A 274768-nucleotide genomic window follows, 5' to 3' on the forward strand; every position below is an offset into this window, starting at 1 on the left:
AGACAGAGCATGAGCAGGGGAGGGGCAGAGAGAGAGAGGGAGACACAGAATCTGAAGCAAGCTCCAGGCTCTGAGCTGTCAGCACAGAGCCTGACGTGGGGCTTGAACTCACAGACTATAAGATCATGACCTGAGCTGAAGTCGGTTGCTTAACCGACTGAGCCACCCAGGTGCCCCGAGAAAGAGAAAATCTTAAGGAGACCCCGTGCTCGGTGCAGAGCCTGATGCCACAATCCTAGGATCATGACCTGAGCCAAAATCAAGAATTGGACACTCAACCAACTGAGCCACTGAGGTGCCCCCATACTTTATACATTTTTAATATATATATTTATTCATATATTTTATACATTATTATATTTAATATATCTATATTATGGAATTATGTGTGAATGTATATATATGTATGTATATATATGTATGTACAAAATTGTTCATGATATGACTTGAACTATAGAAAAACTGAATATGAAATACCAAATGATTAAATAAATTATGGCTCACCGGTAATTGATTTCAAATTTTGATATGCTTGGGAGCTCTTCTTTAAGGAGAATTTTGTGCAGAAGCCCAGTATCTAAAGTAGTTCATTGTGAACCTGTTTGAAAAGTGCAAGGGAAGCCATGGAATCCATTGGGCTTGCTTCTCCCAATTCTTGCTTCTCCCAAGCCCTGTGGTGGCCCTTAAGACACCTCTATGAATCCCCAAGACTACATGGAAAACTGAGAAGAAAAGACACCACTATACAATATTATAAGACTACTGAATTCATACTTCAAAAAATTTGTAATGATGAGAGCAAAGGCTCATAATATATCACATAAAAATTAATATACACAAAACTTCATTTTATATGATCACAACTAGATAAATATATGTATGTAAATATCTGGTGATTCTTTCTATTTTCTTCTTTAAAGTTATCCATAATTTTCAGCTTTCATACCAAAACCATGAATTCCTTTCATTATTAGGGGGAAATGGAAAGTTATTAACAAACGTGTAGTTTGCATTCAGGCCCTCTAGTTCATGCTAGAATTATTCTATGCATCTGTAGAAAAAAAAAACTTGGAATTTTTAAGAAAGTTTTATTAGAAACAGCTAAAGAGCTCTCCAATAATCTACCTCTGGGACATTTATCTTCGGTGTTATTTGGAGCACATCTGAAATCAATTAGAGCCCCCCAACTGGCTTCAGGAGGCTGTGTGTGCCTCCAGCCATCTCCACAGCAAATTGCCTCAGCCGTGGTCAAAGTCAAAATTTCTCAGTTGCCTTGGTTGACCTAGAAATGTTTTATGTAATTTGCCATTATCTGGAAGGGAAACAGTTGTTAGAAAATAAATCTTTTCTGACTTTGTCTTGTTAAAGGGGTGCCAAGAAATGTTCCTCATCATTCGGACGTACCAGAAGAAAAATAAGAAATATTCAGTAAAATAAATGGAATCTCCAAAGTAAATCCAAAGAAAAATCAGTGTTAATCTATCTCTAGAGATACAAAGTATAGAGTGATTTGCTTTTTAATCTTTGAATGCCAGAAATAGCATATCTATAAGGACTGAATACGGAAATAAGAGGCAGAATTTTTATTTTTCTTTCCTTCCTCCATTCAGTACGTACTTACCAAAAAAAAAAAAAATCTATAATAAGAAGGTAGTGTACTCGGGGCTGGGAATAGAAATTCATACATAGTAGAGGAGAGGATGGTGGCAGAAATATCCAGTGCTTCCACTAACTCATGTAGCTTTACGCTGATGATCACTAATCTCAAATGGTCCCTTAGAGCCTCCAGGTGATTCAACTGTATTTAAGTAAGTAGCTCATTCACTTGCCTACTCTACACGGTTAGTTTGTACCTTTTTCTGTATCCTCACATGTCCAACGCTTCCTCCCCTTCTCTCTCGGATGCTGAGACTGCTTGCTTGTTCACTGAGAAAACAGAAGCAACAGGAAAAGATTTTGATGTACTCCCCACCACGTCTGCTGACATACGGGCATGTGTGCCCTGATCCTCCATCATCCCTCCTGTGGCTGTGGATAAACTCATGGCCTCCGAGCTGAGACCAAGCCCTCCACTTGTGTGGGAGATTTCATCCCTCTCACCAACTCAAGAACACGACTTCAACAATTGTTTCCTCTCTCCCCTGCTTCTTCAGTTTCCCTCTGTCTGCTGAGTCGTTCACAACAGCACACAAAAATGCTAGATCTTAAAATGAAACCCTCACTTGACCCCACATTCCCTCCCAGCTACCACAATACATCTCTGCCTTACCCCACTGCAAAAATTCTATGAAATGTTGACTATACAGAGTGTCTCAAATCCCACTCTTCCCATTCTCTCTCGAATGCATTCCTGTTAGGCTTTCTTCCCAAGCACTCCACTGAAACAGTTTTCGTAAATATCCCCTGACCTGTCTCCCTCTCTCACACCCTGTCCTCCACCTCCCTTGTGCCCCACCACCATTTGACATACCATATAATCACTCACTTGTTTGTTGCCTGTTGTCCCCAACTGATCTATAGCTTCCAGGAACTCTACCCTAAGGGCCCAGAACATCGCCTGGCACATAGCAAATATTCAATAAATATTTTGTTAAATGGATCAGTGGGATAAATAAATGACCATGCCTAAGATGATGCAATTATCCGGGTAGGGAGCAGATATTTAAAGTCAGCTGTACCTGACTTTCAAATCACGTACCCCAAAGCCTCATGCCACAACCTGTGCCTCTGATGAGGTGATTGAAATAGATGGCAGTATCATTAGTGAAGTAGGGTCTATAATAGAAGGGAGATTTGCCATGGAGACTTGTGAAATCATTTAATAATTGGCAAAATAAGCATAACATTAGAGAAATTGCCTACTTACTCAGAGGTGAGTAATCTGGCAATCTCATATATCTACTACACAATCCAGAATGAGAAATGGAACAACCACAGCCTCTAAATGACCCAAGCAGATGTCACAAAACCCAAGCTTACACACAAGAAGCTTAGTGGGTTCTCTCAGAGCCACAAGTTTCGGGTTAGGTATTCCAACCACAGAAGCTTAAAAGCGACCAACGGTGAGGTACTAGAGAGAGCACACTCCCACATAGACACACACACAATTTCCAAAAGCCTTTACAAGAACATAAATGACCTAGTCTGGTTTCGTTCAGCCTTACCACAGCCCTTCACACCTCCAGAGCCCTTCACGCCTCAGCAGTGATTCTCCTGCAAGATGTCCGAATACAGGGCAGCATAAGACACGTGTTTAGAACAATGATCGGAGGTTGGGAGGATACGACTGAGTTGCATTCAGTACCTTTTTTGAAAAAGTAGATAAGGAACCCATACATTTTAGAGATATCCACAGAATCTGGCTGCAAGTTTTTAAAGCCTGCAATTGAAGAGGTAAAATGTCTGGAGAAACAAACAAGAAAATCTATTTAATAGAAGAGCCCAACCCCCATTTATGCTAAACAAATGGGACATTGGTATCCTTCTCCAAAGGATAAAAAAGAGAATCAAAGTGAATTTTAGTAGATACACGGATTTAATTTTTATTTTCAATTTGTGTTTGAGTCATGCCAAAGGTATATGAGAGGTGATAAATACGGCACAACTTGCATCATGAGAGTAATACCTGATATCAACAATCCAAGACAAGTTGGTACCCACTGGTCCAGGGAATGGGAAGTTGCTGACTTAATAGTTCTATGACCTTCTATAGAGTGATGATAGTCTTATTTGTGGCTAAGTATGCTTTTTCCAAGTAAGAGATTTGTTTTTCTAAGATTAGCAGTATAATGTCCTTAAAACTGGAAATAAATTAGCAGTACCAAAGAAAACTCCAAAAATCAGGCTTTTAACTCTGCAGGCTTGAAAAGAGAGAGAAATAAGAGCTTAATATTAAAATTTTCAAATTTTTTCCACCCTCATTAGCACTTCTGGTCTCAGATTTCACTGCTGGCATTACCGGTGGTGTATGGAAGCTTGTTTTTGTCACATATGTGAAGATTTATTTAACGTGAAAGCCCTCCCCAGTTCATGCGGATTGAAACCATAACTAAACACCTTGTCACATGTTTCCTATTGTGAATAGGCACATAGAGCTTTCCAAAGAATAATTATTATTCCAGTGTGCAGATTTTACCCAGACTTTCAAAAGGTAGATTATAGATCTTGAGAAACTAAAAAACTTATTTATGATTTTTAATCAAAAAAAGACAAAATAAGACAAGGAAAACAATTCATTCTCTGGAAAATAGAAAAATAAAGCTTTGGAAAACTAATTTCCCACTAATTTCCCCCTTTTTCTGAGCCAGATTCGAAAAGCTATGGTAAAAAAATATATATTACATGAGAAAAAAACCCTCCTTTTCCTGTATTCGGTAGTTCAAGTATCATATGAGATACTTTAAAGATTAAATTTTTGCTTTGGGGGGAATGGAATGGTTTCCTAAATGCCATCAGGACCCTCACTCTGCCTTGTGGCCAAATCTTTTTAAAGTCCCTACAATCTGATATTCAAACATATAACATTGAAGGCAATATAACAAAGGAATTAAGACTGCAGGCTCTCAAATCAGAGACTTGAGTTTGAATTCTCCATTCTACTTATTATCCTTCCTATCCTTGAGCTATTTACTTCTCTGAGCCTCTGGTTTCTCATCTGCAAAATGGGATAAAAGTATGGCCTGTTTCATACTTTCAGAAAGTATCAAAAAACAATACACAGAAACCACCTACCATGGGGTAAATGCTCAAGCACTGATTTCAATTATGAATGTGATTGTGATCATGATAAGTAGCATCAATTGCTGTAAGTCTGGTTTCCCTTTAACACCACTCACCTGCCTGGCGCACAGGCACATAATACCTTCTTCTTAAATATTTTGTGATAGACTGCTGGAAAGAGGAGTTTGAACCTGGATCCATGCTCTTAAAATTCAAGAAATGTAATGACTCTTCTCTATTGCATTTCACCTACTCTAATTATTCCATCCACTTTCTTCCCTACTTTCAGAAAGATCTAGAGAAGAATGAGAAAACTTGGCTACAAACAGGAGAGTGTTTTGGAGGATTTGGATGTTGGGGAGCACGAGGCTTGCTTTGGGAGAGTTGAAACGGGGTAACGTAAAATAAAATATGAAGAACAGCCATCCCTAGTGAGAAGAAAACACTATCAAATCCTGATTTGTGTATATGTCCATCATTGGTATGATTACTGAAAAGCCAGTCTAGTAGCTACTTTTTGCCCCCGTGCTCTGTAATTTTGCCTTGAGCCTTTTCTGCCTCTTTAAGATAAACCCCCTTCATGTGCTAGCTGCATTTAAAAAGTACCAGTGAACAACTCAATTAACCCAGTAAATTATGAACCATTCAGTAATGACAATAAAGAAGATGCCAGCAACATTACTGAAAGACTGACAAGGGGTGTTCGGGTAAGTTCAGTGGACCTGGACTGCTTTGTAGTCTTCACCCAAATCCTATCCAAAAAGGAAAGCTCAGTCCGTTGTGTTTGCATACAGGGCTTGGTGAGCATGCTTTGTCAATTATTATCAATGACTGACCATGACATTAGAAAATGTTATTTCTTCCAACTAAAAAGAACCTGCACTGACCCTTCTCTGTTGTGCCTCCCCATCCCCCACATAACTATGCCCTTTCACCTCTGTTTTTCTTCTTCTTCTTCTTCTTTCTTCTTCTTCTTCTTTTACTTCAGGATTTATAAAATCCTTTGAAACATGTTGTTTCCAGATGTAGGTCCCAAGTGCCCTGTCATTTACTTCCTGTCCAAGCACAGAGCAGATGGAATTACACAAGGTTGGCCGCATGATTCCACCCTCCAATGCCTTCATTAAACTTCAGGATTTTAAAAGAGTCTGCCCAGTTACTGGCAGGGACCTTTCCATACTTCCACCCCCAAAGCTGTAAATTACTACCTCATTAAACTCAATTGTAAATGATTAGGTGTCTGGAATGTACTTTCCTTTCCCTGCAGCCTCCTTGGGGTAATTACTGCATCACAGGCCTCCCTACTTAACTTAGCACATTATTCAAGCAGTGCAATGTTTGAGTAGCTCAATGAGGGAGGAGGTTTTATTTCTGTGAAGGTATTATAACTCTATCTTTTGGTTCCAAAAGCAGATTTGTGATCTTTCAGTTCCCATTGAGTAATCTCTCTTTTAACAAGAGAAAGCTGTACTCAACCGGCCTTTTTCAAGAATTCATCTTTCTTTCTACCACACAGGCAGTTGGAACTACAGCACTTTTGTTTTTTCTGAGAATCAGTGAGATAATTTAACATTTTTAAAAGGCTGCTGTTGCTGCCATTAATTTCTATAGGTAAAGAGCACCTGGGAAATGTTTAAATGTGGTTTTTTGTTTGAGTGGGGTGTTTTGTTTAGTTTTGTTTTCTGAGACAAAGGGAAACAAAGGTAACTCAGGTGATCAATGCCTAACCACCTAAGTCTGATTCTTTGATGACATTTGTTTTACGAAACCTTGAAGAGTCTGGAAAGGTCATGGGTAAAGGGTAGGAGGGAGAGAAAGAGGAGGAGAGGCTGTCACATTGAATAAATAATCTATCCCAAGTTCCCAGCCTGGTTGCCATCACGTTAGCAGGAAAGGTGAAACTAATATTCCCTGAGGGGCAAAAGCTCAGAAGGTCAGTCCTCTTTCTTAGGGAGGTTTTTGCCTCTTTAGTTGATTCATTGGCTTAGAGTCAAGATTTTTCACTATGTCTGTCCTGGGCCTCCCTGCCACTTGTTTCACTAGAGTCCATCCGTTGTGCTTCAGTGTCACTGGAATATAGGGAAAGATAGTGGCTTGTCATTTGGAGAAAGGAAATGAGGGCCATTAAGCCAAATGTTTAACTGAAGTCAAACAAGTGTTAGCAATATAGTCATTGCCGACGTAGAGTTTCCACTTGTGTGAAGGAAAATGCAAAAATTGATAATGGAATGGAGCACCATCCCTTCTAACTCAGGCTAGGAATGCGTTCTTGGGTATTATAGATGATCCTAAGGAAGATTCATTCATATTTGGACATGACACATAAGAGGTGGACTACGTGGCTTAGGCATTCATTTGTCTGCATTCATTTGTGTCTGGAAAAAGTTCAAATGAACTTTGCTTGGGAGACTACTCTCTAATTGGGATGGAATAAAAGGGCATACCTAGTACCTTGGAGTAGACAGCAGAAGAGAGGTAAAGGAGCTACTTCCCCAAGGAAGGAAAAGAAATGTAGTCATTTGGCAATGTCATCAATGTCGTCATGGCGGACACCAGCAGCAGTGATGATGCTGACTTAAAATTCTCGGCAAGTTTCGTGAACATTAGATATTCAAAAGAGTGCATAGGGAGGAACAACATGAGCTAAAGTAAGACACCACAAAAATAACCAGGTAAGACTTTAAAAGCCTGGACATTCTTTGTTAGTCTTGCACAAGTGCCAGGAGAATTTATTACTACAGTCACCCTATCCAGACCTGTGGTCTGGTGAGTTCTGGGAAAATCAATTTACACAAAGGAACACTATTAAAATTAGTACCACAAAATGAGCACAGAAAAAATCAGCTAGTGAAGTAGACTGAACGGAAGCAAAGCAGGTTTGTGAAGTACTTCATGTTAGCTATGTTGTAGGCAATTCACTCTCTACTTTTTTTATTCCTTTTTAAATTATCATTTAAAAATCTATTCAAATTTTAAGATTATTTTTCCCCCACAGAGGAGAAGAAACAAAAAATGATATATGTCAAAGACCCTCCTGTAGAGTTGCGTTTTTATGGATTTCAATACCAGGCAAAACTAATCCACGATAACAGATACCACAATGTAATTACTTTTGGGTTGGAATGTTGGCTGGGAAGGAACATAAGGAAACTTTCTAGGGATATGAAAATGTTCTATATCTTGTGTAGTGGTCATAAGGGGTATATACATTTGTAAAAATTTATTGAACTATAAAATCAAAATTTTTACATTTTACTATATTAATTATGCCTCACTAAAAACAGTGTTAAAAATGTTTATTTTTCAACCCAAGAAGAATTGGTAATATATTGGGTCAATTGATCAGAAACATGTTATGCGTCCATTTATTCATTTATATTTGAACACTCTCTGTATATTAAGTTTCTTCCTTAGTTAATTTAAAAATTACTTTTGTAGAAATTATAATTATATACTTTCCATCATACTCATCAGTGGGTTGTTTCTCATATATAGCAAAATCATAGTATAGTTATTTTAACTGACTTCCTTATTTCCATTATTCTTTTCTGTCTAGGCTTTGTTGTTGTTGTTGTTGTTGTTTGTTTTTCACTGAGCATATCACTAAGAAATAATGACAGTGTTGCCTTGTTCTTGGCTTGAACTACCAAAAAGCTATTTTTAAAAATGAGGAAATATGTCATACAGTGCTATATGTCAATTACATATCAGTAAAACTGAAAGGAGGGGCGCCTGGGTGGCTCAGTCGGTTAAGCGTCTGACTTCAGCTCAGGTCATGATCTCACGGTCCATGAGTTCGAGCCCTGCGTCAGGCTCTGGGCTGATGGCTCAGAGCCTGGAGCCTGCTTCCGATTCTGTGTCTCCCTCTCTCTCTGCCCCTCCCCCGTTCATGCTCTGTCTCTCTCTGTCTCAAAAATAAATAAACGTTAAAAAAAATTTGAAAGGAAAAAAATGATGAGAGCTAATATTCCTGTCCTCTTGTTAAAATGCCTTTAGCATTTGCCACTAACAGAATGTTGATGTTAGATTGAGAGACTTACTCTCATATTAAGGTATTTCTGTCTATCCTTAAGTTTTCCTTGAATTTTATCACAGATGGGTGTAGAATTTTGCATCTCCAGGTCCTGATCTCCTGGTTGTGAGATCAAGCCCCACCTCGGGCTCCAAGCCGTGGTGGAGCCTGCTTACGGTTCTCTCTCTCCGTCTCCCTCTGTCCCTCCCCCGCTAAAATAAAGAACTTACATTCAGTGTTCTCATCATCATTTTCAATAATCCTAGCTGCAATTTTTTTTTCCTACTTAACTCAAGAAAAGAGACAAATTAGTTAGAAATCAGGTTTGGCTGCTGTGAGAGGCCCTAGCGGAGAGTGGTTAAAATAAGGTAAATGTCCATGTAGGAGGCTAGGGCTGAGGACAGCTCAAACTTTTTCTATCTGGCTAAGATATTTACCACCCAATTTCCACAGTATGTGGTCTCCACATCATGATTTCAGATCACTGAAGTAGTTCTTAACATCATGTCCACATTCTAGCCCACAGAAGAAGCATAAGAGGGAAGGAAAGGATTTGCAAAGTATACATTGCTCATATCACTGCCATCCACATTAGAATTTAGTCACATGGCCACATCTAGAATCAAAGGATCCTGAGAAATGTAGTCTTTTGCTGGATGGCCGAGTGCTAAATTAAAAATTCTATTACTATATAAAATGGGAGAACACATAAACAGCGAAAAAGAATCAGCACCTGACAGTTTTTAAAATGTTTCCAGTGAGCTGATTTAATTTTTAATTTTTAATTTCTAGTTTTGTTTCAGTGGATCAAACAATGGGATATGAATTATTTTTAGTATTTAAGTTTATCGATAACTGATTTAATTGAAGTACACTTGACACACAATGTTCCATTAGTTTCAAGTATACAGCATAGTGACTGGACAAGGCTATCTGTTATACTATTCTCACCAGAAATGTAGCTACTATCGGTCACCATACACCATATGACACTATTACAATACCATTTACTATACTCTACTTATCCTATACTCTACCTTTTATTCCTGTGATTTATTCATTCCACAACTGGAAGCCTGTATCTCCCACGTCTCTTCACCCATTTTGCCTCTCCCATCCACCCACTTCCCCTCTGGCAACCATCAGTTCGTTCTCTGTATTTATGGGTCTATTTCTGGTTTTTGTTTGCTTATTCATTTGTTTTGCTTTTTAGATTCCACATATAAGTAAAATCACATTGTAGTTGTCTTTCTCTGACTTATTTCATTTAGCATAATACCCTCTAGGTCCATCCATGTTGTCCATATGGCAAGATCTTATCCTTTTTATGGCTGAGTAATATTCCAGTGTGTGTGTGTGTGTGTGTGTGTGTGTGTGTGTGTGTGTGTCACTTCTTTATTCATTCATCTATTGAAGGACACTTGGGTTGCTTTCATATCTTGGCTATTGTAAATAATGCTGCCATAAACATAGGGGTGCATATATTTTTCAAATTAGAGTTTTCAATTTTGTTGGGGGTTAGGGATAAATACCCAGTAGTGGAATTACTAGATTGTATGCTATTTCTATTTTTAGTTCTTGAGAAACCTGTATACTGTTTCCCAGTTTGCATCCCCACCAACAATGCAAGAGGAGTCCCTTTTCTCTGCATCCTTGCCAACACTTGTTATTACCTGTTCTTTTCATTCTAGCCATTCTGACAGGTATAAGGTGATATCTCATTGTGGTTTCACTTATATCTGTGTCTGTTTCATTTCATGTGTCTGTTGGCCATCTGTATGCCTTCTTTGGGAAAATGTCTGTGCAGGTCTTCTGCCCATTTTTCATTGGATTATTTGGGGGTTTTTTGGTGTTGAATCAAATAAGTTCTTTATATATTTTGGATATTAACTCCTTATTGGACATATCATTTGCAAATATCTTCTCCCTTTCAGTAGGCTGCCTTTTCATTTTGTTGATGGTTTCCTTTGCTATGCAAAAGCTTTTTATTTTGGCATAGCCCAAATGGTTTATTTTTGCTCTTGTTTCCCTTGCCTGAAGAGACCTATCTAGAAAAGTGTTGCAATGGCCAATGTCAAAGTAATCACTGCCTGTGTTTTCTTCTAGGATTTTTATGGTTTCAGGTCTCACATTTAGGTCCTTCATGCATTTTGAGTTTATTTTTGTATATGGTGCAATGAAGTAGCCCAGTGTCGTCGTTTTGCATGTAGCTGTCCAGTTTTCCCAGCAGCACTTATTGAAGACTATCTTTTCTCCACTGTATGTTCTTGCCTCCTTTGTCGTAGATGAATTAACCATACAACTGTCAGTTTATTTCTGGGCTCTCTATTCCATTGATCTAGATATCTACTTTTGTGCCAGTTCCATACTGTTTCCATTACCACAGCTTTGTAGTTATCTTGAAAAAGTGAGATACCTCCAGCTTTGTTGTTCTTTCTCAAGATTGCTTTGGCTATTCAGGATCTTTTGTGGTTCCACACATACTGACAATTTTTATACCTTAATAGATGATCATATATTTTTAAATATCCATAGATTATGAAAAAAATGTGTTCCCTTTGTAATGTACAAAGTTTTATACGTATTTATAAATCCACTTTCCCATCTGTTTCTCCCTGTCTATTCTTACCTAAAGCACTTTACCTGCTGGTTACATTCCTTCCACAACCAACACTTTTGCTAGTTCCCTTTTACTTGCTTTCTAGTTTTCTACAGCTTCTCTGAATAGATGCTTAGAGATGGCAGAGTAGAAGTAGATGATAGCTTCATATATCCCACTGTCATAATTCTGTAAAATGTAATTTATTTTAGAAGTGGCTAGTTTGCTATTTTTCACTAATATTTATAGGTACGTTGGACAAATATGCCTCTTTAATAAAATAGTAGGGGCTACACTTACTCAAATAATAACTTGGGCTATATTTCAAGTTGTAGTTTCACTATGAATTCTTGTTCCTAAAAAATTTTTTTTCAGGGGTTCCTAGGTGGTTTAGTCGGTTGAGCGTCCAACTCTTGATTTTGGTTCAGGTCATGACCTCACAGTTTGTGGGATCAAGACCCATGTCAGCTCTGTGCTGATAGCCAAAATTTTTATATAGTCTTCCTATATCTTCCAGTGTTAATAAAAAGCACTGTCCCATTATTGTGGCATATTTCCACGATTTTAAATTTTTTAAAAATTATATCAGTATTTATTTTATAAAATTTAAATGAACTGTATACATTATTTTATAAATTATGTTATAATCTCAAATGTTGCCCAAAAAACTATGTAATGTTTTCTAACAAATCCAAAGTTTTTCATTTTATAAGTACAGCGTCTTGTAGAGCAGGCAAAACCGGAAAGTTAAAAATGATGTGTAGACCTGCAGCTGGTGAAGAAACATACGAAAAACCCTGTAGAGTTAAAAACTATAGAGGCTGAATTCTTAGTCAGAAGATGTTTTCCCAATGTCAGGTTAATAATTTCGTGTGTCTGGCACTGTGGTTCAACTGTAAAAACAATGGAACTCCAACAAGATGGGATAGTTGTGGGGGGAGGGGAGAAAGAAAGCCAAGAAGGGCGAGGAGGATATGATTTTAACATCTGAAACTCAACTTTATAATGAGAAACAGAGGAGACATGATGTCATACTCTAGAAGGTAACTCCACTGTATTTTTTTTCAAGCTGGCTTGACCTGAGGTTTTCAACAAAGTCCAGATGGAAAGAAGGGAGAAATATATATATTCTAAGTTTGAAACAAAGACTTTAAATGGGGGGGGGGGGGAGTGGTTCACTCATGAATTTAACATGCTTGCATTTAATGCAGACCAAGTAAAGCCACCTCATTATTCCCTCCTCCTGGCCTCCTTACCCCAAACCTGTTAGCCTTACTCTGAATCTGCAGGATGCTGTCTGGCCTGGGTAGTCTCCTAACCACTGACTGAGGGAGGAGGTTCCTTTATTCCCACTGATGGAAAAGTCATCTATCGTCTTTCATCCACTCTAAAGTCTCAGGTTTGTTTTCTTGCATTCAGTTTTTGTCCTTGTTTTGTTTGTTTGTTTTTAATTTTTTTAATGTTTTATTTATTCTTAAGAGAGAGAGAGAGAGAGAGAGAGCATGAGCGAGTGAGGGGCAGAGCGAGAGAGGGATACAGAATCCGAAGCTTGCTCCAGGCTCTGAGCTGTCAGCACAGAGCCCAACACAGGGCTCAAACCCACAAGCTGTGAGATCATGACCTGAGCCAAAGTCGGTCGCCTGACCGACTGAGCCACCCAGAAGCCCCTGTCCTTGTTTTGTTTTGTTTTCATATTTTGCCCTCTCTGCAATTGGGATGGATCTTACAATCAATGATGCTTTGTGGTTTCATCGGCAAAAGTTTTTTTGGTTTGCTTACCTGCTTGCTTTTGTATTTTCCTTAGTGGAACTAAAATAATGCTGCATCCATTGTTAATGTTGTCTTAGAATTGGCCAAATACAACTCTAATAGAGATGACTGATGAAGCACAAGGGCTTTATTTGCTTTGTTTTGCTTTGCTTTGTGTTTATTCTGCAGTCACATCTTGATTGCAGAAGACACCCAGAAAGTAGCCCCCTGTGACCTGGTCTATGTTCTGTGAAAGTTCACTTCTGTGGCTACTGTTGATTATGCAACTATAAAGCCAGCAGTCATTTTTCACCTGGGGAAAGGTTGTCCATCTTCCCTGGAAGCTCTAGGTAGGGAATGTATCAACGTGCATTAGAAGCCCAGAATCTACAAAGAGGAAAGGATGGAGACTGCAGTCCCTGTCCCCCTAAAAGTTCAAGATCAGGGAAACATGGGATGAACCAGGGTGCCAATGCTAGAAGTAAGTGACAGGTACAAGAAAGGAGAAGTCATTGAGAGAAAACAAAAAAGGTTGATTTTCCTTGAGAAGGTGGTGGAGCCTCAAGACAAGGCTAGGTTTTAGAGAGAAAGGCAGCTGGTGGCTAGGGGCAATAAGTCCTGCAGACTTGGCCACTCTATCGTAGTGCTGAGCTGGTTGAAGAATGTGACCAAGGACAGAGCACAGCAGCCCAGCCAGGAACCACTACGACACTGGCAGGAATCCAGACCTTCAAAACCATTTCCTAGGGTCACCTGGGAGACTCGATCAGTTGAGCGTCTGACTTCGGCTCAGGTCATGATCTCATGGGTCCGTCAGTTCGAGCCCCACATGGGGCTCTGTACTGACAGCTCAGAACCTGGAGCCTGCTTCAGATTCTGTGTTTCCCTCTCCCTCCCTGCCCCTACCCCATTCATGCTCTGTCTCTCTTTCTCAGAAATAAACATTAAAATAATTTTTTTAATTAAAAAAATCATTTCCTCAACTGTAGACAGGCACCCATCCAGCTGAGCAGGACTAGCCTTGTAACAGCAACAACACATGGCAAAAATGAAAGCAGTAACACCAATAATCCTACTCCACTTGCTAGTCCCCCTTCTCTCCCCTGCATGCATTCAGAAGTAACACTGACACCCTCTGGACTGGGGGTGGCCCTGCATTCGTGGAAAACTAATTGAAAATTAGGACACTTGCCAATCTTTGTATCCCAGCTGCTAGAGCAGATCATTTGCCTAACAGGTACTGAGTACCTGTTACAAAAATCACGTACCATAGATGAAACTTTTAAAATGTTCCCAACCATCAATGACAAGTTGTGATTATTCTAAGGAAATAATGTCACAAGGGTTTTAAAACAATAATGTCCAAAGACACAAAGCTGATAGTGGTGGATTAAAGATTCAAACGAAGGCCAACCTGATTTGGAAAGTCATATTCTTTTCACAACACCATGCTGGCCATCTCTGAAGAGATGAGAATTCTCACAAGGTCAAGTTACTCAGTGATCTTCCACAATGCTTAACTGATTGTCTTATTCCGGATTAAATAATATAACCAATGTTTGGAATATGAAGAGGAAATAGCTGGGCCTAGAACCAGCCCTCTGTCCCAGTGATGCAGAAGTCTCCAGTCAAATTTCCCTGGTTCACTGCGAACTGGGTTAATACAAAGCTTGACAAATTTAGGAGTTCCTGAAAGTTTCTAATGAGAGGTTTTCTGAAAAACAAAAGAGACCTTGACTCTACTTCCTCTGGAGGAAACACACAAGACTCTGTACAGAAGCCCTAAAAATCTGTCTTTCAGAGTCTCTTTTCATATGTCAATAAGGAAGAGTAGAGGAGTTTGTCACTAATCTACAATCCATCTACTTGGTTGCCTGAGGGGAGGTAAAGTAGGGGGATGGGCAAACCAGGTGAAGGGAGGTAGGAGATACAGGCTTCCAGTTATGGAATGAATAAGTCAGGAAAATAAAAGGCACAGCACAGGGAACATAATTGATGATATTGTAGCAGCCTTGAATGGTGACAGACGGTAGCTACACTTGTGGTGAGCATAGCAGAAGAAAAATTGAATAGCTATGTTGTACACCTGAAACTAATGTAATATTGTATATCAACTGTACTAAAAATTTTTTTAATAAATAAAAATAAAATCCATCCACTAAAAGATTGATGGAGCACCTCTAGAACTTTCTGGACATTGAACTTCTTAAGGCCAAAGAGACCACTAACACTTTTGCATTAATTTTACATCCCTTTTCTGATTATAAAATATGATATGACTTTGTTTGAATTGTGGAATAAAAATAATTTGCATGAAGAAAAGGCAAAATAATATTTGATTCATAATCTTCTCATGAGGTGATAAGAAAAGTTACCAGTTCAAATTACTGTTTCCAGTCATAGCTATTAAAAAATCATAATTAGTAACACACATGGAAATAGTTGTATATCCTTCTTCTGCTTAACATTACATCATGAGTTTTCCCTTAGCCATTACAAATTTCCAGAAACTGCCAACCTTGTAATTTTGGGTGTTGGCCATCAAGGATTCTAATCATAGAATAGAGAGTGAAAGGAACATAGTGCCTGCCTGCTAATATGCTCATAGAGAAAAAGGTAACCAAAGTCAGCAAGACGAGGGCATGCTTGAGAGGCAATGGGAAATCCGAAGTATTATTTCAAAAGGCATGAGTGGAAAACAAGAAATCAGAAAACATCTGTTCCAAACATTAGGGAACATGGCTAAACTAGTTAGGGATTTAAAACCCTATAGAGATTTACTGGGATAATGACTCCCAGAGGGAGGGAATCTTTTATAAGCAGGGTGATTATGGAATTTTTCATTCAATCTTGAACACTATTGATAATTGGAGACAACAATGGTAAACCAGGACATTCCTAGGGAAACTGACACAAATAGTTGCCTTATTTATAGTTATTAAGGGGAACACTCTTGCACTGCTGATGGGAATGCAAACTGGTACAGCCACTCTGGAAAACAGTACAGAGGCTTCTCAAGAAACTAAAAATAAAACTACCCTATGATCCAGGAATTGCACTATTAGGTATTTACTCAAAGGATACAAAAATACAAAAAAAAAGATTTGAAGGGGCACATGCACCCCAATGTTTATAGAAGCATTATCAACAATAGCCAAACTATGAAGAGAGCCCAAATGTCCATTGACTGATGAATGGATAAAGAAGATGTGGTATATATACAAAGGAATATTATTCAGCCATCAAAAAGAATAAAATCTTGCCATTTGCAATGATGTGGATGGAGCTAGAATGTATTATGCTAAGCAAAATAAGTCAAGGAGGGAAAGACCAATACCATATGATTTCACTCGTAAGTGGGATTTAAGAAACAAAACAGATAAATAAGGGAAGGGAAAAAAAAGGGAAGAGGGGTAAACAAACCATAAGAGACTTTTAATGATAGAAAACAAACAGTGGGTTGATAGAGGGAGATGGTGGGTAGGAGATGCGCTACATGGGTGATGGATACTAAGGAGGGCACTTGTTGTGATGAGCACTGGGTATTGTATGTAGGTGATGAATCACTGAATTCTACTCCTGAAACCAATATTGTACTGCATGTTAACTAAAACTTCTTAAATAAAAATAAATGAATAAAAAATTTAAAAATTAAAAAAAAAAGAAGATGTGAAGGTGAAGAGTTCATAAGGGCTCTCGGACTGCTTGGATTTTATTGTATTGGCAATAATTCCTCTACAGGACTATATACTAACAGTGGCATCAAGAATTCTTGTTCTGAATCTGTTTTACTCTTTTCACTATTAAACACTGTGCTACCCAAAGTTGGAAGCATGCTCCAATATCATAAACACACACACACACACACGCACGCACACGCACACACACTCATACACACAAGAATGGTCAGTGGGATTCATGAGGCAGAAACCAGAAAGTTTCCTAGGGCAGTGGTGCACAAGTGCCCATTGATTATGTAATGTTTTCGGTGGAGACAGAACATTACATAAGAAACATTCACTGTACAGTATTCCTAAAGTCTCTGAACTGTTCTGTCAGTCCCCACATTCATCCAAGTGTATCATCATGATTCCAGGATTTCCCTGTGTACTTTTTCCATACTCTGTCCCAGGGTTGCTAAGTGGAAAATGAGATTTTGGTGGGATGAAGGAACGGGAAGTAGTGAAAGATGGGGTGGATTTATATGGAAAAAGCACCTGCATTCCCAAGGTTGCAGGATTGGCAACTCCCACCATGACTCCTTAGGGACGCAGTAGCACGTACCCATTCGCCAGCATGAGTGGGTAATACGTTGGAGGCAGAGAGATGGACTTCCCAGGGTCTGAGCTGGTTGTATATTTTTGAACAGTCCTTTGCTCATTAGAGGATACCCAGAAGATTCTTCTATTATTTCAACATTCTAATCATTTTTAATAAGGACTTTTTCTGCTTCAATCAGCTAAAGACATTTCTGTTGCATACAACTAATCCCTCTAACTGATAAACCCATTTAGAAGTAGCATGCCCTTCATTCCTCTAGTCCTTCTGGTCCAATGACTGTATAAGTCCCTACTACCTATCTTAAGTCCTTACACCCAGAACACGTAGAGTGGCTTTCTATTTTTCCATCTAGTTTCTATTATTTTTTATATGTAGAGAAAGATATCTAGAAAATTACTTTAAACTTGAAATATATTTACACTTAAGAAGGTGTGGAAGGGTGCCTGGGTGGCTCAGTGGGTTAAGCATCTGACATCGGCTCAGGTCATGGCCTCACGGTTCGGGAGTTCAAGCCCATGTCGGGCTCTGTGCTGACAGCTCAGAACCTGGAATCTGCTTTGGATTCTGTGTTTCCCTCGCTCTCTGCACCCCCCCTCCCCCACCCACTGGCACTCTATCTCAAAAATACATAAACATTAATGAAGGTGTGGAGAGGCCTTGAGGGGACATGCCTTGACTCTGTAACGTTCCAACTTTTAATAAAAAGAATAGATTGCCATATTAAGTATGCAATAAAAATTCACTAAAAAATAATGAAACTTTGGGGCGCCTGGGTGGCGCAGTCGGTTAAGCGTCCGACTTCAGCCAGGTCATGATCTCGCGGTCCTTGAGTTCGAGCCCCGCGTCAGGCTCTGGGCTGATGGCTCAGAGCCTGGAGCCTGTTTCCGATTCTGTGTCTCCCTCTCTCTCTGACCCTCCCCCGTTCATGCTCTATCTCTCTCTGTCCCAAAAATAAATAAACGTTGAAAAAAAAAATTTAAAAAGAAAAAAAAATAATGAAACTTTAATACCTAATGTAGATCCAGCATTGTTATGTACTCAATAAATACTTGCTGGTAGAACAGGCAACAGAAATATCAAATACTTGCAGACTGCTATTTTATAGATAAAGCAAATGGCACTGCAAACACTGAATGGCTGGCTACAGCACCACTGGTTTTGGTATGGAATGTTACATGTCCATTTTAGGACAATAAATACAATGGAAGTTTGGTAGTAGAAGGGAACTAAAATGTATGGAGACATGGTCATGCTACTTTTAGATGGCTGTGCCTATTTAGAGGCATTAGTTACAAGCAACAGAATAAATTATGGCTGAATTAAGTGATAAGAAGTTTATTAAAATTGCTGGGAAGTTTTCACCTAGCAGAACAAGGGCAGGCTGAGTAACCCCAGCCAAGGTCACATCAGAGAACCAGGCTGGCAGACTTTGCTGCCACCACCAGAAAAGGTGAAGCCACCTACCCAAGATCCCACAGCTAAGAAGTGGTGGAACTGGGATTTAAACCCAGACAGTCTGATTCTAGACTCTTCACTACCCAATCCAGATACGTGGAATCTGTAAAATTCACTGTACGGAGAGGTATGGTTGGTATCTTTAGGATAGTGTGAGTGACTGCGTCAAGCTCTCTTGCTGGCATTTTTTACGACCTCATGTTTCATCTGAATGATCTCTCTCTGAACTACCGGTTCTCTAGGGTCTCCTGTCACTCTCGGGGCACAGTGAAGACATGGACCAGAAACAATCTTCTACCATGTCTTGTATGAGGTGTATAATAAAACACTAACAAAAGAGAGAATGCACAAGTATGCAGCAACATTCATTGGCTGTAAAAATAGATGAGAAAACTAGGGCACAAGATGGGAAAATGGTATATTTGTCATCAGAATAAAGGAGACAAAAAATGTAAATGACTTGATAATCAGTTTAATGAAGCAATTAGATGTTACTGTTTTAAATCAACCATACTCTAAAATTATCCTTCCCTAAGTAGTATTTTCTATCAACAATCTCTTTCTGTGTCTCTCTCTTTTTCTCTCTCACTCCCTCCCTCCCCCAGCATTATTTCAAAGTAAAATATATGGTCCTTAGTTTTTATGGCATGTTTCCTGGTGCTCAATAATTCCGCTCTTTGGAAGGAGCTAATGTATAGCACAAATGCTATTTCGTCTTGCTAGAGTGAAATTCCAGTGGTCTACCACCTTTTTCTGTGACAAAGCTTTCTGGCTGAGCATTAACAACATTCTTTATAAAAGACAGAGACTGGGAACATGAAGAAGACCCAAGCTAAACAATGTACACACAAGTATTAAGCATGATAGAACCCAAAATATGTTTGGAAAGAGATTTACTCCCTTTGTTATATACACCATAGCAATGCATGAACCTGAAACATCAATTTCTCAAACAATTTTCCGAGACTTGTAACAGTCCCGTCAGATTTCACCAGATTAATCTGGTATTTAGGGAGGCCAGATCAAATATTTATAAAAGTAGGAAAAATTATTCACTAGCCTTATTTATTTTTTAGGATCGAGAGTGCCTAATGGTGTGTGGAACACACACATTTTAAGAAATAATCTATATCATTTTACATTCTTGAACAATTCTGGGGAAGGGAGACTACTTTACACAGAGAACTGTCTGGAAATTTCCTGTAGTCTTGAAATGCTCTCTGAACATCTGTCATACTTTTGAGAATTTAGACCTAATAAGATTTCACAGCAACTATGATAGCACCAAAAATATTTGCAGTTGAGTATAATTATCAGTTTCCTGCAGGAGAGAGAGAATCTTTGTTATTAGGACAGGACTATTTGGCAATACTGAGGCAGCATAACATGGAGAAAAAAAAACAAAGAATTTGGAGATAGACAGGTCTGGACTGAAAAACATACAGTCCAGAATGCCTGTATGCCCATCTGGAAGCCCCCGCCAACCCTTTGTCTATAGAGATAGAAACACTTCCTTCCTCAAGGATACTATTACAAAATGAATGAAAAGTCTGCAAATAGCCATGAGCTGCTTCAAAACAAGAGTGCAGTGTAAACATCAAATTAATTCTTCTAGGGTCACACTTCATTCATTCTTGGCCCAGGGATAAATGTGATAGCATTTACCCAGGATGCTGAGTGGACAATTCGCCTAATCATATACAGGAAGCATTCGCTGTTTGCAACCTGGCTTGGAAATTCTGAGTATTATTACTTTCTGAGGTTATATATTATTTTAGTCTTGGTAATTTGGCTACTTTTATTAAAATAAAGACCCATTTCATGTATTCATTTATTATTGATGTCCCTCCAGACTCCAAAAAGGATTTTAAGAGACTTAAAAAGAAATGAAAGGAAACACTAACAGAGACATTGTAAGAATGTGGTAGAATAAGTAATTATGCAAGAAAACTATGTTGAGGAAACATATTTTTTTTTTATTTTTTTTTTAAATTTTTTTTTTTTTCAACGTTTATTTTATTTTTTTGGGACAGAGAGAGACAGAGCATGAACGGGGGAGGGGCAGAGAGAGAGGGAGACACAGAATCGGAAACAGGCTCCAGGCTCTGAGCCATCAGCCCAGAGCCCGACGCGGGGCTCGAACTCACGGACCGCGAGATCGTGACCTGGCTGAAGTCGGACGCTTAACCGACTGCGCCACCCAGGCGCCCCGAGGAAACATATTTTAATCAAACACAAGACTTAGATATTTCCACCAAATAGAGGGAAATATAAGACTTTGGTATCAAATGGCATCTGCTTAGCAGTGGTAACATTGTGGTAAAATCTCTGAGAGCAGCAATGAGATTCATAGACACTATGATGGAAATGTGTGGAAGGAAAGGAATGATCACTGACTAAAATGTCAGTGGAGCTGGATTGAGGAAAAATAATCCAGAGATTCTCAAGCCTCATCAAGTGAAAGAAAGGGCTCTGCTTAGTTGAAAGACGACGGTACAGACACTTCATCCTTCTGCTCTCCTTCTCTGACTCCACACAAGGAGAGATGCATCACAAGGGCAGAAAAGGGAAGAGCCTTGATAAGAATGTACAATATGCCAACTGTGATGTTTCACATGCTCTTCGATTCACAGAGTGGAAGTAAGAGAAAAACATGCCTTGTTTCAGCAGAATGCACTCTATAAATGTATGGAACATGGTGCATTTTGGCTAAGGGATGCCCAATAAGATAGTGCCAAGACTCAAAGAGAATCCTCTCATCTTGACTGATGATATAGGTAAACACCAGGTTTGATTAGGTCTTTCCATTTATTAAAAGAAGAAAAAAATGTTTGATGTCAATTTTGTAATCTAAAATATTTTAGTTTCTATGTTTAATTAAAATTGTTTCAATTTTAATTCATTTTAGATTTTTGTAAAAATTTACACATTCAAATTTTTCCCAAAACCTAAAAAGAAAAAAAAAATGTCAAGGAGCCCCGTGGAAAAGATGATGTATCACAAAGAAAACATATCATCAATCTGAAGACCTAAAAGAGACTCTCCTATCTTTGAAAATGATGTTGGGTGGGAAGCTAAAGGAAAATTGTTTAAAACTTGGCATCTTCAGTGGGTTGCAAAATGACAGAGCAAATATGAAAGAGGGAGAACAGGAACAGGTAAAATAGTGCAACCAACAGAGATGGAAATTAGAGAGGAACGGGGGGTGGAATGAAAGAAGGAAGAACAAAAAGGAAACTGGTATTGAAATACCAGAATTAAGATCTGCAAAGAGAAGAAATGATGTGGCAAAGAAAGCAAATGTGGGAAACAACTTGAGGAGTCTTCTAAAAGAATAGCTGTAAAGGACATGACATAATTTCATGTGGGAAGTTCTAAATATCAAGGACTTACATTGAAAATCTAACCAAGGAATTAATGATGGTCACACCCACAAGACCAGAACAATTTTAAGTCATATAACTTTTCTGAACTTAAAAACATAAAGATTGGGGCGCCTGGGTGGCGCAGTCGGTTAAGCGTCCGACTTCAGCCAGGTCACGATCTCGCGGTCCGGGAGTTCGAGCCCCGCGTCGGGCTCTGGGCTGATGGCTCAGAGCCTGGAGCCTGTTTCCGATTCTGTGTCTCCCTCTCTCTCTGCCCCTCCCCCGTTCATGCTCTGTCTCTCTCTGTCCCAAAAATAAATAAACCTTGAAAAAAAAAAAATTAAAAAAAAAAAAAAACATAAAGATTATTCATATCAAAAGTAATTAACACGTTCTAAACGAAATTACCAATAACAGACCCATGCTGAAATTTCTGAATTACAAGGATAAAGAAAATATCCTACAAGCCTTCAGGGGCACAAAGGAAATTTTAAAAACAACAACAGGGTGCCTGGGTGGCTCAGTCGGTTAAGCAGTCAACTTCGGCTCAGGTCATGATTTCGTGGTTTGTGGGTTCAAGCCCTGGGTCAGGCTCTGTGCTGACAGCTCGAAGCCTGGAGCCTGCTTCAGATTCTGTGTCTCCCTCTCTCCCTGTCCCTCCCCTGCTTGTGCTCTGTCTCTCTCTCAAAACTGAATAAACATTTTTTTAAAAATTATAAATAAAAATAAAACAACAACAACAACAACAACAACCAAAAACAAACTCCAACATTATGACATTATGCTGGCCTCAAAATTCTATCCAATAAAAAAAAAGGCAAAACAAAACAGAGAAGTCCATAGGATTTTCTGGAGGTAAAGCTCTAACACAAGAATATTATTTCCATGAGTAGTTATTCCTGTGTGAAAGAAAAAAATCATCATTCCAGTTAAACAAAGCCCAGAAAATACAGAATCCAAGTGCCTTTTTTCCTTAGAGTAAATTTTTCCTTTTTAGTTGTAAAATGTATGTAACAAATGTATTATAAAAAGAATATTCAGGGGCGCCTAGGTGGCTCAGTCAATGAAGCACGTGACTCTTGATTTTGGCGCAGGTCATGATCTCACAGTCGTGAGATGGAGCCTCACCTCAGCTCCACACTGGGCATCAAGCCTGCTTGGGATCCTCTCTCTCTCTCTCTCTCTCTCAAAACATAATATTCAAATAAGCAAGAGAAAAGATAACAATCACCTATAAATCACCTTCCAGGCTTATTTAGCAATATGTCACAAATTGTTGCCCATCTCATTAAAATTCTCTTATAGCGTCATTTACAATGTTGGGATTAGAACTTAGACTTCATTCCAATATGGAGAATAATAAATTATGGATGTGCCACCATTTATCTAACCTATTACCTGTGATCCAAATGTCCATTTGGTCAGAAGTCCACTGCCCTCCCCCAAGATTTCACATATTCCTGCAGAATTTAAATCCCTGCAGTTATCTCTGGCTTTGACTCTAGCTCTGCACTGAGTTCATTTAGAATATGATTGCCTTGGCATGTGCTGTATCTGATCCTGTCACTTCTCTGCTACAAACCTTATTGTTGTTATTATTATTATTATTATTATTTAAATCCAAGTTAGTTAGCATATGATGTAATAATGATTTCGGGAGTAGAATTTAGTGATTTATCACTTCCATACAACATTCAGTGCTCATCCCAACAAGTGCCCTCTTTAATTCCCATCAAACATTTAGCCCATTCCTCCACCTACCTCCCTTCCAGCAACCCCTCAGTTTGTTCTCTGTATTTAACAGTCTCTTATGGTTTGCCTTCCTCTTTGTTTTTATCTTATTTTTTCTTCCCTTCCTCTATATTCATCTGTTGTGTTTCTTAAATTCCACATGAGTGAAATCACATATATGTCTTTCTGTGAGTTATTTCACTTAGCATAATACACTCTAGTTCCACCCACGTTGTTGCAAATGGCAAGATTTCATTCTTTTTCATTGCTGCATAGTATTTCATTGTGTATATATGTGCTGTGTGTATATATATATATGTATATATACACACACCACATACATACATACCAAATCTTCTTTATCTACATCATCTTTATCTATTCATCAGTTGATGGACATTTAGGCTCTTTCCATAATTTGGCTATTGTTGAAAGTGCTGCTATAAACATTGGGATACATGTACCCTTATGCATCAGCACTCCTGTAACATTTGGGTAGATTCCAAGCAGTGCTATTACTGGACCATAGGGTAGTTCTACTTTTAATTTTTTGAGGAAACTCCATACTGTTCTCCAGAGTGGCTGCACCAGTTTGCATCCCCACCAACAGTGCAAGAGGGTTCCCTTTTCTCTGCATTCTTACCAATGCCTGTCATTGCCTGAGTTGTTAATTTTAGCGATTCTGAGAGGTGTGAGGTGGTATCTCATTATGGTTTTGATTTGTATTTCCCTGATGATGAGTGATGCTGAGCATCTCTTCGTGTGTCTGTTGGCCATCTGGATGTCTTTGGAAAAGTGTCTGCTCATTCTGCCACAAACCTTTTAATAAGTACTTTTCCATTGCCCTTGTAATAAAGTGTAAATTACTCAGCTTGACTTACAAATCCTGCATGTGCCTCCATTTCCAGACACTGCCCCCTCCCAACTGCCTACTCTCCTCTTTTCTCCTATGTTCCAACCACATGAACAATTGATTTTAGCTTCCCAAACAGTCAAATTCCTTCTTACCTCCAGACCTCTGCAAGTTGTTAAAAAAAATATTTACTAATCTATATTTCTACGCACTTTGCTTTAGGCCTGAAGGGCCTGGTCCAGAACAGACAAACCAGAACACATAGCGAGAACACAGATTTTAATATATGTAAGAATTTAATATGCTATAAAGTGTCACATATCAGTGGGAACATAATTAATTATCTAACAAATATTATGCAAGAATATTGGCCTCCACTGAGGAAAAAAAGTTAAGAATAATAAAGTTGAAAGCCCTACTTAATACTAGATATAAAAATTAACAAGCCAGATTTAAGATGTACATATGAAATACACATCTCAATGTACATATGAAACCATTAAAAACTGGAAGATATTACAACTGGTTAATTGACCTTGAGGTGTGAAAGGAAGTTCTAAGCATATAGCAATAGAGGTATCTTTAAAGGAAAAGTTTAACATATTCAATAACATAAAAATCAAGAGCTTTGGCAATTAGGGAAAACAAAGAGCAAATAAACTGAGCAATATCATGTTAGTTGTAATGAATGCTTTATATTTTATTGTATTCCCAGCTCACAGAGAAGGTCCCAATCCATATAACCCAGCAATTCTGTGGCCTCATCTCCCCCACGCTTATGTCCTCCCCACCAACTCTTGACCACATGAACTCCTTCCTGTCCTTCAACCCACCCTGCTTCTACCTCAATGCCTTAGCCCTTGCTTTGCTTTCCTTTGGGTTTTCTTTTCCCACTTACCTGCAAACCTTGCTTCTGCCTTTGCGTATTCTTTCCTATTGCTGCTGTAACAAATTACCACCAGCTTAGTGGCTTAAAAACCTCATAAATTTAGGGGCGCTTGGGTGGCTCAGTTGGTTAAGCATCCAACTCTTGATTTTGGCTCAGGTCATGATCTCTCAGTTCATGAGACCAAGCCTCATGTTGGGTTCTGAGCTGATGGTAGGAAACCTGCTTGGGATTCCCTCTCCCCCTCTCTCTGCCTCTCAAAATAAATAAACTAAAAAAAATTTTTAAACCCATGTAAATTTATTACCTTATACTTCTGGAGGTCAGAAATCCTAAGACCCAGGTGCCAGCAGAGCTGTACTCCTTCTGGAGGTTCTAGAGCAGAATCTGTTTGCATGCCTTTTTCACCTTCTAGAAGCTGCACAGGCAGCTTTGCTTCTTTGGTTCACGGCCCCTTCCTGCATCTTCAAGCCAGCAGCATAGAATCTTCAAATCTCCTTGACTCTACTTCCCCATGTTGCATCTCCTTCTCTGACTGACCTTCCACCTCCCTCTTGTAACAATCCCTTACAGTGGGCCTAATCTTCCCATCTCAAGGTCGTTATTAACCTAATCACACCGGAAAATCCCCTTTACATGTAAGGTAACATATGTACAAGTTTCAGAGATTCAGACATAGAAATCTTTGGAGAGGGCATTTTTCTGTCTACAAAATTTCCTTCAGATGTTGCTCAAATGTTACTTTATCAAAGAGACAACGCTACACCTAAATAAAACAGAAAGAGCTTCTGTTCCATCCCTAAACCTATGCTTCTGCTTCTCACTGTATTTTATTCTTTTGTTTAGCACTTTATACCATCTAATTTATGCAATCTCCATCAGGCCAGGGACTTTATATTATTTACCCATGGGTTCCCATAGCTAGAAGAGTGGGAAGCACATTATAGGTGCTTAATAAATGTTTGCTGAATGAATAAATGAACCAGAAAAAATAAAATGACTTGTTTCCAGGGCAAGAAAAATACCAGAGATGACAAACTCTCTTGTATTGATAAATAAATAGCAAAAAGAAAGGAAGAAAGGATGGACTGCATCTCCTCAAGTTGCTGTTGAATTGTGAAATCTCTCTGTTATTGGTCCGCAAAACTTTCCCTATGTCATGCATTAGATTTTCTTTAAATTTTGGCCAGAGCAGTATTAAGTCAGTGTAATGAAGGCAAGAGGTGACAAATCTATACATTTCTCAAGAAAAATCTCAATTCTTACATGTTCCTCCTGCCTCCATGGTAACCTAAGGAAGGTAAGTATAAGCAAAATCAAAAAGGGAGAAGGGAAAAAGAATGTTGAGCCCACGTGGCCCGTTCACAACAAAAGTCTGTTCCGTTGTGATTTGTAGTCTGTTATTCAGCAGGAAAGAATCTTGGAAAAACAAGCATCTTGTTCTTGGAATGTCAGAGAGAATCAAAATAATTCAAAATCCAATCAGTGGCTTTGAACAAAACACATATTCCTTTCTCCTGTTAGATTTGGACAAGAATTCCTCACACAGTAGAATTTATAGAGCTGAAGACTACTGGAATAATGAACAAGTTTAGGAAAATCCTGAACCACCCTGACTTGCTAAGAGTTGGGGACAACGGTGCAGGGCTATAGGGGGAGACCAAGGGAGAAGACGGGATAGGGTGCAATGTATGAAATGGAAGACTGAATTCTGGCAAGGGAACTGCCTGCTTTGGTATTCGCATAGCAGAGTAATGACACTTGAAACCTTTGCTTTTATTTTTCCTTAAAATGCACAAAGCCACATGATTGTTATAGTCACTCTTGCTGTATAAAAATTGTCCCATGGTTTAGTGGTATAAACTACAATCATTTGATTTTGCTCACAATTTTGAGGGTCAGGAATTTGGGACAGGCTTTGCTAAGTCTCTCTTTGGGGGTCTCTCATGCCACTACATTCAGATGTCACCTGAGGCTGCCGTCACCCAAAGACTTGCCTGGCTAGACATCTGAGTTGGCTCAATCATGTAGTTGGCAAGTGCTAACCTTTGGCAAGGTCTTTATCGTATTCAATATATAATTATTAAATCCATATCACCTGCTAAGCACTGTGCTAAGTAAATAGAATTATTACTGACTGAAGTAGGAAAAAAGGAAGGAGGGAAGAGTTTATTTCAGTTTGTCACATTTCACCTTAAAAATAATGTTCTTTTCGGCATGCAGAGAAACCATGTGGTTCGCTCTGGCTTTTGTCCTCCAATAGTTCAAGCATTTAAAGAGAGAACTTAAGGGGCACCTGGGTGGCTCAGTCAGTTAAGTGTCCTACTTCACCTTATGATCTCACTGTTTGTAGGTTCAACCCCTACATCGGGCTCTGTGCTGATAGCTCAGAGTCGGCATCCTCCTTCAGATTCTGTGTCTCCCTCTCTCTCTCTCTACCCCTCCCCAGCTTGTGCTCTGTCTCTTAAAAATAAATAAATGTTAAAAAAATTAAATAAAAAGAGAACTTAAAAGATTAGGTTCATAGGGGCACTTGGGTGGCTCAGTTGGTTAAGTGTCGACTCTTGATTTTGGCTCAGGGCATGGTCTCACAGTTGGTTCATGAGTTTGAACCCTGTGTCAGGCTCTGTGCTGACAGCGCAGAGCCTACTTAGGATTCTCTCTCCCCCTCTCTCTCTGCTCCTTCCCCACTCTTGTGCACTCTCTCTCTAAAAAATAAATAAATAAACTTAAAAAAAGATTAGGTTCATAAATCAATGTTTGGGAATAGCAGGAAGAAGAGTATGGGGTTCTCCTTGCTGCCTGCCCATATCAGAATCATGTTCTCTTGGATAGAGTGAAGAGGGAAGGAAGTGGAAGAGATCTGCCTGGGACTTACCTCCAAAGTGGGGCCCAGAAGCATCAGAGAGAGCCATGTGGTTCCCCCAATATAGCAATTAAGCAGGGGATTCCTGGTTGGAAGAGGCTATGCAGAAAATATGGGGCTCTCAGTCCTGGCCTGAGTGGCCCAGTGCTTAAGGAGCAGAGGGGCCTCGCACTAATCCCAGAGGTCTCATGAACCCCATGAGAGTTGGAGTCAAACCCACAAAAGCTAAAGATAGATTTTCTATCTGCCAGACATGATAGGACTAGAAATAGAAATCCATTTAAATAATCAAAAGTAAATCACATCTCTTCCTCATCCTCCTCCTCCCCTTCACTATACTCTCTGCCTCAGTGGTCACACTGTTTCCTCCACTTCTGTATATGTGTCTGTCTTGTCTCCCTTTGCTTCTTTCTTATAAGGACATCTGTCAAGGCATTTGGAGCCCACCCAGATAATGCAAGATAATCTCTCCATCTCAAAACCCTTAACTTAATCACACATGTAAAGGTCCTTTTTCCCTATAATCTAATATTTACAGGTTCCAGAGATTAGAAACTGGAATTTTGAGGACTTTTACTCAGCCCATCCCACCACTGAAGGGGTTAACAGGGCATCAAGTTGGCACATTCCTCTTAAATATTTAGACAAAAAAATAGTTATTTGTCCTATACTTCCAAATGAGTCTACGTGATGCTGCAGCTCCCTGTGTCTCTATTGTGAACTGACCCTGTCAAGAGCTTTTTATCATAGGCAACTCTGTCCTTTCTAACCCAATGATCATCCTTTGGGGCAATAGAAAGAATAATATAAATCCTCCTTTGGGTTCCTCATTATGTGCCTGCAAGATGTTATGATGCTTCTTTTGTAACCCCATTCATCATATCTGGGGTAAGTATGCCACTGACATTGCCATTTAATCACTCCACATATAATACTATGTAGGGTACAATTACTGTGTCAATTTGAGCTGTTTGCATTTAATTCCATCAAAAATTATCTCATGATATCAGAATACTATGAAGAATCACAAAGGAAAATAGATGTGAAAAAAAGCTAAATTATGTACTTGAACTGAGCCTGACTCATCTCCCAAATTTGCATGTTGAGTATAGACTCAGTCCATATACCACTGAAATCATCAATATTACTAAAACATTGCAGGATTAGGATAGACACCAAAGGCCTACGTAATTAAAAGACAATTAGCATTGAAAGGCTCTTGGATTATGATGGAGATAAATCTGCCATGCTTTTAATAAATAGACCTAATTGCTTTACTTGATTATCTATTTCTTTCTTTAGTATTAAATTTACAAGAAAAAAATGAAGTTCTTTAAAAGAAGCCTTAAAGATTCCATTTTTCAGCAGCCTTTGTCTTTAAGGGAAAAAATTCATTTTTATAATATATTGTTTCACAAAGTGGTTTATGATAATGTCTAAACCGTTTAGATTGCTTTGGGGACACATTTTAAGCCTTCATTTAAGAAAAAAAAACAGCTGAACCATGCATTACAGTAAATCAGTGACCTCTGGATCCTGTGTGTTGTGGGCTTGCAAATGGTTTCTTTTGCATTGCCGTCGTGAATTCTTTCCCAATGAACTCTGTGCAACATAATGAATATCCATATTTTGGATATAAGAAGCCCGCTTGGCCTCCAAACTCTATTATGTGAACGACAATTATTTCTTAAATACTAATTTAACATTCACAATGAAAATATACACGACTGTGTGGCATGACAGACCACTAGCCTAAGACCATCCTCTGAATCTAGATAAATAGGCAGAACCAAAACCAATGTTCTAGGTCTGCGATCTTGTAAGACTAGTTGATAGAGTCTTACTCCTGCTTCCTTACACCTCCTCTTACCCAGCTCTTGGGGTTTCCAGCAAAATTCCTGGATGGATCCAGAAGTCTCTTGCCTATGGCCAAAGCTCTTCCTCATAGGTTGTCTCATTCAGCCATGGCTGCTGCCTCTCCTAGTCCCTGCCACTTCTGTTGCTCTACAGTCCCAAGCAGCAGTAAGAGCAAAAGACAGTGAGGCATTCCCATCACAGAAATGGGTTGTACTGTTGTCAGAAACCTTGAGACTCCAGAAGCATCTGGGTTTTACTGCATGTTCATTAACAGCTTTTTCTTATTTCTACTTCCTAGGATGTGCCATATCAGAACTCCATAAAGAGGAAAGGAGAACTTTCCACATTCTTTCAGAGCTAAGAAATAACTGATCATACAATAAGTAAAAAAAAAAAAATTGAAGCAGAAATGGAAAACCAAATTATTTGAGCTAAAGACACGGATAAGCCATAAATGTTACAGTGGTTGAACTGCTAATTCCTCTTAGTGCTCTTTCTATTCCACTAGATGAAAAGATTAGTAACACTGGAAACTTTTAAGGATGACATTCAAATTCCTGGTAGCTTGATGAGGTTTTTTTTTTTTTTTACTGTAAATAATTTTGGGGAAAATTCATCTCTGGCATGCAATGATCTTGGAATATTTTCTGTGAAAAATAAAATAAGAATGCCTTTTATTGGTATTGGTACTGGTTTATAAAGATTATAAAGAGCAGCAACACACATTATCCCATTTGATCCTCAAAGCAACTCTGCAAAGCAAACAGGAAATTCATACTATGATTACCATTTTAAAGATGAGGAAACTGAGAACCAAAAATCATAAAGCTCCTGATCAAGATCTTATAAATAGTAAATGGAAATATTAGGTCTTGATCTCAGTTCACTGTATTTCCCATTAAACCATAATGCCCCTTCATCTAACTCTTTCTCTCTTTTTTTTTTCCTGGAAAAATAAAGGCACTCCTATTTTAAAATTGAAAAGGTTGTTAGTTTTAAAGGAAAAACAAAACCTTTCTCCTTTTTAAAATTGCATGAACAATAGATCTTCATTACAGAAAAATAAGAAAAAAAAAACTTTGAAAGGAAAAAAGCGGGAAAAATCTCTGGGTTATCACTTAGAAGCAATAACACCTAGAATTAATAACTTGGTGTATTTCCTTTTACACTATTTCCTGTGCAAGTCTGCCTATGTTAATAAATATAAATTTGCTTACAAAAATTGCACCATCTTTACAGACTGCTTTTGTGCACTGCCTTTTGCACTCAATACCTTTAGAACAACTTTTCATGTCAATATTTAAATACCAATAACTATCATTTTGATGACTACATACTATCTCATAGTAGAGGTATATCTAATTTGTTTAATTGAACCCCTAAAATGCCAAATTTAAGTTGTTTCCAAATTTCTTCTATTTTATTTTAATTTTTTAATGTTTATTTATTTAGTTTTGAGAGTAGAGAGGAGCAGAAAGAGAGAGAAACAGAGAATCCCAAGCAGGCTCTGCCCTGACAGTACAGAGCCCAATGCAGGACTTGAACCCATGAACTGTGAGATCATGACCTGAACCAAAATCAAGAGTCAGACACTTAACCAGCTGAGTCACCCAAGCACCCCAGTTGACTCTATTTTAAATAAGTAATGTGAATATTGCCTTAAGAAACATCAGACAAATCTAAATTGAAGAACATTCTAGAAAATAATTGTCTTTACTCTTCAAAAAGAATCAAGGTCAGGAAACATAAATAAAAAAAAGAATTGCTCCAGAAAAAAAAGAGAACAAGCAGTAAATGACTATAAAAGACAAAATTGGATGGCAATAAATTGAACAACCTAGAGGAGATGCATAAATTCCTAGAAATATATAGTCTACCAAACTGACACAGGAAGAAATTTTTAACAGACTCCTTACCAGAAATGAAATTGAATCAGTAATCAAAAAACTCCCAACAAACAAAAGTCCAGGACTAGATGGCTTCACAGGTGAATTCTACCAAACCATTAAAAAACCTATTAATACCTATTCTTCTCAAACTTTTCCATAAAATAGAAGAGGAAAGAAAACTTTCAAATTCATTCTATGAAGCCAGTCATAGAAGTCAGGTATCAAAACCAGATAATTATATCACAAAAAGGAAAACTACAGACCAATATCTTTTTTTTTTATTTTTTTTTAACGTTTATTTATTTTTGAGACAGAGAGAGACAGAGCATGAACGGGGGAGGGGCAGAGAGAGAGGGAGACACAGAATCGGAAGCAGGCTCCAGGCTCTGAGCCATCAGCCCAGAGCCCGACGCGGGGCTCGAACTCACGGAGTGTGAGATCATGACCTGAGCTGAAGTCGGATGCTTAACCGACTGAGCCACCCAGGCGCCCCACCAATATCTTGATGAACATAGATGAAAAAAAATCCTCAACAAAATATTAGCAAAATGAATCCAACAATACATTTAAAAAAATCTTTCACCATGATCAAGTAGGATTTATTCCAGGCATACAAGGGTGGTTCAATATTCACAAATCAATCACCCCAATACATAACATCAATTAAGAGAAAGAATGAAACCGTAAGATCATTTCAATAAATGCAGAGAAAATCAATTGACAAAGTACAAATTCCATCCATGATAAACACACTCAACAAAGTAGGTTTAGAGGGAACATACCTTAACATAATAAAAGCTTTATATGCAAAACCCACAGAAAACATCATCCTCAATAGAGAAAAACTGAGAGCTTTTCTCCTAAAGTCAAGAACAAGACAAGGATGTCTACTATCACCACTTTTATTCAGCATAGTACTGGAAGTCCTAGCCACAGTAATCAGACAAGAAAAAGGGATAACAGGCATCCAAATTGATAAAGAAGTAAAACTTTCACTATTTGCAGATGACATGATACTATATATAGAAAACCTTAAAGACTCCACTATAAAACCACTAAAACTGATAAAGGAATTCAGCAAGGTTGTAGGATACAGAATCAATGTGTAGAAATCTGTTGCATTTCTATTCTATATGCTACTAATGAAACAGCAGAAAGAAAAATTAAGAAAGCAATCCCATTTACAATTGCACCAAACATAATAAAATACCTAGGAATAAACTTAATCAAGGAGGTAAAAGACCTGTACTCTGAAAACTACAAAATATTGATCAAAGAAATTGAAGATGACACAAACAACTGGAAAGACATTCCCTGCTCATGAATCAGGGGAACAAATGCTAAAATATCCATACTACCCAAAGCAATCTACAGATTTAATGCAATCCCTTTCAAAATACCATCAACATTTTTCACAGAACTAGAACAAACAATCCTAAAACACGTATGGAACCACAAAAGACCCCAAACAGCCAAAGCATTCTTGAAAAAGAAAAGCAAAACTGGAGGTATCACAATTCGAGATTTCAAGTTATATTACAAAGCTGTAGCAATCAAAACAGTTTGGTACTGGCACAAAAATAAACACATAGATCAACAGAATGGAATAGAGAGTGCATGATTATACAGTCAATTAATATTCAGGAAAGGAGGCAAAAAATAACATGGGAAAAAGCCCCTTCAACAAATGGCGTTGGCAAAACTGGATAGCTACATGCAAAAGAATGAAACTGGACCACTTTCTTACACCATACACAAAAATAAACTCAAAATGGATTAACGACATAAATGTGAAACCTGAAGCCATAAAAATCCTAGAAGAGAGCACAGGCAGTAATTTCTCTGACATCAGCCATAACAACATCTTTCTAGACATGTCTCCTGAGGCAAGGGAAACAAAAGCAAAAATAAACTATTGGGAATACATCAAAGTAGAAATCTTCGGTACAGTAAAGGAAACAATCAACAAAACTAAAAGACAACCTACAGAATGGGAGAAGATATTTTCAAATGCCATATCCAATAAAAGATTAGTACCCAAGATATATAAAGAACTTTAATAATTCAACACCAAAGAAGCAAATAATCTAATTAAACAATGGGCAGAAGACATGAACAGACATTTCTCAAAGAATACATACAGATGGCCAAAGGACACATGAAAAGATACTCAATATCACTAATCATCAGGGAAATGCAAATCAAAACCACAATGAAACCTCACCTCACACCTGTCTCAATGGCTAAAATCAAAAGCATAAGAAACAACAAGTGTGGGCAAAGACGCAGAGGAAAAGGAACCCTCCTGTACTGTTGGTGGGAATGCAAACTGGTGCAGCCACTCTGGAAAACAGTGTGGAGGTTCCTCAAAAAATTAAAAATAGATCTACCCTATGACCCAGAAATAGCACTGCTAGTAATTTACCCTAGAGATACAGGAGTGCTGATGCATAGGGGCAATTGTACCCCAATGTTTATAGCAGCACTTTCAACAATAGCCAAATTATGGAAAGAGCCTAAATATCCATCAACTGACAAATGGATAAAGAAATTGTGGTTTATATACATGATGGAATACTACGTAGCAATGAGATAGAATGAAATATGGCCCTTTGTAGCAACGTGGATGGAACTGAAGAGTGTGATGCGAAGTGAAATAAGCCATACAGAGAAAGACAGATACCATATGTTTTCACTCTTAGGTGGATCCTGAGAAACTTAACAGAAGACCATGGGGGAGGGGAAGGGAAAAAAAAGTTAGAGAGGGAGGGAGCCAAACCATAAGAGACTCTTAAAAACTGAGAACAAACTAAGGGTTGATGGAGGGTGGGAAGGAGGGGGAAGGTGGGTGATGGGCAGGGAGGAGGGCACTTATTGGGATGAGCACTGGGTGTTAGATGGAAACCAGTTTGACAATAAATTTCATATTAAAAAAATTAAAAAATAATAATAGTAATTTAAAAATAAAAATAGTAAAATAAAAGAATGAAGAAAAGATCTATTGTGCAAGCATGAATCCAAAAGTTACTCCCAAAAAAAGTCAACTGATGGTTAAAGCACAAAGAATAACAACAATAGTAGAAGTGAAATATGTGGCAATGATATCACAAAGAAAGTGAGAGCCACATCTCCTGAAGAACTTCACATTTAACTCCATATGTCACTAAGAGTTAAAGCTGGAATCCTAACAAAGTCCTATAAATCCCCATGCCATCTGTCCCTATTAATTCTCTCACTTCCTCTCCTTCTATTCTCCCTGCTTTGCTCACTGGGCTCCATTCACACTAACCCATCCGGCTATTGTGAGAACATTCTGGACAAAGTCCCTTTGGGCCTGGTGGCTGCCTCTTCCCCAAAGACTCTCACGCTAAGATGGCCAGAGGCTAACACACTTCTAAATGAGGACCACCTAGACAAATCTACTTCCAGTTGTAACCCACACACTCATCCCTAGCCCTGTGCCCTCCCTTATTTTTTTCATAGCACTTACCCCCTTTTAACACACTATATGAATTTCCTTGTTTATTGAGCTTATTATTCATTTTATGTCCCCACCTGCTAGAATGTAAGTCCCAATAGAGTATCGTCGGTTTTCTTGATAAATGTATTCCAAGGCCATATAACAGTGGCTGGGATATAGTAGTTGCTTAATATATCTTTATTTGTTTAATGAATGAATAAATGAATATCTGTTGGAGAAGGGAAAAAGGGAAATATGTTAATGATAATAATACAAATATTACTCTGAGAACACAGTGCACCAAAAGAGAAGACATGACTTACATGGGCAATTAGACTCATTTTAGCCTTTTGTATAAAGAAGTATCCAAATGAAAATGGTTTTACGAATTTCAATACAGCAGAGATTAATAAGTTCAACCTCAAACACAAGTCCATTTTTCACAAAGAGGATACCAAGTCAGTGAGAGGCACACACAGTTCTGTGATGTCAACTGCATTCGAACTGCATATCCTCTGCTTAGAGTCACCTGACATAAGAATAACATGATGTTTACACACAGCACCTGGATGTGTGTGCCCTTCATTCTCTATTCCTTTTATTTATTTTTTTTTAAATCCATTGCAAAAAAAAAATCCATTGCACATTAAATGCTAAAGCTAAGGGATTTGCAGAACGTCCATTAGAGATAAGAAACACCAAGCTACTGTTTGTTCATTTTCAACTAGCAGACATCTCTAGGCATAGATGTCACCCAGAGTAGTAATGTAAACAGGTCATTTAAACAAGGAATTCAGGTAGAAAATGGAAATCATTGAAGAACCATTAATGCCCACACCAGCCTGCTTCAGCTAGAAACAAAGAAGAAAGATGCACTCACCATGTGAATGGATGGTAATAGGGTACATCAGATAATTCTGGCCTTCTACAGGCCTGCTAGCATCCACCCACATGAAAATGTTGTCAGTCTTCAAGAACCAGGGGCGCCTGGGTGGCTCAGTCGGTTAAGCGTCCAACTTCAGCTCAGGTCATGATCTCGTGGTTTGTGAGTTCAAGCCCCCCATCGAGCTCTGTGCTGACAGCTCTAAACCTGGAGTCTGCTTCGGATTCTGTATCTCCCTCTCTCTCTGCCCCATCCCTGCTCACACTCTGCCTCTCTCCAAAATAAACATTAAAAAATATTTTTACAAAAATCTTCAAGAACCAGCTTAAATTCTCTCTCCTTCATGAAGACTCAGTGATTCCCAGAAATGAATGACATACTGGCTTCTATCAGATCTCAGCACCACATTGATAGCAACTTGTGGTACTTATACCTTAGATATATAGTCATAAGTATTCAACATGGGGGCACCTGGGTGGCTCAGCCAAGAAAGCATCTGACTCTTGATTTCAGCTCGGGTCATGATCCCAGGGTCATGGGATCAAGCCCTACGGTAGCATTCTCTCTCTCTCTCTTTCTCTCTCTCTCTCTGTTTCTCACCCCCTCCTCTGCTCACGCATGCTCTCTCTCTAAAATTAAAAAATAAATAAACAAAAAACCAAGTATTCAACATAGCTGCCACCATGAGGGAAGGTATCCTGTGTTTGAATCCTGTGTGTGTCCTTTGGCACCTCACATATATATCCATCAAACCCTTAACTGAATCAAATCAAATGCTTCCAAAATTGTCTCCCATGCTGGGAAGCCAGGAAAGATTTCTGTATACAATAGATATTTGCTGAATTCATTTGAATGGAATCCCAAGAAGATTTCTATTTCTGGAAACTTTTTCTATTAGTTCTGTCGGAGCTCAGGTAGACCACTAAGGTCAGCAGCTATCACTTGTTCTTATTCTTTTATTTAAATTAACCAAACTTTCTTTAGCCAAATTTTATTGATTTCTAGTATAAAACAGCATATAGTCTGAATGATTGCCTAAATCATTCAAATGTAGTCTCCATGAAGACAGTAGTTTTTGTCTCTTGGTTCTTTGCTCTTATGATGATTAAAACAGTCCCTGACACATAGTAGATATTCAGTAATAATTACTGAATGAAGTTGTTCAAAACATCATGAAAACCCAGCTTTCTTCCAACAGACTATGAAAAGCAGCCTACTTATTACAGACACAGTGGTGGATCATTTCCTAAGAGCCTCCAACTTTCCCTCCATCCCTATAGGCCCATGTCTCTCTGCACCTTGAGAGGGAGAGTCTGTTTCCTTTTCCTTGAGCTTGAGCTGGCCTTGTGACTTACTTTGTGCAACAGAATGCATGGGAGGGGGATGTTCTGGGATTTACACACCTAGATCTTAAAATACCTGTAGCCTCTGCTTTCTCCGTCTCAGGGTCCATGGGGTAATGAGAACCCATGGAAAAAGAGAAACCTAGCCAGGAGGCCCTGAGCCATCCCAGCAGAGATTCTGAACATGGAAGTGATCTTAGATGTTCCAACCCCACCCACGTTCCCAGCTGAATGCAACTGCACGAGTAACTCCAGCCAACACATGGAGTGAAGACTGGCATCCCAGCAAGCTCTGCTCTGTTGCAGAATCATGAGTAAATAACTGGGTTTTGTTGTCACAGCCACTAACTCTAGAGGTGGTTTGTTACACACACTAGATAACTGAAGCAATCCTAATTCATTTGTCTACATATCTGTCCTTTCTGTATGTTTGCATAAAAAATACTGTGAAATGATTATCACTTAATATGTGTTTCTGGGTGGTGACATCTTTGGTGGGGCTTTTTCTTTTTTGTCTTTAGTTTTTTGTTTAGTACTTTATATTTCTGGAATTGCATTAATAAAATGTATTTCATAAAAACAATAATTATTCTTTTCTTATCATTTAAAACATTAACAGATCTAAAAGAAATATTTATAAAACATATAAAGAATATAAAAAACTTCAAAAATACCTTTATACCTACCCACCACCCAGTTTAAGAAATAGAACATTATATTCAAAGCTTTCTATGTGCTCCTTCCATAACCCAACACCTTCCCTCAATTTCTGCTTCATGAACTTTGCTTTGCTTCTCTATGAAAATTTCTCCAAATATGAGTATGTACCCAAACACACAATTGTATGGTTTCATGTTTGTGAAAAGATGGAATTCTATTTTATTGCTGTATCGTATTCCATTCCCTTAACACACTGTGCTAGCCCATTCAGCTTGCTATAACAGAATACCACACACTGGGTGGCTTGTGAACAACAGAAGTTTAAGTTCTCACAGTTCTGAAGTTTGGGAAGTAAGTCCAAGATCAAGGTGCCAGAAGATCTGGTGTCTGATAAAGATGTCCTCACATGGCAGAAGGGATGATGAAGCTCTCTTGGGTCTCTTTTACAAACACACTAATTATATTCACGGGAGCTCCACCCTCATGACCTAATCACTTCTCAGAGGACCCCACCTCTTGACACCATCACACTGGGAGTTAACACTTCAACTTATGAGTTTGGGATGGGGGAGAACACATTCAGTCTTAGTACACACCACAGTTTACCCATTCTACTGTTGTTGAACACTTCTGTTTGTTCCTAGATTCCACCAGTTACCAAAAGGGCTGCCGTGAATATTCTTATACATATCCCTGACGCAAGAATATTCGGTGCATGCCCAGAAGTGCTAAATACTTTGAGAGGCAATATAGTGGAGAGGTTAAGATGAGGCTCTAAAATCTAACAGACCTGGATTCCAGCCCCTATTCCTTCACTCAGTCATCCCTGTGACCTTGTGCTGCTTAATCAATTCCTCTAACAGTCAGTAGGTCTAACCTTTGGTGCATTTGGTAATCACCTGAGGAGGTCTAAAAAATCATAGAAGCCTAGGTCTTGCCTTCAGAGGGTCTGATTTAATTGGTCCAAGTGGATGGTAGCCTGAGCACTGACAGTTTTAAAAGCCCCACCCCTACCCCAGGCATGCGAATGGGCAGCCACATCTGAGAACCAGTTTCCCCATCCGTGAAACCTTGATGAGGACAACAGTTAACAGGGCCTTACCAGAGCGCTGCCAGAAGGACAAAATAGTGTGCGTGACAGTGCCTGGAAGTCAATAATTTTAGCCCTTCTGGTGAAAGCCCTCACTCCATTACATTTTAAGTTTGAGTACAGCTGATATTGGAAGTATCATAATAAGTAGGATTTGATGACTGGGTGGATGCAGAGAAATAAAGGACAGGAACCCTGGTTCGTATGCTCTGAAGGGGAAAATACAGAAAAGGGAACAGACCAGTCTTTTGACTCCAACTATCTAGACACAATCTCTCAATTACTCTCTGTTGTAATTTTCCAAGTTTATGTGAGATGTGAGTGATTCGAAACCCAGTTAGAGGCTTGCCTTTATTGTTTGCTGGCCTCACTGGGGGTGGAATCTTAGAAATGTTAGTGTCTTATAGAGATAATGTTCTCTTTGTTCAAAGATTTTGTTTTCCAACCAAGGAAATAATTAATTAAGCTTGTGTTCTCCCATCCCCCTCTATGATGTTCTAAACAGCAGTACTTATTTGGGACATGATATTAATTTTGTTTGGAATCCATGGTGACATAGTATTTGTTTTTTGTCATGAACATGTTACAAAGTGGTTTTATGATTTTCTAAACCAATCATTGCATTAGGAATCTTCCTTCATGCAGACAAAATTAAAAATCTGCCTCAATCTCAGACATCAAAAAAATCTTTCTCTAATTCAGTTAATGAGTTAGGCTTCCCCCGCCCCAAGAAAAAAGAGTGTTAAATATCTGGAATTCATAATAACATCAAATTTTCTTTTATTGAGTAAACTGATTTGTTACTTTCAAAAACCACTTTAGTCAAATAGGTTATTACACTTATTCCCTTAAACTGTCATTTAGCAAATAAACACTGACATAGAATGTCCACCAAAAGAGAAAAAAATGTGAGGAAGAGATACCTTACAAAGATAGGAACTTACTGGGTGGTGAGAACAGTTCAGGGAATCTGTGGCCTGACTGGGCTAGGCCCGCAGCTAGATTTCATCTAATCCACCTGTCAGATGCCAAGAAAAATAAGTGCATTTTGTAGAGCCTGGTATCTCTAGCTCTCCCCTCTGACCTCCTTCCTTCCTGACCCTTTGACCTTCCCCGCAGGAGCTGCTCTGAGCAACTGTGCCCAGCACCTGGGAGGCCAACAATTCTGCAGAGGCCAACAAGTCAACATTCCACCGGGGACGCTGTGGCTGGATAATTCAACAAATTCAGCTGTTCTCCTCGCCACACCCTCCATCTAGGCTTCCACCCAAGGTTCCTCCTTCTTCACTATTAAAAATTGTAAGTCAAGGCCCCCAGTCTCTCTTCTCACCCCTCCCAACCAGTCCCCCCACCCCTGCTTCCCACCTCTATGCCTCCCTGCCTGTGAGCCTCCCCACAGTGCCTTGTGGAAACCCCAACTCTAGAAGGAACGAACTTCCTTTGGTCTACAAATATTTTCTTGAGCATTCCCCCAACATTACTGACAAGTGGATTTATTGGATTCCCTCCCAAACCTGTCATTCCATTAGACACAATCACCCACTTAGTCAGGAGGACACCAACTGTTAGAATAAACGTGACCTTCTGCCATTTGCCCTCCCATATCCAGTCTGTGGCCATGTCTTGACTACTGTGACTCCAGTGACTTTACAGGGAGCAGGGAATGAGATGGGCCCAGGCTTGGTTCATTAGCCCTTCTATTATTTATTAAGATCTTTTTATGAAAAAGTTTAAAAGTACACTTAAATACAGAGAATAGTACAGCAAAAATCCCATATCCCCACCACCTAACTGCCTCAGATTGTAACATTTTACAACACTATATTCTATTCCATTTCCTTTCAATGCTTTTTTTTCTAACAGATGAGACTCAAAAGCATTGAGTGACTTTCCCCAGACCTACAGCCCTCACCCAGCACAATGTCTAAGACACAGAGTATGTGAAGGCTCATTTTCTCAATAGCTCTCACCTAATCTATGAGCCTCCTTGGGTCCCCCCTGTCCTTTCTCCCAAGCTCCCTTTCTAATCTGCTTCCTTGGAATATAGATGTTTCTGTCTGTACTGTCAAATTTTCCTTGCACTATCTGCCTATTTCCTTTTATTTTTTTCTCCCCATGCCATTCATTCTGTTTTTCACTTAGTAGCTATTTCATAAGCACCTACTATGTACCAGGCACTATTCCAGGCCCTCAGGATATGCATCCATCTACCTTCTTCTCTATGTAGCTTTGTCTTTGCTGATCCTTGCTGTTGGACCATCTGTCAATATGAATTTCTTCCCCTTTTCCTTTCATCATCCCTACCCTCCTCAGCTCTTGCCATACTTCCCTCACCTCACTGATTACAAAGGAAAATAGAAGCATTATTTTACTTACTGCATTTTTATGTTAGAATGATATGTCCTCTGTAGCTTTATTTTAAAAAAAAACTGATTAAGAAATAATTTCCTATTGATTAATGTTCAGATTTTTGACAGTAATACCTTCAAAAAATCTTTTCTTTCCCACCAAGCACTTTGTATCCCAACCACATTTGAATAGCCTCCATGCTACAGACTTACTCCCAGACCTTTACTCAGGCTGTTCCCCATTATATGGGGTGTTTTCAACCTGGATTTGTCAAGGTTCTTGGGAGGCTTGTCTGCCACTGTCTGCTTTTTCGCCCATGTCTCCAGCATTTAGCACAATGCCTGGTACACAGGATGAGCTCAAGAAATGGTCATTGTATTTAAAAAAAACAAATATTAAGTTACTCATCACTTGGGACAGCATGTTTTCTTTTAGCTGATGGGCCACCATAGAAACAAATTTTTTAACTTACATTGACCAACCAAAATGGAAAAAGAGACGGCAAGAATAGACAAGGAAGAGAAACATGTCACTCAGAAAGACTGAGAAGCTCTGAGGTTGTTCTTTCTCATGGGGTTACAGAACTGTCAGAGGTGGGGTCGAGGCAACTGCAAATAGTTTGCCTCCCTACTAATCCTTCAGGGGAGGGAAACCTGTTCTAAGTAGGCAATGTGACAGCTGCAATTCTACCAGCACATTCCACAAAAGTCACAAGAAAACTGATGAGAATTCGAATACTCTGTGATAGCAGTAAGAAAAAGCTTCCAAGGAAAAACACCAGGAAAGGGACTTGGTGACTCTTAGCCCTCGGAAGAGTGAATATTTAAAACACATGAATCTGTTAGACCCACCTCCTCCCCTGCCCCCCCATAAATCAGAGGTTAGAGAAGATGGCATCAAATGCCCCAGTGAAGGTTTACACCGAGGGGCACAGCACCAGGGCTAAATCAAAGAACTGAAAGTTAAAAAATCGTAATAACCTCCTCTCTCTAGACCCCACCCCTGTCCAAGCTGGTTTACAACACTGTGGGTGAGATCATTCACCTGCACCAAGAGATAAAGCTCTTTATGATTCACTCCCTTAGGAACTCAGTAATTAAGATCATTTAGAAAATGAATAAGAGCTGTTTAAGCAAACAGGCATTCCTGGCAAAGGGATGCTGCAGGGTCTTGGAGCAGCTGGATCTTCATGGGGGCTAAAAAAAAACCCCACATCCTTCAAGAAGGACAATACTCTGCAGCATCTACCTGCAATCAAGTTACCCAGGGTGCTTGTTACGAGTTCAGATTTGGGAACCCCAACTCTTTTCTACTGAATCAATGTTTACACACAGAGATGTGGTTCAGTGTTGAAACTAGGAAATTTAGAACAAAACAAAACTCTCCTCTCTAGGCCTCCCTCGGATCTTAACTGGTTACAGATCTTTTGTGAGACCTTTCATTTCCACACAAGGACATAGATAGAGCTTGTGAGGGTCAAATATGTGTCAGCAAGTTTCCCTGGTGATTAATATTCGCTGAAGTGTGAGAAGAGCTTCAGGGTCTGAAGACCATCACCATGGCACACGTAAAGGGCCTTTCATGTGAGACGGAAAGCTACCTGTTCCCTGGAGTTTCTCAGCTCTGAGACCACTCTCCCTTGACCTCAGACCTGAAGAACTGCAGGCAGGAAACCGTTTCCTCCTGTTTCAGAGCCTCTATGTCTTTTGCTCTTGCATAGAATTGTTCCATTGAACTTTGTACTCCTAACAGCTGCTTATATTTGTCACATCATCCTATTTAGTCTTCTCTTTCAGTAGATTTATGTACTTCTTTGATTTTCTATTTCGTTATTCTAATGTACTCTTCTTGCTTAAATTCTGACTTCCTACTAAATTGTAAAAATAATTCATCATCCTTGTTTTGTAATTAAGTGATACAGCAATTATAACAAACCATTATAGCACCTAGGTGGAGAATTTATTGGTGTCTACTGAATAGTTCTTTAAACTTTCTGTACTTTAAAATTTTTCCAGGGGTGCCTGAGTGGCTCAGTCAATTAAGTGATTGATTCTTGGTTTCGGCTCAGGTCATGTTCCCACAGTCTGTGGGTTCGAGCTCCACATCAGGCTCTGCACTGGCAGTGCCGAACCTGCTTAGGATTCTCTCTCTTCTTTCTCTCTGCCCCTCCCCTACTCATGCTCTCTGTCTTTCTCTCTCTCAAAATAAACAAACTTTGAAAATGTAAATTTTTTCATAATAAAATACTGGGGAGGAAGAATTCCAAAGGTACAGAAAGTGAGTGAAAAGTAAACTCCTCCCCTCTCCTTTTGCTTACTTCAATCTAATTCCCAGAAAATAATCACTGTCAACAATTTTTTTTTAATTTTGTAATTTTCAGGCACACAGCTTTACAGTTCAACCTCTGTACACACTACAAAGTGATCCACCACAAATCTAGTTCCCGTCCATCACCATACAGTTGAACCCCTTCAACAATTTCTTATATATTCTTCCAGAAGTTGTCTCTGCATAAGCAATCACATTTTTTTTCTACTTGATTGCATACATATGACATAAGTGCATAAAAGCATAAAAAACAAATCTTGGGGCACCTGCGTGGCTCAGTTGGTTGAGCATCAAACTTCAGCTCAGGTCATGATCTTGGGGTTCATGAATTCAAGCCCCACATCCAGCTCACCACTGTTAGTGCAGAGTCTGCTTCAGATCCTCTGTTCCCCTCTCTCTGCCCCTCCCCTGCCTGCAGTCTCCCAAAAAATTTTAAAAAATTAAAAAAAAATTTTAAAGCATGAAAAGCAAGTCTGATCTTGCTTTTCTCAGTCATCAACATATCAGGAATTTCTTTTCAAATGAGTACATAGAGATCAGTCCATTTTCTAGTTGCTATATAAAATTTCACTTTATGAATATACATAATTTGAACAGTACTACAGTGAGAGATATACAGGCTATGCAGGTAGTTTACAGTTTGGTTATTTGTTTAGCTGACACATCAATACGCAAAACGTCACCATGAACACCCTTATGCCATCTTTTTATATTCACCAGTTATTTGTATAAGATAAAATCCTAGAAGTGAAAATGATGGGCCAAAATCTGCATTGAAATGTTTTAAAATATTGCAAAATTGACTGCTAAAAATTCACACCAATTTATATGCCCATAAAGCATTTCTATTTTCCTACAATTTCAAATATGTTTAACATTTTCAAATTTCTTCCTCTTTGCCAATCTGATAAGTGAAAAAAAGCACTCTGAATCTAAATTCATTTCTTTAACTAAAAGAAATGAGCATCTTTTCACATATATGCCATTTGTATTTTTTTTTCCATAAACTGCTGATTCATGTTCTTCACCCAAATTATATTAGGGTTTTCAACTTTTTTGTTGATTTATTTAAAAGCTCTTCATGTATTAAGAAAATTAGCCTACTTGCCATATATGCTGTAAAAAGACATTGACAGTCGATCTTTTGCCATCTTATCTCATTTGTAGAATTTTTGCATTGCAGAATTTGGGAGTGAGGTTTTACCACAGAACAGTTTTTCACAATTGTACAAACAATAAGTGATCATTACAATGAATTGGAATAACACATAAAATACCATATATGTATTTAAAACAAGCAGCAGCAGCAACAATAAACTGCACCCATAGTTACAGAGAGATGACTAAAGTTAATACTGTATTGTATATTCAAAAAGTTTCTAAGAGAGCATATGTATATATAGGGATGGAAGATAGATAGATAGATAGATAGATAGATAGATAGATAGGCAGGCAGATAGACAGATAGATATACAAAACAACCTAAACCACTTATATGATTCATTCATACAAATGGAATACCATCCATCCAATTAAAAAGCGTGTTGTAACTGTTACATGAAAAACCAGTTTACAAAAGAGTAGATACTTACATACATGTAAGACTTTGCTATTTACAAAGTACATCCTGCTGTGTGATACTTCCAACAACTCTGAAATATGCCACTATCACCATCCTATAGGTGACAAAACAGAGAGTCAAGAACCAAGTGATTTCTCTGAAATGACATATTTAGTAAATGATCCAGGACTTCTAACTCCAAATTACCTGATTTCTCCAATTGATCCAGCTGCCTCAAGGGGAGAGTGAGAATGCAGAATAACATTTAGAAGGAGAGATGTTTCCATAGGTATGTAGCTTAAAAGTCTTTCGAATTATAATTGTACTAGCATACATCCCCAAATCACACTTTTATTCCCAAAATTCAAATTTCAACATAATTCTAACGTGCACAAATTACTGTATGTTTATTAAGCACAATCTAAATCTATCTTCAATGTTACAAAAGAAGTACTTGGTACGGAATGTGTCTGGTGACACACACCATAATGATCTCCCACTCCCTCATTATTTCTTGTGAAGCAATATATTTAATTATATCTGTCAATGACTAATATAACAGGCAGTCCTAACTTGGGACTGTCTTCTACATTAAATTAGAATTGCATTTCCTCCTCTGTCAATTCAGTCTTGTTTTCCACAGAAAGGCAAGCAGGATTGCTTGGTGCTAAATGTCCCATTAGCATTCTCTGACCTTCTGCACAGCTGGCTGCAGCTCTGAACCTGCTGTGGCCACTGAGACACACAAAAGAAATGGGAAAAGTCATTTAATGTCTAGAGTGATCCAAAATGCCAAGGAGCGGCCAGGCCATACCCAATAAAGGAAAGAAAAGAAATAAATAGGCCCGACTGGGCTACTAGAAATAAAGGAGGCAAGAGCCCTGAAGATCTGGGGCCACAAAATTGCCTGCATCAAAAAAAACCCAAATATACAAAAAACAAAAACAAAAAGACAGGGACACCTTTGGGAAAGCTGGTGACATACATACATGTTTACAAATCTCCCATCAAGAAAGCAGACTATATTTGTTTTTAAAAAAGAAAGCACGATCATTAAAACTAATCCATGTAAAATCCAAGGAAAAGTTCCAGCCTCATAGTGCAAATCTCAACAACCATTGAATCCATATATCACTGTTCTCCTTGACTAAGTGTGCAGTGCGGTATAATAAAGCAGACAGAATTTGAGGGGAAATACTAATATTCCCTAATTTAGAGAAACAGAAGTCTGGAGGTGGTAGTTGCAGAAAAAAAAAATACCCACTTAGAGCTACACTCCCTCCAACCAATTTTTTCCCCTCTGTATAAAAACAATATTCTGAGGCCAGGACTGTGCTGGGCTGCAAGAGTTTCCTCTGACCAACAGATGTTGGCAACAAAGAAGGTGGCAGACACCAGAATTTAATCGACCTCCCTACTTTTCTAACTCCCTTCCTCCTCACCTGCCTCTGCCATAGAGTCTGTAAAAGATAAAGATTCAATTTCCCTGCCTCTGGTCAGGTATGAGTGGCAACGAGCCAACTCCCAGCCAAAGAAATGGAAGTAGAAGTCTCTTGGTGCTGCGTCTTCCTCTCCACCTTTCTCCCTCCTGGAACCCAGGCCCAGCCTGGAGGTGCAGCAGACCTCACAGAAATGGAAGGGCAGGAGGGCAGAAGGAGCCTGCATCTGATGGCATTGTTGAGTCACCCAACCAGTCCTAGACTGACCACCTCTGGTCTTCTTGTTTTCTGCTTCAGCTACAGTAGAGTTGTTTTGATTATGTGAAACTAAACACAACTCTAATACAACAAAATATCTCCTGGAGTGAAGCCACGAATCAACTGGGTGTCAACACCAAAAGAGCAGTCCTGAAAAAAGAAGTAGAAAGATGCAGGAGGGGACTCTTGTAAACACACACACACACACACACACACACACACACACACACACACAGAGTTAGACATGATGGGATACAAGATAAAACAGTAGCAATGGGGGTGGAATAAAAGGGACAGACTGAAGAGATTGTTGGAGAAACTGGGCCCAACTTTCCTCTTCCCCACTCCCAGACCCCATTAAAACGGGAAAAGGGTGATAAAAATGGGAGAAAACTTGCATCTGTGCTAAAAATTGAGAAGGATGTTTTGTATGGCCTCTGAATGGTTCTAATAAAACCAGATGGAGAGACAACACTTATGATCTGCTAATGAGAAAAAAAGCGAGCAGACAACATCCTAGCAGAACCTACTAACACCAGCCAATGTGGAGGAGGAGCAAGGGCTGGGAGGAGGGTAGCAGTGAACATAAGGAAAACACTCCCTAGAATTGTATTTGTAGCCATGGATCAGTACCATTCCAAAGAAGCTGTTCAAGGAGATCCCGGCAGCATGCTGTTATTCCAGACACTGTAGCAAGACTCCTCTGAAACAGTACCACTTTCTCCCCAGTGAGGCAAGGTTTCATTTTGAGGCATTGGTCAGCAGGACAAGAATGGAGGACAGATAAAGCCATGCCACATGGAGGGCCACACGCGAACAGTTAGCATCCAGTACAACAGCTTCAAAGGAAGAACTAAATTCTTGCCCATGTGATAGTTCAGGATTCTGCTCCTTCTCCACACATCTTAATCTGCCAGCAATGTAAATATATGCCAGTCAGTCTTCCAGCTTAAAATCTAAAAATAATATTGTTTTAGCTATTATTATTATTATTATTTTAATAGTAATCAGACATACAGGGAGGAGATCCGAAGATAACTCAGCCATCTTGTTTAAACAGGTAAACACCAAAGGTAAATAGACCTCACTTTATTCACGAAGATATAAATAGAAGAAAAAAGGAGTCTATAAAATATATGAGCCTATGATTATGAAAATATTCTGCAGAGGAAGCATATGCATTTGAAAAAGACGTGTAACAGGAAAAAAAAAGTGAGGTGAATTTCTTGGTACTTTCCAGAAATTTGAGAAAATATAGACTCGTTAAAATTACAGACTTAAAGGCAGAGGCTGAGAAATAGATGGAAATTTTAAAATAAACCTGAAGTTTGTAACAGTAATAATGTAGAGGGGAAAACAATACAACAGGAGGCAAAATCTCCTGCCTCCTGAGAGGTGAAGACCAGAACATACAATGTTGAAAATCACAACACTGGAAGTTTTCCAGGCTACAGAGAAAAAGATCAACAGGTTGAAATGTCAAGAAATGACAAATACGGATCATTGGTCTTAAATACACTCAACATACAGAGACAAGAACAAACAGAACAAAAGTATTAAGAGATATAAAAGAAACGGTTTTTTTTTTTTTTTTTTTTTTTTACAGATTCAGGCAAAGATACTAAGGAGATACCTCCACTTAACCATATTCTTCAGGCATTTTTGAACTTCGTGGGTGAGAAAAAAATCCTACAAATATTCAGAGAAAAAGTGGATTCATTACTACTTGTTAAAAGTCCCTCAAGTATAAGCAAAAGAAACTGAGATTAAAGACAAGAAATTAGCTTAAGCAAAAAAAAAAAAAAGTTTGATTCATGTATTCTGGGAAATTCTGGGAAGTTCAGGACAAATTTGACTTCAGGCTCTCTTTCTCTTTCCATTTTGCAGTTCTGTGTGCCTCTGCCTACCTTCATATTCATATTCATTCTCTCAATCTCTCTGCCTCTATATCTATCCATTGATATCTGTATCTATCTACATACCTATTTAGATACATCTGTATAAGAAGTTAGGGGAAATCATTGTTTCTGCTAGATTTGGTAAGGAAGCATGTGAGCTATACTCCCTCCAAGATTACTGGTAGCTACCTACCTTTCTTATCATCTATCTATAAATATATTTATTATATCTATATAGAAATATTATACATAGGTAGATATGTAATTATATCTATAGATAGGCAGGTAGGTATCTATAGCTAGGTAGATGGTATCTATAGAGGTAGGTAGATGGATAATAGATAAGTAGGTAGGTAGGTAGGTCAATGATGCACACATAGGTAGGTAGGTAAGTAGGTAGGTATACAGACAGATAGATAGGTAGATAGAGCTACCAGCTCTGACTCACATTGCTCACTTACCAAACCTAGCAGAAACAATTATTTCTCAGTTCCTTATATCAATCCCCAGTGAGTTTTGATTGAGTTCTGGTTGAGTCAGGATCCCATTTGAGAAGCAATCACTATCTCTAGTGATTATACCACTCTGCCTAATCAGCCAGCCTGTATTATGTGGGGAGGGGGAGTGGGGAAGGAGCCTGCATGGCATCATTATTAACAGACTCAACAGAACCATGTGGATTTTCCCAAAGGAACCAGAAGAACTGGATGGGGAAAACACTAACTACCACAGTCTATTGCTAGACACAACAAAGAAAACTCAGTCTGGCCTCAGATACTGACCCACAATAATAAGTGCTTTGCAACAATGTTTTTCTGAGTTTTTTGGAGAAAACGCAATAAAAAATAAATCAGGTATGCAAAGGCCCCAAACTGATCTTCCCTGAAAATAACTCAAAAAGGAATTCTAAATAACTAAGAGATAAGAAAAATAAAGACAGCTAATGAACAATAAACGTAGGCTTAAAACCAGCAAAGTGAAACCAAAGCCTCACTTTTCCCACTATTCTAGATTTTTGGTTGAGAGAAAGTCGGTCCACAATGAGGTGAGAGAACAGACATAGAACATGCAAGAGAGGGAGCAGGCTGAATAGGAGATTATGACAGACAGTGGGTTGTTGGAATATAAGATTTAAGAGATCAGCACACCGTGTGTGATGGGGGAGGTAAGGTATAATTCTAGAAGCGGGTGCCTAAGAGTCGTTAGAGTTTAAAATGTCAAAGAACTTTGAAGATAGGGTTCTGGATCATTGTCGTGGCATGGTATTTACTCAGACACTATAAGGACTGAGCCAAGGATCACATACATGGACAGGGGGAGGAGCAGTCATGGGCGACGTCGGCCGTCTGGAATTAGAGGGGGTCTTAGCTGGGTAGGATGAACTTCACCAAAGGGAAAATTTCCAATGGAACCAAGAGAGGAATGGGAATGGTGCAGAGGGATCGGGGAGACCATTGTTCTGTGTAGTACCTGAAACTTAGATGAGGCTCTATAGCCTCCACTCACAAGGGCTGTGGGGAAAGCGGTATGTCCTCAAGTGAGAGCCTGATTTCAGTTAAAGCAGGAGGTGGGAGGATCCTTCAGAAAAGAGACCGAAGATAGCACAGGTAAGGTGTGGGAAAGGGAAAGGAATAGTGTGAACTTGGGTCCAGCAAGAGCACTTACACAACACCATCAGAATGCAAGAATGTAAATGAATGATCAGGTGACAAGAAGAGTTTATATTTTGAGGGGTGGCCACAGCTGGTGAGAATGTGAGGCCTGGTGGGATTGGAACTCTACTGTCAGTGTGATTCTGGGCAGGCAGACAGTAAGCAGCCACCACGGTTGGCAGGTTTGTCTCCCATTCCTGCCTCCAGATATTACCTGCAGTACAAGATTGCCAGCCAGGACAGAACATGCCCCTTATGTCCAACACTCGCAATACAGAGCTCTCTTGTTCTCATGTCCTAATCCAGAGGTCATTATTCAGTTTTAGAATCGGGAGCCAGACCGGCTCTCAATCCTGGTGCTTTTCCTCACTCCTGCCAATCACACTTTTCATTTTTGAGGAGAAAGCCTGTGAGAGGCTGTGTTGACCTCCTGTATTCTCCCATGGGGATCAGACAAACAACCGCAAGGATCTGGCTCATGCCTCACTGAACAGCCCTGGTTCTCAGAATGCTGAGAGCTGGCTGGGCCAGAGGTCTCTTGTTCCTGTATGAATTAATTTTCACTCATGGGGTTCATTCAGAGTTGATAGATCTCACATAGTCCACCTTGTTTTGCTGCAAAGATTCTCATACCGCATTTTATTTTTTTTAAAGACTAAAACAGCCCACGATGAAACTGTCCATGGAAAAACACAATTTAAAAGTAGATAATTTTCCATACTATTATCTGTAAACCCCAACTGTGAAAACCCAAAAGATTGTAAACACCATACACTTGAGGTCAGTAAAAGTAGCAAAATCTAGGATGTCTACAATCAAGAAAACAGATAACAAGAGTTGGCAAGGATGTAAAGAAATTAGAACCCTCATTCATTGCTGATAGGAATATAAAGTAATGCAGTCACTTTGGAAAAGCTTGGTAGTTTTTCAACGTAAAGTTAAACTTTGAGTTAACATATGACGCAGCAATTCCACTCCTTGCTATATACCCAGAAGAACTTTGTACATGAATGTTCACAGCAGCTTTATTTATAATAGCCAAAAAGTAGAAAGAATCCAGATGTCCGTCAACAAATGATAATAAAGTGCAATATATCGATAAAATAGAATGGAAGTTGGCAATAAAAAGTAATGAAGTACTGATACATACTACAACATGAATGAACCTTGAAAACATTATGCTAAGTGAAAGAGACCAGACATAAAAGACCATTTATTATGATTCCATTTATATCAAATGTCCAGAATAGGCAGATGTATGGGCAAATGTCCAGGATGGGCAAATCAAGTATACTGTATACTTTTAATGGGTGAATTTTACAGTGTATGAATTATATGTCAGTAAAGATTTTTTAAGTGGTAAAGATGAGTTCTATAAATTTTATATTCTAAACCTAGCATATGACAGGCACCCAATAAATGTTTGCTGAGTGAAGAAATGAAGGAATTAATGGTCTTCAATTCACAAGGGTCACAAACTGTGAGCCTTATAAACTTCACTAAAACATCATTTTCACTATATTAATTTGAAATCCATTACAACTGAGGCAGAGACAAAATTGATGCTTGCACAAACAATATCAATACTTTTGGAATGTAGCAAACCATTCAAACAAAATAACCCTGAGAATGTTTACTTTAGTGTCTATCCCATCTCAGCCACCAGTAAATAGTATTCTCCACAGAGATACCTAACCTAACAATACAAAAAAAAGTAGTTAGAATCACCGACCTCTATCTCCAGAATTCTTCAGAGCGACGTCACATTCACTCATTGAGATCTACGTACTTGTCATTTTTCCTAGTTCATTAAACTCTGGATGGTCGCAGAGTTGGGTTCAAGGTTGAACTGTGTAGGCCTTTAAATCTAGCCTCATGCCAGCTTCTTGCTCTTATGGCCAATCTTGTACATGCTTCTCAGTCTCAAATAGGGCATTGTCCCTCAGAATTCAACCACTGGCTCTATACACAACAGCTAGGAGAAAGAGATAGTACGACCCAAGCTAGCCTCCCCTACAGGACAGTGTGAATCAGGCGTTATTCCAGAAAGCTTCAACCTATCACTGTGTATGAAGATAGTAGATGATATGGCACCTTCAAATCCTTGCATGTAGGGATCAGAGAAATAGAAAAAAAGAGAACCTGGCATCTCTGAGAAACCCTGTAGATTTAAACCATATCGTAGAAAATCCAGACCTAGAATAAAAAGAAAAGTCTATTAGTCCTTCTCCAACTTAATATTGATGACAGATGCCCACACACCCTATGAAAGTCAACTTACAAGTAACTGCAACCAGAAGCCCAAGTCTTAGAGAAGGCTCTCCTATACTAATAATGATAGCTACCAGCCTACATAATATTGAAGGTGAAATGCTGAAAGAGCCATATTCACAAGCTACTTCTGCTAGGGAGATATTTAATAGAGCTACACAGGAAGTATCATTGCATTATAGAATCAGATGATTAATTACTTTTGGCATCCAACAAGGAAGTAAATTCCTACCAAAAGAAATAGCATAAAAATGTCCCCTTTTAACTCTAGAGTAATATTTCTCAAACCAGGCTGCACATTAAAATCACTTTAGGGGCGCCTGGGTGTCTCAGTCTGTTAAGTGATTAAGCATCCAACTTCAGCTCAAGTCATGACCTCACAGTTCGTGAGTTCGAGCCCCGTGTCAGGCTCTGTGCTGACAGCTCAGAGCCTGGAGCCTGTTTCAGATTCTGTGTCTCCCTCTCTCTCTGCCCCTCCCCCACTCACACTCTGTCTCTCTCTCTCTCTCTCTCTCTCTCTCTCTCAAAAATAAACAAACATTAAAAACCATTTTTTAAATAAAATGACTAGAAAATACACTGATGTTCAAGTCTCACCCCTATAGATTAATCATAATCTATATTTAACAGATCCCCCAAGAGATTCTAAGGGGAATCCAGGGTTCAGAAATGCTATTGTAGACTGTTGGACTGAAAACTCCCAGCAGAGAGAATTAAAAACAGGATGGAGCACCAAGAACCTCAGACCTTTAGATTCAGCAAACAGACTAACACCTACCCCCAAAGTTAACATCAAGCATATGATGAGCATTTTACTGGAAAAACTGTAGAGAATCAAAACTCTGTACAGAAAGTAAATTTTGAACGTTCATAGATGCAAACCTAAGAACTGTGTGCAAATCCTGATGTGACACGTGAAACAAGCAAAGGACATTCTAATGCAGACATGAAGAAACACAATTTCAGATGCTAGGCTGGATCAGAACCAAATTATTCAACTTCTAAGGGATATCGCCATGTACTAAGCATGGAAAACTTGAACTGATATGAGAATCCCATTTAATAATGTTTTACACGTAGTTAGATGTGGATGTGCCCAATTTAGAGCAATGTGCTTATTTCAGCATGTGGACTCTTGACAAATTATGTCATCCTCAAAAAGTCCCATAAAAATTATCATATACTGCAAAGTACTCGGACACTGCTTGACTCTTAGAACCAAGAGGTGGTGCTCAAAGAGTCAAAACAGGTAAGAAACCTATTTTACTAAAGTTTTATTCTTCCTATGTCACTATTAAAGGATACACAGAGAAGGTATCTTGGGAGGTCCTTCTGAGTCTTGCTCCCTCTGTGAATGCTTCGGACTCTAAGCTTTGAAAATCATTGGGTCTGGTTTCTCTGCTTTTTAAAATGTTTTGGAAGTTCTTCTTTAGCATGATTTCAGACACCAGGATAAATGACTGGTTTGATCTGAAAACTGGAAAAGCTCATTCTAAGTCATAACCTCTTTGTTAGGAACTCCTCAAAAGTGGATTGAGGTACCCTACGACCCAGCAATTGCATTACCAGGTATTTATCCAAGGGATACAGGTGTGCTGTTTCGAAGGGGCACATGCACCCCCATGTTTATAGCAGCACTATCAACAATAGCCAAAGTATGGAAAGAGCCCAAATGTCAATAGACGGATGAATGAATAAAGAAGATGTGGTATATACATACAATGGAGTATTACTCAGCAATCAAAAAGAATGAAATCTTGCCATTTGCAACTACTTGGATGGAACTGGAGGGTATTATGCTAAGCGAGCTTAGTCAGAGAAAGACAAGTATCATATGACTTTACTCACATGAGGACTTTAAGATATGAAACAGATGAACATAAGGGAAGGGAAGCAAAAATAATACAAAAACAGGGAGGGGGACAAAACATAAGAGACTTTAGAGAACAGAGGGTTGCTGAGGGGGTTGTGGGAGTGGGGATGGGCTAAATGGGTAAGGACATTAAGGAATCTACTCCTGAAATCATTGTTGCACTATATGCTAACTAACTTGGAGGTAAATCTTAAAAAATAAATAAAAAATTTTTAAGTGGATTGAGGTGTTTTGGTGAAGTGAGACTTTTAACATTTTCGAGTCAAGGAAGTTTGGAAAGTCGAGAAGATTATAAGTACAGTCATTTTATTTTTAAATGCTTCGAGGTTCAGAGAGGAAGCAAGACCAACCTGGCACTCTGCAAGACAAAACAAAAAACAAAGCAGAACAAAAAGACTCTTGGTTCTCAAGGAGGGTGAGTCCAATTAGAAAAGACAATTGCTCTCTTGTACTAAAATCTGACACACAGGAAGCACACTCAGGGGTCACTTCTCACACTCTCCTGCCTGATCAACTTTCAAAGGAGAGAGAGAAAACAGAGAGGTTGCAGAAATACTGTACCAGAAGTTTCTGGAAGCCCTCACCCATCTGATACCAGCCTACATGTGCCTGACTCTGCATAATAAAGATACAAGACTTTCTGCTTTACTTTTTCCAAGCTTAGAGCTACACTTCAGAGCTTTGAGGCATCTTCATCCTATTTTCCTGGGTGGCTTATTTATGCTCAGTGTTTTATTTCTTACTATTATTACTAATACTCACCTTAGTTTTGGGTAGGCACAAATCTAATTTTTCAAGTTATCAACCATTAGTCAATGCCATATTTTAAATATTTTTATTACAACATAAATACTCATGAACACTGAAGACACACAAATTTTATGAAGAAAATATCACTCATCCTTCTCCCCCCACCCTTTCATTCCCATTATCTTAAGGCAAACATGACTAACCACAAAGTATTATCTTTCCATAATCTCTATGAGAAACAAATATATAAATATATCCATGCACAAATATATATATGTGGTTTTATTTTTGTTTTTATAAAAGTAATATCATATTCACTCAAATCTGGCAAACAAACAAAAAATGTCCCCAAAATTCACAAGAACAAGATCTGACTGGCTGTTTCCTCTTGTTGCCACCTGTTCAATTCTCAGCCCCACTAGGATCACTAATGACCTCCCAACTGGCAAACCCGATGGCCACCTTTCAACCTCTACCTTATTTTAGCATCTTATCTTTGCACTCGCCAACCTTAACCCCACTTCCTTGCAGCTCCAGTAACGCTTTCTGCATCATCGCTTCTCGTTCTCATTATTCCTTCACTCCTTCCTTTGTTGCTCCTCCTCCTATCCTCTCTACTGAATGTTTTTAGGCCTCCTTTCTCTCGCTCCGTAATATCACTGACATATCTGATCATTGCCCGTGACCTCAGCTATCACACAAGTGAAGAAGACTCCACATTTGTATTTCCACCTGATCTCTCTGTGACCAATGGCCAACTAGATGTCTCTGCCAGACAGCTATGTCTCAAATTCTAGGTTTCCCCAAACCCCCAAAATCTTTCTCTAGTTTTTCATCCCCTATCTCAACCAACAGTCTCTCCATCCATGCTACCACAGTAGCCAGAAACCTTCAAGTATCCTTGTCACTTTGCTCTCCTAACTCTTTGCACCAAGCACCACTAACTTCACTGACACATTTGACCTCTCTTATCTATCCTGCAACCTCAGCCTAATGCAAGTCCTTCTCCTTTGTTATCTGAATTACTACAGATCATCCTGTTTCGAGTCTCTTCCAAATCATCCTCTATGACACCATAAGAGTGAATTTTCTAAAATGGTCAGTCTCACCATGTCAGGCCTCTCAAGATTCCCTTTGATCCAATCAGTGAGTCCCCTTGCCTATCAAACAATATTTGAACTCTGTTGGGTAATTCAGTATAATTTCAATTAGTTCATCAAACCAATCTCCTGTCACTCCTCTTGTGTAAACTATCCTTATGCAAAAACCTTCTCCCAGTGTCTTAAGCAAGTTATCTGTGTCTTGTTGTTCTCCCCAGAAAAAATAATAGGGATAATGAATGTTTATTGAGTATGAGCTATGATCTATGTGTCTTTCCTTTATTACTCTTTTAATCTTCATAAAATCCCTATAAGATAACCACTATTATTATCTCCACATTACAGATTAGGAAACCTGCCCCTGAATGACATCTTCCAATTTGCTCATCCAGTAATAACCTACTTATCCCTCAAGGTACAACTCAAATTTTACCTCCTTTCTCTCTAGCCATCCAGTCAGAATTCAAAACAGAATAGGTGTTCAATGTTTGCTGAATGGAAAAAAGACAGAGTGGCTGGAAGGCAACTTGTCATTAATTTTTGCATGGAATTCAGAGTGAAATACTCACTGATGTTTTGGGTTGCATGAAGCTTTCTTCCATGTATGTGATATTTGAGTTCTCATTCATGCTTGCCTTTTTAGTCCATAGCGCTATTCAGAAACAACTTGTCATATCACATATGTACCCGAAGAACCAGAGACAATGAGAGTCCTTCCATGTTCATTGCTTTCTAAGAAGTAGGTCAGAAACATCATATATTACTTTTTTTTCACCATCTTAAACATGTAGAGAACTATTATCTACTTACTGCCCCAAATGCTCCCTATGAAGAAAGAGCATGGCTGAACTGGCATACATTACCAGCACTATAGTAGAATGAGACTGGCTCAATCCTCTACCCTTAAACCCTTAAATTTGGGAAGAGAATCCCTGGCCTTCTGTGACCATGTTATTTCTCATAGACCAAGGCTTGCCTAGAGCCAAGGGTTCATGGTCACCCACAGCCTACATTTCTCCCTCAAAACCATGCTTCTTGCACTTGGACCCCTGAATCCTTTGCCAAAATTACCCTGAGTCCCTTTCAGAGCCAGAGCAGGCCTTTTCTCTGGGCCCTTCCTCCTAAGAGCACACCACACCAATGAAAAGAATGTCACTACAGTCAAAGAGGGGCCAAGAGATGCCTGTTTGTGAGGTGGATGGCACTTCTACCTGTAGGTTAGCCTACCTACACACATGCACATGATCCAGAGAGCCACATTGAGGAGAGGGGTGGGGGGGAAGGGGAGTGAGGGGAAGAGAGGGGAGGAAAGGTTGGAAGAGACAAGGGGAGGGGAGGGGAGGGGAGGGGAGGGGAGAGAAGAGATCTAACCTGTGGACTGGGAGTGCAGGTTCCCCCAGGCTGCCACTTTCAAATGTAGAACTCTTAGAAGTCCAAGAAACTTGACCTTCTAAGTCATTATGAAGATATATAAGTCAAGGTGTATGAATAGAAGATATTTTATGTAACAAGGTGTTAGCCTAAAGTATAACTTATAAATATTTAGTCATCATAATATGAGGGCACTCATTTGTATCTTTGCACTGAGCTCTGCCAATTTGAGGAATGGGACTGCTCTTACACTACAGAAAGCTGTTAAGTGGTAGAACTGGTTCTTTAGTGGCACTCTACAGAGAAAGCCAGAAGAGGCAGGCGAGCAAGTAGTGAGAGTCTCTGCACACACAGAGCATATGCAGGAATTAATTCTTATGTAAAACATGTGAGAAAAAGACACCCAGAGGGTAGAGCTAAGTTCTGAATCTGAAACTCCTAGCAAAGGCCTAAGGAAACAGCTCTTGATCCTAAGAGTTCTAAGAAAGAAGTCTGGGCCAGCATCCAGGAGTATACACCAAGTAGGAAGAAACAGGCAAGAAGCCAATTCCACACCAGGAGTCAGAGACACTTCTTTGTTTGCCCCTGGGAGTGCCATTTGTGATGCTTACCATGTGAGTGGTACCCTAGTGTTTGTACAATGCTACAGCCCTGCAGGGAGGCTAGGAACAGCATTTCCATGTTTCCATCAATATAGATGACCCCTGCAAGTGACAGCAGCACCAGTTATTCCTCCTGTACCTATAACATCTGCTAAATACTGACAGCCAGGGCCAGCCAATATAAGACTCTAGCAGTGTAAGTCTCCAGAGTTGGTAGGAACTGTTGACTGGACCTGTGGGACTAGAATAATGTCAAACGAAGCACATGTAATTGTCACAAGACAACTGCAAACCCTCAAAGTACTTCACAATGATAGGAGGGCCAACTGAGCAAAAGTTAATTTGGTATTCTGTCCATCTTGCTACATATCCCCAAGATATGGGGATCAAGATGATCAGGGATCGTCCTTTCTAAGTCATACTCCATATCAAGAGACACAGATGGTTCAGTGTCTCACTTTGTCTAGATACAGAAATTTTTCAAATCAGAATATGTGTAGGAACAACAAAAAAAATCCCTGGAACAATGTCTCAGGAATTCCCATGTGTTGTAGAATGTATGCTAAGTGAAATTTTAGTGCACTAAAGGAATAGATTCTGAAATCAGACAAATGTAGGTTCCTCGATGGTAAGCAACAGAAAATAACTAACTTAAGCAAATATGATGATGATGATGATGATGATGATGATGATGATGAAGCAACATTATGATGAAGCTCTCAGAATTGAAGGGAAGGCTGGCAAACAGACTTGGAAAAGACAAAAACTATAGACACGTCAGGGAATCTCATTTCAGAAAAGTCTTTGGGAAACCAGAAGGACGGACAAGTCTCAGTGATTCTCAGTACTTTGTTTCTTTATACAGGATTCACATTTATGGGGGAAAAAAAGCATCCAATTGGCCTAGTCAACCAGCCTAGTCAAGACTAGTTATATGTCTAGTCTTAATAAGAGGACACTTTGACTAACAGTACTACAAAACTGTATGAAATAGGAAAAGTAGCAAATTTTCCCCAAAAAATTAACCAAAAAAGGTGAAATGGGCACAAGGCAGTTAAAAGTTAGTAACGGTCTCTGCAACTACTTATTATCTGTGTGAATTTAAGCAAATCACTTACTGCTATTGACTCAGTGCTCATGTCCCCCCAAAATTTGTATGTTGAAATCTAGTGCCCAATGTGATGATATTTGGAAGTAGGGCCTTTGGGAGATGATTAGGTCATGAGGGTGGGGCTTTCATGAATGGGATTAGTACCCTCATAAAAGAGACCCCAGAGAGTTCGCCCAGAGGGAAAGCCCCTCACCCCTTCAGCCTTGTGAGGACACAGTGAAAAGACAGCTGTATATGGACCAGGAAGCAGGCTCTCCCCGGATGTCAAATCTGCTAGTGCCTTTATCTTGTACTTCCAGCCTCTAAAACTATGAGAAATAAATTTCTGTTGTTTTAAACAACCCAGTCCATGGTATTCTATTATAGCAGCCCAAAGTAAGATACTTACCCACTTATACCTTCTGCTAAAATGTGACTTCACAGGTCAGGGGTCTTTGTCTAGTTCATTCACTGATGTATCCCAATAGCCTCAAATGAACCTGACACATAAAGAGCTCTTAGTCAATATTTGTCAGAAGAATGAATCTCTCCAAGACTCAGTTCCTGCATTGAAACTGAGATGCCTTGTAGATATATGTAAAACGTCTGCTACAAAGTGCTATAACATAAGAAGAGATCAAGAAATTCTGATTTAGTTATTGCTTTTATTAGAACAAACACTGCTAGAGGCACCTGGGTAGTTCAGTTGGTTAAGCATCTGGCTCTTGGTTTTGGCTCAGGTCATGATCTTATGGTTCGTAGGTTCGAGCCCCACATCGGGCTCCATGCTGACAGCATGGAGCCTACTTGGGATTCTCTCTCTCCCTCTCTCTCTCTCTCTGCCCCTCCTCTGCTCTCTCTCTCAAAATAAATAAACTTAAAAAAACTGCTCTTAAAAGAACAAATACTGCTAGAATTATTTACTATAAACAAAGTAGAAAAATCCCTTGTGATTATGACAGTTTACTCTGTGAAACCACAATACAAAACAAAAGTTATTCATTATTAGTTCAATACAGTCTGTTACTTTTAGAATTTTAGAACAAAGTAAATAATTTGTCCAATGATGTAACAATATGAAAGGAAATGGAAAAGTGAATTTTAAAAAGCTAGTGTATCCTCAGGGGAGTCTGGTTGCCTAAGAGTGGCACCAATGTATCATTAGCTACAGACCCAAAATGTTATAGCCTGATGATCTCTGGGCCCTCAGTGATGCTTTATCATACTTTTTTTCCACTCTGAGTTGTTTTCATTTTCCTTACCCCATAGCAGATACTCCAACAGTATTTATCCGTCTCTAAGAGCCTCTATTACAATGTGTTCCTGCTTCCTTCCCTATCCAAGGTTGGTATTTCCACTTCTCTTTGAATATTAGAAGACATTAAACCAAATGAGAAAGAAAAGAGGGAAACTGGGCTAGTACACGCATGACATTCAGCCACATATCCCCACCTTTCTTCCTGGTTCTATGGAAGGAAGTTATTCTTCTCCTTTCCAAAGGATGGCTTTTCCACCGAGACTCCAAATCATATTTCCCTCTGCTATTTCCTGGGCGTTACCTTAGGTAACAAGTTTCTCATTCTCTGATTACAAGCCAGCTCACCATTCCCCTTCCTAAAACTCTCTCATGACCCTTCTCTCTCCTCATCACTGAGCTTTTTCTGCCCTCGCTTTCGTGAACAAACTCCTTAAAAAGCTCTCTACACTCACTGTCCCACCCCCACTCACTCCTCAGCCCACTGAAGTTGTCTGCTGCCCCCACCATTCTACTGATGCTTTCAAAACACATGTCTGCCATGACTTGCCAGCTGCCATGCCAGGGTCCACTGCTTAACCATCCCCCAACCTAAATTCCTTTTTTTTTTTTAAGATTATTTTTTTATTTTGAGAGAGAAAGAGAACATGCAATCAGGGGAGCGGTGGAGACAGAGTGCGAGAGAGAGAATCCCAAGCAGGCTCCACAATGTCAGCACAGAGCCTGACACAGGGCTTAAATTCATGAACCATGAGATCATGACCTGAGCTGAAATCCAGAGTCAAATGCTTAACTGACTGAACCACCCAGATGCCCCCAACCTAAATTCTGTGCCACAGATACCTCCATGGTTCCCACTTTGGGCCCCCTCCTAAGTATCTGACTGTTAAATTCTAGTTGTTTTCTCCAGTTTGGTCTCTCAGCAAACACATACTGAGCACGTATCAGGCACTGCCCTGCATGCCAGAAAATAAAAGTGAGTAAGATCTAAAAGTAATCTGTATCCTAAATTTAATTATGAAATAGTGCAAGGACATTAGTGGTAAAATTGATATAATCTGGAAGAAGTCTCTATTTTAGTTAGTAGTATTGTGCTATGTTACTTTCCTAGTTTTAAAAAATGTACCACTGGGGCGTCTGGGTGGCTCAGTCAGTTAAGTGACTTCAGCTCAGGTCATGATCTCGCGTTTTACAAGTTTGAGCCCCACGAATCTGAGCCTGCTTCAGATTCTGTGTCTCCCTCTCTCTCTCTGTCCCTCCCCCGCTCAAGCTCTGTCTCCCTCTGTCTCAAAGATAAATAAACATTAAAAAAAAATTTTAAATAACAAATGTACCATAGTTACAACATTGGAAGAAACTAGGTAAAGGATATATGGGAATTATCTATAATATCTGCAACTTTTCCACATATCTAAAACTATCCCAAAATAAAAAGGTTTTAAAGGTAATAAAATATGGTCCCTGCCTTCAGAGATCTTACAATGACCCACAGCCTTAGGATAAATGAGGGAGATAGTCAGATAATCCACGAACCACGGAATTTTCTATCAGGATTAAAAATAGAAACCAATCTGCTTTTTCTCAGCATTTTACCTCCCCGCAAGTGGTATGACCTTGCATGCACCCATGTCCTAAGCTGTAAGCATTTCGTAAGAATGGGATGGAGGTGTGTGTGTGTATCCAAGGGTGAATTTTTACATGTTCCTAGTAATAAATCTTGAGGCTTTGGGAGGCCTCAAACGGATCGAAGCCAACTCTAGTGAAATCACTCCACTTTCTAAGAAGCTGAATTTAAATATATTGCCTACATACTTTCTTTGTTCTTCTTAAGGCAATAGTTCAAGGTTTGAGGGAGCAGCAGGGCAAACAGAGGTGATTTTTCAGACTTCCTATTGTCTGGCTGCCAGGGTTCCTGGAAGTGGCATTTTTAATGAGCATTTTTTCTTCTGGAGAAGACTTTGATGTGGTTGAAAATTATTTTCCTCTTGAGTGTAGGCAGGGCACCAATTAACCCACATAGAGCACCCTTGCTGTCTGCCCAGCTTGGAGTTTATTACACTTACTACACAGTGTATCAAACCCATTATCTCATCTCCTGTTATGCTTCCCTCCTGTGGACTCAAACAATTTCTAAAGCAGCTTTCTGCTCTCTTGATCTTTTTAAATAATATCTTCTTAATTTTTAATTTTATTTATTTAAGAGAGACAGAGAGAGTGAGTGAGCAGGAGAGGGGGAGGGGCAGAAAGAAAGGGGGAGAGAGAGAATCCCAAGCAGGCTCTGCATTGTCAGTGGAGAGTCCGACGCGGGGCTCGAACTCATGAACTGTGAGATCATGACCTGAGCTAAAGTCAGCCACTTAGCAGACTGAGCCACCCAGGCACCCCATCTGTTCTCTTAGTCTTTTAAATGCCTCCATTTTGCCTTTTCCAACAAATAAACATGATAACAATGGAGATGGAAGAAGGAGAAGGCGAGATAGGAGAGCTGCTGCTCTGACCAGCTGGTTGGGCCAGCAGTAGTGTCTTCACCTCAAGATATATTTCTACAGAACCTACAGCATGACAGGCATAAAGGTACAAAAATGAGTAAAGTTGATATGGGTCTAAGGACTCTAAGTTCAACAGTGAAAACTGTCACAATTTCATACATAACTATAGTACAAGGCAGAAGGAAAAGAAGGCTAGAATTATTTCCTTAAAATAATTAAATGTAAATGACAGTGAACATTAAAGAATGTTTTTATACAAAAGGGTGCTGCTCCTGGTTACATGGGAATTATGTAACCCTGTGAATTTAAGGCTCTCTGAGTCTGGTGGTTGGAAAAGAAGTAAAACAGTTGAAGAAAAGTAATTTAAACATGAAAGCTGGAGGCATCAGACCAAATTATGTTGCCTTGAGTTGTCAACATTCTGTCCTCCCCTATTGCTCCAGCATGTCAACTCAGGTTCTCTCTTCCTGTTGCATTTAAGATATAAGAAAACTCAAAAAAAATTTTTTTCATTAAAAAAAGTCCATTCCAGGAATAACATTCCATACTTATAGATTGGAAGAATAAATATTGTTAAAATGTCAATACTACCCAAAGCTATCTACACATTCAATGCAATCCCAATCAAAATTGCACCAGCATTCTTCTCGAAGCTAGAACAAGCAATCCTAAAATTTGTATGGAACCACAAAAGACCCCAAAGAGCCAAAGTAATATTGAAGAAGAAGACCAAAGCGGGAGGCATCACAATCCCAGACTTTAGCCTCTACTACAAAGCTGTAATCATCAACACAGCATGGTATTGGCACAAAAACAGACACATAGACCAATGGAATGGAATAGAGATTCCAGAATTGGACCCACAAAAGTGTGGCTAACTAATCTTTGACAAAGCAGGAAAGAATATCCGATGGGAAAAAGCAGTCTCTTTAACAAATGGTGCTGGGAGAACTGGACAGCAACATGCATAAGAATGAAACTAGACCACTTTCTTATACCACTCACAGAAATAAACTCAAAATGGATAAAGGACCTGAATGTGAGACAAGAAACCATCAAAACCCTAGAGGAGAAAGCAGGAAAAAAACTCTCTGACCTCAGCCACAGAAATTTCTTACTTGACACATCTCCAAAGGCAAGGGAATTAAAAGCAAAAATGAACTATTGGGACCTCATCAAGATAAAAAGCTTCTGCACTGCAAAGGAAACAATCAACAAAACTAAAAGGCAACCGACAGAATGGGAAAAGATATTTGCAAATGACATATCAGACAAAGGGCTAGTATCCAAAATCTATAAAGAACTCACCAAAGTCCATACCTGAAAAACAAATAATCCAGTGAAGAAATGGGCAGAAAACATGAATAGACACTTCTCTAAAGAAGATATCCGGATGGCCAACTGGCACATGAAAAGATGCTCAACTTCACCCCACATCAGGGAAATACAAATAAAAACCACACTGTAATATCACCTCATTCCAGTCAGAGTGGCTAAAATGAACAAGTCAGGAGAATTATAGATGCTGGAGATGATGTGGAGAGATGGGAACCCACTTGCACTGTTGGTGGGAATGCAAATTGGTGCAGCTGCTCTGGAGAACAGTGTGGAGGTTCCTCAGAAAATTAAAAATAGATCTACCCTATGACCCAGCAAAGCACTGCTAGGAACTTACCCTAGGGATACAGGAGTACTGATGCATAGGGGCACTTGTACCCCAATGTTTATAGCAGCACTTTCAACAACAGCCAAATTATAGAAAGAGCCTAAATGTCCATCAACTGACGAATGGATAAAGAAGATGTGGTTTATATACACAATGGAATACTACATGGCAATGAGAAAGAATGAAATATGGCCTTTTGTAGCAACGTGGATGGAACTGGAGAGTGTTATGCTAAGTGAAATAAGTCATACAGAGAAAGACAGATACCATATGTTTTCACTCTTATGTGGATCCTGAGAAACTTAACAGAAGACCATGGGGGAGGGGAAGGGAAAAAAAAAGTTAGGGAGGGAGCCAAACCATAAGAGACTCTTAAAATTGAGAATAAACTGAGGGTTGATGGCAGATGGGCGGGAGGGGAAAGTGGGTGATGGGCATTGATGAGGGCACCTGTTGGGATGAGCACTGGGTGTTGTACGGAAACCAATTTGACAATAAATTTCATATTAAAAAATACAAAAACAATTTTTTAAAAAGTCCATTCCTTCATCACATGACAATATCTATCTGCAAAAGAAGCTAATAACCAGTTTCCAATAAAGCAGCCACTTGCTCTTCTAAAACCCTTATTACTAATAGGAAGATAAGGAGAATGGCTACTTGAAGAGAATCTGCAGTCTCTGCCACTGGGGAAGAATGCAAATTCCTTACCTTTGCCTTAAATGCAAATTCCTTACCTTTAGCTCAGACCCCATTTCTAATCTTCACCTATATATGCCAAGTCTAGACTGGACATTTCCACTTGAAAATCAACATGCATACAGCAAGCAATGCTGGTAGTTCTCCACTATCCACTCTCCCCTTATTCCTTTAATAATAGAATACAACCAGGACACCTGGCTGACTCAGTTGGAAAAGCAAATGACCCTTGATCTCAGAGTTGTTAGTTTAGAGCCCTATGCTGGGTGTAGGGATTTCATTCATACATACATATATACATACATACACAAAGTTCAAAAAAAATAATAGAACACAATTTTAACTGGCACAGAGCTGCCCAAGCTAAGACTTTTTCCAGCCTTCTTCACATCTAGCTATGGCCCTGTGATTCAGACTGCTCAATGGATATGAGCAGAATGGATGTAAGCAAAAATGACAAGTTCGGCTTCTGAATCATGCCCTTGAAGGGAAGGTATGTGCACAATATGTATCCACAATGGCCAAAGATGGCCCAGCCATCTTAGATCTTGACATAGAAGCCACATGCTGAAAATGACAGAGCAACAAGAGAGAAGGAGACTAGATCTCCAAAAGTTTTGAGTTCACTAGACCATCTGTGGAGAGCCTGATGCAGGGGTCGAACTCATGAACTGTGAGATCATGACCTGAGCCGAAGTCAGACGCTGATATTTACAGGAGAGAAAAATAAACTTTATCTTTTTTTAAGCAATTATGTTTTGTCTCTATTAGAGCAGCTTAATCTGGAATCCTATTGCAAGGTTTTTCTTTCTTTTCTGTAGCACCTCTCTCTATGTGTATGGCCACAAAAGTCACTGAGTTTCCCAATCCAGAAGCAGGAAGTAAACCTTGATTCCTTTCTCTTCCTCACTTCCAATACCAAAAATATCAATACCAAAAATACAAAAATAAATTCATGTCAAATTTATCTCCTAAATATTTTAAAGTCTGTCTTTGCTCTCCACTCCATGTGATAATGCCTGCATCCATCTTCTCTGATTTAGATATCTTCATGGCTTCTCTCCATGCCTCCTGCCTTGCTTGCTGTCAATCTACATTTCTTTATCTTTTTTTTAAAAGAGAGAGAGAATGTGTGTGAGCTGGGGAGGGGCAGAAGGAGAGGAAGAGAGAGAATCTTAAGTATGCTCCCTGTCCAGTGCAGAGCCCAACACTATCTCACAACTGTGAGGTCGTGACCTGAGCTGAAATCAAGAGTCAGACCTTAACTGACAAGCCCCAGGTGCCTTCTAAGGAACAAAAAAGATCACACCTCTGACTGATACCCTTCAATTTCTCCCCATTCTCAAAAATATTAAATCCAAACTTGTTAGCAAGACCCCCAAAGCTCTTAGTGATGCAACTCCTGTTCACCCCACTGACCTCTCCTTATGGCCCACGCCACTCTATTTCATATCTCTGTGCTTTTCCATGTAGTTTCCTCTGCTTAGAATTTCTCTGTGCTTCCTTGTCTTTTTGGAAAAAATATTGGTTTATGTATGTATGTATTTATTTATTTACTTACTTACTTATTTAAGACTTAGTTCAGATATCATCTTCTCTCTGAAGTCTCTCCTGAAAATTAGTCAGTCTCTCCAATGTGCTGCCCTTCATTTTGTACACAATTGTGTTATGTTTATCGCATTAAACAATAAACTCTGAGAGGCTCCAGACCAAGATGGTGATACAGGAGGCTCCCCAATGTCTCTCCTCCCACAGACACACTGAATCTACAGCTACACATGGAGCAACTCCCTCTGAGAAAAGTCCAGAAACTAGCTGACTGACTCCTACATGCCGAACAAATGTGAAAACACCTACACAGAAATGGATAGGAAAGGCTGAGACACAGTCTCACCATAAACCCCACTCCTATCTCAGTGCTATACAGTTGGGAGGGAATCCCTAACTCCCAGCTTCTCCCTGAGGAACAAAGGGTTTGGACCACACATTTAGTGCCCCAAATTTTACAGCTCCAGAAACAAGACAAGAATACCCACTCTTACCATTTTTAGTCAACATAGTACTAGAAGTCCTACGCAGAGCAATGAGGCAAGAAACGGAAAGAAAAGGCATCCAAATCAGAAAGGAATAAGAAAGGCTACCTCTATTCACAGATGATGAGATATTATATGTAAAAAAACCTGAATACTCCACCAAAGAACTGTTAGAACTAATAAACAAATTCAGTAAAGTTGCAGGATACAAAATCAATACACAAAAGTCAGGGGGAAAATCAGTAGCATGTCTCTATACTAACAATGAACTATCAGAACAAGAAATTAAGAAAATAATGCCTTTTATGATAACATCAAAAGAATAAAATACTTAGGAATAAATTTAACCAAGGAAGTAAAAGATCTACACACTGAAAATTATAAAATATTGACGAAAGAAACTGATGACACAAATAAACAGAAAGATACTCCATATTCAAATTAAAATTGTTAAAATGTCCATACTACCTGAAGTGATATACAGAGTGAATGCAATCCGTATCAAAATTTCAATGGCATTTTTCACAGAAATAGAAAAACAATTAAATTTATATGGAGCCACAAAAGACCCTGAACAGCCAAAATAATCCTGACAAAGAACAACAAAGCTGGAGGCATCATACTTCTTGATTTCAAACTGTACTACAAAGCTATAGTAATTAAAATAGCACAGTATTAGTATAAAAATAGATGCAAAGATTAAGAGGAAAAGAATGGAGACCCCAGAAATAAACCCATGAATATCTAGACAACTAATTGTGTCACAGGAGCTGAGAATGTACATTAGGGAAAGGATAGTCTCTTCAATAAATGGTGTAGGGAAAACTGAATATCCACATGAAAAATATGAAACTGGACCACTCTCTTATACCATACATAAAATCGCCTCAAAATGGATTAATGATTTGAACATAAGACCTGAAACTGTAAATCTCCTAGAAGAAAATATATAGGATAAGTTCTTGACATTGGTCTTGGCAGTGAATTTTTGGATGTTCATTGCAGCATTATCTACCGCAGCCAAGGCAGGGAAACAACCTAAGTATGTGTCAACAGATGGATGGATAAAGAGTGTGTGTGTGTGTGTGTGACAGAGACAGAGCACGCTATAATGGAATATTATTCAGCCTTAAAAAAGAAGGAAATGTTGCCATTTGCCGCAACATAGATGAACCTGGAAAGCGTGATGCTAAGTAAAATAAGCCAGACAAGAGAAAGACAAATACTGTATGGTATCACTATATCTAAAAAGAAAAGAAAGAAAAGAAAAGAAACAGAGTAAAATGGTGGGGGTAATAGGAAGAGGCTGATAAAAGAATACAAACTTTTAGAGGCATCTGGGTGGCTTGTCGGTTAAACAACCGACTCTTGATTTGGGCTCAGGTCATGATCTCATCATGGTTTCTGAGTTCGAGCCCTGCATCAGGCTCTGAGCTGACAGTGTGGAGCCTGCTTGGAATTCTCTCCCTCTCTCTGTCCCTCCCCCGCTTGCTCTCTCTCAAAATAAATAAAAATAAACTTTAAAAAAAGAATACAAACTCCTAGTTATAGGATCAATCAGGTCTGAGGGTCTAAATATGACGTGGTGACTATAATTGATAATACTGTATTATATAACTATATTATGACTGTATTATTTAACTGAAACTTACAAAGAGAGTAGAACTTAAATGTTTCACACCCACACACACACAAAAGGTAATACTGAGGTGATGTTAATCCTTTCACAGTATATACCTATATCAAATCATCAAATCATCACATTGTATACTTTAAATATATTACAATTTGATTTGTTATTTATTCCTCAATAAAGCTAAAAAGGGAATCTAGCAAAACAACAAACAGATGGATTGACTCATGGACATAGAGGTGTAGACAATAAATGAAAATAATAAATTAAAGAAGACTAAAATATGAATTGAAAATTCTACCAGACCTGGTAACTTACTCTAAGTAGCTTACTCAGAAGCTCAGTTATCTAAAAGCAACTTTTAGCACCATCTAAGAGACATTTCCAGCTATCATGCTAAAAAGGTACTTGGGAAATACAGATCAGGAACATAACTATGAAGATTTTTTAACTTCCTAGACTGTTACTTCAGTTCTACCCTGTCTGTCTTCTCACAACAGTAAAACTCAAAGCCATAAAGACATAATTGCCTCCTTTCAGCACACAAAAAAGAAAATAGGATCTGAAAATACTGAAGTTTACACTTCAGAAAAAAATCTGAGGACTATACAAACCCAAGAGACAAAAGTAGGAAATCAAGCTGAGTGAGCAGAAAATTAAAGGCCCATAGGAAACTCACTTTGAACTTTAACCAAGACACCCAGAGTTTTCTAATGAGAGTCTTAATAACATCAATATCTACCTGCCCTTTTCACAAATTCAGAATTCAGAGTGAAAGTTTCCCAAGTTTATACAACTATTCAGTAGCAGAACTAGAACTATATTGTATAAGAAACAAAAATAAATGTATCCATCCAGTGAAAACCATCCTGTAAATACCAAAGTAATTCAGAAAAAAAGTGTCAGGATTTTACATAATTATATAGTCCGCTCAAAGCTCACCATATGTCGTACAAATACCTCCCAGAAGTTTGTGTGAGAGATGAGGGAGTGCAAGTGGTGTCAGTATAACAACATTTAGAATGTGCTCGTTCTAAATTGAGGTGGGTTTGGGCATCCAGTGGCCCATCCAGGGCTATGTACTCTTAAAAAGTGAAAATCTCCTTTGTTTAAAAAAAAAAAAAAAAAAAAAAAAAAAAAACATAAAAGAGGCACCTGGGTGGCTCAGTCGGTTGAGTGTCTGACTCTTGATTTCAGCTCAGGTCATGATCCCAGGGTCATGGGATCAAGCTCCACGCTGAGTGTGGAACCTGCTTGGGAGTCTCCCTCCCTCTCCTCTCCTCTCTCTCTCTCTCTCTCTCTCTCTCTCTCTCTCTGTTCCCCCACTGCACCTCTCCTCAACTCGTGCTCTCTCACTCTTGCACTCTCTTTCTCTCTGAAATTAAGAAAAAACAACAACATAAGAAAAGGGTACAAGGAGCATACATCCTTCGGCCAAGAAGTCAGATGTCCTCTCCAGTTCAGTTTTGTGTACTCTGTTCAGATTTGTCCCAGCACCATTCCTTTCCACTAAGGACCTGTGCTGGGGCCCTGTGGGCAGTAAATGGTAAATATAAAAGGGCTGAGAACTCCCTTACTCCACTGAGGCACTAGGTGAAGTTCCCCTCTAAAGAATTCAGCCTAATGCGGAATGAAGTGTGGTCCAAAAGGATGGGAGGGAGGGCAAACAGTATTTTCCGTAAGCAGCAAGTGGACACTAGGAATGGGGAATAAGGACTCAAGGGAGGCCGTCACCCATGAGACCTGAGGATGTAAAGGTGGGAGAAGTAAGCCAGACCTCCACCTGAACAGAGAAGGGACATTGCAGATCTCTCCACTTGTTACCACAGCATACATTCATTCTTTACGTTTTTCCTTTCTCCCTGAAAGTTTATCCTTAGCAATTTGTCAGGTGCCTCCTGGTCTTCATTTTGATTCCGCTGGCTTCATAATATTTGTTGAATATTTCTTCACCATAAAATTTGTTGAACTATCGCCGAGATTTACACATTTAAGCTGTTTCCAATATTGTAAGGAGAAAATTCAGCCTTTTCCTGACTCATAACATTCTAAATTCTCAGAAGGGGTTAGATAGTGAGTCAATGTGATGAAATAATTTTGAGTCTTAATAGATAAATATAATCAAATTAGTTTTTCAATTCCACTTTTTCTACTGCAAAAGGTACTATCACTAAAAACAAAAACAAAAAAAATTATCATTTTCATTACTCCCTCTTCAAATGTTTGATGTTGTCATTTAAAAACTTCCTAATTGGGGCGCCTGGGTGGCTCGGTCAGTTAAGCGTCCGACTTCAGCTCAGGTCATGATCTCACAGTTCGTGAGTTCGAGCCCCGCGTCGGGCTCTGTGCTGACAGCTTGGAGCCTATTTCGGATTCTGTGTCTCCCTCTCTCTCTGCCCCTCCCCTGTTCATGCTCTGTCTCTCTCTGTCTCAAAAATAAATAAACGTTAAAATAAATAAATAAATAAAAATAATAAAAACTTCCAAATTCAGGGTGCCTGTGTGGCTCAGTTGGTTAAGCATCCAACTCTTGATTTCAGCTCAGGTCATGATCTCACGGTTTGTGGGTTCAAGCCCCACTTCGGGCTCTGCACTGACAGCACGGAGCCTGCTTAGGATTCTCTCTCTCTCCCTCTCTCTCTACCCCTCCCCCCCTTCCCCCCTCAAAAATAAGTAAACTTAAAAAAAAAAAAACACTTCAAGTTCTGGTTGACCATTTTCTTCTTTACTTTGCTACTTCTTTAAATGGGAAATGGTATGTACTTGTTTCTTTCATTTCCAACAGAGATTTTTTTCCCCACAATTATGTAACTTCATTATCTTTCTTAATTATTTTTTTCATTTCCTTTGTCCATTAAAATTCTACCTCACTGAAGGGCATCTGGGTGTCTCTGTCAGTTAAGTGTCTAACTCATGGTTTCAGCTCAGGTCATGAACCCAGTGTCGTGGGATCTAGCCTTGCACCAGGGTCCGTGCTGAGCATGGCGCCTGCTTAAGGTTCTCTCTCCCCCTTGCCCCTCCCCCACTTTCTCTCTCTCTCTCTCTCTCTCTCTCTCTCTCTAAAATAATAAAATAAGGGGCGCCTGGGTGGCTCAGTCAGTTGAGCGGCCGACTTCGGCTCAGGTCATGATCTCTCGTTCCATGAGTTCGAGCCCCGCGTCAGGCTCTGTGCTGACAGCTCAGAGCCCGGAGCCCGTTTCAGATTCTGTGTCTCCCTCTCTCTCTGCCCCTCCCCCATTCATGCTCTGTCTCTCTCTCTCTCTGTCTCAAAAATAAATAAACATTAAAAAAAAATTTTTAATAAAATAAAATAATAAAATAAAATTCTACTTCAATTCCCTCTCCAGTAATTTTTCATAGGTTTTAGATAGCTCTGAATCCAATATTGAGACCTTATGCCCAAGTAGAAAAAGAATCATAGATGCAGGTTATAAATTAATGTAAAATGGTATCTATGTAACAATGCTTAACTTACATATTTATAATCCTACACCCTTGAACAAGGAGGTGTTTGTTACTGATAAGGTAAATTGCCAAGGCTTACAAATACGATGCATACAATTTCTGAAAAAGATGGAAAAAAGATGGCGAAAAATGTAAGGATCTTTTTTTAATTATGTAAGAACCTGAATGTATATACATAAAAGTATAATTCATGAACAAAAATGATGCATATTAATAATAGTTACCAACTAGGCAACTACCAGGTACCTAGAATTTTATTTAAAAGACTTATAACAAAGTAGACTTTATTCATAAGGAAATTGATGCTCAAGTTCATACTAAAAAATAATTCAAATCTTGATCAGCATAATTTCAAAGTCATGGTCTTGCCATACAGTGCTCTTCTTAGGGAGTTGCAAGGTAAGTCATATGAGTTAAAGATCATAAAACTCCTATTTCCTCTCTCGTCTAACATTCATAATTTATGTTTTTTTGATGTATAATTTTATGGCTTTTTAAAAACTCTATATTAGTTTGGGAATATGTGCAGTTAAATAAGATTCTAATTAGACAAACACAATATAAATACTAAGACCCTAGAATTGTAAATATTGTTTATACCTATCAAAGTATGTCCCAGATAGATTTGTGTTAAGGAAAATCCCATAGAATCAGTATTGTGCAATAGATATTTCCTTGCGTTAACAGCTGAGGACAGAAAACAAAGTCACATTTTTGAATACTTCATCTCTCTCCACACACCACTGCCTCATCCAAGATAAGCCCACCAACACCAGGAACTGACTCCTCATTTCAAGGCCTCATTCCTGGTTATAAGTCCCTTTTAGAGAGAAAATTTCATCTACCAGGTAACTCTCTTCTCTACCACTACTGGGCCTGACATTTCACATGGTGTCCCTGTTGAAACCCAGATAGTTCTATCACTTATGCATGATCCAGCTTGTTTCCTGACAGATTTATGGCAAAATGGCACACACCTCCACCAAAAATCTTTCAACCAATCAGCTCTATGACAACTGTCCACTACCAGGGAGAGTTCCTTCAGTTCAGGCTTTTCTACCAATGGGAATGGAACTTACCTGAAGTTTATTCAACCAGCCTGTAGAGGACAAAAGACTGAAAGATAAGCAACACATGTAGGGAGGCTATGAGAATCTGGTCTTCATGAACCAAATAAATTACCACTTGATCAATCATTGGTTTCATTAAAATAAAACCCCAAGGCCAAAAAAAAAGGGGGGTGGTAAACACAGCCCCCATGCTATACTGACTGGATTCATGTCACTTGGGCCCATGGGCTTCTGGACATTTCAACAGATCGTCCAAATTTGATTTTGCTTCTCAGTTATTTCAGCCTTATCCATATGCACAAGCAGCCATCTTCCCCAAGACACAGTCAGGATTGGGATGACTGGATCCAGGATTTCAGATCTCAGCATCTGCTAAGAGTTATCATATTCTCTCTCTCTCTTTCTCTCTCTTCCTTCCTCTCTGCTCCCTCTCTTCCTCCCTCCCTCCACCCGCACCTCCTCCCTTCTGTCTCCCCACAAAACCCCTACTTCCCAAGAGCAGAATACTTCACTTCTTTTCATTCTCAAGATCCGTCCCCCTTTTCATTCTCCAGGGATGGTTTGTTTGTTTGTTTTTTTCCGGAAAAAATCCAACCATGTTATAATTGAAAAAGTCCCTTTCAGAGTCTGTTTTGCTTCCAATGAGATCAACTGTGTTGAGTTGCAAATCTAGCAATGAGAGATATTCATATTGTACAAAAGTCCATCCTGAGAATAGGTTCAAGAGTTTGGGATGTGATGAATGAAATGTGCTTTAGGACATGAGAATGTCAAAATTTTATAAGAAGATAGTCTAACCCATGAATGTGTATTAAAGTTACACACTTTGACCACAGCCATCTACTTATATTCATGGTAAGAACCTAAATGAGCTTATTAAATCACCTATTAAACATAGAGTTCTCCAAGGAACTGTCTCTCACGTTAAACACTGCTCTCTCCATAACAAGAAAAAGCATTAGTACCTCTAAAGAAGGGCCTAAGAATATATGTAAACTCTAGATAAAGTTCAGAAACTGAGTATCAAGGGCCCTTGGTTTTGTATTCTCTAAGAAAATAATGCACAACAGTTAGAAATGCTTGGTGACATATTAATGAAAGTCAGCCTGCATAACTTTAATTGGGTACTGGAAATTGTTCCTTGTGTTGCCAACAAAAAACAGATGGAGAGTATCATTTCAAAGAAAGAGGTAATGAAACTTCCCTTGAAGAAATTGCTTAAGAAAAATGGTCACACTTGATAATAGAATAATCTTTAAGAACACACACCATGTGACACTTAAGTGGAAAAAACAAAAAAAACAAAAACAAAAACAAAAATAAAAGAAGAGTAAACGCACTAACTTCATTCCTAACACGTATCGATCTGATGTCTAGAGAGTGCCAGCTCCCTACCCAACAACTATCTCATCATTGGACCTCTCATGATATTGCCAGTTACAAGGAAGAGAATGTTCTGGCCATCTGCCTCATCTGAGGTTTATTCACACGAGTGGTAGAGAACCCAAGTCTAAAAGATAAGCAACACGTGTAGACAGATTATGAGATTCTGGACATCATGAACCAAATAACTTACCAATTGCTTAATCCCTGGCTTCAACAAAATAAAACTCCAGTGGAAAGAAGATTCTCATGACTCATGGGGAAGGGAAATTTTCTCATTCCAGTAAATGAATTTCTGACACATATCCACAGCTGTTATATAGCCATAATTAAGACTGGCTCAATTTGAGTGGATAATCTATCATTAATCATTCAAAATAAATAGGTACTCCAAACAAAACATATCTTTGTGTAGCATTTTAGAATAGGTAGAATAACAGATTCTACAGACTTTTTCAAGTTCCTAGCCACCCTCTTGTGACAACTCATCACCCTTTCCTACACCCGACTTTATGTTGTTCTCCCTTCTTGTCCACGATCAGCAATGTCTCTGACTCTATTCTTCCTTCACATCCTTGATCTACTGGCATCACATCCAGCACTGACAACCAGTGGATCCATCTGTGGTTAATTCATTACTGAACAATTGAAAACTCATTCTAACTCCAGTCTCTAACATTGGGAATACTGTCTGTAACCTGATTTTGCTTCTACCTGACTTTACGGGCTTGAGTGAGTCATGACACTTTCTGGGTTTTAACTTCCCTGTTGTTAAAGTGAAGGGTAAGACTAGATAACTCCGAGTCCCCTTCCAGTTATCACATTCTCATCCTTGAACTCATAGCAACATCAAAGTAGTTTCTAATTCTTAAAGTACTTTCTTTGAATGCACCACTAAATTTGACCTTCATACAGCCCTTGGAGGTTGGTAAGGTAAATATTACTAGTTCCATTTTGTAATGAGAAAGATGGGGTTCAGCATTAAAAAAAGTTGACTGAAGCCACACCACTTGCTGCTGGCAGAAGTCTTCTGAGTCCTAATATAGTGCTTGTTCCATTGCACTGTGCTATTCCATGATATAATTGTAAGATGAACAGAGGCTACCAGTGGGCATGCCTGGGGGACAAGAATGATCAGGATTGGGTTTTCATTCAGCTCACTGCCTTCAGGTGGCCCTTTTCTTGACGGGTGCCTGAATAATATATGCTGGTAGAATTCTATAAGGGATGAAAAAGGAGATGAAGAGTTTCAGGGAAAGGGTGAAGAAGAGAAAGGGAGAGATGTAAAAGCCACCATATGGAGTGAAACTTTAGGGAAGAAACATTCTTGAGGAGGACTTTTAAGAACTTTTGTTCTAAGGTGTGCATTGAAACCCTATCTTCCTTATCCATGATAAAGCAACAGTAAAAACCAACATCTTTTTTTAATGTTTTTGAGTTAGACCTGTATTTTATTTTTATTTTTACATGAATGAATTTCTCAGATAGGTCCCAACATTTGTGTTATAATAAGAGGAAGAACACTTTTATATATCATCAGTCCCACTGAGCCAAATTAGACAAAGCAATAAGTTCCCCTATGTCTCTCTCTCCCTCACCCCCCGCCACACACACAGAAGGTATTGTTAGTCATCACTTTGACCTGAGAATATATAATCTTCTACTTACCTTTTTACTGAAGAAATAGCTAACTCTGAGCCCATTAACTGTTTGATACACCTGGGAGATGTTGTGTGCCATAGAAGATTACAGATAAAGTAGGACAATATGAAAATGCACTTCTATCTGACTCCAACTGAATGCTGAACCTTCAGTGTGCTGAATCTGGTGCCCATCATCCTAATGTTGAAGATTCATCTGGAGTTTAGGGAAGCACAGTGTCCTGAAAAAATAAATCAACATAAAGCCAAGGGAAAGATTTGAGTTACCTGATCTAAATAAGACCCTTTCAACCTTAAAACGTCTCCCAAAAGGCAGTATTTCCCAATCTGAGGGATCTGAAACTGTGGGGGCTGCAAATTGTATGCAAGAACTGTACAAACTGATAGGGCATATGCGCCTTTTCAACAGATAGATACCCTAAAATACAACAAAGATGGGGAAAAATGACATTGCAAACTTTAAAAGTTTGTAAACTATTGACATAAAAAGAAACACAGTGAAGTCCAACTTAATTTTAAAGGTACTTTTCTGTACTTTAGTTTTAATCTATCTTCCAAGTCTACTCATAAGATTTGCCATGCACAAAGGACAACAATAGTATTTAGCTAATTTGTTTGGCAGATGAGTACCTTTTACTCCTTCACCTTGGTAAACCACATTTTTAAAAAAGGCATTCAAAGGAGTAATTTCCATAGGATAATGGGAGTAAAACAATATCCCAAATTTCTTACTAGACATGGTGGAATATCATTTAGAAAGCATTCAAATTTAGCACAAACAATGTAGTTTACAGGAGATCTATTTCTTTGGATCCACACAGGAAGTAGAAACTTACACTTTGAGTTCCTTCTACATGGCAAGTCCTTCAAGCACACTACTTATCACTATAATCTTAAGAGCTAGGTATTATTATTCTCATTTTAAGAAGAAATAAGGAAAGTGTAAGTAAAATGTCTAAGGTAACTCAACAATTGAGTGATGGAGTATTATTTACACCTAGATTTCTCTGATTATGATGATTTTCCTATGCTTTTTCACTATACCATGATGCCACTACACCATAATGTGACCTTTTCACTCTACCATAACAGTTCCTTAGCAAAGTGAGCTCTGCATACCAGAAAGTACAAATATGTACACAATTTATGTCTCATGTTTGGCTCATATTCTTTTGCATTAGAAAAACTCAGGAAGTGTATAGAGGAAGATGTGGATTTGCACTCGATCTGCATAATTCATTAGGATTTCAGAGTACATTAGGCTATTAGAAAAGCTGTCTTCAAATATCATAGAATTGAGTGATCCCAGATAAATGGCACTCCTCTTTTCCTGCCTGAATTCTGCACCTACTGAGAGACAGAAAAGTAAGCAGAGGAGGGCAAAAATATCTCCTTTATTTTTGATAAGGGAAGGACATGGCTTTCAGTCTATCTGCCAAGTGGGCCTTCTGATATAATATGTACCCCCAGAATTAGGCAGGCTTGCCTCCTTACCACAGACCAACTAGACAATCTAATACCTTTCCACATTGGGGCCTGTACTTGTAGAGCGTACAGCATAGAAGAGCCAATTGGTATGTGGGGCTTCCTTCAGAAAGTTTGCTTCTAAGAAAAGGAAGGAAATAAAGGGCTGAGTTATGCATGCCCCGTTCCTTTCTCAAAATCTTAAATCAGGTAATTTACTCCACCCATGCCTATGTGAGAAGGGTCTGAGGAAAGACTCTAAGAGGAGCATGTAGGCAAAAAATCCTATGAAAACAAGGAAGTTTTCAATGCCTAAGAAGTTTCGATGCCTAAGTGCCATTTCTGATAAGGAGGTTGAGCAGCAGAGTGGCCGAGCGCAAAAGCTAGATGAGTATGTCCCTTACCCAGAACTACAGTCAAGCATCCAGACACAGATGAGCAGGAGAATGGGATCAGGAAACCAGAGGAAGGGAGCCTGAAGGGAACATCATAAGGGATGACCAAAAGCCAATATCTGGAGCTAGAGGATGAAAATCAGAGAAATGGAGACCAAAGTAAAGGGTGAAGCAACAAACAGTAATAACCGAACACCTGAGATAGGAGCTATTGTCTCTGCCTAAGTTTTACAAGCTCATAGCAGCATGCTAGATAGGAAAGGTGCCTAAAATCATAAAAGTGCTGAAACCCACCCTTCCATCATGGAGTAAAGTCAAGGTTTCCTTGGGTTTACCTAGCCATAAGCTTTGAAGTATAGAGAGATATCCTGGAGGTGGGATACAGAGTTCCATGAGTTTCACTCTTAGCCAGGGCCCCAGGTTCTGGTATTCCCCACAGTATATGTGGGGTTTCCCATCATAAGGTATCAGGGTTGGACGTTCAAGCTTAGGAGTGGAGAAGCACACTGGTTATGTATGGAGAGTTAGAAGCTGCAATTGGAGCTGAAAAGCCATGGAATTGGTGATCTCTATTGGTTTGACAAGGGGTGGTGGCCCTTTGGTTTGCGGCACAAGTTAATGGTTACATGCATGTCTTGGAGATTCTTTAGAATGTCCTGACGCTTCTCCAGAAAGTAGGCAAATGCTGATATAATGTAGATATTATGAGGTTTTAACTATTTAACTATTAAAGTTAAGAATTCATTTAGTGATTTTTTTTTAATTTTTTTAATGTTTATTTATTTTTAAGAGAGAGACAGAAAGCAGGGGAGGGCAGAAAGAGGGGGAGACACAGAATCCAAAGCAGGCTCCAGGCTCCAAGCTGTCACCACAGAGCCTGATGTGGGGCTCGAACTCACAAATGGTGAGATTATGACCTGAACCAAAGTCAGATGCTTGACTGAGCCACCAGGCACCTTGTAGTTTAGTGATTATTAATAGCAAACCAAAAACAGTGGATTAATCAAATTTAAAGTCTACTTTGCTACATAACTGAAGTCCAGAGGTAAGCAGACTAAAGCTATTTTAGCAGTTCTATGAAGCCCAAAACTTCACAGTAGCACTCTCCAGGTACCCAGTTTCCTTCTGGCTTTGTACTTTAATCCTTGCCTTCCACATGGCTACCAACACTCCAGCCATCATGTCTATGTTTCAGGCAGAAATAAAGAGAAGGGCATGAGTAACTTTTCCTTAAGCCCCACCTGACAATTTATGCTTATATCTCATTGGGTAGAATTAAGTCAAAGGCTACCCCATGATCAAGGAAGGCAGGGATTTGCAGTGTTTCAGGTGGGTATATTACTAACATCAATAAAATCCAGGTCTGTTGGCAAGGAAGAAGAGTAGATATTCAAAAGGCAACCCACAGTCTCTTACACAGAGGTACAGAGAAAAGGGATAATGTGGTCCCAAGTCATTACTGCTATGTATGTGGACATTCTGGATAAAGAATTAGAGTGACTTATTAATGCTACACAAATTCTATGGGGGTGCCCCAGGGAAGTTCATGTTTCAAGACTGGGTAGGGCTATTTACTTCATAAGCCCCTAGGTCTGTCCTCTCTGCAGATGCAATATCACAGTTGTCTGTGCACTAAATCAGGGGTTCTAAACTACATCTTTTTTTTTAATGTCTTTGCCTTTTTTAATTTTTTTAATATGAAATTTATTGTAAAATTGGTTTCCATACAACACCCAGTGCTCATCCCATAAACTACATCTTTTGAAAGAATGCTGGTCTCTCTATACCAAAATCACCAGAATACTTACTTAAGCTACAACCTCCTAGATCTTGCTGCACAGACATAGTTTAGGCACCATGTTCTATGTGGTGCCATATCAGAAAAGGCTACTAAAAGCCATCATGGACTGTGTGAGGTTGAGCTGAAGGGTGTAAATGACTCCAGCTGAACAGGTACTTCTGGGCAGCCTGGGCCACCTTTGGAGACAGTGGCAGTGTTCTCTCCTGAGAAAGAAGGGTTCTCAAGATGGGGCAGGCTCACTTGCCTCCTAATGACACAGCCTGAGGGGCAGAGGGCCTGGCTGGCTTCATAGGATTCCCAGCACTCATTCAGAAGAGAAGCCAACTCTCTCAAAGAGGAAAGCCCACACTTCCAGGTGTTTTGCTGATCTTCCCCATGCTCAACCCATGCCTCAACTGCTTCAAGCTAGGAGCATTGGAATGCATCAACACACCAGCAGAGTCTTGGAAAAAGTTTTCCATGCCTCAAAGGCAATCTTGAGTAAGTAACTACCATCCCTTCAAGGTAGCTAACTCATTTCTGGCCTCTTAGTCTCCACATATCTTAGAATTCATAAACTCTACAGTTAGTGTTCCAATAGATAGATAGATAGATAGATAGATAGATAGATAGATAGATAGACATCTAAAAGTCTTATGTCAAATTATTCATTCCTTTTTAAAAAAAATCGGTCCTTTGCATAGGAAGAGAAAGCTTTTAAACAAAAACATTTTAAAGGTTTATGATTATTATATCTATAAGATAAAATATGAGGTGACAGGAAGAAGAAAACAGAGAAGGGGGAGGAAATGCAATACATCTTTTTGCTCTGGCTGAGCCCAGCAGAAGCTAACTATAAGATCCAAGCACGAAATGATCAAGTTCCCAAAACTACACTCCCATCTACATCTTCTACCATGTTCCCAAACTCTATACTAATGTTCATTCTAGGCCCTTCCTCAAATTTTAATCTTGTACTTTCAATCCATTCAATCGCCATCACATAATAAGCACACTAGTATGATAACTTCTGTTCTTAGTGGTCTGGAGGTTCCTTAAGTCTCATCTCCCATCTTGAGACTTCAGTCCCACTGATGTCCCTACCGTGGACATTCTGAAGTCATCTGCCCTCCCTACAACCAATCAGTGCCCTTGTGTATCCTTAACAGAAATTACCAACATCCCTGTGCATTCAGTGGAGGAACAGTTATATTTTAGACACTCACAAAGGAGTGGAAACAAAAGGAGCTGCCACTTTATCAACCCCTAAGCTGACCTACTCATGATCTCAGAATTCACCTGCAAGTCATATTTCATTTTAGTGAAGCACTTCTTCATGGTAGCTGGCTAATTTCTGTAAAAGTAATTTACATCCATTTCCTCTTGTTACGTCACTGACTCCTCCCATAAGCCTAACAGGCAGCTATTAATCCATTATTTTCTCTTGGTACCTCTTTCCTTCAGCTTTCATATTTTTTGGTATCCTAATATCTTAAAACAGTAAAGCTTTCAAAAGTGACTAACTTACCCTAAGATGTTATTCATACATCAAAAAAGTAGTTTTCAGAAATATCTTACACAGCTAGCCCCTTCCTTCAAATGGTGTCTAATATAAAAACTTGATGTGGTAAGGAGCATTAAGGAATCTACTCCTGAAATCATTGCTTCACTATATACTAACTAATCTGGATGTAAATTTTAAAAAATAAAAAATAAAGTTAAATTACAAAAAAAAAAAAAAACTTGATGTGTAAGTGGCTCTGTTTTCAGGGGTGGGAGAACCCAGATAGGTGGGCTCGTGCTCATTGAGGCTTTCCAGAAGGACCTTTCCAGAAATCTAGGAATCTGTAGACCACATTTTGAAAAAACTTATACTAAAGGAATCTGAATTCTTTAAATACCTTATAAATATTGACAAGTTCTACCCTGATTTGTAGACCATGTCATGCTTGGATAGGTCTAAATATTAAAAAGTATATGAACAAGTCAACATAGAACCAATGAAAACATACTGCAACAAAGAAAGGAGCCAGCCATAAGGCATGAAACCTCAGAATAGAAGTACTGTTAAAAAGGGGCACCTGGGTGACTCAGTTGGTTAAGCATCCAACTCTCTATTTTGGCTCAGGTCATGATCTCATGGCCATGGGACTGAGCCCCCACATCAGGCTCCGTACTGCATGAAGCCTGGTTGGGTCTCTTTCTCTCCCTCTCCCTCTCCCTCTCCCTCTCCGTCTCCCTCTCCCTCTGTCTCTCTCCCACTTGTGTGCTCTTTCTCTCCCTCTCTCTAAGTAAATAAATAAACACTTAGAAATACTGTTAAAAATAATAAAATGATTTCTAAAAGAGCCAGAAAAAAACTCTAGCAACTAGTGTTCCCAAAGACACAGAAGATATGATTTTTGTAAAACAGAAATAGCAACTTTTAATGAAGAATACAGCTTAATGAGGAAAGAGATGCTGAAGAAGCTAGAAAAAAGTACAAGAAAGTCCAATACATCATAACAAAATTAGAAATCCATTGAAGGAGGTCAAAAGCAGAAGTGACATTAATGTACCTGGAACAATATATTGAAGACAAACTTGAGAAGGTATCACTACAGAGAGAGGCAATGAGAACAAAAATGTTAATTATGACAGGAAAAAATAGTAAGTTTTAAGAACATAGAATTGGCTAGATCATCCTGACAGAAAACAGCAACAAAACATTGGCCTTCAATGACACGCTGACCAGATGAACTTAACAGACATACACAGAAGAACAGGGAATAAAATCCAACCTAAGATTGATGTGTCCTGAAGAAAGAAATAAGAAATAGGAGGACCCAAGAACAAACTAAAAAAGAAAGAAAGAAGAAAACGAAGAACATTTTTCCAGCTAAAAAAAAATAAAAAGGCCTGAATCTATTTAAAAAAAAAAAAAAAACACAGGGTTCATCACGTTCCAGGAACAGTTATTGAAATAGAAACCATTGCTAGACACAAAAAGGCAAACTATTTTAATTATGTGGCTAAAGAAAAGTACTATAAGATGTAAGAGGAAGAAAAGCTTACCTAGAAAGGAAGAAATTCAAGTTTCCCCCAGTCTCCATTACACATTTAAATTCTGTTATAAAATGGAGGTGTTCTGTAAAATGTTGAGGGAAAAAATCCTAGTGAACCAAAATACCAAACTTAGTTTCTCCTTCACAAACAAAAGCAACAGAAAGAACTTCTCATGCAAGGATTCAGCAGGAATGCCACAAATGTACACCCTTCATAGAAATGTCCTAAAGTACATTCTATAGCTGAGGAAGTCAAAAGAGGATTTCAGAAGTCAACAGTCAAAATATGCAGGCACTGCTGTCAGCACGTATAGAAAACAATTTGACACAGAAAATAACTACAAAACTTATTGTAAATATAATTTTTGAGTTGCACTCAAAGCCAATAAAAAAAAAGAAGTTGCAAGGAAACTTTCATTGGTTAAAAGAAGATGCTATTTAGGAATAATTCCACGAGAATAAATCACAGAAAGGACAGAGAATGCCAAAGCTAAATAAATTCCTCACCATGAAGTAGAACAAGTTGAAAAGTATTTTTTGAACTTTATTTTTAAGAAATCATAAGACTGCCATTTATGATATTCTGATGAACTAAAAGGAAAGCTCATTCCACAAATGGACCCCTACAGGAGTCTGAAATTTTGAGGAACTGAAATTGTAAAGTTGTCCCACTGGATTACTAATGCCCCTAGGCTCCTGGAAGAAGGAAACAGAAATCCTTTTGGAATGAACCAACCTTCAACACAGGCCTCAAAGAATTCACCGCCCCCCCAAAAAAAATCCAAGGAATATGAACAGCATACAGTAAGAAATCACAAAATATACAAGGAAAGAGGGTACCAGAAGAGAAAAATCTATAGTAATAGTAGAGAGCAAAAGCAGACTTTCAAAGAGTTCAGATATTGCAACTATTAGACACAGAATATGGAAAAGTATATTGGATTAAGATATTTAAAGAAATAAAGAAGTGTTGGCTGTTGGTTAAGCCACCCACTCTTGGTTTCGGCTCAGGTCATGATCTCACGGTTGGTGAGATGGATCCCCATCTGGGTCTCTGTGCTGTCAGCTTGGAGACTGCTTGGGATTCTTTCTCTCCCTTTCTCTCTGTCTCTCTCTCTCTCAAAATAAATAAATAAACATTTAAAACGAAAAAGGAAGAAGTGTTTAAAATATGATTCAGGGGCTGGGGAATGGCCAGTGGCCTGCAGAGCAACATGCCAAAGTTTTATTGTGACTCCAGTGACACATACCTCACCCATGACTCTCCATCTGTGAGGAAGACACACCACAGAGGTAGGAAACACAAAGAGAATGTGAAATGCTATCAGAAATGGATGGGAAAGCAGTCTCAGAGCCTGATCGACAAAACAACCACTGCATATCAACAAGGCAAGATGCCTCCTACTCTATTCTCTGCTTCTCCTCCTGCAGAGGCAATGATCCCACCTCCCACCAGTTTCCTGGGTCCTCCTTGCCCTGGTATGATGCCAGGTCCCCATATGCTGGGTCTTCCCATGATATAGGCCCTTCCCATGATGATAGGCGCTCCTCCGCCAGGGACAATGCCAGTGTGACCTGCTCCCGGAATGAGGCCACCTATGGGAGGCCACATGCCAATGGCACTTGGGCCCCCAGTGATGAGACCTCCCACGCATTCCGTGATGGTGCCCACTCAGCCAGGAATGCCTCAACCAAGCAAATAAGGAGAGAGGGGAGCTTCTTTATATCCATTTTATATTACTTGTTCTACTTCACTAGGAGATCATGGTGCTGTGACTCTGGGTGTTTTCTAACAGCATGACAAGGAAGACTTGCCCCCCCATTTTCTATTAAAGAAAGAATAGTTTTGGCAGAAGAGTAATGAGACCAAAAAAAAAAAAAAAAGCAATTTTCATTTGTATTGTGAGATGTGAAAATTATCAACTGTTTTAAAATAGTTTAAAAATAAATAAATGAAAATAATAAAAAATAAAATATGATTACAAACAAGAGACTATTAAAAAATGCTATAGACTGAATGCTTGTGCCCCATCAAAATTCATATGTTGAAACGTGCCCCCAATGTGATGACATTAGAAGTTGGAGTCTTTGGGAGGTAATTAGATCATGAGTGTGGAGCCTTCATGAATGGGTTAGTGCCCTTAAGAAAGAGACCCCAAAGGACTCCTTCACCTCTTCTGCCATGTGAGGACACAGTGAGAAGACAGACATCTATGAACCAGGAAGCAGGCTCTCACTAAACACCAATCTGCCAGCACCTTGATCTTAGACTTCCCAGCCTCTGGAACTGTGAGAAATGAATGTTTGTTATTTAAACCACCCAATCTATAGTATTTTTATTATGGCAGCCTGAAGAGACTAAGACAAAAATAAGCGGATTTAAAAAGAACAAAATTATATTCCTAGTAACAAAAAATAATAATAAAATCATTGAAATTAACAAAGTCCATGGAAGAGTTGAACCAGAAGATTGGACACAAATAATAGTAGTAGCAAAATGTTAGGTAGTTATAAAGAATTAACTCAGTATGCACCCTCCAGAGAAAAAATACGGAAAACATAATAGGTAGGTAAAAAAAACAGAAGATAAAGTAAATTTCTAACATACATCTACTTGGAATTTCAGAAGGAGGGATGAAATAGAATGGGGAAGAGGTAATACCTTAAGAGAAAATGACTAGTAATTTCTCAGAACTGACTGAAGAAACTAATACACAGTTTCAGGAAATCCAGTGAATTCCAAGTAGGATAAATAATAAGAAATCCAGGGGCACCTGGGTGGCTCAGTCAGTTAAGCATCCAACTTTGGCTCAGGTCACGATCTCACGGTTCTCATGATCTCATGGTTCTTGAGTTTGTGCCCCACCTTGAGCCCCGCTATAGACTCTCTGCTGTCAGCACCGAGCCAGCTTTGGATCCTCTGTCTCCCTCTCTCTACCCCTACCCCTCCCTCCCTCTCTCTCTCTCTCAAAAATAAATAAACATTTTTTAAAAAGGTTTCGAGAGCAAGTATAAAGACATTTCAGACAAAATAAAAATTAGGAATTTGTCACCATTAGACCATCATTAAAGAAAATTCTAAAACTAAGCTGTCCAATAGAAATGTAATGAGAAATATGTAAATTTAAATGCTCTGGCATAAAGCCACATTTTTAAATGCATGAAAAGGTAAAATTAATTTTAATACTGGTCTATTTAATCTAATATATTAAAAATTATTTCAATATGTAATCAATATAAAAACCATTAATGAGATATTTCACCCTTTCTGGTACCTGGTGTTTGAAATCCGGTACACACTCTATACTAACAGCAAATCTCAATTCAGACTAGTAATTATATTTCAAGTACTCAATATCCATATGACTGGTGGTTACCATATTGGTCAGCACAGTGCTAAGAGACATACTTAGAAGGAAGATTATTCCTGGTAAAATGGCTGAGATGCAAGAAGAGAGGATGAGCAAAACAAGTGGTAAAAACTTGGGCAAACCCAATGTCCCTAAGGGACACTGACTGTCTAAAACAATAATATTTATATCGTACACCAGAAGTTAGGGAAAGGTTTGATCAAATTCTGTTTAGTTTGGGGAAAGAATACTTTGTGAGGATGTTGTATATACTTCATATTACATCACATTAAGAGGTACACGACATCTAGTCAATGGTGGCAGGACTGGATCAGGGTGAAACAGCCAAATGCCTCCATCACAAAGTCATATTTCTCTCACCTTTTACCAAAAATCAGTCCATGGGGTAAGACCCAAGCAGAAGAAACAAGTACAAAGTCTGTGAGACAGAAGTACGTCTGGTGTGCTTGAGAAATAGTAAGGAGAAAGATTCCCTATACTGTAGCACTTGGCTAAGCTAATAACTGATCAGGATCATTCTACTGACAATTCTTTTAAAATGAATGTATTAGCAGGAGTGCTGATGCATAGGGGCACTTGTACCCCAATGTTTATAGCAGCACTTTCAACAATAGCCAAATTATGGAAAGAGCCTACATGTCCATCAACTGATGAATGGCTAAAGAAGTTGTGGTTTATATATACAATGGAATACTACTTGGCAGTGAGAAAGAATGAAATATGGCCTTCTGTAGCAACGTGGATGGAACTGGAGAGTGTTATACTAAGTGAAATAAGTCATACAGAGAAAGACGGATACCATATGTTTTCACTCTTACGTGGATCCTGAGAAACTTAACAGAAGACCATGGGGGAGGGGAAGGAAAAAAAAAGTTAGAGAGGGAGGGAGCCAAACTATAAGAGACTCTTAAAAACTGAGAATAACCTGAGGGTTAATGGGGGGTGGGAGGGAGGGGAGGATGGATGATGGGCATTGAGGAGGGCACCTGTTGGGATGAGCACTGGGTGTTGTATGGAAACAAATTTGACAATGAATTTCATATTAAAAAATAAATAAATTAAATAAAAGGAATGTATTAGAGTCACTATATGAATTATTCATTTAATGACTAGGATCATTTAATCAGAACTAATAAGTGATCCCTATAGCAAATAACAGTTGATATTGAATCCAGATCCCCTTGAAACCCTTGAGCCATTTCTCTGTACACACCCCCCATCCCCAGCTTCTTTGTGCTTTTGCTTCTATGGACTCCCATTTGTGATGATCTTCAGAAGATTGCCCTCAGCCACAGACACCACTTTGCACACCTGTGCAAAAAGCTGGAAGTATCTGAGAGATGAGGTACCCCTTAGCTTAGTTTGGGTGGCTCTGAGCCAAAGAATGACTTATGAAAGCCCAGTTCTTTCAAGTTGGGACAAAATCTGAGCTAATTTGCTCTCCAAAGCTCTCCTGTACAATCCAGCTGAGACTAAAACTGTGCCAGGAATTGTACCCTTGCTTGGATTCCTTCTTTTCACTGATCTGTTTCTCCCACTCCCTTACCTGTTGCTCCTGAGAGCAATTCCCTAATAAATCATTTGCACATAAATACTCAGTTCAGGGTTGGCATCTGCAGAAACTGACACAAGGCAATCCCTAATTTTGAATGCCACATTACATCTGGAATTTATGTAACAAATATAATCTAATTCTATATACTCATCTGCAAAATGGAGCATGAATAGAAATCCTTTCTACTTCCATTTGAAGTGATTGGTTTCTATTAGCATACACATATATAAATAATGCATCATGAGAAGTCAGTGCAAGGCTGATCCATGAGTGGCATATACCAGCCAGGGTACAACACTATACACACAGTGTATGTCCGCACTCATACACACAGTATTAGCATTATTGAAAACTCAGCTGTGCATCACTTTTCTAGATGTGTAAAACTTCTTTGGTTCTGGAATACAAGCAAATCGCTCACCGTTCCCAAGGCCTGAATGTGGCGCTTATTGTTTCAGAGACAATGGGTCTAGTGTTTGGCGCTCAGACTACATATTTCAAAGGGAATCTTTGTCTGCTTAACATGAAATAAATCAGACTCTACATTTATTGGAAAAAGAGCAATCCAGCAACCTTCACTCAAAGAAATCAGCCTTGGCGGCCTTAAGTTACGACTGTTGAGTAAAGCTGTAGGTAGCCATTTAGTAATACAAACCAGAGACTTCTAAGAGGGGCTAGGAAGAAACCCACTCTTTGCCTTTCTTTAGCCATTTTTAATCACTGAGAATTTTTTTACAATTATGTAAATTGTTTTCAAGTACATATCTACACTAGCTTTTTACAAACCAAAATTTCTCCCAATGGCACTATTTAAATATTTACAATTATAAGCACGTGATTGTCTGAAGTTCTTCAAATATTGTAGAGAAACTTCATCAGGTTGGGCTCTACTGTTTTATAAGAAATATTTTGGAAATTTTCTGCTAAGTCTCGTTATTGTCCTTTAAAGGACACACATGCACATACATGTATCAATCATGTAAGCAAGCTAATTGAAAAAAAACATTTCTCTAACTTTATATTAAGAGTGTAACTTTGTGCTATTGGACTAGATACGCCTGTCATCTATGACAGACATGCCCAGGAATGCTAAAAAGTAATTGGCCATGCAAATGGGATATTCCTAAAGCTCACAGAGATTCCCACCAAATGAAGTTGTCTTAACCAAATAAGAGAAGGACTAGTTTCAAGCTTTTAGAAGGATCCATTTACAGGCATACAATGAATGCGCTGATTAAAATCATTTGTTTCTATTCACCAGGCAAGACCTCCAAAGGTTTTGAATAAGCTATGATGCCTTACTCTATCTAGTCTTAGATATTATGTAATCTTTAATACAATCCCTTTCTATAACCCATATTGGTCTCCTCCAACTCTTTTAGAAATAGTATTATGTTTCTTCTGGAATAAAAGATAATAATTCCAGGAAAAAGTAAACTTTATCTTAAAATGCAATTTTCTAAACACAGCAAAATACACATGGGAATTCAATATGTGGCAAATTCTATGCTTTTATAATCTTAGTGGGACCACATTACAGAAAAATGTAAAATGCCTGCATATGAAAATTCACGTAAAAAAAGCCAAAAGATAAATAAAAAGCTGGAAAAAAAATCACAACTCAAATTACAAAGGTCTTATTTTCCTAATGTATTTTTAATATATTAATAACAAGACTAAGAGACCAATCTAACATAGGTGAATGATATGAAAAGACAATTCACAGAAAAAAATAAAAATGGCTCCTAAAATGTAATAATATCACTCATAATAAAGACACTTCACTGAAACTACACTGAAAGATCATTTCTACCTATCAAATTGTGATCCAAAAAGTAATAAATGGTACTGCTGAAGAATATAGGTATTGTTGAGGGTATTATGACAAGTGAAATAAGTCAGAGAAAGACAAATACTGTATGATTTCACTTATATGTGGAATCTCAAAAACCAAACAAAACTCATAGATACAGAGAACAGATTGTTGGTTATCAGAGGGGAAGGGGGCTGGGAAGTGAGCAAAAAGTGTGAAGGGGGTCAACCGTATGGTGACAGGTGGTTATGAGACTTACTGTGGTGATCACTCTGTAGTATATGCAAAGATCAAACTACTTTGTTGTACACCTGAAACTAATATAATGTTATATAGCAATTTTTCCTAAGTTAAAAACAAACAAAAAAAAGAATATAGGCACTGGTGATAATATATATATATGGGGAGGATATATGTATATATTCTCTACAGAGGGCAATTTGGCAATATAAAAATTATAAATGCACAAAGCCTTTGATGCAATTCCTTTTCTAGTAATGTATCCTAAAGCTATATCCCAATGAGTGAAAAGATTGTAACTACATGTATATCTGTGTCCATATCCATATCCATTCATCTATCTATCTATCTATCTATCTATCTATCTATCATGTGTCTATTTACTCTCAATAGAAAGATACCCAAGAATGTAGCAGAGGCTGACCCCAGGAAGGGCAATGAGAGTAGAGTGATTTATATTTAGTTATGTTCATTTGCACTTCTTGGGCCTTGAGCCCTGGTATCTCTTCAAAAAAAAATTTTAACATGAATTTTCAAAGGCGCCATATTCTAAGCACGAATATACGGCGCTAAGGAAATAGAGGCTCTACTTCCGTTGATTATTTGATTCATTTCTTTGATCCAAAGTCATTCACAAGAACTTTGATTAAAATAGTCTGGAGTGCAGGGGTCCCTAGGCGGCTCAGTCTGCTAAGCCTCTGACTTAGGCTCAGGTCATGATCTCACGGTTCATGGGTTTGAGCCCCACATCCGGCTCTGTGCTGACAGCTCAGAGCCTGGAGCCTTGCTTCGGATTCTGTGTCTCCCTCCTTCTCTGTTCCTCCCCCGCTCATGCTCTGTCTCTCTCTCTCCTTTAAAAATAAATAAAAACATTTAAAAAATTAAAAAAAATACTCTGGAGTGCAGCATATATTATAAATAGCTCAAATTTATCCTAGGTTTTGAACAGTAGCTATACTTTTCCTTTGACGCCATAGTGCAAGAAATGTGCATACCCCTTTGTATTACTTTCTTCACCTTTGTGAGATTTCTCCAGCATGATGTGGGAACACACCACAAGGCAGCAGTTTGGACTCTTGCTGTTTCTGCCTGTTGCATCATCGCTGGTCTTATGTAGATACAAAAGGGAACATGCTAGATTCCACCAAACACTTTGCTACTTTGACTACTTTACATCAGTGCCTCATTTAATCCTTACAAAGCCATTATGATGAAAGTATTTTTGTCCTCATCAGTCTGATACTCAGAGAATCAAATAGGTTGTCCAAGAGATCCGGATGCAAATCCAGATATATTTGGTGCCTCAGTGGAGTGTGGACATCAGGTGAACAAGAATCACAAGTAATTAGCTGCACATAGTAACTACATAAACAAATGTGTTTTTAATCAATGCTTTTTAAGGGAAATTAATTAATCATTCCAAAAATATTTGTAAACTGATGAAAATGTATTAAATGCAGATTTTAAAAAACAGACTTAGATTTGATTCTGTTAATACACAAAAAAATCAAACATAAATTTAAGAATCTTCTGAGGTTCAGCTTGAATTATACTAAAAACAGTTTAAATGTTCACACAACTAACCTTGCTTTACCAATGAGAAAACTCAAACCACGCTTAATCAATTTTTTTAACTTGTGTAGTGGTAAGATACTGATCAGACATTTGTGGCTTATATTATCCCAAATCCGCACATTGAATTCTCTGTCGAAAGGATTTGGGTTTTTAGGTTTACTTTGCAGTACGTGGTTTAAAAGGAAAAAGGACTCGACATTACAGCAGGCAACAAACTTGAGAGAAATAGCAGGAAAGACTTAGAACATGAATTCTTTTTCAATCCCAAAGAGATGCTGTTCCGACAGGACTCAGGTCAGAGGGCTGGGCACTGCTGGGGAGGTCACATGACTGATCTGGGTGAACTTGTTTTGTGAAGAAACAGATGATTTCTAGCTATGAGGCTGTTGTTCCTGTAACTTTTTAGCAACAGTTAAATCCATTAAATCCAGTTAAATCCAGCAGTTAAATCCATTCCAAAATGACAAGCAAAAGAAAAGAACATTCTGAATAAACTGCAGATGAATGGAGTTTTCCCCTGCCTCCTTGGGAATATTATGAGCATCTTACAAAAGGGGCCATATCCTGTTTCCTTCTCTGGTTGCTACAACTGTGGTTTGTATATTGGCTGTATCACTAATGTGAATTTATAACCCATAAATGCCAAAAGAAAAAAAAATCAATACTCCTTCACAAATATGCATTTTTCTTACCCTAACTTTCAACAAGCACTGTTTTAAATCATCATTATTTTTTTCTGCACTGGAAGCAAATCTACACATCTTTTTCATACCCTACTGCTAGCACAGAAGGTGAAATACTGACATAAATGAAAAGAATTGCAAGTTCAGCATTAATATAAACCAGGAAAACACTACTGGGATATTTAAAACTCAACAGTGCCTCCTAGTGTACCTATAAAAATTAGCATGAGCCCAAGATGCAAAATAAATCAGGCTGGAAAAAAGTAAATTAGAAGACATTAATGAATTTATCCCTTTAAATCATCCAGGAATCGGTCTTTCGGAATGAACCTGTTTACTTTAACAAGACACACAAATTATTTTCAAATAAAAACAAGGCATTGAGAAAGATCAGATTCAGGTGGAAGGAAATGGCACAAAGGCATGTGGAAAGAGATAATGCAAAAGATAAAGACACATTTTTAAAGAAAGAGAAAGAAAGGGAAAAAGGAGGAGAAGAATGTGGAAAAAGACTCTTACTGCCCCCAGAGCATACCAACTTGAAGGAATATCACAAACTTGGATAATGATAATATGGCATTTTGCTCTGAGCCAACACCCACCTTTGTTAATTTCCTCATAAGAGAACTCCTATCAGAAACGGGAACCCTCTTGCACTGTTGGTGGGAATGCACACTGGTGCAGCCACTCTGGAAAACAGTGTGGAGGTTCCTCAAAAAATTAAAAATAGCTACCCTATGACCTAGCAATAGCACTACTAGGAATTTACTCAAGGGATACAGGAGTGCTGATGCATAGGGGCACATGTACCCCAATGTTTATAGCAGCACTTTCAACAACAGCCAAATTACGGAAAGAGCCTAAATGTCCATCAACTGATGAATGGGTAAAGAAGATGTGGTTTATGTATACAATGGAATACTACTTGGTAATGAGAAAGAATGAAATCATGCCATTTGCAACAACGTGGATGATACTGGAAGGTATTATGCTGAGTGAAATAAGTCAGTCAGAGAAGGACAGATATCATATGTTTTCACTCATATGTGGATCTTGAGAGACTTAACACAAGGCCATGGGGGAAGGGAAGGGGGAAAAATAGCTACAGAGAGGGAGGGAAGCAAACCACAAGAGACTCTTAAATACAGAGAACAAACTGAGGGTGGGTGGGAGGTGGGGGAGAGGAGAAAATGGGTGATGGGCATTGAGGAGGGCACTTGTTGGGATGAGCACTAGGTGTTGTATGGAAGCCAATTTGACAATAAATTATATTTAAAAAAAAATAAAAGAACTCCTATCATCAATGTTCTTCTTGCCCACCAGCTACCATTGGTAGCATCAAAGGTCTTCACACGTCTATGCAATTATTGGTGCTTTCCACCATGGCCCCTAAAGTTGGAAGTTAGTTTTTTCTGCTTAAATGATCATAGCTTTTTCCAAAAGTTTCTGATATCTGAGGGTTTACAACATTTGGGGATCATGAAAAGAAGTAATGCCATGAAACCCAGCAAGAAGGTATTCAGATGAGTGAGGAGTACTTGGCTGTGAATCTGTGCCCAAAAGAATTTCCCCTTGCTGGATCCACCTGATATCCGCAAATTCAGCCAATGTTTCTACTCTCATGTCTTCATTCTTTCTTTGTTTCACCAAAAATGTATGTAGAGTTCTTATCTGCTCTTTGTTTGAATTCTATTGCCCTCAACATTCCCTTCACTACTTTGAAGAAATCTTCCTTGGCCAGTACTTTATCTCAATGTCCTCAAATATGGCATGCAAATTAAGCTTCCTCATGACCACTAGATAGAAAAACATCAAGAGAACCTAAATTATTTGAGAAGAGAAGTCTAAGCCTGACAGAATAAGGAAAGCACTCATAGTTATACACCAACTGTAAGTTAATATCAGGACCCCATTATATATGTATATATTTATTGTATACAATCCTCCTTAAGTTGATAATTTAAGAGATTTTGTACACTTCTTTCCCATTACGGCATTTCAAAAGGTTCAATGTAAAGACTTCCTCCATGTACTGCTTTGGAAATACATTTTGATGAAGCCAGTCACACTTGACTATCCTATTAGATTATCCTGTTTCCAAAATGTGGAGGCAAACAGGTGAGCAGACCCATGTGTCTTCATAGAATTAATCCTTACTTTTGTGTACATTCTCTATATCACAAAACCACAAGGCACAATAGCGAAAGAACTTTGCAGTTTTCAGACCAACACAAAATTCTTAATTAAAAGAGTCTGCATGTTTTGAGGAAATAAGACTTATTAAAAGCTGCTGTATTTTCAGAACTGTCTTTAGTAAAAGCAACATCACTGAGAATTCTTTCTTTTTGTTCCACTATAGTAAACAAATGTGAAGCAATTCCAAAGAGAGAGGGAAAAGCTGATCAAGAATAGTGAATGACATCCAAAGTGCAAACAATATGGCAAGACTGAGTAACAGAACAGTAGGACAAAATTTGCTGCTTGACCAATGGACAAAATGTAATTACTCAAAAAAGGAAAAGCAGTGTTCATTCAGAGACACAGAAAACAATATTAAAATTATGACACAGCCTCATAATAGAACACCATGCAGTGACTGAAAATGATGGAGGTCTGTATTCAATTGAAGAAAAGTTATGTTACATGAAAACACAAAAAAATATTCATATTTGAAACATTTATATATTATTTATATACATCCTATTCCTGACAGAGTGCTCTCAAATTGATACACTCTCCTTTCCTCTACCTTAAATCCTGTTGCTCTCCTCTTGATCAGGGACCCTCAAAACCCAACCCCATGTTTCTCCCAGCTTTTGCTGAAACATGCTAGCTAAATACTACGGCTCCTTTGAGGTTGTGTTCTTTTCCTGTCTTTCAGATCTAGTACATCCCCTCCTGGGTGATATTATAACTTAATCCCAGGAAGGGAGATTTGGCTTTGGGCCAGGAAGGGAGACAGGTGTACATCCTGATGGGGGTAAGGGAAAGGTGCCTTTGCATCATCTTCAAGCAAGGAAGGAATTCTAGCCCTTATAAGAAAGTGGGTCACTTCTTCAGGCTCAAAGACTGAGAAAAATCTGGAGGATTCAAGATTTTTAGAATGCATTAATATCACTGTCCCCATCCAAGATGGCAGGGTCCTATTGTTTCCCAACCTTGACATTGCAGATATACCTTGGTTTAGGGCTCATCTACTCACAATTAATCTCATGACCCTGGTCCTTTGTTTTCTCTGCTTTCCAGCCATAGGACATGAGAACATTTGCATATGATACCAAGTAGGCCCTTTGACTTTCACATTTAGCTTGTAATTTCTAATTGCTCTTTCTTAACTTTTCATTACCTTTTTCCAAGTTTCAATTAAGTTTAGCAATAAACATTCAATATTATTATACTTATAGTTGCTTTTTCTCTCATTTTTACCATCTGCTTTACACATTGTACCTGCTAACACATTACCTTCCACTGATCCACTGTCCCAATTGCCCAACAGTAGATTTTTTCACAATTATACTGCTTATTTTTGTCAGGGTCTCATGGTGCTCCCGCTACCACCAGTAACAGTTCTCTTTGCCAACCAGGTAATGTGTGGTTCTACTCCAGGATTTTATCCCAGCATGTGTCTTTTGTTTTGATCTGGTTTGGGTTTGGGGGACCACCCACGTCAACTCTCAGGGATGGGTTCCCAGGTAAGTTATCTGAAATAGGAATTAGCATGTAAACAAGCTTAATTGGGAGTGCTCTGAGAATCAACACTTCAGGAAGAGAAAGGAGGGTAAGGGAGCAAGATTAGGCAGAAACTGTGCAGTGATACAATGTATTGCAATAGAAGCCTTAGGTGAGAGCACTGGGTGTTGTATGGAAACCAAATTGACAATAAATTTCATATTAAAAAAAAAAGAAGAAGAAGCCTTAGCTGATTCTCTGAGGAGTTCCAAAAGTTGGATGAACCTTGAGGACCACCCTAAACTGGAGCAAAAGGGCCAGACTTTGATATCCTCATACTCAACATACTCAACAGTCATTGGATGGGACCACCTGGGAAGAGGGCATGGCCTTGGCAAGGCACCTTCTTCGGTCAAGGCAATCCCTGACAGTGTCTGAGAGTTGAGAACAGTCTGGATGGGGGCAACATCCCCACAACTGCGAGTCCCTCTTTCCTGATGGAGACTCTGATCAGTGCATCATAGCAGCCACTGCCAGAACTCAGATCCATGCAGCACCCTGGATATCCCTGTCTCAATAAGTATACATTTTTTAAATTAAAAATAACAGCAATATCAAATAACAAAAATCTCAAATATATACATAGAAGATGGTAGGGAGGAAAAAAAGAGGGACTGTACAAATTTTTTTAAAGGTCCTCTTGTTAAAGGGAAGAACGTCCTGGTAGACTGGATCCTTGCTCTGTTCTCTCTCTCCTTAGTAAAGGGATCACACATCCACACTCCTTATCATGTAATTTTGCAATGCCCTCATAATGCCTTGGAGTATATATCCTTATCTATTCACCGTGTGCTAGAACATGTGACATGTTAGCAGCTATGACTCAACCAGAGACTTAAAACGGGCTTTCAGAGTTAAGCTTACCCTCTTGTGCCTACACTATTGCTATTAAGACATGCCCCAGCCTGCTGTTCCGAGGAGAGGATGACAGACACATGGAGCACAGGTATTCCAACCAATCAACCAAGCCACCATGAGTAGCAAAGCTATGTCACCACACCCAGCCTATATCAGCTGAAACTCAGCCACTACATAGATGCATGAATGGTGAAAAAGACTGCTATTATTTGGGTTTATCTGGAGGATAGCATATTACAAAACATCATTATAACAGTACCTAACTTCTACAGATGTAGGGTTTTTTTTTTAATTTTTTTAACCTTTTATTTATTTCAGAGACACAAAGTGCAAGCAGGGGAGGGGCAGACCGCCAGATCATGACCTGAGCCAAAGTCAGATGCTCAATCAACTGAGCCACCCAGGAGCCCCTACAGATGTAGGTATTAACTTATAGACATTGTTAGAAAATATAAGTTTAAATATGTGTATGGCATTATTTCTTCTAATAAACTAGCGGGAAAAAAAAAAGAAATCATCAATTCAACAAACAATAGAATGGGGGTGGGGAGCAAAGTAAAAAATAATACAAAAGAATAGCAAGAATGAGCAAATAAATAAGGGGTACAAACAGGCCTAAATATAAAATAACAATAAATATTAATAAGTAAAATTCATTTTAGAGGACAGACTCACAGATTGAGGAGGTTAAAATTAAACTCAACTATTTAAAAGATGGGCTTAAAATAACAAGACAATGTTGAAATAAAGGGATGAGAAACGGTATATCAAGAGAATGCTTAGAGGAAAACCAACCATAACGATATTAATATTGAAATAAATACAAGATGAAAATTATTAGAGTAACCCAGGAGGACTATTACATATTAATAACTGTGCAAGCACATTTCAATATATCAAAAAGACACAACAGTCATGATATTTTATAGATTTAACTACACAGCTTTGAAATATATAAATCAAAATCTAATATAAAAGGCTTCTGCACAGCAAAGGAAACCATCAACAAAATGAAAAGGCAACCTGTGGAATGGTAGAAAACATCTGCAAATTATATATAAGAGGTTAATTTCCAAAATATACAAAGAACTCACAATTCAATAGCAAAAACAGTCTAATTTAAAAATGGGCAGAGGATCTGAATAGATATCTTTGCACAGAAGACATACAAATAACCAACAGAAGTACATCAAAAGGTGCTCAACATCACTAATTGTCAGGGAAATTAATTCAAAACCAGAATGAAATATCACCTCACATCTACTAAGATGGCTAGCATCAAAAAGACAAGGCACAGTGCTGGTGAGGATGTGTAGAAAAGGGAACCCTGTATACTGTTGATGGGAATATAAATTAGTGCAGCCACTATGGAAAATGATATAGAGGTTCCTCAAAAATATAAAAATAGAACTACCATATGATCCAGTAACCCCACTTCTGTGAATGTATCCAAAGGAAACTAAAACATTATGTCAAAGAGATATCTGCACCCTCATGTTCATGGCAGTATTATTTATGACAGCCAAGATGTTGAAACAACCTAGGTGTCCATTGACAAATAAGTGGATAAAGAAGTTGTAGTATATAAAAATCATTCAGATGAAATCATGTGGATGAAATGCAAATCATCCACATTTGCAGCAATGTGGATGGAACTGGAAGTTATTATGCTGAGTGAAATAAGTCAGTCAGAGAAGGACAGATATCATATGTTTTCCTTCATATGTGGATCTTGAGACACTTAACAGACGGCCATGGGGGAAGGAAAGGGGAAAAAAATAGGTACAGAGAGGGAGGGAAGCAAACCACAAGAGACTCTTAAATACAGACAACAAACTCAGGGTGGGTGGGGGAGAAGGGAAAGTGGGTGATGGGCATCGAGGAGGACACTTGTTGGGATGAGCACTGGGTGTTGTATGGAAGCCAATTTGACAATAAATTTTATTCATAAAAAATTTAAAAAATCATTCAAAGAATAAAAATAGCTCTTGGAAAGTAAAAACAAGGTCAAAACTAGGAAAAACTAAACAGAAAAATTGGAAGATGAAGTTACAAAAATCTCCCAGTGGATAGAGCAAAAACACAAAGAAAGACAAGAGATTAGCCCATTAGAGTACCAATCCAGAAGTTCCAACATAATACTAAAAGTCCAGAAAATAAAGAGAAGGAAATCATCACAGTATGTATATATGTAGATATATATCTGAAATCAATCAGATTTCAGATTGAAAGTTTCCAAGCAGTACCCAAACTGTGGCTGAAAAAAAAAAAAATCCACACAAAGACACATCATTAAGAAATTTCAAAATATTGAAAATTCTATAGCCAGCCAGACCATCAATAGAACAAAGATATGTCCAGACATTCAAAGTCACAAAAAAATTACCACTCATGCACCCTTTTCTGGAAAGCTATTGAACTAACAAAACAAGGCAGTTTGGGAAGAGGCAAGAGGAAAATATCAAATCAGGAACTGGGGAACACAGCTCAAGTCAGAAGCAAAACCAATCCCAGATTACTGATAGAGACCACAGATTACTGATAGAGATCACAGTTCTATACCAAGTCTAGAGAATGACCAGGAAAGACTTTAGCAAGTTAGGAGTCTCTGAGGAAAGATTTCTTTAAAAGATGAAATACAATAGTTAAAGTGTGTGACTATACTTAGAGAAGATATACATCCTCTGGCTAGTGCTTGTGTTTCAGTTAATAAAAAGAACATTAAAAACCAAACGTTAAACAGACAAGTATCAACACAAATTGTTGTACAAGAAAGGAAATCCTAACAAATTATAGTAAGCACCTAATGAAACAGAAGGAAATATAAGATACTTTGTAGGAGCTTAAAAGAGCGTGGTAGACCCATATTCTTGCCATGATGCTGTTTCCAAGATACATTAATTTTTAAAAGCAAATTATAAACAGTGTAATATTTGCATAACACCATATACACAAAATTATACTAAATATCTCTATACCACTTCTATACCATATGCCAATAGCAGTGCCTTTCAAAATGTGGTCTGTGGATCAGCAACGTCAACATTATTTAAGATTTAATCAGAAAAACATATTCTCACTTCCCCCCCAAACCTACTGAATCAGAATCTCTAGAGTAGGGCTGAGGAATCAAGCTACTTGCTCACCACTTGCTTTCCAGGTAATACTTAAGCACAATAAAGTTTAAGTACTGCCACAGTACTGAATAAGAATAAGAAAGGTCTGATTAGAAGAATTAACCCTGGTGGTGAGAGTGGGATGAACTGTGGATATATCCAAAGGAGCAGCCTGATAAATCGTTGTGCTTTAATGGTTTTCACAAGAATGTATTTATTCATTGACTATGCAAAAAAAGACAAAATAATTTTTCAAGGAAAATGTACTCGGGAAGTATGTGCATAAAATATGACGTAGTCCCTGTTTATCAATGTCTCTCTTACATTGGAATGTTGTTCTCCAGACGTAAATTCCATAGAGCTAAGTATTGCCTGTGGCTGAAAGACAGCACATGCTAGAAAGGAAATTAAAAAGAATTTTGATGAACTACTAAAATTCCTCTCCTTGAAGCACAGCTGGTAGGCAATGTGATAGTGGACGGAGCCTCCCAGGACTGCTTGGATAATTAGAGTAGATGGTACATGTTTTCTAGAGCTAACAGACATTGGGGCGCCTGGGTGGCTCAGTCAGCTAAGCCTCCAACTTTGGCTGAGATCATGACCTCACCGTTTGTGAGTTCGAGCCCCACATTGGGATCTCTGCTGTCAGTGCAGAGCCCACTTTGGATCCTTTGTATTCCTCTCTCCTTGCCCTTCCCCCACTCCTTCCCTCTATTTCTCTCTCTCTCTCTCTCTCTCTCTCTCTCTCTCTCTCTCTCTCTCTCTCAAAAATAGACAAACATTTAAAAAAAATAAAAATGAAAAAAAAAACCAACAGATGTTGAAGGCATAGCTCTGACCCACAGCCTTAATTTGTTCTGGACACTATGCTACTATTCACATTCTGTCAGGGAAACAGTCTTCTTTTATGATGTGTCGAGGGACAGAGAGGCGGAGGTGTACACTGTGGGCTTTGAAGCTGGAGCCAGGGCATAGCAGTGAAGGATGTAGGTGGCCTCTAGAAGCTGGAAAAGGTGAGATACTTGATTCTCCCTAGCCTCCAGTAAGAACCAGCCTTGCTGACATCTTGATTTCAGCCTTGTGAAACTGATGTCAGACTTCAAGAGTCCCAAGAATTTTGGTGTCCTGCATCTCTGATGATACCCAGTCAGCAGAAATGACAGAATGCCTCAAGCAGACAAATGTCATGCCTCCCCTTGTGCGAGAATGCACAGTGGAGATGACTGCAACTTCACAGCATGGTCCAAGTTGACACCTTGCTCCACGAACTGTGAAACAGCCCTAAGTCCATGGTGACAGCCCACAGGGAAGAGGGAGAAGGTGAGAAGGAGAAATGCCAAGGCTCTGACCTGTACCTTCTTGTGGAAATGGAACTCTGCGTTTGTGATGTATTTCTATCTCAGCCTTAGGGAAACTGGTGAGATTGCATTCTTCCAAAAGGCAGAAGGGAGTCTCAACGAGGATTTTGGGTAAGAGGAGATGTCAAAGAATGTGGAAAAGGCATGCACTTTAGAGCTGTAGCCTGCTCTGGCAAAAATGGAAGACGTATGGATCCCTCCCACTGTAGCAGTTCCGGTAAGGACATGGATGAGGAGTAACAGATGAGAACGCACACATACAGCCAAGAGGTATAGCCAATGTCTAGAATTAGCCGCTTTGTCCTTTAGTAATTGTTGCTAGTTCTTGGGTGCCTGGGTGGCTCAGTGGGTTAAGCGTCCGACTCTTGCTTTCAGCTCAGATCATGATCTCACGGTTTGTGAGTTTGAGCCCTGAGCTGTGCTCTTCACTGACAGTGCAGAGCCTGCTTGGGATTCTCTCTCTCCTGCTCTCTCTGCCCCTCCCCCCCTTATGTGTTCTATCTCTCTCAAGATAAATAAATTCAATAATAATAGTAATTGTTTTAGTTCTGCTTTGTCAGTAACACACTTTCATAAAACATAGGCTTTTGGAACGTACATATTCCTATCTCACTAATCATTTGGAATGTGATTATTTTGGATCCTTGACTCCCCTCACTCTACAGTTTACCATTGGCCACTTGCTTAACTGGATGAGCACAGCTGCTCTACTTCACTGAAAAAGCCATGTCTAATACAAAATATTTTGTGGTGTGTTTTGGTGCTCTTACCATACATACAGAAGGCATCAGGACTTGAACTTCTTCTAAATTAGTTAACAAAATACCAATGAAAAGGCTGATTTAAAATGTTTTATAGTGGCACCTGGGTGGCTCAGTCAGCTAAGCGCCCAACTGTTGATTTCAGCTCAGATCATGATCTCACGGTTTGTGGGATCAAGCCTATGTCGGGCTCTGCTTGGGATTCTCTCTCTCCCTCTCTGTCTGCCCCTCCCCAACTTGCACGCACACACTCTTTCTCTCTCCCAAAATAAATAAACTTTAAAAAAATGTTTTACAATATAATATATAAGTAAACCCAAATTAATAGAATAAAACTGTAGGGAAAAAAAGTAGGCAATTTGTGAGAGTTTTGTGCACTGTTAATCAGGGAGAAGACTGTCTTTTTGAATGCTGGGAGATTTTGAAAGATACAGGTGAGTGAAGAAAAAAAGGAAGATTAAATACATAGTTGGGCTAAATGTTGATGGGGGAGGCTGAGGCTAATAATTACAATGGAACTTACGAATTTCATACTTTAATTTGTGGCTTTTTGTTTTTTTTAAGACTAAAAAGGTTAGGAATTTATAGAAGTATGAAAAAGAATTCATGTTTGACTAGCAAACTCTGGGGGGAAAAAAATTTGGGTCTCTGTCATCAAAGTCTTATGTTCTAATAAGCTCTCTCAATAATATTAGAAATGGTAAATTGAACTCAGTTTTTGTTTTGTTTTGAGACAATGCATGAAAGCAGGGGAGAGGGGAGAGAGAGAGGGAGAAAGAGAATCTTCAGCAGGCTCCATGCCCAGCGTGGAGCCCAACATGGGGCTCTATCCCACAACCCTGGGTTTATGACCTGAAACCAAAATAAGAGTTGGATGCGTAGCTGACTAAGCCACCCAGGCATCCCTGAATTCAGTTCTAATATAGAAGTCAGGTAAATGACAGTCTGTCTTCATTGCCAATGGGTTAGCTATTCTTTAAGATATGCCTGTATAATTATATAATGCAACTAAAGGTTTAATAACTTTTCATTTATTTGTTTTTGAGAGACAGAGAGAGCACAAGTGGGGAGGGGCAGAGAGAGAAGGTGACAGAATCCAAAGCAGGCTCCAGGCTCTGAGCTGTCAGCACAGAGCCCAGTGTGGGGCTCGAACTCAAACTGTGAGATCATGACCTGACTTAACCGACTGTGCCACCCAGGCACCCCTACAACTTTTCAATTGATGACATCATTGCTCTGCTTCCTGGGTTACTCTATAAAATTGTTTTCAGTGATTTGACTTGGAAAAACATTAAACACATCACAGGCAAGTAGTGGAACCATTTTATGGAAGCCAAAGATAGTTGACGCTAATCTTTGTTTTTCAGTTTATATGTATTTATATTTATATTTATATTTATATTTATATTTATATTTATATTTATACACACATATATATGTATCTGCTTATACATATATATGTGTGTGTATTGGTTTATTATCTTAAAACTGCCTTTCCTTTTTCTTATTGAAATATTTTTGACTTACAATGTTGTATAAATTTAAGGTGTACAACATGTTAATATGATAGATTTTTATAAGGTAGCAATTGCCATTGTAGTGATAATTAGCACCTCCATCACATTACATAATTATCATTTCTTTTTAGTGGTTGGAATAATTAAGTTCTAGTCTCTCAACAAGTTTGATTATAATGCAATATTGGTGTGTATATTTTTTTTTTTTAATTTTTTTTTTTTCAACGTTTATTTATTTTTTGGGACAGAGAGAGACAGAGCATGAACGGGGGAGGGGCAGAGAGAGAGGGAGACACAGAATCGGAAACAGGCTCCAGGCTCTGAGCCATCAGCCCAGAGCCTGACGCGGGGCTCGAACTCACGGACCGCGAGATCGTGACCTGGCTGAAGTCGGACGCTTAACCGACTGCGCCACCCAGGCGCCCCTGGTGTGTATATTTATACCGTGCATTAAATCTCTAAGACTTATTTACTACTTAAAAAAAAGAGAGAAAACATAGGGAAAGTTAAAAAAAATAGAGAAAAGTTGTATTGGTTAACACGAGGCCCATTTGAGGTACAGAAATAGAAGATAACGGATGCCTGGGTGGCTCAACCAGTTAAGTGTCCAACTTCAGCTCAGATCATCATCTCATGATTCATGGGTTCAAGCCCCACATTGGGCTCTGTGCTGACAGCTTAGAGCCTGGAGCCTGCTTCGGATTCTGTGTCTCCCTCTCTCTCTGCCCCTCCCCCACTCGTGCTCTGTCTCTCTTTGTCTCTTAAAAATAAATCAATGTTAAAAAAAAAAAAAAAAAGAAATAGAAGATAAGAAGAGGGTTACACTGAGAAGGTACTTCTTTGCTCAGTGGGCAGGAAAATGCATGCACACCACTCCACTTCTCTTATTCCATATTCTCCATCACCCTCTGAGATGTTCCCATGGCCCTTTGGGACAAGCAGCTTCTTGGCTCAACTCTTCAATGGTGCAAGAATATCTTTGTTGACAAAACCTACCTAACCAAAATAGTCATAATGCTTTTCTTTCTCTGCAGCACTTCACTTCTTCATCATGACACTATTCCCACTACACAGGTACAAGTCACAGGCTGGTTCTCACTGCCCTGGAGGGAACTGTGCTTTGTCGAGACTCATTATAGTTTAGAACCCAAGTGGCACTGGTGCTCTGGAAGTGCACACAGGTCAAATGAGACACCGTGAGACCCAGCCCCCTGGGTGGGCAGGGGGTTGAGAGCAAACATGGGAAAATCCAACTGAGACTTATTAGTAGGAGAAGTTTTCTTCTTAGAAAGTTTCTCCTAAGGGAAATTTGAAGTACCTTCAAAGTAAAGTAATCTCTACTTAAGAGAAAGAGTGAAATATTGAGAGGTAGAGACAGTTTAAAGTATTCATGAAAGGGTCCAAGAGTAGTATTACTCTCAAGCTTAAGAAATTCACTCTATTTTATATATTGCAAATACCATGAAGTCTCATACTCCGTATGAAGCCATAATGATGGCTACAGGTCATTATATATTTGTTCACACCCACAGAATATACAACACCATGAGTAAACCATACTGTAAATGATGAATTGTGGGTGATTGTGATGTGTCAACGTAGGTTCATCAACTGAATAACAAATGTACCCCTCCTGTGGAGGTGTGTTGATAATGGCAGAAGCTGTGGGCACAGGAGCAGGGAGTGTATGGGAAATCTCTGTACCTTCCCCTTAACTCTACTGGGAACCTAAAAACTACTCTAAAAAATTAAAGCCTAATGAAAAAAAGAATTTTAAGAGAGCCAAGGTACCATGTTAAAGAACTTACCATTTAATCAAGGACATAATAGAGACAGTAAAATAAAATAAGCAAAACATTTGAGTAAACATTTCTGTAAAGTATACAAATGTCCAAAAATTATATGAAAAGATGCTCAGCATCACTAATCATTAAAGAAATGCAGGTCAAAACCACAATGAAATATCGCCTTATACCAATTAGGACGGTTAATCTATAAAAAAAAGAAAAACAGAAAATTACATGTGATGACAAAGATGTGGAGAAATTGGGAAAAAATGTATGGTGTTTTCCTCAAAAAAATTTAAAATAGAATTATCATATGATCCAGCAATCTCACTCATGGTTACATATCCAAAAGAATTGAAAGCAGGATCTCAAAGAGATATCTGTACACCCATGTTCACAAAGGCGTTATTCACAATAGCCAAGAGGTGGAAGAAACCCAAATGTCCTGTCCGTTGATGGATGAATGGATAAAGAAAATGTGTTGTATACAAACTGGCGAAGGAGATAAGGTTGCAGATGGAATTAAGGTTGCTAATCAGCTGACCTTACAACAGAGAGCTTATCTGCCTCAGCCCAGTATAATCACAAGGGCCTTTAAAAGTGGGAGGAGGAGACAGAACAGAATTGAAGAAAGAGATATGATGACAGAAGCAGGGTCAGAGTGATGCAATATGAGAAAGACTTGATTCATTTGCTGGCTTTGGAGATGGAGGAAGGGGCCACCTATTAGTCTATGCAAGCTGCCATAACAGAAGACCACAGACTGGGTAACTTAAACAGAAAAAATTTACATTCTTACAGTTCTGGAAGCTAAAAGTCCCTGCTTCAGGTACCAAACAGTGAGAAGATAGAGAGAGAGGAGAAACTATAAGGTCCTCCCATGCTCTTGGGACCACAGTCCCTCCAGTCAAGAAGTGCTGTTTCCTAAGGATTTCAGCTGCCTGCCCATTCACCAGTGCTGGTATCGCCACTGTCCCCACAGGACTGCCTGGGGATGTGGGCAAGAGATAACAGAAAAACATCAGGGAATGTACTTCACTCTTTCTGATGGACAGGAGCCCCATTTCTCTCTTCCAGACAAAAAAAGAAAAGGGAATGTCACCTGGAGCTCTTTCTCTTTCTCTCTGATCCCAGTGCACAGGTTTGGGTTTCAGCCTTCCCTGCAGTCAAAGCCAAGAGATATCGGGGCAGGGAGAGGAGAGGCAAAAAATTCACCATGAGTTTGTTGGTAGCTTGCAAGGTAGTTCCCTTCCCAGGTCTGCCTGCTAGCATTTATTTTCCAGAATCCTCAGAGAGTTGCTCCACACATTCTGTCTAGAGCATGTGTGTGTATGTATTTTAATTCCAGTACAGTTAACATGCAGTGCAATATTCTTTTCAGGTGCACAATATAGTGATTCAACACTTCCATACATCACCCAGTGCTCATCACAAGTGCACTCACTCTTTAATCCCCCTCACCTATATCACCCATCCCCCCACCAACCTCCCCTCTGGTAATCATTAGTTTGTTCTCTATAGTTAAGAGTCTGTTTCTTGGTTTGTGTCTCTTTTTCCTTTGCTCATTATGCTTTGGTTTTTTAATTTCATCTGAGTGAAATCATATAGTATTTGTCTTTCCCTGACTACTTCTTTCACTTAGCATTTATACTCTTTAGCTCCAGCCATTCATTGCAAATGGCAAGATTTCATTCTTTTTTTTTTTTTTTTTGGATGAGTAGTATTCCAGTGTGTGTGTGTGTGTGTGTGTGTGTGTGTGTGTGTGTGTGTACATATACACACACCACATCTTCTTTATCCATTCACCAGTCAGTGGACATTTGGGCTGCTTAGAGTTTTTAATTTCATTCAGTGGGAGAAACAAGATGGCGTGCGTTTACTTCATCTTGATCAAAACTGGAATCTGTGTCCTGGTTTTTGCCCTCTTCCTACTTAGAGTTACTCCTTTTCAATCCCCCTTTGTTGGCTCCTCTTCCTACTTAGAGTTAGCTCCTTTTCAATCCCCCTTTGTTGGCTTTTCCTATTTGATGGGTTTTAAATATTAGTGTTTCTCTAGTTTCATCTTAGGCTATTTTCTCACTCTATACCCTCTCCCTAAGTTCACGTCAACCATGTTCATCACTTAATTACATATGTGCAAATATGTCACAAGTTTGTATCTCCAGGCTCATCTTTCTCATTAGTTACAACCTGCATACCCAACTGACTCCTTGATATTTCTACTTCTAGATCTCAAAATAATGACAAATTCAACATGTCTAAAATACAACTCATGATTTACCCTCCAACCCCACTATCAGCCTTCTTTGACACCTAGAGGTCACCAGGGACACCTTCAGGGATGATCAAGCACCAAATTCAATAGCCATCAAAGGTTTATTACATGCATATTTTTATTCAACATATGTTCACTGAACAGCTGGTCCTTCACAAAAAGTATGCACAAAATGTCTTCTCTGTGCCAGACCTTGTGCTAAGCCCTAGGTATTCAACAGCCGATGAAACTGATACAGCCTTTGCCTCAATGAACCTACAGACCAGTGAAATCGATATTAAACAAGCAAACCCACAAATTATGATCAAGTTACAAATTGTGATAAGCGTTCCTAATAAGAGAAGAAGCAAGACACAGGATACCACTTCCATGAAACCAAAAGGAGTTGTGTGTTCCCAGAGCCAAGGATGTAAATGGTGGGCAATCATATTAAGAAAACCCTTGAATGTCATCTTAAGGATTTCAAGTTTTTTTAGGGTAATTAAAAGCCACTAAAGGATTTAAGCAGGGAAGTGACATGATCATATTTTTCTCCAGCATAAATCTGGTTATGCAATCATCCAGGAAATGATGTGCCAGGCATACTTTTACCTTACTCCTCTTTTTAACAATACCTGAAAAGGATCCCTTACCTGAGACTCTCTAAAAGTAATGATTGTAGTTAGTACTGGTTGAGATGGAATCTAATCCAAATGAAGGAATGCACCACTCCTATTGAAGTTACCAATAATCAACTTCAGGATTGCCTATAATATAGGCATGTATATAAATATGATCATATGACATATGATATATATATGATATATAGGAATATATATGATATATGATATATATGTGATATATGATATATAGATGATATATAGATATGACATATAGATATATGATATATATATGCCTATATTATATAAACCACATTTATATTTATATTCACTTGTTTTTCACAGCAACTTTGCATAACATATGGCTGTGACGACCATAACTCCTAATCTCTTATATCTGAGCCAAGAGCTGTTACAGAGATATCTGCCTGGGTCCCTTTGTGGGTCCTTTTCTGACATCTGGATCATCTCTAATCTGTTTCAGCATCCCATTCTGATCCATATCCCATTCTGAAACTCTGGTCTCCGTGTCAATTTGCTCAGTTCCTTGCATCAAAGTTGATCACTAATTACAGAGGTTACTCAGTTGCTGTGTCTTTAAGTTCTCATAATTCACTCTTTGAAGAAAAGATTTCAGCTGTTTCTAGAACTTTGGTTATTCCTGTTTATACTTCGTACTACACAGACTACAGCTAATTCTGGGAGGCCATTACTTCTACTCTAACATGAAATCCAGCTCCACTCTAATAAAAGTCTCCCACAGAAGGGCATTTCAAAATGACTCTGAAATTACCAGGAAATGAATGTGGTATCTGGTTGTGAAGGTTGAGGTATCCAAAGAGAAGAATAATCACGTCAGGGATGAAAGCTTCCTGGTCAGCTCTCCTCTACTACCCCAAAGCCATTTACTCAGGGCTCGTCTTCATCCTCCATTATCAAACATCTCTTAGCAATATTTGGCATCAAACTGGTCCCCTTGCTGCATCACTAGAATTTTGCTGGGTGATTATTTCAAGTGTCTTTATATGGGGGTTACACATCCAGAAACATGTCATGAAAGCCCTAGATCTAAAGGTGTATGAGTTAAATAATCCAAACTCAATATCCAATACTAGAACTTCTTGGGTCTTTCATATGGTAAAATTTACCAAGTGGGCTAACCTTCCTCCACTCAAAACCCCTCCCCGCTTCCCTACTCTAGAAGTGGAGGTAGGCAAATGAGGAGGTACAATGGAGGCACAAACAATGAAAGGGAAAACAAAATTAAAAGGTAAAAAGGTAGGGGCCCCTGGGTGGCTCAGTCAGTTAAGCATCCCACTTCAGGTCAGGTCATGATCTGCAGTCCATGGTTTTAGTCCCTCATCGGTCTCTGTGCTGACAGCCTAGAGCCTGCTTCAGATTCTGTGTCTCCCTTTGTCTTTGCCCCTCCCCTCCTGGCTCATGGTTTGTTTCTCTCTATATATCAAAAATAAACATTAAAAAAAAATTTTTTAGGGGCACCTGGGTGGCTCAGTTGATTGAGCGTCGACTTCAGCTCAGGTCATGATTTCACAGCTTGTGAGTTCAAGTCCCACATTGGACTCTGTGCTGACAGCTCAGAGCCTGGAGCCTGCTTCAGATTCTGTGTTTCCCTCTCTCTCTGCCCCTCTCCCACTCACACTCTATCTCTCTCTCTCAAAAAAAATAATAAACACAATAAAAAATTTTTTCTAATTCTTTAATAAAAGGAAAAAGGGAAGAAATGAGAACTAATCCCACATTTATTTTGGAATGATCAGTTTTTGCTGGAAATAATGTCTCCCAAAGTCTGGTCATCTCAAAATCTGTATCAAAATTTCTCAGGGATCTATCATAAATGCAGAATACCAGGACCCCACATCAGAGCTACTGAATCAGATTCTGGGAGTAAAGGCCTAGAGTCCACATTTTCAACAAGCAATACTTTTAGACAAATAAAAGCTCAAACGTGGATATAAATGTTGTCTCTGTCATCTTTGGCTATTTATAAAGCAATATACCTCATTGCCCTATATTGTTTCTTCCTAATTTTCTCAAGGGGGACTTACTTCTCAAACAGATTACTTTAAAGCTGGTAAATTTATTAGTTTACCGAATGACTGCTGTAAACATGAAAGGTACAATAGAATAGATTTCCCTGCCCTTCCGAAGTCAATCACCCAAAAAGAAGAAAGAAGACAAACACACAAAAAGACTTAGCATATGGGTGGTATACTGGCAAAGAAACAGATAAAATTTACACAAATATCAATGTGGTTAGAAAGGCAAGGTTGGCAGGTGAGCAAATCAAGGTTGGCAGATGAGTACTGGATGCCTTACTCAGAAAGTCAGAAGCTCTGATCAGGAGTTCTGAACGAGGAACGGTAGTTAGGGAGCCACCACGCTGTGGTCCAACATTTTTCCAAAGATGAAGGGATAATGGGGTTGTAGTTCCAGTTCTGCAACTGTGTGATGGTGAGCGAGCCTTTTAATTTTTCTTTAATTTTCTCGTTTGCATAATCAAGGCCAATCTCTATTATTCGTTTGTTTCCCTATGGTCCCACCTCCTTCTAGAAAGGATTTAAGGCAGAGAACATATCCAAAATTTTTCTGGCACCAACATTCTCTGAGTAAATTTATCCAAATTTCTTTCAGGAGCCAATGTGTCAGGACTCTGCAGCCTAAAACTTCTCCAACTGTGAAACACAAGAGACAGCAAATGTTGCCAAATGCAAACGGGAACCTGCTATTGTCCACGGGCAGTCACTTCTGTGTACACATACCTCACAGCTGTAAAATTATAGGGCTCAAGGTCAAATCAGTGTTCTGTGGGTGAGTGTACAGTCTAGAATTTCTATGGGGAACTCTGCCAGGAGCACACCCCCCTGATAAAACTGCAGGCATCCAGTCAGAGATTTTCATGTGTTCGATACAATAGTTTTTTCATGGCATCTTTGACTTCTTTGTTTCTTAAACTGTAAATTATGGGGTTCAACATAGGGGTGAGCACTCCATAAAGCAGTGAAATGATTTTATCTACTTCTTGGGAGCTTGAGGAAGAAGGCTTTAGGTACATGGAGAGGGCAGCCCCATAGTACAAGATCACCACCGTCAAGTGGGCACCACAGGTAGAAAAAGCTTTGTTTCTTCCTTCTGCTGAGCTGATTCTCAGGATAGTGGAAAGGATGAAGACATAAGAGATACAAATTAAGAGCATCGGGATGGGCAGGAGGAGCACGCTGACCACCAGCATGATCACGTCCATGAGCAAGGAATGTGCACAAGCTAACTTCAGCACAGCCAGAATTTCACACGTGAAGTGGTCTATGAGATTCCCACAGAGGGGTATCTGCAGGGCGCAAGTGGTTTCCAGCAGGGCAGTCAGACAACCCGTCACCCAGGAGACAGCGGCCATCTGCACACAGACCTGCCTGTTCATGATGACGGGGTATCTCAGTGAGTTGCAAATGGCCACGTAGCGGTCATACGCCATCACAGCCAGAAGCACACACTCTGTGGAGCCCATGGCAAGGGACAGATACATCTGTACAGCACACCCAGAAAAGACAATGGTTTTCTGGGATGACAGCAAGTTCACCAGCAACGTGGGAATAGAAGCAGACGTGTAACAAATATCCATGAAAGAGAGATTTCCGAGGAATAAGTACATGGGGGTTTGAAGGCGTGACTCTAGGACAGTGACTAAAATAAGAGTGCTGTTGCCCAAGAGTGTTATCAGATACATCACAAGACTGAAGACGAAGAGAACAATCTCTAACTTTGGGTATCTAGAAAAACCCTCCAGGAAAAAAAAGCTCCAAATGGTGAGGTTTTCTCCTTGCATCTCCTTTTTTGCACCTGTAGTTATTCTAATATTAATCTTCATTTCATCTGAGGACATAAAGAGATGGATCAAGCATAATGTTCATTTAGTTAGGAAAACATTTCTCAAACTTATATTCACTAGTATAAACACAATTCTATTTGACCACAAGAAATCACAAGACTTATCGTTTGATCTAAGGGGGAGGGACAGGTTTGATGTACATAAAAAGTTGGTTCTTCCACAACAAAATTTAGAAAAGAGTAAATTTGAAAACAAGGATAAACATATTTAATACCTGAATCTCAGCCTATTATCTTGCTCGGCACGCAGTAGTTTTTCAGTAGATTTGAAAGTACCGTGTGACCAAAAAATATGAAAAAACACTGAATAAACTGAGCACGGATTAGAAAAGTAAGCCAGATAAGTGAGATAAAGAAACCACACTTGTACAATAAAAACTAGCAGTGATCTTCACTGAAAGAAGAGGAGGGATATTGAAAGAAATAAATGAATTTTAAACTAACACCTATGAAGTTCTGAGTCTAAATGAACTCTTTCCTTTCCAGCAAATAGCTTGGAGGTCAATACACTTCAGAAATGATGACATTGTTTAAAGCATTGTAGGTACCCATTCTGATTATACTTAAGAACCAGTTTACAAGTCACACAAAATAGCCCACCTTCTTTAAACACTGACACATCCACGGGACAGTGTCATTCATTACTGGGACCCATACCTTTTGTGAGCATGTAAATAGTGCTAAAAAATTATACCCAGGCAATACTCTTCTTATACATTACAACCCATGAAGATCTAGAAGATGCAGAAACTGAACTCCCTTTTTAAGCTACCTTAAAATCTCTTGGAAAAGAATATTATAGATCATCTAATTATAAACGAGATGCTGAATGTTTTGGGGGTTTTTTCACATTTCACGTTAACAAAAAGAAAAGACAAAAACTTACCTTCCTTCTGCACGGATTGCTCTTTTTCACCTTTAATTGTGTTCCTTTTCCCACTAGTTTTTTCCTTTCTATTTTCAGATATCCTTGTTCTGAAAACTTCCCTCCCTTGTCCTGTTTCCCTTGCACTGCCATAGGCTTTGCTCCTTCTTTCATAGGCAAATTCCTCAACGATGTGGCTCACTTTACAATGTTTCACTGTTCACTTTCTTATCACTGGTGTTCCTTCTCGGTTTCCCAGTTTCCGTCAATGTTATCATTTGCCCCCCAGTTCTCCACGTTTCAAAAACTGGCATGCAGGGGGATGGTGGAAATAATCATGTTGGGGACAACAGCTTATACCATGCCCCTAGAACAGGAGCGCAATGTTTTTCAAATAGTTTTCATTATATTACATTATTCTCTGTGACTTCTGCTTCACTGTATCTCATTCTTAGCCTATTATCAAGCCCGCCGTTGTTTTCTGTTTTCCTCATCTGTCCCCAAAGTAGTTGCATTGCAGGTTCAAACATTATCAGTTAACGCTCAATACGCTGTTAGCATTCTAGGGAAAGCCTACCATTATGGCTTTCCTCTGCGGAGACTTGTTGAGCGTGCAGAGTTTTTGCTTTTCCTTTTAAGAGCTTCATTTTTCCTACATCACAAGAGATAGTTCTTATTCATTTGTTAGTTAACAGATTATTTCTTAGGAACTTCTCTGCCAGGTTTTATATTTAACAAATTCGGTACAAACATTTTACCTGATTATTGTAAGAGATTATTTTAAAGAAACTTAATTTTGTGTGTGAGTGTGTATTACTCTTAAGACTGGCAAAAAAGACAATTATTTTTTAGAATGAAAAATCAGCCCGGTTGCCTGGAACTTGATATTTTTCTACCGTTTAAAAATAGTAGTCAGGAGGGGTGCCTGGCTGGCTCAGTCAGTGGAGCATGTGACTCTTGATCTTGGGCTTGTGAGTCTGAACCCCACACTGAGTGCAGAAATTACTTAAAAATAAAAATTAAAAAAATATTTTAAAAATAGTAGCCAGGAAAAATTGGTCCTCCCATCTGAATTCCCTGTCACCAACTCCAAATAAAATATTGTTTTATGATGTACTATGTGAGGTTAGCTATGTGCAAGAAAAGAATGAATGTATCCATGTTAAAAATATTATATAAAAATCAACACTGCAGTTCATTTCTTTCAAAAGTATTGACTGTCACCTCCATAGCTAAAAGTGCCAAAGGATAGCAAGTGACATACTACATAAATTTAAATCATCTGTTGTTTTGGGGGAATACCTGTTGTCCCTGAACAATTTAAAGTTCAGCAGCCATAATATACAGAGATTTAAAACTTCAGGTCCTTGAGGGATAATGTCCCAATGATCCAATTATATCAAACTTTGAAAAACCGAGAGTAACCCACAGTTCTCCCAAAATAATTTCAAAGAACTCATAAAAACAAAGTCTTCTATTCCTCCCTTTTTTTTCTTGAATGATTACAGTGTAGAATATTTAACAGTCTACAGAGAAAAGTTCTCCCTAGAATTCTAAGATACACATTTTTTCATTTGTGGAACTACTCCTAGTTTTCAAAGTTTACTCTTTTAAGACAGTTGTCCCAACAAGGGATCAGAAATTTCAAATTTTATTCAGTGCATACATATTGAAGAGGGCCTTCAAGCAATGAACTCTCAGCAGCAATGGACACACCTAGCACCCAGATCTTAGTTTCTATTTATTTTTTTTAATAAATCTTATTATTTTTTATAAATCGAATTATTTTATTTCTACATCTAGTGAATTTTATTTTTTTATTTTAATTAATCCAAGTTAGTTAACATATAGCATAATAATGGTTTCAGAAATAGAATTTAGTGATTCATCATGTCCATATAACACCCAGTGCTCATCCCGGCAAGTGCCCTACTTAATGCCCGTCACCCATTTAGCCCATCCCCCCACCCCACACCCCTCCAGCAACCCTATTGGTCCTCTGTATTTAAGAGTCTCTTACGGTTTGCCTCCCTCTCTGTTTTTATCTTATTTTTTCTTCCCTTCCCCTATGTTCACCTGTCGTGTTTCTTAAATTCCACATATAAATGAATGAAATACTTGTCTTTCTCTGACTGACTTATTTCACTTAGCATAATATACTATCATTCCATCCACACTGTTGTGAATGGAAAGATTTCATTCTTTTTGATCGCCAAGTAATATTCCATTATATATATATATATATATATATATATATATATATATATATATATATATAATCTTCTTTACCCATTCATCTGTTGATGGACATTTTGGGTCTTTCCATACTTTGGCTATTGTTGATAGCACCACTATAAACATTAGGGTGCATGTGCTCTTTCAAATCAGCATTTTTGTATGCTTTGGATATATACCTAGTAGTGCAATTGCTGGGTCACAGGGCAATTCTATTTTTAAGTTTTTTGAGGAAACTCCATACTGTTCTCCAGAGTGGCTGCACGTGTTTGCATTCCCACCAGCGGTGCAAAAGTGTTTCCCTTTCTCTTCATCCTCACCAACAACCGTTATTTCCTGAGTTGTTAATTTTAGCCATTCTGAGAGGTATGAGGTGGTATCGCATTGTGGTTTTGATTTGTATTACCCTGATGATGAGTGGTGTTGAGCATCTTTTCATTTATCTGTTAGCCATCTGGATGATTTCTTTGGAAAAGTGTCTGGTCATGTCTCTCACCCATTTCTTCAATGGATTATTTGTTTTTAGGGTGTTGAGTTTGATAAGTTCTTTACAGATTTTAGATACTAACCCTTAATCTGATATGTCATTTGCAAATATCTTCACCCATTCTGTCAGTTGCCTTTTAGTTTTGCTGATTGTTTCCTTCCTTTTTATCTTGATGAGGTTCCAATAATTCATTTTTGCTTTCGTTTCCTTTGCCTCCAGAGACACGACTAGTAAGAAGTTGCTGCTGCCACAAAGAGTTTGCCTGTTTTCTCCTCTAGGATTTTGATGGTTTCCTGCCTTATACTTAGGCCTTTCATCCATTTTATTTTTCTGTAGGGAGTAAGAAAGTGGTTCAGTTTCATTCTTCTTCATGGTGCTGTCCAGTTTTTCCAACACCATTTGATGAAGAGACTGTCTTTTTTGGATATTCTTTCCTGCTTTATTGAACATCAGTTGGCCATATATTCGTGGGTCCATTTCTGGGCTCTCTATTCTATTCCATTGATCTGCATACATGTTTTTGTGCCAGTAACATACTATCCTGATGATTACAGCTTTGTAATACAGCTTGAAGTCAGGAATTGTGATGCCTCCAGTTTTCAGATCTTGGTTTCTAAATACAGTTCTCATCTAAAAGGAAATGTAGTTCCTCTTTCCAAGGCTGGAGCCAGAAAAGGACAAAATTGGCCTGGAGTAGTGTACTGCACTAGAATATAAGGAAGTATGCAAAGAATTACAGGAATATTTCAAAAGACCATAGAATCCCACTTGATAAGACTTCCATTGGCCAAATCTGGGACAGATTATTTCGAGCATCAAGATAAATAATGGTTAAAATACATTATAATCCATAGAATAAAATAAGAATGCATGAGTTCCTTTGAAAGGAAGTAAGAAAAACTCTTTCTTACAGGAGGATGCCAAAAAAATAAATATAAAAAAATGATGTCATTAGAAAGACATTAAAGGTTGTAGTAATAGATTAGAGCAGGTTAAATTGATCGCAGGTAAATGGAAGCATCATAGTTATCAGAGGTAAAAGTTCGATGAGAAACAGGATATTTACATGGTGTCAAAGTATCCCACTTATTAATTTCAAAAACAAGATAATAATAGCTTTACAGCAGGGAGACCTGGAGGATGGCCACCTTAACATCACCAACCACCGGACAAACTGACTCCACGTACCTTCTGATAGGACGGACATAGCATCACTTCTGTGGGCTTGCTCTCAAAAATACATAACCCAGGGGCACCTGCGTGGCTCATTCAGTTAAGCAACAGACTCTTTGATCTGGGCTCGGGTCATGATCTCTTGGTTTGATAGCTGGCAGCCTGCTTGGGATTCTCTCCCCACCTCCACCCTGCCTCTCTTGGCCCTCCCCCCACCCTCAAAAATAAACATTAAAAAATACATAACCTAAATTAAACCATGAGGGAACACCAGACAAATTTAAATTAAGGCACATTCTGAAAATAACCAGTCTATACTTACCAGAACTGTCAAAGTCAGGAAACAAACAAAGGAAAAGCGCTAAGAAATGTTCAGGGAGATTAAAGAAACATGACAACTGAATGCAATGCATGACCCAGCGCCAAGTATTAGACCAGGAAAAAAATAGCTCTAAGGGATATTACTAGGTCAGTAGACGAAATTTTATTATGGGCTGTAGATTAGATAACAGTATTGTATCAGAGTTAAATTTCCTGATCTTCATAACTGCATAGTGGCTATGTAAGAGAACGTCCTTGTTCCAAAATACTTCAGTAGTTAGTGTCCAAGGGGCAAAATATCTTAAACTTACCCTCAAAGAGTCCATTAAAAATTCGTTTTTCAAAAGTTCGCTCTGGAGGGTCTCGCGCTGCATGTGGCCCCTCGGCTCCTGGAGCAAAGTCCTGGGCGGCAGCGGCGGGCGGGGTCTGGGGAACCCGGACTGGCCCCACAGGCCGCGGGGCTGGCATCCCGCGTTGCGTGACAGTCCCCACCCAGGAGGCGGCGACGCAGTGGTGGCTGGAGGTGCCGGGGGCAGCCGGGCCCTGGGCGGCGAGGGGCAGGAGTGGGCAGCCTGGGCGTCGGGGCCTGTCCGGTCCCCAGGCCCCGGCCCCACCTGCGGCGTCACCCCGAGGCTCAGCAGCCAAGTGCAGGCGCGGCGGGGCCATCAGAGTGCAGTGCGTCCACTATCAGCCCTCTCCCAAGCCAAGTACAAAGGAGCCTGCCGCGGGGACAGGGAGACTGGGGGCGGGGAACAAGGGCTGCAGGGGCCACAGCGGGCTTCGCGGCCACCGTGCCAAAACAGGACCCCCATCAGGCCACGAGCTTCTTCCTCACGACCTCCCGGCGCAGCTGGTACCGAGGGGCGTGAACTCGCTGAGCCCGCATGCTCGCACAGGTGCAAGTAATGGCTTCAGGACCACACCTGTGCGTGTGAGCAAGCCCCAGGGCAGGGCCTGGAGGCGCAGGGACACCGGAACCGTGGAGGTGTGGCTCGCAGAGCCTGAGGAATAAGGGGCTCGAGGCATTCTGCAAGGGCACTGCCCCCACCTCCACCCCGTGTGCCGGGTCAGCCTGGACGTGGACATCGCGTTCATCATTTACGGGGAGACGGGGAAGCTGCTCAACAAGGTATGGCCGGCAGACCGAGCCCCGTGAGGCTGCGTGGGCCCTGCCCCCGGGCACCTCCAGACCGGCCCGGACGTCCCTCTCCTCCAGTACACTCTGTGACCTGGGACTACCCCTGTGGCCACCAAGTCCGCGTGTTCCATGTGTCCCGGCAGTCTGGATGGTATCACCATAGAGTCGATGTGTCCAGCAAGGTTAGGCGTCTCTCAGGCCTGTGAGTCTGTGCAGGCTGTCTCCATGCCTACTCATGAGTCATGTGCCTGTATTTCATGTTGTGTGTCATGTGACCCTGTGTTCCACTTCCTGGGGTGCCCGCGTCCTCCTGTAGGCATAGCCGGGCCCAGCCCCATGCTTTCCACCTTGGGCAGCAAGGGCCCTTCCTTGTCCTGGCCTTCCATCAATGCCAGGCCTCAGCCTAGCCTCCCCACATTCCAGGGGCTGCCTCCCTGCCCTACTTCTCCCACCAGTAGCCTTAACTGGTCCTTGGGGCCTCCCCCTGGGACAGGGTGGCACCTGTCACCCTCAGAACCACCTTCCCAAGGCACAATAAACCAGATCTTGTTGGGGGGAGGGGAGTAGTTTACTTTAGTTGTGTGTGGAGAGCAGGTACATGTATTACCTACCACATTCTTTTTGCAAGGTACGCAGTTCCCACACAGTTTCCTGTGTCCTTATGACAGTTCCCATACTCTGGATCACCAAGGGCGAATGGACTCTCCAGATAAAGGATGATCAGGAAAACTTGGTCATACCACATGAATAAGCAGATTTTTTTCTTCCTTCTTAGGAAAAGAAGTAACGAATAGACTAATGTAAGAATTAACAATAGAGCTAATTAATTTGTAGAATAACATTTTGGGGATGATGGGCTGGAGTGACCCATTCATGATAAGCTTGCAATAGTTAAACCTTCTGCACCCAATGGGCTTGTTTGATTGTAAAACACAGCAAACAACATAGAGTTAGTGACTTCACAGTTTTAATATTCAGCTTGAAACTTTACTTTCCTAAAAGTCAGTGCTCACAATAAGTCTCTCCATCAGCAGGCAACAAGGGAACAATAATTTTGCTAGAAGACTGACAATTAGATACTAAGTAGAAAAAACAGGCACTGGTATTGGAGGAAAGGAGATAAAATTATCACTTCCAAACTATGTGATTTTTTATTTTAATTTTATTAATTAATTTTTATTTTTTAATTTTTATTTTTATTAATTTCTATAAAATTATGTTTTTATAATTAAATTATATAATTATAAAATTACATTAATTTTTATTTTTTAAATTTTACATCCAAGTTAGTTAGCATATAGTGCAAGAAAAAAGAAGAGGACCAATTAAAACCGTTCCCCATCAATAAAGAGTTTAACTGCCATAATAACAGATAAATAAAGAAAAATCAGTAATTTTCTTGTGGCCAGTTGGAAGATATACTGACCAGAAAAAGATGCCATTATCAATCATATTAAAATTGTGAGAAATCTTAGGATGACTCTAACAAGAACAGTGCAGAGCTTACATGAAGGAAACAGTAAAAGTTGATAACAGTAGTTCCATAACCAGTAAACTAAATGAATCCTGATGCAAAATCTAGAGTTCACCTGTGTTATTTTGATCAGTGAACAAAAAATAATTCTTTGCTGGCAAACTACAAAATCACTGTGTCAAAGTGATACCTTCAAAATTGAAGCAGGAGGAGTTTCTACAAAAGATGGTAGACATGAAAGAGGCTTTCATAATCATTTCTCACAAAACCAAACCAAAGAAAAAGTGCTGTTTAATAGCAAAACTGACTCCAGCCACTTTACCTTTCAGAAGAGTGGCATTATCTCATCTCCTGGTTATGTGGTTCTTTTATTTAGAAAACCACCTCCATGGGGCTGTTTTGTTGAGAAAGCAGGGCCCTGGCTCATGCCAATGGAAAAAGGCTATGATAAAGATAACTGAATTATTCTATTTAAAAATGAAGTTATGGGATTGCACAGTTCAATCCTGGCTCCTGAGAAGGGTTTGGAAAACTGGAAGACAGGAGAGTGGAGAGAGTATTAGGAAGAAAGCCTGGAAACCCTGAAGACTAAAAGGAATCCAGAGTAATAACCAATGAAAAATATCTAGTAGCAGGGAAGGCTAGGGATCTATTAAAATACTGATCCTTCATTTTGAACTTTAGATTGTTGGCTGGTCTTAGGTAAGCTCTACTCCTGGGAGTAAAGGTATGCTTTACTCCCAAAATTTCAGTTATAGTCGTATAAACACAACAGTCTTGAGTAATGGAGCTTTGGGGAACAGAGGAATAGGAATAGCTACCAGAACAGAGAACTTTTGGGTGAAAGGCATCTGAAGAGATCTCTGTCCAATTAATAGCTGACTGCTAAGCTAACTGAGCAGAGCATTCCGTGGTCACATACAATAAAGAATTGACACTTTACAGAATCGTTCAGGAAGTCACTGAAAAAGAAAACAGAGGGGCGCCTGGGTGGTTCAGTTGGGTTAAGCATCCGACTTCAGCTCAGGTCATGATCTCACAGTTTGTGGGTTTGAGCCCCATGTCGGGCTCTGTGCTGGCAGCTCAGAGCCTGGAGCCTGCTTCAGATTCTGGGTTTCCCTCTTTCTCTCTACCCCTCCCCCGCTCACACTCTGTCTCATTCTTTCTCCAAAAATAAATAAACGTTAAAAAAAAAAAAAAAAGAAAGAAAGAAAACAGCAACAAGTCTGGCATGAGGGGAATCGATATGAGACATGCAAAGGAACAGGAAAGGATAGCCTATATTTAATAATGATAGAGGGGTCAATCCATCAAGAAGACTTAACAGTAGTAAATACAGATACATGCGCTTAAAAAACAGAGCCCCCAAAACACTTGAAACAGAAACTGACAGAATTAGAGGGAGAAGTAGACAACTCAACTATAATAGTTGAAGACTTTAATACACTCAGCTCTCAACAATTGATAGAACAACTAGATAGCCTGTCAAGAAGAGAGAGAAGACTGGAACAACACTACAAGCCAATTACACTTAATACCATTTACAGAACTCCCCACCCAACCACACACACACACACACACACACACACACACACACACGCACACGCACATGTACACATTCTTCTCAAGTGCACGCAGAACATTACCTGCTGATTTTGTGCCATCATATAGTGTGCCAGATGGCATGATTGGCTTCCCTCCACAATATGCTTACAAGATCCATGTTGATGTGTGTGGCTACAGTTTGCCCATTTTCATTGCTGTATTCAATAGTCTATTTTACAATCACAACACACTTTGTTCTATTGTGAAATATTTGAATTGGCCCCACTTTTTGGCTATTTCAATTAATGTTGTTATAACCCTGCATTTGGTACATGATATGCACACTTAGGATAGATATACACTTAGGAGTGACAGAACATGCTTAAGTCACCTTTAGTAGATGGTGTGAAATGATTTTCCAACATGGTATAAAAATTTAACTATCAGTCCTTTTACTGCATAACAAAGTAACAAAAACAGTGCCTTTAGCCATTTTCTTTTATCTCATGGATGTCTGGGTCAGGAATTCAGACTATTTAAGGGTAATGTTTGTGACAGGCTGGGTTCCCCCCACCTCCCCTGAGCCATATTTCTTTTTTTTTTTTTTTTACTTAAAAAAAAATTTTTTATTAGTTTTATTTTTGAGAGGCAGAGAAAGAGCGCATGTGGGGGAGAGACAGAGAGAGAGGGAGACACAAAATCAGAAGTAGGCTCCAGGCTCTGAGCTGTCAGCACAGAGCCCGATGCAGGGCCCGAACTCACGAACTGTGAGATCAAGACCTGAGTGAAGGGGGTCAACTCAACTGACTGAGCCACCCAGGCGCCCCATACCACGTTTTTGTTTTTTTTTTTACTGTTTCAGTTGGCCACAGTCAACCGAGGTCCAGAAGCGGAGGACCGTCCTTCTAATGCAGCATCAGAAGGTCAATAGTAGCCGAACATTAAACAAATTAAGTTAAAAATTAATAACATTTTATTATTTTTATTAATAACTATGTCATTTTTATTATTCCTAGAAGAGTAGCCATTAAAATATTAACAGATACTATCTTTGAATAGTTGCAGATAGGTGATCTTTATTTTCATCTTTAGTTTTGTTATATGTGCAAAAAGCATTTGTTACCTTTGTAATCCAAAACAAATCTATAAAATCCTATCTTTTTAGATTTACCTAAAAAATAATTTATTTCTTAACTTTATTTTTTACAGCAGTGTTAGTTAGGTTCACACTGCAAAGTTGAGCAGAAAGTACAAAGATTCGCCGCCATGTGTCGTCTGCCCTCAAGCGCGCACAACCTCCGCCACTGTCAACATTTGGCACCAACGCGTTTGTTATAATCTGTTATAATCGATGAACCTAAGCTACATTGTTATCACCCAAACTCCAGGTGTACCAGGATTCACTCGGGCGTCCTACACCAGCATCATAGTATCATACAGAATAGTTTCACCGCTCTAAAAATCCTGTCTTATTCATCCTTTCTTCCACACTCCTCCCTGGCGACCACTGATCTTTTTTCCTGTCTGCATAGTTTTGCCTTTTCCAGGATGTCATGTAGTTGGAATCATAAGAGTATGTAGCCTTTTCGGATCTCTTTAACTTGGTAATATTCATTTAAGTTCCCTCCAAGTCTCTTCATGGCTTGATAGCTCATTTCTTTTTAGTGCCGGATAATAAATATTCCATTGTCTGGGTATTCCAGTTAACTTTCCATTCACCTACTGAAGGATATCTTCGTTACTTCCAAGCCTTTCTTGGAAATTTTTTATGAATAAAGCTGATATAAACATCCACGTGCAGGTTTTTGTGTGGACCTAAATTTTCAATTCATGTGGGTAAATACCAAGGAGTTTGACTGCCGGATCATATGGTGGGGGTATATTTACTTTTTGTTGTTTTTTTTTTTTTTTTTTTTTTTTTTGTTTTAACATTTATTCATTTTTGAGAGAGACAGACCGTGAGCGGGGGAGGAACAGAAAGAGAGAGGGAGACACAGAATCTGAAGCAGGCTCCAGGCTCTGAGCTGTCAGCACAGAGCCCGAAGCAGGGCTCGAACTCACAGACCAAACTAGGAGATCATGACCTGAGCCAAAGTCGGACGCTCAACCGACTGAGCCACCCAGGCGCCCGGGGTGTATTTAGTTTAATGTAATTTATAAACTTTCCAGAAGACTGACCTTTCCACATAATATAACAACTAAACTCTGGACAAAACACAAAACCGGTTCTGGAGTCAACAAAGGCAGACTTTAGAAAAGAGCTAAAACATGGAAGGGATCAACACAGGGTAAGTTCCCTGGATTTTGGGCTTTTGTCTAAAGTGAAACACAGCCAAAACAGAGCAAAGAAGAGCTGATGTTCTCATTAAAAACCACTGCTTTCTGGCCTAAGGGAGGCAGAGCCCAAGACAGAAAGTGAAGGGGAAATTCCGGAAAAAGAAAAAAACAAGGCAGCAGGGGAAGTTCCCCATTCTACGTGTAAGCTCTGCCCGAGTTGTGGCTGACCTCTGAAAGCACACACATTGCATGGCAGGTTGCAGACAGCTGTGAAGGAAACATAACAATAAATAATAACTGAACTGAGATCTGGGCTGCCACCACCAAAGGTAAGATAGTTTGCAGTTTTGAGTCTAAGCCCGCTAAGTGCCTGCTAAAAGAAAAGCATCTCGTTGGGAGGAATACATGTAATTGAGTCCAGAATTTCTACCACATTCACAACGTCCGGGCTATAATCCCAGAACATTGGGCATATGAAGAACCAGGAAAAGGTGGGGTGGCAGGGGGTGGGAAAGGGACAATGAACAGAAACTAAACCTGAGGTGACCCAGATATGACACTATGAGACAAGAACTTAAAATCAGTTATTATAGGTATGCTTTGTGAACTTTAAAAAAAGTTCTTAATGAATGAAAAGATTGGAAATATTAGAAAAAGAACTCAAAATTTAAAAGTGAAAACAAGAGCTGAAATAAAACTTCACAGGATGGTCTTTAATATCAGGATGGATATAGTAAACAAAAAGTGGGTGAATTAAAGACAGAAGCGTTTGAGGGTTTTTGTGGGGTTTTCTGTTTGCTTGAGAGAGAGAGAGCGTGAGCAGGGGGGTGGGGGAGAAGGGCAGGGGGAGAGTGAGAATCCTAGACAGGCTCCACGCTTAGTGCAGAGCCCAAGGCAGGGCTCGATCCCACGACCCTGGGATCATGACCTGAGCTGAAATCAAGCTCAATCAACTGAGCCACACAGGTGCCCCAGGACAGATTTTTTTAAATGCCTCAGAGGTCTGTACAGCAGTATCAAATGAGTTAACATAGCTGTCATTGGAGTCCCAGGAGGAGAGGAGTGAGCTTATGGCACAAAACAAAAACAGAACTTTTGAGTAAACTGACCAAAATATCCCAAATTTGGTGAAGCACAAAACTTAGAAATTCAAAAATCTAAGCAAATCCTAAACAGGATACATAGAAGAGTACACCTTGGCACATCGTAGTCAATCCAAAAGTCAAATCCAAAAAGAAAATCATGAAAGAAGCCAGAAAAAAAATGGTGCATCTAAGGAAACAACAGCTTGAATGACCAGTTATCACACTGGGGATCTTGGGGGCTAGAAACAGTAGAAATCTTTATAGTTCTGAAATAAATACTCAAAAAACATTTGCTTCAAATGATTATTTAGAAAAGATTTTGTTTGAAGATAGTTCTGAAGTCAAAAGTAGCATAAGCATAATAGAATAATGTACCTAACTGCTAACACCCAAAATCGGTTTTAAAATATTCTTTTCAGGAATATCCAAACAAAAACTAGGTGTCCTTCAACCATTACCTGTTTTCTCCCTGTCCTTTACACTTTTTTTTTTTTAATGTTTATTTAGAGAGAGAGAGAAGGAGACTTAGAGTATAAACAGGGGAAGGGCAGAGAGAGAGAGAGAGAGTGAGAATCCCAAGTAGGTTCCACATGGTCAGCACAGAGCCCAATACAAGGCTCAGACCCACAAACTATGAGATCATGACCTGGGCTAAAATCAAGAGTGGGATGTTTAACCGACTGAGCTACCAAGGAGCCTCCTGTCCTTTAAACTTTTTAAGGCAGCTTTATCAACAGTTCTTAAATATAAAAGAAATGTCATTTCTTTAAAAAAGCCTTGTTGGGAAGTTTATTTCCAGGTTTTTTGTAACATTATGATTTAAATTCCTCTTTTTAAAAACAAATTGTTAATCCAATCAATCTGGGACTTGCATTTAGGGGAAAAGGAAACAGAGGGGAATGACTTAGGCTTGTTGGCTGGTACTACAGATAAAATAAGGTCTCTCACCTTTTAAGCCTGTCTGCCACAGCATAAAAATTTATTTGGCAGTTTAGGGTAGGCTGTGCCTGTACTTTGGACATTATATGTCCACAACTATGTACATTAATCTTGGTCAAAGATCGCCTGGGTAGCTCAGTTGCTTGAGTCCAACCTCAGCTCAGTTCATGATCTCGCGGTTCATGAGTTCAAGCCCTGCATCAGGCTCTGTGCTGACAGCTCAGAGCCTGCAGCCTGCTTTGGATTCTGTGTCTCCCTCTCTCTCTCAAAATAAACATTAAAAAATTAAAAAAAAAAAAAAATCTTAGTCAAAAGATTGGTCTATTGCTTCTATGTGTTCATCTGAGATTACCTTGCTCAAAAAAATAATTTCAGTGATTATGTTTCTCCAAGTATTTGACTGCAGTTTTTCAGGTATCCTGCCTGCGTTTCTGCTTTGCCTTGGAACTTCCAGTTGAGCCAAAAATGTCTGCTTAGTAGAAGTTGCTCAGGATATGGCAGGCAATGGAGCCTTTTCAGTTTTTAAAACGTAACTAGCCAATTCCCTGGAAGTTGAACTATTTTCCACGAGAACCAGTAAAAATTAATGCACTACTTCAAAAGAACTGATCATGCAGCTTTTATTTACCACGTATTATCTTCTTGGGCATGGGTAGAGTTTTCCTTTCAAATAAGACTATCACATGCTTAACTAGTTCAGCACAAATTGCAAAGGATTCTATGAAGACTTTGCATATAAAATACAAAAATCTGTTACATATACATCCATTTAACAACATTTGTACATTACAATGAGTGCCAATGTCAAAAGAACTCCCTGTACTTAACAAGCAGCATGAATATATTGTGGCGGCAGCCGGTGGAGACGCCCCGCAAAGGGCAAACAGTGTTCACACAGTGCAACCGCTACGAGAGCACAGATCAACAAGGTCACATCTTTTTTCTTTTTTCTTGTTAGTGCATACACAAGGAAAAGGTGGAAGGGGAAAGCAATGGGGATTCGGTGGCAGTCAGTTTTATTGGCAGGTACGCTGCCACAGGCAGACACGCCAGCAGTTGCAAATTGGACACAAACATTAATTAAAGAAACTGCCGCTCTTTATCACCAAAAACACGATTTTATACTACTTTCATTGTTTTGATTTCCAATGGTCAAACTTCAGGTCCCTCCTTCTCACGTTATCAATAGAGTTGTGAAGCTCTAGCTAGTGCCCTAATTCCAGGAATAAGGAATTCAGTAATTAGACTCTAAAACAGCCACTTGTATGATCGGTAGCACTGAGTGTTCTCAGGGAAAAAAAATAATAAAAAATCAGTTCCAGACAGCTTTGGAAAACGAGGGCCAAAGACATAACCATGCATGGGTCCTTTTGCCATTTGTTCACCAGAACCATCCCACAATTACAGACTAAGTTAGTAACCCTTTTAGGAGATATGTGCACCCGTGCACACCCAACACAAGCTGCACTGGGAGACCATGATTTCACATTACTAGTTGTGCAAATGACTTGGCTGGTTGAGATGAAGGCATTAAGAGTGTAAATTGGAACTGTGCTTATAGAAAGCGACAATAAATGAACTAAACAGCGCTGAGCGCAAAGGCTCAAGTGTCAGCACCACTCTCTCAGCACCATGGGAAATTCCCAACGGTAAATAACAAAAGGTTTAAAAAGCATACAATTTGATGAGGTATAACACTCCACATGGGCCGAGAGCACAATTCTTGCCCTTACACTCTTTCTGAAAACAGCCGACCTGTACTGCATTCTTGCCTTAGAGGCATGTCCCAGGTCCTATAAATGAAAGAGGGCACTTAGCAGAGGGGGAAATACTGGTCTGGAAAAACACCAAATTCTATGAGGCCATATGCCTTCTGAAAAATATCCAAAGTTGATTTTCCGCCAAGTAAAAGCCATTCTTAAGTTGAAATCCATGAGAAGCTCCTTACAATCCATAATGCTACTAAAACCCACAATTATATTTAGTATCAGCTAAGAGGACATTTTAATAATAAACACCTACATTTTCATTTGTAGACTCCCTTTCCAAATAGGAAGCAACTCCAAAACATAGTACATCCAGCCAAGCCTAAGTACTACTTTCAGCTGTTTTTCAAACTGTGAATTGCAACCCATTTGTAAGACAGGAAATGAATTTAGTGGGTCTGAAAAGAATCTAAAATGGTGGGGGGGGGGGGAGGAGGGATCAAAGTAGATCACACATAGTTAAGAGTATGTGTATTATTTCACAAAACATTTATTTGAGTCAAAGATTTTATATTGATTCATACACACATACACAATTCTGGGTCAAGATGTAAGAAGTTACTTTTATTATGGGTCACAGTCAATACAATGGCCTATAGAGACCACCAAAAATAACAACCATGGAGTTTCCACCCTGGTGTTAATGTCAGTAAGCGGTCAGTATTGACTGTAACACCAATTTTGTGCTTGGAATCCAAGGTGAGCTAGAGTTCTCAGTTTACCATAAACACTTGTGTTAGACTTGGTTCTTCCCCTTACCCTATATGGCAGGGGTATGAGCAGAACAACAACAAAAAAAGAAACCCTAGCTGCAATTGCTTACTTTCAGTGATAGGTTATTCCCAAATGGTTAATGAAGACGCTTGCCTTCTATTTCTAGAGTCATACTGTCAGTATAAGAATGGGCAGCAATTTATTAAGTTGTCTTTACAGTTTTGAGATTATAAATGGTCTAAAACAGAGCAGTCACGATTTTGTTGTTGGTTTTTGGCTTTTGCAAAATACGCAAACTACAGATACAGACAGAACAAGCAATCCTGTCCTAATCTCCTTTCACATGCCTGTAAAAGGGCGATCAGAATTATCACATGGAGAGCAAAGTCTCTCAGCCCGTAAAGATGGTAACCAATCATTTTCTAAAAACCGATCATCTAAACAAATGACAAGACAACGTTCAGCCTCTGAATTCAAGAATCCAATAGTACTTAGATAACGGGTCGGTTCAGTTCTGGTTCAAGGACTATAGTATACACCTCATCTTGGGAGTTTCTTAGGCAGGCCAGGGGTAGCACTGATTGGCAGCAGCTTATAAAAGAAGTATACTGGGCAGGTCTTCAAACACCTGGGTCCCAGCCTTGGCACAGGCTTCAGATCAGAAGCTAAGTCATCTGCTAGCTTATTTCTTCAGGTGTAAAGCAAGGGGGCTAAAATAAGTGAATTACAGAGTCCCTTCCTGAAATAACCTTATTTAATTTGGATGCAGTTCCAAGATTCTTATCCAGCTTGCTCTGCAACTCTGCCTATTCCTTTAATTACAGCTTTAATTCTTTTCATAACTGTTTCCATCAGTTTCACCTCTGACGACCTCTCAAACATCCAAGGTCCCATTAAGCTCACTCAGCCCAGACACTTTTAAAAATCAAGTAAAATAAAGCTAATAAGGAACAAAATTTAAGGCATTTTTTTTTTATTTCAGCCAAGGAATGATGCATGCTACAGATTAATCTTTACTTTTACCCACTTGGTTTTTCAAAGAATACCACCATTTCAACCCCCAATGAACATGGCACTTGTTGCTTTCTTCCCCTTCTAATTTATTCCAGGTTTTCAAGTGTTTTCTTCAGTAATGATGCTTTCTCCTGCAGCTCAGGTCTGCTGTCCGTCTCCATAGTAGCTAAAGACTCGATTAGGAGCACTCTGCATTCTGATGTCAAACTTTCCCACTGTTTAGATTCTGAATGGAAAAAGAAGAATCTTTATAGAACAAGCAAGCAAAAAAACCCTCAAACTGTTCTTTCTGCTTTTCCTCCACAGAGCGTATCCCCCAAATAAATGCAAAGCAACCCCCTGATGACAGTTTGACATATGATAACAGATTCAATAGTTGTCTCAAAACCTAATTATTGACAATAACCCGAGAGTATGTCAGAGCACTTCATCCTCTGCCCCCCCTCCCCCACACTAGTGGAACAAAGAGGATCTAAGGATGCTGGAGGAAAGCAGGAAGTAGGAAGAATCAAGGCAAAGCACACAGTAACAAGCCACTTAACACAAAAGCCCTCTTTATAAAACACACTCGATAAAAAAATCTTGAATAAACTTCACAATTGCAAAGTCAGTCTGAACAGACTGACTTTCTTGAAGGCACCAGAGATCTATACACATACTGGAAATTTTAGAAACTCAGAAAGTATACCAGATCCTCAATCTTGTCTATCAGGTTCTGCCACTTTCTAGTGACGTGGTTTCAAACAAGTTGTTTCACTGTTTAGCCTCGTTTTCCTCATCTAGAATTTATTTCTACACATCTGACTGTGAAAATTCAGTAATGTAACTAAGTTCCTAGCTCTTTTATTTCAACAAGGAAAAACAAGATTATGAGATGTGTAGCATTACTGAGTCTAAAAGGCCTGCTTCATGGAATCCTAGGAGGGGTGCTTTAATTGCTAGGCAGAGAGAGAGGAGAAATAGAAAATATTTAAGACTCTCGAGAAAACCGTTCCATCTTCTCCATTCTTAACCTACGGGGTTAGAAAAATGAAAAAAAAAAGAAAAAAGAAAAGAGGCCTCCTTTTGAAAAACCCCACTGGAGAAAATGCTAGTGGTTTTCTTTTACCACTGATACAACAGACCTTTAGAAGACATCTGCTTCTTGATAAAAGGTTTAAAAAAAAAAGAAAAAAAAAAAAGAAAAATGGGAAAAAATAGGATTAAGAAAACTGCTATCAAATTTGATGACTCAACTGTTAAAGTGTTTTCCCAACTCCACTTCCTAGTGCGTCACTGTTTCTTTGTGTATGTACAGAGAGCCCTCGAGATAGCTATGGCTTCATAATATATTAAAAGTATATAAAATAAAAGAGTACCAAATTTAAACACTTAATAAAATTTAAAGGTTTTAGCTTTGTATATTTGACTTACACGCACATGTATTAATTTGTATTTTAGATTATACACTTATTAAAAACAAAAACAGAAAAAAATTCCTAAACTATATGCCATAAAGTATCCTGCCTTTCTGATCCTCTGATCAGAACCATCAAGAGCTCACCTTCAAGTTTTTTAAGCAGTAATTCTATCACAGATAAAGCTTCCGTTCTCACAGATGAGTAGGTCTTATTTTCTAAGAAGAAAATCAGATAGTTCACGTTATTTGTTTTATATGCCTTATAAACAGAACCTTCAAGAGTAAATTAGTGTTACTGGAAGAAAGATATTCAGAAATTATAAATTCAGAGAAAGATATACCTGTTCTTAAGTAAGCTTCCTTTTGCTTATTATCATCAAATACTTAAAATATGCTACATGTCCATATTTCTTACTTTAAAAAAAAAAAGCAAACTGTCAGCCAAATATACCAATGCCAGTATTTGAAGGACCCGTTTTAGAAGTGAAAAATCAAACGACACTATCTCAGAGTTGTCTTCACATGACACCTAAGAAAGGTATTTAGGTTTACATGATGAGTTCCTCATTTTATCAGAGAACATTAGTAACCCAGAGGGTTAAGGACAATCAAGGACACCTGTGTCTTCGCTGCCAGTTCCTTTTTTTTTCCTTCATTTTTTAATGTTTATTTATTTATTTTAGAGAGAGAGACAACATGCGTGCTTGCAAGCGGGGGAGGGGCAGAAAGAGAGGGAGAGAGAATCCTAAGCAGGCTCCACACTATCAGTGCAGAGACCAACTAGGGCTTGAACTAACAAACCATGAGATCATGACCTCAGCCAGTATCCAGAGTCAGACGTTTAAATGACTGTGCCATCCACGCGCCCCTTGGCTGCCAGTTCTTATTCAAAAGCATTCTACCTCCATGAACTGCAACTGAAACATGCTTCCCTGGTGTCTATTTTAGACACAGCATCTAGTTCAGGGTGATACCGTCTACCAAAAAAATTAACAGACAACCAAGCCTGAGGCAAGGAAAGCACAAGATGAGCTTATAACATCCTTTTTTTGCTACAAAGTACAGAGGTGCCTAAAAGGATGCTAGCGACCTGTCAGTAAAACCCAGGAGTCAGCTTAAAGAAGCCTCCACCAGCCAAATCTGGAACCATCTGAGTAAAAAATTACTTAAGGAAAATAATTAATTATAAACCAATGGGGGAAACGGAAATCCACAAGTCAGTACTGATGAGATAAATAAAGAGAGGGAGAGGTGGCATCTTGTTTATAAGAGGATGCCGATGGCCACATGGTAAACGTGAAGGAAGTGCCCCGAGGTAGAAAATCACCCTCGTAAACACTGGTTCAGGGAAAAACCCTTGATGCATGTTAAGTCCAAAGAGGATATTTTGAAGAGGGGTGGTTTATCTGCATGGTCTTAAAGTACCTTCTCTGGGACTGCTGGTTAAACACAGTTAAGAGGAGCAGGTTGTTTGAATGGTCTTAAAGTGTGTTCCCACAGGCTTATCAGACACAAGGGAGAAAAAGAGTAATGACACAATAAAGAATAAAGAAAAGTGAGTAGTACCCTGAGGAGGTGATCAAAACTAACCTCACCAATCAGGGCAGATGAACACTGTGTGCCTCTGGAAGTGCGAGGATACATCACTCACAGAGTGTCCCAGCCAGGAATTCATAACCTGCATCTAGTCACCGGTAAACATGAAACACCAAGTGAGAAACATTCTAGTTTTAAAAATTGGTGGGGGGGAGTGGGGAAGGGGGAAGACTTGTCTTCAAAATTATCAATGTCATGTAAGATAAAGAAAGGCTGAGGAAGTGTTCCAGATTCAAGGAAACTAAAAAGACATGACAGCCAAGTTCAGTAAATGATCCTGGACTGGACTCTTTACTAATGGGAGGGGAGAAAGAACTTTGTTGAGGGCACCTGGGCGGCTCAGTCAAGCATCAGACTCGGTTTTGGCTCAGGTCATGATGTCACAGTTCGTGGGAGCAATCTCTACACTAACAGCATGGAGCCTGCTTGGGATTCTCTCTCCCTCTCCTTCTGCCCCTGCCCCATTTGCGCACATGCACGCACGCTCTCTCTTTCTCTCTCAAAATAAATAAATAAAAACATTAAGAAAAAAAAAAGAACATAGTTAAGTCAACTGAAAACCCTGAATATGAATGGTAAAAATCTGACTAAACTTACTGCATCAGTGTTACACTCCCTACAGCTGGTAACTGCACGTGTTACATCAAAGAGCACACGTGGCAAACTAAGGAGTAAAAGGGCACAATGTCAGCAACATACTGTCAATGGTTCAAGAAAAAACATAGGTACACAGAAGTACAAATGATGAAGTAAATGGGACAAAATATTAACAGGTGACCTTGCATAAAGGATACACACATATTATATGCACTATTTCTGCAACTTTTCTGTAAGTTTGAAATTCTTTCCAAATAAAAGTTAAATAAAAATACTTATCACAAAGGTTCTCCTAACCTAGGGGTTAGTTCCAGAGTAACATGCCACAGTTTGAGGACACATGTCGAGTACATGAAGTAGTTCAGCAGCTGTTCTGTGAATGAGGCTCCTTGCACAAGGGAGGGAGTATCTGAAGCTCCACTCCCTGAGCTCTAAGGTTAGGATTCCTTATATCCACATCAGCTCACCACACTCACCTAAAGAATATGTGATTGATTTACAAGTTTCGAGAAGAATTTCAGCCAAAGCCTCAGGATCTGCATGTTCTTCTTCCAAAAGCATTAATCTGTACAATAAAAGCAAGATACAAGTGCCAGTTATTAAAGAAACATCCCCAAACTTTTCTGGCACAATTTCTATCTGCATGTTATCACTTTACAATGTCACTTCAGCTATTTGGTTTTAAAATTTGAAAGAATTCAGGGGCCCCTGGATGGCTCAGTCGGTTAGGCGTCCGACTTCAGCTCAGGTCATGATCTCACAGTCTATGAGTTCGAGCCCCGCATCAGGCTCTGTGCTGTCAATTCGGAGCCTGGAGGCTGCTTCGGATTCTGTGTCTCCCTCTCTGTCTGCCCCTCCCCCACTCACGCTCTGTATGTCTCTATCAAAAAATGAATAAACATTAAAAAAATTTTTAAAAATGAAATTTGAAAGAATTCCTTGATTAGATCTAAAACGCTGAGTGGATGCGGTAGGCAAAATAAATGACTAAACTGTGTGTGAAGCAGAATTACCCCTGAAAAAAGGCATTCATCGACTGTAGGACTCCGAGCTGCACCTTCCACGTGCTGAGTTTCAGCCGCTCACACATCAACTTGCACAGCTCCTGACGGTAACAACCTGGGGCAAACAGAACAAGACAAAGCGAGACAGAGAGTGCAGGAACAAGACACACAGTGAGAGAGGGACACACGAGGGACAGACAGAAACCAGAGCACAGAAGGATAGGGAGGGTAGGAAAGAGGAAAAAATAAAACATATGCCTTTAAATTAAAGCCATGAAATCTCAAGAAACTTCAGCGTGACTTTGTGCCCAATTCCCAAATTTCCCAGACCAGAAACATCCCCCCATCCAGGGTCCCATGTAACTGCTCATAAATGTTCGTTTTCAAGGCAATATCCTTCTCCAAGGAACTAACAGAGAATCTTAACCACACTCCCTTTTCCTGTAAAATACCCTGAGTCACAGCCAAAGAAAGCAGAACTCTGGAGGCAGGGAACTCCTCTCTGGACACTCACAAGCTCCTGCATATTATAGGCTTATCAAGAGACAACAATGCTTTATTCCCAACATGTTATGCCAACTGCACTTGTTATAATTACATCATTAATAATACGCTCAATGATGAAAAGGAGGATAAAACTCAACAAAGTAGTTATTTTTTAAATGCTGTCGAATTTAGTACGATTCACAAATGTAAAGATGCATGGGGGTAAAAATCTAAAAGAATTCTGCACCTGACTTGTTTTCTAATAGACTATAATTTCTTTCTCCACCATAAACAAACATAAACCAGAAATTGTAGATGCTACATTATGAGTAAGATGTACATAAGAAGCCAATGTGGAACAATTAAATTCTCAGACCTTGGCCCTCTCCTCAATAACTAGCAAATGAATGTACATTCCATTGCCCTACACTATAATGTACTGCTTTGTGTGGGATCTTTTTTATAGAATTCCCTACTTTAATTTTTCCTATCTATCAAGCAAAAGTTAGGAGTCCAAATGGTGTCAAATGAAGTGGATTTTCACTGCAGCCCGTAACATAAGATGAAGAAATAAGACTACTTAACAAATCTCTGTCTTATGGAAAATTCTTCCAATACATAGCAAATATGCTGTATGAAGGTCACACAAAGAACAGCCAAGGCTCAAAGACAATCTTAAGTCTGATTTTAGACATATGCAATCCTGAATAATCAACAATATTCTATACAGTATCCAAGATTATTAACATGTTCAGCAGGGTGCTCTGCAGGAACCAGCATAAGGCAAACTCAGGAGCACAGTGTCATCCCAAGAGGCCCTCTGAACTAACTGCAACTTAAATCAAGAGCAAAGGTTTAGTGGTTCTTTACTTAAACCTTTGGAAATATATATTCAATTTAAAAAATCACTCAAAAAGTTCCAAGTTTCTCAGTGAAATACAGATTTCACCTGTTTATTGAAGATTTGGTAACAAGGCCGTTAGTTTTGAAGAAAAGAGCTCACTAATAAATTCTATGGATTCCCCAGAAAAGAGCACCATAAAGAGTAACAATTCTTCTTATGGTCAAAATACATAAAATTTATCATGATTGTTATGGGCTGAATTGTGTCCCCCAAATTCATCAGTTCAAGTTCTAACCCCAAGTACCTCAGAATGTGACTGTATTGAAAGACAGGATCTTCAAAGGGGCCATTAGGGTGGGCCTCAATCCAGTCTGACTGGTGTCCTTATAAGAAGAGGTTAGGACACAGACACAGATGGTCATTTACAAGCCAAGGAGAGAGGGTACAGAAGAGCCCACACTGACAACACCTCGAGCTCAGCCTTCCAGCCTCCAGGACTGGGAAAAAGTAATTCCCGTTGTTCAGTACGCCCAGTGTGTCTTACTGTGTCGTGGCGGGAGCCCTCGCAGACCCTACACGGGTGTCCACGAGACTGTTTGCGGAGGTAGGGGGACAGTTTACAGTGAATCCCTACTATGAATCAGGCTCCGCAAGCAACAACAACTACCAACTGCCACACAGAACATCCTCGTTCCCACCAAGTAACCTCTGGTTACAGCACTTCACACGCAGATTCCAGTGCTTACGCTGGGTCTCCACGTTCCGGGGCCAGGCTTTGCCCAGGCTCTCAAAGGCTCCCAGCAGACATTCCAGCTGGAGCTCCTTCTCCTTCTCATTCTCATCTTCGTTTTTGGTTGTCCGAATGCCAGTGCTCTCAGGTGAGTTCTAGGATATAAGAAAGCAAATTTTAATTTTTTTCCTTCTGAGTTACAGGTGTACTACAAAAACAACCAGGGTACCAGAGTAGGAAATGTTAACTGAGAATTAAATGCTAAGTTCACTATCACGAGTCTTCCTTTTTGAAAAAAGAATTTGTTACAGAAATACTACACCTCTCTAATAAATTTGGAAAATCCTTTAAAGCAATCTGTAAGAAAAGGTGAAAAATATGCTGTATATGTAGCTTTGTTTTTATGTAGGCTCCACGCTGGGCATGCAGGCTTGAACTCACGACCTTGAGATCAAGCCCTGCGTTGGGCTCTGTGCTGACAGCTTAGAGCCTGGAGCCTGCTTCAGATTCTGTGTCTCCCTCTCTCTCTGTCCCTCCCCTGCTCGCACATTGTCCCTCTCTCCCTCTCTCTCTCTCTCAAAAATAAATAATACGAAACATAAAAACAAAAAAGATTAAAAAAGAAAAGGAGAGAGACACATGGGGCACCTGGGTGGCTCAGTCAGTTAAATATCCAACGCTTGATTTCCAGTCAGGCCATGATCTCACGGTCATGAGATCAAGCTCCCTATCTGGGCTCTGCACTGACAGCAGGGAGCCTGCTTGGGATTCTCTCTCTCCCTCCCTCTGCCCCTCCCCTGCGTGCGTGCGCATGCTCACATACTCTCTCTCAAATAAACTGTAAAAAAAAAAAAAAACCAAAAAAACCAACAAACAAAAAAAGGGCACCTGGGTGGCTCAGTCAGTTAAGCATCTGACTCTGGCTCAGGTCATGATGTCACGGTTCGTGAGTTCAAGCCCCACTTCGGGTGAGCATGATCCCCACCTTCAGGTAAGCTCAAGCCTTGCTTCGGGTGAACCCCACTTCTCTCTGTCCCTCATAGGATTCTCTCTTTTTCTGCCTCTCGCTCACTTGCACCCTCCCTCTCTCAAAAACAAAAAAGAAAAAAGAAAAAGACTCAGATGCTTAACTGACTGAGCCACCTAGGCACCCCTGTATATGTAGTATTTTAAGCATAATACAAAAAGATTTGCATTTGAGTCATGGGATTAAAAATGGAAGAACCTGGTAATCATCTAAATCCAAACTCTTTCTTAATAAGAAAGGGAAACAAGCTGAGAGGTGACTCATGCAGCTAGCTGGTGAAATAATGTATTTAAAACACAGTCTCCTAAATCCATGTATATCCATATATCAGTATATAACAGAAATTATCTAAACTACTTTTTGTTAAAAGAAAACCAGTGAGCAGCAACACAAGAAATACAAATCCTATTTAAAACATTTCATGTTTCTTAAAAAAATGATAAGCCGTAACCTTTTTCTCTCTGAACCAGTGTCCAATCTCCAAAAATGAGTACTTCATTTTCCAAATGACACCTAAGTCTTTTTTATCAAAGTCCCTTCAATATACAGTAGAGACAAATAACAGAGACACCCTGAGGGGGCGCCTGGGTGGCTCAGTCAATTAAGTGTCTGACTTCAGCTTAGGACATGATCTCACGGCTTGTGGGTTCCAGCCCTGTGTCAGGCTGTGTGCTGACGGCTTGGAGCCTGCAGCCTGCTTCAGATACTGTGTGTCCCTCTCTCTCCACCCCTCCCGCATTCTCACTCTGTCTCTCTCTCAGAAATAAACAAACACTGGGGCCCCTGGGTGGCTCAGTCAGTTAAGTGTCCAACTTCGGCTCAGGTCATGATCTCGGGGTTTGTGAGTTCGAGCCCTGCATTGGGCTCTGAGCTGACAGCTCGGAGCCTGGAGCCTGCTTCAGATCCTGTGCCCCCCACTCTCTCTGCCCCTCCCCCGCTCACACTTTGTCTCTGTCAAAAATGAATAAACGTTTAAAAAAATTTTTTAAAAACATTAAAAAATTAAAACAACAAAACAGTGACACACTGACCTCCCTGTCTTCATTCTAGGATGACTAGGATGGCTTCTGCACACACTTACAAGGCAAAAGCACATCACCACTATGTTAGAGACTGTCCATTCGCTCCAACATTCACTCCTGCAACTCACTGTTCCCATAGCCATGAGTTTCTCAGCTTGCGGGTTGAAATCCCTGCAATAAACTGCTCTTTCTGCTCTGTTTAAAAAACAAAACAAAACACACACTCTCCCCTTCTCCCATGAAGGGCAAATGGACGCCTAGAAGACTACCTTTCCTAGCCTCTGTTGCAGCCAGGTGTGGCCACCTAGCTAAGTACCAGGAAATACAAGTCAAAGTGCCACAAAGTGTCCAAGAACCCTCCTTGAGAGAGAATGGCCATGCCTACTTGGATCCTGCATCATTTCCTCATCTCCTCTGCCACCACCCACCTGGAAGGCAGTTACACCTGCACACTGTAGGGAAGGCAGAGCTCACAGCATAATCAGCCAGAATGCCTAGCCTCCTAGGCGACAGAAAAGCATCTATCTTGTTTGAGGCCATGATATTGCGGGATTTTCTGCTATTTGCAGTTACACTAATCCTAATAAAATATGTAAACAGGGTACGTGGAAAATCTTCCTTTCCCTTCTTTTTAAATTTTTTAAGTTTTTAAGTATCAAAATTTAAAAAATTTTTCTTTTTAATTTTTTTAAATTTAGTTTTTATAAACTAGACCAGAAGGGGGGCACCTGGGTAGGCCAGTCAGTTAAGCGTCCAACTTTAGCTCAGGTCATGATCTCGTAGTTCGTGGGTTTGAGCCCCACATCAGGCTCTGTGATGACAGCTCAGAGCCTGGAGCCTGCTCTGGATTCTGTGTCTCTCTCTCTGTCTCTGCCCCTCCGCTAGTCACATTCTTTCTCTCAATAATAAATAATGTTAAAAAATAAATTTAAAAATAAATAATAAATAAAATAAAATAAACCAGAAGGGTTTACAGGTGGTGGTTACCTTCTTGATGAGAGGTATGACAATGTCCGAAAACTCCTGGAATCTGTCTTCTTTGGTGGCCTTCAAGACATCCGCCGCACAGTTGATTGCTACGATCTTATATTTAAGATTCTCTTTGCAACACTCCTTCAGAACAGCCTGGAGAATTTCATTTGTGCTGGGCTGATTGGGCACAGGCTTTTCCAGCTGTGCACTAGAGGATCCACACAAAAGAATCAGGACAGTTAGTAAGGAATGCAGCTCTCGGGTTCTGTTTAAGAAATGGCATCGTCACTGGAAGAACATTTACCTGCATGCTGTCACCACACAGGCAATGGCTTTCAACAGCTCTTCCTAAAGGGTTGAAAGATGAGGGAATACTGTTAAGCACATGTGTGTCACTGACATTCTATATACGATGACTGCATTACCTGAGGAGTATTTAATAACTTAGCCAGAGTCATAGTATCTTTAACACACTTTACTATTTAACAAGCACATCCACAGAGTTTTACTACAAACCACAGAGGGAGGACAAGTGTCTTCATCTCCACTTTAGAAAGCCTAGAGACCTGACTTGTCCAAGGTCAATCACAGAAGTCCCAGTCCAGCTCTTCTTCTACAGTACTGTGTTGGCCGCCACTGACTGTGACCACAGCAAGTAGACTGTTACATGCTGCCACATGTCATGTTCCCCGCTGAGTGTTCACTCTAAGTAATCTACTATCACCCGTGTGTATGAAGTGACTAATTCACAGGCCTCGGCGATGGGCACCCTCAGCTCCAGGTTTAGGCACAGCTTGCTTTCTACTCAATTTCACGTGTGCCAAATCCTGATCTGTTCACGAGGTCACCAGGTATGAAACAGCCAACCCGGTGATTTAAGACCTCTCTTGGAAAGCTAAACGTGATAGATAAAAATCAATCTCCAGCATTACTATGCAGTATTAAAAAACATGTGGGTTACACTTTCATGAAACATCATATTTAATCAGGCCAAGTTTACACAGAGCTTCCCACTGGCTAGAAAAGCTGGTTCAGATAAAACAATCCACCTGACATCCCACAAAAGCAGATTCTAATTTTTATGGAAAATGAAAGATGAAATCATAATCCTTTAAGGATACCTTCAATTTAACTGGGCATGAATGGTTCCTTTACCTTTCCTGCCCATGTTCTTCCAGCCAGGCCTTGCAGTAGTGCGGCCAGTATCATTCCCAGATATGGAGGTACTAGGGAGCTGGTCTGTTTTGCAATTGATGCCATGGCAATTGCACCCTGGGCTTTCATTTTCCAGGACTGGGACTGCAAAGCCTTCTGGGTAATGGTAATCAACTCCTGCAGGTATAACCGAATGCCACCAAAGGAACCTAGGTTATGAAAAGCAAAATTAGAGCAACTTTTAAATGACAAAAAAAAAAAAACAAAAAACAACTTTTTTCTAAGTCTGAAAAAGAAAAAGGCAGTGACCATCAGCAATAAATGTTCTCAACAGTTACATCATACCACTCTCTGAAAGAGAGAGAAAGAGGGGAGTGCTGGAGTGTTGTGATACACCTTTGTAACAGTAAGACTTTATAAACCTGAATATGCCCACAGGAGGGTGTCATGCAAATGGTCACCATCCATTTGTACACGTGAAGGTGAAGTACAGAATGAAGAAGCATTACTCTGAAATAATACACTAAGGCAACATAAAATCACCATTCACTCCCAACTCAAATAGGTACAGCTCTACTTTGCTTGGGCAGAGTTCTGTTCTGTTACGTGGGCAGCAATGAGGGCAGAGAACAAAGAGGTCTGAGGGCCAACCTTGAGAACATAGCAATTTGGACAGGTTTAAAACCAAATGGGACACATGATGTTAAAGTCCTGGGAAAGTAACTACAAGAGTTTATAAATGAAAAGTAAGAGTAAAAACCCCAGCTGTGGTTTTTAAGAAACAGGTTTAATTCACAGGCACTGTTTACTAACCAGGTACATTTTCCTGCCACACTTCAGTCCATAAGTTACACTCTTCCTTCTCTGCTTTCTCCTCATCCGTAATTTCATGCATGCCCAAAAATGCCAAAGGCAGAACTTCTTTGGCATGGTTCTTCAATACATCCGGGCTGTATCGTCCAATAGCATGAACAGTCAAAGCACAAGAGGTCTTGTAGATGGGTTCTAAAGAGGAGCAGAAACACCATAATCTTCATCATGCTTACTGCTGTCAGTCAGGGTGACTGATCTCAACAGACTACTAGCTCAGCTTGCACCGTGGCAAAACAAATCTGTAAAACCAGTCAGAAATGTTCCTAAGCAAAGCGCATAATATCAGAGGGCAAGACCTGATTTGTACTGTGTTCCTAGATTGCTAACATCTAAGTTAAAAATAGTAGAGAAGAGGAAAAGAAAGGTACCTTCTTTCTCCATGTACCAGCCATTGAGTTTCTGTAGGAGTTTCTCAGTGCTGCTATCCCGTGAAGTCTGAGAGAGAAAGCAACCCTATTTATTCCTTTATAATTACCAAAGTATAATTACTTAATTAAATACAAAATTCAACTCACCCGAACTAAATGGCCCATGGCAAATGCACAGGATTTCTGAATTACACTGTTCCGATCTGTCAGGCCACTAAGCAAAGCACTCATAAGTTTACCTATCAGAAGTAACGGAGAAACACATGACACTTGTTTACCTATCAGAAACAACAAGGAAAAACGTTCTGCTCTGTTCCCAGGACAAAAACAAACTTAATCCTGTAATTAGTATCTGATTTATTCCACACTAGTTTGGAACCCAAGTATGTTACATTTGTACTATCCACTTGTTTCCTTTGCCTGATATAAAATTAAACAATCTGTGTCTAGAATACTGTAGGAAACGTTGCAAAAATGAGAGCTAGGTACTATAAAGTTCATTTGCCCCATGTAGAAGGCAATCTAAGAAGAGAAAAAAGCTAACATAAAATTAGGCATAAAAAGGGGCACCTTGGTTAGTCAGTTAAGTGTCTGACTCTTGATTTCAGCTCAGGTCATGATCTCATGGTTCATAAGTTCCAGCCCCCACATCAGGCTCCATGCTGACAACGTGGAGCCTGCTTAGGAGTCTCTCTCTCTCCCTCTATCTCTGCCCATCTCCTGCTGTTCTCTCCCTCTCTCTCTCTCAAAATAAACAAACTTTAAAAAAAAAAATAGACATAAGTGGTAAACAAATCCTACAAAATGGCAGATACTTTCACCTCCTTATACCAGTAAGAATTGATCCAATACTTATAAAACAGTGAACACTAACTAAACTTGATCATCCTTGCACCTTGTTGCAAACAAAGAAACAAAGGCAGAAAGGGGGGGGTCAAAGGGAGAAAAACCATACAGAAGATCACAAGCGTGTCTGAATAATTTTTTTTAAAAACCTTGTCACACAAGACATGGCCATACCAAAATGTCACCACACAAGGTTTTGACAAACTCACCTGAGTAAGGTGTTAGGTCCTGGGGACACTGAGTAGTTAATGACACAATGACACTGGCACAGCCTCCCTACAGGGTTACAAAGGCAAAGGTCTAAATTTGATGGTCACAATGTTCTTTCTTTCAAACCTTTTGTCTTAGGTGTCAATGATTTAAAGATGAGAAATATATGAAGCCTAACAGCCCCTGCAGGATTCAATCTGGAAAGAGGAAGGTCCTTATTTTAAATTAGCAATGCAAAGATCTTTTTCAAGGCTTTCAGTAGGAAGATGTGTGTTCTCACATACATTGCAAGAAAGAAAGAAAACTGGTACAGTCTTTCAGGAGGGTAACATGTCCTCTTGGCCACCCTGCTTCTAACATTTTCAGTTCTAAGAATTTAACCAAAGGAAATAGCTTCAGATGTGTCCAAAGACATTCATCACAGTGCTTTGTTTAATATCAAAAAGGCTGAAATCAGATGTTCCTTGAGGGACTGAAGTAGATGATGCTACAGCCACACAACAGAGTACCCTATGGTCATTAAAGAGGATGCTATAGAAGACACAGGCCCGGAAAAGAGAGTGGAAGAAAACACTGTGAAACATTAACAGCAATCACCTCTGCATGTAAACTTAGTGGACAATCTTTAACTTCCTCCTGATCTACAAATGGTAAAATTTTTAAATGCAAGCAGTATTACTTTTGCCAGGAGAAAAAAAAATCTGAGTTGTTTGTTTTGAAAGTGTGGGGACTGGGTCTGATCCTTGAAAGATCTTAAACAGGAAGACATTTTTCTAACCAGACACCTGCTGGCCCCTGTGAAAATACTAATCACCACCTAAAACCACCGTGCCTCGGTATCTAGAAGCATTTCCATTAATAACTGATCACGATGAGGACCCAGAGAGCATGTACATGGCAACCAGGGAACAGAAATGATTCCACTAAAAAAAGCAAGATACAATTTATTGAATAAGGCACATGTTTTATATTCTGAGTTACAGGTTTTAACTTAGTAGTGCAACCATAGAAACAAAATAGTTAATATAAGATATTATTAAGTGTTACAGAGAACTATAAATTTCAGTATGATAGCTGTTACATTTTTGTGGGCCAAACTAATGAAGATGAAAATTCCTCTTGTGAAAAAATACACTTACTTACCTTAGTTCCGAGACCCACACCACTTCTGATCAATTCACATAATCTAGGAACTAGCTCACCCAGCACCGACACATCAAGATACTGCAGGCACTTTGGGAAAAGAATAAACACAAAGTTAACCTCAGAAAATGATGAAGTCAATACCACATCAATTAAAACTGCCATGTCAAATATGTTACCCGCTGGATTTGACATGAAGTTGAAAATTGCTGGTTTGATTTTGCACTGATTTCAACGTAAAAACCACCACTGTACTACAAGCAGAAAAACCATTTACCAGTGGGTCAACAATAAAAACAAAACAAGAGGCGCCTAGGTGGCTACGTCAGTTGAGCGTTCAGCTCTTCATCTCGGCTCAGGTCATGATCTTGCTGTTGGTGAGATCGACCCCCACATCAGGCTCTGCACTGACAGGGCAGAGCCTGCTTGAGATTTTCTCTCTCCCTCTCTCTGCCCCTCCCCCGGCTCAGGTGCTCTCTCAAAATAAATAAACTTTAAAAAAAATAATAAATGTTTAAAAAAATAAAAATAAAAGCAAAACAAAAATAACAAAAAAACATTTACTTACTACAGGAGAAAATGAATTATGATTACCCAAAAAGAAAGGATTTCTCTGGGCCTATCTTCCTCTTTCCCAATTCATGTTCAGTGTAAAACACATGAATTGGCTTCAGGGGCCTGCCCAACCAAACCATCTTATTAAAGTCAACTTCTTAGGTGAATACTATGTTTTAAAAATGCAATGACACACATTCTATTATAAATGAGCGTATCTGTAAGGTATTTGCTAACCGTTTCTATTTATTTAAGATTTCTTTTCCCCTCAATAATCCAATTAAGACATAATATCCTTAGACCAAAATTTGGTGATAGTCCCCCCATAAGCACTAAAGAATATCTTCTTCTCTTGTGCAGCCTTGCGCTCTGCTTAGCAAAACAACTTCCAGTAGCTCACAATTTGTCAGTTAAGCACTCCAGTGTATGCATAGCAGAGCTGGCTCTAGACTTTAGTGACCCCTAATCCCAGACTCTAGGATCTTTAGAATTTAGAACCTCAGTGCCAAGCAGCTCTTTTCTGCAAATCCCTTTCCACGACCAAAACATTTCAGCACTGCTTCAGTTCTCTTTCCCTCTCTTTCATGCCGCCTACCTTTACTGAACCTCCAGCTTACACCTTCCTAGGTCCTCCCAAGGACAATGCTCAGGCAGAGACAACTATCTGAATCTTTCTAAACAGGCAGGCCAAAAGAAATACACATTTGAGGGATCTTTTAATATAACACAAATCTGAACTAATGGATGTTAGTATTTAGAAAATGATTTATTCCATTTAGCAATCTAGAAGAAGAAGAAAAAACTATACTAAGAAAAAACTAGAGTCACAATAGGTGCTTGACTCACCACTTAAATCTCTACACCACTTGATGGACCCTGAAGACTGAAAAATTACACTCTAAGGTAGCCAAACATTGCTATTACATTAGGCACTGACCATGTTGATTGTTTCCATCATGGGAGAGGATTTGGCAGCACTAAGTCGAGCACTATCCATCGCAGCCTGAGAACACAAATTCAAGTCACTCAGCACATACAATTAATTAAGAAGAACCCCTACACACACACACCCATAAAAGGGCTTTGTTTCTAGAGGAAATTTTCAAAAAAATAATATACAGATAAAGGAACAGGTACAACCTTTGATGCTGCATAATCTGACAAAAATCTGCAATCACCTCACTATAAAATATGACACACACATTAAAAAGAACGAAGTAGCTCTATCTACAGATATGATGTATTGTCAATAACAAAAAGAAAGTTGTAGAACAACATTCATCGTCTATTTTCAAATTCGTGTGCTTGTTTGTGTTTGTAGGCTATGACTACAAAGGAATTTCAAAACAGACCCAGGAAACCACTGAGAGTGGGTACCCTCAGGAAGTGATACTATACCAGCAGGGGAGAGGGGGCTCCTAGGGGATTACTGTCTACCCTTCTGCATTACTTTTTCACAGCAAATGTTTCACCCACAATTTTTAAAAAACTTTGATCAGTCTAGGCACCTACAGTATATCCGAAGAGCAGAATAATTTTGGACTATGCCCAAGTCTAGATACAAATCCTCTGTTCTTATAAGGGCAGGAGTGGTCCACAGAAGGACTCTGAAGGTGTGGAACCCACCCCTTTAAAAAAAAAACGAAACATGTACAAAAAACTGTGTTATATAAACATAAATCCATTTTTTAATGGAAGTGCTAGCTTTCATCCAATTCACAAAATAGTACATGAGCACTCCTCATACACCCTCCCACCCCTCCAAAAAACACACTGCATGTAGTCACAGGAGTTGAGTTATTTCAAGAGTGATGAAGGTATCATTTGAGTCATGGAGTTTGTCTAGGAACACCAGAAAGACTGTTCAGACAGAACTCAGAACCTTAATAAGGTTTTTCCTCCTTGACCATGACCAACATGTCTTGTTGTCAACTCACCTTTTCTTGGTCTGTAGCCCGGAGGCTCAAATAATTGAGAACTTGGGGTTCCAACACACTTAAGGATTCCAACAGAGCTGGGATGAGTTTTGGTGCATGTGGTTTCAACATGGCTCCTGCACTTTTGCTAATCTTCACAAGGGTGTTAATGCTACAGACACACAGAACACAACTCCTAAGTCCTTTTAACAAAAGCAAGAAGCTCTACAAATCTAATCATGGGGACATTCTGTAGTTTATTGCATTCAGGAATACATTCGCCTGGTTAGAGTCTGGTCCTAACACTACCTTTTTATTATAGAAATGTTTGAGCATATGTGAAAGAAGAAAAGAATCGTAAATGAAATCCTACATATTCTCTACCTGGTTCAACAACCAGCAACTTTTAGCCAATTTTGTTTCATTTATACCTCCTCCATATACACAAGCACACTTCCCCTCTCCGACATCATATTACTTTCAAGTATCTCCTAACTAAACTTCAGTATGTGTCCCTAAAAGACAAGGATCCTTTACTACAACCAAAATACCATTTTCAAGCTTAGAAAATATTAATAATATTTTTCACATAATCTGATATCCAAATTTCCCTGTTTCACAAGTGTCTTTAAGAGTTGGTTTGTTGCTGGGGTACCTGAGTGGCTCAGTCAGTTAAGTGTCCCAATTCTTGATCTCGGCTCAGGTCATGATCTCATTGTTTGTGAGATTAAGCCCCACATCTGGCTCTGCATTAATAACGCAAAGCCTGCTTAGGATTCTCTCTCCCTCTCTCTGCCTCTCCCTTGCTCTCTCAAAATAATTAAACTTAAAAAAAAAAAAAAAAGTTGGTTTGTTGGAATTGGATCCAGAGCCCACCCACCCATTGCAATTTACTGCATTTCCCAAATCCTTTTTAACAGTATCGTCCCTACCTTTTTTATAATCTGTTCTCATCAATTGTATTCCAATGGTGTCATTTAACATGCTCCTCTGTCCCCTGTACAGATCTGCAGGCTACCTCAGGTTCAATTTTTTTTTTTAATACAAATCTTTCACAGGTGGTGGTGTACATGTCCTATTCCATCACATCAGGATGCATGTAATGTCTGCTTGTCTTTTTTTTTTAATATAATTTATTGTCAAATTGGTTTATATACAACACCCAGTGTTCATCCCAACAAGTGCCCTCCTCATTGCTTGTCTTTTTTTGTGAAGAGTTATCAGTGGATTCAAGTTTGGTTGACCTAACCATTCAGTTAAAGTTTCCCATCAGCCTTTCACCAGTGGAGTTAGAAGCTACTAATGATCATTACCGCAGATTATCTTACAGAGAATAGCAAAATGGTAATATCTTAATTTTATAATTCCCTTGCCTTTGTCATGCAAAATCTTTAAAAAAAAAAAAAAAACTCCCCTCAGCTATTTTATTATTAGTAGTATGAAACAGTTACTATAAGTATGGTACTACGCTGGTAGTATTAATTTGATCTAATTTTAAGACTGAACTAAAATGACAGATAAAATTCCTAGATAGGAGTCTAGTTTAAAAACAAAAAAACAATACAAACTAGAATCGTTCACCATTGGATTTTACAAAATAGCCATATATGTCTAAACATGTGAGTGCATTTTTTTAGTAATTCATTGTTGCAGGTGGTACAGTTTATTTTAAAGCTAGTAATCTGCGAAATATTAACTAAATGATATAACCAATAACTCCCAAGGACCTGTGACATAACAGAAATGTGTGCCTGCTGGGGGCATAGGCTGATGGCAACACAGTAAGATACCTAACTCAAGGTCAAGGCAGAACGGCAGAATGCCGGTCCAAAGCAAGGTCGCCATGAGAATGTCTGTTTCTGCAAAAATGGTCTACCTCACAACTTTTCACAAATGCTCTTTGGTCACCTCAATAGGCTATCCTCAACTCATTTCTCCATACTCTAAGAATCTAACATTCAGAGACACACTGTTTCTGCTGAATGGCTAGGAACTAAGTAAATCCAATATAGTCATTTAATCAGAGGATTCACACCTGAGGGCTCGAACTTCTGTCACAGGGCTCATCATTCCTTTGTCCAGAAGGCAAGGCAGAAGGACAGCGATGGTTCTCTGGCCAGCTGCTCCTTTGGCAGGGTCACACATTTTCACACAAACCTCACATACACAGAGTGTGGAAATTAGTGACAATGACCTCTTACCCAGTAAAGCATTCCTCTAACAAAATATTTCCCATAGCCACAGAAAAGAGTAAGTTAATCAACTTTCCATGATACTTTGGGGAGAAACAGGAAAGAGTCCTCTGTCTGCCAGTAACTAAAAGGAATTGGGTAATGCTTCCACTCTCTAAGCTTTGGCTTTCTCAGGCCAACAGGAAACAGTCGAAAATAAAATGAGAAAATGTTTAAGAAAGCACTTTACAGAAGGCTTAAGGTATTATCATCATCATCAATAACTTTGGGTGGCAGCATAACACAGTGGTCAGGAACACAAATGTGAAATAAGAAATACCTGTTTTAGGGGTGCCTGGCTGGCTCAGTTGGTTAAGTGTCTGACTCTTGATCTCAGCTCAGGTCATGAGCTCATGTGTTTGTGAGATTGAGCCTCGCACTGGGCTCTCAGCAGACAGCACAGAGCCTGCTTGGGATTCTCTCTCTCTCCCTTTCTCTCTAACCCTCCCCCGCTCAGTCACACATATGCTCTCTAAATTAAATAAATAAATAGAAACAACTGGATTTAAAACCTGGTTTTACTACTTACTACTTACATGTAACCTATGGCAAGGTTTACATAGCTAGAATGTAGAAGTCCCTGAAATACCACAAAATCAAGTTCAAGTAAGAAACTTATTTCAAAAAGCCTGGCAACCTCGTAAATATGCAAGGAAGATTAACACATAACCATAGCAATAGTAAGAGACGAGATAGATGCTGCTTGATCTACAAGGGTCCAGTGAAAGTCACATCTTATGTAAAGGCCCAGAGAAGCTGACCACAGAAAGAGATCAGACATAGACTGTCACAACTACTAGTATTCTAGTATAATGGCACCCAGTTTCTCATTCACTCTAAGAACTGTGAACTAGAACATGAAGCCAATTACTTCATGTCACTGCAACTCAATGTTAACTTATATGACAAAAAAGAAGTCACTGTTGTCCTGGTCTCAGAAAACCCTGCCCCACCTCATCCCCAAGATACGATAGGAGTTTTCACCTTGCTTAGGGTTTTCAGGGCTAGTTCTGCAGCTTTCCGTACAGATTCCTAAAAATGAGGGAAAGTATGGCATGATACAGATTCGTTTCATTCTCATCCACCCCACAATGTGTACTTAACTGCCCCCGACTCTATACAGATTAGTGAAAAATCCTACTTTCGATACCAGGTAAAAATAGTGTTTCACTAGGCTCCCTGTCCATCAAGGAACATAACAGCATATATTCCTTGAATTAGGAAGGACCTATTGTGACCTTACAAAAACCTGGCTATTATAAGTATAACAGTTTAGAAGCTAAATGTATTATTAACACAAACATATAGATATCTATGTGAGGATTGTGGAAGACTTTTAAAAGTCTGTAATGAATAAAGCAAAAAGAAAGGTAAAACTGAAGTACCTAATTCTAATGGTGAGATATCCCAAGTATTTAAAATTTGAATCACTTAGGAAAAATTCAAAAGAATTAGTCCCATTATTTGGGAGTGACTGATCCAATTTATAAAACTGATCAAGTAGAGGTAGTCTGGATTATTTCCAAACTGTTATTTATCCTAATCAACAGCATCATTAAATCTCTGTTGAAAGAAAGTCAGACTGTAGCCACTTTTTTTTTTTTTTTTTTTTTTTAAAGTCAATTCAATTTAGATCTAAGGATATCCACCCTCGTAACTTCACAGACACATCAAGACTGAAACTTCGGGAGGAAATTGTAGTCTCTTAAAACTGTCTGGAGTGAGTTGTGAAACACCTGACATATGTACTTTAACAATCCATTTACACCTATTCCATGAATAAATGCAGACTATTTCTATAATACCTTGATATCATCTTGTACCCGGAAAAGAGTTTCCCAAATTTCTGGAAGTTTATCAATGATGTCATCTAGGGGTCTTCCTCTCAATAAATCATTCAGAGCTAAACAGCTGCAAAGAAACAATTTGGTTTTAAAATATAAGATCAAGGTAGTTCAATCTTCTACTATGAAACATTCCTACCGAACAAGAATAGGGATTGTGCCTGTATTTCCAGTTCCTACCCCCTCACTGCTGGACAGCAATACCTATTCTCTCCCTAGTTCCGCACACACCACAGGCATGTGACATTTGCACTCATCAAATGTCTGTGTCCCACAACTATAATACAGCCTCTTTGAGAGGATACATCACTTTTTAGTTACCAGTGTATCCCTACGTGGGTAACAAAGTGAAAGGACACAGCAGGCACTGAATAAATCATATAAACACATAAATAAATGATGCCCTACAAAGCCTTGACAGTGCCGATTTAACAAGGGATCTTCTTTAATGTCATTCTTCTGTAAACTAAGACAAGTTAGAAACACCACTAACTAGAGGTTTTTTTTAGAGTTTTAAATAGTTAAACACAGATTGTCTAACCCAACCAAAAATATGCTTTTTAGTAACATGAATTTATTCCTTTTGCAAAAGTATAAAGCTTGGAAACCTGAAGAAAAAAAAAAAAAAGTCACTTCTATTTGACTAGTCTTATATTTCCAAAAAATGGTACCTAGATTCTCGAACTCGCCACATATTGCTGGTAAGGTTCTTAACCAGATCTTGAAGAATTTCCTTCAAATATTTATCCACCTAATGAAAGAAAAAGGTAAGATTTAAAATGTGAAATTCATCCACAGATTATTAACCTCTCAACCATACTGACCACATCCCTGAAGGTCACAGCCTAAGTGTCTCTAGGCTTCTCAGTCTATAAGTCTCTCCCCACTCTGCTTGCTGCCAGCTACCAGAACGATCATTCAAAAATGCAAACTTGATTCTCTTGCTTTCCTTAGTACGTGAATAAAGTCCAGCCACTGGGACATGGATACAAAGCCCTCTGTGACCGATCTAGCTCCAAAGGTATCGTGTGCCATCTCGCCCTTATTCCTTAGTACATACTACCTCTCGCTACAATCTCCTTCCACGTCTTGCTCGCCTGGCTAATTCCTACTTGTCATTCAAGATTCAAATCAGGCATCACCTTTGCAGAGAAGACCGGCTACTCTCCTCTGACTTCCCACAGCACCTTGTTAGGCACGGCGTATCAGACTGTAAACAACTACGCTACTTCATCACACTGAGACCTCAAAGACAGGGACAGGGTCTCACTTGTCTTCGCTTCCCTGGTAACTTGCACAGTGTCTGGCACATAAAGACAGATTATGACTGCTCAGAATGAAAGGTGAGTTCAATCTTTTATGCCTGTTTTGTTTGATATATTTGGTAATAACCAACCGATGACAGACTCAGTTTTTATACTGATCCAAAGAATCGCAAAACTATGGCTTTTCCACTTTTACTCTTGTAGGTAGAAGAGGTTTTGTTACCCTCCTTTACCCATAAAAAATCCAAGACAGACGTGAATAACTCACCTATGATTTAACAAACTGACATCTTCCAATGTCCACCTCTAAACATTCTATATCACCTTTTGCTCCTTTTGCTTGTAAGGAGATGATACATCTCAAGAGCCTCAGCCTGTGCCTTGGACTCAGATCTGTAAAGCCAACTGGCCCATTAGATCTTGACTGACCCAGGGATACCAAATACTCTCCTAGAGCCTTCAAAGCTGAATCCTCAAGTGCCTATCACCATGAACAGGAGCACACTCAACCTGATACCAAACTGAGGAAGAGGAAAAGGCCACAACATGTGCAGGGACTAACTCCTTTAGTTAACTTTAAATAAAGGACTTAACCCAAAATGGCACAATCCAATTTTTTTTTAATTGGTTGCTTATTAAATGAAGGAAGGCAAAGGAAAGAGAAAGATGATACCCTGTTAATCAGGAAAGAATTAGGGAAAGAAGAGAATGGATTCAAGGGATACTTTGGATGCAGAATCAGCAGAATTTGCTACTGGATTCAACTGTGTGTAGGGGCAAGACAGACAAAAAACCAAGATGATACCAAGTTTCTTGGCATGGGTAAATGGATAAATGCTGACAAGAGAGGGGAAAGCTTGTTTTTTTAAGTCTTGTTCTGGACTTCTTAAGTCTAAGGTATCTTGAAACAATATCCAAGTGATGACGTCAAGAAGGCATTTGGATGTGCAAGTCAGAAACGCAAGTCGTGTCTGGGCCAAAATTATAAGATTGGGAACCATCACAACAAAGATGACATTTGGATCCACTGGAACTGATGAGCTCATTTAGGAAGATAAGTTGAGAGTAAAAGGTACTCAGAGGCAAGCCCTGATAAATCCTAATATCTAAAAGTGAAATTGTGGGGCGCCTGGGTGGTTTGGTCAGTAAGCGTCCGACTTCGGCTCAGGTCACGATCTTGAGGTCCGTGAGTTCCAGCCCCGCGTCGGGCTCTGTGCTGACAGCTCAGAGCCTGGAGCCTGTTTCAGATTCTGTGTCTCCCTCTCTCTCTGACCCTCCCCCGTTCATGCTCTGTCTCTCTCTGTCTCAAAAATAAATAAACGTTAAAAAAAAAAAAATTAAAAGTGAAACTGAGTGTGAGAAGCAACCAGAAAACAGAAATACAAGAGAGAAAACCATACTTGGCATTTGCCTGTTTCCTTGTCTATCTTCTCAATGAAGTGAACTCCTTGAAGGCAGGAACTATTATGACCTGTTCTCCATTGCATCACCAGTACCTACACACTGTTCTATTTGTGTGAATACACTGCCATTTCCTTAGCCAGCCACCCCATGGACATTTAGATTGTTTCCATTTTTAAGACTGTAATAAATGTTGCCACGAGCATCTTTGATACATTGAAAGATGAAAGAAAGCTCATTTGTTTAAACAGGCATACAAACATAGGGACACTTGTACCCCAATGTTTATAGCAACACTCTCAACAATAGCCAAACTATGGAAAGAGCCCAAATATCCATCAACTGATGAATGGATAAAGAAATTGTGGTTTATATACACAATGGAGTACTACGTGGCAATGAGAAAGAATGAAATATGGCCCTTTGTAGCAACATGGATGGAACTGAAGAGTGTGATGCTAAGTGAAATAAGCCATACAGAGAAAGACAGATACCATACGTTTTCACTCTTATGTGGATCCTGAGAAACTTAACAGAAACCCATGGGGGAGGGGAAGGAAAAAAAACAAAAGGAGGTTAGAGTGGGAGAGAGTCAAAGCATAAGAGACTCTTAAAAACTGAGAACAAACTGAGGGTTGATGGGGGGTGGGAGGATGGGGAGGGTGGGTGATGGGTATTGAGGAGGGCACCTTTTGGGATGAGCACTGGGTGTTGTATGGAAACCAATTTGACAATAAACTTCATATATTGAAAAAAAATAAAAATAAAAATAAATAAACAAGCATACAAAGTAGAAAGAAAGATGAGCACTGGGCAATCTTAGATAAGGGTTCACAGATACTTGCCGTTGATTTGTCAGTGACCAATGCGTTCCAAATACTTGTCATGGCCTGTCGAATGCCCAGGTTGGGATCAAACTGATAACGATAAAGACGAGGAACTAGCTGAGGCAGAAAAGGAGCCAGCTGCTCTCCAGCTCTGGTGGCAATCACATTAAAACCAAAAGCAGCACCCTAGAAAAATAAAAAGATGAAGTGACTCAGATACATCTACTGTGGTAAAATATTAATACATTAAATATATAAAGATCACAAAATTACCCCTCCCAAACTTGTCCCTGAATACAGCCTGATTTATTGGTGTCCCAGCTTTACCAATGAGCCTGGGTGGTGGCCTGGCTCTCTCTCATCCCAGATTCTTACAAAATACACTGCATATCAATTGCCACTTCCTGCCAACGTAGCAGGTTTGGTTTTGGAAGTAAAAAGTAAAAACCATCCAGTGATAGGAACTTACCTTCCTAGAGTTCCACATTGCGTGATGGTTGGCTAAATTCATAAATTTATACACCAGATCTGGCTGACTAAGATCACTTGCCAGAGAACAAAGCTCCTTGTAAGTAGAAAGGCCCTGGCTTGGAAACAAACACAAAGCATACGATAATGTATTTCTCTGCCTTCAGCCCAGTAAAAGTTACTTCACCAATATTAGTAGGACATTTTATTCAACATTTATTTATTTTTGGGACAGAGAGAGACAGAGCATGAACGGGGGAGGGGCAGAGAGAGAGGGAGACACAGAATCGGAAACAGGCTCCAGGCTCTGAGCCATCAGCCCAGGGCCTGACGCGGGGCTCGAACTCACGGACCGCGAGATCATGACCTGGCTGAAGTCGGACGCCCAACCGACTGCGCCACCCAGGCGCCCCAGTAGGACATTTTAAAATTGTTTTCAATCTCATCACCACTGAGGCAGAGAACCAGGGTGAGAGGAATATACAAGTCACCTGGTTCAATTATCGACAATGCCAGATAAATGACCTGAAGACCCCTGTGACTCCCATGGGGGCGGAGCCCTCACCACCTCAGGAGGCAGGTAACTCTTCGTTACATTGTGCACCGATCTCTCAGAATCATGAAAGTCACTTAAAGACAACTTCTATCATCCCTAAGCCTTTTCTAAGCTACAGCAGCCCATCTTTTTTTAAAGTTTTTTTTTTTAATTCCCGTTAGTTAACACACAGTGAGTGTTATGTGCAATAATATAGCGAGTCAACAGTTCCATACAACACCCTGTGCTCATCACAGCCAGTGCGCCCCTTGAGCCCATCACCTATTTCACCCGTCACCCCACCCAACTCCCCTCTGGTAAACGTCAGTCTGCTCTCTAGAGTTAAGAGTCTGTTTTTTGGTTTTCCTCTCTTTTGCCCCCTGTGATCTTTGCTTTGTTTCTTAAATTCCACATATAAATGAAACCACATGGTATCTTTCTCTTATTTCATTTAGCATTATACTCTTTAGCTCCATCCATTTCACTACAAATGGCAAGATTTCATTCTTTTTTACAGCTGAATAATATTCCATTGTATATATATGCCACATCTTCTTTATCCATTCATCTACCTCAGCGGACACTTGGGCTGCTTCCCTATCTTGGCTATTGTATATAGTGCTGCTATAAACATAGGAGTGCATGCATCCCTTTGAATTAGTATTTTTGTATTCTTTGGTAAATACCTAGGAATGTAATTGCTGGACCATAATTCTATTTTTAACTTTTTGAGAAACCTCCATACTGTTCTCCAGTGGCTGCACTATTTTGCATTCCCACCAATGGTGCACGGGGGTTTCTTATTCTCCACATCCTTGCCAGCACTGCTGTTTCTTGTGTTGTTGATTTTAGCCATTTTGACAGGTATAAGATGGTATCTCATTTTAGTTCTGATTTGCATTTCCCTGATGATTAGTGGCGTTGAGCATCTCTTCACATGTCTGTTGACCATCTGTGTATGTCTTAGTCAGAGAAATGTCTATTCACATCTTTTAATTGGATTATTTGGTTTTTGGGTGTTATCAGTTCTTTATACATGTTGGATACTAACCCTTTATTAAATATGTCATTTACCAAGTATCTTCTCCCATTCTACGGGTTCCTTTTAGTTTTGTTGATTGCTTCCTCTGCTGTGTAGAAATTGTTTATTTCAATATAGTCCCAATAGTTTATTTTTGCTTTTGATTCTCTTGCCTCAGCAGACATATCTAGAAAGAAATTGCTACAGCTGATGTCAAAGAGGTCACTGCCTGTGTTTTCTTCCAGGATTTTTATTGTTTCAGGTCTCACATTTATGACTTTAACCCATTTTGACTTTATTTTTGTCCGATGTAAGAAAGTGGTCCAGTTTTCTTAACACCATTTGTTGAAGAGATTGTCTTTTTCCACTGGATATGTTTTCCTGCTTTGTCAAAGATTAACTGACTACATAATTATGGGTTTCTGGACTTTCTATTCTGTTTCATTGATCTATGTGTCTATTTTCGTGCCAGTACTGTACTGTTTTGATGACTACAACTTTATACTATAACTTGAAGTCTAGAATTGTGATGCCTCCAGCTTTGCTTTTCTTTTTCAAGACTGCTTTGGCTATGCAAGGTCTTCTGAGATTCCATACAAATTGTAGTACTGCAGCACCCCAATCTTGATAACTTCTTTTGAGTCTTGTTAACTTTCCTCTGAACAAGTAACATTTACTCAAAGACCCGATTATTTGTGTTACTCTGTGAAAAGAGCACTTTTTCAGAAAAAAGTCTACAGGGAAGGTAAGTGGAACAAAAATAACTTTCAAGGAGCGTCTGGGTGCCTTGGTTAGCTTCCGACTCTTGATCTCGGCTCAGGTCATGATCTCACTGGTTGTGAGACTGAGTCCCAAGTCAGGCTCTGTGCTGACGGTGCAGAGCCTGCTTGGGATTCTCTTTCTCCCTCTCTGCCCCTCCCCTGATAGTGCTCACTCACTCTCTTAAGATAAATAAACTTAAAAAAAACAAATTACTTTCAATGTGGAAACAGTGAGCTATGGGAGAAAGTCAAGGACAGAACAAACAACTGGTTTCTGGTGTTGTAGACAACACTGAAACAGGGCTCTGTGTGATGTCACAGCAAGGCCCAGCCAGCTGAGCAGTCTGACCTGAGGGTTTTCAGAGGAAAAGCAGCAGCGTAACCACAATGAAATAATGATAAGACAAAAAGAGGGTAAAGCTCTAGGAACTAATCTGAAATGCTAACTTGGTAGACCCCAAAATACCAAGTAGAGTTGCTCCCCCCAAAAAACGAAATGCAGTGGATGCCAAGCTGTGCTGCCAGACCCCTCCTCAGGACTCAGCCGCCCAGGAGCTAACAGAACTGCCCTCAGTACAAGGTCAGGTCCTTCTCTAAAGAGGCCCACCACTGATGCCTAGTCACTGAGGGGATTTAAAGTCTAATGAGAGGATGTAAAGGCCTGGCCCCTCAAAGCAGGACAGCTCTGAAGAGCCAGCCCAGCCCATCTCCAGAGCTCAGGATCTGCTTAAGTATTAGCAGCAGGTCAGCTCCTCCTTGGGCCACCAACCCTCTCTCCTGCCTCGTTGCTCCCCCAGGTGATAAGGCTGGGGCACTCTTCATTTCAGGTTCCAGCAGACAAACCTCCACCTCACAGCCTGTTTCCCAAGAACTTCAAGCTGAGACACTACACTTTCTCCACGGATGTTTTCTTCTTCCATTAACATACAACATTTCCTAGGAAGGTGGGAATCAGCGTTGTGAGCGCTCTATTGACAAGACTAAAGGTGTTTATGATGAACAATCAATGCATTTGGCACACTTACCCATCGGGTGTTTTGCCAAGGCTTCCCCCTTGAAATACCACTGTCTCTCCAGAAACTTCATGTTTCACTCTAAAGCAGAACAATAAGACTTGAAATTAGCCTCAATTTTTTCATACCAATGAAATTTTTTCATTCAACTGATCCATTTCCTTTATAAACTGATAACATCAAATTCCACAGCAAGAATCTACCATGTGCAAGATGTAAAAGTCACCTAAATCCCTTCCAATAAGCCTAAGAATTTTGTAAAATGAACTCTAGGATGAACAAAGAGACATAAAAGACATCCCACGTCAAGTTAAACTGCATTAAATGTGGTCACCCATTAAAAACTATCCTCCCTGTAAGGAAGGCGACATAAAGCAGTGACCAATTACAAGAATGATCGCCCCTCTCATCCTCTTCACAGATCAAGCTACGAAAGACATGCAAGCTTCCTCTCCACATCTTCATGTTCATTTAGTCAACAGCAATTACGGTATTTTTGTAATCCGATGCTTTGATTGTCCAAGAGCATTCAACTTTCAAAGCCCGACCTACTGGCATGTTTCTGAACAGTAGTTTGGTTTCTTTCACTTTACTGTCTAAACAGGAAACACTGAGTAATTAAACCACTCTCCACTGCAGAACAATCGCTGACGTGCAATCTACAAGAGCTTAATAAACAGGAACACCAAAAGCTGACGTTTCCTTCTTCCACTGCATATTCTCAGTATGTGCAAAATTTGCTGTACATGTTTAAATGTGAAATGTTCAAGTTCACTGTACCTTTTGCCAGTCATGAGTGTCTCTACAAGTGTTGAAACCAATTCCTGTTGATCTTGTTCATTGCCCAGTTCATACACCAACCCAAGACCTTTTGAGGCAACATCTTGGCTAAGTTCTGCACACAAGTCAGACAGAATAGTATTACTTTAAGAGAAATTTGTCTTCTGGCCATCACTAGATTTTTTAAAAAGCTGTAACAGAAATCCAAAATAATATCAAAGTAAAGATATGAAAACATCATCAATCTGCTTATTTTGTTAAAACATACTAAATCACCTCAGGGCACATGGCACCAAAAAAGTCCCTGTAAAGGAGAACTACATTCACAAGAGTCAATTCACAAGCCAAGTCCACACTGCTGGGCCTGGGCATGCAGGCACCGTGAGAGAGGATCAGGGCGCTACAAGGCATACTCATGCGAAGTACAACAGCCTCATGGGATTTCAACACATCCACGTCCAATGTTTTTTAAATGAAAAGTCAATACGAGACCCTATTATATTGAAACAATTTCTAAAACAGAGCTACTTATTTCAATGTCTAACACGTTCACCCTCCCCTGGCTTACATCACAAAGTGGAAAGGAATCAGAAGTAAAAGAAAGCGATTGTTTATAAGTACTATCATTGAGGCCTCAGCTCCATTTTTATTTTAATTTTTTTTTATTTTAAATAAACTCTACGCCACACATACGGTATCAACTCACAACCCAAGACCCAGAGTTGCACGCTCTACTGACTGACCCTGCCAGGTGCCCCAAGGCCTCAGCTCCATTTTTAAATGCAAAACTGAAGAACATGATCTAATTAATCAAATCAGTCAATAAGAATCGACTTTCCTTTGTCCCTCTTTTATGCTCGTTAATCTAGATTTTTTCAAAATTTAAAATACAAGTTTACTGAAGTTTGGCAATCAAATATTTACCAATAACCTACCATCATTTTCTGACAAAACGGAAACAAATGCACTCTGAATTTCCTTCAGGTGAGACTGAAAGAAGAAGAAAGGAGTTTAGAACACAAACTCTACCTCTTGGTAGATAAGGGAGGGTAAGAATCTTTTCTCAGCGTACACAACACCTTGTTAGAGTCTTCCAACCCCAGGCAGCCACATTACCTATTATGTTATGCTCTGGTCTCTGAAGGCAGCCAAATTACCTGAAGGCTGGACCACTTCTCAGCCTCCCTATCCTTACCATTTGACTTTATACCTTCAAGTTTAGAATCATCTTCTAGCTGATATAGATCAGGCTGTCATCTTTCATGTACAGCTTATTTCAAAATATCTGTTATCAGTTTGTGGCCCTCCCCTTCATACACTTTTCTTCCTACCACCTTTCAATTATAAATATTTCATAAACAATTTCCAAAGGTGCTGAGCACATGTGTAGCATGGCTTACCTTCACTTCTTTATGGGTACTTAGCTTCCTCACAAGGGAAAGGAGCCAGATGCAGGCCGCTTGCCTCACATGTGGGTTGGGGCTGATAATATGTTTATTTAAAATCACATCCAACACCCAGGGGACCACATCATTCACTTTGGCTCCTGAGGGGGAAAAAAGGAATGATAGAAGTAATTAAAATAATTAAATAGAGTTTCCTGAAAAATTAAATTTTAATATTTATTCAACACAAGAAGCTTATAACATATAAATATCTGAATGACTAAGGTGTTTAAGTTGTTGAAAGAATTTTGGTAATCATCTACTTCAGAACCCAACATAAGCTAAATAAACCTTCAAAGGTACTCTCGTAACTTTAGCTCCCTCGAACGAAAACTTATTCCTACTACGGGGGAGGCTATGTAGGTGTAGGGGGCAGGGGGCATATGGAAAATTTCTGTATCTTCCTCTTAATTTTGCTGTGAACCTAAACCTTCTCTTAAAAAATTAAGCCAATTTAAACAAAAATTATCCCTACTCTCTCTGGTCTTAGCAATTTTTCCTTCTCTACCACATCTTTTCCATCTCCCATCTAAAAACTGACACACAAACAAAACTCTTCAGACTTGACTTTCCTCCTCTAGCTACTCGTGCCTTTTTTTCTTCTCCTTTATTACTTCAGAGTCCTTGGACATTTCTGGCCAGCAAGTGTGTTGCAGGCCCATTCTGTGCACTGCAGCATGTTCAGCAGCTTGCTGGCCTCCCCTCTCTAGAGACCAGCTGCACCCGCCCTGTCCAGCGTCCAGACATTACCAAATGTCCCCCACGGGGTAAAATCTCCCTCTTACAGTCAAGAATCACTGCTTTTCATTAAAACCTTTCAAGTAGTTGTCTATACTCAATAGTCTAAGTTTTTCTCTCCTCTTTTTTTGAACCCACTCCAAATCAGGCTTTTACCTTCTCCACTCCACAGAAATTACTTATAAAAGTCACCAATTACCATCCTGTTGCTAAGTTCAATGATCACTTGTCAGTGTTCATCTTAATTGATCTCTCAGCAGTGTGAGACCTGGCTGATCCCCATCCCAGTCCTTTCCCTCCCCTCTACATAGATTTTCTTCACTTCCCTTCCAGGGCCCCCTACTTCAGGCCACTTCTTCTCAGTGTCCTTCCCTGAATTCTCCTCATCTACTGAAACTCGGAACTCTGGGGACCCCAGGGCTTGGCTGTTGGATCTCTTCTCCTTTCTACTTACCCCTCAGCGATTACACATAACACATGGCTTTAAAAACTATCTTTACATGATACTCCCAAATATTTTCCAAACTGTGACTCCTCAAAATGCCATACTCATATATCCAACTGACTTCCAGATATGTCCATGAAGATACTGGTTACAACTCACCTATGGGGGCGTAGGGGCATTCCAACACTGAGAGGGAGGAGTGAGAAGAAGAGTCAGAAAAGCGGATTTCTCCCTGCACCCACCACGTCTGTATCTCCCACAGCCCCCCATCTTAGTTAAATGGCAATTCCATTCTTTCAGCTACTCGCATCAAAACCTCCGAGATCATCCCTGACTCCTCTCACTCTTCACATCCATCCCAGTAAAGTCCCCATCCTCTCTCACCTGGAATACTGCCAGAGCCTCCTAACTATTCTCCTTGCTCTGCCCTGGCCCTGCTCCAGACTACTTTCAACAAAATACAAATGACTGAGTGACTGAGTGAGTGCGTGAGTGACTGACTGACTTATTTATTTACTTTTAATGTTTGTTTATTTTTGAGAGAGAGAGCCTGAGTGTGAGGAGGGGAGGAGAAAGTGAGAGAGAGACGGGAGACAGAATCCAAAGCAGAATCCAGGCTCTGCGCTGCCAGCACAGAGCCTGACGTGGGGCTTGAACTCACAAACCACAGTTTTATGACCTGAGCTGAACTTGGATGCTTAACCGACTTGAGCCACCCAGGTGCCCCAAAATGACCCTTTTAAAATGTAGTCAGACCATGGCCCTCCTATAACCGCTTCCTATTAAGGCCCCCACGGTAGCCTACAAAGCCCCTCTATGTTATCTCTTACTCCCCGTTCCCTCACACACTCTACTCCAGTCCCACTGACCTCAAACATACTCATGCTTCAGGGCCTTGCTTGCAATTGCTACTCCTTCTGCCTCCAATGCTCTTCTGTTTCAGGTCTTCACTTTAATGACACCTCCCTGAGAGCAGGTGCCCCGTGCACTCTCAATTCCTACCCAAATTTTATCTATCACTTTCTCTGCTATACTTCCCTCCATAGCACTTGTCGCCATTTAGCATGTGGTGTGTTTCTCTTATTTGCTTTTTGCCAACTCCCCACTTAATATAAAGCTCTGTAAGAGCAGGATTTTCAGCTACCCAGGAAACTGGATAGAAACAGTGTTACTTTTAATTGAGTTAGGGACTAAAGAGAGAATAGTTTTGGGAAATAAAGAGGGCAAACGGTTTGGGAAGCCAACAGGAAGAAGAGGTGATTTCAGAGTCAGGCATCTAGCTACAGTGGAGCCTAGGGGACCTGTGTATGGACACACCTAATGGAAATATAGTTCTGGAGTACAACACAATGGTTCTAGGATGAGATATCCATTTGGGAGCCATCAACATATACTGGAGTGAGTGAACTGGGACATCCCAGCACAGTGAGGAGTATGCAGGAACAAGACCAGTGAAGGACAACGAGAAGAGGTCAGAGGTAAGGAAGAAACACAGGCAAACACAGTCTTGCAAAACCTAGGTGAAAAATGTTCCTAGAAAGTGCTGGGGATATGGTAAAGGCCTGGGTGAAAATGCAACCCAACCGGACCAAAAAGAAAGGAGAATACAGGTAAGACAAGATTTCAGAAAGAAGGAAATGGTTAGAAGAAGACCCTAGAATGATAACATTCCTAAGGGGGGAAAAAAAAGCCAGAATAGGACTCCCACAAAGCCAACAAAAGGCCTGAAAAAGGTAAAGCTCTATTAGGGGACATCCCCCTCTTCATAGAAATTCAGATACAGAAAGAAGCAGGTGCAGGGGCGCCTGAGTGGCTTGGGCGGTTGAGCGTCCGACTTCGGTTTAGGTCATGATCTCATGGTTCATGGGTTTGAGCCCTGCATTGGGCTCCGTGCTGACAGCTCAGAGCTTGGAGCCTGCTTCCGATTCTGTGTTTCCCCCTCTCTCTGCTCCTCCCCTCCTTGCACTCTGTCTCTCTCTCTGTCTCTCTCTCTCTCAAAAATAAATAAACATTAAAAAAAAAAAAAGACAGAGGCAGGTGCTATTAATTCCTCACTGGTCACATAAATCTAGTTCTCAGGGATGCCTGTGTGGCGGCTCAGTTGGTTAAGTGTCTGACTCGAAATTTCAGCTCAGCTCATCCATGACCTCACAGTCATGATATCGAGCCCTGCATCGGGCTCTGCACTGTGCATTGGGATCTGTGCTGCACGTCGAGCCTGCTTGGAATCCACTCTCTCCCCTTCCTTCTGCCCCTCCCCCATGCATTCTCTCTCTCATTCAATAAATAAATCTAGTTCTCAGAGGCAAATACAATCTCTCCTTTACCTTCCCAAAACCACAATTCCAGCTATCTGTAGGTCTGCCACCTAAGCAGCTGCAATCACCAAGTAAACAAGCTCTGATTAGATTCCCACACTGCGCCAGGTACTGTGTTACATGCTTGAGATGCTAAGATGGCTAAGACCTAGGCCCTAAGTGGCTTCTCCAGTACTGTATCTTCTATTCAAAGCAAGATCAGTACACTACAACAAAAGACATCAAAAAAGCTGAGTAGCACTCAGAGGAGAATGACAAACATGCATGATCAAAATTCAGGTTGAAAAGTCATCATTACCCACTCCACAGGATTTTATGCTCTCCTTTCCCTAAACACACAAAGACGGAGCAAACCTTAACACTTGATGGACAATTTAACTGAGACTCTTTTGGATGAGCAAAGAGCCAAGCCAACCAAAGAACAAATTCTTCCAAGAAGAGCATGAGACATAGGAAGTTTGTAAGTCTGAAGACGGGCATAGGTACCTCTCTATTAATCTTCATTTGCTTAAGTCACTACAGAGAAATCCATGGACTCAGAAATGGCTTTTACAGCATATCTGCTCTTCCGCGTCATGAGCCCTCACTACTATCAAGCCTCCAACATCACCCCTCATGTGCAAACTCCGAGTTTCTACTTCCAGTCTGGTTGCCTGTTAACAACGGTCACTTCCCTTCCTTTAGTATCTTCTCCCCTTTATAGACAATCCTCCTTACCTGGCCTCATACCCACTGAGAGAAGCCTCAGAGAATTAGCCCTATCAGCTTCTGTCAAGTTATAGCTCTCCTAATTAGATAGCAAGTGAAAGTATATCTTTCCATTCCCTTTACATTTCTTTATGGTGGTTAACAAACAGGTGAACACGGAAGTATGCAAAAATGCAAAATGCAAAACTAGTGTATTCATGATAAAATACAATTCATAATGCAACAATTACCATGAAAACACTACCATTTCCTTAACTGAGAAGATAACATATAAAACATCAGGTGACTTTTCTTTTGTTTTTATGACTAAAAATATATTTCAGTATCTGAAACAGAATTCATTTTCAATTCCAAACTGAAATCGAACCACAAGACGTATGAAACCATAGTATCTATGACATGTAGTCGGAAACCACACCCTCCCTCTCCTGCATAGTCACTGAAAGCCAGTGACCCTCCGGGCAGAGGTACATGGAACACCAACAGAAGACCCTGAGGTTTCATTATGTGATAAAGGATTAAGGGACACACAGTTTGGCAATGTAACTGTGTTGCGACTTCTGAAACTGGCTAAATACCCCAACCCTCCAGAAAAGAGCCTAAGCTTGAAGGTACAACATAGCGAATTCCTTTGCTTGCCAAAGGACTAAACAAAGAAGTTCTTGTTCATTTTGTGTTCACCCTCCTTTAACCAACTATTTTTCTTGACTGAACCAAAATGATATAAATATTTTTATAAAAAGTTAAAATGGAACGCATACATTTTTTCTTTTGCTTCAAATGTGCAAACAAGAACAGAAAGGGTTACTGGATTCTGAAGCGATGAGCTGCAGGTACCGTACCAGCAGGGGGAGTATACTCCTCTTCAGTCACCAGCCAGGCATCGCGGGCAGCCACAGAGCTCGTTCCTACAGCAGCACTGGTGATGGCCTCCCCTATCGTGAACTGCAGCTCTATCTGCTTGGCCTGCATGGAAGGAAACAAAAGCCGCAAATCGGCGAGAACATTTCCCAAAGACGTCTATCTCCACACAAAGGCTGTTTGGTACCAACCCTGTCAACGTGCTTTGTTTTTACGCTTTTTACTGGATTGCTCTCACCTAACCTGGTGGCTTACAGGGGAGGGGTGGGGAGGGGAGAGAACGGAGAATGTAGAGAATGACCTCTACACCACACTGCACTCTTCACCCTCAGCAGAGAACCACTAAGCAGGGATTTTTAACTGCTGGAAGAGTGATACTAGTAACTTTGGGGAAAAGGGCACGGACTGTGAAGCCACACAGATCTCGGGGCAAATTCTAATCTGTCTCTCACTAGCCACACAGGTATATTTAAACTCTGAGTCTCAACTTTGTGTGTAATGCGGGCATAATACCATCACCTGCCTCATCAGGCTATGAGGAGGGAATGACGGTAACATGTTTAAGGTTTCCAGAGGATCCTCATGTTCAGTAACTGCACTACAAACAGCAGCCATTACAATGTACTAATTCATTAGCACCTCCCTCTTTGCACTCCTGAATTACATGTCTACAAGTTACTCTCCAGTGGTTCAGAAAAAAAAAAGAATGATAAAGCAAATGAGATAAAATGTGAAATTTTGGTGTATCTAGATGAAGGGTATATGGGAGTTCTTTATATCATTCTTACACTGCACTGTAAGTTTGAAATTGTTTCAAAAATCAAACATTAAAAAAATTCTATACAGTATATACTCAAATTTTTTTAATTTGGTTTAGAAATTTTGACACATTTCACAAGCATGAATCACTGCACTGACAACATGGAATTGGGCCTGTCTTAGCTCCCTTCAGCATTTTTCTGTTTACTGTAAACTGGAAAAGAGCTAAGAATGTGGGGACTAAGAAGAGAATGAAGAACAGAGGGTCCCCGTGAGGAGCATGGAAATAGCGACCTTTGGGAGAACTCGGCACACAACCAGGATAGCCATTCCTAAGCTCAATCAACTAAATGCTCTGGTCTCGGTGGGGTGTCAAGTGCTGAGAGCTTCCGACTCTGAGGAAAAAGAATTTCAGGACTTCGGTTCTACAGCCTTCCTGGTCAAAAGCTGCTTTGGCAATTCTAAGCAGAGAAAAGGTGTCTCAACACAGAGGATCCCATTGTAAGGATTCATTTTATGTACCCTTTATCACACGTTTTTCCCATTGTTACTAACAACATAACTGGCATTACAAACAAAAACAAAATTCCTTAACTCCATTTATGAATGATAGGATACCCAGACTTTACTTTAAATATTCCAGAAATAGGGGTGCCTGGCTGGCTCAGTCAGTTAAGTGTCCAACTTCAGCTCAGGTCATGATCTCACAGTTTATGAGTTTGAGCCCCACTATGGACTCTGTGGTGACAGCACAGAGCCTGGAGCCTGCTTCAGATTCTGTCTCCGTCTCTCACAGAAGTAAAGATAATACTAATATAATGAATCCCCATGTACCTGTTTTTATCTCATCTCATGATCCTTTATTTCTGGGATATTTAAATGTATTTTTTAATGTTTATTTACATTTGAGAGAGACAGAGCGTGAGTTGGGGAGAGGCAGAAAGAGGGAGAGAGAATCCCAAGCAGGCTTTGCATCGTCAGTGCAGAGCCTCATGCAGGGCTCAGTTTCACAACCCATGAGATCACTATCTGAGCCAAAATTAAGAGTTGGACGCTTAACCCACTGAGCCACACAGTGACCCCTTTCTCACTATTCTTAAACTTTCATCTCTCCATCATGTTTCTAGCGTTTCGTATTATCTCTGTCCTTCTACACTCTTAAAAAATAACTTCAGTAACAAGTTAATAATCCAAACAAACCTTCATTTATCTAAATAAAACTAGAAGAGAGGCGCCTGGGTGGCTCAGTCAGTTGAGTGTCCGACTCTTGATTTCGGCTTAGGTCATGCATGATCTCACTATCATGAGATCAAACCCTGCATCAGGCTCCGTGACAGCGTGGAGTCTGCTTAAGATTCTCTCTTCCTCTCTCTCTGCTCCTCTCCCACACTTATGCTCCCTTTCTCTCAAAAATCAATCAAACTAGAGGAAATCCATCTCTCCCATGAATTTTTTAAAAAGAAAAAAAGGTAAGAAAGCAGACACTGTCAGCTTTTCCCCAAGAGGTTACAATGTCAATGACACCAGGGAGAACCTAATGTGGGTATAATTCATACTCAAAAAAATTCACATTAAAAATACTGGATTATTGGGGCACCTGGGTAGCTCAGGCAGCTAAGCCTCCGAATTCAGTTCAGGTCATGATCTTGCCATTCCAGAGTTTGAGCCCTGCAGTGGGCTCTGTGCTGATAGCTCAGAGCCTGGAGCCTACTTCAGATTCTGTGTCTCCCTCTCTCTCTGCCCCATTCCCGCTCATGCTCTGTCTCTCTCAAAAATAAATAAACGTTAAAAAAAATTCAAAAAAAATACCAGATTATGATTCCAGAGACCTGGATCCTAACACTGGCTCTGTCACTCAGTGGCCTTAGTCCTCACCCCAACCAGCTTCCTGTCTACCTGCCATCCTTCCAGGCCCAAAAGGAACCTCACCTCCAAAACCCTAACATAAGTCTCCCAAACAGAAGTACTCACACCCTCCTTTGTGAGTCTACTGGCTTCTATGCAAATGTCTCTTCGTTCATTTATTGAGGTCCTACTACTACCAATCACACTGCCAGGCACTTGTTTCATAATGGGGATCAAAACAGACGTTGCCTCAGTCTAGTGGGCAATTAGAAACTGTGATAAATGCTGTGAAGACAAAGTCTGGAGAATCATGAGAGCCCAATAAATGAAGAATCTACTCTAGTTTGATGGCTTTCAAGGGGCTCAGCGCAACCCAAGAAAGGAAGTATTAGTCTTTCAAAAGCTCAGAGCAAAGAAGGACAAAGAGTCTGGTGTACAAAAATGTGAGTAAGTGACGAGAATCAAGCCTAGATGAGGGTCCATATCAGGTCTTGTTAAGATTCATGACACAGGCCTAGCAGCTGCCCATTTGTTGGTCTTCCCAACTGCCCTAGAAATTTATCCAGAAGACAGAAGCTAGGCCATCCAACTCAAGAGCAACTGGAATACCAGCATCCAATTCCCACATCTAGTTCACTGGGTTAAGTGTCCTCTTCTACCCACAATGCACTGGGCTTTACTCAATAATTATGAGGAGAGGATTTTCCCACATAGGTGATTTAGTCAATGCTATGCCTACCGAAGTGGTAAGCCCAAGGCTGGTTTGTACTCAATAAGTACTTGGTGAATAAATGAATAAAAGTTTAATTTAAAATCTCATAGCATACAAAACTCCAGCTTAAAAAAAAAAAAAAAAAATGCCTTTTTCTGAATAACAATCAGATAGCAATATAAATACCTCCACAGAGTCCATCAGACCTTGCAAGAGGAGCTTCTGGTGAGGAAAATCTCCATCCCCAACTGGAAAATATCCCAGTGTTTGGATTGCTCGTTCTTTCATCTAAAAGAACAGAAAAATTTTTTTAAACAAAGTACATAACAGCTTTATCAGAGAACAGTGTTTCCAAAATGAGAGGACAGGGAGGAGTAGGCTGGCTAAAGCACTTATACACGCAAGTTTCTTCTTAAAAGTATCCAATTTTACATAATTATGTTTATAAGACACTGGAGGTAGAAAGACATAAAACTGAGTTCATTAAGGGTCCGTGGCTGCAACAGAAGAAAGAAGAAAGAAGAAAGCCTCTAAGTAGGTTTATTATCCTTCAAACTGTCTATAAATGTAGGTTTCTGGGCCTGGGTGACCTAAGATCAACTCACAGCTTGACCATTTTAGCAGCCTTTACAGGTATGTAACCTTAGGCAAGATACTCCACCTCTCTGTGATTCTATTTCCTCATCTGGAAAAACAGAGATGACAACTGTACCTACTTCACTAGACCTTTCAGAGAATTCAATTAATTAATGTATGCGAATCACTCAAGCACACACCTGGCACATTATAAGTGCTCACCAAGGGTTGATAATCACTAATTAGTTAATAACAGCTAACAAAAATTACACTGTGACATTCTCAGGAAGTTTTAAACGGTGTCCAGATCAAGAATCAGATTATGGGAGTGCCTGGGTAGCTCAGTCAGTTGAGCATCTGACTCTTGATTTCAGCTCAGGTCATGATCCCAGGACCACAGGATTGAGCCCCGCATCAGGCTCTGTGCTGAACATGGCGCCTGCTTAAGATTCACTCTCTCTCTCTCTCTGTTTGTGCTTTCTCTCTCTAAAAAAAAAGAATAAAAAGGGTGCCTGGGTGGCTCAGTCAGTTAAGCATCTGACTCTTGATTTCAGCTCAGGTCTTGATCTCACAATTGGGGAGATCAAGCCCCGAATTAGGCTCTGTGCTGACAGTGCAGAACCTGCTTGGGATTCTCTCTCTCCTTCCCTCACTGCCCCTCCCCCACTCATTCTCTCTCTCTCTCTCTCTCTCTCTCTCAAAATAAATAAACTTAAAAAGAATAAGCTTATGTGTCTATTAAATTTGTAGCAAGTTGATTTATCTGCTCATTAAATCATATTATACTTCAACACTGAGGTACTCTGATCACAAATATAATGTTTTTAACTTTATGAAAATGTTTATCTGAAACTTAAAAATGATAAAAGTCCCTCTCCTCAGATATTACTCACCCCTCTTACTAATGCCCAGATTTCTTAAAACCAAATCAGCTGTCAGAGATTAAGATTTAGAGTTGTTCTAAAATTACAAACGTGATAAAACTATTTAACACTTTACAAACTATTTAACACTTTATTATCCATTGTTTGCAGGACAAAAGAACTACCTGATGCACTTAATTCTTTACCCAAATCCTAACAGGTATGGGCCTACACTGGAGCAGCTTGGCCAAATGGTGCATGCAGAAAGGCTGAACAAAATCACCCTTAACTCAAAATTAAACAGTCACCTAGACTTCCTGTATCATTCTCTTTTATATTAAATCCTTCCTCCAGCTGCATGGCCCTCTATCCTCATTACAACTGTGTTTTTGCTCATTTATGTATCTACAAATAGAAAGAATTTCAGAAAGGAAGGGAAAAAAAAGAAACTTGCCTTATTTGTTTCTTTACTGGAGGGTATTCTATTCAGTAAGCTTTCTACAAGATGCAATTTGGTGAAGCCAGATCCCTCACTGGGGATTGGGAGGGGACCGTTTCTGCCAATTTCACCCAGGGCTGTACAGGCAGCAATTGCCAGGAGGGGCGACGTACTGTCCAAAAACGAGCCTGAAAGCACATTGAGACAAAACTGAGAAGAATACACTTTTGCTCTTGGGATCCAGGGCAAGCAGCAAGGTACTTGAGATTGTTTTAAAGAGAGCACAACAAATCAAAGTCTACATTTCCCTCTAGTTGATAATTTGTTAGCATTTACTCAGTAACAAAACAACATAGAAATCAGATAGACAGCACTGTACTCTGGTAAATGTTTAAGGTTTTTCCCATGAGGAAATATCACCTCCATCATACTGAAACCTATGTATAGGAAAAAATATACAGAAAAACTAGAGTACTTTCATTGCTATTAAAAACACAGAATTTATCCAACACTAAGTAAGGTATTGTGAAAAGGCTTGTGCCTTTAAAGTGCAATGCTGCAAAAAGAAACTAAAATGCTGTATTAAATTTTAACCTAATTCAGACGCTGCAACATCCAAGTCAGCATGAGCGTATTCATTACCTATCGTTTCGGTGGCGCTCTGAATGAGCTCCTCCTGGTCAGGCAGGAAATCGGCATTTGTCTCCAGGTCTTGTTGTTCGGCCATTCTCATTTTCTTCTTAGCCAAATATCTTCCTACTGTGAACCCCAATGCAAGCAAGGATCCGTGTTGTATCTCTGGGCTCTGAATTTAACCACACAACAGCATACGTGTCTGTCACTCTCTCACACATGCAAGAATGCACCGAAATAACTATGTTTCTTACAGTCATCTCCAATAAAACATAAGGCCAGACAACAAAGTGATCATTTGAGATTCGACCGAATACTAATGAATCTGGGGTTTCTAACACTCAAGAATTCTAAGAAGGCAAGCTGGGTCTTGACTCACTTCAAGTAATTCCCTAATCCTACACCCACTCCATGTCGGTGTGAAGGGGCTCTCCTGCAGGCCCCCCTGTAGCACCCATACATTCTTCTAGCTTAGAGCACTTACGTAACTACATTACCACAATCTTTAAGCCTAACTTCTCCCTACCGCCAACAAAATACAATGAGCAGATACTATTTCTAACTGCTAAAACCTCTAAACACAAAGTTGAGGTCTGAATGTTTGCAAGCACATGCTTTCTGATAGAATAGGCACAATGAGAGGCACCAGTAGATGGGGAAAGAAAAAGGAACTAACATTTCTGAGCACCTGTAGTACTAGGGATCCTCATGTATTTACTGAATTCCCAGCACCTAAAATTCAGCACCTAAATCAGACACAAGGCACTCAAAGCTGTTGCACAGAATGAATTAATCAATGTATTATCTATCATCTATCTCACTTACTCTTCACAATCATAAAAGTTCCTTTTAGAAATGAGAAGACAAAACCTAAAAACAGATGCTTTTGGAAAGCTCTGCCATCTCCCCCAAAAAAGAATAAAGACAAAACTGGTAACATACATGATTGTCTTTTGTAGTCTTTATAAGCTGTTCTATCATTGACTTCAACTCATTTCCCGACACTGTAGACACCACCACAGAATAAAACAATGCTGCCAGTTCACGCATCTCTTCTTTACTGCTATTCATCAGACTCTGAGTGGTGTAAGAAACAAATATATACATCATATGCAATCATCTTCCTACTGACAACATCTGACATTTAAAATTAATAATATGATATATTCAATCTATTGGTATCTGCAAGAAAATAACACAATAGGCTATTATTTAAAAGTAAAAGCTGAATTATATATCAAAATGTCCTATGCCTTTTCATCAAAAATATAAAACATAAAACACAAAGAATTAATACACAGATGATCTAAAACAGAGGTCAGGGTGCCTGGCTGGCTCAGCCAGAGGAGCATCCGACTCTTGATCTCCAGGTCATGAGTTCGAACGTCATGAGTGTAGAGATTACTTAAATAAAAAAAACTAAAGCAGAGATCAACAAATGTTTTCTGTAAAGGGCCAACTAGGCTTTGTGGGACCTATGGTCTGTGTTGCAACAACTCCATTCTGCCACTGTAGCACAAAAGCAGCCACAGGCAACAGATAAATGAAAGGGTATATATGTGTTCCAGTAAAACTTTATGGACTCAATAATTCTCATGTATCAGAAAATGTTATTCATCTTTTTTTTTTCAACTATTTAAAAATTAAAAACTGAGGTGCCTGGGTGGCTGAGTCGGTTGAGCCTCTCACTCTTGATTTTGACTCAGGTCATGATCCCAGGGTCATGAGATAAAGCCCCAGTGTTGGGCTCCATGCTGAGTGTAGAGCCTGCTTAAAATTATCTCTCTCTGCCCCTCCCCTGCTTGCTCATACACGTTCTCTCTAAAAATACAATTTTTAAAAAATTAAAATACGAAGGGACGCCTGGGTGGCTCAGTCAGTTGAGCGTCCGACTTCGACTCACATCATGATCTCACACTCATGGGTTCGAGCCCCGCATCAGGCTCTGTGCTGACAGCTCAGAACCTGGAGCCTGCTTCGGATTCTGTATCTCCCCCTCTCTCTGCCCCTCCCCCACTCGCACTCTCTTTCTCTCTCAAAAATAAATAAACATAAAAAAATTTTTTTAGGGACGCCTGGGTGGCTCAGTTGGGCGTCCGACTTCGACTCAGGTCATGATCTCACGGTCCATGAGTTTGGGCCCCACGTCAGGCTCTGTGCTGACAGCTCAGAGCCTGGAGCCTGTTTCAGATTCTGTATCTCCCTCTCTCTCTGACCCTCCCCTGTTCATGCTCTGTCTCTCGCTGTCTCAAAGATAAATAAACGTTAAAAATTTAAAAAAAAAATTTTTTTTAAACTGACATATGAAAACCATTCTAAGCTTGCAGGCCATACAAGAACAGGAGGCAGGCCAGATCTGGTACATGAACCACAGCTTAATGACCCCTGATCTACATGATCAAAAGTCAGAAACTCTGACATCATTTTACAATCAGCAAATATTCACAAGGAATAAAAAAAACCTTTTAAGCCAGAAGCGATTTCATGAGACCAGATTTTCCAGAAAAGTGCAAAACTCACACCTCTTGGTATATTACATTCATGCTTTCACACTAAGAGATAATCTGTACATTTTACCATAACTCAAGTTCCATTTTCCAAAAAGAACTGCATTAGGTGGCACAAGAGGTATATGAAACTGTATGAGCCATACCTGTACTAAAAACAATGTTTCACTTTGCAGTGCAATTCAAATTTAACTGAGCATCTTGAATTTTTCTTTGTTAAACCTGGCAACGCTTTTGGTGTGAGCATGGGACAAGAACACTCTCCTACATGGCTGGTGGGAGTGTAAACTGGTACTGCTCATATGCAGGATGCTTGTATCCTTCAAAAATGCTAAGCCTATGTCCTCAATTCCACTTGTAGGGAATCCATCTAAAAATTATACTGCCTTATATTCAAAATGATAGACTGTTCACTGCAGCAAACTGGAAGCACCCTAACTGACCATCAGTGGGGCTCTAGAATAAATTATGGCACATTTATATAATGGAAAAAATGAAGCCATTAAAGACGATATCCTCTCTGTAGTTCTACAGGAGTACCTACACATTTTAACTTTAAGCGAAAGAAGTAAGATACAACATGGTGTGAAATTTAAAAAAAACGTGAAACAACAATAACAATAAAACAGTGTGAAAGCTATGCACCTTTTGTGTAAAAGAAGGAAATAACTTAAAAATGCTTACTTTTATCTGTGTGTATGTGTGTAAGTATACTCGAGAAAGCACACCATATATAAATAAGTGATGACCTATGTATGTCAGGTGAGAGGGGAAGGGGCAGGAAGTAGGGAGATTTGGGTAAGTAGGAGACAGTTATAGAAAGGAGACAGTTTACATATTTTTTTAAATGATCTATTATTCCACTATCATAAGGCAACCAGTTTTGTTTTGTTTTTTTAAGTTTATTTTGAGAGCGAGAGTGAGAACGAAAGAGAGAGGGGAGGGTGGGGGGAGAGAGGAAGAGAGAGAATCCCAAGAAGTCTCTGTGCTGTCAGCGTGAAGCCTGACGCAGGGCTTGAACCCATGAACCTTGAGATCATGACCTAAGCTGAAATCAAGAGTCAGACGCTTAATCAACTGACCCACCCAGGTGCCCCACATATTTTTTATTTAAACTACAAATCTATTTTTTTTAACTTTTAAAACAGAAAAACATAATTTTGTTTTATCTATATGATTCTCAATTCATCTCTCACTCCCATCTAGATGGATCATTGAGATACACTAACCTAACATGCTTCCCAGGAAGTGTTTGGTAGGAGAGTTTTCAAAATGGCCCAAAGGTAGGAACGGTCATAGCAACACTAGCAGGAAGACGAAATCCTAAGACTACAGTGAAAAATATACAGAATCAAAGAGAAATGTACATGCATAGGATGTACCTTTATCCATTCTGTTTTGTCTACAAATTTGGCAGCCAGTTTTTCTGGATACACAGAGACAGCTTCCAGTAGACAGTACATGACTGGCAAACCTAAATGAGACAGAATTCCGTTTTAGCTTCAAGAAAAGTGGTAAACACACAGGGTTCACTAAATTCCTTTTAAGTATAAGGCCCCTGCTTTGGAAGGCATCTCCCAGTTCTACAAAACAAAAATCAACTTAAATCCAGTATGTGATTCAATACAGCAAGTTTACAGACTAAATACCTATAAAAAGATATACCATTCTTCACACCCACTTCCAAAGTAAAAAACATTATCTATTGTTAGCATTTCTTTCTGAAGGAGTAACAGTGCATCCAGGATGAATCAAGTAAGTTTAGAAAAGAAACAAAGACTAATGTTCAGGTACAGGAATGAAGAGAGTTAAGATTAGATTTTTGCCTAAGTGCTTTACCATCTGTCCTCAGCCGCACAACCACCTACCTCCAACACCTGCCAGCAGCTGCTGAAGCAGGCCAATGTAGATCTGAACAGGGTTGGTCTCTCCACTCTTGGAAGAAGATGATGAGGATGTCGCCTGGCTACCTGACATCAGAGTCCGTATGTAGCGTCCAATGGCCGGGGCGTGATCTTGCATATCGGCCAAACTCTGGGAGGTGGGCACCACTCCCGCACTGTGCGCTAGGCACGTGCGCAAGTACAGGACGATCTGAAAGCACAAGGAGGAAAAGCAGTCAAGCTCCTCAAGAAGTCAGTGTGGGAGGGTGTGCTGCAAAAGGACACTTTCCTAGCTTCATTTCCCCACCCTCCCTCATAAAGCTATTCGACAATCCTCACAAAAGCTGGAAAACATGACTCACTAAGTTAACTGAAATTACAGTAATGCAGCAAAGTTTACATAACAAGCTTTTATAAATCCAAAGAGTGTTTTTAGTGGAGTTTAATGGAGTTAAAATGCAAACTCAACTTTTTTAAAGTCTAAACAATTACAACAAAATCGTTATTTTTTAAAAGAGGTGGGGGGTGGAGAGAGAGAGAGAAAGGGGGAGAGAGAGAGAGAGAGAGAGAGAGAGAGAGAGAGTGAGAAGAAACCTGGGGCAAATCACCTATTCCTGTAGAACTCCAGTTGTATTTAACCTCTACCAACGTAAGAATTTGAGAATATGGGTTCGTACCATCTACCAAAGAGTAGAGACAACACCATAAAAACTTGTGATACAAACTGGCTAACAAGGAGTCCTCTGGAAGTTCTTCCCTTGAGAGCTAAAATAGGACAGGTGACAATTCCACCGTGGGTATTCTTACTCACTCTGAACAAGATTACCTCCTGTTGTTTAATTAGTGCAAGTCAATGACCTAAATAGATAACCCAAACAACCTCGGCATATTGTTGGCTTTAAATTCAAATCTAATTTGCTGTAATAATTTGCTGAAAATAACAACAATAATCAATGCAGAGCACCCAGTTCCTCCACAAAGAGAATCTCACTGAGCTAAATATACTTAAAGACTCCACCATGAATTAAATAATACCAATTACCAAGGGGCACCTGGGTGGCTCAGTCAGTTAAGCATCGTAACTCTTTTGATTTTGGTTCAGGTCATGATCTCACGGTTTATGAGATCAAGCCCCACATCGGGCTCTATGTACTGATAGCATGGAGCCTGCCTGGGATTCTTTCTCTCCCCCTCTCTCTGCCCCTCCCCCGTTCTCACTCTCTCTCTCAAAATAAATAAACTTTTTAAAAACTTAAATAAATAAATAAATAATAAAATAATACCAATTACCAAACGCTTTTTTTCTAATAAACAACCTGGTGAAAAATAATGACATCACAATATGGGTTTATGTAGAACACAAAAAAGTTCGGACATCTCTTTGGGTGTGACATGATCTTTCAGAATGTGTAGAGAGAGAGAAATGGAAACCTATCCCAGTCCCACCTCTCCAAAGGCCGCTGGGTTAAACGGAAGGACAGTGGTCCCAGTCATGTACTTGGCTGGAGTTTTCATTCGATGGGAAGCCTGATAAAAATAAGCCAAAAACAAACACTATTACTAAAAAATGGAGCACATGTGCCCCTCCTCAATTCAAACATAATTGTATTTCTAACTACATTATTGTTTGCTACAGTTTTTTTCTAGTCACAGCATTTTTCCATCAATCATGCTGACTGCACATGTCCCTCAAACCCTAAATGACAGGTGTGGTGCTTTTTTTCCTGGCTTTTCTCTCCTTTTCTCCTGGCGTGTTTACTGCTTGTTTAAAAAGAATAAACTGCTCCAGGCATCTATTAACAGTCACCTCGGGCCACTGCAGGCCCGTTATTTTCATTACTAATGGAGCAAGAGGAAAATATGTGCACAAAAGCATCTTCTGACCACAAATGTGACTGTGCTATAGAGAATTATGGCTACCTAGTCCTGACCTCCAACTCCCTTAAGATATCTGTCTGAGCAGAAAGCTAGGACTACCAGCATACTCAAAGAAACACTGATGTAAAAAGAGGGACAGGATCAGGACTGGGGGGTCATGATAGCCAACATTCTGTCTGATCCACCAGCAGAGAGAACTGCGCACACGTGGGAGGTTTGCAAAAGCAGATGTGATGCCCTCCTATGATCAGAGTGGAAAAAATCTGACCTATTTCCTGAAGTATTCTTAAACTTATGGTTCCTAAATAATTCTCTCAAAAAATAAAAAAGAAGACCTATGTTTAAGAATGTCATACCAAGGGGAAAATTTTTAAACCTAGCCAGAATGTTAAAGAGCATATAAGGAATTATAAGTAATTCAGAATGGGGCAAAACAAATCAATTTTGAGAATTACATTTTATTCATTTTGTATTCTCTTCCTCTACTGTAAATATTAACATTGTTAAAAACCTTACTACTATTCAACATTTAGCAATGACATTTCAAATATGTCACCTAAAAATGCGTTTATTTTTATCATCCATTATATGACCCACACTAATTTTCTGAAGTTAAATGCCATACCTTTTCTTGAATATAATACACCATTTCTGGGAAAGAAGGCATCTGCTTAGAAGCATTTTCTTTTCTGTTTCTACCAGGAAGACATCTTAATACTCGCTGTGCCTCTCCATGAACTTCTTCTCGTCTTTCAGAAAGACAAATAAAAATAAAAAATTAATTTCAATAATGGCAAAATGATCGTTTGATGATTAAGAACAGCAATTTTATTTGACAGCTGGGGTTCTGAGAAAATGTCTTAAATACGTTCTTGGCTATCTAAGAAAAAAGTCATAAAATACACTGCAAGAAATTACTTCTCTTTGGAAATATCTTGAGATTTGAACAGTTATGTGGCTTGCCCAGAAATAAACAAGATAGGGTATAACTACAGGTCTCTATCATATCAAGGCCCATATTTTTAACTCTTTAATAAATTGCTTCTAAATTCCATAGACCAACATTAAAAACAATATAAATTTTAGTAATTTTCAAATAATTTTAAATGAACCCAAATTCAAATTAACACCTTTTGAAACTTACGGATCTCCTGCAGCTAGTAAGAGCAAATATCTGGACGGTATATGATCTGAGGGAAACACCGTGCTAGCAAATTTCACAGCCACCTGTCGAACTTGAACTTCAGGCTATTTGACACATGAATTCATGTACACACAAACACATACGGATTTTAAAAAAAGAAGAAGAACTCAATTAGCAACAATTCATTCCAGTCAAGATAAGTCATCTTAATTGTAAACAATCAAAATTAAAACTGCTATTTTAGGAAGTATGTCTAAATAAATAAAGACAAATCATGTGTTGAAAATCTTTAATCAAGTTGTTTAGAAGCTTTGGAAAGTGACATCACTTAAAAAGTACTTTTATGATCTAAAAGGACCCTCCAAGTAAAGCAGGAAGACCCACCAAGACCATACATAGCCAGAGAATCTCTCTGTACGTGCACATCCTCAGCCCAACTTTGGGACCAAGGTCACTACAGTTTCTGGCCATCACCCCTGCTTCCCCAATTCTCAAACTGTTAGTCACATGAATGAAATTAAGACATTCTGCAGCGAACACAAACAGAGGTTACTTGGAATCTCTACAAATTTGGAGCAAAATATGTCCAAATTTTTCAGATTAGCTCTAGTTAAAACAGACTCCAAAGCAGTTTCAACTACGTAAACATGTTCAATGAACTTAAATAGATTAAGTATCTATGAATGCAAAGTTCAACCGGAGAAGCAGTTGAAGAATCTTTATTCTGAAAAGCCTTATTCTCATGCACTTCCCCCGCCCCAGGTCCTTCTCTTAGTCACAAACCTAACATCGTGAGAGGAGAGCGATAGTAAGAAACAGATACTGTCCTACATTCAGGTCTATCTTGCTCTTTATCATTCCTTGAGCTACAATAAACAGCAATGATATTAAGGACTAGTTCGTATGATTTAGCCTACAGTCTGGTTGCTTTCAGCGTAGTCTAAGAATATAAATTAGCTTTGCTGTAGTAATACTGTTACATGATTTTATCCGTGTAGGTACAACCAGCACCCACATGCATTATACAAGCATCATGCAACCTTGTAAGCTTACCTAGGGAAAGTCTTAAGTATTCTAATGAGTTTCCAAAAACCCTGCACTTCTTTGTCCACAATATATGACTATGAACCATGTACAAGAGCATCTGACAATGGAACTCTACATACAGTAATTTTCTTAAGTGTATATAATAATCCTGTCATATTTCAATAGAAACCAGATACCTTTCTGAACCTTCAGTAATTCCCTCGATATGAATATATTAAATATGCCAGCCACATTTCAGTAGGACACAACATATTAATCACATTAAGACTTTTTGACATCATTCCCTCTTCTAATCTCCCTTTCTACTCCTACAAATGGAGGACAAAGAACTGACCACAGCAAATACATATTATTTTTTATTGTATAATATATATTGCATATACATATTGCATGTACATATTGAGTACATATAGATAACTCAAAATTCTCTACAAACAACCATATCAGCCAAATAAAGTCTAGAAGGAAGAAGAGTATGTGTGATGGTACTGGCTTACTTCCTACACACTCATTATAATGTATAAAATTTGTCTTTCTCTCCTGCTTAGCCAGTGGACTGTAGGGTTCAACTACCAGGTAGACAAAAGACTTCCAACTTGGGAAAACACAACATTAAGAACAGTTTCCCAACATGAAAGGCTTTAAACATAAAGCCTCTGTGAATATCACCACTCCCTCTTCCCTAAAATCATATTCCCATCACAAAGTATCAAAAATCAACCATAGGGGCGCCTGGGTAGCTCAGTCAATCAAGCGCCGACTTCGGCTCAGGTTGTGATCTCACAGTTCATGAGTTTAAGCCCCATGTCAGGCTCTGTGCTGACAGCTCAAAGCCTGGAGCCTGCTCCCCATCCTATGTCTCCTCTCTCTACCCCTACCCCACTCACACTCTGTTTCTCTCTCTCTCTCTCTCTCTCTCAAAAATAAAATAAACATTAAAAAAAAATTTTTTAATAAAAAAAATCAATCATAAAGCACAGCCCAAATGAAAGCAAATATTCTTCTTACTTGTCAAGATAGTTAAGGAGAAAAGCAATTCAAATTTTGTTCTTAAAAATGTAAAATGTCTATATTGCCAACCTCTCCAGTTCACATAGCTGGACCTACCTTTATTAAGTATGAAGCCACAAGTGCCTCCATGAGAGTTCGCTGTGCTCCCTCCAAAGTACTATAAGCTCCAACCATCATAGATAACGCTTCTTGAATAGCAAGCCGAGTCTCAGGCTCTTCCTACAAGTATGATAAAAATAGCATTTCCCTCCTGTCAGGTGTCCAGGTCAGCATCCAAATGTAAAGCATAAACTTGCCAGGTGTTTCCCTACCTTACACAGGGCTTCAAAAAGCTGCTGCACAAGAGCTATATCCTTAGTGAATAAATGGGGCATTCGACTGTAAGAGAATATAAGACCATTGTTATGATCATACATTTCCACAAGGTTGAAAGAAAATGCAACTAAACGAAAATTTTCTTGAATTGCATTTTCATCTCTGAACACAATGTCAGCATCATTAGATTACCTCCCCCAAAGAGCCAAATACTTTTTAAAGCGAATATTTAATTCTTCAGCTGTCTAATCCAAGTAACCATGATTTAAATACATACTGTCCAGATATTCCCTTTACAATATTCCATGCATTCAGTTACCACTTCTGATTTTAATAGGAAAAAAAACACAATTAAGACTAAACTGCTATTTAAACTAAAGGCTATCGGACAAGTGCGGTATCGGGGGATCTAGGGTGGCTTTTTTCTGAGCCCCAAAGATCCTTTCCCTGCACAGTACAGAAGAGCAAGACCCAATCTACACGGGCCAGTACACAACCTGTACCATGGACGGAAGCATCATATGGTGCTACTGAGGGTGCTGTACCTCTATCTCCGTACTTTGAAATATAGTGAAGGAAGAGGAAACCAGGAGGAAGTAGAAAAAGGAAATCATACTAAGCAGGAAAAAAAAAAATCCACCTTTGGAAACAGGGCCACCCAGAATCATAATATAGCACTATCAGAAAAGAGAGTCAAAGAGATAAACCTTGATGACTGGGATTATAAAGACTGGTAATAAAGAAGCCACAAGAACACTTAAGATCAATCAAATGTCTCCAGGGTGCAAGAAAAAGTAACCCATCATGACACAATCCAGTTCAAAATATCATTTCAAGACTACCATTTAATATGGAAACAAACCTTCAAATGTAAATTGAAACATCTCACATCATTTTCCTACTACAAGGAAAACATTTCTAAACAACCTATGGCTTAAATACATTTCCTTTCAAAATCAGAAAAAAAATTATTCTCCCTCTATTATTAAATGCCACATAATTTCTCTTAGTTTACCAACAGGATATCTCTCACTGAAGAAGAGTTTACTCACCTGGAGAGTTTTCCAACAGCTGAATATGCCATTGACAGTAGCTTAGGGTCCTTGAAATTAAGAAGAAAAAAAAAGAACAAAAAACAGACAAAACAAAAAATACAGTAAACAGCAAAACATTTTTGCTGCAATTACATGCATTATTTTACTCCTTGTTAAACCTGGTCTCACTCTGCCTAACTACAAGATATTAACATCTGAACAAAACAAACCAACAAAAAAATCCAAACCCAGAATCATCACACTACTAAAAGGAAAAGGAAAAACAAAAATGAAACTTTGCATCCCCAACTCACTCCAAAAGGAAATGCAGATGTCATAAATGAAAGGGTTCTCTTAGTTGTGCTAAGTTCAGGGTATTTGCAACACTATGTAACCTGCAAACACCAAAATTCACCTTCAACACACTGGGAAAACAGCTGAACTTAGCAGAAAACTCACCACTGGTCACACACTAGGGTCCTCCATCTCTAACCCAAAACTGTGATAAGCTAAGCGAAGAACAATTACCTACAAGTCGGCATGATAACAAACAGCTTCCTCTCATATCTTCCATTATAAAAAATTAAAGGGATCACAGTCATCAAGAGAGTGAGGTTCCCTCCTCAGACAGACAGAATTTTACATCGTTTTATGAAAGCCAATAGTCTGATGCCTCAAAACAAAGTAACCCCTCTGTGAACTGAAGTTTATACAATTAGCATAGGGCTCACTCTTCTGCACCTAAATGGACACTCTTAAGGAGTCATCTGTTGGGAAGACAGGCAGGTGTCATCTCCAAGTACAGGGATCGGGGCCCTGTGGTTTCACCTGGCCTCTCTAATCTATTTTTAAATATACAAATTCTCCCCTAAAAACCCAAAAGCACTTTTATTTCTACTGACCATCCCAAGCATCTGACTATCCATGCCATAAAAATAACCTGGAAGGTTCCTTAGGCCTCAAAAACCACACAAATACAATTCAATAAAAGACAGGAGAGCCAAGCCCCCAAAACACAACTGCACACCAAAGAATGGCTTTTCACTAATAATACCTGTTAATGTGCATTCAGTGCGCCGATAATGGTGTGTGATCTCCTTTAATCTTCACAATAATCCAATGAAGAGGTATTATTTTTCCAATCAAGAGCAGAGCTCCAAAGATTTTAAGCCACTCATCAAAGGACAAAACTAGGATTCAAACTCAATTCTAGCTCCAAATGCCAGGATCTTAGTGACTATACCACTGCAAACATGCATTTGTGTGTAGCTCAGACTTAGGAAAATAACGCTAACTGGAGTTCTTAAATCTTACTTTCTTTAGCAAATTCACCTGAACTAATGAAGACGGCATGGCACGAGGGACACAGCCAGGACAAACAGGATTCAAAACACTTGGTTTCAAGGAAGCCTCATCTCACTGAGCTTAAGGAATCAAAAACTTACTGAATGCATGTTGTTACAGAATTGTGAATAGGTAAAAGCTCAGCCCTTAAGAATTAACACTATTTCTGAATCTAAGCAAATCCAAATAAACATCCACATGAAAACAAATCATAAAATAAAATTTAATTCTTTCCATTCCATTTTTGCATAGTGCCTAAAAGCAGAATAAAGTGCAAATGCTTTAAAAAAGATAAGACCTCTCAAAATTCATATCAATTTTTTTAACACTTAGTTCCAAAAAAAAAAAAAAAAAAGCAAAAGGTGGCAGTAATTTCTGAAATTTGTACCACTTCAAGTAAAAATGCTAGAAATGATGGAACAACAGCAAACTGTAACTAACTAAACCAACATGTAGACCAGAAAGGTGGATAACATTCTAAAATAGAAGCTGTTAACAATATGTAAAAGACAAGTCACTTACTTCTTTATATTCATTGATTAGCTTGGTCAGGCCATTCAAAAGCATTGGACCTAGGGGCTTAATCTTGATTTCTGGACAACTTTAAAAAAAATAGCACACATACACAAAGCAAGATAAAAATCTCGTTATTATTTATCTTTTCAGATGATTACTTCAAATAATGAGACACAACTGAAATAAATTAAAATAATCTATTGAAACCTACAATTTTTTTTTTTTTTTTAAGATGAGCAAACATGGATTTCTTTCTGGATAGGAAAGAAATACTTGAAACATCTGATCATTCCAACAGCTTGAAATCTTACAGTCAAATAGTTGAAAAAACTTACGTTATACAAATGTGATGCACAAACTGCAAGGATAACGTTCTCAATTTTGAATTTGTATTTGTACCAAAAAGTCCGTCATACACCACCTACAAGAAAGGGACAATGACAATACCAATTAATAGCAGCAATTTACTATTTTCAAATATTAGGCTTCAACAGCAGATCTTGTGCACCACCCCTCGTTCTTCAAAATTAATGATTATAATCATTTTAGCTGACCACCGTAGGAAGCCAGCCAATCAGTGGCTCCAGTCAGTAGTCCATGAAGTACGAACACAAAGGTTGACCTTACAAGTCTGCAAAACTTGTGGCTCTACCACCAGAAAGCAACAGAGCTCACAGCGGGCCCCCTCTCTGCCACTCTGTACCACACAGGGGACACTATCAGATAAAACCACTTTGGGTGTATTAAGTTCCTCAATTACATGCAGTCATTCTGAACAGATTATATAAAAACTTCACAGAAAACACCAAGATTAAAGCATTCTACAAGCGGACAGTCGGGACATAGGTGCTCCATGTATCGTGTAGTCATGTCTAGGTGGCAAAAGAGTACATAGTACATGAGTTTTGTGCAGCATCCAGACTGCTCAAAGAAATCTAAATTTCCCAAATTTCTACTTTTTATGGGATAGTCTTACACTTAAAAAAAAAATCTCCTTACACTGGTTCCTAAAACTACTAGTAGTATTCTGATCTTACTTAACAACGACACGTGACTGAACACAGAACAGGACTGAGCCTCTAATGGGTAACCGACACTATGCAAGGTGTGGCGAGATACAAAGAGGGCAGCATCGCTCCCGAGGCACTCGATCGTGTTGAGGGGTCAAAATGTACATACATTAAAAATGATATAGGACAATATATAATCACATGCTACTTTTTTGGAAAAGACCTTTAGAAAATTTATCTGATAATGCTATATAGAGTAATATGGTAAAATGAAAGAAGCAAAAGGAATAATCAACACTAATGTTTTGTCAGAAAAAATAAAATTCATGGTGCTTACATTATATGCAAAGAATTATGCTACGTTCAAAATCAAGATGAGGTAACATATGACTAATTAAAGGCACTGGTATCAGGAAAGAAGAGGCTCATCTAAATGATACCTTAAAGGATTCTATGACTGAAAGGTGGAGGGGGTGGGCAGGGCCAATTATGTAGAACAGTAATATGCAATCATTAAAAACAGGAATATAACAAAGAATGTGTGCGATGAACAAGGAGTTTGTCTTTGAATATACAAAGTTTCGGCTAGATTTATTTTGAAAACACTAAATAACTACAAATAAATTATACACCTACAGGATATCTATGAATACTCTGTCACAAAATTCTAGCTGCTTATTATGTAACATAGTGTTACTACAACCAAATATTCTGAACCAAAATTATCAAGACACTGTCTGGGAAACAGTGCTTGGGAATACCAATTATAAAACACCAATCATGAAAAAGAAATGAAAGAAGCGCCGTGATAATTTTATGTTTAAGGAGACACAAAACAATACTTTAAAGTTACTCAAATCTTAGAGTGCCAGATATGGAGGATACAAGTTTTATCATCTAAGAGGAGGAAGCAGCCACTGATACAAAATAGGCTTTAAGAGGGAGAGATGCTAAGAAGTCTATGTCCACCATACAGTGAACACGAAGGAGAGTGTTCTCATTCTGGGACTGAAAGAGAAGGGTGGCAGGAAATGGGAACATTTTTCAGACGGGAGGTAGCACACTGGAGTGCATCCTGAAACATGAGTAGATGTTTACCAAGCTAAAGGGGGAAGAGGAGCTCTGCCAGGTAAAGGGAACATTCTGAGCAGAGACAGAGCCATGAAAACAGTATATTTCAAGAGGAACAATTTTTGTTGGAGCTTAAGGTACAGGGTAAGGTGGGGGTGGGGGGCAAGAGAGGAGACCGGAAGATAAATAACTGCTAACTTTTCAGCAGTTACTAGGAACCTGATAATTGAATGAGAACTAGTCACTGCTAGTGGGAAAAAAAATTCGGGTGGAAATTTAGGGTGGAATTAGGGTGGAAAAAAAATTTTTTTTAGAAAAACAGGAAAAGCTCTGACACTGATTTAAGCTCAAAAGCAAATAACTAATGACAAAATTATACCCAAATCTCTCTATTCCTGAGCTCTGCTGGTCACCACTTGGATAAAAGGTAAGAGCTTTTGCAGAGGGACTCATCCCACATCAAAAGAGAGTATAAGGATTTCCAATGCAGCAAAAGCCCTGGTGGCAACAGAGAAAACAGAATGGCTGTGGGCATGAGGAAGGGAAACAAGATAGGAGATTACTGGAATAACCAAATAAGAAAGGACAGTCTCAATTAACACCAGCATTAAATATAGGGAGATAAAGACATTAAGAAGGCAGAATCAAGAGGATTTGGCCATTGTCATCACATGGGGTTCTTTTACACTTAACTGACTGGTAGAAACTTGTTCACTTAAGAACATTTTTGGAGCACATGAGTGGCTTAGTCAGTTAAGTGTTCAATCTTGATTTCGGCTCAGGTCATGATCTCACGGTTCATGGGTTCAAGCCCTATGTCAGGTTCTGTGCTGACAATGCACAGCCTGCTTGGGATTCTCTCTTTCTCTCAAAATAAATAGGTAAGCTTAAGAAAAGAAAAAAGAAGAGAAAAGGAGAAAAGGAGAGGGAAGGGAAGGGAAGGGAAGGGAAGGGAAGGGAAGGGAAGGGAAGGAAAAAGAAGACAGAAAAAGAAGACAAAAAAAAACACATTTTTGGAGAAGAGCAACTCAGAAAAACATTAGTTTGAAAGGCCAGTCACCATACATTTAAGTTGGATGTTAACTATATATAGTACACACTCGACAACAAAAATTTTTTAAATCATTTCTGCAGTTACACTTGAGATAGAAAAAAAAAGATGGATTCTCATTAATCTTGTTAATACGTCAATGCATCTCCTAAATATCCATTAATGCATTTCTTTCTCTAATTAAACAGACATAAAAGTTGTAAACAGGCCATTTTTCTCTGGAAAGAATAAATTACCTGAATGTTAGCAGGGAACGTTTCTGCAGCTTGTCTAGAACGAAGGAGATGGGGGACAATCTTCAACTTGACCCTTGTACTGACTGGGTCCCTCTTCAGCTCTGGCTTCAGAACTGCTCCCTGTTCAAAAGATGTTTAATTATAACTCAGTATTTCAAAATTACTGTGTGCTGAAAAAGTCATGAGAGATCATCTAAATCAGTAGTCTCTCAAACTTTTGTTTCAAGATCACTTTACACTCTTACAAACTACTGAACACACAGAGTTTTTGCTTATATTGGAACACCTATCACCATATGCTACATTAAAAACTAAACTGAGAATTTTTACATATTCACTTAAAATTATATTAATAAACCTATCATATATTTTAATAACATATTTTTTAGAAAATTAACTATATTTTCCCAGACAAAAAACTGTACTGACATTGTTTCATGTTTTTCTATAAATATCTTGATTGTCCACCTTAATAGAAGAGAGTTGGATTCTTTTATCTTCTACATTCAATCTATTGTGGTTATGTTATTTTGGTTAAATTACATTTAAAAAAAAAACCCCAGTTTCAAAAAAGATACATGGTTGGAAAACTTGGGATGATTTTAGCCTTTTCAGGTAATTGTAGATATTCTTTGATACTACGCCAAAACTTAATAAACAACAGCACCTTAAAGGTTAAAATCTGGATTTGAAACCATTATCACTGAACTTGTGCATATTGTGTCATACTAAATTCCACTGAGCTATAACCTTTTAACACTTCTATAACATCACCGGTCATTTGGAAAATAGTGGCTCACTGAGTTAAGCAAACATCTCACTATAAAGCATTTTTAAAAATCACACGTTAATATCACCACCAGTCTCATCAGAAAAATCTGTAGGTACTAACAAGCAGTCAGGCTCATTGTGATGGGATTCAAGTTTCCCTAAATTCTAACTTTTGCTTGAAAGTTCAACTTTTACCACCGGCAATAAACTATATTAACTGTTCTTGAAGCCTCATTTCTTCATTTTGGAGAATATATCTGCCAAATACCATCTCAATAACCATAGTTGCCCTGTCTACAGGTAAAATAAGTTTTACTGCTTCATCAAAGATATTCTTAAGTAAAGCTGAGTTTTATTCTTTTTTTTTTTAACCATGAGAGCTGACGATAAAGAGCAGAATAACTACTAGCGCTATTTAGTGACACAGTTCTGGTCTGTGCTAAGACCCCAGCAGTGACACCCATCATTGTTTTAGCACCATCAGTATAAATATCAACATGGTTTAAAAAAAAAAAAGTCTCCCTATGACCCAACAAGGGTGCATGGACCACATTCTAAACACCACAGATTTAATCCAACCCTTTCATGTTCCACATGAAGAATATGAGCCAAGAAAAGCTCTGTAATTAGCCAAATTCCTCCTCCCCAGTACAACATTTATGTGCAGCCACTCAGGACCAGAACCCAGAGTGACAGGGAGGCTCCCAGTTCCCAATTCATTGTTCTTTCTGCTACATGACACTCAATTTAACCTAACTGGAAATGGTATGACTTTTAAAATAACTATTTATGGCTTAAAAAGCAGACAAGCAAACAAACAAACAAATAAACCTTGTATGTCTGGATATGGACTTGAGAACACTTTTAAACACAGTGAACCAAACAGAACTTAGGTCATTAAGCAAACGCCTTAATTTGAGGCTTCAGAAGAACCCACCTATTGTTCTAGATTCTAGACCAGAGGTCAACAAACTAGAGCCTATGGCCAAATCTGGCCCACCATCTGTCTTGATATGAGTGAAGAATATGTTTATGTTTTCAAATGATTCTTTAAAAATCAAAAGAATATTTTATAATATACGAATATTATATGAAATTCAAATTTCAGTACCCATAAAGATATACTGGCACACAGCCATGCTCCTTCTGTTATGTGCTGCCTATGGCTGCTTCCATGTTAGGGCAAAGTTAAATAGTTGCTGCCTCAGAACCACATGGCCAGCAAAGCCTAAATAATTTACAGAAAACAGGTGTGGATCCCTAATCTACACAGTGTATCATCATTATTTAAGCACAGGAATTGAAACTACCAGATCAAATAAACTAAATTACCAGAAAATTTTAATCCACCCAGACTAGCATGGCTTAAAATTTCCTCCTATATTTCCTACAGTACAGGTTCGGCTTAAATCAAAATAACTAGGGAGAAAAAATTCAAATATATGGAGCTCCTATCAACCAAATGTTTTTTATTACGATGTGAGAATAAATCAAAACAACCTACCTCTTTCGTCTTCAGTGGTATATCTCCAAGGTATACCTTGTACATCTTATTAATGATGGCAGGATTATTCCAGTCAATCAAGCTACAGAAGGTTTCAACACAGCTTGTTAAAATTATTTTTCTCCCACTTCAATTATCTCAAAAAACACACAGCCCCAATATTTGTTACCAAAGGAAATGTTAGAAATACACAAATGAACTGGGCAACTGACATTGTAGAAGAAAAGGAAAGGGATTAATTTAGATCAAAATTCGTTTTTAAACAGAAATACATTAAGTATGGGCACCTGGGTGGTTCAGTCGCTTGAGTGTCCAGCTCTGTATTCCAGCTCAGGTCAAGATCCCACAGTTCGTGGGATCGAGCCCCGCATCGGGCTTTGTGCGGAGAGCGTGGAACCTGCTTGAGATTCTGTTTCTCCCTTTCTCTCTGCGCCCCCCCCCCACCCCGCCCCTCTCAAAAATAAATAAATAAACTGAGGCGCCTGGATGGCTCAGTCAGTTAAGTATCCAACTTTGGCTCAGGTCATGATCTCGCAGTTCATGAGTTTGAGCCCTGTGTCGGGCTCTGTGCTGATGGCTCAGAGCCTGGAGCCTGCTTCAGATTCTGTGTCTCCCTGTCTCTCTGCCCCTCCCCTGCTCATGCACTGTCTCTCTCTCTCAAAAATAAACATTAAATAAACTTTAAAAAAGTACAGTAAGTCACTTATCCCACCCTGACTCAAAAAATCATTATATCCACAGTCCAATTTGACACCACACAAGAAAAAATAGACTGCATTCCACTCTCAAGGCCAATGCCATAGAGCAGTTCTGACAGAGCAGAGCTAGACTACGCTTGTTCAAAGAGCCCTGAGCCAAGCATCTGTTTAACCATTTGGAAATTCAAAAGTGACAAGGAAAGCGACAAAAAAATTTATCCATTAAACCCACACCCTAAGAAGCCCCTTCCATTTCTCTTAAATTGTGTCACTGTGATTCCTAGTCTCCCTCTCTTCCTTATCTATCAGCACATATTTGCAGCTTTATCATCTAATTCTATACAGCAGTCATGCTGCCATTAGTCACTGAGACTTGCTCCTTAGTGAGCTCCACCAGCAGGTGAATTAGAATATAGCGTTGATTGGTGGTGGGCACCTGCCCTCTGCAGCAGCCCCTCCCAGTCGTTTTACAAACCTAGCAACACTGCAATCCTGCATTTCACGTATCAGTGAGATTTAACAATACTGTCTTCTGTCTTTTGACATTGGTTCTGCTTCAAGCTATACTGTATCTGTGTAAACACAGTTTACGATGCTGCTTTGACGGTTTTTCTTATCCACCTCTTCTTTCATAGTTTATCAATCTGCCTCTTCCACTATCCTTGAAGACGGTCCATGATTCTATTTTAGTTATTATTCACCTCCATCTTTCCTCAGCCGATTGCTACTAACTAATCCTCAAGCTCTACCTCTGTTTCCCTTCTATAAATACATCAGGTATATTTTGACAAAACACACACATTAGTAAAATGAAGTAAAACTTAACAGTAAAACAAACTAAACACTTTAATAAGGATAATTTTTACTGTATCTTATATTTTCCTTTTGCCATCTCTATAGTTTTAGAAATGTATAAACACGTTTGATGTGAAAATTCAAAAATGTATAGAAATGTATAATCGGTACCATATCCCTCTCTATTCCCTTTCAGTAACCACTAATTTTGGTGTATCTTTTCCTAGACTTCTTTTCTATGCATGTCAAATGGGTGGGTGGGTACAGCAGGCAGGTAGGGAAATAAACAGATCAATAGATAGACGGATCACATGGAGAGATACTTCAGGATTTTTCTTTAACAAAATGGGAAAATATCTACATATTGTTCTCAACTTACTTTTTATCTCTTAAAAATGTCATACTATTCTTTCTGAAAAAATGGACACTTGTTTTAATAGACAAAGCCAAAACTAATTAGGATACTTCTAGACCACATTTTTATTTCCAACAATCCAATCCACTACATGGTGTAAAGATTGGGGCCAGTTCAAACACAATGAGAAGTTTTAAAGAAAGATTTTCTGATACTTCAAAACCAAAAGTCTATGAAAGGAAAAGGCAGTTACAAGCAGCATGAAGGAATTTCAGACCTGGGGAGGGAATATCAAAGTACAGTTCTGTCGAACTTTCTTATTTACAGAGCCCAAGATCTGGCGAGGTTATGAGAGTCCCCCATACTCAATCAGTGAGAGGCATGACCAGAAGTAACTAACTGCGTAAGAATCCGCTCCTCCTATATGCCACCTCCCCTGCCCTGTAGCAGTGAGCTGTTCCCAACCATCACCATACATGCAGCTTGCTTACTGAAATGGAACCATATTATCAAAGACACAAAGAAGTTAACTTCCTTATTCTGTAATACCTATTTGTATTGGTTTCTTTGAAAAGGGAAAACTACAATATGCATTCCACTGCCTTTTAGCATGTTATTACATTAAGCATTGAAACAAATTTAATAATTATTCCATAATTTGGTTTTTTCAACCAAGTAACTTCAATTTTTCATGTCATTTTTCAGTCTTCACACATCTCATTTTTTAAATCAGTACACACATTATTTTGTATTCTGCTTTATTCATTTGCCATTCCTTGGGAGCAATTTCCATGTTGCTTTATTACTTTTATAATTATTTCAGCAGATATATAATATTCCATATAGATACACAGAGTTAATTTACTTAACTATTTCCCTATAGCGAAAATAATTTGTTTCCATTTTTCTTACAATTGTAGGAAATGGTATAATGAGCAAATCTATAACATTTTTCTAAATATATTTTTCTTCTTTTGAATGACTCTCTTAGGATAAATTCCCAGAAGATTTACATAAAAGATTATAAATATTTTTATGATTCACTGCATACTTCAAACTGCTTTCCAAAAATTATTTTAGCTTATAATGCCAATCAACAGAATATAAAAATAGCAGTTTCAACAGAAACTAAATGGAGTTTCAACTATTACACAATTTTATTTACCAATGGGTACAAATTGGTGCACCAGTGTTTTATTTTGCAGATTTGATTTCTCATACAAAATATTTCCTATGAGGGGCACCTGAGTGGCTCAGTCAGTTGGGCGTCCAACTTCAGCTAGGGACATGATCTCACAGTCTGTTCGAGCCCCACAATGGGCTCTGTGCTGGCAGCGCAGAGCCTGAAGCCTGCTTCAGATTCTGTGTCTCCCTCTCTCTCTGCCCCTCCGCCATTCACACTCTGTCTCTCTCTCTCTCTCGAAAATAAACATTAAAAAAAATTTTTTTTAATTTTCTATGAGCCTTTTAGTATTTGTATTTCTTCACTTAAGATCTATTCAGCACCACTTTTCACAGGACCTGATTTTTACCGTATTAATCCTAATATGTACATATCCTTTATTAAAAGCAATCTCAATTGGTTTCACACAAAGGAAGAGTCAAAAATGAGTAATTTCTGGGTTTTGGCATTTTTCTTAACATTAATTATTTTAAGTCCATTTACCTAGCCGCCAAAGGTCTTATTTCATATGGTAATATTTCTAATCCATTCCAGTTTTAAACTGCATCTCCAAACAGCTTCTCTTCTTTGTCTTATACAGAATCCTGCTCTTGGGCAAACTGTCTTTATTAAAAATTAAGTATATTTCATAATCTCCTAAATCAAATGTCTCATTACAGAATCCTGAAAGAAGAAATCTGTGCTCAGTGAGCTTTTAGAAATATAGCCTCTTTTCATCTTTTAAAGGTGAAAAGAGATGTAGTTTACCTTTGCTTGCTTTTCAATTCTAGGTCCGCTGCTGTCGCTACACTGTGGCGTGTGTCACTAGAAGCAATCACCAGGTGGAGAACAGCTTCAAGTTCAGGCACCTGCTCAGCTTCTATGAATTTCACTATACCCAATTTGCACTGCAGATAAATGAAGGGAAGGAGAAACAGTGATCAAAGAAACAAAGACCCCCAACCAAAAATACTGTTTAACAGATCAGTATGGTCATATACCAAGGATCAACAGTAACAACAGGAGCAGCTCCTGTTTAGGCTTACATCGTGTCAGGACTGTATATGATATATATTCACGATTTCATTTAACCCTCACAATCTATGAGATAAGCAATATTATGCCCATTTTTCTGATGAGGGAACGGAGGCAAGGCTTAAGAATTTAGACACATAGTAAGTGATGAAAACAAGATTCAAACCCAAGTCTCTCCAACTCGAAGACCATTATGATACACAGCCTTCCTACTTAGGTTACAGTCTCTCTAGAATGATAAAGCCTTGAACTGAAGTCCAAATTTGGAGCCTGCAGGTAAGAGAGTGGAACATTATGAACAAAGTGCTCCATGGATTGTTTTGACATTTCAAAAAGAACTAAACCACATTCCACAGAGTTCCACTCTATTGTTAACATATTCGTTCTGTCCTCAATATTCTTACATACTGAAAACAACAGGATTTCAAACACACTCTAATGAAGGCAAGTGAAATTCTAACCAAACACTATTCAATGTAATTGAATGGCTCAAATAAAACACAGACTGAAGAGGGATTCTAATTTGAATTTCATGCAGTGTGAAGGAGCTACGAATTTCATAAAAATTCTATTTAGGACACATGTGCCTGAAGAGTAAAACTGTCTTTACCTAAAAGCCAGTTACATAATAGTTATTATGGATATGAATCAAGATTGATAGAGTTTATAATTATTAAATGACAATGGGTTCAATTTAAAAAGATATATAAACAGATCATAAAACGCTTGCCTTCCTTCCCCTTGTTCAACACAACCTACTTGTAACAAGAGCTACAACAGAAAGCACTCAAACACTTAAGCCATAGAAAAACAATTATGGAAATTAACTACACAAAGATATAAACAAAAAAATGTGCAAAGAAAACTGAAAACAATACTAATGCCCATCAATAGGAGACTAGTTAAAACCTTATGTGGTTTACACATAACTAAACTTTATATAAACATTTAAAAAGATGACTTTTTTTAAAAACCTGATATGCTGTTAAATGAAAAAAGTAAACTACAAACCATATATTATATATAAATGTACAATGTAATATAAAAATGTATTGTGTAAAACTGTAATAGTGTATACACACACACACAAACACACACACACACACACAGTAGGTTGTAAGAATGACAAACTAGGGGGGACGCCGGGCGGCTCAGCTGATTAAGTTTCTGACTTGAGACCAGGTCATGATCTCACGGTTCATGGGTTCGAGCCCCGCATTGGGCTCTGTGCTGACAGCTGAGAGCCTGGAACCTGCTTTGAATTCTGTGTCTCCTTCTCTCTCTGCCCCTCCCCAACTCATGCTCGCTCTCTCTCTCTCTCTCTCTCTCTCATGAATAAATGTTTAAAAAAAAAATGACAAACTAGGGTGGCAGGATTCCAGGTAATTTCTAATTTGTCTTTATAATGTTCTGTACTGTTTGAATCTTTACATTATCATGACTTTATCATTAGAAAAAATAAAAACCATTTTTATTGAAATAAAAACAAAATTTTATTTCATCTTTGAAATGAAATGGTTCACTTCAACACCAAACTATAAAATTGACAAAAAACATAGGCCCTTAGAAATTAGCAAATAATTACTGACACGATATTACAATTTAGTGGTAACAACTACTCGCCAGCACTTAGAGCTTTAGCCCTCAGAAAGACCTAGAGTCAAAGCCTAGAGCTAGAAGTGAGACCATGGTACATCTCAAAACCTCAGTTCCTTTTACAGAATGGAACAATTTCTTTACCTCTCTGGGTCGCCGTAAGGATTAAATGAGAGAATGTATTCAAAGTGCTCAGCACAGTGCCTGTCACACAGATCACACTCAAAAAAGAGTAGCCTCTACTACTATTTACCTTTCTTTCTTACTTACATCCTGGTTTGAGGAGGGGAAAAAAAGATCTATAACACATGAAGAAGTAAATCTACTCAAACATAACCCTCACTGAACAAATCATTCTATAAACCTGTGAGTGGCAGGAATGCCCCGCTTGCCTTTTTCCCTCTCCTGGGGAACACTGTTTTGATCAGTGGTCAGTTACATTCCCAAAAAGAAAAAGATCAAATCATTTAGACTGCCATGGAGAGATAAAGGAAGGATTGGAAGACTAACCCATGTTGCTTGAATTCCAAAATAATTACATACTGATCTCATCTGTTCTTCCCTGAGGTGCCTGAGGGCACAGACACAGTGAGGCAACTTCTCTGGAGAGCACCAGTCTTTTTTAAAAGCTGCTCAGAGAACATCTGTGTCCTGTTTAAATCCAGAATAAAATTCTTAATGCCAATTTTTAAATTCCCAGGAAGAAATATAAAAGGGAGTCATGCTTTTCCCCCATATTGTCACATATGAGTATAGGAGTTCTTCAGTTTACACAAAAGGTACAGCCCTAAAAAGCTGAATAACCTGAGATAAATTGTATTTTAACTTCACCAAAATAGCTAGATGATTATTAAACCTATAATTAAAAGCTAAAATGAAAGAAGTGAGACATAGTCTCTTAGGGGGCTGTATTTTACCCCTGAACTACGTACACAATGTTAGAAAAACTGAAGAGCGCTTCCCACTCCTCCCTTCCCTTGGGGCTTTAACAAATAACTGACACCATGAAGAGAGCACATTACATCAATCGGTCCTTGCAAACATATTTCATTAGAGAGCCTGAATACGTGGGAATTATGTTACACATGCTTCCATGGACTTCATAGGGGCTGGTACACAGGGGGAGGTTCCATTATGAACAAGCAGTGTACGATACCTGTTCCAACTGTTCAGGTGTCCACGGGTTATCACCAATAACTCGCTTAGCTGCATAAAAACTCATTCCTGGAGGAGGCTGTGGTATTCCAGAACCTCCCCCACTATTTGAAGAAGAACTCTGTCCTGAAGATGAATTTTGGCGACTCTGGGATTCATTTAACACATATCTGAAAAGGAAACAGAAATTTAACCTCCTTCTTAAAACACATACACACACATGCATATTTAATACAATCAGTTATATACTTTTCTCCCAGAGAATTTTTCTAGAATACTTGAAATTACAATTTCATCATAAAGAAAAATTCTAAAGGTGTCTAAAAAACCTATTTACATCTTTAACAAATTAACTGTTAAGAGTCCATCTGTTCAACTTTGTTACAAATGAACCATTACAGTTACCAACAATGAGTATAAATATTTTGCTCTCAATCTATAAATACAACTATTCAAGAGCCACTATGGGCCCACTGCATTTTGAGTTTCTGGTTGAACAATAACAGAGAAAGGTTAGCTGACTGCAAGAAGGGCCTAAAAAAAAAAATTATTATTCTATATCCAAAGCACAGAACATTTTTAGTCAGTCCCATTTTTGTTAAGTTGCAATCCACCTCCAATTCTCCTTATATCCCTGCATTAGAAAACCCACTGAAACCTCCAACACATACACTCCAAACACATAACACCCCTAAAAGGAAAAAAAAATTCAAAAGAACCCAAAGAGGAAAAGTCATAACAATTAGCTTTTCCCATTGTATGTTCAAAGCCCTTTGTAGCTACTTATTAATTTACCATCCTATTTCCATTTTTGGCTTCTATAGATTAAACATAAGATTTCTGGTAAATTATTTTTGATCCAGTTAAACTGGTAGTCCTCATCTAGGAAATGAAAATTTTGAAAAAAAAAATTTAATTCAAGTCCCTTCCAAACTCTAAAGTTCTATGCTGACTTATTATGACTGAACATTAAAATGAAATACTCGCTGTTGGGGCACCTGGATGGCTTCAGTAGGTTGCATGTCCAACTCTTGGTTTTGGCTCAGGACATGGCCTCATGGCTTTGTGGATTCGAGCCTCACATCATGCTCTGTGCTGGCAGCACGAAGCCTGCTTGGGATTCTCTCTCTCCCTCTCTAGCTGCCCTTCCCTGACTTGTGTTATCTCTGTCTCTCTCAAAATAAATAAATAAACTTAAAAAAAAAATTTTTTTTAATGAAATGCTCGCTGTAATAGAAATTACACACTTGGATCCTGATGGTATAGTAAATTATTCTATATTATTTACTTGCTATATCCATTCAATTCCTAAATCCATCTACTAAAACAAAAAAAAAAAAAAAAAAAAAACAGGGGCGCCTCGGTGGCTTAGTCGGTTGAGCGGCCGACTTTGGCTCAGGTCATGATCTCACGGTTTGTGAGTTCGAGCCCCGCGTTGGGCTCTGTGCTGACAGCTCAGAGCCTGGAGCCTATTTCAGATTCTGTGTCTCCCTCTCTCTGACCCTCCCCCGTTCATGCTCTGTCTCTCTCGGTCTCAAAAATAAATAAATGTTAAAAAAAAATTTTTTTTTAAATAAAAAACAAAACAAAACAAAAAAAACCTGTTAAGGAACCACTTTAATATTTTTATAAAAATAAGGCAAATTCTCACTGGTAAGAAAAACTGGATTGAGTACATTATGTGCCAAAGTTAAATTTGGATTTGGTAAGAAAAACTGGATTGAGTACATCATGTGCCTAAGTTAAATTTGGATTTCAGAGTTTATTTACCAAAGCCATCATCACCTGCCAATTCTGGCTGCCTCCTGATTTAACAATTATAAAAAGGAGGTTTTCATTTATTTCTAAGTTATAAGCAAGACTGGTGGTGGTCAGTAAATTAATCAATAATTACCAAACAGCTAACATTATGCAAAACATCATCCTAAGCACAAGTCAGAAGCATACCAAGAGGTGTGAGGTTGAGTCCCTGCCATCTGGAGCAAGCTGAGATAATAACGCATATAACAGCGTTTGACATGATATCACAGGGCAAAGAAACCACCGAAAAATAAGAAATGGTATGACAGGTACTAGATAGAGGTAGTGGAAGTGTTTCAAGGTCTGAAAAATAAAGCCACCAAACAAGAGAGGTGGGAAGGAAGCAAACTGGAAAGGAAGGAAATCGTATAGCACAAACCCTCTTGTGTCTGGATGGAGGGACAGCTGATATGGGGCTCCGCACGGTAAGCTTATAGTGTATGTTCTACTCTTGATCAGGGAAGAGACAAGAAAAGCAGCATTTTAGATCAATATCTCTGGAAGCAAGAAAATAATTAGGCCAGAAGCTGATCACAACCTGGGCCACTGTGCCAGGGACCAGAGCTAGGTAAAACAGCTCTTGGCTTTAACAAGTCCCAATCCATTAGGGAAGACAGACGTGTCAGCAGTGTGATAAATACACAAAGTGGTGATACAGATGGATGTGAGTGTCATTAAGGACACAGAAAATGGCATCCTCTGCCCAGGGAAAGAAATTCATGCCAGAGACACACACTGCTGATGTCTAAGCTAGTTTGAGGTGCTTTTTCAAAGCAGTTTTTTTGGCCGTTGTTTTCTTTTTCTTTCTTTCTTTCTTCCCTGCTTTTTTGATGGGCAAGCATTCTAAGCAGAGAGAACTGTACTGTCTTAAAACACGAAAGGCAAGGACACATAAGAGCGCATCAAATGCATGAGTAGTAACGACTGGAAAACGATAGCCCAAGGACTTTAAGGTGTGACTGGTAAGAGGCGCGCATAAAAATCAGGGACCTTTCTGGCAGTGTAGAGAGTTTTGAAGAGCAGCTGGTGAGAAAGTCGTGACAAGAGCTGAACAGAGACGAAAGTAGATGGCAGCGGGCAGCGGTGAGAGCGGTTCCAGGATGCACCAGGGAGCACAGAGGGGGAATTATCGGACTGGTATTAGCGAAAAGGAAAAGGAAAGCTGGAGGCAATTTATAACTATACCGACTCAGCTATGAGAACCATCACAGCACTGATGGCAATTAAAGAAAAGGATCTATTTTTATGGGGAAAAACTGATTTCAGCTTGGACAGGTTGAGCCCAAAATGGTTACAGCAGTTCCACACCTGTGAGGGTCAATGAGCAGCGGAGCTGGGGTTTAGCAGAGGTCAGGGCTGCAGCAAACATGAAAATCTGAGACATATCCAATTTCAAGCAAAAGCTGAATCATTTAAAAGAGTACTTCACTCCACACAGTAAAAGCAGTTACTAATAAGGCTGCTTTGTTTTGATTTCTTAACCTACCCGTAAGGCATCAGAAGGACATCTAGCATGAAGTCCAAAAGCAGCTGCACAGTCTTTGGTTTCTCAGCAAGATTAAACGGAGAAGCTGATTTTGATGATTCAACAGGGTATTTCATGTGAAAAAGGGTTGGTATTAAAAGATGCATTAAGCTGAAAAAACAATTACATTTATTGCAACTACTTTAAAAATAAGGTTTTTATAACATGCAAATAACAGACAAAACAAAAATCATATAACATAAAGTGGCAAGTGTAGCAAGGGCCATGCATTTTCAACACCACCAATTTACAAAGTCCTAAACCCAGGGGCTAGCCTAGCTTGCTCTGCTACTGAAACCTCAGTATACTGAGCAAAGACTGCCATTTAGCCAACCTGGCTCATCACCAAAAACACCAGAAACAAATGTACAAAATACGACCTCGTTGTTAGTATCTGAAGTTACCAAAAGAGTTTTCTATTAAACTTTAGGTAGTTCAACTTACAACATGTTCCCTCAATATTTTTTTTTCTTTTCCATAGTTAATTAAAGTTATTCTAAAGCTAAAAAAATAAAAAGCAATGGTTTAATATTTTGAATAAACATCCACTGTGTGAATTTATGTAACACGCCTTCCGTAATTCTTTCATTACACCTTTTGCTATTCTTAAAAACACATGAAAACTTCAAAGAGTGCTTGCACTGTTTATCAGTTGTATTTGTAAAAACGTGGATTACAGTTTCTCTTTTAAAAATATACACACTCTAAAAAGTAAAGTAAAACCACCACTTAACTCCATCTTTCCTCCACAGTTCTGTGCTCTTCCTGACGATGCTCACTACAATCAGGCTACCCTACAGAACTCTGAGCCAAACCTGGACACTAAGTGTGTTATCTAAACCTTTTCACCCCTCCAATTCCCATATTAATATAAACAAGTGATCTGTTCCTTAAGAAAACTGCTCTAAGACTTCATACCCTCCGAAATGTTTTGATGAAAAGCACTTTATAACTAATTTGTGCAATCACATGAAATTAGCTTCTTCAAAATAATTAACAAAATAAATGCATTTAGATTGAGAAACACGTTGTTAGTTCTGCACATTTTCAATATGCTCACATCAAGAAATTTTATAATTACCAAAACAGTAACAATTAAATAACACAGGAAATTCAATTATTTGTCACCTGAAAGAGCTCAAGCCTTCACATTAGCCCAAGTAAAACAAAACATGCGACTTTATTTTTTTGAAAGGTAGCTGTAGACTCATGCAGGTGAGAGGTAAGATAACTGAGGAGACCGTACCTATCCTGCTGTGGCTGAGGCTTCCCTTCCATGGCAGTAAGAAGCGTGGGGGCCAGTTCACATTGTTTTTCCACTGGCAGGCGAGGATAGCCCATCTTAACATAAATTATAGTAAAATTCTAATGCAATGAGAGAAAAGCAGGTGAGTGTGAAGGAAATACTCTGGGATTTCAAAGAAAACACACGGTTGATAACTTAGGGAGTTCTGTCATAACAGAGAAATTACATTCTCTCTCCATACATTTACCACGTGTTTATTACAGCTTGATCAACTAGTACATTTCAGGAAGAATTCCAGCCCTATTTAGTCAAAATGCTTGCTTTAAGATGTGCTTCACGTGAGGGAGCATGACCTAATCGAAAGTACTCATGCATACATCTATCAAACATTCCATTTTTTCACCTTAAATACATAAAATTTTATTTGTCAATTATGCCTCAATAAAGTTGGTGGGGTGGGGGGAATAAAGCACTCAAATATGCAATGTTCGCTGAAAAGGAAAAGTAAGCATTTGGCCAATCTGAACCTACAGGCTACACATTAGCATTAATCCTTTGAAGCTAAGAGGAGACCAACTGTGAAATCCTAGGCTGTTGTTTCCCAACTGGTCAGTTACTACAGCCTCCTCAGTACATGGCAGTGCTCTGGTTCCTCACCCGGACAACTGACCAATGAATGATGAACCAAGGCAAACTGAGTGCTGTGGGTATGTCTGTATTGCTATAATCTGTATGAATGCCTCACTGTAAGCAAACTTATAAATGCGTATCTGGATCCACGCATAATTAAAGATTTGCTTTTCTGAAGGAGTCTTCACTTTATGAAGGAGGCTTCATAAGGTTATTCCTTTGAAGACATTCTCTTTGGCAGTTTTATTGGTACCTAATGTTCCTATCTGCTTAAAGAAAGGGACATCTGTAATGAAGCAGTATGTACAAAGCAGGCACAGAAAGATGTCTGGACCAGTACATGGCTCCCAAGGTTTGGAATCCAGATGTTAGATAAGACCCAATAGATTCTGCCTCAAAGCTAGAAACAACAAGGCCAGGAAGAGATCATCTGACATCACATGGCATCCACACTCTTATACATTTACTTTTCATGAAGACAACAATTTAATAGGAGTATTTCTTACCAGGCTCAGTTTACTTCATTTTTAAAAAGGATACCTTTCTGAACACATCAGAAACAGAATTTTTAAAAATTCAGCTTCCTATCCTTGCCATTTACCCTTTCGTTTCCTTCTTCTATTATCATTTATTCATGCCTATGCTACATAACCCTTTCTTCTCTCTATTCAGACTGGTCTCACACAAGCTTCTGCTAAGAATCCAATCATTCCTGGGGCGCCTGGGTGGCTTGGTCGGTTGAGTGTCCAACTTCGGCTCAGGTCATGATCTCGCGGCCAGTGAGTTCGAGCCCCGCGTCGGGCTCTGTGCTGACAGCTCAGAGCCTGGAGCCTGTTTCAGATTCTGTGTCTCCCTCTCTCTGTGACCCTCCCCCGTTCATGCTCTGTCTCTCTCTGTCTCAAAAATAAATAAAAATGTTAAAAAAAAAAAAAAAAAAAAAAAAAGAATCCAATCATTCCTTTATATACCAGCATACCTGACAAGTCATTTCACCAACCTTCCTTTGCCCCATGGAAATGACCATGCCTTATCCTACTCCTACCATTTCAGTGGAAAAACAGTGTGTCATCTAAAGGAAAACATCGCATATTCCATTTAGAATTAGTCTTAGGTGAGGTTCTAAACTTGCCAATATAGTGATGGCATCTAGTAAGTGTTAGGAGAGAAAACTTACATCAGACAACATTCCAAAAGAACACTCACTGTGACAAAGGAAACTGCAGCCGGGTCCTGGTATTGAACCAATAGTGTCTCTACCGGGAGCTGTATTTTGGGGCGGCTTTTTATACGCTTATTCAGATGGACCAACAGTTCCATTACCTAAGATACAGAAAGATATGAATTGAAATTATTGATACCTTTGAAACAAATTCATTTTTCCAACATTACTTAATTTGATGAATAGCAGCTACTTTGTTCTTTTAAAGGACATAAATGTAACATTCCAGAAAGGGAATTTACAATATCAAGGTCCTGTTCCAAAATGCTATGCCCCCCAAGGCTGGGATCCCAGCTGAGCCTATACTGAGGCACTATTACCCAAAAGACCTGCAAATAAGTGACTGTAACACCCTACACCACGGACTGAACATTTGTGTCTCTCCAAAACTCATCTGTTGAAGCCCTAATCCCCAGTTTTCTGGTTTTAGGAGGTACTTAGAGTTAGCTAACATCATGGGGGTGGGGTCCCCCCCAATGAGATTGGTGTCCTAACAAGGGGATGAAGGGATTAGAGTCCTCTCTCTTTCTTCCCCTCTTGAGCATGCAGCAAGGAGGCTGCCTCTGTCAACCAGGAAGGTCCCTCCGCAAGGAGACAGACCTGCTGGCACCCTGCCCTCAGACTCACAGCCTCCAGAACTGGGAGAAATAAAGTGCTGTTTAAGTCACCCAGTCTGTGGTATTCTGTTACAGCAGTCAAATGGACTGACATACACTGTGAACATGACAAAAAGAGAAATAGACAAGATACTGTGAGTTTCCTGAAAAGAAAAACTCTGCCAAATCAAGGAGGACTTAGAGAGGAAGTCACAGGAACACTAAATGCTGACAACCAGATGAATTTCCAAGAAGAGAATCAGTTACAAGAAGAACAGAGGTCCAAAAGAATGTAACACAATCTGACATGCAGATTGATGAGGATAAAAGTAGGGCCTAGATTATAAAACGACTCAGGTAAAATGCTAGATAGAGAACTTTTACTTTATTCTGAAGATCATCTGATTCTACTAAAAAGCTTTAAGTAATAACAAGCTTTCTGTCCTTCAAGTGGGGAAAGAGCAGAAAGAGAAGTCTGCAAGTCAATAGTCCCTGTGGGTGGAAAGCAAAAAAAAAAAAAAAAAAAAAAAAAAAGAGGCTTGTGTCAAATGGCCCCGATCTTACTCTAACAATGAAATTATCTTGCTAAGAGAGAAGTAAGAAACTAAGCACTGAAAAATAACATTTTTAGAAAGTCTCACCTAAGAAAGACTCAAAGAGTTAAGGTATCTATTCTGGAGGACCAGGCCCACACTACTCTCCATCATTTCTGAAATTTGTGCTCCAGCCTCAAGGCAAGTATTAAAGGGAGTTGTAGGACTTCTCCCAGCAGCAACAAAAGTTCCAATGAATCTAGAGCAATAATGAAATATGAATTTTAAGAAAAACAACAAATCAGGGCACCTGGGTGACTCAGTTGGTTAAGCATCTGGTTTCGGCTCAGGTCATGATCTCACAGTTCATGGGTCAAAGTCCCACATCAGGCTCTGTGCTGACAGCTCTGAGCCTGGAGCCTGCTTCAAATTCTGTCTCCCTCTCTCTCTGCCCCTCCCCTGCTCGCAGTCTGTCTCTCCCTCTCAAAAATAAACATTTTTTAAAAATTATATTTAAAAAATGACAACAAATCTATAATCTATGTCCGTTTAATGAATGACAATAATGAAATACGAGACATTCATCAAGCAGTTTCTACACAGAACACACTTGTGCACAGCACTCTGCATTTCCCATCTGATTCTCACAACAACCAGAGAAGTGGTATTGTCATTCCCATTTCACAGGTGAGGAAGCCAAGGCTCAGGGAACTGAAGTAACCTGTCCAAGGAGATACTGAGCCACTAAGTGGCACAGTCAGGATGTGACTCCAGAGCCCATCTGTTTAACCCCTCCCAACACTGCCAGTTGAGCTCAATTCATCTAAAGTGCCTGTCTCACGAGACATCCTTGGGACCATTGATACCTTACAGAGACCTAGAAACATGCATTACCACACATATTTCATCCAAACTTCCTAGCTGTCCAGACCTGTGATACAGCTAACCAACAAGGAAAAGAAACAGGAGGAAGCAGCCTAAAAGCAATAGCCCTCTTCTGGCGATCTAATCTAGGCTGTTTCCTAGAAGGACTCTTGGGAAATCATTATTAGTGACAGACAATCATGTCCACAATCACGCACTCTTTACAAAAACATTTTAATGTTTATTTTATTTTTGAGAGAAAGAGACAGAGAGGGAGCAACAGAGAGAAAGGGAAACAGAGGATCTGAGGGAGGCTCCAAGTTGACAGCAGAGAGCCCGATGCGGGGCTTAAACCCACCAACCATGAGGTCATGACCCGAGCCAACGTCAGATGCTTAACTGACTGAGCCACCCAGGCACCCTGCACTTTCTTCTTTTATCTTTTCTTTTTACTTTAAATGAATTAATGACTAATTTTCTTCTAACAATATCATCATCTTAAATACTGGTTAATTTCCTGTTTAGTTATCCACTATCTGAAATCTTCTATAAACCCATAAAAATAAAAAAAAAACCAACTGAGCCAGTCCTTCCCCGAGGCCAACTAGGTAACAGTTAACCTATCAGTAAACCTACAGAATCACTAGCCTTGGGTATATAGTGTCCTGTGCATACCAATTCTTATTACTCATTCATTTACATTCATTTATTTATTAATAACTTTTAACTGAAGTATAACATATGGCTAAAGTGCACAATTGAAAGGGCATGGCCCAAAGAGTAGGCATGGCCCAACTTCATAGAGTAAACACACCAGAAGCATAAAAACCCCGTATCCCATGCCCCTCCACTCACCAACCCCTCTTTCCCAAAAGTAACCACTGTCCTGACTTCAAACACCATGTTTAAATTTATGTAAATGGAACATATAGGGTGAACCCATGTGTCTGAATATGCTTTATTCTATACCATATATGAGATTCACTCATGTTGTCGCTCAGAGCTGCAGTTCACCTTCATTGCTCTGGTAAGAAAATACCACAAGTAGGGGTGCGCGGGTAGCTCAGTCAGTTAAGCATCTGACTTCAGCTCGGGTCATGATTGCACAGTTCATGAGTTCAAGCCCCGCATCGGGCTCGGTGCTGACAGCTCAGAGCCTGGAGCCAGCTTCGAATTCTGTGTCTCCCTCTTTCTCTACCCCTCCTCCACTCGCACTCAGTCTCTCTCAAAAAGAAACATTAAAAAAAATTAAAAAAAAAAAAAAAAAAGAGCGGCGCCTGGGTGGCTCAGTCGGTTGAGCGTCCAACTTCAGCTCAGGTCATGATCTCACGGTCTGGGAGTTTGAGCCCCGAGTCGGGCTCTATGCTGACAGCTCAGAGCCTGGAGCCTGCTTTGGATTCTGTTTCTCCCTCTCTGCCTGCCCCTCCCCCCACTCATGATCTGTCTCTGTCTCAAAAATAAATAAACATTTAAAAAAATGTTTTTTAAAAAGAAAAAAAACACCGTAATTTATGTACTCTCCTATTGATAGACATTAGATAATTTCCAATTTGGCCTAGTATGAATAATGCTATGAACATTCTTAGATATGCTTTTAGTGCACATATATACATAGTGCTGTTATATATAAACTTAGGACTGAGTTTATATATAACTTGCTTGTTATGACCATGCTTGGTCATGGAGTATGCATATGATCGGCTTCAGAATATTTCCAAACAGTTTCCCAAAGTGGTTATACTCATTTACACTCCTACCAGCAATCTGTGAGAGTTCCAGTACAACCTTGTCAGGACTTGGTATGGTCAGTCTTTAATCTTTAGCTATTCCAATGAGTTTAAACATAAATTTGGCTATAAAGTAGAACCTACATAACAAAACTCATTTTCCTTAAAATAGCAAATGTACTCTAAGGACATGTCACTAGAAATCTAAAACTTTAATTTCTCTTTCATTCAGTTTATCCACAAATTACCAGCAAGTTTATCCACAAATTACCAGCTACCAGGATATCCTGGTTGGATCGAATGTGCATCACAAAACATAGAAAGGAATCCCAAAATTACACAACTGAAAGTCAATACAAGTTTTCATCAATCACAAAATTTCACATATTAAAATTATTTATACATGAACTTTCAAATTGCTGCCCACTGGAATCACTGTTTCCTCTCCCCAGTGCCTGACCTCCTATCACTCCTAACATTAGATGCAGCAGATGGTCCTCAGCTCCCTGAAGGCGTCATACTCTGTTCCCACTCAGAATGCCTGCACAGGGCCTTCATGTCTTCAACGGTCTCCCCATCTCTCTGTCTGGCTACACACCACACAGCCCTTCCTAATGCCCCACATTATGTTTAAATCAAGTCCTCAAACATATTCTTTCATAGAATGCTTTTCTTTTTTTTTTAGTATTTTTTTAATGTTAAGAGAGAGAGACAGAGACAGAGAGACAGAGCATGAGTTGGGGAGGGGCAGAGAGAGAGGGAGACACGGCAGGCTTCAGGCTCTGAGCTGTCAGTACAGAGCCTGAGGTGGGGCTCAAACCTACGAACCGTGAGATAATGACCTGAGCCGAAGTCAGATGCTCAACCGAGCTACTCTGGCACCCCAGAACCCTTTTCTATCTTGGCATTTATTGCAATTTATAACTAGTTACTACTTGCCTGTTTTTGTTTTGTTTTGTTTTTACTTTTTTTTTTTTTTTTGATGTTTATTTTTGAAAGCGAGAGAGAGAGAGAGAGCATGAGCAGGGAGGGGCAGAGAGAGAGGGAGACACGGAATCTGAAGCAGGCTCCAGGCTGTCAACAGAGTCCGATATGGGACTCAAACCCATGAACAGTGAGATCATGACCTGAGCCAAATTCAGATGCATCACCCAGGCGCCCCCTGCCTGTTTAATACTGGTCTCCCCAACTACATGTTTCTTTCATTCACTATGTCCCTAACACTTGGCATATACGGTAGAAGGCACCTGGTAGGGATTTGCCAAATGAATAACGAGACTGATGGAGCTAAATAAGAAAGCAGAAACCAACTCATGAAGTGCCTTTTATCATACCTTGCTATGCTGAGGGTAACAGAAGGCCACAGAAGAGTTTTAAATAGGACAGTGACAGGATCAAAACATATTTATCTCAGCAAGGCAGTGTTAACAACAGGCATGTCAAATACATGACAAGAATGCCCTATTCCTTCCTGCAAACATAACAGACATTCTTAAAGATAACTCTTTCTCCAATGAACCCAAATTGGGTCTCAGAATCCCTCTTAGGGCAGACCTCCAAGAACCCATTGCCAATCAATCAGAGCGGCCCAAGGGATGAAACCCGATGACAGCTCAAAGACCTGAAGGTCTAGCATACATACACCAGAAGACTGAACTATTTTAAAAATGAAGGGGGCAAATGTTCCCTGTAGAACATTTAGGTTAAAAAAATCTTGAGGGGTGCCTGGCTGGCTCAGTCAGTACAGCATATGACTCTTGATCTCAGGATTGTAAGTTCAAGCCCCACACTGGGTGTGCAGATTACTTAAAAATTAAAATCTTAAAAAAGAAAGAAAGAAAGAAAGAAAGAAAGAAAGAAAGAAAGAAAGAAAGAAAGAAGAAAAGAAAAGAAAAAAGAAAAGAAAAAAGAAAAGAAAAGAAAATCTTGCCATGACAGCTACCCAACTTTTGGTAACAATACTTTACAGAATCCTAAAACAGGAGCTACACAACAATATCTTGGTGTTTAAAACAACTATTTTGCTTAATTTTAATGAAGGTTTTATTCACAGTTAGCCACTGATTAAAGAACAATTTTGGCCCATTCCCCCCTTTCATACTGGAATCAAGAGCATGGATTTTAGATCAAGCCCCCACATATTTTAGAATAATTATCTCAATTATTTCACTGCACTGATGCCAGTGTACAGGTGAAACTAAATGCAGCTGTGCTTAGCATACAAAAGCTATTTTAAATCACGTAAGCTGGTCCCAGACTTACTTTCCATCTTGAAAGGCCAGATTTGGATCATGAACCTAGATTTCAATAATGGGAACAGAAAACTCACTTCCTATATGTACCATTTACCCATCATGTAATTCCCACCACTGTCCCAACATGCATACCTTTTTACGTACTCCTTCTTGGGTGCTGGACAGCTTGAGCAAAACAGGAGGAAGGAATTTAGATATAATATTCTGTAACTGTTCATCTGTTTCAGCATGGCCAAGTCGTAAAAAGACCCGTTCAAGCTGATCTATAAGAAGAAAAAAAGAAGAACTTAACAAAACAAACACAACCAAAACTAAGTATTTTCATAGCTTAATCCTTTTTCTGTACTGGAGGATCCTTCAGTCATAATTAACCACAACTAGTAGGTAGATGACTCTGACCCAGCTGGGAAACACTAAAAAGGTTTACCAGCTAATTATACTTTCTTACAACTGTCCCCGGTCATTTAACCTCTAGAAGGAGGAAAAACAAAGCCAAGAATAACAAAAGTCTCTCCTATATACAAAGTTACTCCTTCTTTCTAAAGGATTTGTATACTGAAAAGAATACAAAATTTTTGAAGAAATGTTCTAGATTTAGCCAGCAGAGGGAAACAGGAGAACTTTAATCAGATACCAGGGATAATATCTATTTGGTGAAACCATCTTACTGATGATGCAGTTTCTCCAAAGACAGCACCACTGCCCATTATTGTGTTGGCATTACCTAACCAGAATGTGAGAGACCATTTGCAACCATGAAAGTCACTGTGAGAGAAACACGTTAAAAAAAAAAAATACCAAGGGGACCCTCTCAGAAAAACCCAGGCTGTGACAAAGTACTGAACAAGTAACCAGTACAGTACAAGGTGGAGGAGGAATAGTGACAGGGGAACCTACCAACTGCAAACGACTGGATATCTGATTTTAAGGAATTAACTGTTAATTTTTTAGGTGTAATAATGGGAATGTGGTTTATGTTTGTTTTTAAAGGTTCTTCTAAAAATTACCAGTGGTGATTAAGGGGACTTCTAGGGGGCTAGAAATGTCCTGCATCTCATTCCGGGGGATGGTTACAGAAATATATACATTGACAAAAATTCACCAAGCTCTACAATTTCATACTTTCTACTGTATTATACCTCAATTTAAAATTTTTATTTAAGAGAGTCCTTATTTTTTCAGAGATCAAGACTGAAACATCCAGATAAAATAACATAGTTGACAGGATTTACTTGAAATAACCAGGGGCATACTGGAAATTGGCTAAGAAAGAAATCTCAGATGTTCTCACCACACACACACACACACACACACACACACACACAAGTAACTACATGAGAAGATACGTTAATTCCAATAATCATTTCACATGTACATGTATATCAAATCATGTTGTATACCTTAATACAAAAATAAATAAAGTAACAGCCTCATTTTAGTACTCATAAAAAATAATAATTGGGGGCCGAGGGGTGAGGAAAATGAGGAGAAGCCATATAAATGAAACCAAGATTGGCCAAGATTGGCCACTAACTGATAACTGTACAAGCTGAATGATAGATACTAAGAATTTATATTTTTGCGTATGTTTGAAATTTTCCATAATAATTTTTTTAAATACACACACACACACACACACACACACACACACACAAAGAGAACCTAGAGGCAATGACACCCTGGCAGCAGCAAGCACACCTTGCGCTCAAATCTTGGTTTTTAAACACCATTCTTCAAAAAAAGGAACCAGGCTCTTTGAAAAAATGGCTAATTCCAGGGCTGGAGCAGTGAAAAAAAGCATGATGAACCTGAAGTATCTTGTAACATTAGGAAGAAAACGAAGCCTGGAACATATCAAAGGTCTACAGGAACCACCCCAAAAGAGTTCCAATATGGCCAAGGCTGAATAATTTGAGGAACAAAATAAGTAACACAGTATTGTATTAAACCCAAAGCATAAATTAAATGTATGTGAATCCATATGATATAAATGATTAAATGATTAAATTCACTGAGGAAAAGAAACATGACTTTCTTATAAAATAATTCCAAACAATTTATGTGTAGATACTTCCCCCTGCCAGAGGTACAGCTTAATTTCTGCCTCCACCCTCTTTGAGAGGGTAGACTAGATTTAGTGACTTGCTTCCAAAGAACAGAATAAGGAAAGAGGAAAATTACAGTGGAAACACTTGATAAATATTACCTTGACTGAGTGATGAAAGTTAACAACATGAGTGATGTCACATGGATATCACAATCCCTGATATGATGTGACATGAAAGGCACTTCACCTCTGTGATGTTCTTTCAAAAACCCAAACTCTCCATCTAATTATCAGTAAAACAACAGAAAAACCCAGGTTGGAAAACCTTCTATAGGACACCTGGCCAGTGCTGCACAAGACTTTCAAGATCATGAAAAACAAGGAAAGCCTAAGAAACTGTCACAGACCAGAGGAGACTGGGGAGACAGGACAACTAAACAGTGTGGTCCCTGGGTACGATCCTGGAACAGAAAGAGGACATTAATGGGGAAAAGTGGTGAAATCCAAATAAAGTCTCAAGTTTAGCTTTTAAAATGACTAACAAAGGAAGAAAAGAATAAGGAAGAAGGAAGCAAGGAAAGGCAGGCAGGATGACTGTGAAATAAGCAGACCAGATGATTCTATGCAGTGAAAGGAGTTCGTAGGAACAGGGAGCTCACTCCGCATATTTGTGCCAGTTACAGGAGGCTCTGCCTGGCACCTTACAGACCAGGGTCAGAAGAAACTGCCCACAGAGTTTAGCTACAGAAACTGCGGAAAAACTGTTCTGTGGAAGAAGGCAGAAAGTTCAATTCTTCCTAACAAACTGACCTGGAGAATCTGGACCAAAGGCTTAAAAAACCAAGCGATATCTGGTCTCCTTCATTTTTCACATAACCATTTGGTTTCTTCCTATGTATTCCCAGTATAGTGCCTTAAACTTCTCTCTCTTCCTCACTAGAATAGAAATTGGAGCTTCCTAAATGCAATAAAATTATTTATGATGGCAACGTGGGAATGCCAAAAACAGCCCCAAACATCATGTGGGGTCCCTCCAAAACAGGCCAAGTGCACCTGAGGAAAAGTAACAGCCTCCTACAGCCTTTGGGATCGGTGTTAACACCTGTATGTCATCTGTAGCTACACACCACACTTTAAATAAAAGGGAATTAATCATGTTCAAGCTTTATGAAAAGAAATGTAAATAAGTGCTGATATAATCAAGAACTAAATTTATCAACCTGTCAAAGTTAACAAAATAAAAAGTAAAGGTTTAGCAATAGTATGGTCCCTGAATCCTGTTTTTAGAGGCACAGAAAGAATGTGAACTCTGTGCCCTTACCCTCAACCCTGGAAACAACCTCAAGAAAGTAAATTAGGCCTGGGACCCAAAAAGTGTCTATTCAGAAACAAGAAGGACTGTAACCAAAAGTTCTGAAAATTCAAAAGGAATCCAAAACTTAAATTCATCTTTCACACAGACTCAGTTTTTAGTTGCAGGAAATGAGATCCTTCAGGTCACCGCAACAGTATCTGAGGTAAGACAAACACTACTTCCAAGTCAGAAGCAAGTTCCATCCTCTCCAGTTACATTACATATTGTACACAAACTCATCCAAATTGTTTTCACTTATGAAGAAATTAAAGAACTGCCATAACCTCAGATAATCACTGTTAAATGTGGAGAACAGCTTATGCACTAGTATTTCCTGTTCATACACTCGTGTTACTTTAACCTAAAAACTGGAATATGGCATACAGTATTTTACAGTTTGCCCTCTTTTTTTCCTTTTGATTAACACAAATCCTTTACTAGAAACCTTTGGAGCAATATATGTCTCAGAACTTTTCAGATTTTAGAATAATATAGTGACATAGTGTATATACTGTATTTCAAATAACCCTACCCATCCAGTGGGTTCTAGAGCAGTACCTACAACCAAATACATTCATATTCTGTAATAAAACACACACTCATACTCAGTGGGATAATCAAAGATTATAAGGAATCGTATATCCATTCAGGTCAGGTTTTAAATACCAAAGAACACTAAAATGTTTGGATATGTATAAAACTTTATCTTTCTGTAGCACTAAATAAAAATCTAATTGATAATGGCTACATGGCAACTATGTCTATAGATACAGTAATGTAATTAACTAACACTCTATTTGTGCAATTACCAGCCTTATAGTACCACAAACAATACTCCAGAGAACATTCCTACCCATACATCTGTGCACTTGCACAGGTTTCGGTAAGCTAAAACATTAGCAACAGAACTGCTAAGTCAAAGGGTAGGAGTGTCGTCAGGTTTAACAGATTTTGGAAAAATACCCTGTGCTACTGACTAATGTATAGAAGTGTTGAATTGCGGGGCGCCTGAGTGGCTCAGTTGGTTGAGTGTCCGACTTCGGCTCAGGTCATGATCTCGCGGCCAGTGAGTTCGAGCCCCGCGTCGGGCTCTGTGCTGACAGCTCAGAGCCTGGAGCCTGTTTCAGATTCTGTGTCTCCCTCTCTCTCTGACCCTCCTCCGTTCATACTCTGTCTCTCTCTCTGTCTCAAAAATAAATAAACATCAAAAAAATTAAAAAAAAAAAGAAGTGTTGAATTGCTATATTGTACACCTGAAATTAATATAACACTGTACATTAACTATACTTGAAATAAAATTTAAAACAATTTAAAAAGAAAATTTTGTGCTAATTTATACCACCAGCAACGTATGTAAGTTGCAATTTCCCTATGCTCACTCCTATACTGAGTAATCAACTTTACAAAGATTATAAGTAGTCAATCTTAGCTGTATAGGGTAGATGAAAAAAGATCACTCTGTTGTCTTAATTCATACCTATTTTATCACTAAGGTAAAGTATCTTTTCAAATATTTATTGGTCTTTTGAAATATCTTCTTCAGCAAATTACTCATTATTCTTTTGAGTTGATGACTTGTAAAAGCTTTTATATATTGGGGAAAAAATCTCCTCCATTCTCCCACACATCATAAATACTTTTCTCCTAGTATGCCTGTGACTCTATAGCACTTGCTTTTCATATCTAGGTTCTTAAATATAAATTTACCTTTCCTTCCTTTTATGGCTTTGGAGCTTCTAGTCATACTTAGAAATGCCTTTTTTACTCCAAGATTATAAAGAATAGTATATTCTGCAGAAAAGTGTTAGCAGGCCTGAGACTGCTATCCTTAGAAATGCCTGCCTGCCAGGCTGGCCCTTGACTGAGCATTTGGAAATGGGTTTCAGGACAGTTCCCCCCATTCCTAGAACGGATAAGAGTGGCTCACTGTGCCTAAACCCTTCACACAAACAATATGGTTTATGCCAAACACCTGCTTTCTTTCTTGAAATCTGGAATTTTGGTACGTGTTAGGCAGAAGATGCCAACATGATCCAGCACTGATTAAAAGCTCTCGGCACTGAGGGGTGCCTAGATGCCTGTCAGTAGAACATACAACTCTGGATCTCGGGGTTGTGAGTTCGAGCCCCATGTGTAGCAAGGAGTTTATATAAAACAAAAATACATAAATACATTACATACACACATATATACATAAACAATAAATAAAAACCCTCAGCACAAAGTCTCTAAAGAGCATCCCTGGTGGACAACATGTCACACATGTTGTCACAACTCATTGCTAGAGGGATTTAAGCACATCCTTTGGGGCTCCCCAGAAAAGGCTGTTGGAAGCCTGTACCTGGTTTCCTCTGGACTTTGCTCCATGCACCTTTTCCCTTTGCTGATTTTGCTTTGTGTTCTTTCACTGTAATAAATCTTAAACATGAATACAAATATATGCTGAGTCCTGTGAATTCTCCTAACAAATCACTGAAGCTGGGGTGGCCTTGGAGACCTCTGACACATAGATTTATCTATGTTTTCTTCCTGGCCTTATGATTTTGCTTTTTTCATTCAAGTCTTTAATCGAGCTTGAATTTTTGGGGGGCGGGGGGTAGCACATGGATGTAAGAAATCTAGTCTTTCTTTTTTTTGAAACCTAGTCTTTTTGTGTGTGTTTTTTTTTAAGGTTTTAGTTTTATGTTTGAGAGAGAGAAAGAGAACAGTCAGAGGAGGGGCAGAGAGAGCGGGGGACAGAGGATCCCAAGCAGGCTCTGTGCTGACAGCAGCAAGCCTGATGCAGAGCTCAGACTCAGGAACCGTGAGATCATGACCTGAGCCGAAGTTGGACGCTCAACCAACGGAGCCACCCAGGTACCCCCTTTCTGTGGGTTTTTAAAATCTTTTTCGGGGCGCCTGGGTGGCGCAGTCGGTTAAGCGTCCGACTTCAGCCAGGTCACGATCTCGCGGTCCGTGAGTTCGAGCCCTGCGTCGGGCTCTGGGCTGATGGCTCGGAGCCTGGAGCCTGTTTCCGATTCTGTGTCTCCCTCTCTCTCTGCCCCTCCCCTGTTCATGCTCTGTCTCTCTCTGTCCCAAAAATAAATAAACGTTGAAAAAAAAAAATCTTTTTCAATGTAAATTAAACACTTACAAAAATGCACAAAATGTAAGTGTACAGTTTAATGAATTATTATAAACACCCATGAAACTATCACCCTGAAACCTGTACTACAAAGAAAGATTTCTACTGAATTCACAGCTGGAGAGGACTGAAAGACTAGCATAAAAAACAGTGGGTTTTAGGGACTCACCCAAGTTCACAGAGGTAATTAGCAGCAGCACAAGAACTAGAATGAGGTCTTCTGACCTTCAGTCGAAAAAACCTTGCCTACACTGTGCAACTGTCTGCAACAATAGTCCCATTTTCTAAAAGGACCTATGCTACATATACTACATCATACACAGGGAGCCCTGTTTAAGAGCATCACCAAAAGATCATGAGACTTTGTCTCATTCAAGTGGTAGTCAAGACAATATGGAACAATGTACAAATTCAAAGGTCAAAAAGCAACGCGAGAAAGGGGCACCTGAGTGGTTCAGTTGGTTGAGCAACCAACTCTTGATTTCAACTCAGGTCATAATCCTGAGGTCATGGGGTCAAGCTCCATGTCAGGCTCCAAGCTCAGCAAGTGTGGAGCCTACTTAAGATTCTCTCTCCCTCTTTCCCTCCCCCACTCACACACCAGCCCTGTTTCTCTCTAAAAAAAAAAAAAGAAAGAAAGAAAACACTAGAGAAAGCTCAACACTATAAATCAAAAGCTAATACCAAATGTGTCAAGGTGCAATTCACCCTTCCTCTTTCTCCCAGCTCATCTAAATTCTCTCCTCTTTCAAGGCCCAGTACCCTCCTATTTCCACTGTGAAGCACTAACTACTCTGGCTAGATCAGTCATGCACCCTTTCAAATATTTACTGAAACCTCAGTCTGTGTCAGAGCTTAGTGGCCATGGAAAAACAGAGTTAAGAAGGAAAAGGCAAGGATGTAGCACAGGATTACCACACTTGGATATGCTAGTTGCATGCTGAAAGAACATAATAGAAGGTCAGAGACAGATTGCTCAAGAAAACAGCATTTAGGGGCACCTGGGTGGCTCAGTCTGTTAAATGTCCAACTTTGGTTCAGGTCATGATCTCACGGTTCACAAGTTCAAGCCCCACATCAGGCTCTGCACCTACAGTGTGGAGCCCGCTTGTGGAGCCTGCTTGGGATTCTCTGTCTCCCTCTCCCTCTGCCCATGTCCCTCTCGCTCACACTCTCTCAAAATAAATAAACCTTAAACAAAAAGATTTTTTAAAAGACAATAGCATTTAAGGATAAAGGAAAGAGAATCCAAAAAAGGAAATGATAGGCAGTATATAAAAACAAGGAGAAAACTGAGTATTGCATCTAAAGAACTAGGGAAAGAAAAAGCAAACTAGTCAATGAAAACTGGAAAAAAATTGTCTACCCATACAGAAAAGAAATAACCTAAAAATCCCTTGCAGGTAGATTAATGACATATGTACAAAGTAAGATTTTAAAGATTTTTAATTTTTTTTAATGTTTGTTTATTTTTGTGAGAGAGTGACAGAGCATGAGTGGGGGAGAGGCAGAGAGACAGGGAGACACAGAATCCGAAGCAAGCTCCAGGCTCTGAGCTGTCAGCACAGAGCCCTACTCGAGGCTCAAAATCCTGAACCGTGAGCTCATGACCTGAACCAACGTCGGATACTTAACCGACCGGGCCACCCAGGTGCCCCAGGATTTTAAAGATTTTAAAATAAAACTGAGAAGGGAAAATTAAAACTCACACACAAAACATAAAAGACTAATCGGTTAAGATTTTAAAATATCAGAAAACACACCACAAAATAAAAAGATACGTTATAAATAATGATGTTTTTAAATGAAAAGGACTTGAATACAGAATGAAACATGCAAATCAAGAAAAAGCAAATTAATCCAAAATTTTCAAATAAAAAAGGATATAAGCAAGCAATTCAGAGATGAGACCCATAGACTAAATAACACATATAAAGATGTTCAATTACACTTGTCAGAAGTATGCAAAATTAACACAGTAAGATACAGTATCATATTTTTCACATCAGAAAACTTTGCAAATCTAACTACCAATCTAACTACCAATTGTTGGCAAAACCTGGAAACAAACCAAGAGATACTTGAGTTCACTGTTGATGGGGTGTACACCCATACAATCTCTGAAAACAAATTTCTAGCAATTCTACTCCAGGGTAACAAACCCTAAGGAAGTTCTGCTCAAAGTAAGCCAGCTGCAAACTGTCACCAGTCAGAAAAAAATAAGGAACACTCTTCCTTCATCCTATCTTACTAGGATAAGAAATGTTAAGTAAAATAACAATGATAGTTAATTTACATTCTTCCACAGTTCCCTATTTGCAAAAAATAAGTCTCCCACCCTCAGACCATACTTTGTGTATCACCGCCCTGGAGAAAAACTCTCCGAGGGAAAGATAAGCACAAGGAACACCAGAATTTTAAAGCTTAAAATGCACCTTAAAGAATATGGAAAAATGAAAATAAGAACATTTACTGGTGGGAATGCAAAATGGTTCAGTCACTTTGGAAGACAATTTGGAGGCTCCTTATAAAAATAACAGTCCAGGGCGCCTGGGTGACTCAATCGGTTAAAGGTCGACTTCAGCTCAAGTCCTGATCTCGTCGTCCATGAGTTCAAGGCTTGCATCGAGCTCTGTGCTGACAGCTCAGAGCCTGGAGCTTGCTTCGGATTCTGTGTCTCCCTCTCTCTCTGCCCCTCCCCTGCTCACACTCTGTCTCTGTCTTTGAAAAATGAATAAACCTTAAAAAAAAATTTTTTTAACTTAACTAACTAACTAACTAACAGTCCCAGGTGCCTGGTGGCTCAGTTGGTTAAGCATCTAACTCTTAAATTTTTTTTTTTTTTTCAACGTTTATTTATTTTTGGGACAGAGAGAGACAGAGCATGAACGGGGGAGGGGCAGAGAGAGAGGGAGACACAGAATCGGAAACAGGCTCCAGGCTCTGAGCCGTCAGCCCAGAGCCTGACGCGGGGCTCGAACTCACGGACCGCGAGATCGTGACCTGGCTGAAGTCGGACGCTTAACCGACTGCGCCACCCAGGCGCCCCAAGCATCTAACTCTTGATATCAGCTCAGGTCATAATCTAGAGGTTGTGAGATCGAGCCCGGTGTGAGGCTCCACACTTAACGATTCTCTCCCTGCCCCTCCCCCACCTGCATGCATGCATTCTCTCTCAAAATAAATAAATAAACAACAAAAACTAAACATAGTCTTACCATATGATCCAGCAATTGCACTCCTTGGTATTTACCCAAAGGAGCTGCAAACTTATGTCCATACAAAGACCTGGACAGGGATGTTTACAGCAGCTTTATTCATAACTGCTAACACTTAAAAGCTCTTCAGTAAGTGAGTAGCCCCAACAAAGATATCCTTCAGTAGGTGAGTGGATAAGTAAACTGGTACAAACAATATTTTTCAGTGCCAAAAAGAAATGGTATTAAAATCATGGCTATATGTCCAAACACACAGAATATAGGACACCAAGAGTGAACTGTAATATAAACCATGGACTTCAAGTGATTATGTATCAATGTAGTTTATCCTTGGTTCAAAAATGCACCATGCTGGTGAGTGATGGTGATGGGGGAGGCCGTGTAATTTGCATAATTGTGGGGGAGGGATGGGAGCCAAGGGCTTATGTGGGAAATCTCTGTGCTTTCTTCTCAGAGGAGAAACCTAAACCTAAATCTGCTAAAAATAAAAATAAAAAAAAGTCTTTCTAAAAAAAACTTATTTTGAAAAAATAATTTCAAAAACACTGAAATTCTTCAATCCCAAAACAAAAAACAATTTCCAGCTTAGTTTATGTCTACTATTCCATTCACATAGGAAAAAATAAATATACTGATTTACTCTTCATTAAATAATTCTTTAATCCATATTATTCACCTGCCTTTCATTTCTCTATGTAAAGACAAAGAAAAGGGCCCTTCCTTCCTTCTACCCCCACCCAAAGCAGAAATAACCAGTAAAGGTTCAAGGACTTCACTTCAGTGTTATCCACCAGTAGCCACTGATATTTCTGAAAACGTGTTAATTATTCCTGACAAATCTATCTACACAAATCACTCATTCTCTGGATTACGCCAAAAAATGCAACTTTGACTTCTGAGTTAAGGAAGAAAGGCAACTTTTCCATCGGATTAGAAAAGGTAAATACTGGGGCGCCTGGGTGGCGCAGTCGGTTAAGCGTCCGACTTCAGCCAGGTCACGATCTCGCGGTCCGTGAGTTCGAGCCCCGCGTCAGGCTCTGGGCTGATGGCTCAGAGCCTGGAGCCTGTTTCAGATTCTGTGTCTCCCTCTCTCTCTGCCCCTCCCCCGTTCATGCTCTGTCTCTCTCTCTGTCCCAAAAATAAATAAACGTTGAAAAAAAAAAAAATTAAAAAAAAAAAAAAAAGAAAAGGTAAATACTGGTTTGTCACTTACATCATCAGAGAAAAAAAGTAAAAAAAAAAAAAACAACAAAACAGCAATACATCTGTTTCCTCAGATGTATCATCTTTTCATAACAACTTGAATGTCAAAACATTCCTTACAAAGTATGCAAAGCAAGCATATACCATCAAAAAGAATAGGAAAAGTTACTAAATTTAAGGTAATGGTTATCTCCATGTGGTGGAATTTCAGAGGATTCTTTTTTGGCTTAATTTTATGTCATTACTATCTTACTTCATGAGCATGAATTACTTGTATGAACCAGAAAGAGAAAACAGTTATTTCAGGGTAACAGGTTTAGGAATGTTTTTAAAGTTGCTTAAGTTTTCTATAAAGAACATTATTCTTTCTGAATGTGAAAGTAAATTTTAAATTATAAATCATAAATTGGGTTAGCGGAAGCTGTGACTGAAATGGAAATCTGAAAATACCTAGACCACTGCCTACTGCACCAAAAATCAATTAATACTCTACAGCTACAAGGTATTTTGAGAAAGAGCTGTCAAGTTACCACAGAAATATACTAAACTATAATGGAATAATATCACAAGGAAATATCCTTCCTAATAGTATTTATTTTCTTCTGATTAATACATATATATCCGCACAGTCACAAAGCAGTTTCACATGGCCTTTTGAGCCTCAAAAAACACTGTGAGGTGGACAACTGTTGTCTGCATTTATAATTAAAAAAACAGGCTCTGGATCTGATTTGCCAAAGGTCATCATCATCAATCTAATAAGACAAAGAATCGTAAGCTGAACCTCAAGAGATCTTTACCCTCCAAGAACACACTAGAATGCAGTACCTCCCTCTAAAATACCATTTAGTGAAGGGAGTATTAGTTCCAACTTACAAATGAAGAAACAGTCTAATATTTATTAAGAATGTTGATCGCAGCGCCTGGGTCGCTCAGTCAGTTAAGTGTCCAACTCTTGATTTCGGATCAGGTCATGATCTCACAGTGAGTTCGAGCCCCACATCCAGCTCAACGCTCAGCACAAAGACTGCCTGGGATTCTCAAGTTCTCCCTCTCTCTCTCTGCCCACTCCCTCCCCCTCCCCCCTCCCCTTGCATGCACACGCTCTCTTTCTCTCTCTCAAAATAAACACATAAATTTTTTAAAAAATATTTTAAAATATTTACAAAAAAAAAAAAAAAAAAAAAAAGAATGTTGATCAGAACTGTAGTAAGTGGCAGGGCTAGGGCTCAAACTCCAAGCCAGTCCAAATCCAAACACAATGCTCATGCCTGCATGTTAAATTGCAGCACTGATGAAGCAGAGAAAGTGGATGGAAATGATACAAAGGCTTACTAGACATGGGTCTGGCTCAATTCATACCTTCCGCAGCAATTCAGAATTGGCACCAGAAAGTCAAGCCACCCTTGAGTGCTTGGACCTATGAGAATAAGCCAGTGGATACGGCATGGGCATCTTTAGCCTATCCTTTGGAACACAAAATCAGAAGTCTGGTCTGAAGAAAGAATGGTCACAGAGGCACAGACAGCAGCTGGAAGAAGTGGATGATTTCTAGTTCTTGAAGGCTCCTCTTACTTCCATAAAACTCCCTGATTCCTTATAGTAAGAACCCTGTTTTTGCTTAAGCCAGCTTACAACTGGGTCCAAATACAAATGGAAGGTCTTTGTCAAAGGGGCACTGGGGGACAAGGAAGAAGTACTTCCTTCATAAAAGCACATTAAAAAAATTAGCAACTAGCACAAGCCTAGTGTGAATAATTAGATCAGAGAGGGGGTCCTTTCTAAGAGTGGGCCAATCTAGCCCCAAAAGAACCTTCTCAACCATGTACCCCATTACTCCCCAACAGCCACCCAAATTGCAATCGTTTAAGTGCGCCATGTTTTCCTGCCCAATTATTTGGTCAACCAAGTCCCCCATCAGGAATACTCTCCCAACCTCTCCTATCTCTCCATCTCCACACAGCCAAATCCTCCCATTCAAGGTCCAGCTCAAATATTCCATGCTCCACAACTTGTACGTACCATTTGGGCCCGACAAACTCTCACAGACCTCTTCTACATCTCTCCTGGAACTCACTGTCTTTTGCTATACATTATGTAACTGCCCAATCTTCTCTTCCCTAAACTAAAGCAGTTCTTCTAGGTGTGATTTCAATCTGATTCCACCTGACTACCCACTCATACACTCTGTCCTTCTATAGAACTCCTCAGGTTGAGAAACTGTGACCTAACTTTCTTGGTGTACCGGCACTTAATTCAGGCCCTTGCAGAGAGTAATTGCTCAAATACCTGTTGAATGCATGAAATATTAATTCCTCATGCATTAAAAAAGTCATTTAGAAGTTTATACATTTAATGTCTAGCAAGAGAAAGGAGGGGATTGGCAGCAATTTATAGTATCTGACATCAGAATTTCCGGAAAAGGGGACTATATGTATTTTAATACAATGACAAGTGCTTAAGGTTACCAAAAAAAAAAAAAAAAAAAAAGAAAAAAGAAAAAAAAGAAAGGTGGGGTAAATTCCAGAAGGTCTGATTGTGTGGCAGCACTGGTCTGCTCCAAATCAGGAATGATGTAGTAGTTACTACAGAGAGGAGAGGAAAAGAGAAAAAGATGGAGAGGGAGGAAGGACCAGTGAAAGAACAGGAAGTCCAGCACTCTACAGCAAGGCCTTTCCCCATGACTCACATCTTCTAGAGTTAACTTAAATTACTGAAATGCTTGCGAAAGTGGATTGTGTGGTGTGTGTGTGTGTGTGTGTGTGCACGTGTGCACACACATGCGTGTATATAAACCAGTGAAAACAGGTAGTTTTCACGTCCAAGCTTACATGAGTGGAACCAAAATAATCATTTTCAGAAATGGGACCCTAACAGCTAAGAAAAGCGTAAGTATAGGACATGTACAAAAATAGGATGTGATGGGGCAGGAGGATGCGGTAGTGAAGGAAGGATGACCACCTCTGGACTTTGACGACTTCTGCAGTTAGGAGTCTGAGACTAAAACTACGATGAGGACAGGGAAATACAAATCAAAACCACACTCAGATATCACCTCACGCCAGTCAGAGTGGCCAAAATGAACAAATCAGGAGACTATAGATGCTGGAGAGGATGTGGAGAAACGGGAACCCTCCTGCACTGTTGGTGGGAATGCAAATTGGTGCAGCCACTCAGGAAAACAGTGTGGAGATTCCTCAAAACATTAAAAATAGACCTACCCTATGACCCAGCAATAGCACTGCTAGGAATTTACCCAAGGGATACAAGAGTACTGATGCATAGGGACACTTGTACCCCAATGTTTATAGCAACACCCTCAACAATAGCCAAATTATGGAAAGAGCCTAAATGTCCATCAACTGATGAATGGATAAAGAAATTGTGGTTTATATACACAATGGAGTACTACGTGGCAATGAGAAAGAATGAAATATGGCCCTTTGTAGCAATGTGGATGGAACTGGAGAGTGTTATGCTAAGTGAAATAAGCCATACAGAGAAAGACAGATACCATATGTTTTCACTCTTATGTGGATCCTGAGAAACTTAACAGAAACCCATGGGGGAGGGGAAGGGGGAAAAAAAAAAGGAGGTTAGAGTGGGAGAGAGTCAAAGCATAAGAGACTGTTAAAAACTGAGAACAAACTGAGGGTTGATGGGGGGTTGGAGGGAGGGGAGGGTGGGTGATGGGTATTGAGGAGGGCACCTTTTGGGATGAGCACTGGGTGTTGTATGGAAACCAATTTGACAATAAACTTCATATATTGAAAAAAATAAAAAAATAAAAAATAAAAAAATAAAACTATGATGAGGAAGGAAAGCCTAACTGCCATCTAGATTTTATATGTAATAATCTTTTCAGGTAGATCAATCCTGTGAAGTATAAATCTAACCAAATACTAACTGATAAAGTCCACATCATCTATTAATTTCTATATGCCATTTTGATTCACTAAATGCCACTCTAATACTTGACCAAATCCAAATGAGGTCAGCAAGAAGTAATGCTTTCAATTTTGATCTCTACTCCTAAGTTTTTAAAAATATGTTTGCCCTCATTCTCTACCTTTAAAAAAACATATTAAATGCAAACGTACTTAAAAGGAGAATGTCAGGGAGCACCGGGTGACTCAGTCCGTTAAGTGTCCGACTCTTGATTTGGGCTCAGGTCATGCTCTCATGGTTGGTGAGTCCAAGTTCCATGTTGGGCAGTGCGGAGCCTGCTTGGGATTCCTCTCTGTCACTCTCTCTGCCCCTCCCCGCCTCAAAATGAATAAATAAACTTAAAAATTTTTTTAAATTAAAAGGAGAACGTCAGGAAGTCCAGTAGTAAACACCAATAAAGGTCGGGTGGTGGGGAGAGGACCCATTCCATCATGGCTGCTGCAAGAGTTGCCTCCTTCCAGCCAGGGCAGCCCCAAGGGGTGACAGATGTAAATCTCTGCAAGCAACAAGGTTCAGAGCAAAAGGTTCCTGCTGACACAGTCCCTGCTGGGACCCCTTACCCCCAAACTAAGGCAATCAGACAGACCATCTTCCTGTCCCCTAGCCCACCAGTCTTACCCCCCCACGGCCCAGGCAGATAGTGCAATATTGAAAGCCTTGCACCAGGATGCACTATGGACTACATTCTGAGCAGGAAAGGGAAAAGGAGTCTTCCTTCTCCTGCCACTTCAGAAGTCCTAGCCACCTGCATATGACGTCAGGCTACTTTAACCCAGCATAGCCCAAAGCAAGGCTACCCCTCTTGCTCTCACATACACATTCTACTACCCCCTCCACACACACACACACACACACACACACACACACACACACAGAGGGAGGGAAGGAAGAAGTGACTAGGTTAGCTTGGCAGGGTTGGGCCAAGTGATGAGACAGAAGCCCTAATCTATTACCTAGATTTAATGAATAAGTGTCAGATTCTAGTTGCACTAAGTTCCACAACCACTCCCACCTCCCAAGGAAGTCCTTTCCCCCAGAAACAGCAGCTGGCAGGTGTCCACTTAGAAATCAGTGTTAGTAAACTGATGAACAGAAAGATTAGTTCAGCTTATGAAAGCCAGCTTAGAGGAGACAATATACTATGCAAGAGGTCAAACTACATAAAAGTCAAATATGTGACAGTGAAGATCCACCCAAAGCAGCTAATTACTTAGGATAATGCTCATTTGGATGTGTAAACACTAGAATATTCCTTATTTAAGTCACTATTTAAATTCCAGCATTTGTGGTATACTGCTTGCCTTCAGTAGATCATTAATTTCATTAACACATCTGTCACAGGCCCAAAAACACTGACAGAGAAAGAATCTAGAAGCAAATGAACAATGTCCCCATTTCTCTTCTACAATTCCTCCAACCTCCCAATTTTCCATTTCTCTAAAATGGAACGAAGATAGCAAAAATAAACCAAAGTTTACTCTGAAGTTGAACTTTGATTTATAAAATATTCCATTCATTCTATCCCTCAAAATTCCACCTAAATGAATTCAAGCATCATACACATCATCAGCAATATACATACTGAAAAACAGAACGCACTGGGGGAAGGGGAATGCAATAGAAGACAGCAACAAAATGAACTTTGAGTTGAAGCCACAAAATCCCAGGTACTCACTGGATATTGAGCTCATGAGATCAGAGAGTTGCAATGTGAACATATAGAGTTTCAATCAAAGGACTATCCAATATCATCCAAGAAGGACACTGACACCATACGTATTCAGCCTCAGAATGAAGTAAAATTAAGTGGCTTTTCTATCACAGTACATGTCAAAAAGGCAGAATTAGGAATATCCAATTACTATCATGATGCCATTTTTAACGCCTTTTTTTTTTTTTTTTTTTTTTTTTTTTTTTTTTACAAATAAAACAATTAACTCCAGGATAATATTCCTGCAGCGTGTAAAATCATCTTTTATGGCTGTGGCAGACAATACCACTTGTAAACGAACACTCATATAGATTTTTCCTTGTGCATACAGCTAAGCAATGTCTTCAAGTTTTATCTTTTTTCTCTCTCTTGCTGATTTTTTAAATTTATGTTTGTGCAATGACAGAGAATAGAGGCTTCAGGAATATACAAACTAACATGAACTTCACCAACTCTCTTAAGATAGCTAGAAAAGGAGAAAAACCCATGAAGATCTTGGCAGGAAAATGCTACTTGATAACCTATGCATTTTTAAATGCTACTACAAAAAAATGCACACATCCTAAGGAACTAAGGAACTACTAACCTCTACAATCAATGTGATACATGGTTTATCCAGTCTTGACAAAAATCCTCTGGATCACCAGTGGTACGTTCATCCACTCGTACACATGCAATTGTATAAAGAATCTATTATTTAGAACACCAGGAAAGAAAACAATTAAAAGATTTATACTCACAGCTACCATTAAGAAAACAAAAAAGCACTTTTCATTTCTATGCTAAGATCTAATTTGATGCCCTGCTTTGTAAATTCAAAATGAGGAGGAAAAAAATTACAGTGATTATCAAATTGGAGAAGGAGTAAGGAATATGTCCACAAACAAAATTTACTGTATAGAAGTAATAGGCGAATACTTTAAAAAAAAATACACTGGTAATTATTCACAGAAGACTAAAAAAACTGGAATACCAATACATTTATTTTATCATATATGTATATGTGTACATATACATATAAATCATCAGCATACAAAGCCTTACATTAAAATTAGAAGAAAGTGTAATTATATAACATTTTTACAAGATGAGTATTAGTAGGTACACATTATTAGTACATTACAACTGAGGATGTAAGTGGTTAATATTCATAACCCTGGGAACCTCTGCCCTCTCTCAGGACTCCTGATCCCCTTCCCGGGTTCTTCTTTGTCTTCTTCTCACCCCTACATATAGCACCAGACAGCTGTCCTCAGGACAATGTGTCCATTCCCATGACTCTACCATCACCCCCACACTCTACCAAGCTTCAGAACCTAAGTTCCTATACACAGGAATCCACATGCCTAGCACTATGCCCAGTTCTTAGCATGTATTATCTCTTCCCCCTCTTATAACAACTCTGTGAAATAGATTTTGTTATTAACCCATTTTACAGATGAGAAAACCAAAGCCCAGAAGTTAGGTCCTCTGTTCAAGGACATTAATCGAATGCAGGAGAGCCAGGATTCAAAACCATCTCTGACTCCAACACCAGATGTTTTTGTTACTGTTGAAAACTGTCTCCCTAAACAACATAACATGGGCGCCCCAGTAACTCAACTTACTCACTCAATGAATACTCTGTTGAACACAAACCTGTTCTCTTTTCTCCACCTCCACCTCCCTACATCTGTCTAAATACTACAATCTCCACTCCACCGCAATCTCTCAAGTAAATTCTTAGAATCATCTCTAACTCCTCCCTCTCTTAAATAATGCTCATCTACTTGGCCAATAGTTTCTGCCTACGTTAGAGATTGTAGGATATATCACCTTCTTGCTAAATCCACTTTCACTCTCCCACTTCAGACCCTATGTTTCCTTCACTTGGCCACGGTGATACCCTCCTAATTAGTCTTGCGCTTTTGGTCTCTGGATTCTTACAATCAATGTTACGCCACTGCCACCTGTTATCCTTATAAAACAGATCTACTCATGTTACACTCCAGCTTAAAAGCCTTTGATGGTCCTCTTCTGTCTACAGAACAAAGTCCAAACTAGTTATGTTGGCATTCCCACACAAGCTGGTCCCAACCTATCTTCCCAGCTCCATCTCCTACTGCACCCCCCCTGAATAATAATAATAATAATTTATATATAGCTTAATTGTTTAGACAGTGCATTTTCACATACGTTAATCATAACAACACTATGAGTATTTCTTATTATCCCAATTTTATGAGAAGGAAACTGAGACCTAGAAAGGTAAAATTATTTGTCCAAGATCCCAAATTGTAAGAAGAACATAAAAGGTAAAAAGGGCCAAGTATCAAACTACAAATTTTATCTCCTTTCCCAGCACCTCACACAGCCATAGCACGCCTACTCCAGTACATCAGACTCACTCACACTTTCTCTGAAAATGCACAACATTTTCTAACCTCTGTGTCTTAGCTTAATCTATTTTTCTCTTAACTTGGAATGCTATTCTCACTTGAAATTTCCAAAGAACTGTGTTAGGCATTTTTCATATTATGCCTCATATGAGTTATTTATATTCATATATAAACCTGTCTCTACACTGAATTATAAGCCCTATGAGGACAAGACCAGAAGTTGGCCAATTTTTAAAGTCTTATTTAACTGGAAAATGTGTGGGGAAAACAAGTCACATAAGATGACAAGCATCAAGGCAGAGACTGGCCAGGCCTGAAACCAGAGACCAGAAACTTGGATCAGACTCTCTGAGCACCCTGGAAGTGCCTACAATTTTAACATCTATCTTCTGAACAAGGTCGAATGTCCCAGTGCCAACTATTCTCACTGACACTGGCCTTTATTAAATATTAGTTTATTGAAAGCTTAATTCAAAACAGAATGGGGTGAAAATTAAGAATTAGAAGTTGATAAAAAATAGAAATATCATTATTTTCACTTTAACTTTTCAGATGTGACTTAGTAACCAAAATTTAAACCATACAGGTTTGCTTTACAAAGATCAGCTCAGCTGCATGGATGGCTGTCTCTAGGGCTATTTCAGTATGACCACAGAATCACGTTCACCTACACAGACAGCTTCCCACATCTCATCCTCTAAAAGCCACTAGGATTCCTGGCACTGGCAGAGCCTCTCTCAGAAGGTATCTGACATGTTGATTATCTGGCCAACTTTTGCAAGTGAAGTGCCCCATGGTTATGTCAAATGGTCAAATTGAATAGTGTCAGTGTGCCTTAAGATTACAGGCCATTACTCCTTGAGTTGTCTTTATCCCAATGAAGATCAGATTCTAAGGATGCCCTATAATTATGAAGCCCAGAATATGAAACCCCTCAACTGCTGACCAGGTGAAAAGTCACAAATGCTTCCTTCCTTCTATCAGAAGTCTCCCTATCCACTCCTGCAATATAACTACAATGTCAACTTTTCCATGAACTGACAGAGGATATTAGAAGAAAAACTAGCCCACATGCTCCGCACTGAATTTCATTTCATTCCAAACAGTCATAGCACCCTGAATATAAAGAAAAAAATTACAGACTATGATCTCAAGTAATTTACAATCTAGATTTCAGAACTCTCTTTAACAATCAGAACTAACTATTCTCCGTGGTTGCATCTCACCCAAAAATCTACTATTTCTATTCAATAAACATCAGAATACTACCACATTTTGGGGCGCCTGGGTGGCGCAGTCGGTTAAGCGTCCGACTTCAGCCAGGTCACGATCTCACGGTCCGTGAGTTCGAGCCCCGCGTCAGGCTCTGGGCTGATGGCTCAGAGCCTGGAGCCTGTTTCCGATTCTGTGTCTCCCTCTCTCTCTGCCCCTCCCCCGTTCATGCTCTGTCTCTCTCTGTCCCAAAAATAAATAAACGTTGAAAAAAAAAAAAAAAAGAATACTACCACATTTTATACACTACAGCAGATTTCTTCCAGAGGCTATTAAGATGTGGGGGAGGGGGGGGACATGTTGCTCTTGTTATAAACTGTATATTCTCCCTTTCAGAGATGGTAATACAGCAGTCAGTCGGAATTAACATATAAACAGGAATCAGAGAATCTGAATTGAAGTCCTAACACTGTAACATGAAGGAAGTTCCACCACTGAGACAATAATAGGACTAAACTCACAGGGTTGCTGCAAGGATTCATTTAATATGTACAAAGTGACTAGAACACATGGTAAGCTTTTGGTAAACATTAAGCTTTACAATCACCTGACTCATAGTGACAATTACATGATATTTGTGAAAGGATAACAGATTCTAAGATATCCCAGCCCAAGACTGTCCTGCTTACCTTTCATGTGTCAATGATACTCATCAACCAATCAATCAATAAAAATGAACTAAAAGAGAAACCTAACAGTTCTGCTTCTCAGGAGCTCCTGCAAAGTGCGGTGGCAGATACAACTGAAAGCACCTGTAGATTTAATTTAAATTTATGGCACGCATGTCACCTCAAATACAAAAATAGAAAATACTGATTTGAAATCTATAGAAACCCACTGTTACCAGCCTTACATCTCTAAATAGCAGGCATAGGAACCACAGATAGCATTATTTTAGCATTATCTATATTATGTAAGCATACATTTTGGTCCTTAACATAGTTGTTTACAGTTATTCTTCCTTCTTCTCAGCAGTATTATAATTCCACTCGTGGACTGTGGTGTTTCTTTTGCACCCCACAGCAACGCTAAACAGTAGTCAAATAATTGTAATAGTAACATCCAGCTAAGACTTTTAGCAGCCCATCTGACTAGATCTTTTTGTCCACATGAACACTCTATGGTGCACAGAGGTAATACAGCCTAAATGCACACTGGAGTCTGAGACACCTGGGATTCAATTCCAACTCATTTGCTGCAGGACCTGGGGAACCTAAAAAGTCTGTTTTCCATTACATAAAACAGCAATAATAATTTTGCCTACCCCTTAGGATTACTTTGACAAATAAAAGAATATACATAAAGCACTTAATGCTAGTCCTGAAATACTGAATGGGATGTTTACAAATAGCTCCAATTTACTCTGAAATGCATCTAAAAAGGATGGATTGAGTACTTAATGCCACTCAACTGTATAAAGATGATTAAGTTTTGTTATGTGTATTTTACCACAATTTTTTAATAAAAAATAAAATAATTAAAGTGAAATTGTAAAGGTGGATTGAAAGATGGACAGATACATGATAAAGCTAATAAAATATCAAATGCAGAACCCAGGTAGTGAATATATAAATGCTTATTTTCAACCTTTCTGTATTTTTGAAGATTTTTACAATAAAATATCAGGGGACAAAATAATGCAGACATCCAATAGTTCACTTTTATTTTCATCTACTACTGAAAAATAATAACCAGCAAATATTCAGATTCTTGGCTCCTTTTTAAAAAATCTTATAAAGCATCTTTCCATCAGCCATCTCTTTTATTATAGCCATTCTAAAACTAAAAGTGGCTTATTTGAAACTTCTTAGCCACTTACTTATGTATTCAATTTCAAGTTAAATTATTCTAAGGTACCAGCTGCCAAGCATTTAATCTCTTCTGAAGTACAGAAACCAAGTCAGCAGACATTTGTGGTTGATGATTGATGATGTGACCAAACAAAAAAATGGAAAAGCAAGGATTGGAATTATTTGCTCCTAACTTTTCCAGTAGCTGCTAAAACCATAAGTTCCTTAACCAGAAGGACTACTAGCACCTTAACAGGTACCTAATATACAGAAGCACAGTGCATCTACACATGTACATCAGCCATACAGAATGATACCCAATTCTTCTTCTAGTTGTGTCCTCCATTCCAAATGGTAATTCAGATTTTAAGTGTTTAGTGGTACATCAGGAACCCAGATACCATGCAGTATAACAATTTAAACAGACCACCTCACACCCACTGCAATGGCTACTTTCAAAAATACAGAAGAAAATAACAAGCGTTGGTGAGGATGTGGAAGAACTGGAACCCTTGCGCACTGTTGGCAGGAACGTAAAATGATACAACCACAGTGGAAAACAGTATGGTGGTCCCTCAAAGACTTAAAAATTGAATTACCATAGGATCAAACAATCCCACCTCTGCATATAATACCCAAAAGAATTGGAAGCATAATCTCAAAGAAATACTTGTACACCCATGTTCATAGCAGCATTATTCACAACAGATAAGATGTACAAGCAACCCCAGTGTCCAACAACAGATGAATGGACGAGAGAATGTGATATATGTACACAATGGAGTATCATTCAACTTAAAAATGAAGAAAATACTGTCACATACTACAACATGGATGAACTTTGAGAACATTATGCCAAGTGAAATAAGGCAGTCACAGAAAGACAAACCATGTATGATTCCACTTATATGAGATACCTAGAGAGGTCAAAATCACAGAGACAGTCAGCAGGATGGTGGTTGCCAGGGGCTGGAGGAAGGTGGGGTGGGATAGGGAGTTAAGGTTCCGTGGGTACAGAGTTTCAGTAATGCAAGTTGAGAAGAATTCTGGAAATGGATGGTGGTGATGGTTGCACAATATGAATGTATTTAATACCACTGAACTGCACACTTAAAAGTGGTTATGATGGTAAACTTTATGTTATGTGTATTTTACCACAGTAACAACAACAACAACAAAAATGGAAGAAAAAAATCAGGGACCTGATCTCCCCAGAAGGCCTGGAAGGTGCTCCAGCTTGGAATTGACAGAGGAACAGTCAACTCTGGCTCTCAAACCACGTCTATCTCTGAACACACCAGGAGACCTTGTCCACTCAGACTCTCCATCACGCCCAGGGTCACACCAACTGTGTATTTCAACTTCAAAATGAACAAACATTACTCCGCCTACACCAGTTTTATGTCAAAGCAACAACTTAATCTCTCTAAACCTGCCTCCTCTTTAAAACAAGGATAATTCCTACCTACCTACTTCACAAGGTTGTTATGAGGGCAAGAGTGAGATCACGTACATATAAAAGCAGCTTCAAACTGCCAAGCACCAAAGAAACAGAAATTATTATGTTTATAACTACTTTCGGATGGAAATTCCGAAGGGACTGTAACAACAAAAACTTCACAAGGCTTGCGACACCTCGCCCATGGTACATTCCATTTAAAACTCACATCATCCCTAAGTAACACCGTTCTTGTTTTGGTCATGAACTGAAGGGCAGCGCTGAGGAAACAAACAAACGCTCAACGTAAGCATTTCATCTAACCACCCCCAAATGCAATCAGAAATCATCTTACATGTTCTAGGAAAATTCAATTTTTATGACCCCAGCGTGGGCCTGCGGCGCCTTGGAACTACACTTCCCACAAAGCATCGAGGTGAACCCGGGCGGCGGGCGGGGCGGCCTGGGATTCAGGGTGGCCACAGCTCTCCCCGAACCTAGATCGCCGGCCCCTGAAAAATTGCACCGTTTACGGTCGAGTGTGCGCTGGCTCTCCTTTCTGAAACCGCTGTCACCCCGCGGTTCCTCCTGCGTCTAGCACGGCGACCCTCTCTCCGCCCTCCCGTCCTTCCTGCTCCACCTGAGGGTCACCGCCTATTCTTGACCTTTCCGCTGATTTCTAAGGTGTCACAGAAAGGCACCTTCTTCCCTTCCTCCCCGCCAAATCTACATTTCTAGAACTCCCCAAACAGTTGGGACTCGGGGCCACGGCGGGGTCAGACGGGACGGGCCGACACTGCCAGCCACCCTGGGCCCCCAGCCGGTCCGCCCGCCCGAGCGTCGCGAGCAGGGGGCTGGGCTGCCCCCACCCCCGGGCCGGGGCGGATCGCGGGCAGAGGTGGCTCCGCCCGGGGCTCCGGTTTCAATTTCGCAACGTGACGGTGCAAACCTGAGGCCTACAAGCGCCGGCGGCCGGCGCCCCGCCCGCCCGCCAGGCCCGAGCGCCCCAGCCCCCCGCGGCCGCCGCCCGCCCACCCAACCCGGCACCCGGCGGGAGGCAGCGCGCCCCGGCCTGCCCGCCCGGCCCCGGCCGCCGCCCCCGGCCCTGCGCAGCGCCGGCTCCGACTCGCGGCCGCGGGCTCGCGGTGGCACTTACTCAGCTCGTCCTGGGAGGCGGAGGCGGCGGCCGCAGCCATGTTGCGCCAGGGAGGGAGGGAGGGGCCGGAGCGGGAGGGCGCGGACGCGAGGCGCGGGGGGCTCGCCGCTCGCGGTGCGGCAGGGGCCGGGAGCCGCCTCCGGTCGCTCGGCGCGGGCCGCGCTGCGCCCACGAGGCCCGCCTGCCGCCGCCTCCTGCGTCCTCCTCGCAGCACGCGTCGATCTCGCGGTCCCCCGCGAGCTCGCGACTCGGGCGCTCCCACCGCCTCGCGCCTCTGCGGAGCCGCCGCCGTCTGTCGGCCGAGTCCCGGTGCGACCGGCCCGCCCGGCGGCTCTGCGGCTCCGCGCCGCGCTCGCCCAACTCACGCCGGTTTTATATTTAGAAAGAGCTGAGCCATCCTCCCAGCGGCCCCCCCGCCGGGCCCCTCGCGCGCCCGCCCGCCCGCGCTCGCTCGCTCGCTCGCGGCTCGTCCTGCCCACCTGCCGCCGCCCGCCCCGCGAGCGCTCCCCGCGCGGACCCGGCACGCGGCGGCCTGCGCGGGCGGCCCGGCCTAGCCGCCCCGCCGCGCCGTAGCAGCCTGCGGCGGCCGTGGCTCGGCACGGACGCGCGGGCCTCTGACCTGAATCCGAGCCGGTCTCCATGCCGGGGATGCTGCGCGCGGCGCCGCGAGGTGGGCGCCCGGAGGCGAGGCGGCGGCGGGCTCGGGCCCGAGGGGCCGCGCGCCGCAGTCCGGGAGGGGCCTGACCGGCTGGCCCGCGCTGCCGAGGCCGGGGGAGATCCTCGAGGCGGGGCCCAAGCTCCCTTTTGAAAGGTCTGCGGCTGTCACGTTGGCCGGTCCCGACCTGAAGAAACACGTCTGTCCAGAGGAAGAGACGTGGACTCGGAGAAGTAGAGCCGGGCTCCGAGTCGGCGGGAGGAAGCCCCGCCCTGCGCCTCCCGCGAACTTCTCGGCCCCGGCGCGTGGAGCGCCCGGGACCCGGCTCCCCCGGCTCCACTTCTCACTAAAAGGCAGTGAGAAAGTGTACTTTTTCGATCCTCTCAGAACTAGGACCGCCGAGTGAAGGAAAGCCGTGAAGCCCTACCAAAAGTTACATGAACCTATATGTTGTTGTTTTTTTTTTTTTTTCAACGTTTATTTATTTTTGGGACAGAGAGAGACAGAGCATGAACGGGGGAGGGGCAGAGAGAGAGGGAGACACAGAATCGGAAACAGGCTCCAGGCTCTGAGCCATCAGCCCAGAGCCCGACGCGGGGCTCGAACTCACGGACCGCGAGATCGTGACCTGGCTGAAGTCGGACGCTTAACTGACTGCGCCACCCAGGCGCCCCGAACCTATATGTTTAAAGTTCAAATTCAAGTATATATGCTTACATGAACTTTTTTTTTTTTATTTGTAATACCTACGTTCTTTTAGGTAGCCCGAGTGATATATTTTCAATATGCCGATTTTAACTTGACGGCTTAAGTTGGTCCGTGAGGTCGTGTACGTGAAAAACACTCGCAAAATGCAATTCAAATTAAGGGGTTGCATAATTGCTGTACTTTAAGTGGTGGCACTGTCACAACAAATTAGGTACAAGATCAGATCCCTTTTTTTTTTTTTTTTTTTGTATAAAAGGAAGAAATCAAGACCCTAAATAGATTGAAATTGCGTCTATTCCTAAAAGAAATCTATAAAGCCCTGGTTACTGTCTTGAAAAATGACTATATGTCATTCCAGATGTGGGCAAGTACATCTTGTACTTGCCTTGTACTGAGGCAAGTACAAGGTACTTACACGACATTAAAGACATCTATTTCCTTTATTGCTTTAATAAGGAAATTATACATGATCTTTGGGAACATTTCAAATGATTCAGAATGTCACAAAATTAAAAGTGAAGGGCCTTCCTCTTGCACATCCCTTCCTCTCCCACCATTTTCTCCCCCAGAGAAAAATGTGGTTAACAGGTACAGTTGGGCCCGAGTGCTCTGGGGCCACATGTCTACACCCTCAAAAACGACTAGCATAGAGATAGGCTCATACTCAACAATGAAGTTCTGCATCAGTTTCCCCCACACACACACAATCTTCCATGTTAATTCAAAAAGGTCTACATCACCACTCTTTTTTTATTAATGACCTCATAGCACGTTAAATTAACCAATTCCTTTTTTGAGGACATTTTGGCTCTTTAGTTCGATGTTGGCACAAAGTCACTGCATAACAAACTATTTGCCAAGACTACAATATGGAAGTGTATAAAATAAAGGCTGTCCCCCATCTCACTGTCCACCATCCCCTCATCCTACTCCCTGGAAAGCATCCTGTTTGATGCACCCAAACTTTCCGACTATGAATATATAAAGTAGCTGCACTAAGGATTGGTTTGGAGAAATGTTGACTTCTCATAACTTCAAATAGATTCTTCTAAAACCAACAAAAAAAAAAAAAAACCCATAGAATATAAGTTTTAAAAAAAGTTTGCTAGGCAATTTTAACTTATAGACAAAACTAGCATCTCATAAGTTCTATGTAGAAATTTTTAGAGTCCACACGTGCGAATCACAGATTTATGTTTATTTTAACAAAAATGGAATCCTACTACATACACTATTATGTAACTTTCTTTTCACCAAACAAGATATCACAGGTATTTTTCCATACCAGTAATGACAATAATAGCTAATACTAATTGTGCCAGGCACTGTTTTAAAGTGTTTTACATGGTCGGGGTGCCTGGGTGGCTCATTCAGTTGAGCAGCCAACTTCAGCTCAGGTAATGATCTCATGGTTTGTGAGTTTGAGCCCTGCATGGGGCTCACTGCTGTCAGTATGGAGCCTGCTTTCCCCCCTCTCTCTCTCAATAATAAACATGGGGGGGGGGGGGTTACATGGTTGAATTCACTTAGTTCTCACAACAATCTTATGAAGTAGGGATTTTTAATGACACCAGATCATGGAGGAACAAATCTAAAATGCCACAAACTAGAAAGGGGTAGAGTGGGAATTTGAACCTAGGCAGTGTGAATCATTCTTCACCACTATGGTCTGTTCAGAACTACCTTCTTCTTGGGGTGCCTGGATAGCTCAGTTGGTTGGGTGTCTGACTTCAGCTCAGGTCATGATCTCATGGTTGGTGGGTTTGAGCCCCACATCGGGCTCTGAGCCTGGAGCCTGCTTAGGATTCTGTGTCTCCCCCTGTCTCTACCCCTCCCCCACTTGCTCTCTGTCTTTCCCCGTCTCTTGAAAATAAATGTTAAAACAATTTTTTAAAAAAGAACTACCTCATTCTTTTATTTTTTTAAGTTTATTTATTTATTTTGAGAGAGAAAGAGTGCAAGTAGGGGAGTGGAAGAGAGAGAGAGGGAGAGAGAGAGAATCCCAGAATCCCAAGCAGTGGGAGCCAGATGCAGGGCTCAAACTCACAAACTGCGAGACCACGACCTGAGTGAAGTCAGATGCTTAACCGACTGAGCCACCCAGGTGCCCCTACTTCATTCTTTTAAATGGCTGCATGATGAGTACATGACAATATTTAATCATTCCCCTACTGATGAGCATTTAGGTTGTCAACAATTTTTGTATTGCAAGCAAATACTACCATAAAAAATTCTTATACATATATCAGCGAAGTCACATGTTATATAGACAGAAATATGTAGAGATAGGATTGTTAAGCAAAAAAAGACACCTTTAACATCTCATTATATACAGTACTTTATAGCAATTTACAATGCTGCTTCTAATCGCTAGAGTTTAAAGCTATAAGCTTTTTCCATAAATAAATAAATAAATAAGTCTCTAAGCTTTTTCATAGTTGCTTTCCACCTTCATACCAGTTGTAGTTTATTTTCCCCACTAAATAGCTTCATATTCTTACTACACACTTTGGTTTTGAATAGTGGCCTTGAGGTACTTCCTATCTAGAATTTACTTCAATTTCCAAAACAGACAAGAAGGAATTGTGGAAGGGGGTGAACGGGGGGGGGGGGGGGGAGAGAGCGGGGGTGGGGGGCAGAGAAGAGGCCACTGGGAAGCCAAAATAATGTATCACAAAATCCAAGAACTAAAAACTTACATCTTTTAGATTTAGAAGTCCCCTCTCCCTCCGTTAGGCCCTAATCACACTAAATGCAAGCATAGTTCTAACAAAGTAAATAGTCTTGTTTCCATAGTCAAAGCAAATTAGAACAGAATATTAGAGAGCATTCTTCCGGGCAAGTACTAGGAAGACAGAAGAGCTACTAGACACCCTAAAAACAAGAGAAAAAGGAGGAAAACTATAAATAGAAGCTATAAGAGCTCAAAAAGCAAAACATGCTGGTGTTATTTGTTAAGTACAAAAAGCACCACCCCCAAGAGGCCCTGACGTCATTTCACCTGAATAACTGATGTTCATGGTGATCATCCTGACATCAAGAAACAGTAAAATGATGTCTACTATATCAGCATCAAAAATCAAGGAAGTACAGAGTATATCTTAAAAAGCTGTTCATCCAAAATGATTCTAATAAGCAATTTTAGATGCCTAAAAGGATTGATTCTAAACTATCTAGAAAATCTAGTTATCCCAAATGATTCAATGATCCATTCCCAAGGATCTCTAGAGAAGCCAAAGTTCTGCAGAGATGTGTCTCATACAGTATTCATTTTGGTTGCCGAAGAAGTCGCGTACTGGGTCCAGTCTGCCAACAGAATCCACAACGCTAATGATCTTCATCTCTGCTCTTTTCAGTTATTAAAAACATGTTTCACTACACATAAAACCATGTCATGGCTCAAAAAATTCTGTTTTCTAAAAATCAAACTCCAAAACATCAGTCCTAACCGCCATGTAGAATCCTTCCACTGTTGTACTCCCCACTTCCTGTGGATTTAAAGTACATTTTGGATCCTCCCCATCGCCTCAAACATTTCCACTACTCTCTGGTCTGTGTTTCCTCTAAGTATCATGTGCTCCACTCTCATTCCGAACCCCAAAGATGGCAATGAATTCAAGTCTTTCTTCCCTTGGTTTCTATCTTAAAAATACAGTGCCAATCAATCCCCAACCTTTAGCAAATCTTATCATTCACTTTATTTTTCCCTCCCAAATATCTCTGGAAAAAGGCAAAAAGCTGACCTGGTTCAATACAGTACTACACCTTGCATCTTAGAAGATAAGGCAACATTTTCTCTACGGATAAAATTTATCCCTATACCAGAAGATCCTCTGATTTTCTTTAGATGGTGGTTTCAAACCTTTTGGTTCACATTCTTCCTCCTGCCCCAAATTTTTGAAATTTGGGTAATCCATTTACGCATTTTTAGATTGACATCTCAAATTTTCCCTTATAAATAGTTGAAAAGGAGAAACTTTGACAACAAATTCTGTTGTAAATATTAGTTTTTTTTTTTTTTTTTTTAAGAGAGAGCACACTCAAGAACAGGGGGAGAGAGGCAGAGGGGCAGAAGGTGAGAGATAGAATCTTAAGCAGGCTCCACGCTGAGTGGGGCTCCACCCCATGACCCCGAGATCAGGACCTGAGCTGAAATCAAGATTCTGAGGCTCAACTGCCTAAGCCACCCAGGCACCCCAATATTAGCATTTTAAAATAAAAACCCTTCCGTTATTTAAAAGTACATATATACAGGATCTAATTAAGATATTGATTTGATGCCTACTACCCTCTATTTAAAAATACATGAATAGGGTGCCTGGGTGGCTCAGTTAAACCTCTGACTTCACGTCACGATCTCAAGGTTTGTGGGTTCAAGTCCTGTATCAGGCTCTGTGCTAACAGCTTGGAGCCTGCTTCGGATTCTGTGTCTCCCTCTCTCTTTGCCCTTCCCCTGCTTGTGCACTCGCTCTCTCTCAAAAATAAATAAACATTCAAAAAATACACGAACAAGCTCTTAAAAATCAGAAATTTTACATAATTACATTTGCTCCTTGAACTTCTACACCAACATGTTTCTTCCCACACAATAATTTATTTTTTTTAAGTTTATGTATTTATTTTCAGAGAGAGAGAGAGTGTGTGTGTGTGCGCGCACAGGCACGCACACAAGCAGGGGAGGAACAGAGGCAGAGAAAGGGAGAGAGTGAGAGAGACAGAGAGAGAATCCCAAGCAGGTTCCATGCTCAGTACAGAGCCGGATGTGGGGCTCCATCTCACAAACCCTGAGATCATGACTTGAACCAAAATCAAGAGTCAGATGCTTTACCAACTGAGCCACTGAGGTACACCTCCCATGATAATTTATACTAATGCAATATAGTTTTAACCTTGAAAGTCCTTGAAAGTACCCTTTTCTTCAACAAAAATGATATATAACTTAAAAGTATTTAAATTTTTTTCTGTGGCCATCTAAAGAATTATGATGATTGAATAACCATAATTAATAGTAGTACACAACTTGTCAAAACAACATAAATATATTACAATTTTTTAGAGGTTTCAACTCTTAGTGATTGGCATATTTTTATGTTACAACTTCTGAGAGTTGTAGGGGTAGGGGCTTTTGGAAAGAAAAAAAATATCTAGGTATAGTTATTCACTTCCTCATTACCTAATTTAGTATATCAAATTGTCCCTTTGATGTCACTTGAAGCTCTTCCCTGGGGGTAATCAACCATACTTAGACTGGAGGTAGCTGAGAGGTGTGGCTTGTTTTGGAAAGTCAGAGAAGGGCCATTGTGAAATAGGACACCTTGACTCTATTTTTTTTTTTAAGATTTTATTTTTAAGTAATCTCTATGTCCAGTGTGGGACTCAAACTCATGACCCTGAGATCAAAAGTCACATGCTCTACTGACTGGGCCAGTTAGGCACCCCATGGACACCTTGACTTTACAGCATTCTTAGGCAAAACAAATTAAATGAAAAATGTATATGATCTACAGATTGATTCTCTTAACATTATCCATGTCCTTGTGTTCCAAGATATCCCTCCCTACTCCCAGGGGACCATAGCTTCAGCATAGTTCATCTTGAGTGTTCTTTCTTCTTATCCTACTCTGTCCCTAGTTTCTCCTTAGAAAAATAACCTACCCCACCCTTCTCTATCCATTCTCATATTCAAGCCACTCCTGTATTCTGTCCTCAACCCACTGGACCTCCGTGAAACTAATCAATAGCAAACTCTGATGGACACTTTCATCCTGATCTTGTTTGAACTATGGACTCATCCTCCCTTTCAAAACTCTCCTCCGCTAGGTTTTCCCTACACAATTTCTTCCTGATTCTTTTCCACTTATCAGTTGCCTTCATTGTCCTCTCATTCTCTGCCACCCCTTTAAAGTTGGCACTTCACTTCAGTTTTAATCTCAGACCATTTGACATTCTACCTGCTCTTTCTTTGCATTCCCCACTCCCTCATCTTCAATTACTAAATAACTACTTTCTCTCTCCAGTTAAGTTCTCTTGGACATTTCCACCTAAATGTGCTACATGCACTTCAAACTCAATATATCCGCAACTGAACATATTTTCCTTCTCAAACCAACTTCTTGTATCCCTCAAAGTGTGTGAAACCAGCATTCAGTTGACCAAAACAGAGACCTGAGATTAACCCATAATTCTACTTTCTCCCTCACTTTTATTCACTATCTGCAGATTGTCACTGAGTAGTATCAGTTAGGGTTTCTCTGGTTCCCAGCACAGAACCCAACTCATGTAAGTAGAACAATATTGGAAGAAGAGTACTGGAGTAGTTCACAGAAACAAGGAATAATGAAACAAATATGTTCCAAAAGGATAAGAACTGGGCAGCAACCAGGATCTCTGGACCAGGAACTTGAAGATCATCCCTCAGGGAATTGCAACCAGATGATTCAGCAACAGCACAGCCTTTCATTTCTGGATGTTGTGGAATAAGAATTATAAGCTCCAAACTTTGATTCAACCTTGATTAAAAATAAAAGAAACCATAGGGGCAAATGATAGTAGATGAAAGGTAAATAACTTTATTAACATAAATTCTTTGGGAACCCAAAGTATTCTGTTGGTCTATTCTGTTGTTGTTTCTCAACAACAAAAGAGATGATTAACACACACACACACACACACACACACACACATTCTGATGCCTAGAGGAGCATACTAAATAAGAGACCAACTCGTGAGTGGCAGAGGTCATGTTTAAGTTTCAGATCTAGATCTGCTCTGTTTCTTGTTTTTATGATTATTGCTTCTTTAATATTTCATAAAAAACAAGAGACTACCATCTTATGTAATTGAATTATCTCATTCATGCTATAAATGAATTAACTAATCTTAGGTGTACTATATATATTGTGTGGGTTCTTTTGTCAAATCAAGAGTATTTCGAATGACTCTCTCTCATACCTGGAGAAAGTAAGATATAGCTGATCCAAACACAAAAAAGTCTGATTCCTTTGACAGTGTCAAGTTTAAAATCCTGGGATGGGAGAGTTGATTGATTTAGTTTGGATCACTTGTCCCCACTGATGGAGACTTGGGACTATTTAAAAAAATTTTTTTTTAATGTTTATTTATTTTTGAGAGAGAGAGAGACAGAGACAGAGACAGAGTGCCAGCCAGGGAGGAGCAGAGAAAGGGGAAGACATGGAATCCGAAGCAGGGTCCAGGCTCTGAGCTGTCAGCACAGAGCCCAAAGAGGGGATCAAGCCCATGAACCGTGAGATCATGACCTGAACCGGACACTTAACAGATCGAGCCACCCAGGTGCCCCTGGGACTATTAATAGAAGGAGAAAGGGAAAGTTGAACAATAAGACAAACAATAGTAACCACCTCCCACTAATCTAAATAGCAAATATTCACTCTCCTTAAAATGGTTCTAATCTGCCACTTCCTCTCTATTACTTGCTTTAGTCTACTTTCTCCAAGGCATCTCTTGGTAAAAAGTCTTCAGCCTTTAATCCTTTGCATTCCAGCTTGTGTCTTCTTCACTTTACCCTAATAAAGATCACTGTTACTCTGGAGGTTTACCATGATTTCTCTAAGTTTTTTTTTTTTAATTTTTAAAAAACGTTTTATTTATTTTTGAGAGAGAGAGACAGAGAGAGAGAGCACACGAGCTAGCGGACATGCACACACGTGCATGTGATGGGCAGGACAGGGGCAGACGGGCCAGAGGATCGAGGAGGGGCTCACACTCACTATGATATCATGATCCCAGCCCAAGTCAAATGCTTAACTGACTGAGCGACCCAGGCACCCCTTAATTTTTTTAATGTTTACTTATTTTGAGAGAGAGTGCATGCGTGCACGTTCAAGTAGGGGGAGAGGCAGAGAGAGAAGAAAGACAGAATCTCAAGCAGGCTCTGTGCTGTCAGTGCAGAGCCTGACATGGGGCTCAATCCTATGAAACATGAGATCAAAATCTGAGCCAAAACCAGGAGTCTGCTGCTTAACTGACTGAGCCACCCAGGCGTCCCTTCTCTATGTTTTAATTCTTTTTTTTAATTTTTTTAATGTTTATTTATTTTTGAGACAGAGAGAGAGAGAGAGCATGAACAGGGGAGGGTCAGAGAAAGAGGGAGACACAGAATCTGAAACAGGGTCCAGGATCTGAGCCGTCAGCACAGAGCCCGATGTGGGGCTCGAACCCACAGACCGCGAGATCATGACCTGAGCCGAAGTCAGCCGCTTAACCGACTGAGCCACCCAGGCGCCCCTCTATGTTTTAATTCTTAAAATTTAATATGTATATACACATATGCTTTATACATATATTTTTATATTGTATGTATTTTATTATAAATACAAAGAATTTATTAATGCATATATATTTTATAACTTAGATATAATTGACATATAAGATCATATTCCTTCTAGGTGTACAACATAATTTAATATATGTGTATTACTATATGATCACCATAATAAGTTCAGTTAACATCCATCACCACACATAGTTTAAAAGTTTTCTTGTGATGAGAATATTTAAGATCTACTCTCTTAGCAACTTTCAAACATACCATACAGTTTTGGGGTTTTTAAATGTTCATTTATTTTTGAAGGAAAGAGAGACAGAGCAGGGGAGGGGCAGAGAAAGAGGGAGACAGAGAATCGGAAGCAGGCTCCAGGCTCTGAGCTGTTAGCAGAGAGCCCAACACAGGGCCGGGACTCAAGAGCCATGAGATCATGAACTGAGCAGAAGTCGGATGCTTAACTGACTGAGCCACCCAGGCGCCCCTACAGTTTAACTATAGTCACCATGCTGTATATTATATCCCTAGGACTTTATTAATTTGTAACTGGAAATTTGCACCTTTTGGCCATATTCACCCACTTTGCATACTCCTCCATCTTATAGTATATTTCGTGGTTTTTCAAGACAGCTTAGCCTCATTAACATCTCTCAAACATCAAACATTAAACATTTCTTGCAATTCCACCCTTTCTTGTCACCCTTGATTCATTTTTCTTCCACCTGTCTAAAGTTGGTTTGTTTCCATCATTTCCCCTTCCTGCTCCTTTAAATACACCTTATTGGCAAACTTTTCCTGTAAAGGGCTTGCTAATACATAGTTTAGGCTATGTGCGCCATAGAGTTTCCTTCACAACTACTCAACTCTGCCATTATAACATGAGAGCAGTCATAAACACTAAATAAATAAAGGAGCTTGCCCATGTTCCAACAAAACTTTACTTACAAAAACAGTGGGCTGATTTGGATTAGGGACCGTAGTTTGCTGATGTCTCATTTAGGAGCCTCTTGAGAAAGGGAGACTAGGAAATGAATGTTGGGGACTTGCATGTCTAAAAATGTCTCTAATCTCCAACTTAAATACTCAGGATGGCTAGAATAGAATTCCAGGTTGGAAAAACCGCTCCTCATAATTTCAAAGGTACTGTTCAAATTTTTCCTACCTTCCACAATGTGTTTCCTTCAGCTCAGCTAGCTCCACTGGCCTTCAGAGGTAATGCTTTCCCTTAAGATTTTACTCAGGCTAACAGAGCTATTTTACTGCATTAGTAACATTTTTCACATTTCTAAAAATCCATTTGAAGAAATTGACCATTATGTTTTCCAATTTCCTATACCCAAGGAATACCTTTTCCTGGAATTTAGTACCAGAAAAATGTTTGACTCTCAGGGAAACTTCTATGCTGTCTTTTATGAGACAATAAGCATTAAGTAACCCACTGTGATCCATTTTTTGTCCTGACCGTTATTATCCAATTGCATTCGGCTCTCATACCATATTCATTTGTATCCTCTGACGTTTATTAAAGTGAATACATGTGAAGGGATTGCCAAAAGGAAGGCAACTATTTTGTCAGCTTGTTGCAACACTCAAGGCTGAAGGGATAGAAACAGGTATTTCCTTTCAACAGCAACATCACGTTGTAACAATATATTTCTAGATGGGCTAGATATCATTGCAACCATCTTTACAAAATATTATCTACCATATAGTGCATCATTTTGATCATTTCTTTGTTCCTACCTATCCACACTTGCAATAAACCACCAAATCCTACTACTACTATATCCTGGGTCTTTTTTAGTTCACCACCAATTAGACCACCTTCATCGTCCCACCTGGATTATTGCACAACGTCCTGACAAAACTAGGCTTTTTGCCTCCAGCTTTACCTCTTTCCAATCTCTTCTCCATCCTGAAGCTAAAACAGCTAAAAAAACAAGCAAACAAAAAGCCCACTTATTTGATTAAGTGTTCCCTAGTGTGCTTATCCTGACTAGAGATCCCACCAGATTGCTTGTAAGTGAAACTCATTGATGTGGTTTTTCTCTTTCTTTACTGATGCACAACCCATCACTCTTTACCGCGATGGTTGCTTTTAATCAAAAGTTAGTTTGGTCACCAGTTCCAAGGAATCATTTTTTTCCTGGTAATTTATTCATATGCAGCATGTCACTTAATTACAGAACATTTCATCTTGTGTAGTGTTTCTCAAAGTATAGTCCAAGGATCACCTACAATAGTTGTGGAGGGGAAGGTCCCAAAATTTGTACTCAAATGAAGAATATCATGTGTGTCTAAGGTACACATTGTTTGAGAACCACTAATTAAAGTTCCTCTGACTTGCCCAGTTAAACTTTCGAGCCAATTTTATATCATGTCCCTCTGTTTTCTCCAGCTTCTCCTTGATGTCCCATTTTCAGCCTGACAAGGAGAGGTGGGTAGAGGAGAAGAGTATGTACTCAGACCTGGGACTGGGTGGGATAGCTTCGTTTTGACTGTGGGCAGTTTCTTCAGCTTGCCTTGCTGCCTGTGAGATGAACCCAGTGGTTCAATTAGTTGAGCCTGCTCTGTCTTTTAAAGTCTCAGGGCCCTGACTCACCCTGCTCTCTCAGTCTAGAATGTTTTTCTCTCCTAACTCACTCCACCCTTCCAAAAGCCATCTAGTCATTAGAACCTTCCAAACAATCCTTCCTGAGTTCCTCAGCCCTTTTTGCAAGGTCCCCAGTAATCTGTGCAAGCGCCCATTTCTAAATTGAACAAATCTACTGACCACCTACTAAGCACCAGGTACTGTTTTATAAGGCCTGGAGATTGTTTCTCACGGAACAAGATAAAAGATAAAAATCCTTACTCTTGTGGAATTGGTATTCTAGTGAAGAAGGCAGACAAAATACAAAACAAGACAGACAATAAGTAGTAAACAAATTAGAAAATTATATGTTAGGAAGGGAAACAGGAGCGGAGATGGATGGGTTCCAATTTAAGCATTGTGGTGGTGGGAGGGCTTCACCAATAAGATATGATACGAAAGGGTAGGAGAGTGAGCCATAGAGCTGCCTACAGCAAGAGCATGCAGCCAGAAATGCCAGGCAGGTTGGAAGGAGAGAGCAAGGAGGCCATTGTGACTGGAGCAGGGAAGTCCAGGAAGAGGTCAGGGAGGTTATGGGTGATCGATCAGATTCTATCCAGTTTTGTAGGCCACTGTTAAAATTTGGGTTTTTACTCTGAGTGAAATGGGAAACCTTTTCAGGGTTTTAAGCAGAGGAGGGACATAATCTGTTTCACGTTTTTAAACCATCTCTCCCGCTGCCGTGTAAAGAATAGACAAGGGAAGAAAAGTGCATTCAATCGGCTATTGCAATAATCCAGGGGAGGCATGATGGTGGTTTGCACCATGGTGGCAGGTGTGAAAGTCATAAAATTAATATTTGTTAAATTCGAGTTGCGGCATTAATTATGGCTTACATAAAATGCATCACTAATATGCATTCTGCAGTGGGTTTTTCCAGCCTGGATTTAAGGGAAGGGTAGGGAAAGGAAGGAGGAGGGATGGTTTGAGGTTACCTAGGAGACCGAGCATCATAAATCTGAAAACCTGAGATGGTTCTAGGCCTTTAGGCCTCTGGCGCAGCAATAATTCTGTGGCCGAGCCCACCAGCCGTTTCCCAATGACCATGCGCAACAGGCCAGGTGGGAGCCTATGGAAAACACAGGACTTTCGCAAAGCAGGACAAACGCATTCCGGGAATCGTAGTTCTGCGCCCTTGCGCAGGCGCAGTGGCTCTTCGAGGGCATGCGCGCGCAGCTCCTGCAGGACCAGCTTCTAGAAGCTCATTGCGGTGGCGTTGGTTCTGACTGCGGGTGCTGATGCAGGTAGTGGTTGTCCCGGGCCCCTGATTTGGCGGCCGCGGCCAGGTCGCCGGCTGCAAGGATGCACCCGGGCTGGGTGCATCCTTGGTGGGGTGGGTGGGTGGGGAGTCGAGCGATCTCACAGTGCACTCACGATGCTGCAGCTTCTGGGGTAGGTGGGCACTGTCCTGAATGACGGCGCTTTCCTCCATCCCCTCCCTGCTTCCATTCTCCCTTAACTTGGGTACGCGGACTTTTTCGGCGGGAAAATTCCTTTATGTGTGTGCGTGGGGGAAGGGAGCATTGCGGTGACTGCAGGATGTTTAGCAGCATCCCTAGGTCTACTCGCTAGGTAGGTACCACTAGCACTCCTCCTCCAGTCGTGATAACCACGTCTTCAGCCGCCCCCCACCCCCTTTGAGAACTTCTGCCTGCCTGCGTCACATTTTCGCGGAGCCTCTATTGTAGGCTCCCTGGAGACCTAGACGAGTGTCTTAGTCACCACAGAGCCCCAGGTGCTCAGAGCGGCGTCAGGTACGTGGTAGGTGCCTAATATTTGGCGAAGGAATAAATGACGTCATGCATTCGTGTGTGCCGGGCTCTGTGCTCAGAGGTGGGGGAATGTATACTTGCAATAGGAGGAGAGGGCTTTCACTTGCCGCAATGTAATACATCTCAGACTGTATTTTCATCTCCTGGGTGCTCTCTGAGGGTGAGGACCCCACCAGATCTCTCCACGCTTGTCATAGTTTCCTGATCTTCAGTTATTTGCAGAATGAAAGCATGCGTGTAACACACGATAGGCTCTGTGCAAAAGAGCACTTGGGCATCAGAGAAACCTTTGTGCAAGAGGTGACAGTTGAAAGGAGTCATTTTGAAGGATGAGTAAAAGTTTGGTAGGAGAGAAAGAAGACAGCATTCTTAGGAGAGGGAACAGCACTAGTGCAAAAGATGAAAGGGGATATAGGTTTTGTTTTGTTTTTTTTTTTTTTTTTTTTTTTTTTTATGGCTGCAGCATCCATCAGGGGCAGCTAGAGCTCAAGAGGTGAGGTTCTCAGGGCAGGGTCTCTAGATCATCAATACATGGCCTCTGCATTTGAATTTCACCCTGAGAGAGCTGGGGAGTGATAGGTCCCTATTTTGCAAATTAGAAGGGATCCTTAGGCTGCAGCATGAGACTGGATTGAAGGTACCCGTACATTTGTAGTTTAAGTAGGATCGGGGCACCTGGGTGGCTCAGTCGGTTAAGGGTCCGACTTCTGCTCCAGTCATCATCTTGCTGTTGGTGAGTTCCAGCCCCACATCAGGCTCTGTGCTGACAGCTGAAGCCTGGAGCCTGCTTCAGATTCTGTGTCTCCCTCTCTCTCTCTGCTCTTCCCGCATTCATGTTCTGTCTCAACAATAAATAAACATTTTTAAAAAAAAGGTAGAATGGGGAGGTTTTTAAGAAATAAAACTGCCAGAACTTGGTTGTTGATTACGTGAGAAGTTTGAGAGGCAAATACGAAATCGGGCTTCTGAGTTGAACACCTGTTGGGAATATGTGGCCATTCACTGCAACAGGACAGGAGTAATAGAATAAATTTGTGACTGGATTCTCTTCTAGCAGTGTGCCTTTTCTGATGTGTTTTGCTTATGAGGAGTCTTTAGTCTGAAGAAACCGTTTCCTTGGTGGGTATCTTTAATTACCCTTAAATTAACTCCCCAGCCTTTCCCCCGCAAAGAAAATTGCTCTTTAATGTAGCAGTTGGGCAGGGCTGTTGCTGGCGTCTGTGTATGTTTATGTCTGTGAACCAAACCAAGAACAATGTTTTTAGAAGTAATTGTTTTACCTGTTTCATATCTTTTATTTCTTGACAGTTTCTGCAAGACCATAAGCTGAATGCTTGGAACCCTTGATATTTTGCTGTCCCTAGTGCCTGTCGGTGGACTGTACTGTTAATTCACCTAGAGTCTGAAGGGGACTGTGTTCCTGCTGGTGATACATTTTGCAAGCTGTAGTACCTTGGACGAGATGACAGCCATCTCCCCGGACCCTCAAACTCTGGCCTCAAGTGAACCAAACAAGGTCCTAAGAATGGATACTCCTGGGGATCAAGAAGCTATCCGGAGAGGAGACGCGACTGACCCAGAGACTTTTAGACAGAGGTTCAGGTGGTTTTGTTACTCAGAAGTGGCTGGACCCAGAAAAGCCCTGAATCAGCTCTGGGAGCTCTGCATTCAGTGGCTGAGACCAGACATCCACACAAAAGAACAGATTTTAGAGCTTTTGGTGTTTGAGCAATTCCTGACCATTTTGCCTGGGGAGATCAGGATATGGGTAAAGTCACAACGTCCTGAGAGTAGTGAGGAAGTAGTGACCCTCATAGAGGATTTGACCCAAACACTTGAAGAAAAGGAAGGTGAGAATCATAGATGGTGGGAGGAAGAGGGAGTAATTTCCTCAAGGTGTGAAAGTAAACTCCTCCAAAGAAAGCAGTTGATTGCTAAAATAGGAGTCCAGGTTTGGGGTTGGGACTGGGTTTGGATCAGCCTCACCTTTTACTGTAGAATCTTGGGCAAGCTATGTAACCTCTCTGAACATTCATTTTTTTTTTAATCTGTAAAAAAGGGGTTCCTGTCTGTTCTAAGTCTTTTGTGAGGGTTAAACAGGTCAAGGCATAATACTAATTTCTTTCCTCTTCCCCTTGAGTAAGAGGGACTCTTAGAACATGGGAGAGAAGGAAATTATCTGAATGTGTTTGGAGTCACAAGCATATCATCCTGCCCAGGCCTCAACTTCTGCCTCCAGTGGGTGCAGGAGCACGTTTCCAGAATGGGGCTGCCCGATAGCTGCAATGATGGAAATGTGTTCTGCACGGTTTTGCTCTTCAAATTGAACATATGAAATGTTCATATGAAATGTGGCGAAGGCAAATAAGGAATTGAATCTTAAATTTAAATAGCCTTACGTGGTGAGCAGCTACCCTATTGGATAATGCAGTTCACAGCCTTAAGGGAGGAACAGCTGACTTATACTTTTATGCCTACATTATTATAAATGTATAAACTATGGATTATAACCTATCATTGTAAGATATGGATAAAAAGACTTCTAGGGTGGATAGCCCTTTGAGGGCATGTGGTTCAGCTTTTATAAAATCCCTCTAATATCCTACAATGTTCCAAATATGTGTAACATATGAGTTACCATAAGACTCTCAATACATATGTACAAGTTTGTATTCTACCCAGAGTTCCACAGAAGTGGCATTTACCACCACAGACTTGAATTGTGCTTGCACAGCTAAATGTATATTCAACATTTGGGTTTCCTGACTTTCCTCTCACTTGTCTGTCATTGCAGTGTGGTGCTTCTCCAAAATTAGGGCCTCTATATGGAAGCCCCTGCAGTAAAGAAGTTCATGAATTGATTGCTTTAGCCTTCTGTAAGAACAGTTTCCTTAAAATCGTCCCTTCTTTCTCTTTGATTATATAATTCTGATTCTTAATTTCTGTTGATTGTCTAATCAATAAGCTGCCTAAAATTCTTTTCATAAGAAAGTGAAGCATGATTTAAAAAATACTTTTCTCTTATTAGAAGAGCTGTTGACATTGCCAGGTATGTAATATATTTAGTTGATAGTTTGGCTTCCTGATTTCTGTCTTTAGGAATCTGCCGGTGACCCCAGAAGAAGGGTCTGTTCCTGAGACCATCTTGGTTCTCTCATTCAATAAGTGACTCTACAAGGCATTGTGCTAGGACTGTGAAGAAAACAAATTAACACATAAAACAAAATGCTTTTTTACCTTAAAACATCCTATGAATATTTTAAAAGAGTAATTAGTATGCCATTTAAATTCATAAAACTGTAGGTGTATGGATTGAATGAAATCAGTTATTGTGAGCTTAGGAATCGAAAGGCTTTTTTATGGGGTAGGGGAAAGAGCTTGGATTTTAAAAGAGTGTATCTGTGGCTTTTATCTCTGTTTTAAAGAGTAGGGAAAAACTGTTTCTTCTGACGTTTTTATCCAGAGAGACCTGTAAGAAATTCTAGTCTGAGGAACACATTTGAAAGACCAGAGTGTTCTTCTCTCCCCTTCTTAGATCCAGCCTCTCAAGAGTCTGTTATTTCTGAAGAGGAGAACCCTGAAGAAAATAAAATGGTTTCTGTCCTTCCAAGTGCTGAGTCCCGGGTAAGCTTCCCTTCACTGGTTTTCATTCTTTAGTGAATACTTACTGAGCTCCTACAGAGTGGTATAAAAATATTAGAGTAAAGAAGACAGCCTCCCTTTTCTTCACATTCTTCGAGCTCATTCTTCAGATGCTATTTTATTTCAGTTACCAGAATTTGTCACAAGTCTGACTCTAATGAAAATAACAGCTCTGTGGGGCTCCTGGGTGGCTCATTCGGTTAAGCATCGGACCTCAGCTCAGGTCATGATCTCATGGTTCATGAGTCTGAGCCCCGCCTTGGGCTCTGTGCTGACAGCTCAGAGCCTAGAGCCTGCTTCAGATTCTGTGTGTGTCTCTCTCTCTGCCCATCCCTGCTCGCACTCTGTCTCTCTCAAAAATAAATAAACATTTAAAAAAATTATAAAAAAACCCAACAAAATATTTTTACTAAAATTCGTAAATTATTCTTGGTAAAATTAGTCAAGTGGAAATAGGGTTATATTTTCTTAACATAGTAAAACTCTAGCTGAACAGTGTTGGAAAACAAAAAGCAACTCTCCTGTAAAAAGATATGGCTGTCTAATCATGCTGCTGTTAATGAGTATTTCTTGAATAGTCTAGCCAATGCAGTAAGGTAAAAAGGAAATGAGGTAAGTATTGGTGTGAAAGAGACAAACGTGTATTATTTGTAGATGACAGGGTCTATTTGTAAACCTCTGAGTATCAACTGAATAAGTACTAAAACTCGTAATAGTTGAGAAAAGTGGCTGGTTACAAGTCGATAAGCTTTCTATAGACCAATAATTATCGGTTAGAAAAAAATTCTTATTCACAATAGTAAATAATACCGCTAAAATAGACTGATAATAGCTCCCAAAAGTATACCCAGTTCTTAATCCCCAGGACCTGTGAATGTTAAGCCGATGCAAAAAGACTATGTTTTGTGTGTTCATTAGGAGTCCATAACATTCAAGGATGTGGCTGTGAACTTTTCCAGAGGAGAGTGGAGAAAACTGGAGCCTTTTCAAAAGGAGCTCTTTAAGGAAGTGCTACTGGAGAACTTTAGGAGCCTAGAATTTTTGGGTAAAGATATCTCTTCATAATCTAACATATCTTGATGATATGTTGATACATGATCTAACATGTATCTTTTTGTTCGCTATTATTGAAAGGTAAATGCTATTAACTGTTTTGGCTGGGCATGCAGCGTTGACCATGACTGATCCTAAAAGTGTGTTCTGAAAATGTACTTTTCTGCAATGTTTTCTCCAAAAAAAAGAGTTTCTGCTTTATTGAACTGGAAATGTTGAGTATCATTGTGTTGTCATCAAGGGCATACCTTCCTTGGTTTCCTCCTCATATTCCAGTGTTGATGTCTGTATGTGAAAGCTTCTCTTCCCTAGAGAACCAGAGGCTGTGTGTGAATGTTGGAACATTTTTGTTCTATGCAGAAAACAGTCATTTGGTATTCTTTTCTCTATGAGCAGGCTTTGCAGTTTCCAAATTAGATTTGATTTCCCAGCTTAAGTGGGTTGAACTGCCATGGCTGCTGGAAAAAGAAGTCTCAAAAGGCTCCAGACCAGGTGAGTTGGTGAAAAGCAGATAAATTAAAACGGTTGTTTAGCCAAGCCATTTGTGAAGAGCTTTTGAAATGTTGGGTGGGCTAGATGCTAAAATGGAAAGGTGATTAGAATATACCCCTTGCCTTCCTGGAATATTCATTTTAGTGAGGAGACTGTTGGTGTAGGTCCTCTGAGAAGTAGATGCCAAGACATGATTAGCTATGCCAGAGACTTCCTGGGGAGAATTTCAGTGAAGGAAAATGGGGATTACTGGAAGAGGCTAGAGGAGCTGTCAAGAGCATAGTGTGACTGTAGCATCTGTGAATGAGAGAGGGAAGGGAGAAAGGTTGGGTAGGAAGTATCTTAGACTGCAGTGCTGCTTAAGAAAGTTTTGGCAAGGGGGCGCCTGGGTGGCTCACTTGGTTGAGCGTCCACCTCTTGATTTTGGCGCAGGTCGTGATTTCACTGTTTGTGATTTTGAGTCCCGCATTGGACTCTGTGCTGACAGCACGGAGCCTGCTTGGGACTCTCTCTCCCTCTCTCTCTCTGCTCTTGCCCCACTTGCGCTCTCCCTCAAAATAAATAAATTAATAAACAAACAAACCTAAAAAAGCTCTGGCAAGGCCAAAAACTGGAATCACCTGCCGGTCAGATTCCCGAGTCTCATAAGAAATAGGCTTGCCCAAGTGTCCCTGCTGTACTTGCCATGGACTGGGAGCAGCTTATGGGAAAGTGGCCTTGGCATGAATGTGGTGGTGGATATTCAGGGCAGCTGCAGGGACTGGTAAGTAAGTGTCCCAGAGTTGGAGATCTGCGAAGTGCACCTGTGTGGATGCTATAATATGGGTATCAGAACAAAAGGTGTTAGTAACGGGATGTGTACTATAATAATGCATGTGTAAGGAACAGTGGGAAATACAGGAGCGACAGCTTTTTTCACGTTTAAGTTGAATCTTGAAGGAAAAGTAGGAATTCATCCAGTGGACAACATGTAGAGTATAATCTCATCTTTGTTAAAAGCAAAAAAATGTTACATGTACAGGTATTAAATATATAGCTATAGATAGATTTTTTTTTAATGTCTGGAGAGCTTTCATGTTCACCCTGGTTATCTTTGAGGGATTACATTTTTTTCCTTTATCCTTCCTTTGTATTTAACAATAAATGTATTAAATTTACATTTAAAAATAATTTATTACAATACTTTTTTATATTAAATAATTTCACTTAGCTCTGTTCCACCTTTTATTTTATATAATTTAAGTTTATTTATTTTGAGAGAGACAGAGAAAGGTGGGGAGGGGCAGAGAGAGAGAGAATCCCAAGGAGGCTCTGCAGGGTCAGCACAGAGCCTGACAGGCTTGGACTCACAAAACCATGAGATAGTGACCTGAGCCAAAATCAAGAATTGGATGCTTAACTGACTGAGCTACCCAGGTGCCCCTTAGCTCTATTCCATCTTTTTAAATTTTATTTTATTTTTAATATTTTTAATTTTGAGAGAGACAGAGCGTGAGCATGGGAGGGACAGAGAGAGAGGGAGACACAGAATCCAAAGGAGGCTCCAGACTCCCAAGCTGTTAGCACAGAGCCTGACAGAGGACTCGAACCCACAAACTATGAGATCATGACCTGAGCCAAAGTCCTACGCTTAACCAACTAAATCACCCAGGCGCCCCATCTCTATTCCATCTTAACCAAAGTCAATCTGTTGGCTCTTTTCAGTATAGATTCACAAATAAAGAATATTATTTTTAATATAAATGATATAAATATGTACCCCTCCACCCCAGAATCATCATGTAGATGTACACCTTGTTTAAAAAGTTATTTACAACAGACTGGAGATGACGGACAAAGCAGAGTCAGTAGTTATAATTTATAAAATACTTAAGTAAATCAGCAAGGAACTGATTTTTCTAATGCTGAGTCTGTTCGAAAAATGGGTGAAGAACTTGAGCAGATAGCTGACAAAATTAAAAATAACTGACAAAACTAAAATTTAAATACCTGCAAATTTGAAAAAATTTTCCCAGTCACTGGTCAACAATGAAATACACATTTAAAGCAGCAGATCTACTTATTATCCGTCAAATTTGTAAAGATTTAAAGAAAGATCATTTGACCAGAGAGGAGGACTCAAATACTTGTGTTCATCATCTTTCATATGGTGGTAAAACTTTTCTACCCTTGGTTCCATAACTCCACTTTTATGACTGTTTTCTGAATATATATTAATCATTTGATAAACATTCAGTATGGGAATGTCTCAACTGTAATGCATCTAAATGATGAATTACTACTGATTCAAATTATTCTTACGAAGCATTATCCATGAGATGGGAAGGAATTATGAATGAAAAAAGTAACGCCACATTATACATGGTTTTACTTTTAAATGTATACAAAAGATTTATTCTAAAATATAGAGAAAAGTGTCTTTAAAAAATACACAGAATTTTTAACAATGGTTAGCTTCTGGGTAATAGAATTTTTGTATTTTATAGTTAGTGCTTTGAAAAATAGCTTCATGAGGGGTATGTGGGTGGCTCCATTGGTTAAGTGTCTGACTTGGTTTTGGCTTAGGTCGTGATCTCATGGTTTTTGAATTTGAGCCCTGTGTCCGGCTTGGGAATCCTCTCTCTCTCTCTCTCTCTCTCTCTCTCTCTCTCTGCCCCTCCCCCACTCGTGCTCACCCTCTCTCTCAAAATAAATAAACATTAAAATAATAATAGTTTTACGAAAGTGACAGTGTGATCTCATAATTAAGAGCCAAGTTGAATGATGATGGCTAGTAAATGAATTCAAAGTTCTGAGAAGGGTGTAAATAGAATATGGTATTAGAGAAGGCTGTGGAGATTGTGGGACTTGAACCCTAGGCCCTGTCAAATTTATGTGTTTGTAATAGTGAATAGCTGAAGAGTGAATAGTGAATGCTTGGGATTGCACTTGAGGTGGTACAAAGACTGAGAGAATAGGATTGAGAACACCACCATAGTGTGTAGGGACAGCGAATGGATGCCTGAGTAGAGTGTATCCATAAGATTGATAGGGCCAGACTGGGGTAACGTGTGAAAGTCTAGCGTAGTTGATGTTACATGTCTGTGATGTGATTAACATTTTCTGTAAACTTAGTGCTATTTGGCTGCTTTGAGAAGCAGTGTAGTATAGGGATCAAAAGTATGGGCTTTGATAAACATTAAAAAATAAATAAAATGATTAAAAATAAATTATGGGCTTTGGTGCCAGACTAGATTAAAATCTGCCACTTACATGTGACTTTGGGTAAGCTCCTTACAGTCCATGTGCCTAGGTTGTCACATCCACAAAATAGGGATAATGACAGGACCTACTTTATAGGGTTGCTGTGTAGATTAAGTGAAATACAAGTGCCGGATGTGGGACCTGGCATTTACTAAGTATTCAGTAAATGTTTGCACTGTCGTCGTTATTTGGAAAAAGGGTAGATTGTAGAGAGAGTGAGTTTGAACATGTTACAGAAATTTGAAATGAGGGTGAGAACATGCATCTTTATTTTAACTATAAAGCATAAATTCTTCATTTTCCTCAATATTTTTCCTAATCCCTATATTTACCTAGTTTTCCTATATTACTTTTTTCTTCTCTGTTTTGTAAGATTCTGAGAACTGTCCAAGCCACGCACCTACTGTTCATAGTCCTTACTGTTTATCTGTATTCCTGTTTCAGTCCCAAATATGATAGCTCCTTTTACTGCAACAGGACATACCCTATTTATTATTTCTTTTAGAGTGTGAACCTAGAGGTGAATTGAAGGAATCCTTTCGAAATCAAGATGCTCTCCTGGATGAATCAACTTTAAATAAAATAATAGAAAGATGCCTAATGGGTGGGGATCATGGCTTAATGGGAGAATCCCGGAAGCGTAGCAGTAAGGAATATTCACAAGGCACAGTCACACAAAAGAAAACTCATGGGAGAGGCAGTAAGGGTGAGGAATTTGACCCAGATAAGAGCCCCTTTGGAAGTAATTTCAAACAAACCTCGGACATAATTAAACATCTGAGAGTCTACTTAAGGAAGAAATCTCGGAAGTATAATGAATGCAAGAAACCCTTCAGTTTTCATTCAGACCTTATGAACCGCAAAGAACACACTGGAGAAAAGCCACGGAAATGTAACGAAGGCAGGAAAGCCCTAGGTCAGTCTTCATCTCTTACTGAACATCAGAAACATCAGAAAATGGGGAGGAATTTGGGGAGGAAGGCCCAGAAATGCAGTAACTGTGGGATAGCCTTTACACGAAGCTTGTCCCTTACTAAGAGAAGAAACTGCACTATATGTGAAAAATGTTGGAAAAATCTACATCAAGATGCATCCTCAGATAAAGATGAGGGAGCTGAGATGGGAGAGAAGACCCACAAATGTAGCAAATGTGGAAAAGCCTTCGGCTATAGTGCCTCCCTGACCAAACATAGGAGAATTCACACAGGGGAAAAACCCTATATGTGCAATGAATGCGGAAAAGCTTTCAGTGACAGTTCATCCCTCACGCCACATCACAGAACTCATAGTGGAGAGAAACCCTACAAATGTGATGATTGTGGAAAAGCTTTCACCCTGAGTGCCCACCTCATTAAACATCAGAGAGTTCATACTGGAGAAAAACCCTACAAATGTAAAGAATGTGGGAGACCCTTCAGTGACAGTTCATCTCTTATTCAACATCAGCGAATTCATACTGGAGAAAAACCCTACACGTGTAACAATTGTGGAAAGTCCTTCAGTCACAGCTCATCCCTTTCCAAACATCAGAGGATTCATACTGGAGAGAAACCCTATAAATGTGGTGAATGTGGAAAAGCCTTTAGACAGAATTCTTGCCTTACTCGACATCAGAGAATCCACACTGGAGAAAAACCCTATTTGTGTAATGACTGTGGGATGACTTTCAGCCATTTTACATCTGTCATTTATCACCAGAGGCTTCATTCGGGAGAAAAACCCTACAAGTGTACCCAGTGTGAGAAAGCCTTCCCTACCCATTCGCTCCTCAGTCGTCATCAGAGAATCCATACTGGTGTAAAACCTTATAAATGTAAAGAGTGTGGAAAATCGTTCAGTCAGAGTTCATCTCTCAATGAACATCATCGAATTCATACTGGAGAGAAGCCCTATGAATGTAACTACTGTGGAGCAACCTTCAGCCGCAGCTCAATCCTGGTAGAACACCTAAAAATTCATACCGGAAGGAGAGAATATGAATGTAACGAATGTGAAAAGACATTTAAGAGTAACTCAGGCCTCATCAGACATCGGGGATTTCACTCTGGAGAGTAGTTCTTGAAATACTGTAAGGGGTGCGGGTGGGGGGTGGGGGTGGTGGAATCTCACCAAATTGTCCCTTATTAAAAACCTGGGGTGTAAACTACCACATCCTTGATCTGCAGCCACAACTTTGATGGGTTGGCAGCTAGGAAAAACACTTTTTCCCATGCACGCTTCTTTGGCAAATCCTAATTTGGGTTGGTAAAGTCACATTGAAAGTGAAGAACGCAGGCGAGATGGGCAATGATTCTAAAAGGCCAAACGCAGATTTAAAAAGCAGGAAGCGGTGCACAGGACCCACTTAACCATTTCTCTTCAAGAGGTTTCTCTTAGCTTCTAGCAAGAACTGGTCGAATTCTGTTCCAGTTTGCCAACCACCTCGCTATATCACCTTGGGGCATGTCATTTGCCCTTTCTAAATTTGAGTTTCTTTACTGGTACAATGAAGTGGCTGAGGCTCATGATTTCTGAGTTTACCTCTGATCCTCTCTGAAGCTGTGGGAATAAGCTAAACACTTGGCTCGTTGGAATTTTCAAGTTTCTGTGGTAGGAAATTACTCAAGAGCCTGAGCTTCTAGCATAGTGAGAACGAAGTATACTCTTGGAATACTTGATGCCAAATCCCTAGACTGTCAGCAGGAACAAGTCGGTGAAGCTCACGCAGGTGTGTTTTCAGGGAGCGTTTTAATTGGACAAAGTATCCCAACCTGTTTTTTCCTCTGGACTTTGAGTAAGGGGCTTAGGAATCTAGAGGGCATGCATGGGAGCCATCTCAGCCATGAGAGTACCAGTCCTTGGAAAATAGGTTGGGGGCTGGGGAGGGGGGTGGTAGGGGAAGAAATGGGTGCTGAAAGCAGAGCTATTCTGGATGGATTGTCTTTTGCAAAATAGAGTTATATTTTTTTAAAAGTTTGCTTATAGTAAGTATAGCTCCTTGTAATTGGAGTGCAAACATTGTGTATGGCAAAGGTCACGAGCTAAGAATGGGCCATTTGATGTGGTTTCGTTGGTCTGCACGATAAGGGGTGTGTGTATGTGTGTTGGTGGCGTTGTCACCATTTAAAAATTAGATTTCATATTTAAAAAAATAAAGGCTTGCCTTGAAAAATTGCAAGGGGTGACCACACTGGCCCATATTTCAGTGGAGTAGTCAGCTGGTTTGGGGTGGTGCCTGCTGCCTTTACATGGGGAATCCACTCTTCTACTTGCCAAGTTCTCTCGTTTATAGGACCTGACTTGTCCACTGTAGGAACTTGATACTATGATCCTCTACCATCTGGAGAATGCAGATTCTAAAATCTAAAGAGACTCTATTGATACGGATATTCAGGAAAAGAATGTAGAAATCAAAAAAATAACTTTTCAGTTATATTTTCTTGTTGAAACTGGACCTGAAAGGAATAGAGTGTGCAGATACTAGTGGATTGTTCCTTAGAAATCTCCTTGGTGGAGTGTGAATAACAATTTCTAACTGAAAAAGGAACTAGAACCCTGAGTCCATTTGGGTTACGTCTCAGGTGATAGGGTTCTGGAGGTGCCCTATTGATTCAACAGTGGTACTAAAAAGTTCCTCAAGTTGAAGTTTGAGGCAGCTGTTATATGAAAGAGAATGAAACCAGAAAAACTTTTGGCTTATGGAAGAAGATCTTTCATGCTTACTGGAGACTCAGCAATATTTGCTGTGATTTAATAGGTGTGGGTTTGCAATGCTACCTCTGGATTATACTGTTGGTTTCTTCCTTGTACCCCAACTCTCCCCACCCCAAAGCTTGTAGTTCAGATACTGCTGAGTGGTAAATTGATCTGCATAGTTAATTGCTCAGTGGACCAACCAGAGACATTCTAGCCATGAAAGGAATATGGTTTATGAGAATCATTCAATCTGGTCTCAGTGTTTTTTGTGAACATATATAAACCCTGGTTTGGTTTTTTTTTTTTCTGAAAAGATAGAGTATGTGAAGGGAAGTATTTAAAATTCTTGAGAAGAGGCTTGTTCCAGGATGTTTACCAACATTCATAAGAGGATGTTTTATACCATTGTTGGGAATCTGGAACATAGTTTTTTTTTAACAAGTTTTTTGGGGTGTAAGTTACATATAAAAGTCATTTCAAGAGTATAATTGAGTTTTGGCAGATTCACTGAGTTGTGCAATCATCACCGTAATCCATTTTTAGAACATTTTATAACCTCAGATCCCTCGTGCCTGTTTACAGTTAATCCCTATGCCTACTCTTAGTCCCAGGCAACCACTAATCAGTTTACGCTGTCCATAGAGTTGCCTTTTCTGGACATTTTATACAAATGGGGTCATATGTGGTCTTTTGTTTTTCATTAACATGTTTCTAATTTCATATTATAGCGTATCAGTCCGTTATTTTTATTGTTAAATAATACCCTATTTTATGGGTATACCCTATTTTGTCCACTCACCAGTTGAAGGACATTTGGGTTGTTTACAATTTTTGGCTGTTAAAAAGAATGCTGCTTTGAACATTGATGTGTAAGTCTTTGTGTAGACATGTCTTCATTTTTCTTAGGTAGATGCCTGAGTGGCTGACTCATCTGGTAAATTTTTGTTTAACTTTTTAAGAAATTGCCAAATTGTCTTCTCAAGCGAGTACATCATGTTGCATTCTGAGCAGCACTGTATGGTCCCATACAATCTGGGAAATACAGATCCTAAAATCTAAAGAGATTCCATTGACAGAAAAATTCAGGAAAAGAATGTACAAATCATACAGAGTGACTCTTCAGTTAAGTTTTAATTGTAAAATTGCACCTCAAAGGAATAGAGTGTGTAGATATTAGTGGATTGTTTCTTAAGAATTTCATTGACAGAGTCTGAATAATAATTTCTAACTGATGAGGCAGCTGAAGCCTTGAGTCTGTCAGGTGTCTCTACATCCTCACTAACCCTGGTTATATTATCTGTTTTTATGAGAGCCCTCCTAGGTATTTGAAATGGTATCTCTTTGTGGTTTTAATTTGCATTTCCCTGGTGGCTAATGATGGTGAGAGTCTTGTCATGCGCTCTTTAACTATTTATAAATCTTTGGGAAAATATTTATTCAAGTGTTTTTTTTTTCCATTTAAAAAATTGCCTTATTGAGTTGTCATGGTTTTTAGTCTATATAAAAGTCTTCTCTCCAGTATGAACTCTCTAAATACCAGGTACTAGCCACAGAGAGTGACCTCAAACCCTGCTGCATGGTATTTATCAAAAGCTTGCTTTCAGTAACTACTTCTGTGTAATTGCCTAAAGGATATTTGATCTGGGCCATCATCCAAGTACTTAAATTCATTTTTATGCCCTATCAGCTCATCAAGAGATTTTAAACTTTTTTTGATTCCTTATAGATTTGTTTTTATTAACCAGTATTTGACTTTATGCTTTTTATATACATTGATGGGTATTAAAATCAGCTCTTTAACACATTCTAATTTAAAATGCAGATCTTGGGGCGCCTGGGTGGCGCGGTCGGTTAAGCGTCCGACTTCAGCCAGGTCACGATCTCGCGGTCCGTGAGTTCGAGCCCCGCGTCGGGCTCTGGGCTGATGGCTCGGAGCCTGGAGCCTGTTTCCGATTCTGTGTCTCCCTCTCTCTCTGCCCCTCCCCCGTTCATGCTCTGTCTCTCTCTGTCCCAAAAATAAATAAACGTTGAAAACAAATAAATAAATAAAATAAAATAAAATAAAATAAAATAAAATAAAATGCAGATCTTGCTTTTAAAAATGTTTCTTCTTATGGAGTTTCTGTTGAAGAAACTTCTTTCAGCTCACAGGACAAGATAAAAGCTTCTCCTGTCAGTGAGTCTACTTTTATTTACTTATTTTTGAGTTAGTTTTTAGTGTGGTAAAATACACAGAACATAAAGTTGAGCCTTTTAGCCCTTCTTGGGAGTACAGTTCGGTGGCATGAAGTGCATTCACATTGTTGTGTAATCTTCATGACTGTCTATCTCCAGAACTTTTCTGTCATCCTAAATGGACACTTATTAAACAGTTACTCCTCATTCTGTCCTGCCCACAGCCCCTGGTGACCACTATTTTGCTTGCTGTCTCTCTGAATTTGAATATTTGTCTTTTTGTCTCTGATTTCTTACACTTAGCATATGTTTTTAAGGTTCATGATACAGCATGTGTCAAAATTTCATTACTTCTCCAGGCTGAATGATGTTCCATTGTATGGATGTACCATATTTTGTTCATTCATCTATCCACGGACATTTGGGTTGTTTCACCATTTTGGCTATCGTTAGTGATATAAAATAGAGTCCCTAGTTCTAAGCAGATGTTCTTAATGGCATCTAGAATGGTGATCCATTCCAGAAGGTTTTCCATTTACTTTGCCGAGGTCCATCAGAGGAATCACTATCTGTGGCAGCTATAGCCTTACAAAACGTGTTTGTTAAATAAATAATAAGACCTGGAAGTTGAAATTAGTCCTTGATCCAGGGGCTGCAGAGTAGATACTGTTAGCAGTGATAAAAACAAGTCTTATACATCTTCGTGAGAGCTCTTGTCTTTGAGCAGTAATACTTTGAAGGAATTTTTTTTTTTTTTTTTTTTTTTCTGAGCAGATCTCAATAGTGGACTTAGAAAACTGAGTAAAAACCATGTGGTAGGGGTGCCTGGGTGGCTCAGTCGGTTAAGCATCCGACTCTTGATTTCAGCTCAGGTCATGATCTCAAGGTTATGGGATTGAGCCTCACATGGGGCTGTGTGCAGACAGTAGGGAGCCTGTTTGGAATTCTCTCTCCCTCTCCCATGGCCCTACCCCCGCTCGCACACGCATGCTGTCTCACTCGCAAAAAACAAAACCATCTTGTAAACAGTTGTGTTGTCATCCAGGTTTTGTTGTTTCATGTATAGAGCACAGGCAGAGAAGATTTAGTGTGACTCTGAAGGGCCCTAGGATTTTTGGAATGGTAAATGAGCATTGGTTTCAACTTGCAGTCACCAGCTACATTAGTCACCAAATGAGAGTTAGCCTTTCCCTTGAGCCAAGCACTGACTTCTCTCTAGTTATGAAAATCCTACGTGGTGTTTTCTTATAAGACTGTTTGGTCTGTATTGAAAATCGTTTGTTTAATGTAGCCACCTTCGTTAATTGTCTTGCTAGATCTCCTGGATAACTTCCTGCAGCTTCCACATCTGCATGTGCTACTTCGCTTGCTGTTAAGGAGACAGCTTCTTTCCTTAAACCTCATGAACCAGTCCCTGCTAGCTTCAAACTTTTCTTTCTGCAGCTTCCTCGCCTCTCTCAGCTTTCAGAGAATTGAGGGGAGTTAGAGTCTTGCTCTGGATTAGGCTTTGGCTTAAAGGAATGTTACTGGTTTGATCTTCATATCAGCAGTAAGGCTGCCTTGCTTTCTTATTCATGTACTTATGGGAGCGCTGCTTTTAATTTCCTTCAAAAAACGTTTCCTTTGCGATCATAACTTGGCTAACTGGGGCAAGAGGCCTAGCTTTTGGCCTATCAGCTTTCAACATGCCTGCCTTATTAAGCTTAATCATTTCTAGCTTTGGATGGAAAGTGAGAAATGTGTGACTCTTTCACTTGAGCACTTCGAGGCCACTGGAGGGTTATTAATTGGCCTAATTTGAGTATCATGTCTCAGGGAATAATGAGGCCAGAAGACAGGGAGATGGGGACAGAGGGTCGATGGAGCAGTCAGAAACATGCACAGCGTTTATCATTGGTGTTCGTTGTCTTACGTGGGTGTGGTTCTTGGCACCCCAAGACAATTACATGAGTAACATTGAAGATCACTGATCATAGTTTACCATAACAGCTATAATAATAATGGGAAGGTTTAAAATTTTGTGAGAATTCCCAAAATGAGACACATAAAACGAGCAAATGCTGTTTGAAAAATGGTGCTGGTAGACGTGCTCAACACAGGTTGCCACAGATCTTCAGTCTGTGAAAACAACAAACACCACAATCTGTGAAGCACAATTAAATGAGATATGCCTAGGTTCGTTTTCACAAATGCTACGTTTATTAATGCTTCATATATACAGTGCACTTTAAGAGATGAGATGAATGAATATTCCCCAGAATATTCCTGCAGAAATCCAGTCTTATGTGTAAGACTGATGTGTGTTGGAGGGCAGGTAGGATGCAGGTCACAGTATGGTTGCATTTAGCAGCGAAAATGAACTGTGTTCATTGCTAAAAATGAAATGTAAACATAGCGCGTGGGAACACCCAGGAAAGGTGGCTCTGATGGTTGGGGATAGGAGTCGTGTTCCTTGCTGCCACGGTGCAGGCCCTGCATTGTAAAGACCTTTCTTTCCAGCCCTGGTGAGGAGTTTGTGTTTTGTTACCAGGGCAGTGGGGAACCAGTAGAGGTTCTTCATGTGTGCATGTGTTTGCTGATAGAGAACTTCTGTTTTTGCTTTTTTTTTTTTTGTTTTGTGTTTTCCTCAGAATTGTTTCTCCATTGTGGAACAGCTTGATGCAAAGAGAGAAACAAAAATTTTAAGATTCTGGAAATACACTGTCAAATTGTTGTCTATACAGGATAGCACATACATAGGGTCTCTCCTTTCTGTGGAAATACGGATGTCTCTATGATCTGATGTAAGGGATCTTTTCCCCAAACCAGGGCACTTGTGAAATGTCTCTCCTGAGTTATTCTGATGCTTAGTAAGTTGCAAATTACTAGCAAAATATTTCCTACCCTGAGAACATTGGTGAGATCTCTCTGCTGGGCTCTCTCTCTCATAGGTTCTAAGGTTGAGAGGTCCTTCCAGATTAGAGTCTTCAGGTCTCTACCCCTACAGAGTGGTTCTGATAATCTACAAGCTTTGCTAAATATCTGCAGCTCTTCTGGGTTTTTTTGCCATTGGTATTCAAGATGTTTGTCAAGATGTCCCATATAAAATGAGACCAAGGAGAGCATTCTTCTAAAGTAGTAATTAATGGATGCATAATCCCTAGTTTTTTCTCTTTGAAGAATCTTCATTTTTCTCACTGGATTTGCCAACCTCATCAGAACCTTCCTTTAGCTCTCAAAGCATCTTTTGAGACCATTGTTTTAAAGGTCTTGTCTGGCAAGTGTGACCTCTGGGCTTTCCAAAGTACATTTTCTGTTGATTTATTTTATTCCTTTGAATGGGTCATACTTTTTTGTCTCTTTGTATGCCTTGTGATTTTTTTGGTTGTTGTTGAAAACTCAACATTTGAATCTTACAGTATGGTAGCTCTGGAAATCAGGCTTTCCCTCTTTTCAGAGTTGTCTTTTTTATTGTTTTAGCATGTCTCTGTGCTGGGGATCAGTCTGTGAATGCTTAAACTTTTCTCAGCTCTCTTCTGACTCTGTATTTCCCTGGGAGGAATCCATGGTATTCTAAATTCTCCCATATATCAAATTTTTTCTCAATGTCTAAAAAAAACCCAGGTCCTATCCCTTAATCCTCTGGAAGCTACTTGAGCCAGTGGAGGTTGGAAGAATGGTAGTTGGCTTCTGTGCTCTTCCTTCATGATCAGAAGCGGCCACCCACAGTCCGAACCCAGAACTCCGACATTTAGAGACAGGTTTTTATTACTTCCTCTGGCACCAGCAAGCCCAACTACAGATGTGGGTTTCGTCTCCACAGCTGCCTCCCCCTGGGCTGGCCAGTAGAGAATGAGTGGCTCCTACTGTCCTGAAGGCTAGAATCCACCACTAATCATTGCAGTGTACCAGTCAAGAGTTCCCCTGGGAGCTATAAGTTTTAAAATAGACTTCCTCTATTCCAGAATTATCACTACCTTTTTCCAGTACAGTTGTTGTCTACGTGGACAGATGGGTTCCTGGCTCTTCCTTCTCCACCATCTTCCCTGTCATCACTTCCTTCATGTCTTTGATCTTTATCTTGCTTTCTGGAAATTTTCTTTAGCTTTATCTTGCAACTCTACTACTAAATGTTTTGAATGTTTTATTTGTGTTGTCGCATTTATAATTCTAAGTGCATTTTCTGATTCTCTTTTCCTTTTTTGTTTCATGGGTGAATTTCTTTTCTCTGAGGATGCTAATATAGTGTCTTTATTCCATGTTCTTCTGCTCCCTGCATTATCTGTCTTTGCTCTGAGTTGCTTTTAATCTGTTTTCTCTCTTTCACATTGGAGGCTTTCCTCAAATGTCTGGAGAGCTTTGACTATTCGCATTTAAGAAGAGGGCTCTAAAGAGCTGACTGGAAGGTATTTCATTTAGTGCATGCAGCACTGTCCGATAGCATAATGTGAGCCACACATGTAATTTCAAATTTTCTAGTAGCTGCTTTTAAAAAGCAAAGCAGATGAGGTGAACAATACATTTTAGAGACATACTATTTCAACATACAACCAGTGTAAAAATTGACGAGACGTATTTTTTGCATTGTCTCCAAAACCCAGTGTATATTGTATAAAAGTTGCAGCACATCTTAATTCATACACTAAATTTTTCCTTTGAAGTACTTGATCTATATTTAGATTTACAAAACTTAGCATTGAAAAGTAGATTCACCTAGTTCTTCCAAACATATCTTGATGTTAATGTAAATGTACTTAAAGTTTTCCAATAACTGGATCAAATATCAAAAACATTACTTTGATATTTGCATCCACATTGACAAAACTCATTGTTTTATTGGAAGAATTGATTTGATTTTGAAGCAAAAGCAATCGTTTTGAAAATTATTTAAGTAAATTCACTAACTCTTGTGTCCACTCAGTATTGTGAGCATCAAATTTGGCAAAATAATTGCATGAAATGGAAATAAAACTAAGTTTATCCAATCAACAAACCATTCTTCACATTTGCTTTTTTCTTTTTTGGCATCCAACTTACACAGAATACTATTGATTACATTTAAAATTTACATATTGACCAATGTTAGAAAAATGTGTACAGTTGTCATTTTTTATTTGTATTATGAAGTGTTTCAATTTTAACTAAATTATTTTACCTAAGTAGGTACAAGTTTTTCCTGTTCTAAGGAGTTTCATATTTAGCTCATTCACATGCAGCGTTCAGTTAAGGAGAAATATGAATCACACTGCCACTTTTTGTCCATGATTATTGAATATATGGCAAGCATTCCTTTCATTTTAAGAAAACCTTAAATTGAAATTCCTAGTACAGGAAATCTTTGTAAAAATTCTTTTCTAACTCAACCAAGGAACATTGGTAGAGAACACAAGATCATTAAAAACATTATCCTCACCAGTTCCATAACCTGGCAATGATAATTTTATAGCATTTGCACATTATATACTGAAGAATTTTAACATCTGTATGCTTGACTCTCTTTAAGAGTCTCCTTGAGAAAACTGAACACAAATATTTTCAAGAGTTATCAGACACTGGAACAAAGCAATGAGGGAAACATCATTCTCTTGCTTTAAAATTCTAATACAGCTGGTCTTTTGACTTAACATAGCTGGAGTCTCATTCTTATGATAGAAACTCGTTTTTCTGTCTCTGGCTGAAATTCTTCTTTGACAGATGGAAAAATGTCAAAAATACCTGTCATGAGTTTGAGTTTTTAGGCAATGAATTGACATTTCTTTGTAAATTTGGATGTTCTTTGAGACAGAATGTACCAGATTTTCAATGGGCACTGTCTTAGTACATGACTCATCCAAAGCTAAAAGTAAATACTTGGAACTTTCTGAATTTTAAATCAATTGATCTTTGATAGTATTAGAAACTTCTTGTATTCTATGAACAACTTTGTTTAGAGAGTTAATTGAAAATTTCAATTTTTGTAAATGTCTTTTTAAGTCTTTCATAATTTCTAACTAAATTACCATAACTAACATAATTTCTTTTTATCGTCTCTCCATCTAAGATTTCTTGTGTATGTGTTAAAGAATTCAACTATTGTATAGCTGGCCAAGTTGACAAGTTCAAAATCCTGTTAAAAACTGTTTAAATTTTTTTGATGGAAATTGCTCATTTCATATAACTAATTTTGTGGAATTTTTTTTTTTTTTTTTTTTTTTTTGCTGTTAGAATACTTAAACTCACTAGATTGTTGCTGAAAATGACAAATATTAGCTCGTCTTAAATATTGTCCACTGTATCTAACACATTTGTATACAACAAACAGCTTCTTCATTTTGCTGTGCCTGCAGTAAGTTGCAATGGCCATTCATCGATTGTGCACTATACCCTCTCCCCCTTTTGTCTTTCCTGTACTAGTTGTAGTACTAGCTTCTGTATTGCACTGAATTCTGCCTCAGTAACATGCCTTCATTTTGAAATTTAAATATTTTCCCTTATTTTTTTATCTAGAAAAAAGTTATAATTAAAATAGTATCTCAGTTGGTGGTTAGGATTTGCATAGATGTCACTGTAACTGTGCTGTCTGCATAGGTATGCTTTAACTTGTGCTAGCTACATAACATCCCCAAGTAAACACATTGTGATGTTCTTTCAGTGCATAGAAGAAAATCATCTGAACTGAATCAATCCGTTGATAACTGTGTAGATTGAAGTGTTTATCTGTAATACTAGAAATAATGCACGTCCCTCTACAAGCATTACAGTACAACATCCTATGCGATGCAACAGTTAAAGTGAATTGTAGTTCTACAAAAACAATAAAGTTGTGTTTAATGGAAAAACATTGACTCTGCTTCAGATTTTTAAGCCTCAGAATGTGGCACTGTCTGTACTTGCAGTCCTAAGAAGCCTTCAGCAGCTACCATATTGGACAGTACAGAGTCAGAGTAAGCAGCACTAGCCACAGAGAGCCCAGCAGATCAAAGTGCTTAACTGATAACCGTTCATTTCCCAGGCAGGCATCCTACATTGTGTTGCATTCCACTGTTTTGTAGCTGTACCATCTGGAGGTCCCAGAAGCAGAGAAAGCCAGAGTGGGGAGCATTATATACATGGGTCCCAAATGGGTGCCACGGTGTCCCAGGTCACTGTAGAGAATTCTTAGGGGATTCCAGGATATTTTAAATTTTAGGGAAACACAGATACAACTATTGGGCATAGTACCAGATACTACTGTCTTATTATTTGGAACTTATTTAGCACATGGGACAGTTTGGTATTTCTTTTCTTGTGAAAAGACGATTGTGGTGCTAAGAATGCTCTAACCAAGAAACTTTGGGAACATGTAGCTTAGAAATCACTTCCTTGCTCTCCCATTGGCCAGAAATCAGTCACATGACACTAACTGCAAAGGAGGCTGGGAAATTGTCTTGCCCTCATTGTGAGCATATAGATTGTTTCTGCCACTATTTCTCCTGATCACTATACCCTTTCATTCTCCCCGCCCACCCTCCTGCTCCCCCCCAGTACATACCTTCTTTCCCCCAGGGAGATAATCCAAAGTCTGTTGATGAGTGTTTACACCTTGAACTCCAGGGTCTCTGGGTTACAAACAGTACCTGGAAGCAGCAGGTCAATTTATGGGCTTCACAGAAAGATGATTGGGTGTTCACTTAGGTTTCGCCTCGGGGAAATTGCCCAAATGTCAGTGTCTGTCAGTCATCCTTGGAGCAGTGTAATTTCTCCAGAAGGACCTAGTTTTTCCAGAGAAGGAGCTATTCTGCCAGGGGCTACACACCTGGCTATTGTGGAATAGGCAGAAGAAATGCTGCATTGTGGGATGGGAGTTGAGAGTTCACCCCCCTTATATAGACTTCCACTTAATCTGTTTGCAGCCTGACATTTCATTTCCACCTTCCTCCAGGGCCAGGGGATCCAACTTAAGAGCCTCTCAAGTTCCACTTGGTGAGAGATCATACTGGTTTTCTGGGGGGTTTATGGAGGGATGGATAATCATTTACCATGTAAGGTAGGAGTGGCATTGTGAGCTTGAACTGCTCCTTACACATATTTTTAAGCACTAGCTTTCATTTTAGCCCCCAATTGCCTCCCCACTTCCAGAGAACCTGATGCCTTCGCCTTCCAAATCTTTATAGGTTTCGTCAGTACCCTTTGAAAGAATGCAGGCATTGGGGCGCCTGGGTGGCTCAGTCAGTTAAGCATCAGACTCTTGATTTCAGCTCAGGTCATTCACAGCTGGTGAGATCCACCCCACATTGGGCTCTGTGCTGACAGCATGGAGCCTGCTTGGGATTCTCTTCCTCTCTCTGCCCCTCCCCAGCATGATCTCACAGTTCATCAGTTCGGGCCCTGCGTCAGGCTCTGTGCTGACAGCTCAGAGCCTGGAGCCTGCTTCAGATTCTGTGTCTCCCTCTCTCTCTCTGCCCCTTACCCATTCACACTATCCCTCAAAAATAAACATTAAAAAATTTTTAATAAAAACATTTTTAAAAAAAGGCAGGTGTGCCTTATTTTCTGTGCTGACAACAAAAGTTCCTCTAAACAACATGTAATGTCTTCATGTAATATTGTTTGCAGTTACATGTGTGTAATTTTTTACAACAGCTCTAATGAGATATAATTCACATCAAAATTTCACTTTTTCAGCTTTATAGAAGTAAAAATCAGCAAAATTGTAAGATATTTAAAGCATACAAAGTGATGATTTGGTGTACATATACACTGTGAAGTTATTCCTCCCACCACCACCGAGTTAATTAGCACATCCATCACTTTACATATTTACCAGTTTTTGATGGGAACATTTAGGTTGTACTCTCCTAGCAAATTTCAATGATATAATAACAGTGTTATTAACTATACTCATCATGTTATACACTGGGTTCTCAGAACTTACGGGGCGCCTGGGGGGCTGAGTCAGTTAAATGTCCACCTTTGGCTCAGGTCATGATCTCATGGTTCGTGACTTCAAGCCCCGCATCAGGCTCTGTGCTGACAGTGTGGAAGCTGCTTGGGATTCTCTCTCCCTCTCTCTTTGCCCTTCCCTGACTTGTGCTTTCTCTATCAAAATAAATAAATAAACTTAAAATTGTTTGACTTTTTTCTTTCTTTTTTTTAGACCTCACATAAAAGTAATGCCACACAGTATTTTGTCTTGTTCTGACTGGCTTATTTCACTTAGTATAATGCCCTCCAGTTCATGCATACTGTTGCAAATGACAGAATTTCCTTTTCTATGGCTGAAGGATATTAGTGTGTGTGTGTGTGTTTATCCGTTCATATGGATACAAACACTTAGGTTGTTTGCATACCTTGGCTATCGTGAATAATGCTGCAAAAATTCATTTCTCTGAAGTGTACAATTTAGGGGTTTTTAGTATAGCCACAAAGATGTGCAACTATCACCACTATATAATTCAAGAATATTTTTATTTCCCCCCAAATAAATTCCATACCTATTAGTCATCACTTTCTACTCCTCCCGGTCCCATCTGTACAACTACTAAATCTACTTTCTGTCTCTAAATGTGCCCGTTTGTTCTGGACATTTCATATAAACAGAATCCTACAATGAATGGCCTTTTGTTTCTGTCTTCTTTCACTTTAGCCTAAGGTTTTCAAGATCTTATGTTGTAACATGTATCAGTACTTCGTTCCTTTTTATGGCTGAATAATATTCCATTATAAATATGCCACATTATAGCATATTGGACATTGGCTTGTTTCTTCTTCGGGCTGTTATGAATAATGCTGCTATGAACATTTGTGTACAAGTTTTTGTGTTGACATATGTTTTCAGTTCTCTTTGGTGCATACCTGGGAGTGACATTGATGGTTCATGGGCAATTCTGTTTAGCATTTTGAAGAACTGCTCAACTAGTTCCCAAAGCAGCCACCCCATTTTACATCCCTACCAGCAATGTATGAGTACTGCTAGAATCAATTTTTTACCTCTTTGCCATCACTTGTTATTAACCTTTTTTTGTAACAATTGGTTACAAAAATCCTACTGGTTCCTCTTTATTTTTCTTAAATGGAGTTTGCAGTTTTTTTTTTTTTTAAGTAGGCTTCATGCCCAGTGCAGTGCCCAATGTGGGGCCTGAACTCAAAACTCAGAGATCAAGGCCTGAGCGGAGATCAAGAATTGAATGCTTAACCAAATGAGCCACCCGGGTGCCACTGGAGTTTGTATTTTTGTTATGCCTTATGTTATTTTGGATGATTTTCCGGAGGACAAAGCAGAATTCTTTACTCCCTTAGAACCAGAAGCCCTATAGATCTTAAAATTTTTCAGTTGGGCTAATAATATGCTGTCAGTGGTAATGTCCTGCCTGGTTCTTCATCTGGAAATGTCTGTCACTTTACTATTGAAATTTCACTGAAAAAAATTATATTCCTGGGATATGCACAAGTTCACAGAACATATTACATGCTGGAAAAAAGCACATTTTTGGTGCAATCAGTTGTATCATATCAGGTCCAATTAGCGACCTGGAAGCAGTTCTGGATTATGCTGTTAGCATCAGGCTAAAACACTGCAGTGATGATTTTAAATGAGTTAATCCGAAATACTGTATTTAAAAGAGCACTCTTTTCGGGACACCTGGTGGCTCAGTTGGTTAAGCATCTGACTCTTGGTTTCAGCTCAAGTCATGATCTCATGGTTTTGTGGGTTCGAGCCCTTCATCGGGCTCTGCACTGGCAGCGTGGAGTCTGCTTGGGATTCTCTCACCCTCTCTCTCTGCCCCTTCCCTGCTCACCATGTCTCTGTCTCTCTCAAATAAATGAATAAACTTTAAAAAATATTTTAAAAAGGAGCACTCTTGTAATACCCTATTACAAAAATGCATAATTGTGCATAGATTGACAGATTATTTAAAAACTTTCCCAAGCCCTGGGGCATCTGAATGGCTCAGTCGATTAAGCGTCCGATTTTTGATTTTGGCTCAGGTCATGATCTCACGGTGAGACTGAGCCCCACATTATTGGGGATTCTCTCTCCCCCTCTCTCTCTCCCTCCACTGCTTGTGCACGTGCACACACTCTCTCTCAAAATTAATAAACATTAAAAAAAGAAAAACTTTCCCAAACTATAGGAGTAACTAATAAAAAGTGTAATAGAAAAAAATCCTATTCCCAGTAGTGACAAAATAATGAAACACAAAGATCAGTTGAGCGGGTTAGTCTAGCTATGAACCAAGTACCTATGAATAGAAAACACAGTAAAAGATGTGTTTGAAGTCAGTGAAGGGTAGATGGGAGTATTCCATAAATGATGTAGGAAAAACTGGCTCCTAACTTGGAAAAAATAAAGAGGGATATGTATCTTACAGTGGGGACCAAGATAAATTCCAGACAGAGAAGTAGATGGGAGTGGGGGAAACATGAAGACCTGTGTTCATCCTGTCTCAAGTTGAAAATATTAATTCCCATTTAGGAGGCTTTTCCACGAAGTACATACCTTGTGGTTGTAGATCTTACAGACTTTGGCCTTACGCTGGCTGTTTATCATATTTCTTTCTCTCTGCACGTAAGTCAGGAGTCTGCAGTGGTTTGGTAGCAAGCAAGCTCCTGTCTTGCAGCCTACCTTTCGTACTGGACATATTTTCTTCTTTTTAAAAATTAACTGTAGTAAGGTATAATTTACATACAATAAGATGCACATTTAAATGTACCACTTCATGAGTTTTGACAAATGTCTCCCCTTATGTAATACCCACCCCCAACAGGACACTGAAATCGCCCCCAGATAATTCTCTCTTGCTTCTTTGCAGTCAGTCTCAATCCCCTATTCTCTGCTGTCACATATCTAACATAACAGCTAAAACTGTAAAACTTACAGAATAAAACATGGGAGAAAAATTTCATGACCTTGAGCTAGGCAAAGATTTCATAGGTGAGAAACTAAAATCAGTAACCATCAGGGCACCTGGGTGGCTCAGTCTGTTAAGCGTCCAACTCTTGGTTTCAGGTCAGGTCATGATCTCATGATTCATGGGTTCGAGCCCTGCATTGCTCTGCTGGCAGTGTGGAGCTGGTTGGGGTCCTCTCTCTCCGCCCCTCCCCTACTCACCCTGTCTCTGTCTCTCTCAAAATAAATAATCTTTAAAATAAAATAAAAAAAAATAAAATCAGTAACCATAAAGGAAAAAAAGATAAGTATTATCAAAATTAAAAACAAATGCTCTTGGCTTCCAATTTCTGGGCCAGCCCATGTTGGGTTTGGAAGTCATCACTCTGTCCTAACAAGAAAGAAGTTGAGGAAACTGAAAAATCAATTCTCTTTAGATACAGCAGAGAACTGAGGTCACAAACTGCTGCCCCCAAATTTAGAAAGTCAGACAGACACAGAGAATCATGTGATTGGAGTCAAAGCCCAAGAGCAGAAATCTCCATGGGAACCAGTAGTCCCATGGCAGGAAAACTTAAACTATAATTGAGGAATTATTGGAGGCTCAGTCTGGATATCTTTGAGAGTTAAAAAAACAAACAAAAAAAGCAGGGGTGCCCATCTTGGGGATACCCCCACACTTGCCTGAGTTTTATCTCATCCCTGTATGGGGGACCCAGAAGGGTGAAGATTTTTATTTTTTAATTGTATTTTAAATAG

The 274768-nt window shown here is 39.6% G+C and overlaps 3 protein-coding genes, 1 long non-coding RNA gene and 1 pseudogene across 7 annotated transcripts; 2 read left to right on the top strand and 3 right to left on the bottom strand.

Moving 5' to 3' along the window:
• Positions 1–1850: 1850 nt before the first annotated feature.
• On the bottom strand, positions 1851–46054 carry LOC123592890. Its single transcript, XR_006709994.1, has 3 exons — positions 45968–46054; positions 40643–40716; positions 1851–1926 (listed from the first exon to the last, which is right to left on the bottom strand). It is a non-coding gene; the product is annotated as an uncharacterized LOC123592890 (long non-coding RNA).
• A 39428-nt stretch (positions 46055–85482) lies between these two features.
• On the top strand, positions 85483–85980 carry LOC123593790 (annotated as a pseudogene).
• Positions 85981–111282: 25302 nt separating this feature from the next.
• LOC123592773 (olfactory receptor 2K2) lies at positions 111283–114473 on the bottom strand. The gene is made up of 2 exons (XM_045468125.1): positions 114304–114473; positions 111283–113402 (listed from the first exon to the last, which is right to left on the bottom strand). Exon 2 carries the CDS (start codon positions 113395–113397, stop codon positions 112420–112422), a length of 978 nt encoding a protein of 325 aa, XP_045324081.1. The 5' UTR covers positions 113398–113402; positions 114304–114473; the 3' UTR covers positions 111283–112419.
• Positions 114474–127551: 13078 nt separating this feature from the next.
• ECPAS (Ecm29 proteasome adaptor and scaffold) lies at positions 127552–234829 on the bottom strand. 4 transcript variants are annotated; one of them, XM_045469469.1, is made up of 50 exons: positions 234453–234745; positions 226386–226489; positions 209327–209457; positions 203204–203320; positions 201371–201489; positions 200086–200235; positions 196801–196969; positions 193782–193921; positions 190004–190085; positions 187729–187848; positions 184696–184781; positions 184367–184445; positions 182519–182568; positions 181463–181529; positions 181248–181370; positions 179094–179197; positions 178575–178698; positions 177518–177598; positions 176057–176282; positions 175571–175662; positions 172624–172758; positions 171691–171853; positions 171064–171236; positions 169357–169458; positions 165836–165959; positions 160740–160885; positions 160275–160329; positions 159340–159454; positions 158572–158640; positions 155231–155348; positions 154780–154947; positions 151940–152019; positions 151230–151335; positions 150409–150456; positions 149229–149350; positions 147215–147365; positions 146215–146280; positions 144723–144812; positions 143579–143645; positions 142671–142762; positions 142524–142590; positions 142096–142287; positions 141283–141491; positions 140432–140475; positions 140143–140335; positions 137123–137261; positions 135056–135161; positions 134519–134607; positions 131994–132065; positions 127552–130676 (listed from the first exon to the last, which is right to left on the bottom strand). In XM_045469469.1, exons 2-50 carry the CDS (start codon positions 226405–226407, stop codon positions 130537–130539), a joined length of 5523 nt encoding a protein of 1840 aa, XP_045325425.1. In that variant the 5' UTR covers positions 226408–226489; positions 234453–234745; the 3' UTR covers positions 127552–130536. The 4 variants fall into 4 exon arrangements, with proteins under 4 accessions (XP_045325425.1, XP_045325426.1, XP_045325427.1 ...); XM_045469470.1 differs by lacking the exon at positions 234453–234745 and adding an exon at positions 233834–233852; XM_045469471.1 differs by lacking the exon at positions 226386–226489 and having other exon boundaries at positions 234453–234829.
• A 12434-nt stretch (positions 234830–247263) lies between these two features.
• Positions 247264–260278, top strand: ZNF483 (zinc finger protein 483). Its single transcript, XM_045468669.1, has 6 exons — positions 247264–247374; positions 249211–249752; positions 251438–251526; positions 252463–252589; positions 252994–253089; positions 256838–260278. The coding sequence occupies exons 2-6, from the start codon at positions 249365–249367 to the stop codon at positions 258385–258387; spliced, it is 2250 nt and encodes a 749-aa protein (XP_045324625.1). The 5' UTR covers positions 247264–247374; positions 249211–249364; the 3' UTR covers positions 258388–260278.
• Positions 260279–274768: the final 14490 nt, after the last annotated feature.

The sequence above is a fragment of the Leopardus geoffroyi genome, chromosome D4 (assembly GCF_018350155.1).
Source record: "Leopardus geoffroyi isolate Oge1 chromosome D4, O.geoffroyi_Oge1_pat1.0, whole genome shotgun sequence".
Classification (NCBI taxonomy): Eukaryota; Metazoa; Chordata; class Mammalia; order Carnivora; family Felidae; genus Leopardus; species Leopardus geoffroyi.

Excerpts from the sequence above, each read along its gene's own strand:
- LOC123592773 (XM_045468125.1), bottom strand. The coding sequence starts at position 113,397 with ATGAAGATTAATATTAGAATAACTACAGGTGCAAAAAAGGAGATGCAA.
- ECPAS (XM_045469468.1), bottom strand. The coding sequence starts at position 233,873 with ATGGCTGCGGCCGCCGCCTCCGCCTCCCAGGACGAGCTGA. Across the intron at positions 158,641-159,339 it reads ACACTCATGACTGGCAAAAG|AGTGAAACATGAAGTTTCTG; the intron begins GTACAGTGAACT and ends GTTCTGCTTTAG. Across the intron at positions 142,591-142,670 it reads CCATGGGCCATTTAGTTCGG|ACTTCACGGGATAGCAGCAC; the intron begins GTGAGTTGAATT and ends TTTCTCTCTCAG.
- ZNF483 (XM_045468669.1), top strand. The coding sequence starts at position 249,365 with ATGACAGCCATCTCCCCGGACCCTCAAACTCTGGCCTCAAGTGAACCA. Across the intron at positions 249,753-251,437 it reads AACACTTGAAGAAAAGGAAG|ATCCAGCCTCTCAAGAGTCT; the intron begins GTGAGAATCATA and ends TCCCCTTCTTAG. Across the intron at positions 251,527-252,462 it reads TTCCAAGTGCTGAGTCCCGG|GAGTCCATAACATTCAAGGA; the intron begins GTAAGCTTCCCT and ends TGTGTTCATTAG.